The sequence below is a fragment of the Perna viridis genome, chromosome 3 (genome assembly GCF_037379345.1).
Source record: "Perna viridis isolate PV_CMFRI_1.1 ecotype Kerala chromosome 3, ASM3737934v1, whole genome shotgun sequence".
In the NCBI taxonomy this organism is placed as follows: domain Eukaryota; kingdom Metazoa; phylum Mollusca; class Bivalvia; order Mytilida; family Mytilidae; genus Perna; species Perna viridis.
Window position 1 is genome coordinate 59,493,117 of NC_142447.1, and position 234,994 is coordinate 59,728,110.

Sequence of the window (234,994 nt, forward strand, 5' to 3'; positions counted from 1 at the left end):
AGTGCGCTCTGCCCACAGAGCTAGTAGGTTGTGTGCCCCAGATGGTGGAATGGGGTACCCCTGGTATGTTACATGCTGGGGTCGCCAGGCCAGGCCATAATACGGAAAACCTGATCGCAAACCATAGTGGTGCAACGTGTTTGGAAAGATGCCACGACCTCGCACGCTAAAGAACCCTTCCGTGGTATTCTCTAGGAGTAGGAACCATTGGGCTCCGCCACAGGAGGCTAAATTGCTCAACCCTACCCACCTCTCCCTATTTCCAGAGGCAATCAAAATTCGTCAACCTCATTATCCTCGTGTCCCATCCCATTTCATCATCATTTTATATTCATTTTATCATCCATTTCATGTTCATCGCCTGGATATAGCTGAAATATTGCTGCGCGGGCGTTAAATCCCAACAATCAATAAATCAATCAATAATCAAAGTCCGCTATTTTTGTTATCTGTACTAATTTAATGCATATTTGACATTAGAACATCTTAATACTATCAAAATTTTCATTGACGATGAATTGAAATCGCATCAGATTCTGTTTATTATGAGACTTCGTATTTCATTCTGGATAAGATCATATCCATTCTTTACTGGTACGGGGATTGACGCTAGATACAGTGCGGAATTCAAACTCAATCACTTCTTTTTAAACCAATATAAAATATTCAAAAGTTTATCCAAAGTCTTCAAGGTGAAGTTTTAATTTCTTAATGATTTTAGAAAAAAGGTAAAATTCGGACAGGAAAGTGAGAAATAGTCAATAAGTAGTTATAAGCTAAAGAAGTAACATTTTTTACTTAAAAGTGGTTAGAATAGCACATATCACAAAAGGATACAAGAATATCTTCCGTGACGTCGCATTTGAAATGATGAAAATTCAGAAAATTTGGTTGCTAAGGACTTATTTGCACTAAACAATTAAATTTCTTAACACAAACTATATCTTCGTATTCAGTACACCTTAACCTACACAAGAAATTGTGGTTTCTATGGTGAAAATCCTATTTTTCAGATGTAGGGTTCCTGAAAATTTGCCATAAAAAGTACAATACAGTTAGGTCATTTCTGAAAATTTGGTCTCATTTTGTTGAAATAAAGCTGTTTGAGGCAGTCCGCACAGAAATTTCTAGGGTTTTGTAATAGAAAAAGTGCATATTTTTTAAATCCTTGGTGTCTGGAGGTTCAAGTCATTTATAAGTAATTTAGTGATTATTCTTATAAAATCCAGTAGCCATGGTAACATACTGAAAAAATATTACTGAGTTTTAGTACAAATCAGGGGTGCCTTTCCAAAACTAACAGCCAAATACTATGTTTTACAAAATATCAGGCACTTAGACACTACCACAGGATGACAGCATGTATGGAGTAGGTGGAAAAAAAGGTAAAAATAGTAAGACCCTTTTCGATTCATTCTCTCACAATTTTAGTCCCAAAAGTTCGTGCGAAATAATGTATTTTGAAAATCAGCCATCTGATGCCGAGGAGAGAACATAATACGACAGGGGACTGAAACGTTCCGGATATCATTCTTCATTTAAACTACACCCGTTTACCATAACATATATTACATCTGTCTATGTATAAATGCTTATCTACATTTAAACAAGATATCCACAAAATTTTACATTTAATTTTCTGCAAAATTTGACGGGGGTAACTTGGTGTGCGAAACAGTGCGCCTTAATGTAACTATAGTGCACCCTTATTGCATTTTTTTTCTTTTGCCGTACTTCACCAAAGTAACCTCCAGTTGAACTCGGGTTGCCAGTGAGTGAAGCAAACATGTAAAATCAACAAAGAACCAAAAATATCTTGATACATGATGGCAAGTTCATCCGATTTGTTCTGCGTAGGAAAACGTGTCCGAATATTTGAGAAGAAAAAATTCTTCAAGCCGGTGGCAGTGGTATTCTGGAATGGTAAATGTAGTGCCGGCATGGAAGCGACCAATGCTCCGGAGGTTGGTAAATAACCTGGTAATTTTCTGAAGTAGAAAATTAATTTCTGAAGTTCCTGCCTTCCAAAAAATTTTAGCAATGTATGTAAGTTTCGTTGCTACGATTCTAGCAGCATCATGTTAAATATTCCCAATTTTATCTTCAAGAAACTTATTATTGCAGTCCCGAATAACACCCGTAGTATTCTTATCAATTTAAATCGAAGATCAGAACTGATATAACAGTCGCCAGAGCCTTTAGATCCGTAAAGCCTGTTAGCATCTGAAATTATCTTACACTACCACAGGAAAATAGTCCTAGTGGAATACCCCATTAAGGTTCAAATTCAGATAGTTAGGTCCACTTTATAGGTATATTTAATTCTATGCTATTTACGCTAATAATCAAAGCCAATAAACAATTTAACTTTTACTGCGAACTTAATTTTGTTTGTATGAACAACGATCCAGTTAAAAAAAACCTCTAACTTTACCGATACTTGTTTATATATATGCATTTACCCGAATAAACCAATCGTTCATTACATTATATTAAATATGTCTTTATATTTAAGTTGTCTACAAATGCAATATTCTTAGACGCATAATAAACCATTTGATGTTTAGCTAGAAAACCCTTCGAGATTGTAAATCGTCATCGTTCGATCATAGAAATGAAAAAAAGAGAAATGCTGAGTGCCAAATGTAAGAGCTGTATCCAGATATTTCATGCCGGGCCTAGCTGATCCATATATTTACAAAAAGGGGCAGTGGTTCCCACCAAGAAACTTATATGAAGAAAGAGGTTCCAAGCTAATATTTTGCCGCTCATTTTTGCTAAACTTTTAACAGAAGGGTAACACAACCCCCGAAACCATCCTGATCTATCACCCACTGTATCGTATACCTTGATAACAGTGACCGCCTCGTGAAATCGGAAGCCCGGAAATTACAAAAAAAAAATGAAACTTTGCTTATAGACGATGGCACAGAAATTTCGATAATGGATTTCTCAGGAATGGTGTCAGCATATTGCTTTTTGCAAGGACTTATCTATAGCAAACTTACATATATTTATCTCCTGGCTTTTTGTAATAATAATTATATTTGGCCATATGTTATAATGATAGAACTGTAGGTGCTTCATGACCTTAAAAGTGCATGGCGAGTGTTTCCTGTACAAGACATAATTGTTGAAATTTCATTCTAAGACTTCGACGTTTAAGTTATTGTACGCGTCTCTGGAATTGGGTCCCAGAAACTAATCGCTTTTACACGACACACAGGTGTCTCTGCGATAACTTGTAGGATTTGAGTTATATAGCTTATCAACTGAGAAATGTAGCTAGTTAAGAGGGACGTGTATCTAAGGACATACTTTATTTCAATGATTGTGGCTTAAGTTCGAATAATTCGACGGTTTCGACCTGGAGATCTTTACATTGAATTTTGACTTGAAAATGTGGAAAGTGGGAAAGGCCAACTAGTAGTTTGTAGTTCAATTATACAGTATGTTGGATGAGTAATCAAGGGAACCAAGGTTATAGCGGTAATCAAAAGAATGTAGTCCAGGGACAAAGACCAGACATGGAAAACAGACATACACAACAAAGAACATAAAATAACTAAAATCATACATACAAAGTAACAAAAGTAAATGAGCAACTCGGACTCCACTAAAAACTGGGAGCATGGACCAGGTGCACCGGTAGGGTAAGCGTCCTCTGCTTTTCTAGAAACACCCGCCGAGTTGCTCATAAAAAGTCGTGTTTCGTGTCACTAGTAATTCAAATCCAGGTATTCCATGTAAACCAACATCGAACCTGAATATTTCGCAAACTGACGCACTGTATGCTACGATGTATCGCGAACTTTGTTGTGTGTTTATTAAGAATCCTTCGTAATCAGAATGGTGAATTCAAAAAAATATTCATAGAGTTCATTATCTAACGTTCGAATATTAGCCTAAATATGATAAAAACTGCCAATACAAGACAAAAAAAAAGTGCGCCAATACGGGCTATAGCCGTAAAATACGTCTTTTACCCACCCAAAACGGGATTTAGTCATCCAATACGGCTTTCACCAGTCCAATTGGCATGTTAAAGATCAATATTGGCCTAGGCCAATATGAGGTATTGGACTAGTTAGTCAATAAAGGTATAACTGAATTAGTCGTATAGGCCGTCGTCTACGCCTCAGTCCATTATGGCTAGCCTCGGACCAATAACTAAGCAAATATGAAAAACCTTACATGCACAATAATACTGTAATATCCACCATTTACAACAATAAGCTTATGTTTAGATAAATACATTTGAATTCGATCCCCGTACTTTCCTTTTATCGCTGCTTTTATCCCATATTTCTGCAATTTGACGATTAGTTGAGGCGTAAAAATTCAAAACATCGATATAAATTGATTCAGTACATGGGAACTTTGATATTAAAGCGACGATCACTCGGAGTATACAGAGACCTATAATTAAAGAGATAAGAAACTTGTTAATTAGCCAAATTATCGATAAAATGATCACATGCGACGTAGAACAAGATTCCCTGACCTTTCCAATTATTTATTTCCCCCACGGGGGTGGGGGGTAACTTGACAAGTAAAAGGGTACGGATGTGCGGCCCGAAAATTTCTACCCACCCCATTCATATATTCTGACAATAAAAAACAGACACCCATTCATATATATGTAATGCATTTATGTAACCCATTCATATATATATGCATTGCATTTATCAGTATGTACATATCACAGAAGGATGCTGATCAGAACAAATGACATTGTATATAAAGACACCATTATCATATCAGCGCTGATTGGATCCCTTCCTGCTTATCAGTCAAGTGTTAATCTTTATATACTGTGATAATTTAAAGGATGATTTAAATGATGTCAAATCAATAACCACGTGTAAATATATAGCCTATTTGTCACATATGCTGCAACTGAAATACCTACCCTTTTCATATCTTTTCATATATTACCAATCATAAAAAGTAGACCGATGTGGGCCGCACAACTGTACCTACCCATTGAACTTAAGTTACCGTCCCCCCTGTGATTTCCAACTTTGATGAAATTATCTTAGATAATTGTAGCAGACGCCCAGAAGACGTAAAAATGGGAAACCGATGATTAATTCAATTATCTTTAAAAACAAAAAAAGTTGTGACAGGTTAATGTGAAAATAATGAATTTAATTTTGAATTATTTTCATTTTCGTAAAAATCCGGTGGTAGGTAACTTGTTTTCAATACTTCTTTTTTGCTTATTTTGGAAGCATGAAAAATGGGATATGAACATGACGCTAAGATATCGTTAAATGGGAAAGTGAAGGCTTTATTTCAATACCCGCACTACTTTTTTAGTTATAATCATTTAAAGTCAAGATGTCATCGTCGATTAAGTAAGCACGAGATCTCGTTTCACGCCGCGTGTTAATGCGAGATTTCAGTTAGTTGCAAATCTCTTTAATTACAGGTCTATGGAATATACAAAGGAGAACAACTACTTTTTTTAGACTACATTCCCACCTGCTTTGAGGATTGTTCATGATAATAGTGTATACTTGCGCATTGCAAAATATTTTTTCTGATCTCATAATTATTCAACCAATTCCTGTGCAAAATATTACCGGTGCAATCAGAAATTCTGATTTTTTTTTGTAACGAAGACCAAGGGCCTGCGCATGTGATCATATATCATCAAGGTCAGGTCAAGGGGTATTTACTAACATATTCAAATCAGCTCAAATTACATTTATGGTATAATATTCCTTTTGTAAGGTCGCCATTGTGGGTTACTCTACACCCTTAAAATCCTTGTATAAATTAAAAACTAGATTCATATTTTAACATTGATCCTCAGCCAACAATAAAATAAACAGAACTGATTAATGATTTGTTGTGTAGGATGCACTGCTCCTCGAAGTCAGATGACAAAAATATACGCATGATCGAGGATTTCACCTTTGCCCCGGAAACAAAAAACAATAATGGCGACCGATGACCCTTGTCATTCATCCATTCCTTCAGTAGGTTAATATTTACAATCGTTATAATTTTTATCGAAACGTAATAGAATAATGTCCAGGCTACGTGTATAAAAAGAAAACATGTCCATCAGTTGTTTTGAATTTATTGGAGGTTTAATATTTTGACCACCGGATTGGAGTTATCCCAATACTCCAAAATTCTCTCTAATAATATGATTTTAGGCCATGTCTATGATTGACGAAACTCATTCTTTAATTACGATGCACCGCCATGTTGCTCAGGAGCGGATACAGACACTTTGAAAAGGAGGGGTGCCAGCTGGTTTCTCAGAACAGGAGGATCCTAGGAGCCTGGATCGCTCACAAGGTTAAAATTTTGCCTTTCAAGGACAGTAACTCTAACAAGGAGTTGTCCGACAATTTTGACTCAAGGAGACTTTGGTAGACTTATCATAAGGGTCATTTCATCAATTAAAGTTTCTTTCAATTAATTATAGTTTTCAAGCTATTGACTGAAAACTGATAAAAAGCATCATTTTTCACCATTCAAGGGCAATAACTATAACAAGAGGTCGTCTTACAACTTTGTTCCTGCTCAGTCTTTTGTAGGCCTTATAATAAGGATCATTTTGGTAAATTAATGGTTTAGGAGATATATGAAGAAAAATTCTGATTGATCCCTTTGTTCAATTTTTAGTAATAGCGGCTTTTTTCGATGGATTGATAATCACCGCATCAAATCTATGAAATACCCCAAGGAATATTCCTACCAAGTTTTGTTCTAATTAGTCAGATTGTTTCAGAGGAGAAGATTTTTTGAAAGAAATAACATTAAAAATAGGGATAAAATGACGAAAAAGGGCAATAACTCCAACATTGCTTAACAGATCACAACGAAAATTAGGCTTCAGATAGATCTCATCATGCTAAACATATTTACTCCATCAGAATTCGGCTAAACCGTAAGATTATGGAGATATATACGAAAAACTTCTGTCTGACCCCTATATTCTATTTTTTAGTAACAGCGGCCATGTTTTTCGACGGATAAAAAAATCCCTAAATTAGTTCTACTCAGAGGAACATTCATACCAAGTTTCATTCTAATTTGTGAAGTAGTATCAGAGGAGAAGAGTTTTGAAAAATGTTAACGACGACGGACGCCAAGTGATGGCAATAGCTCACATGGGCTTCGGCCAGGTGAGCTAAAAAAGGGGGGGTGCTAGAACATTATTTGCCATTTTTTTGTTTATTTTACACATGAAAAAGGGGTGCCAACCCCCCTGCACCACCCTCTGGATCCACCACTGGCTAACTTACTAACAGTGGTTAGAAATGATGAATTTTCGATTTTTTTTTTTTTTGAAACAAATTAAATTTTAAAAAAATGCTGGACCATATATGCATGTGGCTAGATCACCCTCAACTGCAGGCAGTATGTGTATATTTTTTAATGATATTTTCATTCAATGGACACAGAAACTGGCTAAAAAATCGGATTTTTAATCAAATTAGATAATGGTTCTTGAGGAAAAAAAAGGGGGTGGTTGAAACCATCCATGCCACAAGTGCTCGTGGTGAGGCGCGGAATCAGTCTTAAGATTTTTGCTAGGAACCCAAAAATATTTGATTTATTTTCAGGAGCTCTTCAAATATTTTTGGACCTCACCATACCTGCATGATTTCAGCATTTCGATCCATACTAATTTCTGTACAATAATAATAATATATGTATTTAAAGATAAAAGGCATAAAATTTGACAGACAATTATTGATTTAATACTGATTAAAATAAGCATTATACATACTAATGATTAAGACAGACACAGATAATAATGATATATCAAAGCACCAAAGGAGCTGAAACTCGGAAGTCGCTTGGCGTGCAACCTGCAAGATAGGTTCCCGATGTTTATTTTTTAAGCAATGTGCCAGAGTGACATGGACCAAGGTTTCAGAATGTTTTGGTGTTAAACTCATATTTCCCTGGCAACCTGCAGCAAAACAAAACAAAGATGTACACAAATATCGTGAAAATAAGATTATTGCATTTGTTTACGTTCTTGAGACCTTAAACTTGAAAAAAGGGAGCCGATGATGTTGAATGGGGCGCTTCTTGATAAAATGATTATGATTATAATACCGTCCACGGAGCATGGTTAAAATCCAACACAACCCAAAGAGAGATAACTCAAATTAAATTGTATTGTCTTTTAACTAGACTGGTTCCCGATCGTAATATTCAGTAGTCCCGGGAACCAGGATAGCTCTTAGGTGTAAAACCACTATTAAAAGTCCCATTACTTTTTATGTTGAATTTTAAGGTCCCATTTTTTTAAAGTTTGCTAAATTGAACTTTAACGGGTTTTATCGTAGAGGGGACCCTTTAAAGACGCTCTCATAAAATTTGTAGCATACCTTTAATGGCTTATAAGAAAGAACGGTGAAGTGAAAGTAGACAGGTATTAAAAATACTACTTTCCTTTTGGAAATATGACGAATCAATGGGCTTAAGATCTAGACTCTGACAAATTATTCTCTACATCAGGGTTCAAAACTGTTGTATTCAGTGTGAACCTGTCATGATAAGCTTTCAGATGATACCAAGTTTGCATACACTGACTAAATCACAAAAAAATATACAATGCATCTTAAGAACTACTTTTTTTTACGGACCACTTTCTGGTATGTGCAGGCGACTGGTTGACAGTGGTATTATACCTATTACTTACAAAACTCGAAGTCACTCACGTGACTTCCGAGTAAAAAGTGAATTTGACTAGGTAATGAGCACTATAAAATTGTAAAAATTAAAACAGCTAAAATTATCAAAATATGATGAATTATATATAGACAGTTTCGGACTAGATATTTACTGTAGCTTACTATCTTAGGATGGCCCACCAAGGCTATAAAACTTATTTCCATGGGGTCCTTAAAAATGAAAAGATTACCAGCTCACACCAAGTTCGGCACAATTAACACTCACCAAGCTGAATTGCTTGAAAAAATGTCTAGATGTCGATATTTTGCAAACTTATGCAAATTATATGCAAATTAGTTGCATCTTGGTGCTGATGCTGATTGCAGTTTTATACAAGTTAAAGGTAGGTAGTCACTGGATGGGGTGAGAAGATAGTGGGAGGGTCGGTGGACATGCGCGGAAAAATGGGTCTGTTGCCTGAAAATAGTCATTTTTGGTCATTTTGCACCGGGGGAGGGGTAAGACAGCGTCCAACGTACATTTTTTCCAAAGCTTGTTCCCTCTGATGGTAATTTAAGCCAAAAATTGTTCATTACAGTCCTAAGTGGAAGGTCAGGGGTCCCCAGATTGGCTTCAGCTGGTCCTAAAACCGGAAGTGGTTAACTAAAGTATATGGGATTGACATCGTGAGAGAGAAACCTGGTGAAATGAAGCACTACGGATCCATTCAGCTGTTGTTAGAGGCTGAGATTTGAGTCCTAAAAAATCACAATTTTTGTGGCCTTCTTAACTCATGACCTCTTGTGCAGCTGTGAAGTCCCTATTTTTGCTAAAACTCTGTATAATATAGCCTCATTTTAAAGCACATTCACTCTACATGCATGTGAAATCAAATTGTGGTCTCCAAAGCTAAAAATAAAATTGCCAGAAACCAAAAATCGTTAAATAGCCCATGACCGTATGTATACAGTTCTCGCATGGTAAGGGTTAAATTTCATAGAGTATTATAATTCATCACAACTGAATATGTAGACTAGAAGCCTTTATACTTTAATAAAAATGAAAATCACTATTAAATATAGACTGAATTTTTTCCATAGAAATTTTTTTGACTTGACTTTTAAAATTCTATTTTTTGAACAATTTATAAACTTTCTGGTAGTGAGTTCCAATTCTTAATACCATTGTAGAAAAAGTGAGTTGATTCACACCCTTTGATTATTGGTACTAAAAAAATCTTATTACTAGATCTCGTATTAATAGATGTTTCATTTCTAACAAAATTTGTGTGCAAATAATTTGGACATATATTATTATAAATGTTAAATACATGATTACCGGTAAGTTTTCGCTGTTTGACTCTGTTACAAATACTTAAAAAGCCTAATTTTTCAAATTCAACATATGTTACATAAATGTCACAATCTTATTTCAACTTGAAGTTTCTTTTCCATTTTGTTTTGATATACCTTCATACCAGTATGCACATCCATAGTCAAAATGACACTGGAGCAGAGAAGAGTATAATGTTTTCCTTGTTTGAAGGTTTTAACATTGTTTATTTCTATATAGAAATTTAAACCTTTGATTTACCTTTTTTTACTGTAGAATTAACAATAAAATCTCCAGTCAGAAATTGATCAATTATAATTCCCAAATATTTTACCAGATTTGTGGATTCAATGTTAATACCATTGCAAAAGATAGCCAAAACGCCTGATAATAGTGACCACAGTTTCTGACTTGGTCCAAACTATGCTCTCTGTCTTTCCCAAATGTAGAGAAATTTATTGTCTGTTAACTACTCATCGCAAGACTTATGCAATACCCCAATAACCTCCAGTTAATTTTCCATAATATGATATGATCGACGGTGTCAAAAGCGTTATGTAGGTCTACCAGTACCATGCCTGTAAAAAGACCTTTGGCTGTTTGACTTTTGATGTGATCAATTAAATGAATGAGACATGTATCTGTTGAATAAAAACTTCTGAAACCCGACTGAAATTCAAATGATAAATTATTCAAAATCAGGAATCTCCACAGATCGATAAATAAGAAGATTATTGATACGGAAATTTGAATAATTCCGCGCATCTAATCAGTAGGTTCGTAACGGGATGATTTAAATAAGTAACTTGTTTTAATTGGTTTTTTTTTTCATATCTGGTTTCATTCTTTTTTCAAATTTTATTAGTAAGAGAAAAAAACAGAAACCATGCTAAATATTGTGGTCTTCAAAAATAAACAGTTAAACTAATCTGACAGATCTAAAAATAGAAGATATATATATAACTCTTTATTTGATTGGATAGTAAAAATAAGATGTAACCAAGACTTGTTATATGTTTAAATGCTTACGCTCCGCAAGTATATTACAGTCCAACTAATAACAAACACACACAAATAATTTCCAAAATTTAAAATGGCTTCACCAGTGGTTGATGTATATGTAAAGTTACCGAGTGGCAGAACTTCGGTTTTAAATCTCATGCCAACAGATTTAGTACGGAAAATTAACGAAAAAATAGCGAAGGAAGAGGAAATTCCAGCATTGAGAGTACGAATGAAATATCAGGGGAAAATCTTGAAGAAATCAGACACTATAGGATATTTAGGAATTCGTCCTGAGACTATTCTTAAAGCAGATGTAAGTTCATTTTAAAATATTAAAAGTTCAATCGGTTCAGAAATAAGCGGGATAAAAGACGGGGGCATTCAATATTTTTATTTAGGGTCTTTACATAGAAATTAAAACACTATATTTTAAAGCAGTTTTTGGCATGACATGGGTTGTGTCCTTATCGTATGAATTATGATATAACGGGATTCTCAATCCTGCATGGGAAGAATTGGGATTGATTTTACATACGATGGGGAAATAACTATTCGTAGGTTTAAACTGTTCTGGAGCTGGCATGTCAGTTATCTGCTAGTAGTCCTTAGTTTGTACATTTGTTTAATGTATATTCAGTTTCTTTATTTCCGTTGTAACAATGGACTCTGACCTTTCAGAACTGATTTTTATGTGTGTTTATTTGTCTAGTATGTTTTCCACAGTGGTCAAATTTTAAGGGGGAGGGTTGTGATCACGTCAAAGTGCTTTAACCCTGCCGTATTTTTTATTGTGCCTGTCCCAAGCAGGGAGTGTATATATATATATATATATATTAGAAGTAATATTAAGTCCCAGTCCCGTCAGGAACTTCTGGTCTCTGCATGTCTGTCTTGTTTTGATTTCACCTTTAGTTTATTTTTCATTTGACTTGAGTATATAGGTGCAACTCTGTGTATACCTGTGTATAATGATGTTTTCGGGCCAGCTGCAGCGAGCCTGCCCAGACAGTGGTATGAGGATTTCCTCGTCGTTCATTGAAGACCTATGGGTGGCCATAGGCTGACATTTTCATCCCGGTGGGGTTGTTGTCTCTTTGACATATACACCATACTGGCCTATTCTCGTTATATTTATTAACCAAAGTTGAAACTCGTTAACCATTTGTCGCGCAAATACGTAGTCTTATCTTATATGATGTACTAGATATTACTGCTGAATACAAATGGCATGATGGAATATAAGCACTGAAATTTATATAACACTATAACAATCTATATTTGTCGACCCTATTGCCCTTTTTTCTTATCTCTTTTTCATTTCATTTCATCATCATCATCATTGCATGTTCATTTTATCATAAATTTCATGTTCATCGCCTGAATATAGCTGAAATATTGCTGTTCGGGCGATAAATCCCAACAGTCAATCAATCAATTAATCTATTTCACAGATTATCGTGTACTGTCTAATTCAAAGATCCTGGTTTGTTGTCTCTTTCACAGATTCTAGTGTACTGTCTTTTTATAGATCCCCACTGTACTGTATCATCTATACTTCTTTACATTGATTTGTGTTGTTGTTTACAGTTTGTTATTCCAAAAGACATAAAGGTGTATGCAAAGGTAACAGGCGGAGGTTCAATGCCGGTCAATATACAGACGACGGACACATTAAATCAGCTGAAAACCGCTGTCGAAGAACTAGAAATAGTTTTCCCCAAGAAAATTAATGTAAGTGGTTAGGACAGAAATGAGAATTTAAAAAAATTCAATTTATAATACACACAATATTTTTTAACTGTGGGGAACAATGATATTTATATATGGAAGTTGTACTGATAACAAATATATCGGACTTTGAATAAGGGTAGGGGAATTTGTGGTTACGCATTTGGTATGTTTTTAAAACAAAACAAAAATCGAATGAAAATGAAAATTTCGAGAAACATTTTTAAATCATTGATTCAAGACACCATATGTCATTGTGTAAATGTGTACACACTTATAGCTGGTAAAATTGCAAAATCGAAGAAATCGGCAAAATAGTATTTGGGTACGGACATAGTTGATACGGATACAGGTTGACCCAATTTCCGATTACCTTTGTGAATAACTTAAGGCAACCCACACGCATCTTAAACTAGTTGTAATAATTTGTGAATATCTAGTAATTTTAGTTTTTTTACGATTTGTTACGGTTATTTTACGCCCTCTGTTTACGAACAAATGATGTTTACGATTTCATCATGTCGTATTAGCAGCGGGCTGATAAGAGTTAAATTACGAACGCTTAGTATGAAATGAAGTTATGAATTCACACGCATACATCAAGAGTTAGGAAAGAAATCAATACATGATTAGATGTCATGTTCGATAAGAACTATATATTAATGTTTAACCATTGATTTACAGTGCTTTAAACACTCTGGGCGAAAACTTAACCCATGTGACGAACCATTATTTGAGCTGGGGATTGCAGAAGAGAGTATACTGGAAGTAATACTACGAGGACAAGCAACATCAGGTTATATCATTAAATCAGGAAATACCTTTTTATCGTAAAAAAAACACATATATACAGTAATGTAAATGACTTTGGTAAATTGTTTCTTTCTATTGATGTGATTTTTCCCCGCTTTTTTGTTTTTGAGTTGTGTGGGACTTTTTTGTACAAAAATGGGGGGATATTATGTTTCGAACTATTACTCAATAACCCTAGCAGCACTGTCAATGAAACTTTAGCGAATTTGTTTATTTATATTGATGCAAACCGTCTTTCTTTTTTTTCGTAAATTTCAGATTTAGGGTTATGTGACTTTCTTTCTTAAAAAAGGTTTAACTCCATAGTGGTTGCACCCATTTTGTGGAATTTGAAAAATAGTTTATTACTATTGATGGTAATTCCCACATCAATTGCTATGAATTTCCAGTTTTCCGTTTTCGAGTTTTTGGAGTCGATTGATAAAATAGGAGGATTTCTTATAATTGTACAATAATTTCAAAACGCTTTGAAACGATATATATATATTGTGCTAAATAGAGATGTATCAAGCTTAAGTTTTATGTCCGTATTTGCCCTATCTGTTCAACGTTCTACATCTGCGGGCATATCTAGCTGCGCTTAGCAAAAAATATTTAAATGAATACCAGACCTGTTTCTAAATATAGGTACCGACAATAAGATTTAAATGTTCAAATGCCCAACTTTTGCGTTTGTAGTATGAACTATCACCCTTTGTCCGTCCGTCTGCATGTCTTCCTTTTGTCTGTACAAACGAATTAACTCAAAAACACATTGATAGATTTTAATAATAGCTTCCATTCAGTTTTATTATATTACTATTTCGGATGACTGATATATGAAAAAGTGAATAGCAGTTTATTTTTAATGTTGGTATGTTAAATCTTTTTAAAATACCTTCCGATCCTAGAAATGTTTAAAAACCAACCCTTTACTTTAGATTATTTCTCTTTGGAGTTTTCTGACAAAAAATAAATTACATATGATGCCCAATATTCCTTTAAAATTTTGATAAATTTCTAATTAAATACCTTCATGCATTTGATGCCAAATCTTCCTACAAAGCAGGTTGCGCTAACGAAGTTTAACATCTATATGTTATATTATAGCCTTTATAGTCCTTCATGCACTTCCATATATCACACCAAACCGTCCCAAAATGTTCATCAAAATCTCTTGAGTTTTTACAAGAAATGTGGACAGACGAAAGGTCAAACAGACAGTGATTTCCATATAAGCCACACTTTGTTTCAAGGGATAATTCTCCTTATAGTATATATTATATGTTTTATGTGTACTTCTAACGATTGATGTTTTTTATTTGGTCAATATCGAGGTCGTTACTAGTATCATGGGCGGATCCAGGACTTTACAGCTAAACTTTCGCCGAGGGGAGCGAGGCGAAAAATCTTTTAAGTTAAATTTTTCAAATATTCTTCTAGAGTGGGTTCAATGTAGATATCTTTTGTGGTAAAATTATCGAGAAATTGAAGTTTCAACCAAAAGCGCCTAAATCTACCCCTGACAACCCATGCTTTGCAAATTTTAAGGGGGTGCACGCCCGCCACGCCCCCACCTGAATCCGCCCCTGAGTATTTGAATTGTAGATGTCCATTTTTTTTCAGAAGATAACTCCGTCATAGAAGAAGCAGATGGGGACCTTAAGGATGCGGTCATGTCCAGTTTTCAAACGAATGGCAAAACAGTGGAGGTCGTTTTCTCATTTGACACAACCGGAAGTATGTCACAGTACATTCAAGAAGTAAGATTAGGTGGCTTCTAATACATGTATAAAGTTAGTAGTAAAATATTATAATCGTTAAAAGTAACGATGACCAAATACTAGATGAAGTATTTTTATTTTAAACATGATATGGTTATTTCGACTGTTTTTTTTTTAAGATTCATTGAATGTCTTTGCATCTGACATAACTAATTTCATAAATTATTAATATTTTTATATTTTCAGGTAAGAAAGAAGTTACGAGAGACATGTCAGCGACTAATCAAAGATATCCCGAACATAAGGATTGGACTTATTGCACATGGCGACTATTGCGATTTTGATGGTAATTACGTCATCAAAGTACACGATCTGACGTCAGATGTCGACCAGTTGGTGGACTTTGCCAATGATACCCCATCTACATCAGGAGGAGATTGTCCAGAGGTAAAATACATTATGTATGCGAGCAGAACATTCCAGTCAATTGTTATACATGTACATTTACACATAAACACAAAATATTAGCAGGAGCGAATCCTGGACATTGAGCAATACATGATAAAGTACATCCCTGGACTTGCAAAGTATAGTAGAAAATATATGATAACTCCTTATCTTCCTTTATAATCAATTAGTAATGAAAAATAATTGAAATTACTTCTACAGTGTTATGAATGGGTGCTTCACAAAGCCCAACAATTAGATTGGTCAGAAGATTCGGCCAAAGCATTGATAGTAATCGGTGATAGTGAGCCACACTCACCTTCCTACACGGACCAGAATATCAGTTGGCATACTGAGTTAGACATTATGAAAGGAATGGCGGTGAAAGTGTATGGTGTATACTGTAATAGGCACGAATCAAACGCCAAACATTTTTATCAAGAGTTAGCCGATAGAACTGGGGGATGTCTTCTTAAACTGGTCAACTTCAACCTAATCACAGAAATGTTTATTGGAGGTATTTAGTTTGTATATAGTTAGGCATACATGATGCTATGAGTTCTTTACTACTCTTTCTTATATATCCGTGTATGTTATACATTCATATTTGGCTAATGGAGTTCAATGAAGTTTCATATTATTTTTGTTTTGTAGAAAAGACGTAACAAACATTTATGAGCCCAGTTATTAAAAAGGGCATTCGGAAAGATTTTAAAATTAAATCATTAAGATGACTAGCAGTGAATTAAAAATACAAAAAATGTAACTGGGATAAGGAACAATAACTTAATTCGTAAACTAATTTGAATTTTATCAATTATGAATCAAGTTTGCTGTTCAAGGATAAACTTATCTTCTTTACAGTGTGTTATAAGGAATCTAATCAGGACCAACTAGACAACTTTACAGAGGAGTTAAGGAGTGAAGGAAAGTTAACTGAAGAAACAGAAGTTCTTATGAAGCAGCTAGAGGAAGCCAAACCAAGAACCAAGGAGAATCTTTCTTCAGATGAACCAAACTACTTGGTAAGTATTACAAATGAGAAGGACATTATTTTTGTGCATTTTTTAACGTATAATCAGTCTCTTTATTTCTGTTTTAACAGGGGACTCAGACCTTCTTTGAAATGATGTTTCGGTGTTTAACTGTAATATTTGTTCTATAGTGGCCAGATTTAACAGGGGGGGGGGTTGTGATCACGCCCAAGTATTTAAACTCATTTCTGGCCTCTATGTATTGTTTGGTTTTCACTTTCAGTTTACTTCTATGTTGCTTGAGTATATAGGAACAACTATTTCGATGTACTTGTGTATAATGTTTTTTGGGACCAGCTATACAGCCTGCCTTGTTGTATGAGGGTTTGCTCGTCGTTCATTGAAGTCCCGTGGGTGGCTTGAGCAGACATTTTTCATCCCGGTGGGGTTTTTGTCTCTGATATTTCTCGTTATAAATCATCATATTGTGTTTACAATATAAATATGTTTAAATATATGTATTACATATCATAATGGAAGTATTTAGATTTCTATAGGGGTCAAATACATGTATTGTTCTATAAATAGACATATGCTTGAAAACAGTAGAACTAGTTCTGGTTCATATATTTGATTAACAGGTCATTGGTTGAACATTGATGATATGGACAAATACAGAGAACTGTAAATACTGTGTTATTGATGATGTTTCAAAGTTTGGCTAATTTCTATAGAGTTTATTAGTGTCTTAATAGTTTTCTTCCTAAAACTTCAAAGAAGAAATAGCAACTCAGCAGGCTTTTCTTCAGAAGGCTGTCCTGAAAATTTCTTCAAGTTTCAAATTTTTTAGAGTCCTTGCCTGCCTGCCATAATATATATATCAACCAATCTAAAAATTATCTATAACTGTAACCAATAAGATTATTATTAAGATCACAAATAGTTTGGAATACTTAGTTGTGTGTGCTTATAATATATGTTGTTTGCCAACTCAGACATATTTTTTTCAATATCCACTTATCATAGACATATTTTTTTCAATATCCACTTATCATCAATGAAAAATCCATTATTTTCATTTGCAGAAGAAACACAATTTTGCATGGTGGGACTTCGAACGAGATTTAAACAAAGAACCAGAATACAAGTATGATAGAGAAAATGATGCTTGGTCCAAATATGAGCAACAGAAAAAGTGTAGGTTTTAACTGCAAAAATATATATATATATATATATATATATATATATATTAATCGTCTAAATAAAAGTCAACAATCACTCTTACGGGGTGATGGATCGTTAAAAACGATGCGAAACATAAAAATAAATTAAATAAACGTCTAAATATGTTTAACTCCACCAGAAGATGGTAAAATTTACATTGAATATTTCAGGTAACTGATATCCTTCTTCAGCATAAAACTCATATATATATATGGCAGATTTTTATAATATTATTCCTTTTAATCATTCTTTTTTTCCAAAAGAATAATAAGGAAGTTAAAATGTTATCTACAAAATAAGAGGGTGTCTGTTAGCCTCTTGAACATGCATGTCAAATATAGAGGACTTACATGTATCAAACAGTATGTACTTAATCTGTATGACAAAAAACACGTTAAAGTTATACAGAATCCTAAATACTTCGGTACGCCTACGAGTTTTTTATACGACCGCAATTTTTTTAATGGTATCACCCTGTCTTCGTTGGCGTACGTTAACTTTAGTTTATTTACGATCATAACTTCAGTAAAACTTATCCTATCTTTTTTTTTAAATTTTAACACATTGTTGCTCTGGACATGGGGGACTATAGTTTTTAAAAGTTTTTGCCCCCATCACTTTTGGAAATAAGCGGCTAAAAGGGGAGAACGGGTGTGATCATTATAATTGATAGGAAAAGTTTATTGTTGAGTTTTATGGTCGTCATCTTGAACTCTTGGATCGTTACGATGTATCCATCTGCAGCATGAAAACTTATTTGTTCAACGTGTCCTAGTTTTCCTTTCCTCTTTCGTATACATTGGACTTGACTTTGTATGAGCAACTCGGCGGGTGTTTCTAGAAAAGCAAAGGACGCTTATTGTACTGGTGCACCTGGTCCATGATCCCAGTTTTTCAGTGGAGTCCGAGTTGCTCATTTACTTTTGTTACTTTGTATTGTTTTGGTTATTTTATGTTTTGTTGTGTGTGTCTGTTTTCCATGTCCGATCTTTGTCCCTCGATTATAAATCTATTCTTTTGATTTCCGCAAGAATCTAGGTTCCATTGATTACTCTTTTATTGGATTCCTTATGAAAATCCCTGCCTGCGTTTTTCAATCAGATTTCAGATAATTCGTACAGTTTACGAGTTATAACGGGTCAAAGTGACCATAACCCCAAAATCTACTTTTGTACTTTTGGTTCGATTTCGAAATATTTTATTGGATACCTTATGAAAACCCCTGCCTGCATTATTTGATCAAATGTCAGAAATCACGTAGGGTTTTTTAAGTTATAAGGGGGTATAAGGAGTTACACCCCAAATATTTTTTTTTTTTAATTTTGGTCTAATTTCGAAAAGTTTTAATTAAATTTCAAATTTCAAATTTTGTGCTGTATTGTGTTCAAACCATAATGAACTGCAAGTGCCTATGCTTAAGTTTGTCAAAAACTAGAATTTTGCCCACACTTTCCCCATGTGAACAGAGTTCGACAGCTGTGGTCGTATCATGCTACGCACCGAGCGAAGTTAAAAGGCTTCTTTCATTTGTTTACGAAGACCACCTATCAATTGTATACCATTCTATTTAATTTGTTATACATGTATTAACAGATAAGTCTACAGTTTTACCGAAAAGCAGAACATCGACTTCCGATGATACAGATTCACCCATAAGCTGCAGTTATATAAGTAAACATAAGAAACAACAAAAAAAGAAAGGTTGCAACATCATGTAGACAAATGTTACTACTAATAATGGAATCTTACTGAAAATATAGATGTCACGAGAGCAAACAGAATGTTGGTATTGTTCGAGACATGACTTAACAATCAACAGATCTAGGTGCTATACATGCAATGGAGACTGAAATCACGAACAATTTTTACCAGGAGCAGGGAGTCTTGCTTATTTAGAACAGTTAAATGAACATCCACTCTTGTAAGCCGGTAATAATACAATTACATTTACGAGTATATGGATTTCTCTTGGTAAAATCCGAATATCGCATTTACTACCATCTCTAGAAATCTATTAATTGTTGATAAAAATGTGTTTCTGTAAAACTTTACTTTTTAGATTTTGTTTTGTTGACGCTGTAAATTGACCCACAGTATCTACATTTATGACTGGTTGCTAAATACATCAGTTCTAAGGTGAAATGATACATAATTGTGTGTGTGTGTGTGTGTGTGTGGAGAAAGTACTCTGGAATAGAAATATTTGATGGTTGACGAATGTGTCAGCAATAACTTACGCATATTAATATATCTCTGTGGTTTTGTTGGCCAATAAATAAAATGCAGGGCAACTGGACATTATTTTGATCAAATTTATCATCAAATTTAACAATTGATCGTTTGGTTAATTTTCTGTCATGAAAAATTCTGCCAACAAGTCTTCTGTCAAAGAGCGACACCATTTTACCACCAATCACCTACATGTAAATAGTCTCAGGAGAGTACGTCTTCATCAAATACTGTTATAGAATGAAGTAATATTCTTGTAATCTGTTATAATCTTCCATACAACACAATGTTTTTTCATTAAAAATGAAACATGTAAACGAAAATTTGTTTTTCTGGTAAACTGTGCTACAAAATTAGTTCAGAGTAACAAATACTTGTATTTGAGGGTGTAGTTCTTTAATAATATATTTAAAAAAAAAGTCACTGGAATGTTTTAATTAATAAAAAAAGTACTACACAAAATGGTAAGTTTTCGTTGTAATCAGGAGAGACTGTGTATCTATTGTTCTGCTGTGTTTGCTGTACCTACTGAATAGCTTCAATCTATTCCGTACATTTTGTAATAATGTTCACAAACTCGAGAAACCTCCGGTAAGTTCTGTATCAAATTTTCAGAAAAAGTTTTAACTTCTTTATAAATGAATTCAAAATCCTCACAGGAATGAAACAAACCCGGTGGAAGGTAATCACCATCGTCACTTCCGGTCTCCTCCACTGCTATTTTCCATACACACAGAGAAAGTATCGATGGGCGTCTTTGGCATAGTTCATAATCTTGAAGCGATAGTTCCAGAATACATCTAGCAAGGGCACGAGATTGTCTAAAATGAAACTTATCTTTATTAGCCGATAAAAACACTCGTTTCAACACTTGGAGCAAAACTTAACGCATAAATGGTGTGAAGCAGTTTAAGTGTAAAAACGTAGTACTGGAAAGAGAAACGACTAATATACTATATATAAAAAGTGAATAAAGGTCAAACATGGTCAGATTTCGAGAATAGGATGGAGAGATCGGGGTCTTTTGATGAAAAATTAACGAAAAGTTGAAAATTGTTTTGTGCTTGTGTCATAATCATTTAGCATTTTCCATTCAATTGATAGTAGACATTAACATTTGCGTCAGTAAAAATGACGCTATTGTCTGTGTCGTCAGTAAAAATGACGCTATCGCCTGTGTCGCTAGTAAAAATGACGCTATCGTCTGTGTCGTCAGTAAAAATGACGCTATCGTCTGTGTCGTCAGTAAGCACTTGGTATTGAATATATATTTGGTAGATCCGGGGAGTGTATAGTAGTGTTATATAAAGTCCCTGGAATTAACAACAAGGTAACTACAAAACTAGTGTTGCTATTGATTTTGAGTGTTCTGGTCCCAATCGTTTTGGAATTAAGAGCCAAAAAGACCCGACACGCATTTTCACGATTTATGAAAAGTGTTCAAGTGGACTGATCTATTTGAATTTGTACTACAAGGAACCATTTTTGGGTTATGGCTTGAACAAATAAGGAATCATTAGGCTAGAAACAAGCATTTTCGTGATCTTGTGTAAATGGGAATGAATATGTTTGAAATTGTACCTAAGGAAGGTTTAGATTTATTTTGGGGGTTGTGATTCACTTTGGTACCATTCAGACTTTAAGGACCAAAACACATCCATTTGGATTCTTATCAAATCAGTAGTCTGTGTCTAATGTCAAAGTTGCTTCTAGCTTAAACAATATGTCCGTACTTGCCCTAATTGTTAAGGGCTTGACCTCTGTGTTCGTATCAAGTTGCACCCTGCCAAGCACCTTTTTTTTTTTTTTATAGATTTGACAAAATCTAAAACAATTCATAAAAGAAGCCTTGCAACCATAAAATTCAATACCAATTATTACTCTATCCATGTGATATCCTTATAACCAATAGCTCATAAACATTTCCACCAGTCGACAATTCTAATTATATGCGGGTTTTCAGATTCCTACATATGCACAATTATTTTTTTTAAATCATTTCCAGTCTGACTGAAATAAAACTTTTAAATGATTCAACTATTATTTAATACGACCGCAAAATATTGCTTATACATAATAGCATGAATCAGTCTTTGTCGTCGTGCGACGTGCGTAAAGTGCAGACACCTTGGTTTGGACAATAAACATGGGCTGATGCAGACACTTTGAAATAGAGGGGTGTCAGTCGTGGTTTCTCCAAAAAAAAGGGGGTGCTAGGAAATTTTTGTGTCAATTTTGCACATGAAAATGACAATTTGTCCAATACAAAAGGGGTGCTAACACCTTCACTTCCCCTGGATCCTCCACTGATAATATTAATATAAGTGTGTGAATCTCAATGAAATTGTGCCACAAGGCACCATACCACAAAAGGATTTTTGGGACTGACTTTGGGGAGTAAGCTTGAGCCAATTAGGAATGAGGGACAACATTTTCCTGATGTCCAAACAAAAACTTGAGTAAACGGGACGAATATCTGGTGTGAAACTCCTTTAAAGCCGTTTATCATGTACAGTTTAAGGACCTCGTTAATCGACTGCATATAAAAGTTTTGGTCATAACAGAGTAAGAGACATACAGACATTATCAGTACTAAGTATAAAACATACATAAAAAAAACTACTCCAAAACGGACCAAAAATTAGAAAAGTCCATTTTTTGGGATGTGGCCCCTTTTACCCCTTATAACTCAAAAGCCGTAAGAGACATCTTTTAAATTTGACTGAAAAACGCTGGCAGGGATTGAATAAAAAAAACCAAAACCGGACCAAAAATAAAGAAGTTGATTATTTGGGACGTGACCTAATTTTGTACCCGGTAACTCAAAAACGGTTTCAGATAAGCCTACCCTGTAAAAATCTTAAAACAGAATTTTAAAAGGAGCAGATTTACATCTGAATCATAAAAATCGGATTGCAACAATGAACTTTTCCTATCGATTCTGAAGATCATACCCATTTCCCTCCTTTTAGCCATTTTTATGGAAAGGGGGGTGTAAAACCTACCAAAAAACTATAGGACCCTTCGCCTTGTCCCTAGGAATAATGTGTTAAAATTTCAAAAAAGATTTACTTAAGTTATCGTAAATAAACTAAAACGACGCCAAACGACGACAACAGGGTGATCCCATTATACGACCGGGAAAAAAATGCGGTCGTATAAAAAAAAAACATACACATGTATAAGTATACCTTAGTTGGTCTCCTTGGAAACCGTTATAGGAATTTATACAGGAGACAGCATAATATTCTAGAAAGAATTGTGACGTCGGAACCAATAAATCAAATCTGATGGCGTCTAAGATGACCATTTCTAATTGTTTGACTTGATCCCTGGAGTAAACTCCATCACAACAGCCTAGGAGATCACTTATCTCTGGAGGAGTAATCTCTTCCTATGTACGGAAAGTATACAATGTACACATTAACACACATTACTGATGGACAATCAGCTGGTACAGCTAGTACACCAGTATGTTCAAAATCAATTAACAATTAAAAATAAACTTCATGAAAACCATGAACATTCAGAAAACACAATGATAACAAAGAATTCAAAATGGGCAACTAAGTTTTCAAGGAGCATACATGTATATATCATAATCTTGTACGTCAATGCTGCGAATATTCATCAATACAGCACTTACCAGCTTTGATGCTATGAGTATTGTGGTAATTCCTAGTAATTGGAGGTAATCACGTGATGCCTGCATGACGTCAAGCACGCGATCCACGATGTTAACAGCAATGTATAAAGTGTCTTGGCAAAGTTTCATCTGATGGTGGACTCCGGTCATCCAACTTACTAACAGACCCCGCATCCCCGCATTCACCTGTTATATAGTAAATACATTGAATTCTTGATTTGTATGTGTATGAATCCAATAATCCACGAGTTCTCACGTAATAATCTGTTTCTAAAAGATATGTAAGACGTATATGAATGAAATAAATGTCTGATATAAAAAGGTCCTGATAGGTTTGTTGCAAGGGTAAAACTAAATGCCCAAAGTAACTTTACACGTGTATTTCTTTCGTCTACCCCGGACTTGACTTTTCATGAGCAACTCGGCGGGTGTTTCTAGAAAAACCGAGGACGCTTACCCTACCGGTGCACCTGGTCCATGCTCCCAGTTTTTATTGGAGTCCGAGTTGCTCATTTGCTTTTGTTACTTTTTATGTATGATTTTAGTTACTCTATGTTCTTTGTTGTGTATGTCTGTTTTCCATGTCTGGTCTTTGTCCCTGGATTACATTCTTTTGATTACCGCTATAACCTTGGTTCCCTTGATTACTCTTTGATTACCGCTATAACCTTGGTACCCTGATTACACATTGATAACCGCTATAACGTTGGTTCCCTGATTATACTTTGATTACCGCTATAACCTTGGTTCCCTGATTACACTTTGATTACCGCTATAACCTTGGTTCCCTGATTACACTTTCTTCTTCCAAGATTTTATTTGAACGATGTTATCCATTAGATTTATTACTATTTAAGGTTTTCAGTGGAAAATAAAAAGCTTCGCGGAACGCAGCATGCTGAACCCTGTTCTGGGCTAGCGTGGATACAATATTAAGACTGACACACTTAAGCATTGGGTTCATTGTAGACACAACAACTGGTTTGGACGCAATATTGCACAAAATTTGAAACTAAATCAATGGTGAAAGAAGATCTGTTTTGAAGACTTTTGCCTTCGATCTTCGACCCCCATACCATAAAACCGTAATATGAAAAACGCAAATTAAAGTTTGTCTTTCAAGTGCAATAAATTTAACAAGAAGTTGTCCAAGAATTTGGACTCAAAAAGACTTTGGTAGGACTTACCATAAGGATCATTTATTCAGCAATTGAAAGTTTCTTTCTATCTATTATAGTTTTCAAGATATTGGGGAGAAAACTGTAAAAAAGACCACGTCATTTTTCGTCTTTCAAGAGCAATAACTCTTACAAGGAGTCGCCTGACAACTTTAATCCCTGAAGACTTTTGAAGGCCTTATAACAAGGATCAATTCAAAGAGTTGAAAGAGTTTGGCTAAACCTAACGGTTTTGGAGACATTTGGAGAACTACTGTCTGACCCCTATGTCCTATTTAAGTAACTGCGGCCATGTTTTTCGACGAATAGAAAATCCTCACCCCAGTTCTATGCAGGCTACCCAAAAAAACATTCATACCAAGTTTGGTTCCAATTGGTCAAGTAGTGTCAGAGGAGAATATTTTTGAAAGAAGTAACATTAAAAATAGCAAAAAACGTCGAAAAGGACAAAAACTCCAATAAGGCTTAACAGATTAAAATGAAAATTTGACCACAGATAGATCTCACCATGCTGAACACTTTTAGCCCCATGTCAGAATTTGGCTAAACCTAACAGTTTTTGAGATATATGCAATAAACTACTGTCTGACCCATATGTTCTATTTTAGTAACAGAGGCCATGTTTTTCGACGGATGAAAAATCACCACATCAGTTCCATGCAGGGATACCCCAAGAAATATTCATACCAAGTTTGGTTCCGATTGGTCAAGTAGTGTCAGAGGAGAAGAGTTTTGAAAAATTGTTAACGACGACGACGACGATGGACGTCAAGTGATGGCAATAGTTCACATGATATGGGACCCGTACCTGATGTCGGATACCAAATATCAAGAGGCTTCGATTAGTAGTTGCTGAGAAAAGTGTTACGAAAATAATTTCCCGTCGCCCGACCGACATTTATCATATTATAACCCTACTCCAGTAATGCTAGAGGTTGTCTGGCAAGCTATTTTCTGACTTGGTGCCATCCTAACCTCTAGCATCTGACATGTTGAAAGCCACCGCAAATGTTAATTAGCTAAACATGTGTTTTAAAATACTTTATGTCTTATATTTACATAAAAGAAGTTTAACCTACCGGACATCGAACGATAAAAAACTTAAATATTTGTTAAATACCCAGAAAACATTCGTAATGAAGACAGTTGTTAAAATGACCAGCAATTTTGATTCAGGTAACTAATTTTACGGAGTACAATACATTTTTGACAAAACGAACCTAAAGTTGGTAAAGGCAATTCGTTGGTCAATTTGATGACGTTGCGTACGTTGTCACATTCATCAAATGAGTTATCAAAGGCAATATAGATATTGAAATGTTCGAAAATGGTTGTTGTTTTAGTAGCCAACGGCCAACGTCGTTGGCCGTTGGCTTCTTTCTTGTTTACGGTTGTAAAATATAACAACGAATATCATTTTTACCAAAGTATATTCACGCTTAAAGAACTGTATAAATATTCAGAATATCATGTTTATTCTGAAAAATAATGAGTTTAATTGTCTAATGGTAGATAAATACGCACGTATGTTGTGATGTCACGTTGTCTTTTTCCCAACGTTTTCTACACGTTGCGTGCTACCCGGTCTTTATCAAGTCGTTAGCTTTGAGTGAACTAATAACTATGAATTTTTTAGTTTTGCATCTATATGCTGCAGATAGTATATTCTAAAAATAATGGTACTCGGTTGAACATGTATCTTAGCGCAGTATTTTGTCTGTGTCTAACCAAAATGTCACATCTTAAATTTGTATATTTTACTTATTCACGCGTACACCATGCGAAATTCGAACGAATTATTCAAAAAGGCAAATGGTGTTGAGTCGATTTCTTCATATAATTAAAAATGTATTCATCCTCCTCTATGGTTATATCATTTCATTTTTTTTCTGTGGCTTAACAAATGGGTTAATATATGTGTGTGTGTAAAACTGTGTCTAACAAAAATGTCACAAAGCGCATTTTTGACGTTTCCAAAGTAACGTTCTGTTTTGCGACGTAAACACTCTTTTAAAGTCAATTTTCAAAACAATAAAAAGTATTAAAATTTACGATACTCGAGTAAATCAATAGGACAGTGGATGTAATGAATAAAAAAATACGATTTTAGTGAATCTGATAAAATAATAAAGGAAATGTTGAAAAGAAAACAGGAAAAAGAATGAAAATTGTTTTTAGACTTTGACCCCTATAACTTGAAAACGGTCCGATTCACATAAAATCTGCTGTACATTTGTTTACCCGAATTAAATAAAGAAAACATTAAAAATAGAATAATAAAAATCGAAAAAAAAAACAATCTACATGGGTTTTAATAAAACACGCCACCGACCACGACGAATGCGCCGTAACATTATACGACCGCAAGTTTTTTTTCGTCGTATGATAAAAACGGGAGATTTTGTTCTAAAATTTTCTCAAAGAGGGAGCTTTGCCAAGGTTTTGTTTTCTCTAAATGTTTAGCAATGTTTTATGTTTAGTAACAGACCTTAGAATTCCTAAACGAGTACATGTAGTCGGAAATATAAACATACATCTACATTACAGATAGAAAACCAAATAGGAAAGAAATATTAAATTCACTTTATACGCTTCTACAATTTGATTTCCGGGGGGGGGTGTTACTGACTTTTTTGCTCGTAGGTTTGTTGGCTTTCTGTTTTAGTGAGAGTGCTTTATTTTTTAGCGCATCACGTTATGTTTTCATAATTCCTAACACTTTTCTCATAGGATAAAATTTCCTTAAAATCATTTTTAAATGGTTGATGCCTAACTATTTACCATATCAGGATGTAATCTGATCATTTCAATTGACCAAAACGTACGAAAAATTAATATCATATCGGATAAATAATAAAACATCATTCATGTCGTGTGTGTTATTTTATGTAACAATTATAGAACGATGTACGTGGCAAAAAACAAAACAACACAAAACAAAACGACGTCGAAATTTTGCCGATTTCGACGTTACCAAAAATGACACCAACATCGTCGAAAATAAATGAAAATTAACGGACACAATTAAAAATGACAATTTCACTAGCTAAATAATTCTTGAAAACATATATATGATTTTGAAGAAAATTTCATCACGCAACATGGATGTACATTTTGTTATACCTGTAACTGAACCCTTATAGGAAACACAAACATAATGTAAATACCTCTGGTTGATTCTCAAGACAGGCGGCGACAACGTATTTATATTCTATACTAAGTCGGTGATAATATATGTCATGCAAATAATCCGCGAAGCCTTGATGGTCCAGACAATGATGTATACATGTTGCTGTAGGGGATGCCGGACTATCTGCAAACTCGTCATCTTTCCGGTCTCCATTCCATTCAAATACACTTTCAAGGCATTGTAGACTAAGTGAATCATAAAACCCTGAGTCTGCTAGGGATGGGTCGAGTGTGTCGGTATCTGACGGGGTGTATGGGATGTTGTACTCCTGTAAAACAATAAAGCATTTATATAAATCTTATAACTAGAGATGATGCAAACTTTCCATGCACATCATTAGACTTTGACAACTCCAGCACCAAATCCAAAGAAACTGAACTAGAAAAGAATATGAGCAAAAGTTTAATTGGTAAATCCCCATCCCCCTCCCTATAAATCACATGGGAAACACCAAAAATTATTCCGATGGAAATAAACAAAATAAGGAGTGCCGCGATTTGCAGTATTACAAATTTCTAAATACCTAAAGCACTGAGGCTTCATTCATTTTTAAATCATTGTAATCATGGTATAATTACATTTTTCTACCCGAAAGATTCCATGATTGATGAATAAAATCTATCTCTAATTGCATATGGTAGAACCTCTCGGTGATTGATATTCGGCTTCCTAGTTCGATAGCTTTTGTTTTGAGTACTTCTAGTATACAATTAATTTTTTGGATTTAGATCTACCTATATATTTGATTATAATGTTGCTGATGATATGTTACTCCTTGAAACACGTGTATAGCATATCGAAATTTGCAATAAATATGATAGGTATTTTTGTATCTGTTAAAGAATATCAAAGAAACAAACAAACTTAGCGATGCACAATGACATCATGTGATAAAGAATATGTGAAAGTTCGAGTTGCGCCTTAACAAATGTGTCACATTGGTCAACCAATGATTAAGTACACGGTTTGCATTAGAAAAGTCATTCTGGTGGAAAACAAAATAGTAGGTGCACCATTGAATAATGTGATAAAAAATGTGTGAAAGTTTGGTTTAAGAGGAGTTGCACGTTAGAACTAAAGACGGACGAGCGGGCGGACAACATGATCATAACATAACTCCTGCGGGGGTACAAACAATTATACTTCATTTCCTTTTAGTCAATTTATAATAAAATTCGATCTACAGAACTGCGTTTTCAAAGAACTGTTCTCTTTAATGAAATATAAGATGCATACGAACGTGCCATGTCATATCATGCCGTAAATTTTGGTTCATTTTATCAATATAATTGACATCGCAAATTGCACAAGGAAAATGCTGTTATTGTGATTGACTAAGGGCGACTTAATTGTATCCCTAAGGCTGGTAGTCAGATCTTTTAGGGACGAAATGACACCATGTCCTCTCTAGTGTGATTCTTCGGTTGTTATACGACCGCAAACAAACAACGGTATCCTGATGCCGCAGTCGATTTCGTCCGTAGACATTTCATGTCCGGGCAAAACCTTGAGTAAAAGTAAATAGATCTTTAGGAAATTGTAACTCAATGTGCCATACCATCATGAAAAAGTATGGCTTGGGTTGTGACTTGAACCGTTCAGGCATGGCGGGCCAAAGGGAAAAGTATTTAATTTCGTGATATACGAACAACTTGACTATAAACTAATTAAACTCTTTGAAATTGTAATTCAAGCAGCAACATCAAATAAGAAACATGGAATTTCTTTTAGGGTTAAGACTTAAAACAGTTTATGAATCACTGGTCAAGACATCCGGACAATAACAAGAGTATAGGTGAATAGATCTCTTTGAAATTGCACCACGAGGTGTCATACCACAGGATGAAGCCTGTGATTGATAGTGGAGGTCGTGACTTATACCTTAAGGAATTCGGAGCTAAGCAGTGGCCGAAAACAAGCATTTTCATGTACAGACAATAATTTGACTATAAAGGGATATGTGTCTTTCAAATTGTACCACAAAAACCCATACCCCCCCCCCAAAAAAAAAAATAAAATAAAATATAAAAATATGGTATCGGGGGTTAAGATTGGAACCATTCATGAATATGGGGCTAAAATGGACTACATTTTGATTCTGGTCTCAGTCTAATCCTTTGTCACAGTGTTTAACCACAATTAAAATCCAGGGATGCATCAAGCTTGAATGGTGTGTCTGTAATTGTCCTAATTGTTCTGGGTTCGACCTCTATGGTCTTATACAGCTGCGCTCTGCAAATTATTTTATTTGGTTTAGACCAGACAATAACACAGGGTTGACCAAGGGCTGAAGGTCGTTAGATTGAGGATGCGCGTGCATGGCGAAGTTTGTCGAATCGTTATCTGTGGCTACACACTACCTGATATAACAAACGCCAGAATCGTTATCGGTGGTTACACACTACCTGATACAACAAACGCCAGAATCGTTATCTGTGGCTACACACTACCTGATATAACAAACGCCAGAATCGTTATCTATGGCTACACACTACCTGATATAACAAACATTCGCTTTTAAACCATACCTTGTCAGTGCCCTTTTAACGTCCCTTTCCCAAAAACGAATGATACATACTTTTTTTTATTTTCTTTAATCAATCCTTGGTTCGATGATTATTTTCATCACACCCATACCAGATGAATTATGGAATAAAGACACCACAGACTCTACTCTGACGAAAAAGCTCATGACGACTGTCATCTCTTCGATATAATGCGAATACTTTCAATTTCGCATCATTAATTTTTCATTCTTCCAATGTCACATTCTATCCACCACCATCAGGGGTTTTTTCATCCACAACTCATAACTTGTCGAAGTGAACTTCTTACATATAAGCTAGTACAGAACAAGTTAAGCAGCCTTATAATTAAAGCCATTTCTCCCGAAGTTCTACAGACGCCACCATGAATATATGTACCAATATGGTGTGACTGTTTCCATCGTTAAGGCAGAACTATATTCCATTGGTTGTCAGTTTCCTTTTTCGTATCATACCATATACATGTAGGACATATAATAAATCAGTGCAAAACTGATTCAGACAGATTAAAAAGGATGGGTGCCAGCCAGGGTTCCTCTGAAAAAAGGGATGCTAGGACATTATTTGCCATTTTTTGTCTATTTAACACATGAAAGTGACAAAATTTCCAATAAAAACGGGGGAACACCTCCCTGCACCCTTTCAGATCTGCCACTGCATCGGTGGATCCAAGGGGAGGTTCCAGGGGTTAAAATTCCTCATTCTTTAAAAAAAATTGTTAATTTTGTGCAATAAAAATAAGAATAATTGAAACTCATCTTATATTTAATTACTAGTAGATATATTTACATATAACGGTCCTCGTCGATTAAAATCATAGTTTTGCTCTTGAGTTCTTCTAAAAGAATTAAAATAAAGTAGATATGAAATTCATTAAACCAAAGCGTGGTCTTGTTTTCTAGGATTATGTCCACTGCTACATTTCATGGTCATAAGGCCACTTTAATTTGCTAGAAAAGTGTAAGTACTTTTTATCCATCGAACAAAAGAATGCATTGATAGTGAACTTTTCTGATAGACAAGAGTTCAGCGAATATCCGTGCTAAAAACTTGACACGTAATCACATGGTTGACTTCAAATTAGACCATGATATTGCTGTTAAACCTGGACTTTATATAAGAAAGTCCCCGTGTTAAATAACTGAACATTTACTACTATAGGTCAGTATCTAATTTTTAAATATACCTAAAAGCTAAATTTCTACCACAAAAAAGTCTGAGGGAGGTCGAATTAAAGTAGAAAACAGAGATATATAGAAACTTCTGTGTGGAAAAAGAAATGACGGTGGTCGAAAACATGTTATTTTTTGTTTACATATTTTGAATTATGTAAATAACTGAAACTTTAAAAAAAAAAAACAACCGGAGAATATATTTACACTCCCTACGACACCTTAGATAGTAATTTATAAATAACACAATTAATATTTTCATATTTAAAGGTTTTTAATTTGTTCACATGCAAATTGCATGTGTGTTTTTAACAAGAAAGGGGTTATATAACGAAAAGACGGTCTATAGGGGAATAACGAGCATAGTAAATAGGCCTAATGATATATTTATTAAAAAAAACATAGACATGTCCATTTAACTCATTGTTGTTTTGTTTTTCATTTTATTATTTCATTTCAATGATTAAAGAAAAGTTAAAGTATCTTACATACCTGGTCTACGAATATACCGACATCCTCGATATCAACGTCCGTCAATTCTGTTTTGAGACATGCGATGATAGTATCTCCAGCTTCCGTTGTCGGTCCGAGCATGGAAGTCACCGACGGAGACAAGGAGTCTGAATCTGCCATTAACAACCAATAGCCGTGTTCCTCCAGGTTGATAAATTACATTTTCTCAATTCCCTGTTTCTTCATTTTGGGTCCCAGTGTCATGTCAACATGTGCTAAGTGTTTACGTTTATGGGTGAATCCAAATAATTGGTCACCTTGATCACGTGGACGAGTTCATTAATTACCATCCCATTGCGATTGTTATTTCTCAGCATCTCGTTCTGGTTGGCTGAATTTATCAAAATGAAAAGAGATTAAGGGGACAACTTGTTTTTCCTTACTTTTTTTGGTAGTTAGTTTGATGAGTATACCAATGACTGATTCAGAGGTGACGTTCGCCCTCGAAAATTGAAACATCATGTAGGAATGTTCGCTGGGCAATTGCTTATGATATTTACGTCTCTTGGGTCCGCCCCTGATTACAAAACTTGTCTTATTCAATTCCTGTGTTTTGATATTTTATTTATTTATTATTATTATTATTATCATTATTTTTTTTTTTTTTTTTTGCATATGTTTTTCTTTTTTTGATAGCCACATATTTTTATCTTTCTAAAGACAATGATTTTGGACAACTTATGATCATTGAGACAACGTTTCAAGTGCTCAGCGAATATTTTTATAGTAGCTCATATACAGGCATTTACAGTGAACAACATTTCTGACAGGAGGGAATACAGTGATATCTTTTTTGCACAAAGGTCAAACTTTTCAGTACTGACACGGGGTCAGTTTTTCGCATGATTTATTGCTATGTTAAGATCAAATGTTCTGGCGTTTACACATATATAGTTGGTATTGTCCCATGTTTTAAGGTAATTTTTATCATTAACTTTGATTTGTTTATTTGGGATAATTTTTTTACCATTTTCGCATTATTTACTTTAATTACCATATGATACTTTGTTGGATCACAGGGGCTTGCTCCCACTATTAAATATGCAGTCTGATATATACTAGTCGGGCTGCATACTTGGTAGTTGGAGAAAGCCCCTGTGTATTGCGAGTTTTACTTCTTTTTATGGAAAACCTTTTCGACTCGTGTCGAGGAGCTGCATTATTGTTGCGAGACTTTTACCAGATACCCGGTACTCGCTTTTAATATGACGGGTGCCGCTGGTGCAGCAGGACGTGCTTACCCGTCTGGAGCACTTAATATCACTTCTGTTGCTTTTGTTGGTTTTATTTTTGTGGGGATTCATATCGTTAGTGCTTCATTTTTTTTCGTGTAACATCATGATTTCCTTATATTAAGTTTTAATATATCATTTATTTATTCAGTTCGCTACATTGTATCGTCTTTGTTTCCTGTTTTCACGCCGGTTCGGATCGTGTACTTTGATGTTGACCAAGCTCCGAACAGCGTCTGACGTTCGAAATTCACTCTAGACGCTGCAGGCAGCACTCTCTGAAAATAGAATCTTGCAAAGCCTGGAAAACGTTTTACGCGACGTCATCCAATTGTCAAACGACGTTTTATTTGAATAATGTCTGCAGCGGTTATTAACCTGGCAGCCCGGGTGATATTATAGACCACAGGTACTGTAATAAAAACGGGATATTGTCAATAATAATAAAGCATCCGTGAAAAGCACCAGGTATGGTCAATATTTTTTTTTCAAATAGTTATGTTCAGTAATAAGCACTAAATATGGTCAATAATAACAAAACATCTATGGCCAGTAATAACTTCTGCTTTTAATTAAAACAAAAACCTGCCAAGTCATTGCAATTATTACATGCCGATATCAAACGAAGCAAATTCCTCATAGTAGTACTGAAAATGATTGAATATTTGATTCGGTAATGAACTTGGATATCACGATAGGCCATACTTACACCTCTAAAATAGGGAACATGGGTGTTTATCGCTATTTTGTTTAAAATCCCTTTGATCTTGCTACACGATACTTTTCAATCCCACGCTTATAAAACTTACATATTCAAAAAACAAATACCTTATACTTCAGCAAAACATCTATAAACAGATTTAAAACTTATTTATTCAACGGCTCATGTTTTTTCTTTCCTCGTTTGTCTACCCCGGACTTGACTTTTTATGAGCAACTCGGCGGGTGTTTCTAGAAAAATCGAGGACGCTTACCCTACCGGTGCACCTGGTCCATGCTCCCAGTTTTAAGTGGAGTCCGAGTTGCCCATTTGCTTTTTGTTACTTTGTATGTATGATTTTAGTTACTTTGTTGTGTATGTCTGTTTTCCATGTCTGGTCGTTGTCCCTGGATTACATTCTTTTGATTACCGCTATAACCTTGGTTCCTTTGATTACTCTTTCAATATTTTTTTCAACTCGCGGGAGTTTCTCATGCTCATCTCGTCTTATGGCGTAACCGCTCGACGAGATAAGCACGAGAAACTCTCTCCTTGAAAAAAATATTAATCTAATAACATGCAATAAATCCCGTTTAAACTGCATTTGCCTGATCGTTTAGACTGACTCTGGATCACCGTTTAGACTGAATTTGGCTCACCGTTTAGATGCATTTGGCTTACCGTACTGCCTTTTCTTCATCATTTAGACTGCATTTGGCTCACCGTTTAGACTGGCTTTTTAACAGTCGGATTGGGATGCTGTCTTTTTGATATTATCCATATCCTCTTTCCTTATGAAGAAACTGATAATTTTAATCGGAAAGGAACAAGGAAGGTGGCTTTTGAAACAGCGTAGGAAATAAGAAAATAAAAAAAAAACAATACAGTTTCACCGAAGGGTATAACATACCCCCGAAGAGGGTGACGTAAATACAGCGACAGTTGGTTTTAAGTAGCACTCCAGATAAAAAAATCATGCAAAAAGTGATTCATAGTCGGAAAGTCTACATATTTTTATTTTTGGTATTTTATTTAAAGTGTTATAGTGAACAGAAATTAACATGTGGCCTTTCATATAACCCTTTTCCAATGAGATAAAATTATATACTGTAGAAATCAAAATCAAGGGAGATAACTCTGTAAACGACACTAAATACAATAGAAACGGTTGGATTTTCATTGTGGATTATCTCCTAAGAGCAGACAGATTGGAATGAATAATTACAAAAAAAACATGTATACATTTCATCATATAGACCTATAAAGCCACTTAATTACAAAAAACAAAAAATGTGTAGCCTTTTTTTGGGGTGTATCACATTTTACAGAATTTGCATGATTCTTACTTAGACTGTCACTTAATTACAAGGCTAAAATATTTTACAGTTAAGAACGTAAGAAATGGCAACAAACCACAATTTAACAATTTCCAACATTCGTATTTATCTATGTGCTATAAGTACTAATCTGACAATTCAAAATGTAATAACGATGTTGTATTTTGACTCATTATTGCTGTACTTACTTTGAAGCTCATAATTCTGTGTCAATAATTATATTGAAGGTGAAGGAAAGCCTCCTATGGTATGAGATTACCTGACAATGATGAATCAGAGAGCCTCAAATATTTTACAACCTCCTGTCAGACATAAGGATTTTCAGTAGAGTTGATGCCAGCAGTACTACAATAATATCGGTGGTTGATTATGTCCTGATTTTGTTGAACCCTTTGTTGTGGATAGTTAGTGAATACTAGTAGTTAAACCAGGTTTCAGAACTATGCTAACTGTTAAACAAAATTCTGGGACGACATAAGCAAAGTGGTTATTAATAAAACTATGGCATGTTTAGGATTGATATGTATTATACTCGGACTAATAGGAGTAGTACAGTCGTCGATACGACAAGGTATGTAATGGTGGGCTCCTGCAGAATCGTCGATATGACAAGGTATGTAATTGTGGGCTCCTGTAGAATCGTCGATACGACAAGGTATGTAATGGTGGGCTCCCGTCGAATCGTCGATACGGCAAGGTATGTAATGGTGGGCTCCCGTCGAATCGTCGATACGACAAGGTATGTAATGGTGGGCTCCTGTAGAATCGTCGATACGATATGGTATGTAATGGTGGGCTCCTGTAGAATCGTCGATACGATATGGTATGTAATGGTGGGCTCCTGTAGAATCGTCTATACGATATGGTATGTAATGTTGTGAACATCTTAAAGGTATATTTCATGATTTTCTTTTTTTTTAAATTCTTTTTTCGCACATTCAGTGTGTTAAAATTGTGATAATAATTAAAAAAAGTTTTAAACTAACACTTTGTTAAATGACCTCTTTTGCGTAATCGGTGTAAAATTATATAACAATTACCAAACAAATATAGATACCAAGTAGTTGCAAAGTTACAATAAATATGTGTTATCCCTTAAATAAGAAGTATTTATCAAAGGACTCAACTTAAATCAATATATATCATGTTATCAAGTTATTTTGACATATCTACCATCAAACAATTAAACGAAATTTGCGTTTTGTTACTACTCCATGGTAATTTACACACAAACTATTTTTTCTCGAAGGGTCGAAGCTCTGGGATTTTTTTTTTTTTTTATTGAGAATGTTTTTTTTTATAGCAGCCGGAGTAAGAAAAATTGTATTGGAAAGAAATTAAATATTGTTAAGTAATGGGGAGAATCATAGTCTTCCCATGCTTAAACAAGGAATAACCTCCTCCAATTTTGATGCTTAGTATACATGTTTGTTTACCATCATTATTTTTACAAAGACGCATAAGCACTGTAAACACATGGTGCTGCTTGGCATTTATGCTAAGTGCACCGCGGAAGTTTTACATTTCCTTCTCTATGATTTTCATGTGGAAACAATTATGCAACAGCAGAAACGTGCATGTCACATGCCCATCTCATTTTGAAAAAGAACAATATCAAAAAAATTGCACATGTCTGTCGAAAACAATTATCTCTATGACAGATGGAATGCCCGAACGCATGAACGCAAAGGAAACCACTAAGTAACATTCTAAAAGATGAAACATCATTAGGTTGTGGTTTTGAGTGTCTGTAGTCAACATGTTTGCTATGTGTGATATAATTTGATAATGGAATGTTTTCATTATTAGAAGCATTAGAAAAAGATACATTTCTGTCTAGTTTTATTTCATCCAAACGATAGAAATGTAATTTGCACTTATCTAGCTCTTCAATTTTAATTGCACTGGGTTTGGCTTAAATACTGAAATCCATTACGCCCGATGGATAATGCCATGTCCTTTCAATGATTTTCAGTTGGGGATAATGAGCTGTATGACGTATTTACTAGAGGAGAGGATGTATTTCTCAGCGGTGTGATACCAGAGACAACAAAACCTAGAGAGGGTGTCATGTTTCTGTTCAGTGGACAAGACTTCAAGGCAGGAACTCAGTTCGCTGTTTATATTCAGTTCGACTCACAAAAAGGTACCACCAGCATGGCGTTCTTGATACCACGACTTTTAGAACAATTAGTAACTTTATCGCTATTTTGTTCAAAATACCTTTGATCTTGCTATACGATAATTTTCGATCCCACATCAGTCGAGTGAGAATGAAAATTATCACTAGTTTCTATTTCCTCGCGTGACATACAAGCAACAGCGTAGGAATATTTGACGATCCAAATAAACGTCTCTTTGTTTACTGCGTAAGAAATAATAGATAATTTGTGGCAATATTGTCTAGTTCACAGTAAAAAATGATTAAATACATTAATTTACCCTATTAGAATGAACAAATCCCAAAATTATTCCACAAAATTAATTTTAAACGCGACCGTCATAGTTAACCGATTTTTTTTCAAATGATTGTATCACAGCTGCACAACATACGTGACGTCACGAAAAATAGTCCCGAAAGGAAATTTTGCAGCGCTTATGAAACTTACATATTTAGGTCAGGACTACTGAAAATAAAAGAAACTAATACCTTACAATTCAGCAAAACAGCGATGAACAGATTATTAAATATTTTCAACTCGCGGGAGTTTCTTATGCACATCTCGTCTCGCGGCAAAGCATGAGAAACTCCCTCTTGTTGAAATATAGTATACAAACTTTGTAACGTCTGTATACACTTTGAAACGTCTGTATAACCTATACTCGGTGTCATATAAATAACATACTGTTAAAATTTGAATAAAAATATTTTCTACGACTTAATTGACACCTACCGACGTTTAAATTGTCTTAAATGACTTGCTCATTCGTTTAGCCAAACGGCTTCTCCCTAAACATTGAATCGTTAAATTCCGGTCAGATTTTAATTCTCGGTGCCAATATTTACATTGTAAAAAGTCGGCCAAGTTTACAGTTGCTAGGAGATGTTGTTTACGTTTAAATGGTTTGTCCAAAAACCGAAGAACCCAGAATGCATTTCGGCGTTATTTCGGATATCTCGGATTTATTTGACGCGAACAACGTACAATACCGAGAAGTTGATCAAGCAGACGATCGTCATCGAAATTCGACGGGAACTTACGAACTTCGTTTGTAAACAAATCGTCCCGTAGAAACCAACATGGCGGATATTAGTATGGGATTTTCCCGTAAGGATTTGTTACGGATGATTTAAGCTAATAAGCGACTCGTTGGTACTAACACGTCATGCATATATGCGAACTATCTTCATATTAAATTAAAGAGAGACAACTCTAGCGGTAAGTCCCGACGGTTTAAACAGTAGAGCTTCAATTCGAAAATGTGTTGTATGTGACGTCGAGTATAGTAACGTCTGTTTACACTTTGTATACGCCCATCTGTTTTCGACGAAACTTATAGAAAGAACTTTTCGATCGAAGTTTTAATAGACATTTTTCTTTTGCATATAAAATACTAATTTTTGGCGATTATATAGTCCGTTTGTTTAATTCATGATATTATGTTTCGTCCCGTTTCGAAGTTCGCTAATTGAAAATTGTGGGTACTTTTTAATTGAAGACAGGTACTTGTAATCAGTTTAGATTTGTAAATTTACCCAATGCACCCATCCTCCCATCCTCCCAAGTCAGGGTTTTGAGTCAACCCTCGCTCCCTCAAACCCCTGACATCACCCATTCATATTTAGCGGGTATCGTCCGGTGCCATCTAGTGAGCTACTTAAATTTAACCCGGATCCAAAATCCAATCAAATTACTCGTAATAGAAACTCTTCGATATAATTTACGAAGCGGCTACACACAATGTCATTTGTTCTGTAAAGACTCTAAGCAGAATCTACAGTTATCATTTTTGCTCATATTGCATCATTTGTGACACCATACAACTTTCAGTTACTATATCGGATAGTCCATTACCTCGAATTATTGTTTACCTTGCCACAGACATTTTAAGTTAAATCGATTTTCATTGGTGCTTCTCGCCCGATGAAGCAACCAATCGGAATTGGCTGGACGAAACACGCTAAATATGAATTAGTGATGTCAGGGGTATGAGGGAGCGAGGGTGGACTCAAAACCCTGACTTGGGAGGATGCCATCCTCCCAAATGTGAGAAATATGAATTATGTTATTGATTTTTAGGCCCGCATTTAGAATATTAATGATATTCAATTTAGTGATAGTAATTACTTTGTAATTTGTAATTATTGATTATTATTATATTTAATTCACTTGTTTCTAATTTCTGGAAAATAATAAATATTTACATTTCATAAAATTATTTATGTGCCATATTTAATCGTCAGACTGCTTTTACGTCGTTTCAGTTATAGTCAGACTACTCATATGTCATATTAGTAATCGTCAGACTGATTGCATATCGTTAAAGTAATCGTCAGACTAACCATATGTCGTTTAAGTATTCGTCAGTTTATATCCCGTTTCAGTAATCGCCAGACTGCTTATATGTCGTATCAGTAATTGTCAGACTGCTTATATGTCGTTTCAGTAATCGTCAGACTGTCTTCGCGAACACAAGGTGAGGAGACATTAACATTCCACAGTAAAAGCATAGTGTCAACAGATGCCATCAAATTTGTTCTTCATTTCCACGAACTTTTAAGGCATCGTAATAGCGCTGATCTGTATATAGATTGTCTTTACCAAGGACGAAAACGTACCAAGTTTCCCTTCAAGTCCATGCTTTACGGAAAACAACAAATAGTAAGTTAAAATAGTTATAATGTGTTTAAAATGAACTTCTACTCACGACTTCGTTTGCAATCAACAATTATTTATATGTTTATATTACTTGTTGTAATCAAGTTTATAATTTCAATCTGCAGAAGACTTCCATTTTATATGTAGGATGGTTGCACGCTGCATCTTTAGAATTTGGCAATTATGAAACCTATGAAATTTTCTGTAGTGTGTTATTTCTTTTTTTTTTCTTCAGAGACGTCACAATGGTTTTAAATTCTACTGGAACGCTGAGATACTTATGATTCTTAAGATTCAGAAATGTAGCATTCCCGAATCGATGTTGACTCTACCAAAACAGAAACCGAATGTTCTGTTGCCTGGCACCATTTCAGAAAAACCGTTCTTGTCGCTTCCTAGGTCTGACAGACCGGTGCAGGCTCGTTCTCAGCAAGCGGAACCAGAATCCATCAACTCCAACAGAGCCAACTATAGAGGGGTTAGAATCAATATTGTCGATCGTAAACAGCCGGACACAATCCACAACGACAGGGAGCAGGAGTTTGTATCATATGAACAGTGTATATATCATTTTAGTTTCTTTACAGTAAATATTGTATTTAACCTAAGATAGCTGTACTTTGTCTTAATCAGAGAAAATTACACAGTGAGTGCAACTAAAAAATATCTTTTCAACAAATGTGATAGTAGTATATTTAGCCATTCGAATTTATGTTAACAATTCGCGAACTACATGACTGCGATGCTCTGCTTCATGACTATCGAATAATTCGAAACATTACCAGTAAAATAAATATATATATATATAGAAATACCATGAAGAAAGTAGCTGTAATAAAGATATTTTGTTATTCTGACAGTTCAGTCGATGAGTGTGATGTTAGTTGAGACGATACAAGACCTGACTACAGCTGTCAAGACGCTACAGGCTGAAATCAGCAAACAGGTATGTCTTCTCCATTGGTCGAGACATTGTATGAGGATACAGCCAATTTGTACCTGTCACCGAAGATCATAATCCTTATTTATATAATACAGCCTTAAAAAAGAGACAAAATCAGGTATGTCTCCTTTTGAAGACTCTAGATTTAAGTTTTAGCCAATAAACTACACTAGAACCTAATTGGAATTTTCATGACTGCTTAGAAATTTTGTAATATAGTCCTTCCACAATAAGTGAAGGGATAACAAGACTTACAACATTGTCAATGCACGTCCAAAGTCTGCTAGTACTTATTAGTAATCATTCTTTTTTTGTGTGCAATTCTCCCAATGGAATTATTGGTACACTCTATATCCGCTTATGTATATCCATGATATATGTCAGTTGTCGTTGCTGTGGTTTTAGGTACTAGTATTGATTATTTTCTGAAATAGTCTTCCAATAGTGCTGTAGAAAGTCTTGTCAAACTTTTTTTATTTCAGACCACAGAAACCCGGTTAATGAGAATGAGTATGAATGAATGTGACATGTGTTCTGCTGGAGCTAAGTTTGTCTTGTCTGAAATGGGTATGTGTCAAATTAATTTCACCAAATGTTAACGCCTTTATTTATACACAGTTGGCTTTTTTCAACTATTTAAACTATTAATTATCACGATTTTAAAGTGTAGAACACGATGTCCTGATATTGTTCCGATGTCTCTGTAGCCAGGTCTCGTGGTGATGGTGTGGTAGATTCAGTGCTTATTTTCACGATTGGAAGTGCACGAACCATAAATTGTGCTGTATTAAATTGTTTTATACATATCTAACAGTTATATATTACAGCCCCGAAGGATCAACTGGTTCTCAACAAACTGACATGTGCTGATAATCCATGCCATCCTGGAGTCAGCTGTAAGAGTACTAGAAAGGGGTTTAAATGTGGAAAGTGTCCACCAGGTTTTAAAGGCAATGGTAAAAAATGTTTCCTCAAACCATCTTGTAAGCTGGACCCATGCTTTAAAGGTCAGTATCAGTAAATCAGAACTAATTACATGTAGGATACTTTACGAATAGTTTCATATTTGTACATACATGGTTTAAAAAAATATCTGAATTACCTGCCATTTCTAAAGAAATTTCATTGAATTGTTTACCCGAAATAGTTGACAAATATATATATATATATATATATATATATATATATGCTGGACACTAGTTTTTTTACATACTTTAGGGGTGGTATGTACCAACACCAGGAAGGGGTATAAATGCGGGAAATGTCCATCTGGTATGGAGGGAGACGGTACAAAAGATGGCTGTACATTTCCTATCGTGAAATGTAGTGATAATCCTTGCTTTGAAAACGTGACTTGTATTGATACCAAAAAAGGACATGCATGTGGAAGTTGTCCCACTGGATTTATTGGTAACGGCTCTAAAAGTGGATGTACAAAGGTTATAGTTAAATGTAACAGTAGCCCTTGCTATTCAGGGGTAGAATGTACAAATACTGTTTCTGGTTACAAATGTGGATTATGTCCGTCTGGTATGAAAGGAAGTGGCGAAAGGAATGACTGTTTCCCGTCTTGCGTACCAGAATCTTGTTTTGATGGCGTAGTGTGCTCCGAGACAGAAACTGGGTATGAATGTGGACCATGTCCAGATGGTATGACGGGAGACGGAACTAAAACAGGCTGTAATCAGATGATTGTGACGTGTGCTACAAAACCGTGCTTTGATGGCGTAGAATGTATCGACACAAAGACTGGTTTCTTGTGTGGCTCATGCCCCTTTGGAATGACAGGCAATGGTAGTATCATCAGCGGTTGTGGTCTTTTGACTTGTACTGACAGTCCATGTTTTCATGGTGTGTCTTGTGAGGACACTGATGACGGATACATTTGTGGAAAGTGTCCGAGAGGTTATGAAGGAAATGGGACACACTGCATCGATATTGATGAGGTATTAACGCTTGATTATTTCCCATTTTTTAATTTCAATTTATTTTGTTATAAGAAAACAATTATTTATGTTTTAAATAACCCCTCCTTTAATATAGATTTACTTATATTTTAGTATATTGTAAGGCTTTCCCTAGCTCTTAGGTTTGACATTATCCATTTTCTTCTTTTACAGTGTTCTCTAGCCAATCCCTGCAGCAATTTGACTTCCTGTATTAATACAAACCCTGGGTTTGAATGTTCTGAATGTCCCTTTGGTTACACAGGTAATAAAGTGGAAGGACTGGGAGTAGAGGATTTCTTCGAACAACAGGTACTTGTATACATATTAAGTCTAGGATATGGTGATAATATTGAAATCAACTTTCCTGGGGTACGTATTTGTGGCAGCCTTTCTCTTTCTGCTAAACTGATTGATTAGTTTGCCTTTTCATTTTGTTTCGTGTGAAATTGTGAAATATAGAACTTTTGACCAGCCTTTGTTTGTTTCCCATATGATTTGTTCTAGGTATATCATATTGTAGGTTTGCCATGATATAGATGAGTGCAGAGAAGGTAATGGTGGTTGTACCAACTTTTCTTCCTGTGAGAACACTGTTGTAAGTATTTTTTTCATCTCGCATGTAATTATCAGCGAAATCCACTATTCACCCGAGCAATATTTCACTTCACAATCCTATCGGTCACTTAAAGTGAAACATCATTATCAACTAAATATCATTTATTCTCTAAAATATTTTTCCAGGGTTCATTCATTTGTGGCTCGTGTTTTGATGGTTACTACGGAAACCAGACTGTTGGCTGCAGAAAACTTGGAACTTTATGTCCAGATCACGATACGGAATGTGATATTAACGCAAGATGTATCAAACATCGGCGCCAGGCCGGATTCTTTTGTCAGGTAAACCAGCGACCGAGAGCTCTGTCAGAGGGGTTAAAGGCCGTGAGGTCTTTAATTTTGAAACGAATAAAAGTTTTAAGTAGGTCAATGAGTGCCAAGGCTACATCAGTTTTCAAAGACCCCGATGTAGCAAAAACATTGTCTATTATACATGACAAATATGTTGTCGTACAAGCAGACAAAGCCCAAAACAACATTGTTTTTGTCTGCAAAACGTTTTATATCCAATGTTTATTATCAGAGGTAGACGTAGAAAATAATAGCAGTGATAAGACCTACACTGCTACCACTCTCTCCAAAAAGAGATTGTGGAAAACCATAAATCTGTGCTATTCTCTTTTGGTCTCTCTACCAAGGACGATGATTGTGATTTACCGTCTATGTACTGGATTCCTAAACTTCACAAGAATCCATACAAACAACGTTTCATAGCTGGATCTGCAAAATGTACCACCAAACCTCTTTCAAAACTTTTAACGTCTATACTCACAACTGTCAAAGAGGGTCTACAGTCCTACCACAATACTTCTTACTCCCGTAGTGGTATCAATTCAATGTGGATCCTGAAAAATTCGAAAGATCTTTTGGAGACAATCAGTTCAAGACTATTATCTGAATATAATAGCATTAAAACCTATGATTTTTCAACACTGTATACTTCTATTCCCCATACTCAGTTAAAATCCCGACTTAAAAAACATTATGCATCGTTGTTTTTCCAAAAAAGATGGTACACCTAGATACAAATATATAGTTCATGGTACAGATTCCTCATACTTTGTAAGAAATAATTCCCAATCATCTTCCAAATATACAGAGGAAGATGTTTACAAAATGCTGGAATTTTTAATCGACAACATATTTGTCCAGTGTGGTGGACGTGTTTTACAACAAACGATCGGCATTCCAATGGGAACAAATTGTGCTCCTTTACTTGCTGACCTATTCCTTAATTCACTCTTATGAGGCTGACTTTATAGCTGATCTGATCAGAAAGAAAGAATATCGTTTGGCTAGATCCTTCAATCTCAGTTTCCGCTATATAGATGACGTACTATCTTTAAACAATCCTGATTTCGGGGATTTGATACATCGCATCTACCCAAAAGAACTTGAGATAAAGGATACTACAGACACTGTGAAGTCAGCCTCATATCTTGACCTACACTTAGAAATCGATGGTAAAGGAAAACTATTGACCAAACTTTACGACAAACGTGATGACTTCATTCAGAATTGTCAACTTTCCTTTCATCTGTGGCAACATCCCTTCGGCTACTGCGTATGGAGTGTTCATATCACAACTCATACGTTATGCCAGAGCTTGCCGAAACTATGCAGACTTTTTGTATCGCGCTAGAACTCTAACAAATAGGCTTCTGGAACAAGGTTATGTTGTTACAAGATTGAAGTCATCACTACAGAAGTTTTATGGTCGTTATCATGAACTCGTGGATCGTTATGGTGTATCCATCAGCACCATGAGAACTGATTTATTCAACGGGTCATAGGTTTCCTTCCCTCGTTTGTCTACCCCGGACTTGACTTTTTATGAGCAATTCGGCGGGTGTTTCTAGAAAAGCAGAGGACGCTTACCCTACCGGTGCACCTGGTCCATGCTCCCAGTTTTTAGTGGAGTCCGAGTTGCTCATTTACTTTTGTTACTTTGTATGTATGATTTTAGTTACTTTATGTTCTTTGTTATGTATGTCTGTTTTCCATATCTGGTCTTTGTCCCTGGATTACATTCTTTTGATTACCGCTATAACCTTGGTTCCCTTGATTACTCTGTTACAAAGGTAAACCTTTCATTTAAAATATGCCACAAACAATGTTGAAGAATTGAATGGTAAGGGGGGGAATCCTATTTCACGCTTTTGTTCTATCATCCGTTGAATCCATGGCATCTGTGTGTGTTTTTTTACAAATGAAAAAGTGGCACTGTAGATGCTGTAGAAGGTAAAAAGAAAATCAGAATGCACGAAAAAGACACACCCTAAGGTAACAACCATTTGATTATCCGGAAGAGACTATGGATTTTCTTTCAGTTTTGAGAAAAAAATGATAATTTCATCAGTGTGAAAATGATATTGTTTGTTGCACTCTCAACTTTTACTGGTTTTAACCATATATTTGGTTCTCGACCAAAAAATATGTTCTCGACTTGTCGCGAAAAACAAGAAACTATTTTTGGCAAAAGGCGAAAAAAATTTGTCTCAGAAAAATATCCATAGCCCCTCCCCAACAGACAATCACATGTATCCCGCCAGATTATGATTACATGTATGTAAGTATTTTTTTAAGAATTATTAAAATATCGTCTAGTGCTTGTTTTAAAAAAAAAACAGCTTCAGAAAAGGGTTCTTTTGTCGAGTTAACACTTACTTAAGCTATCACGTTCATTTCGTCTGACTCTGCAAAGAGTATGTTGGTTAGGTATTAAGATGGATACAAAAAATGAGGTATCCCTATTAATATGATTGCAGCCCTTAGCGACAAGCATAACTCTTTTGGTCTGATCTGCTGTTAATTAAAGTTAAGTTAAAAGCGGGAGACATTTTGCGAATGTTTTAATTAGTGTAAACAGTATTTTATTAAAGAAAGAATATGTTAACACAGTAATAAACATAGTGGGGATTGAAAACAAATGACGCAGCACTTTAGATTCCTTTCCTGTTTTATTTACAATACAGTGATTTCCCTTTATAGAATGATTTCTTTATTTGAACGCAGTGTAAAATTGGATATGCTGGCGATGGGTTTACGTGCGGTAAAGACTCAGATATAGATGGCGTCCCTGACGATTCCTTGGAGTGCATTGGTCAAAGTTGTCTGAAGGTGTGTGTATTATGTAAATGTCTTATGTTGTAACTTAAGATTTGAAAAAAGAGAAATTTCATGAGAAATTTGACTGTTAACTTAACAAAATTATAAATCACAGTTGACCATCCATTCGTTACCAAATTCGATTTGTTAATTTCTTTCATAAAGCATTACGTGGCATCTCCACCACATTGGAAAATACATTTTATTACTAACAAAAATTTTGGAATCTAGGTTCCCTTGATTACTCCTTTGCCCTATTTTCCCAAAATGTTTTGCAGTTTAAACGTTAAAAACTGTGTTTTATTAATATAAATTTGTACTATTAAACTTTTCCTAACTTCTGGATAATTTATATAAAATTATAGGACAACTGTCGGTTGATACCGAACAGTGGACAGGAAGACACTGACAGTGATGGTGTCGGCGATGCCTGTGATAGCGATATCGACGACGACGGAATACCAAACAACCCGGTAAGCCTATAGTAATGTTACTTGCAAAGGGCTCCAATTATTTTGAATCAATACATAATAAATACAAACAAACGAAAAGCAAAAAGAAAACACACAGTACCATCCCATCTATTCTGCTCTAGCGGAGAACACCTGAACATCTCAACTTTTATTTTTAGGATAATTGTGTGTTTGTATCGAACCCGGACCAAGAAAATATACGGAATGACGACGATCAATACGGGGATGCTTGTGACAACTGTCCAACAGCGTCAAACCCAGACCAGATAGACACAGACGGTGACGGGATTGGGGACGTGTGCGACCATGATATTGATAATGACGGTATGTATTAGGATTAGTTTAAACCAAGATCAGATCATCACAGAAAGAGATGGACCATGCAGGTACAGTTAATATGTCTGTACTAGAACGTACGGGTTTATCTAGATCAAATGGTTACAGACGCAGACATTCCATGCAAGTATAAATATATACAGTATGTACTAGAACTGGTTTTTACCAAGATCAGATGGTTACATAGTACGAATTTCCTCTGACCCTGTAACCCTCCTCTTTTTTTTTGGGGGGGGGGGTATTGATATATCTGGTTGGGGTCAGTACAATGTTGCAGGATCAGAAGAAATTCGTACTAATGGTTACAGACGCAGACTTTCCATGCAGATACAGGTATACGGTATCTACTAGAACGAGTTTTTTCAAAGATCATGCAGATGGTTACAGACAGAGACATCCCATGCAGGTACAGATTATGACGGTATGCTCAAACAATGCTATATTTAGTTGGGAGCAAGACAAATGAAATATACGGTATCGATAATATATATAACACTTAAGCATCAAAAAGATGGAACAAATAATGTGTCGTTGTCCTCGTTATACTGCGCTCGCTCGGTAAATATGTGGAAGACTCAAGTACCTTAAATTAACCATGAAGTAATTATTCATTGCAGGTCGACTTTGTCTCGTTTACTGGCGCATTTGTAAATATTTTAATTTTAATCATTTGTTAAAATGAATTAAATTACTTGGTGAAAAGAACTACAGTATGGATAGACGTTGTCAGCGAAGGAATACATGCTGTACCTCAATTCCTGAAATATTTGGTGTCAGTTCTTACAATGTAAATCAGTCTGTATGACGCTGTAGCAATGTAAATCAGTCTGTATGACACTGTAGCAATGTAAATCAGTCTGTATGACACTGTAGCAATGTAAACCAGTCTGTATGACACTGTAGCAATATTTACAGTTGTTACCGTACATAAACAATTGTACTGGAGGTGGTTTCGCGTGCATACAATTCAATACGTTCCAGTGTTAGACAAAAGATGTTAAAACCATTAATTAACGGTATTATTTTCCAAGTTGATAACCATTCCTTCTAAATCAACATGTTATGTAACTGTTCACTAATGTCATTCTTGGCTTCAAGCTTTGGGTATTTGTTACACCTGTTCTTAAAGTTTGAGGTGTTATATCAGTTATTTTAAAATGTATGAGATTAAAGTAAATTTGGTTTTTATTGCCCAAATCACCACAAGGTGTACTTGAATTCACAATAATTTCCATGTTTGTCCCTTGTATCTAACAAGTTGATTTGTGTGCGCCCAAAGACGCATGCAGCCCACCATTGCCATTCGTCAGCCCATCTTTTAAAATACGTATACGAAGCCAAATAACTCAAAATATTTCCTGCAATTAAAATAAACTTTGGTGAATCGATTCTACCATTTTATGTTAGCTCCTGTTCGATTTTCATGATTTTTTTCATTTATTCATCCGAAATGGATGCTCCCCTATTTTCGGGCAATAACTCAAAAACACTTACACCAGTTTTAATGAAATTTTGAGGTTATTTTTATTTCTTTTAATGTAATTAAACTTTCTTTTAATTTTTGTGAACACATTTTAATTTTTGCGTTATGAGACTTTTCCTATTGGTCTATCAGGTCAGAGCCATACCTTCTATATAATGATCATGTATTTTAACCGTGCATTTGTAAGGCATGCTTTTTTGGTGACGAGCAATATTTTTGTGACAATTTTTCGAGCGTCTACGTTTTCTTGGAACAGCATGTGCAAACAAACCAAACATATACAGGTATCATCAAGTAGCCCAATGTCTCCGCTTTACAATTGGGATAAAACTTAGGGTTTTGGGGTAAAATGGAAGAAAAATGTACCCCTACCCCACGGAAAAATCGCTTAAATTGACATAGTTATCCATGTCAAAACCCCTAGAGTATTTAATCCTTCAGTAAAAAATGGCTTATTTGATAATTTCTGTTTAGTATTATCACAATTAATACTTCTGGGTGTCTTTTGATGAATTTTGTCGATTTCCGTAGTCAGAATTTATCGAGAAAAAAAAGTGAAAAATGGGATTTTCGATTTTTCCGTAAAAAGTCACATAAATTCGACTCTTCAGGTTATTGCTCAACTAAAAAGTCTCAAATCTGGTGTCATTCAATAGATGATTTAAAGTTCTATATTATAATAAACCACAAAAAGTTAATTTTTAGATATTTTTTTTAAAAAAATGTTAAAAATATTACCCTTACCCCTAGAAATTAAAACTGGTCTCAGCAACAAACAGAATTATCATTCACAGCATACTGACACTGTAGAACTCATATTTTAGGCATTCATAATTAAGATAATGATGTACCTAACATATCTGGCCAATTCATGCGCTTAGAGTTCCTTTTTTAGGTTACAATTACTGTAAAATCGTAGAAAATGAAATTTCAGAATTTCAGAATTTCTTCTATATCACCCGTTTTTGTATTTTTGTTTAGAGTACCGTAGTTTAAACAAGCTTTGTGTGATTTAGTACATTAATACAGTGTCTTAGCTTCCAAATGATCCCAAGTAATGAATATTTGAACTTTTTCAAGTCTAGTTAGGTGAAAAATTGCCATCCCTATCCCTAAAAAAATACCTTAACATGAACTAAAATGTTAATTTTTGGCATATAAACGGTGTAAAATAGACATGTTGAGTACAATTGCTTTAATTATCGATGTATCCAACATATCTTCTCATTTCAGACGCGTACTTTTTAGTTCCAATGTGACAATAATGAGTTTTTCATAAAAAAGGGAATTTTCGGAATTTCATATTTAAGATTTGTATCAGAATACAGTACATTAAAAACTATGATATCTGTGATGAGAATATGATAATTTGATGAGATATCCCGCAAGAATGGTAACTATGATGAAATATTTTACAAGTACGATTACTGTAGTTTGAATTAAAATTTGAAATGATAACTGTGAACACATATCTCACAAGTATGTGAACTGTGGTGAGATATCTCACAAATATGTGAACTGTGGTGAGATATCTTATAAGTATGATAAATGTGGTGAGATATCTTATAAGTATGATAACTGTGGTGAGATATCTTATAAGTATGTGAACTGTGGTGAGATATCTCACAAGTATGTGAACTGTGGTGAGATATCTTATAAGTACGATAATTGATGAGATTTCTTACCAGTATGATAACTGTGACGAGTTATCTCACGTGTATGTTAACTGTGATGAGATATCTCACAGAATGTTTACTCGATGATATATCTTACAAGTATGATAACTCAATTCAAGATTATTATCAGAATACAATAGCATTAAAACCTATGTTTTTTTTCAACCCTTTATACTTCTATTCCCCATACTCAGTTAAAATCCGACTCGAAAACATTGTACACCGGTTTTTACTCAAGAAAAGACTTTACACTTAGATACAGATATGTAGTACATGGCGGCGATTCCTCATACTTTGTTAAAAAAAATATTCCAAATCATCTTAAAAATAACCGAAGAACATGTTTTCAAAATGCTTGATTTTTTTTATCGAAAACATTTGTTCAGTATGGTGGATGCGTTTTTCAGCAAACGGTCGGCATTTCAATGGGAGCAAATTGTGCTCCTTTACTCACTGACCTATTTCTTCACTCTTATTAGGCTGACTATATAGCCGATCTGACCAAAAGGAAGGAACATCATTTGGCCAGATATCTTAATAACATTTGTCACTCTATAAATGACGTATTATCGTTAAACAACCATAGTTTCGGGGATTTTATACATCGCATCTACCACAAAGAAATTGAGATAAAGATTATTAGAGGCACTGTCAAGTCAGCCTCATATTTTGACCTACACTTTGAGATCGATGGAAAAGAAAACTATTGACCAAACTATACGACAAACGCGATGACTTTTCATTCCGTATTGTCAACGTTCCTTTCAACTGTAGCAACACCCCTCCCTTCAGCACCTGCGTATGGTGTTTTCATATCAAAACTCATACGTATATACCTTATGCCAGAGCTTGCCGTAACTACGCAGACTTTTTGTACCGCGCTAGTCTTCTTACAAGTCATCACTTCAGTTTTATGGTCGTCACCATGAACTTGTGGGTTGTTAGGTTTATCCATCTGCACCATGATTTGTTCAACGTGTCATAGTTTTCTCTTCCTCTTTCGTCTACCCCGGACTTGACTTTTTATGGACAACTCGGCGGGTGTTTCTTGAAAAGCAGAGGACAATAATTCTATCGGTGCACCTGGTTCATGCTCCCAGTTTTTAGCGGAGTCCGTTATTGTTACTTCGTACGTATCATTTTGGTTATTTTATATTCTTTGTTGTGAGTTTGTTTTCCCTGCCTGGTCATTGTCCTTGGATAACATTCTTTTGATTTACTCTGGAATCTTGGTTCCCGTGATTACTCACAAGAAATGGTAATTCGATGAGATCTCTCCCAACTATGATAATCGTGGTGAGATATCTCACAAAAATGATAACTGATCTTTTACAAGTATATTAACTGTGATGAGATCTCTTCCAAGTATGATAACTCTGATGAGTTATCTCACAAGTATGATGACTGTGATGATATTTCTTCCAAGTGTGATAACTGTGATGAGTTATCTCACATGTATGATAACTGCGATGAGAATATGATAATTATGGTGAGATATCTCACAAGAATGGACATCGATGAGATCTCTTACAACTATGATAACTGTGATGAGATATTTTATAACTATGAAACTGTGGTGAGATCTCTCACAAGTATGATAACTGAAATGGGATCTTTGTTCAATTGTCAAAATATCTTACGAGTTTGTTTACAGACCTTCGTTGTACTTACAGTGATACCTTATAAGTCTTTACTGTAATGAAATCCTTGAATCATTATAGAAATACCTAACGAGTATGAAATATGGATCCCCGTGGTTATGACTACTGATTTTATGTTTGTTTGTTTCATTTCAAAGAATTTACAGCGGGTATCATGACTGTGCGGTTGTTGTTTTTAGTTTTTAAGAAAGTAATCAAGGGAACCAAGGCTATAGCGGTAATCAAAATAATATAATCCAGGGACAAAGACCAGACATGGAAATCAGACATACACAACAAAGAACATAAAGTAACTTAAGTCGTACAAACAAAGTAACAAAAGCAAATGAGCAACTCGGACTCTACTAAAACCTGGGAGCATGGACCAGGTGCACCGGTAGGGTAAGCGTCCTCTGCTTTTCTGCTTTTAGAAACACCCGCCGAGTTGCGCATAAAAAGTCAAGTCCGGGGTAGACGACAGAGGAAAGGAAAACTATGACATGTTGAACAAATCAGTTTTCATGGCGCAGACGGATACACCATAGCGATCCACGAGTTCATGATGACGACCATAAAACTTATGTAGTGATGACTTCAATCTTGTAGCAACATAACCCTGTTCCAGAAGCCTATGTTAGAATTCTAGCGCGATACAAAAAGTCTTTTCGGCAAGCTCTGGCATAACGTATGAGCTATGATATGAACAATCAATACGCAGGTGCTGAAGGGATGTTGCCACAGATGAAAGGAAAGTTGACAATTCTGAATGAAGTCATCACGTTTGTCGTAAAGTTTGGTCAATAGTTTTCCTGTACCATCGATTTCTAAGTGTAGGTCAAGATATGAGGCTGACCTCACAGTGTCTGTAGTATCCTTTATCTCAAGTTCTTTGGGGGTAGATGTGATGTATCAAATCCCCGAAATTAGGATTGTTTAAAGATAACACGTCATCTATATAGCGGATGCTATAAGAATTCGACAACAAATATCAATACAGTGAGGAATTCTTTGATTCATTTGTAAGGAGACCTAATGAGACTGATGATATGGAGGATATATTTGGTTTCTTTTGTTTTTTTTTTTAGGGATCCCTAACGAGTATGATAACTGCGAGAAGACGTTTAACCCTGACCAAAACGATGAAGACAGTGACGGTGTAGGTGATGTGTGTGACAATTGTCTTGGTGTACCTAATTTCCAACAGGTGAGAATTGTCTTGGTGTACCTAATTTCCAACAGGTGAGAATTGTCTTGGTGTATCTAAATTCAACAGGTGAGAATTGTCTTGGTGTACCTAAGTTCCAACAGGTGAGAATTGTCTCGTTGTATCTAAATCCAACAGATGAGAATCGGCATTTATTAAACAATGCTTGTTATTTTTTGTTTATTGTTTTTTTTTTTTTGTTTTGTTTTGTTTTGTTTTTGTTTTGTTTTTTTTTTTTGTTTTTTTAGTGGTGTAACCTTTTTCCCTTCGTTGGAACTCTGTTCTGATTTTTATATACCTTGTCTTCTGTTGTATTCAGTTTCGAATCTTATCTTTTATGCGCCACTCGAAATTATTGGTGTACCATTGTTTATAGTAACATTATTTTCAAATAAATATCATGATTAATACACGAATAGCAGAAATATACCAATAAATACATGTGACAATATAAGAAATTTTTGTTAATGTCACTTTAAACAATGAAGTTTTTTTCTGGTTTTCAGTTTGACGATGATAGTGATGATATTGGAGACGAATGTGACACAAACGTCGATGAGTATGTTGTTATTTCTTGCTATGTTTGGTGTGTGATCGATATCAAATAGTAAAAAAACAAAGTGGTTTGACATGACTTTAATAAAACACTGTTCTACTCACTTAATGAAACCAGTATTTATTAACCAGTTACTAGCTTGTTTTAAACTATCTCTGGTATACTCTGGTATTATTTTTTTATTCAACCTGCGTTGCTTACCCTTTTTTAGCTCCTGTCTTTATTTCAGTTAACAACCATTTGAGGTGCCTCCGTGGCTAGTCTTTTTCATGGTTTTCAGTATCGAAATAAAATTGATCTTTTTATTTAACAAATGGTTACCCACGATTCATACTTTGATTAATGCCTGTTTTATAATTGTGAAATGTCTGTGTTGTATTATCGCTCGTTTGATGCTGTTACCTAATTTAGATTAATCTATTTCATTTAGACATGATTTTTATTTTTATTGTAGCATATATCGTTGCCTGTTGTGTCTACATCTAGTCCTTGGTATCACCTTTTTACATTGCGTATCTTTGTTGCCAAAAAGTTATTCTTTTTGAACTTTGAAGTTACTAGTATCATTAACCCTGTTGCGATTTTTTCAGAGACAGAGATGGGGTTCAGGATGATATTGACAATTGCCTGGATCAATCCAATGCTGACCAGCTGGACACTGACCATGATGGAATAGGTCTGTTATCATATTATAAAGTTTCATAGGTATCTTTCCTGTCTGTTTTGTATTTAATTTTACTCGTTTTTCAAGCGATAATCGTTGATCGTTCTAATTTCCGAACATATATCCAGCCTAAATTCTGTACATTATCAAACATTTGATTTTTAATTATTTTACCAGGTGATGATTGTGACCATGATGACGACAACGATGCTATTCCAGATCTGCTTGATAACTGTCCTCTTGTGTTCAATCCGAACCAGACAGACACAGACGGTATGTAATTATAGAACCAAACAGACACTGATGGTATGTAATTATGATAAGTAATCGTCTATAATTATCTTTTATTGTATGAGACTATTTTATACATGTACCTATATTGAATCATAAATGCTGTTTTGTCATTGTCCCAGTGGGCCCATGATTGGTTCAATAAAATACTTTGTACTTTTTATCAGCAGAAGGTCATTAATTGATTTGGAATTATAAAATTACAGGGGATGGTTTTGGAGATGACTGTCAATTTGACAGTGACGGAGACGGTTATCCCGATGATCGAGATGTATGTCCATACAATGCAGAAGTATACGCAACTGACTTCCGGTCGTATAAAACCGTGATCTTGGATCCTGTCGGAGATTCACAGATTGATCCCAAATGGATCATTTTACACGGCGTAAGTGTTTTAACGTTCATAAAGCTTATGGTGTTCTCATCACTACCACAAAGATTTGTGCATATTTTATCGACACTAATACCTTTCGCTAATACAGTATTTTTGAAAGCTCTTTGAGCTCATTATTTGTTGGCAAAAAAGAAATTTCTCTTAATTACGCAAAACTTTCACGTAATAACGAAAATGAGCTCAATGGGCTTTCGTATTAGTAAGTACATGTATTTCAACAGAAATAGTAATTATATTTATCTTGAAATTTGATTACTTTTATATATTTATATTTGGCTTTAACTACATGCTTAACAAAAAGGGGTCTTCGATATTTTTTCTTATGTCTTAAGAGATTTTTCGGTTGAAAAAATGTTTACTATAAATTATGGTCTCCAATGATTGTTTAATTGATCGATAATTTAGAAGTACCATTCAATATAAAATTCAGACTGCCTGTGGTAGAGGTAATTCATGCTTTAGAAAACCCGCCGAAAAAAGCCATTTTTTTCGGTCTATATGTACTGTATTTTTACTTAAATATCATAGTCCTTTCTGTTCAAATCTGCGTTTTATGAAGCAACCAAATTAAGAAGTGTCAATTTCCTACATATTCTAATTTTTTTGTCTCAAAAGTGCAACAACTGAATGCTCAGCGTGGTTGTGTGGTCAGTATCTGATCTTGATTCTTAATAAGGAATTTAGTGGGTTTTTAATCTGTGCATGAATCACCTCATGTCTGACTTTTATAAAGTCTGCTGTTCAAAAATGTTTTATTTTTATACAAGTTTGTTAGATGACTATACTGCAATAGTATTTCAAATTTTCTGATGTATTTCAGGGTGCAGAAATTTACCAGGTGATGAACAGCGATCCAGGGGTGGCTATCGGTAAGTTTGTGCATGTAAAAGAGTTGTCAAGGGAACCCAGATTTCAGCAGGAATCAAAATAATATAATCATAGGACAAAGACCAGACATGGAAAACAGACACACACAACAAAGAACATAAAATAAGCAAAGTAAAACATACAAAGTAGCAAAAGTAGAATTGTTGTAATGTTTTTTTTTTTTGTTTTTTTTTGTTTGTTTGTTTGGTTTTTTTTGGGGGGATGATCGGTGAGTATTTGTATGTTATGTCCAAGCACATATATTTGATTTGGTTATCTGTATATCATGATGTTGTGATGATCCAGTTTGATTAATTTATACATGGCGCTATGAACGGATACGTTCATGATGGTGTGGTGTTCCAGTTTGATTGATGTATACATGGCACTATCAACGGATACGTTCATGATGTTGTGGTAATCCAGTTTGATTGATGTATACATGGCGCTATCAACGGATACTTCCATGATGTTGTGGTGATCCAGTTTGATTGATGCATACATGGCGCTATCAACGGATACGTTCATGATGATGGTGTGGTGATCCAGTTTGATTGATGTATACATGGCGCTATCAACGATTACGTTCATGATGTTGTGGTGAACCGGTTTGATTAATTTATACATGGCGCTATGAACGGATACGTTCATGATGGTGTGGTGATCCAGTTTGATTGATGTATACATGGCGTTACCATGGCGCTAACTCAACGGTTACGTTTATGAGAATAATAAAAGAAGCTAATATGAGGTCTGTTGAGCTATATTAAGGTGGCGATGTATTTTTTTGATAAGCTACTGTCGGTGCAGAACGGGCTTTTGAAAAGTAGTTTATATTTCTTTAAATTATGTGTTTATTCAGTCAAACCCTTTTTTCGTTACGAATTAATTGTAAACTAGATTCTTGAACATATTTTTCTAGGTTACTAAATGAAGGGTGCAGATTTATGAAAAAAAAATTGAGACCGTCTGCTTTTCGTTGTAACTGAATTTAATATGAAGAAAGTTTTTATTCTGTCGAGCCGTCCACACAGCCATGGGCTGTTTTGGGAGAGGATATATCCAACATTATGACAAAATATTAGATTATTTAGTCTTAAAATATAGCATTTCAATCTAGGTCACTGTGTTAAATTGCATATCAAGCGTTAGCTATAGACCCACCCAAAACAACAATGGAAAGTTAACGACACCAGTGATTCCTATTGACTTTTGTGTTATAGGTATTTTACTTTTAAAGAGGGTTATCCAACCAGAAAACTGTTAAAACAAGTGGTTGTTCAACATATTGAAGGCCTCAATAACTATACCAGAAGGAATAGGATCTAGAACGACGTAAGATTTTATTGCTACTACAGTCAGAGATAAAATAAATTTCTCGTTTAAAAAAAAATTTCGTTGAGAGATACTTTAAAAACACGCAATGCATAGGAAATCTTAAATGGGTACTGGAATATGATTAATTATTTTGATTTACTTACTTTAAGTACATGTCTTATTATTTTGGAATCATTACGATCCATTCATTCATTATTAGGTGAAGGATGGCGGATGGAGGAGAACAGGTCATTAGTTTTCCGTCACCCGACCTGAAACCAGTGGAGGAAAAACAACAAAGAGTTTTGTCGTTTGAATCACTACCAAGAGAAGGCGAAGATGTAGAGAAAACTCCAGATGTCGTCCATGAAATAATCAAACTAAAGAAACAAGCAGAGGAACGGACACTTCAAGAACAGTCACAAGAGCCGGAAAGGAAGGGAAAGTCATCACCTTACCTTATTCAAGGGACTGAAAGAAGTTCAACCACTCCTATACAGAGAAAAACATCCCCAATTCCTCGAAGTCATTCCAAAGTGTCCACGGGTTCTAAAAAGGCGAAACAAACACCAAAGACCCCAGTGACTCCTAAAACCCCACCAACGAATACCATAAGGAAATCACCGGACAAAAAATTTTCAGCAAAACCTTTGCAAACTAAGACTACATTTACACCAAGAAGTCAAAACATGTCTACAGGTAAAATACAGTTGTCTCCTATTCAGAGCTATACAAGTTCCCGTGCGAGTACTAGGAGCCGGTCTTCAGTTACTACTCCTGCGGCGAGCCCCAGTGTTTCCATTGATTTATCAGTCCGGGAACCAACAAAAGACTTTGAAGGATTGACTTGTACACCTTGTGAAAACCAGGATACTTACCACGAGGCTTTCTATTGGTGCCGTGACTGCAATGAAGCCCTGTGTGAGTCGTGTACTGAACACCATAAATCACTGCGCATGTCAAAAACTCACAAACTGATAAGAATTTCTGAAAATGATGAAATGCCCTTTACTATGCAAGTCAAGGAACAGTGTGGGTTCCATAAGCACAAAAGGTATGAGTTTGTTTGCTCTGAACACGATGCTGCTATATGTGCACAATGCGTAACTTCAACACACAAGTTTTGTCAAGACGTTTTGACCATTGACGAAGCAGCTCAGAAGTCATTGAGCTTCACTGACCTGAAACTAATAAGTGAGAAGTTCAAAACGTGGTCTCAAATGGTTGAAAAACTTCAAACACAAAGGACTCGCAACCTACGTGAGTTGGAACTCCAACGTTCCACGATCGAAAAGGAAATAAGAAAGTTTAGGGATGATTTAGTGAAGCACTTTGATGCAATGCAGCAGAGGTCTCTGGACGAACTAGCAGAGGTATACGCTAAAAACCTTAAAGAAATAAAGCGACAAAATGACGCCCTTGCCGAACGACAGCTGTCCCTCGGTAGTATGCAGAGAGATATCAAAATGATGCAGAACTACGCCTCACAGTATCAAGTTTTCCTTGGAACTCGAGAGTTAAAGGATAAACAAGAACAGGAAATGAAACAACTCAAAATGTTTGAAGGCCAGTTTAATCTCGTTAGTTTGGAGTTCGTGGTTACAAACTTCATGGATCTGCCACTGAAAGTTGACAAGTTTGGCATTGTTAGAAGTAATGTCAAGGCGATGCCTCTTTCTTCAGATATTAAGTTTGAACAAAATGAAAAGAATAAAATAAAGCAGCCAGATCCGGCAGTTGTAACAACAATGCCAAGCAAAATCGTTCTTAAATCAAAGCAGTGTTTCTCAGTCGAAAAAGGAGGGAATTTTAACTTTATCCGTGGCGGTACAATTCTTCCCGACAATCGCGTTGTACTGCTGGACCATAACAATAAGTGTTTGATCGTATTGAGTCAAAAAGGATCGATGCTAGATAAGATCACATTCTACTCGTGCCCCTGGGATATCTGCACCCTAGATCCAGATAAAGTCGCTCTAACCATACCTGACAAAAAAGAGATCGTAATTATGGAAACTAAGAAGTTTACACTCGTGCATCAAATAAAGGTAAGCAACTCTTGTAGTGGTATATCAGCAATGGATGGAAGAATTGTCGTCGTTTCTGATAAAATCGGCTTCCTTATACTCGACAGGATGGGAACCATTGCGGCGACTATCAAAGCTGACGTCAGCGGCGTTCGGTATGTGGTCGCAGCATTCGGTAACATCTACTATACCGACTTTATCCGCAAGACTGTGAACTGTATTGACATGAGTGGGAATAAAGTCTTCCGTTTCCAAAATGATAACCTTAAATATCCTTGTGACATCACAGCAATCAGAGACGAATTTGTCCTTGTGACTGGATACAATTCTAAGAACTTGATTGCGGTGGCAGCTGACGGTAAATACCACGAGATAATCCTGACTCACCGTGACGGACTGATGTATCCCACAGCGGTTGACTATTGCCATGAGACGGGTTCATTTATGTTGTGTTCAAATAGAAGAGGAACGGTAGAAGTCTTTGAAATGACTTGATATCCACTTATAACTGATTAATGGTAGTTTTCTTTTATTGTAACTGCCCAAGTACACATATCAATGTATAATGGTAGATTAGTATCGTCGATTTGTAATAATTGTAACCTTGAATAAAGTCTTTTGCTTTCTTATAGGTGCATTTAGGATTTTGTATGCCGCTTTTGTCTGTATATCCATTTATTCTATAATAATTACGAATTTGATTAAACTTTCTAGTTGTATGAAAGATTGGCATTTGTAATTTGAAAAAAGATATATTTTTTATTTGTTAAATGCTTGTTAATGTAGAAATCCAACTTGAATGTGTTTTTTAACAATTTAGTAGCTTTGGATGAAATGTTCATTGATGTTGCTAATTCTAGGTTTACTCATAAGGAGTATCCAACTTATTAAACTCGTCAAAATTGTTCGATGCTAATCTATGCAATTTACACAATGGTTCATATAATTTGCAAATACAGATGAACCAGTGGTTATACTAAGATTTGTCGTTACAGACGTATTCTAGGGCAAACGGTAGTATGAGTGGCCGTTCATGTCAAAATAGCGTTATTTTCATCTAGATGGTATTTTCTGTCTAGATACTTCTAACAACTATCTAGATACTATTGACAAGTTCGTATAACTATCTAGATGCTTCATACAAGTATCTATATACTACTTACAAGTATCTAGATACATAAAAACTCCTCACGAGTATCTAGGTAGTTCGCAAAAGCATCTAGATGCTTCTCCCAACTATCTAGATGTTTCTCAAAAGTATCTGAATACTTCGCAAAAGCATCTAGATGTTTCTCACAATTTTCTAGATACTTCGCAAAAGCATCTAAATGCTTCTCACAACTATTTAGATAATTCTCACAAGCATCTGGAAGCTCCTCAAAAGCATCTAGATTCTTCGCAAAAGCATCTAGATCCTTCTCATAAGTATCTTGATGCTTCTTAAAAGCATGTAGATACATCGCACAACTATTTAGATACTTCTCACAAGCATCTAGATACTGGTGAGAAGTATCTAGATAGTTGTGAGAAGCATCTAGATGCTTTGCGAAGTATCTAGATACTCGTGAGGAGTTTTTATGTATCTAGATACTTGTATGAAGCATCTAGATAGTTATGCAAAGTATCTAGATACTTGTTAGTAGTATCTAACTAGTTGTGAGAATCATGTTAGAAGTGTCTAGAAAGAAATCTAGATGAAAATAACGCTATTTTGACATGACGGCCACACAAACTGTAGGACAGTCTTAGCACGGTCTCATGACATCTTATACATTATATTTGTACAGTGAATGTGTTATAACCTATACTGTTGAATGGGGATGGCTTATTTATTAATTATTAAATAGACATATATTTATTTACGCCACCATTGTAGAGTTGTAACTGAAGTTTAGCAGGACATTGTACATTATCATGGTCTAAGGTGGATTTTTGGCCGAAAGACGGAATAGTCCAATCGGATCGCTTGCTACCATTCCCGATATCAGTTCGAAATTTACTATTTATTAATCAGTTTTGAAGTGGCTACCATTAACTATACATGTATTTGGAATCATATTTTTTTTTATTCCAATGCATTAATTATATAACAAGGCCTTTCGGTTGCTCGACTCCAGCGTAAAATTTTCAATATACCTGTCGGAGCCGATTCACAAATTATGCGGTTATGAATAATACGGTCATTGACAAGATACTTTGCAGACAATTATTTTGACTGATCTACTAATTAACTGACAACTATTATGACGATTGCGAAGTTTATCGTTGTTAAATGAAATGTTCACTTCCAAACTGGTTTATTTTAATTCCCTGTGAACCAAGATGACTAAACTCTGAGTTAGTATTTCAAAACTCGTTGTCTTTGAACGAACTGCGGTAGGGTTTTGTAGGGCGGTCAATTTGGGTCAACAAGGACCCTTATTGAACATCTAAAGCTTCAAATATCAGAATAGTTTCACCAGGATAAAGGTAACTGTTTTGTATTTGAAGCTTTACGGACATCCATCTGTAGTTTTACTGTCGAAAATTGAGTTGCCTCGCCAGGTAAACGGTTATCTCTTAATTCATCCACCACCAGCTTGCTTAAACTGAATTCATTAAGCCGCTCGACTTGAGTTCTATCATACATACACGAAGTGGCACCTGCTCAACTCAATTTGTTCTTATTAATTTATTAAAATCTTTTGTTTTAAAATATCTTCTGCGCCGCATACCAAAACAGAATTAGGTTATCCACATGCATTACACGAATTAAATAAGAAAAAAAACAAAACGAAAAGCACAGAATCACTAATAATGAGCGACTAAACATTTTCTCCCACAATATGACCTAGTGCAATGTATAACTATCCGAAATCAGAATGATCGAAAATAAACATGGTTACCCATTTATTCCATCACAGAAGTAGAAGTTGGATTCTTTCGTTCTATATATCTGTTCATAGTTATCTGGCAGTATTTTGTTTAACTGATATGGACAGCATTATCATGAAAATTATTCTCTTCCGTGATTTTGTCTGTATTTCATTATCTTGATATACATGAAATCCCCTTTTGGATATGTTTAAGAAAAAAAGTTTTGAGAATGTTGGGCAGCAGTTTTTAGTTTTTTCTTCTCCTTTTTCTTGTGATTTTAATCACATTTGAGATATTGTTAATTCTTCATGACCACGCCAAGTATTCAGAAACAAAAATAATACTTTTTTAGTGTTATGTACAAATTAAACACTAGAATATCAAGTGTGCTCCCGTTTTTGTTTGTTTGGTTGTTTTTTTTGTTTTTTTTTTTGTTTTTTTTTGTTTTTGTTTTTGTTTTTGTTTTTGTTTGTTTGTTGTTTTTTTGGTTTTTTTTTTTGGGGGGGGGGCTGAATAATTGACATGATGACTGTTTGAGAATTGCAAGATATCAAGGGTCCAATGTTTCAGGTTTATCTGTGACTGTTATATCTCAGCAACTTTAGTCAGTTAATATTGTATTCAGGATTTATTAATACTACACATAGGGAAATAGAAAGGCATGCATGCATGTTTAATTGGTATAAACTAAGGTTGTGGATTGGTAAACCAATTCTGTAGACACCATTTTTTGGACAATTACTCCGTTTCGGGAAGTTTCCAAGGCTATTGATGCTGGGTTCAGTTTGTGTACTGAGAAATGATCGAGTGGGTGAACTTTAACCTTCTTGCATACAATTACAACACCATCAAGTTATGGAAGGCTAAGGCACCACCTTTTTTTGCCGAAAAAGGGTGGGACTGGGATTATTTTGAAAAGATAAAATTATTCCAAATTTGAGCAAAAACATTTTTTTTACTTCCCCATGGATAGAAAAAGAACTATTACTCAATATTTTAGTCATGTAGATTTTCAAATATTTTTTCTCTATGGTGCTTATGAACAAAAATATTTTTGCACTTGAGAAAAACTCGAGAAATGACCTGTGCCTACATGTAATGGGTGTTTTTTTTCTAGTGTTTCTTATTACCATGTGTAAACGGTTGAACGATTCATTATAATGAAAGATTTAACTGAACAATAATATTCCCCACCCCCGCCCCCCCCCCCAAAAAAAAACCAAAACAAAACAAAACAAAACAGTGCGATGAAGTTTCGATCAAGTGAATAAAACATATAAAAATGTACACGCATGTTTATATAATGTTCTCAAATACACGTCATTAAATGAGACGACCACAAAAGTGCCACACTGTCCAAACCATGATCCCGTGTAATTTTGTGCAAATTTGAGCATAGTGAAGTGCCGGATGAGCTATATCACAGAAGCAAAATCCCGAAGGTGAACAAGTCATTTCATTCGGACGCTTTATCAGAGCCATATCTCCGATATACGTGCTTGGCATTGAGGTAGTAACTACCAGTTATACCACTAAAGAACTTTCGGTTGTTATCTACCGTCTACCCCGTCACGTAGCAATAATTTTAAAACACAAATATTTTTGGAAGAGTGTCTGGATTTTCTTGACTACATACTAGGGATACCTAATGACAATATGCTAACGGGAGATCTAAACTTCCATTCAGATGATGAATTTTACTGCGAAGCGCCTAGATTCAATTAAACGTTAGCCGATCGTGGTCTTACTCCACATGTCACCGGGGCTACGCATTTTCGTGGACATACGCTTGATGTGATTATTGCGGCGCGTTCGGTAACGTCGGAATTCGACGGTTGTTGACATTTTTCGTTTTTTGCTTGCTTGCTTATTGAAACACATGTACAGTATAGCGAAATATTCAATAATTTTTTATTGAAACATCTTAAACATTTCTTAGAAAACCGAAGATAGTAATTAAATTGATGATCAGTACTATTGGTAAATTTAAATGTGCGCATGAATGTGCGCCTTTGCATGGAAATGCAATCGCAACATATATGCGCACTCTGTCTGTCTAGAGAGAGAACATTGCAACTTTCTTTTTTGATAAGTTAAAATGTGCATTTTGATATACACGTATGATTTTATATTACATGTACCAATAGCAGAATTTGGACCTTTCACAACTTAGTATTTCGATTGAAAGAGCTTTCTATTGATCAGATAATCGGGCTTTCACAAACACCCATTAGACAGCCGCTCATTGATGAAGATTTTCATTTCATTTGCTCATTTGCGCTTTCCGAAATAAAAAAAAATGTTGGACTCCCTTTTCTACTTTCATTTTTTTTATTAGTATTTTCATACCCTTTTAAAGTTCTGTCAACTCTGTGTTGCGTTTCAGTCATTCCACTCCGATCGAATTCCTCTTAACTAAGAATTAATTCAATTCTTCTTTGGTTTATTAATATTCTTTCGTTGTTTAAAAACACGAAATAAAGATAATTTTTGTCTTTTTGTATCCCATCGATTTCGATTTTTTGTCTCTTTCAGTTGCATGTTGTATACTTGTAATTGCAGAGACGAGTTTAAGGGTCTGGTTCTTGTTATCTAAAACGGAAATTATTTCCGTTTTGTTTCCCCATTTCATTCCCGAACGGAAAACGTTCCAAACGTTCAAAAAGTGAAAGTTGGACAAATCACTAGACATTTGTTTTGTTCGAATTTTATCGGTTTTAAACAGTTTAAATCATGAAAAAATGAAATATGTATATTCCTAAGTATATGTACAATTACAAAGTATCATTATTTCATAGTAGAAATTGTCAATTGATTGTATAATTGCGTTGGAGCAAGAAATTTTCTCAACGAACCCGGAAAATATTGACATCTGACATTTCGTTAGACATTTTCAAAAAGGCACTGAAAATTTTATCAAATGCGGACGTTGAATTGCTTAAAGTATGTACATTTATAGGAAATATTAATCGAAAAAGAATATTGCGTAAATAAGTTCTTACTTTAATAATATAATTTCATAATTGAACACTTTTAGAAATCTGACCAGTTACCAACACTTTCATTTTTATATTGGATATTTTTTTGCCTAGAATTAACGCAATTTCGATGATTATCACATGGAGAACATAGGAAATTATTCTTCCATGCAAAATTTAGCGAAGTTCGTACCCTCTGCAATAGCTCAATTCACTATTTTAGCTTTTTTGGACCTACAGTTTGTTACACCTGACAGGCGAAATTTTGACGTTTTTACGGGTTTTTGGAAAGTTTAATGGATTATAAAGAATTAGAAAGACCATTTTTGACAAGTATTCAGAACTAATAATTTGTCCTGATTTCAACAGTATACAGCTTTCACATATTCACAGTTTTGGTTGTTTACAATAGTCATTAATAGTTTTTTCACCACATCCGCAATTTAGCGTGCGTAACGTCCATATTCTAATCGGCGAACTATCTATTGAAGAACTTACTCTTTGCAACAATAAATATGTACCATCGCTTGACCATTTCTCAATTGTACGCTGAACGTCCACAAACCACCGAAACGACAAGAGCCAATAAAGTTTCGTAAAGTTAAGGATATCATCATCGAAAATTTTGAAACTGACATTGTTAATTCGAATATCATTCCGGATCAGTCATCATCGCTTGATGATGATGTCTCAAAATATGACACTGTTTTCAAATCTATTCTAGAACATCATGTGCCTATGGAAACAAGAACTATAACCGACCAAATACAGAATGGCATAAAACACAGAATGGCACCAAACACAGAATGGCACAGAATGTCATCAAGCACAGAATGGCACCAAACACAGAATGGCATCAAACACAGAATGGCATACACAAGAATTGCACACCGCCAAGACGAAATGTCGTAAAGCTGAGCGTAAAATGCGGAGTACGAATCTTGAAATCCATAAACAGCTGTACAAGGAACAATGCGACCTACAAATTGTTAAGGAATTGTAAGACGGAGTTCTATTCTGATAAAATCATTTAAATTGGAAGTGATCCAAAAAAACTTTTTAATTTAACAAACAATTTACTTGGCAAAAAGAAGATCGTAGTTTTACTGACACACGACTGCGAAAAAGATCTTGCAAACAAATTTGGTGAGTTTTTTTCTCAACAAAAATCGAAACTATCGGGAGAAAACTTTCTGAAGCAAACCATTCCTCATCAAATGTTGAAGACCCGTTTTGTGCGGACGTGATCTTCGATGGTCAACCTCTTAATGCCCTCCAGCCTGCAACCGTAGAAGTCATTTGAAAAATTATTTCAAAGGCTTCTTCAAAATCATATTAACTGGACCCGATACGAACGTCGATAGCAAAATCGTGCTTGGCACCAATTATTACGAATATCATGAACATGTCACTACAGGAGTCATTTGTTCCAAAAACCTTCAAGGAAGCGATTGTGCGACCATTACTCAAGAAACCCGGGCTAGACAATGACATCTTTAAAGACTATCCTCCGGTTTCCAACCTTCCGTTTCTGTTGAAAGTGCTTGAAAAGATTGTTGAAAGCCGGTTAGAAAACCATCTCCAGGCAAATGGTCTATATGATAATGTGCAGTCCATCTACCGTGCTCACCACTCTACCGAGACGGCATTGCTATTGGTCCATCACGATATCACCGTCGCACTGGATAAGGTTCCACTAAATAGATAGATCACTGCAGATAACTGTATGACGGTTTGTGGAAATAAAGCTATGTTGAGGCACTTAAACAAGCAAAACATGTTTTTCCTGTAAAAAAGTATATATTTTTCAAAACGTTACATTATGGAGACCCATGAAAAAAGATAGATATTCTTTCCTATTTGTTGTGAAAATCTGTAGCCACGGTAATATAATAAAAATATACATCAGTTAACATAACAAATTTTGGGTGCCTTCCCAGAATTAATTGTCAAAAAACAGGTTTTCTAAAATATCAGCCACTTAAAAATTGCCAGAAAAAGTAAGTTGGCATGGTATTATTGTAAAAGAAACAAATAAAAAGTGTACCTTTTTCTGATCATTTTGTTCATGGTTTTAATTCTTAAAGTTCGTGCGAAATTTTGCATTTTTGAAAAACAGCCAGTTGGTGCAGGGAAGAGAATCCAATCCGGTGAGGACCTGAATCTTTCCGGATAGCTTTAAGCATGCATTTTACACCTCTTTACCTTCACAAGTATTGCATCTACTTATGTACGATTGCTCGACTACCCACAATCAATATTTCCACCAAGTTTCACTTTTTATTTTTAAGTTTTGCAAAATTAGACCGGGTCAGTTTTGTGTACGAAACAGTGCACCTAAATCCCATTTGTATAGTGCAACCGAACAACTCATGTGTAGTATTGCTAATGTTAGACCTGTCGACTGCGTTCGATGTCATCGATCATGGAATCGTACGTCAACGTCTTGAGAACTCTTTCCGAATTTCTGGTTCCGCTCTCAACTGGCTGTCATCTTATCTTACAAACAGGACCCAACATATCACTATCGGATCCATTCATTCTGATGAAATACTGTTAAAATATGGTGTTCCACAAGGATCCGTACTCGGACCTAAACTTTATTGCATCTTCGCTAAACCTATCGGAGAAATATGTAAATGTCATAATATAAGTTACCAATGCTATGCCGACGATACTCATATATATCTCGTTTTCAAACTTCTCGATGAGTGGAAGAATATATCTGCTCGTCTTGAAGCCTGTTTTGTCGATATAAGCTCCTGGATTTGCTCGAATATGCTCAAATTGAACAAGGATAAAACCTAGCTGATAATATTTGCCCCAAAAACCAAAGTCAAGGAACTTTCTGGGCGTTATCTGAGTTTTGGACACAACATCGTCAGTGATTCGTCCTGCATAAAGAACCTCGGTGTGTTTTTTGACAAAACTTTGGCTATGAATCATCAAATAAGTGCGATCTCGAAATCATGTTTCTCCCAGATCAGAGACATTGGTCGAATCTGTCCATATTTAACAGAAAAAGACAAAGACTCTGGTTTGCTCACTAGTAACATCTCGATTGGACTAAGGGAATGCATTACTTCACGGTCTTCCCGCTAATGCAACAGACCGATTACAGCGTGTTCAAAACAAGGCTGCAAAACTTACCGCAAAGAAAAAGAAATACGACCATGTTACACCGATTTTAAAATCATTACATTGGTTACCCATCTCTTTCCGATGTAAATACAAGATTTTACTATATGCTTTCAAATCACTAAAACATGAAGCGCCAGTCTGTATACAAGAACTTGTCAGTGTTTACAAGCCAACAAGAACCCCATGTTCAGAAGGAAGTATGTATCTTGTAAAGCCAGTAGTTAAGTCGAAAACACATGGAGAAAGACGATTTGATCGAGCGGCCTCCGTTTTATGGAATGACTTGCCATTAGACGTTCGAAGTGTTGAATTACTGTCGGGGTTTAAGAAAAGCCTTAAAAACACATTTATTCAGACAAGCATTCCAGAATTGCTAATTTAACTGTGATACTTGCCCTTTTCAGACTTTTATTTGTTTATATGCTTTTAGACTTTTATTTGTTTATATGCTTTTAGACTTTTATTGCGTTGTCGTTGACTTTTAATTTATCATTTCTTGCTTATTTCTTTTTTTATTCACTTAATAGATTTTAACTAGAATCTTGTAAGTTTTATTATTTTTATGACAAGGTCTGGATTTATTCTTCAAATTTTCAGTTTTAAAACATTTGAGAGTATTTTATTCCTATGACATATTGTTTTCATTTTTGTTTAAATACATTCATTTCAGAATATATAGTTAAACTCATTTTACCTTGCAATTTAAATGGTATAATTTTACTTTATATATGTTTGCGATGCATGAGCTCTTTTTACAAAACTTTGTTTTGTGAGTTTTATGCTCATATAGTTTTATGCTGAGGAAGGATATCAGTTATCCGAAATATTCAATTTAAAATTTTATATGCACTCTTAAGCTCTTAGAGTAATTGTATGTAAAGTTAGATAAGCGCTATATAAGAATTGTAAATAATAAAGTTTTTTGGTAGGACTTAACTGGGTATCACATCCATGACGGGCTTTCCGCGTCCGTGGCGGACACACTATCACAGTTAACCACGTTCGGAAATTATAAATTTATCCTTACAGTCTTCAGACTATCCTAAGTCAGTTTTTAAGTTGGGACCAAATTTAGGACACGTTTAAGTTAAGACATTTTCGATTCCGGTCTAAAAATGCGTATGATCTATGTATGGGTATTAGCAAACCATCTTAATATATCTGATATAAACTGAACTAAATATTAGTGAATTGATACAAACCCTTCAAGCGGTTATTGAGAACCGATCCCCGGAACCAAGGTCCTGCGTCAATCTGTAGTTATAATAAAACCATTCATTCACTTTCAGATAGTAAGATGTTGGATTAATACTGTTTACACTTCTTGTTTTTTTTTTATCGAAGTAGAAAAAAAACATCTTAACATGCTATGTTGTCTGTTTCATATGCAAGTCGAGTATATATATTTTTTCTCGGAAGCTCATCACAGGAAGTGGCTGTTCTGTCTGCAATTAGTTGAATGTTTGTGGAGGTAGAGCATCACATTCACGAGTGCAAGAAATTAATAAGAGACTTAAAATCATAAGACAAAGATCATTAACACATTTGAAGAGGGAGCTAAAAATTGCATAATTCAACTTTTAACTTATTATCGAATTGTATTTTCCAATTAAGAACCTTTCACAATTTACAATTAATTTAGGAAGAATTTCTTATTTCTAAACACATTCTGTGATGCTGGTTGTTTCACACGGATTATAAATTTGAACCGTTTCGGAATTAAAAGCTGAAAAGGGGCAAGAAACAAACATTATGTCTACACAATGAGTTTTAGTGTATGATGAAACTTAAACTGTTTTTTAACACGCAGCTCACAATGGGAAAGTTATCCGATGTTAGTTCATTAAAATCACAAGAAATAGTGCGTAGATTTGAATCTTAGTCGAAACACCAGGTTTTGTTGTTGACCAGAAAATAGTTTAAAATTAGTAGAAATTAGTAATTCGCGATCCTTTTCTTTTCATGATGTTCCCATACGACCAAACTGAAAAAAAAAAGCTAAGCAAAAATGCATATTTTTTTTTCCTGCAGGCGATGCCACATTTGGAGGAGTCGATTTTAGTGCCACATTTTTTATAAACTCCAAAGTAGACGACGACTACGCCGGTTTTATATTCAGCTATCAGGACAGTTCCAGTTTCTACGTGGTAATGTGGAAAAAGTCACGACAGAAATACTGGCATTCCACGCCTTTTCACGCTGTGGCGGAGCCAGGGATACAACTGAAGGTAGTAAAGTCAGTCACGGGACCAGGAGAACATCTACGGAACGCTCTATGGCACACTGGGGATACTAAAGACCAGGTAATTAGCTATTGGAATTCTTGCTACGCCTTAAATTCATTGCCTTTTCAGAAAGTTATCTTGTTCCTACCAAATATAGCAGGTTAGAGTATGATAGATGTTCGTGGCTGATTTCTTTTCCAGTTTGTTTTTTTCTTTCCTTTTTCGTTTTGTCATATTATAAGGTACCTTTTATCTCAACGACGTTCATAAAGAAGAGACCCCGGTTATAAATAGGGAAAAGAGACAGAAGAAAGGAGAAATGGGGAGGGAAGAGTGAGAAAGGAGAAAATGGGGAAAAAATGAACAATGCTATATTTCTGTTCTTGACTGAAAAAATTTCCGTGTTGCTTGAACACGAAGAAATCATTCTCATTAAGTTGAAAAGGGCCATTTATATCACCTCTGGAGAATCGCTGAAAAAAACAGAAAATCTAACGGCTTGGAATCTCTGGCTTAAATCAGCTCATCGTGAAGGTCCGAGTGAGCTAATGCCAACACTTTGCGTCCGTCATCGTCTGTCATTATCATTAACATCCTCTAAAGCATCCGGTGGATTGTAAGTTTAATTGGTTATGGTGAACAATGTTAAATGTATACGATCAGAGGGTCAAAGTAGCCGATCTTACTGAAACTCAAACTCACTTTGCCATATCAACTCACAAATAAAGAAAATAAAAAGATATGTAACGATAGTCGTCTATTGCAGCCAACGTTTTGTTTTTAGTTCGCGACATTGGGTATCCTTGCTTCTTTTTGTGATGCACCTCTATGAACTATTCGATCTTCGCAAAAGCATTTTAAATCAAAATATTTTCGAGATGATGTATAATTATGAATGTTTTTATTCGTAATGAACATGATTTTTGTTCCCCGCGACGTTTCGCGAGGGGACATGGAAATTCCGGGCATCCGTCCGTCTGTCCATCCGCGTTTTCCGCAATTTTTTGGTTATGATTTTACCAAATAATTTTGTTTTTGGCATGTGGCCTTATTATGAAGAGTAACAGATTAAATTCGACTTTGGTTACGGTTGAATGATTTTTACGGAAGTATGACCTTTTGACCGCACTTTTTTGGTAATGCTTTCACCAATTGATTTTAAATTTTGTATATGATCTTACTATTAGAAATTACAAATTAAGTTCGACTTTGGTTACGGTTGAATGATTTTTATGGAAGTTATGGCCCTTGGACTTAGAAAATTTCAGTGAATTTAAAAATGTCCTCACTTTTTTTCGCTTGGGACAATGGAACGCTGTTCTTTTGTTATAATACAAGCTCTCAAACTGTCTGTGATATAAAAACATGATTTGCATAGTCTTTTAAGGTAACATATATACACGTACTTGTAAATAATAATGTAGTAGACGCACTGTCACACCTACCCAGGTGACCAGTGCACCGTCGCACCTACCCAGGTGACCAGTGTACCGTCACACCTACCCTGGTGACAACTGCACCGTCACACCTACCCTGGTGACCAGTGCTCCGTCACACCTACCCTGATGGGAGGTGCCTCAAATGTTAAGGAGGTGGGTTCTAAATAATATAATGTAAACATGTAATGTGAAGGTTAATAACAACATTTAACAAACTGATCAAATCAAAGCAATAGTCAAATGGAAAATCAATATAACAAGTGGCAATATCAAGGTAAAACTGGAAACCACCCTAACAAACCGAAAATGAGACAACTATCGATCACCAAGATACCCTGCTAGAAACGGAGCATGTATCGATCACCAAGGTACCCTGCTAGAAACAAAGGATGTATCGCTCACCAAGATATCCTGCTGGAAGGTTATGTATCGCTCACCAATGTACCCTGCTGGAAACAGAGGATGCATCACTCACCAAGGTACCCTGCTAGAAAAAGAGAATGCATTACTCACCAATATACCTCGTCTCCCAGAAAAAGCATGCATCGCTCACCAAGATATCCTGTCTTCCAGAAACAGAACATACATCGATCACCAAGATACCCTGCTAGAAACAGAGCATACATCGATCACCAAGATACCCTGCTAGAAACAAAGCATGCATCGCTCACCAAAATACACTGTCTTCCAGAAACAGAGCATACATCGATCACCAAGATACCCTGCTAGAAGCAGAGGATGCATCGATCACCAAGATACCCTGCTAGAAACGGAGCATGCATCGATCACCAAGATACCCTGCTAGAAACAGAGGATGCATCGATCACCAAGGTACCCTGCTAGTAACAGAGGATGCATCGATCATCAAGATACCCTGCTAAAAACGGATTGTGCATCGGTCACCAAGGTACCCTGCTAAAAAACGGATCGTGCATCGATCACCAAGGTACCCTGCTAGAAACACAGGATGTATCGCTCATCAAGATATCCTGCTAGAAGGTTATGTATCGCACACCAATGTACCCTGCTTGAAACAGAGGATGCATCGATCATCAAGGTACCTTGCTAGAAACAGAGGATGCATCGCTCACCAAGGTACCCTGCTAGAAACAGAGGATGCATCGCTCACCAAGGTACCCTGCTAGAAAAAGAGGTACTCCAGCAATGCTAGAGGTTGTCTGGCAAGCTATTTTCTTACTTTCTAACCTCTAGCATCTGACATGTTGAAAGCCACCGCAAATGTTAATTAGCTAAAGATGTGTTTGAAAATACTTCATGTCTTTCATTTACATAAAAGAAGTTTAACCTACCGGAAATCGAACGATAAAAATCCTAAATATTTGTACATACCTAGAAAACATTTGTAATGAAGACAGTTGTCCAAATTACCAGCAATTTTGAATTAGGTCACTAACTTTACGGAATACAATATATTTCTGACAAAAAGAACTCAAAAGTTGGTAAAGGCAATTAGTTGGTTAATTTGATATGTTCGTTCCGTAAATTTTAAAATCCGTAATTTTAACAACCGGAATTACACACTCAAAAAGCTAAAAACCAAATATGAAATTTATTTTAACTGCTTTTACAAAAGATTTCCGGGATTGCGAGATTTTCTCATCAGGTAGGTCATTGTTTTTCTGTAGTTTAGTCACCTTCTCCCGTGTAATGGTAAAGAAACTGTATAAACCGTTTTAAATGGAAAACAGTTTACTATAATTCTGCCGATTCCAAGGAAGGCGGATCGAGCGTTATGCAATATGACGCTCGGAAGTAAGAGATTGGGGTATGGAGGAACGGAATTTCAACCTCTTACGCTGTAGGAGTAGAAAAAGAGGATGCATTGCTCACCAATATACACCGTCTTCCAGGAACACTGCATCCATCGCTCACCAAGATACCCTGTCGACTTCCAGAAACAGAGCATACATCGCTCATCAAGATACCCTGCTTGAAACAGAGCGTGCGTCGCTCACCAAAATACCCTGTCTTCCAGAATCAGAGCTTATATCGCTTACCAAGATACCCTGCTAGAAACAGAGCATGTATCGCGCACCAAGACACCTCGTCTTCCAGAAACAGAGCATGCGTCGCTTACCATGATACCGTCTTCCAGAAACAGAATTTTTCAAGGATCAAAGTGCAAGATTGGTCACTTTACTTATTTGCTATTCATTCAATTTTGTTCATATGAGCACACATTGTTCACCAAGATACCCTTTGTTCATGAAACATACGATTCGCGTAACTGACACGTTGTGCTATAACAACCGAACTATGTATGTGTCCTAAGGTGATCACATTTCATCTTTTTAGAAAATTTAAGATGGTTTTGATAAGTATTATTCAAAGAAGTTCATCAACTTTTTCAGAAGTCATGCACTTCACGAACCAACTACAAAATCAATCGATGCAAGACCAGTAATGTTTATAAAAAAATTGTCATTCACTCATCTAGTACCAACTTAGTCAACATGATTAAACCACTTTAGTGTCCACAATTGTCGGACACAAACAGAATAACAGACGTTCAGGGACTTGAACATTAAATGCAGTCTCTTTCGATTCAGCTGGTAGAGGCTTAGATTTAGTCCAAATAGTAGTTCATAATTTTACTTGAAATATCCAATTATAGGGAAAATATTGAATCATATATATGGCTAAAATTTATAATTAATTTATTTTTCAAAAGTACCCCGGACCCTCTCGCTAATAAAATGGTTGGTATCTAAGCAAACACTGGAAGTCCCCCTTATGGTTAACGTGCGAATCAAATGGAGTCGTGAGACTCTGTCTGACGAGTGATATACTTGGAGTCACGCATTACATTTACATTTGAATTATCTCCGATAGGAATGATACAAAGTGCGTATTTTTAATTTCTTTCTGAATCCTACTACAAAGACAACCACAGAGGCGTGCCAAAAGTTTCGGTCATTTGTAAATTTTCCCTTTGATTCATTCAAAATCACATTATTTTCAAGCAAAAAATATTTGGAAGTTATTTCTGGACTAATTTCCGTGATTTTTCACAAATAATAAGACATATCTGAATTTTTACCATTTATTTTGAATACGGTTTTCTGACAAAAACTGAAGGAATGTTGGCACTTTAATTACCAAGACAATTGGTGACGCAACAACTTTACACTATTTTTTTAACTGACTTTATGACGCTAAATACGAAACTCTTGGAAACTTCTGCAAACGATACTGTAGAACCTGAACAGACTGCAAAAGTTTAATTTTGACATTATTACTTTATTGTTTGTTTTGTTTGTTGGGGTTTAACGTCCGAGCAGCAATATTTCAGCTATATTCTGACGATGAACATGAAATGATGATGAAATGGAAAAGGGATGGGACACAAGGACAATGGGGTCGACAAATTTATATTGCCACTGGAAATAGGGAGAGGTGGATAGGGTCGGGCAATTTAGCTTCCTGTGGCGAAGCCCCATGGTTCCTACTCCGGGAGAATACCACAGTAGGGTTCTTTTACGTGCGAGGAGCGTGGCATCTTTTCCAACACGGTGCACCACTATGGTTTGCGGTCAGGTTTTCCGTATTATAGCCTGACAACCCCAGCATGTAACACGCCAGGGGTACCCCATTCCACCACCTGGGGCACACATCCCAGTTGCTCTGTGGGCAGAGCGCCCAAGCCCCCGGCTAAGGTTCTGAGCACTATTTAGTCGCCTTTTACGACAAGCTTAGCGCTGCTGCAGGCCTATTCTTTTAACACCCAGACCTGCACGGGGCATTATTACTTTAAATTAGTGCCAGTATATGATTTCTTAATCGAAGTAGGATACCGTGAATGTTCATAAAACTGCATCCTATACTACATCAAAGTAATCACAACACTCATTCCACATAAAACTGCATCCTGTACTACATCAAAGTTGTCACAACACTCATTCCATGCACCTGGTCCATGCTCCCAGTTTTTAGAGGAGTCCGAGTTGCTCATTTACTTTTGTTACTTCGTATGTATGATTTTAGTTACTTTATGTTCTTTGTTGAGTATGTCTGTTTTCCATGTCTGGTCTTGGTCCCTGGAATACATTCTTTTGATTACTGCTATAACCTTGGTTCCCTTGATTACCCTTTCTCTTTAATAGTAATATTTCTTCAAAATCAGACGAGAAGAATTTCATTGACAATTATTTTAAAGTAGAAAGTAATGGGAAATTCAGGAGAGACCGAACAATTCTGGCACGTTAGGAGAGACTGAAGAATTTTGCCTCGGATGAATTTTGAACATTAAATGTGCTTATTGTAATTGGTTTAATATGACTGCAACTAAAATGAACACAAGGTTCGCATATCTATCATATGAAACCACCAAGGAGGCTTTCCTCTCATATTATAATATATACATGCATGCTGCACTATAGCATATAGTTTTCGATCACGGATTATTTATGAGAAAAAAACAAATAGATGCTCTGTAACAGGTCGAATGTCAAATGAATGAGCATGGCCACAGTTCATAGTGAAAAATCTAAGAGTTTTCAATATCTTACTTTAAAACTACATAATTGTTTTTTTTATTATTACTACAGAACTACAAAAATGAAATACTAAACTTTAAATTAGTCCCAGTATTTGATTTCTTAATCAAAGTAGGATACCGTGAATGTTCATAAAACTGCATCCTATACTACATCAAAGTAGTCACAACACTCATTCCACGTAAAACTGCATCCTATACTACATCGAAGTAGTCACAACACTCATTCCACATAAAACTGCATCCTATACTACATCAAAATAGTCACAACGTTCCACGTCAACTGTAAAGAATGAATACGCAACAGCTAAGTTCCTTCAGTTCCTTTTATGTAAAGTTACTCACAATGGCAATGGCTGTCTGACCACCTGCACCCACAGCTTTTCCTTTTTGACTTAATAGACGTGATCGGTGCCATGTCTGTGCCCATAGGACAATAAGCTACGGTATGGGCACGATCTCCAGTAGCACGGCATCGTGGACAAACGTAATTTCTAAGGATAGGGCACTCAACATTGCCGTACGCGTCTTTCAACGAATGTCCAAGGTAAAATGCTGAGCGTTCTCCGTTTGTGCGACAGAATCCACATCCTACTGATCTTCTGAAGAATTTACGGACGAGTTTAGGGCAGGCTGTGTTGATCGTATTATTCGCGATCGATGAGGACAGTGAGATTTCTTTCTGCTCACTCACTGGCTGGTTTGGTTGTTCCGATGGTTTAGCACTGTTGAACGGACAAACTGCCAAACGGTCATCTACTGGAAACACGGGTACTGGGACAAATTGAACTAATCTGATTTCCTTAACTGGAGTACTATCACTTTCATTTCCCAGACTTTCTTTAATCGGTTGATTGTCAGAAGATACAGGATTGAATGGTTTAAATCCAGGGTAAACAGCTTCATTCCTGCTATTTTCCAATACTTCACACAATTTAAGGTAGTCGTGATTGATGCTGTACATCCTCACAGTTCAAGAGAATTTCATCTGATGCAAGCAATTTCTCATTTTTATCACATGTTATTTGATTGACAGCTCAGTCGACCCCGTACCAATTAAACGCCGAGTTATTTTTGGAATCATCAGTAGTGACCGTCATCAAAGGAACCGCACGTGTGAAAATCTAACGTCAGTTATTCTCATACCATTTTAAGTGACTTATGAACTTGAACTATTGTTCTTCTTGGTTCAAAGTAAACATTGGCATAGATATACTTGATTAGTCATAAAAACAATGCTAATATATCTGAATGTACGCTTCTAGCAGGCGATCGGCGGGTATGCTGCCAGTTATGAAGCAGGTTTAACCTGTTCAAGGATGAAGTCGAAAATATTGTACATACCTATTATTTTTTACATTTTTACGTCATCTTGAATTAAAACTTTAGGGCTTGAGCCAGAATAATTTATTGTTGTTAAAGATACAAAACTAAAAATATCTTTGCTTTGTATTACCCTTTATATTACAAGTTAACTTCCTGTCAGACTGAAATCGGGCTCTCAGGCCAAAGATGAATTTCGCATCAATTACCATTAGGAGGACTTATATAAATATGCCTTCAACATTGCATTGCGTAGTTATAAAAAAAAACCAAATCATTCAATTTTATTAAGACCTAGTGAATATTTTTTATCGTAAGTACGAGTTACAAACCAATACAGAATATAAGCGAAAACAATGAAGTTCAATTAAAAAATAAAGGTCCCAAAGCATGGCAGAAAAAAATTCTAAAACATCCAAAACAAGGCGTAAACGTGAAGTCATGAAATAAAAGACATTAGAGAACCGAATAAAATACATTTCTCATAAAAACTGAAGACAAGGGAAACAAGACGTCACACAAAAAAACTAAAGCATTAGCAGTATGTTCCCACAAAAAAACGGGGGTGACATCAGGTGCTCCGGTAGAGTATGTATGTCGTGCTTCGCCAGCGGCACCTGCCATATTGCAATTGGGTATAATCCGGTGTTTTTCTAGCAACAATAATGCAGCTCTGCGACACGTGTAAAACTGTTCACACTATGACGAAATCATTCATTTCAACTCAATATAATAAATATCTTTGAAATATCCGGATTTGACAAAATTAGATTAACGCAAAAAGCATATGCTATTATCATTTTTTTTTCACCGCCGGAATTAGATAATGAACTTATATCCGGAAGCAATAGATCATGCGACTAAACTTAACACCGTGCCAAAAATTTTCTCGATTATTTCAAAGGAAATGAAATGTATTTCTCTTTCAACGCACTAACACGATAGCGTGACGATTCCAAATAAGAGATAAAATAAGTTAACTCGAAAATGATAATAAATCAATAATGGAAATGCAAATTTACATACTTCCACCGTTCTGAATTTTAATCAAAACGATTTTTTTAGCTTAAACTTTATTTAGGGTCCTGATTTTTTTTTCACTGATTTCGAGATGGCCGGACCTTACGCCTCAAAATAAATCAAAATGGTGACTTCATTCAGTACTCATTTGGAGAAACAGTTTCCCAAAAACTGCATGTCATCTAACCTGCTTCAAAGGTCCACTCAGTACACAGCAAATATCGCCATCTCAGCTACAAACGTATTAAATATTACACACTTAGTACAGTAGATTGTATGGTACTTTAATGTACTTGTACATGTATAAGCGCATTTTTAATTTGGGCACTTGGAGAGATCAACTAATCGCTGATTTTATTTAATGGATCTGTTAACCTTTTTCCTTTGAAGGTGAAGTTATTGTGGCAGGACCCTAGAAATGTTGGATGGAATGATATGACGGCTTACAGAATGGAACTGATTCACAGACCTGCTATTGGACTCATTAGGTTTATATACAGACTCCATACAGATAACATGGTGCCCATTTAGAATAAGGGCAATGCAAATTAGAACATACATTATTCATGAAACACGAATATTACACCAAGACAAATAAGGTTGATTTAAATGTTAACATTTCTATGGACATCCTGCCAGACAAACCTAATCAATAGTTAAAAGTGTTATTTAACGTTTCTGTTGCTCAGTCTAGCTAAGGGAATTACCACTAATTTTTATAGGGAGACATTCATAAAATACATTTTTTTTTAATTTTTGACAAGAATTTTAAGTACGATATGCCGTGCCAACGAAAATTATTGGTACGACGCTACGCCCCTGAGTAAATATCAAGTTCTTACATATGCTACACGATGCTCTCTTGGATTTCTTTAAAGTCCAACTTTCTGAGCCAAAAACCTGTAAGTTTTGTTTTCAAATGACATGCTTATTGTCCCGCCGCAAAGCGACGTTGGTATAGTAACGGTAGGTGTCTGTCAAATCAACTCATTTCAAACGGCTTGACAGATTTATGAAGAGTAGAAGTTCTACACCGCAATTTTGACATGCGAATTTTGTTAGAATTGTGGGATTTTCAGTATTTTCATCAGTAGAAAACCTTGTGGTCGAAACTCCTCAGAAACCGCTAAATAAAATATTTTGATATTGGTATAATATATTGTTATGAAGTGTGCATACTACATCGCTACTTTTGATTCTGCGAATTTTGTCGAGTTACGGGGCTTACAATAATGATTCTTAAATTGTGAACGCAACTCCTCAGAAACCACTTGACGGATTCTATTGATATTTGGTTTGATGTATTGTTATAAGTGTAGATGTGCACACCACACTTCCATTTTATTTTGTAGTAGGTTTTTGTAGTATTTAGACTAGAATAATGCACTTATACAACAGACTTACTGACAGGAAGTTATCATCTTCAAAATCTCTCCATGAAGAAGGCATTTATTTTTGGTTCACGTACTTAAGTTGTGTAAGATATGAAAAAAAAACCAACTAAACCAACAAAAATTAAAAAAAAACAAGAGCTTGAAAATATAAATAAGAGTTAAAGGAAAAAGAAACGAAAAGAAATTTTTAAAAAATTCGCACCAGTAAAGTTCCCTTTATTTAAACTACAGCGAAACTTAGACAATTGGTAAAGCATCAGCTATCTCGAAACCCAAAGATGTAACTCATGTGTAATATATAAAGATTAAAATGTTGTTTTTTAACTGAAAAACTGATAATGAACTGGGAAAAACTTTTCTTGGTAACTTACCAAATCAAGATACCAATTTTTCAGATAGTTAGATAGATATTAAATCCAACTTTTATCCACGAGGTGAAATCTTTCTATCGTCACGATGCATTCGATTTCTTCTATTTTATATTGACACTTGACTTGTGATTTGTTTGTAGCGGTCTTATTTCATTTAGCTTTTGGTCCTTTTTGGTGAACTCTGTGTTAAAATGATGAAATAGGGAATACGGTTATATCGATAAATTGGAAATTTCAAATGGTTTAAAATGGGAGTACATGTGAATTCTGGTTGATTCTACAATTATGTTTATTGATTTGTTCTAGAGTACAATTCTTTGAAGGGCATGAGCTGATTGCTGATTCAGGAAATGTGATAGACCGAACTTTGGGCGGCGGTAAACTAGGAGTGTTCTGTTTCTCTCAAGAGAAAGTTATCTTCTCAAATCTGTTATACAGATGCAACGGTAGGTTTAACTCAGCTTTCCGCCTTATCCATTACATTTTTCTTTGTTCTTTCCTATCGTTGACCAAAAATTCTAAAAAGAGATCAAGCGTTATGTCAGATAGTTCTGTGTTATAATTCCAGAGTATGTACCAAATGGTATGTGGGATGATGAAACTCGTTGGAATGGAACTGAACTTCTTCAGAGGACGGAAGGAATTCCACTTGAGGGAATTAGTCGAGCAATAGAACCATGATAATTTTGAAAATGGTCATTTCAACGAAATGAAATGGAAATTTCTCACCAGTTAAATCAATGGAAAGTTGTAAAACCCTTCTCTGAAATTACTTTCAAATTAAATATTCGTATCACCTCCTGTTCAAAGGAGAATGTTTTTAAAAAAAAAACAAGCATAATTGTTAGCCTATTATTAATTCAAACAGGAACTTTTTATTACATATTTGTCTTTTTGTGGTATAAAATTTCAATAAAGCACTTTTTGAAAGATTATTCCATTTTAATATGGTTTTCCTTGGCAGAAAACAAGAAAATTGAAACAAGCGTTCTCAGCGTATTGAATGATAATACAAACTACCCTACCAATAGTAGAATGGAATACAAACATTATTTGTGTAAAATATAAATAAAATAAACTAAGCCCGAATATATCACGGTGAAAATATCTTGCGCTTCAGTGCAAACCAAAGCATATGAAAAGTGTACTAGTCATAATAGAATGAAGCTCATACTTTAAGACAATGACTAAAATACTCAGCTTTTATATATATACAGTATCAAGTCAATATGTTAGTTATACATATACATACACTCATAACAATCGTATTGATATGTCTTATCAAGTAAACTTGTCCCAAGGACCAAACATCAGTGGATCAGCGTACTCATAAAGGTATAGTATAAACTAATATCAGAATGACTGAAAAAAAGAGCAAAATTAAAACATCCAGTTGTTAATGCACGAAAATCAAATTAATCTGCAAGTACGACGAAAGGAAAGTGAGCACAACTGAATATTTGCGTTAGCAAAAAGTTCATTACAACGAACCGGAAAAATTCCAACTTGTTGGTTCTTCGTTGTACCAAATATCAAATAAGTATTAGCAAGCGGACCATATCGTGGACTGGCAAACCTTACATACCCGAATTAAGAAACTAAATATTGAAGCCAAGCTAATTGAAAAAGTTACAAGTTAAGCATGTTAGGCAGATCAATCACATATCTTCTTTATCATTTTTTTCATTATATATATCAACACTCCAGTAGGAATTTTGGTACTTCCATCTTCAAACTCATTCCAATCCATCACGTTTTGCCACGCCATATATGATAACTTCCGCCACCTTGCCATCGCTCTGAAGTGTCTGTTAGAAGTATCAGTATGTTTTGGATAAAGCTCGATCACTGCTGAACCATGCGGCAAAAATAATACGTGTGACAACCCAGCACCATGCATTCCTATCAGGACATTAGTCCGCGATATAAGAGATAACTGTTCGTACATAGAAAGTTTGTCAAGCTGAACACCTTGGACATGGTGGTCTTTAAATGTTGTTGAAATAGTATGAAGAAGTTGTTTTTCATTGCGAATTTTTCTCGTTATTTTACCGGTTGGGTTACGGGGATGTGCGACGTAATCATGCCTTAAGATGACAAGGATGTAAAGGTTTTTGCAATCTTTTATAGTTCGTTTGTTTAATCCATATCGATGTAAAACAAAACGTGTAAAATATTCCGCTACTGGTAAATCCTTAAGACTATGTTCATTCATTAAACTTTGGAATCCTTGTAGCGATAATACCAGATTCCGGAACATGGTCTTTTTATGAATGAAACCTGCCCGAGTTACTGTACCGAACAACATCGACCAAGTGTCGTCTAGGTATGAGTATGGATGGCAGTCAAGGAACAAAATGTGCACTTTGCATTTCGTAGCCTTTTTCAAAATGTAGGATATGACGAAAACATTGTACAATTCTGTCAGTGTATGGTAGAGATTAGCATAATCAGTACGGTGTAGAGCGATGGTAAATCTTTCTTCAGTCCTTTCATATTGCAGACGACTATCACGAAATCTAATTGCACGAAAAATTTGCCCAAATTCTTTCGAAAAACTATTTTGAAATGATTCACTTGAAGGCCGACTGTTATTACATTTAATACTAAAGTAACCGGGTTCAGGGTCAAGGTTCTCATCTCCGGCAGTCTGACCTTTCACATCAACTATGTTCTCTCCGCCTTTTGATTGCTTTGCTTTTAATGGATCAATGACAATGTCTTTGAAATGAACAAATGTATATGGATATACTTCGATCTTTGGACAATTTTCAATGTTTCTCAACTTGTTTTCGAATTTGTAATCTGAGTCATTGTTAGGCACAACACAGCCGAAATAAGTGCCCTCGTTTTCTTGGTGTTTAAGAAAGCTTGCCGAGTCGACAATGAGTCGGATTATTTCTACTGCTGTTGCCAATAAAATTGCTCGCTTCATTTTTTTGTAATGTCGTCTGAGCCACCGTTTCATTTTTCTGCCTGCAAATAAAATATCGGATATTTTGTTTCAGGGTCATACCAAACGAGATAGTTAAGTAAGAAGTTTTGATCCGCTGAATTTTGTGAGAATGAAAACCCCCCAAAACACATCTTGTCATTGACACTCCTCTTAAATTACTCAAACGAATTTCATGTACTTTGATAAGTAGTACAATATAGAATAGCACATTCGGCCTTGCTATAGCGTTTTGAGTTTCACAACTTAACAGCTAGATTTTTTATTATACCTCAACAGATTTTTTATTTCACAAAACAAATTTGCATTTTAAAGGCAAAGTCGTGACAGTAAGAGCGCAAAAGGTTATATGTGGTCTCCTTGTTCAGGACACATCTGTAATGATTAGATATGATATACCCATGATCAGTATTAGTGCAGGAGGTAATCTTGTAGAGTTTAGAAGTGATTTTATATATATGCTTAGCGAACTATATACACACAATACTTATAGTTTTTTTCTGTTTTGTTTGGGTTAAAACTGTAACCAATGTTTACATTTGATAAGATTTGATGGTGCAGTTTAATTTGGCGATAATTAGATAAAGATATCATATATGATTAAATGTAGTGTGGACTTTGTATCAAAAAGTTGGTCGCCAAAGAAGACGCCTAATAATATTTATACTAACTTACCTTGTGAGAAACCAATCAGGAAGTCTACTGTAACTTAATTGTAATGGAACTCAATATTTAATGTTGATTCTTGACGACAGATTCTCCCGGGGTAATTTTGTAAATTATTAATATAATTCGACCGAACAGCTAATATATCGATAAGTCTCTTCAAATTTCACCATGTTTTAATTGTGACAATGGTTTACAGAATATCACAAAGCAATGTTCTACTGGGTATCATTACATTCAAATTCCATTTTACATGTTAGTGATGTGATAGAAGAAGATCGAATAAAATGTGAGCAGACACTTGATTCATAAAATAAAAAAGATGTTTTAAAAACGATGAGATTGAGGATTCAGTAAAAAAAAAAGCAGAAATCAGAAAGATGCACATGGAATTGAAAATTAGGTAAAAATGCCGTACCCTTACCGAAGATTTTGGAAAATTCACCATCTGGAGAGTTGAGAAAACAGATTCATGTTCAGATCTTTCAATTAAAAAAAACTGCACTAAAAGTAATAGTGTTTTTTTCAAGAATGCGGGTATAGTACAGTGAGTGACAACTTAGTAGAAAGTATAATGACGGACGAAAGATTGAACATGGAATAAGTTACATAGGGGTTAAACAGAAATCAAAATATTATCTATGTTTTCATATGTGTTAGTTGGGTGTGTCAACTACTGGGTAGGTTAATGTCAACTGCTGGGTAGGTTAGTGTCAACTACTGGGTAGGTTAATGTCAGCTACTGGGTAGGTTAGTTTAATAACACCAGAGAAATATCAACTACTGGGTAGGTTAGCTTAATAACACCAAAGAAATGTCAACTACCGGGTAGGTTAGTTTAATAACACCAGGGAAATGTCAACTACCGGGTAGGTTAGTTTAATAACACCAGGAAATGTCAACTACTGGTTAGGTTAGTTTAATAGGGAAATATAACACAAAGCAGGGACTAAATCATTTTACTATTTCATAGTATTTCATACTAAATCTTTTTAAAAACAATATAAACAGTTTTCATTGAGTTTCAACATACATGATGTCTGTATAAATACTATATTCTAATAAAAATGAAAACATTCCTATAAACTGTAATACTGTTACAATAGCACTCATGATTATCAACTTTACACATACAAATATGGCATACAAAAACAAGCAACTTATAAAAGGATAAAATTTAAAAATCTAAAAATAACATAATTGGGCTACCAGCACCTACTGTCCAATGGCATAAAATTAGTACATGGAACCAGATAATTCTCAAAAAACTGTTGTTGACAGCCAAAGATGGTTCATGAACAGATATTTTTTTAAAGAGTATTTGAGATTCCATGAGTAACCAGAAACTTCTACAAGCTACAAATGAGAGTCAGTGAGGAACAAAACATTTATACAAGCTTTATTAAGTTATATGGTACATTACCTTTCTGTAAGCTGAGGTTCAAAGTCATTGTGATACATTAAATTACTACAAGCTGTAACTAAGAGCAAGTGCAGTACATCATATTTCTAAAGGCTGCAGTTAAGAGTCAGAGTGCTGCATCTTATTTCTACAGGCTGTAGTTGAGAGTCAGCGTGGTAAAATTTATCTTTACAGGCTGTAATTGAGAGTCAGTGTGGTACATTTTATTTCTTCATGTTGTAGTTGAGAGTCACTGTGGTGCTTTATATTTCTACAGGCTGTAGTTGAGTGTGTGGTACAATTTATTTCTACAGGCTGCAGTTGAGAGTCAGTAAAGTGCATTATATTTCTACAGGTTGCGGTTGAGAGTCAGTAAGGTGCATTTTATTTCTACAGGTTTTAGTTAAGAATCAGTGAGGTGTACTATATTACTACAGGCTGCAGTTGAGAATCAATGTGGTGCATTTTATTTCTACAGGCTGAAGTAAAGAGTCAATGTGGTGCATTACTTGTGTACAAACTGTAGTTAAGTGTCAGTGTCTTCAAGTCACTAACGCTATAATACTAAGGCAGCTGCATGCCAAACCTTGTATCACCATATCTAAATGCTTCATGCAATCATGGATAAGTTAGTAGGTAAAGGAATGAACTCAGAGACAGTTTACAACCTGGAATGCCTGGAAAAGAAAGCATCCTCTCCTATTAGATCTATCTAGAAAAGGCACTTTCTCAGGAAAAGTTATAAAAGAGGTAAACACCACCATATAATGTAATAAACTTTATAATTAAAAACATTATAAAAGGGGCTCTTGTAAGTCTCTCTCCATCACTTGGTATCCTTATGTTTTAAAATTACTCATAAGAAACATTTCTTATGAAGAACAAGGCAACAATTTTGATCAATTTGAGCCAATTTTAGCCCATATAATTCTGTACAATTCATTTGATTACAACATGTATAACATGCAAATCATCATCGTTTTTTTTGTTTTACTTTTGTTTTTAGAAGTGTAAAAATGGTAAGGTGCAATAACTACTACAAGGAAAGCTACAATTGTAGTCCTGCACAATTTACATGTCCAAAATTACTTCCTACTTTTATTATTTTATCTCTTCTTTTTATTTTGTTGCATTAAATCAAGGGTTATATCAATGCACTGACAAAAAGGTGATATACAGATGATGTTTAGAGTTGTAAATAAATAAGAGACAATGCACAGCATTGCCACTGGTATGAGCTGAAATTGTACATCAAAGTTTTGGTACATCAGTGCACTGTTCTGGTCTATATTATGGACCATTTTTTTAAAAGAATGTTTTGAGCCAAAAATGACTTAGATTCAAAGCCTGCATTATGACTGTTCATACAGAATAGTCACAGGAAATAAAACATACGTTCATAAGGATTGTAAAAGACATCTTGACTGGCTGGGTAAAAAATTTAACTTGATTCATTTGACATTTATGTTAACAAATACTTTAACACATAATTTCACACATCCTATTCATGTATGATACCCATACAGAGTACTTAATCTATGTATCATATCTTTACAGAGCACAATCTATGTATCATACCCATACAGAGCACAATCTATGTATCATACCCATACAGAGCACAATCTATGTATCATACCCATACAGAGCATTTAATCTATGTATCATACCCTTACAGAGCATTTAATCTATGTATCATACCCATACAGAGCATTTAATCTATGTATCATACTCTTACAGAGCACAATCTATGTATCATACCCATACAGAGCACAATCTATGTATCATACCCTTACAGAGCATTTAATCTATGTATCATACCCATACAGAGCACTTAATCTATGTATCATACCCATACAAAGCACAATCTATGTATCATACCCATACAGAGCACAATCTATGTATCATACCCATACAGAGCATTTAATATATGTATCATACCCATACAGAGCATTTAATCTATGTATCATACCCTTACAGAGCACAATCTATGTATCATACCCATACAGAGCATTTAATCTATGTATCATACCCATACAGAGCATTTAATATATGTATCATACCCATACAGAGCATTTAATCTATGTATCATACCCTTACAGAGCATTTAATCTATGTATCATACCCATACAGAGCATTTAATCTATGTATCATACCCTTACAGAGCACAATCTATGTATCATACCCATACAGAGCATTTAATCTATTTATCATATCCATACAGAGCACAATCTATGTATCATACCCATACAGAGCATTTAATATATGTATCATACCCATACAGAGCATTTAATCTATGTATCATACCCTTACAGAGCACAATCTATGTATCATACCCATACAGAGCATTTAATCTATGTATCATACCCATACAGAGCACAATCTATGTATCATACCCATACAGAGCACAATCTATGTATCATACCCATACAGAGCACTTAATCTATGTATCATACCCATACAGAGCATTTAATCTATGTATCATACCCTTACAGAGCACAATCTACGTATCATACCCATACAGAGCATTTAATCTATGTATCATACCCATACAGAGCACTTAATCTATGTATCATACCCTTACAGAGCACAATCTATGTATCATACCCATACAGAGCATTTAATCTATGTATCATACCCATACAGAGCACTTAATCTATGTATCATACCCATACAGAGCACAATCTATGTATCACACCCATACAGAGCACAATCTATGTATCATACCCATACAGAGCACTTAATCCATATCTACAGGATGTTTTCGAACTCTAACAGGCAAACACCATAGGAAAAAAAGAATTATGAATAATACATTATAAGTTAAGTAGTCTTTTTAATATTTCATAAAGAATAAAATCTTATCACAGTTAAAGTTAAGAAAGAATATTGCAAACTTTACATAACTGTTATATCTCCACTTTGTTCCACAATCAACAGTTTATTATTATTCAGTAAAAACTGACTAGAAATAGGACAGACTGACACCAACACAATGTTTCCAAATGTTGGTGTATAATTTTTCAAAATGGTAGCATACTAATCTCCTAGCCTGTTGAATAATACTCTATCCACTGTGGGGATTGTCTCCTAGCCTGTTGAATCATACTCTATCCACTGTGGGGATTGTCTCCTAGATAGTTTATCTTTAATCCACTCGGCTATTACTAACAAGTTTCTATCATTGTGTCTCTGTATAAAACTGTGTAGCTGTAACAGGAAATAAACATCCATGAGCATATAGTGTATAACAATAAAAAGCTTTGCTGAGTACAGCATGAAACAACCAGTAGAACTCTATTCACTTTTGGTCAGTGCGGACACAATATTAGTTATTTTAGAATTTAGAATTTAGAATGTGATATGCTCTAAAACTGGGTGACTTCTGCTAGAATCTTGGTTCCCTTGATATGATCACTCTTCCAAAATCCTAATGATCTGAATGTTTCTCAATCAAAACAACTGGTTACCAGGAAGTGCAGGTAATTTTTTTGTTCAACAAATATCTCTCAAATTTTTAGCAACCTTTGGGTCGCTTATGATATTGACCAGGGAACCAGATTATGAACCAGATTAAACAACTGACAATGACTATACAGGTCATAAACATGATCTGGGTCCTGATAATGTTTATGACCTTTATAGTCAATTGTAACGAGTGTGTCTGAATCAGAGACTGAGTAATATTACATTAAGTTCAATGCTGATCATTTCATCTTCACGTTCTCATACAAGCAAAAAACACATATAGAACACATGTGTATGATACTTAACAAGTACTATTGATCTCGTATGAAGCTAGAATTGATGGTATTACAGCACTGATCAGCAGCACAATGGGGTATAGTAATATACAATGAAGCATATTATATGCGAATGTAAAGTACTGAATTAAGAGTGCAAGAAGTCGCTAACAATATTAGCAATTCAAAATTGAATAAGAAACAAGCCGTCTACACCAATTTTGAATATACACCTATTTCACCCCTTTTGGCCCCTTTTCTTTCAGAACAATAGTGATCCCAATAGCAAGCTTCCTCTAGCAGCAAGTAACAATATATCAAAATTTCATATTTTGTTAACTAAAACTAAAGTTATTGCATGGAAACAAAAGAAACCTAAGAATGAGGCAACATTTCCTCACAGTAACTACTTACAGATAATTGTTCCATCTTTAGTCTGTTACCAGGCTCTGGCTGCATGCTGAAAGTTTATCAAACTATTAACATATTTATCATCCTAAATAACAAATAAAATGATTTGAAAAGCATAGCTGAATATGCCCACAGTGATAAAACCCTGAACATATTGGGCAAATATGGACACAAAATTCAAGCTTGATACAGCTCTGAATTTTGACAGTAATTAAATATTTGACACATGATAAGTAATCAGAATGAAAATGGTCTAATAACTCAAATACCTGCAATAAGACTAATAAAAGATTGCATAGACAGACACACAGATGAAAGGACAATGTGATTTCTATAGAACCACAAATTTTGTTATATTATAAAAGGGTATGTAACAATATCCCGAAGTTCCATTTGAATCAGATGCACACATTTTGAGTTATTGTCCAGAAACTTAATTTTTACAGAAAAAATGAAGCTTTTTGACCTTTGACCTTGACTGCAAATAAAATTCCCCCAAATCACTAACACAGGTATTTTCATTTATCTGGTATGTTACTATATCCCAGAGTTCCCTTTCAAAAAATGTAGACTTTTTAAGTTATCATCTGGAATCCTTATTTTTAAGCAAAAATGTAAATTTTTTGGGCATACTCAACCTTGACCAAAACTTTTTGTCTGCAAATCAATATGTATCCCACTTATCAACGTTTGGTTTGAATCAGAGGTAAACTTCTATAGTTACTGTTTGGAATTTTTTCAGAAAAAAAAGTTTTTTTAATGACTGTGACCTTGACCTTAAATGAAATTTCCTCAAAATCAATAGAGATCTCACATACCTAGCATGTAACAATATCCAAAAGTTTGGTTCGAATCAGATGAAAACTTTGCGAGGTATCATCTTGAAACCAAAATTTTATGGAAAATGTTGAAATTTTTTTGAAGCTGCCTCCTTGACCTAGAATGAAATTTCCCCCAAATCAGTAGGGATCTCACAAAACTGGTATATACCAATATCCCAAATTTTCTTTTGAATCAAATTTAAACTTTTCCAGGTATGTCCTGAACCAATATTGACGCACGCCTGTCTGCCAACCCACCCACCATCACCAAACCAATAGCTGAGTTAAACTTCATTGCAACTTGGCTAAAAGAATTAAACATTCACAATTTATGGCAAATAAAGTTCCATAACTTATTAAATTTTACGCAGCTAGATACACCGCAGAGGCGGAACCCTAAATAGATGGGGCACACATGAACACAAATTCAAGCTTGACACAGCTCTGAATCACAAAATATATAAAAATCAAAATTGAGCTAATAACAAGGAAAAAACCAGTTTGTTTATAACTGAAGCATTTTCAAGTTATTATGCAATTGAGGGAAATCTGCCCTTTTTAGCGCACGTGGCTGAAGGACCACTACTAAAAATAGACCATAGGGGTCAAATTGCAGAAATTTGTAAATAACTCACAGTAGGGTTTAGCTAAAATCTGACAGGATGTAAAATTGTTCAGCAAGATTGGTTGGACCTATGCTAAAATTTTCATCAAGACCCATTTAAGAATGATTGAGTTATGGGTCCTGAAAATTTTTATGAATTTTACATTTCCAACTTTGAAATTATTCTCCTCTCAAACTACTGAATGGATTGAAACAAAAGATAAATGTTATAAACATCTTTTATAATTCTAGTGTGGATATTGTTGATCTAGCATAAAACATGGCCACTGTTGCTAAAAATAGACCATAATGGTCAAATTGCAGAATAATGCAAACGCAAAAACAGTAGGATTTAGCAAAAATCTGACGGAGTAAAATTATTCAGTATGATGAGTTGGACCTACGCTGAAATTCTCAGAATGAATAGTGGACAGATTAATAAGTTACGGGCCCTGAAATGGATTTTTTTCCAATTTTTTTCATTTCCAACTTTGAAAATCATATCCTCTGAGACTACTAGTAGTATGGTTTGTAACCAAACATATCATGAATGTTTGTTATATCCTTAACAGTCTGTGTGTGTAAATTTTTCATCTGTCTAAAAACATGGCCACCATTACTAAACATTGTGGATTTGTGGAAACAACTCGAAAACCAATGCATTTAACCATATTTAACGAACTACCATTGTTCAGCACGGTGAGACAGACCTTTGCTGAAATTTTCATAAAGATCTGTTGATCGATGTTGGAGTTATTGCCCTTGAAGAGTAAAAAAATGACTATAGGAGAGATTTATTTTATAATATAAAAACTGGGTGGATACTTAAGATGCTCTCAACTGATTAATAATTCTTGTGACAATATTACAGTAAGGTCATTAGTCCAGCTTTAGAAAGCCAAAAAGACTATTTTGAGTAGGTCAGTGATTTAGGCTCTCTAGAGTCTCTTGTTGATGAACAAAGTCCAAAAACAGGAATTAAGTCATAAAACAGTGTTTACATCAATATAAATTAACAATTCACCAAATTTTTATTGACATTTCTGTAAACCAGAAATTTATAAGAATAAAAAAGGAGCACAAATCAAGTTTCATTAAAATTGCTCGCAGCACAATGAGTTGTGCCAAGTAAGAAGAACGAATAAATTGATGGACATCAGTCTACTGTATCAAAAATCAAAATCCTTGAGCCCTGTACACTTTAATCACATGTATAATCATCCTAAAAAATTTCATTCAAAACTGTAGATCAGAAACTCTAGAAGATAAGCTAGTAATTGATTGACATTTATTTACATTTATATGTAAAGATACCTCAAGTTATCACCCATTGTCAAGTTTCTTGAGTTACATTTTTTTAAATTAACATTTTCATCTTTTCATCTCTGAATATTTTTATTCATGAAAAGGGATAAGTAAATAATGCTATAATCTTAACTTACCATCTTGCAATAAATTCTATAAAATCTGGAGAAAACTCTGTGTCTGGTAATTTAGGAACTGGCTGAAAAGAAAGAGATGCAAACATGATTTGATTTTGAACTTAATATTAACACAAAGGCAGCTTTTAAAGAAGTATAATGCAGCTACATCCAATGTAATGAAACAATAAATAAAAAAAGTCTTATATATAAACATTATAGAAAAGTATTTCAATTAATACACTTATTGATGTGGCAATGAAAAACTGAATATTCTTCATGGTTCAAAGTGAATGGCATATAATTTTATAACGGGTTGAAGTAATAATAATACTGTATGTCAGTAAGTATAAAGAGCTGCAGCATCAATGCATTATATACCCATCTTTAAGCTCTGTACAATTAAGACACCCTAACAATATGTATGATAAGGATATAATGAATCTTACATGATAGACCAAAACCATCCCATTTTTATACTTCAAATTGTGGCCTTATTATGTTATAATGTTGTCTTTGTTTGCATTCCTTATGTTCCTTTCTTTGGTAACTTTAGTTGAATTTTGTGATATTGTTGCTTGCTGCTTTAGCAGCTTACTATTTAAAATGAGGTCACTGGCCCCTACTGTTCTGCAAATATGGAGCAAAAAAGGGTAAAATAAGTGTTTATTCAACACTGATGTTAAAGATATACTTCTCATTCAATTTTGATGATTCTTTTTGTCTAATTTGTGTCTTATAAAATTATTTTTTAAGAATATTTTAATAGATTTTAATTATCATTTAGCATTGTCAGTCTATTAGTGGGGGCCAAGATTGGGCCACAGCCTAAAAAAATACTTTTTATATTTTTTGTCTGATTTTGAAATCCTCATGAAAATCCCTGCTACAAGTTTCAGTCAGATTACAGGTATCTCTTATGGTTTTGGGGTTATAAGGGGCTGAAGAGGAACACACCCTAAAAATTTAACTTTTGCATTTTTGGTGTGAATTTTGATTTTTTTTAATTGGATTCCCTAAGAACATCCCTGCTTTTTCAAGAGCTTTAAGAAGTATGCTTAGCATATTCACTCTTTCGTAACCATTTTTTGGAGATAATGGGGTGCAAAGTGATCCATGAAAGCATCCTGAAGAAGAACTTGGTACTTAAGGGAATTTCAAAATAGAGAGCATGAGTTGATGTGTCCATAATGAACTGTAAGAGCCTATGTTTAAGTGTGTCAAAACCTAATTTTGAGTCCACACTTGCCCTAAGTGAACAGAGTTCAACTGGCTGTGGTTGTATCATGTGGCATCTTTAATTTTGATTGATAAAGTCTGATCACTCAGAAATGTAAAATTTGAGAAACATAAAAAAAACAAGAGACTCCCAGGAGCCTGAATTGCTCACCTGGTTAAATGTTTGCCTTTCAAGGGCAAAAAATCTAACAAAGAGTTGTCTGACAATTCTGACTCCATGAAGACTTTGGTAGAACTTATCATAAGGATCATTTCATCACCTGAAAGTTTCATTCTATCTATTTTATTTTTCAAGATATTGGCTGAAAACTGCTAAAACATTATCTTTTGCCTCTCTTACACGGAGTTGTCTGACAACTTTGATGCTTGGGACACTTTTGTAGGCCTTATAATAAGAATCGTTTCAGCAATTGAAAGTCTCGTTCTATCTATCATAATTTTCAAGATATTAGCTGAAACCTGTAAAAAAAAAAAATAAAATAAAATAAATAAAAACCTGTCATTTTTCTCCTCTTAAGGGAAATAACTCTTACATGGCATTGTCTGACAACATTGATCCCGTACAGACTTTTGTAGGCCTTATCATAAGGATCATTTCTGCAATTGAAAGATATTAGCTAAACCTAAAGGTTTTGGAGATACTACAGTCTGACCCCTATTTTTAGTAACGATGGCCATGTTTTTCAACCAATCAAAAATCCAAACCATCATTTTGTGCAAGATACTCTAAAAAACAAGAATACCAACTTTCATTGAATTCTGTAAAGTAGTTTCTGAGGAGAAGATTTTTTTAAAGTAATAACATCAAAAAACAGCCAAGAAACTTTCAAAAAGGGCAATAAATCCAACATGGGTCAACAGATTTTCACCAAAATTTGACCACAGATAGATCTCATCATGCTGAATACTTAAACCAAGTCAAAATTTGGCTAAACCTAACAGTTGAGATATATGCAAAAAACTATGTCTGACTCTTATGTTTTATTTTTAGTAACCACAGCCATGTTTTTTAACCAATAAAAAATCCAAAGGGTTATTTTGTTAGGGATACCAACTTCCTTTGAATTCTGAAAAGTAGTTTCTGAGGAGAAGATTTGTAATGTAATAACATCAAAAACAGCAAAAAAACGTCCAAAAAGGGCAATAACTCCAACATAGGTCAACAGATTTTCACCAAAATTTGACCACAGATAGATCTCATCATGCTGAATACTTTAATCCCACGTCAGAATTTAGCTAGACCTAATGCTTTTGGAGATATATGCAAAAATCTGATGTCTGACCACTATGTTCTATTTTTAGGTATGTGTTTCAACCGATCCCAACAGTCATTTTGTTAAGGATACCCTAAAAACAAAGTACCAACTTTCATTGAATTCTGTACAGTAGTTTCTGAGAAGAAGATTTTTGAAAGTAATAACATCAAAAACAGCAAAAAAAAACTTCTGAAGAGGGCAATAACTCCAACATGGGTCAACAGATTTTCACCAAAATTTGACCACAGATAGATCTCATCATGCTGAATACTTTTCCTCTGTCAAAAGGTGGCTAAACCTAAAAGTTTTTAAGATATATGCAAAAATCTGCTGTCTGACCCCTATGTTCTATTTTTAGTAATGGCGGCCATGTTTTTCAACCAATCAAAACCCCAAATGGTCATTTTGTGAAGGATACTTTAAGGAACAATCATTATAAATTTTATGCAAATCTATTCAGTAGTTTTAGAGGAAAAGTTGTTTGAGGAAATTGTTAACGACAACAATGACAGATGCCAAGTGATGGCAATAGCTCACATGGCTTATGGCCAGGTGAGCTAAAAAAAAAAAAAGGAACAAAGTTTACAAATAAACATTCATCTAGGTATCATGGATATTGCTGGAAAAGTTTTTTTTCTTAAGTTTTTTTTTCATAAAATCATATTAGTAACTTACTACAAAAGTGTATGAATATTGTTTACATGCTATCAGTAAGCAGAATTTATTCAAGTAAATTTTGTGAAGAATTTCAATGATCATCGTAGCATTAGCATAATGATTTTGGAAGCCTTATTTTCCAAGCTTCACAATGGTATGCAACTTTAAGATGTTATTTGTTCAGGGAATTCACAATTCCTTTTTAATTATGTAAAGTAACAGAAACGTTAGAAGTGGTTAGTGAGACCGTAGAAGCAGTACTTGGGTTGGATTGAAATTATCTCCATTTAAGGAATACTCACCTCAGAAGTTACTCTGTTTAACAAAGCCATTGGCTGCAATAATAGGAACAAAAAAACGAATCTCAATAGAGCAGACTGAATCAATAATAATATGGCTTTTCAAATTTGTTTAGTGTCATATCAGTCTGTCTTATTAAAGAATTATACAAAAATATTTTTTTTTTTTTTTTACACGGTTTAGAAACATGTGATATTGTAAATTCAACTTCATGATGTTAAAAAAGAAACATTTCAATTGAGAGTTAAAATGTAATCTAATAACACAGAATTTACTCACCAAGTTAAGAGCTGATGCCTGAGAAAATATAAAAAAAAACATACACTTAATCTTTTTAATACATACATGTACAATTGTTCATAACTTAAGTTTATATCATCTTAGCCTACCTCAGTAGTATGGTACTGTTAATTTAAGTCCTATGGGTATTTGTACTTAAACATGCAGCATTATTATTGCTTAAGGTACACAGGCAAAAATGAGTCACTAACTATAAGTTAACTGTAACTTAACATTTGAACAATTTAACGTTAAGAATTAACACTATCAAACATTAAGCTGTTAAGTTAACTAAACGTTAATTCCTCATGCTAATTTAGCATGAAGAAAATGGAAACCCCTTCCAGGGTAAAAAATATATAGTGTAATATCCTGTATGCTGAGATTCTGAAAGTAAAATGAAAATAAAAAATATTTTTTGCCATTTTGATCCAAATTGGATCAGTTTAGCTGAATTTAACATTAATTTAACAGAAAATTTTAACACTAAATTAACGTTTACTTAAACATTATTTTAACATAGAGTTATTAACGTTAACTCAGCATTCACAAATAAATGTCACATTATCAGGATATAATTCAACACTGCATTATAATCAAGTGTCAGTTCATCACCTTAATCAATATGGTCAAGTCATTTTTCATATTGAACAATGCAGTTATGCAGTTAATTGATATACATGTATTAATCTGTCAAATTTCTGTGATAAGGGGGCCATAATTCAGTTAACACATGTACAAAATATGTATAAACAGATGAGAAGAATAGTTTTATAATGACAAAATTATCAACAGACATTAAACATAACTTAATTCCAGGAAATTTGTTATTCTGAGTTCAACTTACATATGTACATGAATATCATATAGTATGGAAGCAAGTTAGTATTGCGAAAAATATACTACCCCCATGTGACAATTAAAGAAAACATTAATGATGAGAAGCTTGTTTGAACTTTCTGAGTTCAATTAAATTTGAGCTTTATTCTAGAATAAGGCAGCTTGGATCAATTGTGTTCTTGTTAATATGCTATGTTTTTAACAATGAATCGATCAGAGTATCGAATTGTCTTGTTCAATTTTAATCCATTTTGAATTCAGTGTTAGGGAAATTCTTGGTCCACCACTTCAGCCTAACAAATAATATCTTCAGCTCTGAATCCCCAAAGTGGACTTGATTTGCCCCCCCTTTTTTTGTTGGAAAATTTGGTTAATTTCATGCAAACTATGGACCAAAATGAACAAATCATAGCCTGGTTTCCCTTCATTACCTGGATCCTCCCTGGATATAGCTGTGAACATGTAACCATTGAGGTCATTTGTTTTGTTATTTTTTTATATTTACTAATTGCAAGGATTTTTATATTAAGACTATACCAGTATTCAGTATTTAACTCCTTGCAACACCATATCACAAGCTATTAAATAAAACATTAGTAGCTACATTTTAAATTTTAACATTAACAATCAGAGCTTGATAACATTAACCTAACGTGAATTTTTAAGATTAATCTAATACTAATTTAACATTAACATGACTTATTTTTGCCTGTGTAGAGGCTATCAAACTAATGTGATAGAGATTTACTTACATTGTCATATGGGAATCTTCCTGTGGCAAGCTAAAAATAGTACAATATTCAATTAGTAATATGGACAGAAAAAACTATTTTAAGTGTAATGATTAACCACATTCATATCTGCTAAAAAATGTTTATCTTACATTTAACTAGATGTTTTAACTGTTTGTAATGCCTAATGTAAATGCCTTCAACTAGATGCTTTATTCATCACCAGAACTATTTTAACACTTAAGGTATATAAGGCATTTAACTAGATGATTAATGCCCAGAAATATTGTTTGTAATGCTTAAGGTAAAGATTTGGGTCACATAATATTATTAGTAACCTATAAGAAATGTGACTATATGACACAGTGCCCCTTCCAACCCAAACACTAAATAAGAAATATTTCAAATATCAAATTTCAGATTGTTCTCATGATCATTGTCTAAGTTCAGTTAACAAAAAAATTACAGGACATAAGTACATTGTAATTCAGAAAAAAAACACCCTGTAAACAGGAAAAAAGTGGACCATCAAAAGTCTGGGATATGATAGAGCAGAATACTAAATCAATCATTCCCATGATTACAATTGAATTGATAGATGTCAGCATGTTAAATTTGTGCCAAGTTAAGGCATAAGCTATAAATTCACTGAAATTTTATAAGTCCAAGGGTCATCACTTCCATAAAAATTATTCAAGCATAATCAAAGTCAAACTTAATCTGTAACTCTTCATAATAAGGCTACATACCAAAAACAAATGAATTTGGTAGGAGCAATACAAAAAAAAGTGTGGAAAACCAGGACGGATGGACAGACGCCCCGGCATTTCCGTGTCCTCTCCCGGTGCATAGCGGGTGACAATAATCTCCTGTAACTAAATAGGCATCAAAGGCAAAATCCTAAATAATAGAGCTTGATGCATACAACTCTGAAGTCAAAGTGTATTAAATATGTTTAGAAGTAATTTCTCAACACACAAGCAACTCATTACCATATGTCCCTCGCCACCGCAAAAGAAATTGAGGTGCAAAAGTCCCATAACTCCTGTTAAGTTTGTTAAATCAAAATGTGGGCACAACTTGATCAACTACAAATGGTAAATAACGATCCTACAAAATTTGAACAAAATCCATTCAGCAGTTTCCAAGGACTTACGTCCACAATTATGACTAGATGGAATGGAAGGAAACCAGTATTGCTATGTCCACTTTGGTGTAGCGGTGGGGGACAATAAAGATTAGGAGATCACAGATACCCATTCTTACAATAAAACCCTGACATTTAATACTATACCCATTATATAACTTGGTCTGTATCTTATTGTGCACAACATTGTGTTTAAATTTGAGAAAATTTTGTTTCTATTTTTAAATATATTGATGCTATACTTCTAAATTTAGATCCATACATAAACCATTCCTTTCCATAATTACTCTCACCCAATCATGGCAGAAGCACTGCAGATGAAGCAGACAAAAAGAAAATGCATTATCTACATAAGTAATATATAAATTAAGGACTTTCACTCAGTCAATATGTAATACATGGACTTTGTCCTCAGTCAATAAAACAGATCAGGTTCATAAAAAAACATATTGATTTTAAAAGTAAAAGTCCATAATTGATAAGTATGTACCCCTGACCTATCTAATGATAACATAAGGATCACTATACGAACTTGACCTGTCTAGTGATAAATAAAAATCACTATATGACCTTGACCAGTCTAGTGATAACAAAAGAATCACTATTAACCCATGACCTGTATAGTGATAACAAAAGAATCACTATATGCCTCCGACCTATCTAAAGATAACATAAGGATCACTATATGACACCACTGATCTATGGATCACTATATGACCCTGACCTGTCTAGTGATAACATACTGATCACTATACGACCCTGATCTATTTTGTGATAACATAAGGATCACTACATGGCCCTGATCTATCTAGAGATAAAATAAGGATTACTATATGACCCTGACCTATCTAGTGATAACATTAGGATCACTATATGACCCTAACCTATCTAGAGATAACAAAAGAATCATTAAATGACCCTAATCTTTATAGTGATAACAAAAGAATCACTATATACCCCTGACCTATCTAGTAATAACATAAGGATCACTATACGACCCTGACCTATTTTGTGATACCATAACGATCACTATATGGCCCTGACCTATCTAGTGATAAAACAAGAATCACTTTATAACCCTGACCTATCTACTGATAAAACAAGAATCACTTTATAACCCTGACCTATCTAGTGATAACATAAGAAACACTTTATTGCCTTGACCTAACTAGTGATAACATAAGGATCACTATATGACCCTGACCTATCTAGTACAAATTCTTAGTCCATCTTACCTCAAACAGTGTAATACCAAAGCTCCAGATTTCAGCAGGGCTACTGTACACCTCACCTCTCATCCTTTCTGGCTATAGAAATAACATATTAATGTTACAGGACATTCTTTGTTTTATACCCACATTATAATATCCACTATGAGGGTGTTTTACTGTGTATGTGTATGTATACTGTGTATGACAAATGCTTATATAGTTGGTATAATACTATGTTTGTTCCAAGTCCATTCAAACAGTTTAGCACAATTGCCTACGCCTTTCTTCAATATCTCTGAATTTGTATAAAATATATCTGATTTTCACTTAATATGAGGTAGCTTGAAACCAAAGGTATAATGTTTTCAATTAGAAAATTCAGTATTCCATGAAAAAATGCTCTGCAAATACTTTTCAAGACAGGATAATTCTAATATCTAACATTTATATACAAGGCAACTTTACGAATCCAAGATTCACACTAAAAACAAAGCTTTTTACAATGTGGGTACTGAACTCTACAAGTATTTAAGACTTTACTTACAGCCATATAAGCATTGGTTCCAATGTATGTCTTTGCTATAGACTTTACCAACTGGAAAGTTAATATTTTTGTTGATAATACAAAATGTTATAAAAAGAAAAAAAGGTTATGAAATGTATATAGATATCAAAAATTGATGACAGAATATTGAAATGGTGTTGGATATTATATGAACATTATACATGTATGCAAAAATCCCATGTCAAAGACGGGGAAAAATATTGCCAAGTTCTCATAGTAAATGGATTATTTGACAGAAATTCTCTGGAGTTATTTGGGTTTCTCCTGGGTTTTATTGAGTTAGCTCCCTTACCTGTGTACTGACACCAAAATCACAGAGTTTAACATGGCCTTGAGTATTGACAAGAACATTTGATGGCTTGATGTCTGAAGAAAACAAAGGGTAATGTATCAACTGAATCTTCTGAAGGAGAAGGGGTGATAAAGATTCTCATTTGCCTAAAATACAACTGAAAATTAATAAAAAAATGTTGAAATTTTGAGACTTGAATCCATCACAAATGAGAAAACATAATGACTTCTGGTAATTCCTGCATCAAAAGGACAGAAAAATTGCTTAAAGTTTAAAATTATAATATTCTATCAAATTTTCTACTTCCACTTTCTGGGTATACTTTGGGCAATGAAACAGTGTCCACACCCAAGAAACAACTTCATATTTAGTGAATACATTCATTATTATATAGTTTATCATATGTGAAATATAAAGTTGTCCTTTGGAGTGGACATAGTTTTCAGGATGTAAATATGTCAAAAAACAACAAAGTTTACAATTCTCAGCAGTTGATGTCCTTACAATGAACTAATGCCACAAAATACAATTTTCCACTCTTTATATTTTACTATGTTATGAACAACTATCATAACAAAGCTAATATATTTAGGCAATATTCATAGCCTAATGCCCCATCACCTTTAATTGCAAAAGTAACATGCTTTCTGATTGGTTAAAAAAATTATTCATCATCTCATTGACCACATTTTGTAATGTGAAAGTGACTTCATAACCCTTTTTTAATGATTTATTCATTAAATTTTGACACTAAAATTAAATTATAAGGAATGTCTGTTATATTTTTTCTGTCTATTATAGCCCTGTGTGGGTCCAGGTGTCAAAAGAAAAGGCCTGCAGCAGCTTTAAGCTTGTCATATAAGGCGACTAAATAGTGCTCAGAACCCTGGCCTGGGGCTAGGGCGCTCTGTCCACAGAGCAACTGGGTTGTGTGCTCCTGATGGTGTAATGGGGTACCCCTAGCATGCTACACGCTAGGGTAGTCTGACCATAAAATGGAAAACCTGACTGCAAACCATAGTGGTGCAACGTGTTGGGAAAGATGCCACGTTCCTTGCACGCTAAAGAACCCTTCTGTAGTATTTGATAGGAGTAGGAACTATAGGGCTCTGCCACAGGAGGCTAAATTGCCCAACCGTACCCACCTCTCCCTATTTCCAGTGACAACAAAATTTGTCAATCCTATAATCCTTGTGTCCCATCCCATTTTCCATTTCATCATCATTTCATGTCCATTTTATCATCCATTTCATATTCATCACCTGGATATAACTGAAATATTGCTGCTTGGGAATAAAACACCAACAATCAATCAATCAATCTGTCTATCATAACCTCAATGCCTGTTATGCACACTTAAAAATAACCTGCAAAGCACCACACATTTGAGATTATTTTTTCATAGACAGAAAAATGTTATTCCTTAATTATCATTCTGGTCACAAACTGAGGTCTTTGATCACTAAAACACTACATTATTAATATAATACAAAGTAACTTTTCAACAAATGTGTAGTATTCAAACATTTTAAACATATCAAAAGTATGGAATGTTACCTCTATGTAAGATTTTTAAAGCCGACATATAACAAAGTCCTTCTGCCATAGCTACAGCCATCCTCCCTAATATATGTTCTGGAATCTGGCCATATTTATCTAAAGATCCCCCTAAATCAAAAATGGTAATAATTATGTGATACTTGAAGACACTGTAATTCAGCTATCTCATGTACATATATTGAGTAAATGAAATCTGTAAGTTATCATAATATTATTATTGGTATATAGATAGTGGTGTTTTAAAAAATTTTCCTGTAATAAATTTTGATAATTCACACTATGCAATAAATTGGGAAATTTCACTCTCAGCCTTCCTCTCACCAAAATTTCACAGCAGAAATATCAATATGCTGATTTATGAATTTAAAATTCATGTCGAAAACAATCATAAATTATGAAGAAAATCTATATAATAAATGTAATAATCAATTGGTTCTTGTGAATAACTGAAATAAAATCATTTGTTCCAAGAATGCTTGAAGATTGAACTTGCGAATAGAACAAGTTCTGACCACTTGTAAAATCAGGGCATCATATAATTTTGATTATTCACTCTTTCAAATTAATTTCCTATTACATTGTGTTCTTATAATTCCATATATAAATATTTCTTTGAGTTATTGATATTAGTTATTTGAAACATGTTGTATTTACATTGTACTGATAAATATAACACTGCAATAATTACTTCATCAAACATTGAGTGGTTTAAAATTTTCAGGTAATACGTCAAATATGGTGAGCATAGATAGAAAGGTTTTACAAAAAAATGGTGAAATCAGAAGTAATTATTCAATAATAAAAAAGGAAATTTCAGGAAAAAAAAAGGAATTCCCATTCATAAAATTATATCTTTTTTGTAAATTATTTAACACATACCATCCATATATTCTGTTAATATTGATATTCGATTTTCTACAAAGAAAGCTTTATAAAAGCCAATTATCACAGGAGAATTACACTGAAATAGATAAAAGTTAAATTAAAGGGAGACATTGCACTAACCATTGACTTTGCATGTTAAACAAGAGGTTCTGGAAGAGACTAAATCGCTCACCTTGCAAACTGTGCCCTATTAACTAAATAAGTACAGGTATCATGCATTGTTACCATGTTTGACAAAAAATTACTGAAAAAGAGCACATATTGATGAATGCTGTAAAAAAATAAATGTGGGCAGGGGTTCCCCTATGTCCTGTTATTCCACCTGGTTCAAGGGTCATTAGCCCAGAATACATAAGCTGAAAAAGAACATAAAATGAAGTTGAATCATGGCTATACAATATTTTCATCATCACCATTCAACTCGAAAACCATGTTTACTATATAAACCAAATATTGTTGAAATCAAAGCAAGTATAAAAATTAGCAGGAAATTAGAAGTCAAGAACAAACTTTTGTCATCACCATTCAAACACAATATTTCCTGAAAAAACTCAAAAGTAATTGGAATCCAAACAAATGGTGAAAATGGTCACAAAATGTGAAAAAAAAAAGATTTAACTCCTGCCAGTCAATTAAGAATATTATGTTTATCTTAAAAGTAGCTTTCACTTTCATTATTCTGCTATAGAGGAGGAAAAAATAGCAAATAAAAAAACATTTTGAGCCTGTTCTATTTTTAGCAATGACGGCCATGTTTTTTGACAGATGAAAAATTTCAAAAAATGAGTTTGTGCATGATACGATAAAAACTAATAAGCCAACTTTCAATAAATTTTGTCTCATTGTTTCAGTCAAGACGATTTTAAAAGATGTACATAAGAAAAACGGCCAAAAAATATATTTTAGGGGCCACAACTCCTACATTGGGCGGCAAATCATTTTGATAATTTCTGCAACAGTCTATCTTTTGATGGTCAACATTGTTAGCCTCCATTAAAATTTTGCTAAATTCAACGGTTTTTTGAGTCATTTGCACAAAACTGTATTTGAACTACTAGTTCCATTTTTAGTAACAGCGGCCATATTTTTCACAGATCGAAAATCCAAACACTCATTTTGAGCATGATACTCTAAGAAAGAATCATACTTACTTTTATTGAATTCTGCACAGCAGTTATTGAGAAGAAGATTTTATAATTAAAAAACAGCAAAAAATGTCCTAAAAAGGCAATAACTCCAACATAGGTCAACAAATTTTAACCAAAAATTGCCCTCAGATAGAACTCATCATGCTGAAAACTTAAAGCCATGTCAGAATTTAGTTAATTCAGAGGGTTTTGGAGACATATGAGAAAAACTTCTGTCTGATGGTACTCTGACCCCTATGTTCTATTTTTAGTATTGACAGCCACATTTTCTCATAGATCAAAAATTTAAATGGTCATTTTGTGCAGGATACCTTAAGAAACAACCATGCTAAGTTTCATCCAAATCCATGCAGTAGTTTCAGAGGAGAAGATGTTTGAAAAGTTGTTAACAATGACAACAGAAGCCAAATGATGGCAATATCCAACATGGCCTACTGCCAGGTGAGCTGAAAATAATTTTCAAAGTTACAGTTACTTTCCAGAAGAAATGGTATCTTAAGATGCATACCGTTGCGAAACTTGGAAAATACGATTTTTACAATCATTATGCTAATGGTACGATGATCAGAGAAATTTTTCACAAAATTTTCTTGAATAAATAATACCTAAAATTCATATTTTAACTTTTCTGGAGGCAAATTACCTACACATGTAAACAATATTCATACACTTTTGTATTAAATTACAAATATGGTTTTTAAGTACACATTCCCAGTTTTATTTTGACTACTTTTGATCAGCATACACACAAATTTTGCACTTGCAATGCATAGCATACACTAGGTTCAGTATGTTTCTGGTACGACATAGGGGGGTGGCCATTTGACCTGGAAGTGGTAAGTGATACCTTAACTACTTTTAGTTAATATAAAGCTACTGTGAGGGTACTATTGTTTGTGGGGTACCAATTTTCATGGTTTTTGGGGTTAGAACAAACCACGAAATTTAGTTTCCAATGAAATGGAGATTTCCTTCGATGTGTATACTGAAAACCTCAAAACTTCAAATTCAAAAATCCACAAACTTGTGTTTCTTTGCTGATCCAAGAATTACAGTACATTATATAACATTCTGTATTGGTTTAAAAGGAGAGAAAAAAACTTAAAATAAAGAGAAAAAGAATGAATTGTAACATTGAATTAAAAGTACATCACAATTTGCCTTTGTTATCAAATTTTGGAAGTCAACATGTAGAGAATTCAATAACTGAACCTGTTATGACTGACTTTGAAGACTTGTTCATCTATACAAAATACCTTCTGTTCAGGATCAGGACAACCCCCACCCCCCCACCCCGGACAAGAGTCCCTTGGGGGCTTAAGTCCTAGACCCCTATAAATAGTTTTGGTACCTACTTTATTCAGAATGTCTAATTCAGAAAGGATACTGCCCTGTTCTTCTACAGAAACATCTAACTGCATCCTCTATTGATAAAGAAAATATTACAATATCTTCTCATTGTCAATAACAGATAAGGTGATTAGAAAGTAGTGCTACACAGCAATGTGAGAATCTCCACATTTAAACATTATCTTAAATCAAGGTAAGATACCAAATAAATTAATCCTGATTTTAAAAAAATATTTATCTAACAGTTCAAAAAGTTTTCATAAAATGACAAAGGTTTTTGCTAAGATGTAATAGCTGATTGATGACCTTCGGTTCCCTCATATTTGTTAATATTTCATCATTTCATGCAATTTAGTAAGTTTATTACAGAGGCAAATTAAATCTTTCCATTAAGTATCAGTTCTATCCTGTGTTGTATTGTAGTGAGTGCGGTGTAGACCCCTAATCATTAAGTGTTAGTTCTATCATGTTTTGTATTGTAGTGAGTGCTGTGTAAAGGCCCCAACCCATCAAGTTTTAGTTCTATCCTGTATTGTAGTGAGTGCTAAGTAAAGGCCCCAACCCATCAAGTTTTAGTTCTATCCTGTGTTGTAGTGAGTGCTGTGCCCCTACCTTAACAGCCATTATAGTCTGTGTAGGTTTATGTAGAGCTCTGAAATGAAAACAGAGTTTATTACTACAAAGCTTTACAAGGCAAAGAAAATCTATAGCTTTAGTTTATATTAAATTTCTTTATATTCATAATTTGTATTTCTAACCATACACATGTACATGTCAAATAAACCTCTAAAAACATACATTTTGTACACAGGTAGATAAAAGTTTAGGCTGATTATATAGTAAAAACTGAAATCATTGGGAGCCCCCATCACCCCTTTACAACATCTATAGACACATACAACATTGCGTTTCTCTATCATATAGACTACTTACCTATAGACACACCCAACATTCCCTTTCCCTATCATATTGAGAACTTGTAGATGATCCTCAGCAATATCTTGTGTTGCTAGTAACTGTCTCAGATCACTGGATGTCCTGATAGGTTTGTGTCCCACTTGACTGACGATATCTGGTTGATGTCCTGCAGGGTTGAATGTATGCCTGCCTGGCTGATAGCCCATTTCTGTTGGGTGCATTGTCTGACCATGAGGATAGCCCATGTCTCCTGTGTAGGTGGTACAGCTTATGTCTTGTGATATAGAAGTCATTCCCGGTGGTTGTCCAGTGTCTGTGTATTCCATGGATTCTGCGCTATTTTGACTCTTGTTTTTTCTATAATTAAATTTATCCTTAATATAATATTTTATTAGAACTTAGTAAACAATAATATTCTTTCACAGACTTTTATTGTTAAAATAAATAGTTCCATATGAGTTCATTTTTATGAAAGAAAATAGAAATAAATTTGAAGGAAAATGGCAATGTGAAAATTTAAGAAGTAATTTATGCACATAAGAAACAGAAAATGTGGTTCATAGACAAAAGACTCCAGAAGCCTGAATTGCTCACCTGGTTAAATTTTTGCATTTCAAGGGCAATAACTAAAACAAGAAGTTGTCTGACAATTTTGACTCCATAAAGACTTTGGTAGGACTTATCATGAGGATCATTTCATCAATTGAAAGTTTCATTCTATCTATTATAGTTTTCAAGATATATGACTGAAAACTGCAAAAAGTGCCTTTCAAGGGCAATAACTCTTATATGGAGTCATCTGACAACTTTGATCCCTGGAGACTTTTGTAGGCCTTAATATAAGAATCATTCACCAATTGAAAGTTTCATTCTATCTATCATACTTTTCAAGATAAAGGCTGAAAACTGTAAACAAGAGGCTCACAGGAGTCTGAATTGCTCACCTGGTTGAATTTATTTTCATGGGCAGTAAATTTAAAAAAAGTTTCTATCATAGTTTTCAAGTTTTCAAAAAACCTGTCATTTTTCCTTTTTCAAGGGCAATAACACTAACAAAGAATCATCTGACAACTTTTATCTCTGAAGACTTTTGTAGTCCTAATAATATGGATCATTTCAGCTATCAAAAGAATTCGGCTAAATCTAACTGTTCTGGAGACCTTACAGGATACCGTAAGGAACATTCATACCATGTTTGGTTTCAATTGGTCGAGTAGTGTCAGAGAAGAAGATTTTTGAAAGAAATAACAAAAAATAGCAAATAATGTTGAAAAAGGGCAATAACTCCAACATGGTTCAACAGATTAAAATGAAAATTTGACCACAGATAGATCTCATCATGCTGAAGACTTTAACCCCCGTGTCAGAATTTAGCTAAACCTAACAGTTTTGGAGATATATGTGAAAAACTACTGTCTGATCCTCTGTTCTATTTTAAGTAACAGTGGCCATGTTTTAAACAGATAAAAAATCCCCACATCAGTTCCATGCAGGATACTCCAAGGAACATTCATATCAAGTTTGGTTCAAATTGGTCAAGTAGTTTCAGAGAAGAAGATTTTTGAAAGAAATAACAAACAAGAGGCTCCCAGGAGCCTGAATCACTCACCTAGTTGAATTTTGCCTTTCAAGGGCAATAAATTAAACAAGAAGTTGTCCAACAATTTTGACTCAAGAAAACTTTGATAGAACTTATCATAAGGATCAATTTAGTAAATGAAAGTCTAAAACTATCATAGTTTTCAAGACATTGGCTGAAAACAGTAAAAAAAAAAAAAAAATTGTCATTTTCCCCTGTCAAGGGCAATAACTCTTATCAAGGCATCTAACAAATTTTATGCCTGAAGACTTTTGTAGTTCTAAAAATAAGGATCATTTCAGCTATTGAAAGAATTTGGCTAAACCTAACAGTTGCAAAAAACTACTGTCTGACCCCTATGAACTATTTTTAGTAACAGTGGCCATGTTTTTCGACGGATCAAAAAACCCCACTTCAGTTCTATGCAGGATACCCCAAGAAACAATTATACCGAGTTTTGTTTCAATTGGTAAAATAGTGTCAGAGGAGAAGATTTTTGAAAGAAATAACATTAAAAATAGCAAAAATATGTCAAAAAAGGGCAATAACTCCAACATGGCTGAACAGATTAAAATGAAAATTTGACCACAGATACATCTTGTCATGCTGAACACTTGAACCCCACCAGAATTTGGCTAAACCTAACCATTATGGAGATATATGCGAAAAACAACTGTCTGACCCCTATGTTCTATTTTTAGTAATGGCAGCCATGTTTTTAGACGGATCATAAATCCCATCAGCAGTTCTATGCAGGATATCCCAAGGAACATTCATACCGAGTCTGGTTCCAACTGGTCAAGTAGTTTCAGAGGGGAAGAGTTATGAAAAATTATTAACAACAGACGACAATGGACGCCAAGTGATGGCAATAGCTCGCATGGCCTTCTGCCAGGTGAGCTAAATAATAGCAAAAAATGTTGAAAAAGGGCAATAACTCCAACAAGGCTCAACAGATTAAAATGAAAATTTGACCACAGATAGATCGCATCATGCTGAACACTTTTACCCAAGTCAGATTTTAGCTTAACCTAACGGTTTTGGAGATATATGTGAAAAACTACTGTCTGACCCTTATGTTCTATTTTTAGTAATGGTGGCCATGTTTTTCAACAGATCAAAAATCCCCACATCAGTTCTATGCACGATACCCCAAGGAACATTCATATCAAGTTTGGTTCAGATTAGTCATGTAGTGTCAGAGGAGATTTTTGAAAGAAATAACAAACAAGAGGCTCCAAGGAACCTGAATTGCTCACCAGTTAAAATTTGTCTTTCAAGGGTAATAAATTTAACAAGGAGATGTCCAACAATTTTGACTCAAGAAGACTTTGGTAGCACTTATCATAGGGATCATTTCAGCAACTGAAAGTTTCTATCTATTATAAGTTTCAAGATATTGGCTGTAAACTGTAAAAAAAAAAAAAAAAAAAAAATATCTTTCAAGGGCAATAACTCTTACAAGGAGTCACCTGACAACTTTGATCCCTGAAGACCTTTGAAGGCCTTATAATAAGGATCATTTCAGCAACTGAAAAAGTTTGGCTAAACTTTATGGGTTTGAGATATATGCAAAAAACTACTGTCTGACCTCTGTGTTCTATATTTAATAACAGTGGCCATGTTTTTCGACGAATCAAAAATCCCCATATCAGTTCTATGCAGGATATCACAAGGAACATTCATAACAAGTTTGGTTTCAATTGGTCAAGTAGTGTCAGAGGAGCAGATTTTGGAAAGAAATAACATTAAAAATAGCAAAAATCGTTGAAATAGGGCAATAACTCCAACATGGCTTAATGGATTAAAACCAATACTTGATCAGAGATAGACCTCATCATGCTGAACACTTTTACATTATGTCAGAATTAGCTAAACCTAAAGGTTTTGGAGATATATGTGAAAAACTACTGGACGCCAAGTGATAGCAAAAGCTCACATGGCCTTTGGCCAGGTGGCTAAAAATAGCAAAAAATGTTGAAAAAGGGCAATAACGCCATCATGGCTTAACGGATTAAAATGAAAATTAAACCACTGATAGATCTCATCATGCTGAACACCTTTAACCCGTCAGAATTTAGCTAAGCCTAACAATTTTGGAGATATATGTGAAAAACTACTGTCTGACCTCTATGTTCTATTTTTAGTAATGGCGGCCATGTTTTTTGATGAATCAAAAATCCCCACCTCAGTTCTATGCAGGATACCCCAAGGAACATTCATACCAAGTTTGGTTCTAATTAGTCAAGTAGTTTCAGAGGAGAAGAGTTTTGTATATTTGTTAACGACGACGGATGATGACTACAGACAACGATGGACACCAAGTGATGGCAATGGCTCACATGGCCTTCGACCAGGTGAGCTAAAAAAAAAAAATCATTTTTCACCTCTCAAGGGCAATAACCCTTACATGGAATCGTCTGACAATCCTGATTCCTAGAGACTTTTGTAGGCCTTATAATAAGGATATTTCAGCAATTGAAAGATATTGGCCAAACCTAACAGTTTTGGAGATATATGCAAAAAACTACTGTACGACCCCTATGTTCTATTTTTAGTAACGATGGCCATCTTTTTTAATCGATCAAAAATCCAAACATTCATTTTCATAAGGATACCCTAAAAAACTTTCATTGAATTCTGTAAAGTAGTTTTTGAGAAGAAGATTTTTGAAAGTAATAATATCAAAAACAGCAAAAAACATCCAAAATGGGCAATAACTCCAACATGGGTCAAAGACTTTCACAAAATTTGACCACAGATAGATCTCTTCATGCTGAATACTTTTACCCAGAATTTGGCTAAACCTAACAGTTTTGGTGATGTATGCAAAAATCTGCTGTCTGACCCCTATGCTCCATTTTTAGTAATGGTGGTCATGTTTTTTAACTGATCAAAAATCCAAACAGTCATTTTGTACTCTAAGGAACAGTCATTATAAGTTTCATGAAAATCTATTCAGTAGTTTCAGAGGAGAAGATGTTTAAAGAAATTGTTGAGAACGACGACGACAAACGCCTACGGCCAGGTGAGCTTATAAAAACTTACTACAATGTACATCTACATAATAGTAATTTCAAAAATGCATTTTTGCCAAATTTCTACACCACATACTTGTAAACATCAGAAACATTTAACACTGGTTTGGATGGCCTTGATATTGACTGTTTGTCTGTTTTGATCTGAAAGAAAAAACATTCAGTTAAGTTGCATTTTTTGTCTTAAAAAGTAATATTATGCAAAAATTTCTGACTTGAAAGTAAAACATTCATTTCATATATGTATCTCATGAGATAATTAATCATTGTGGCAAAAACTTGATCAATCTTTAGATATTCAAGGGTAGTACAGAGTGTAACTAAAGTGAATGAGTCATGTTTAATCATGAATAGGTATGGTATTTTGTTTACCTTTAATCCAAATTTATTTCTGTTTTGTGGGGTTTTGCCAACTGAAATGGTAAAAGTATACAATTAATATTGGTACTAATATAACAATAATGACACCATATCATCATAGAACAATGTAACAATATGAAACAGTAAAATGTTTCATCAATAAAACATAGAAACAATGATGACATAGTATCCTTAATAGAACATTATCATAATGATGACACAATATCAGTTATAAATATTATAGCAATAATGACACAGTATCATTAATAAACAATGAACCAGTAACAACACAGTATCATTAATTAACATTGTGACAATAATGATACAGTATCATTAATAAACAATAAACCAATAATGACACAGTATCATTAATAAACAATAAACCAATAATGACACAGTACCATTAATAAACAATAAACCAATAATGACACAGTACCATTAATAAACAATAAACCAATAATGACACAGTATCATTAATAAACAATAAACCAATAATGACACAGTACCATTAATAAACAATAAACCAATAATGATACAGTACCATTAATAAACAATAAACCAATAATGACACAGTACCATTAATAAACAATAAACCAATAATGATACAGTACCATTAATAAACAATAAACCAATAATGACACAGTACCATTAATAAACAATAAACCAATAATGATACAGTACCATTAATAGAACATTATTACAATGACACATTATCATTTATAATTATTCTGATGTGTGTCAAGAGTCTATTGGAATATTTGTAAATTGTTTCTTATTCTTTATGCTGATTATACAGCATTATTATAAGAGAGCGCAAATGATATGCAAGAGTTTGACATGGTTTGAAAGATACTATGAACGTTGGAAATTAAGCATGAACACGAGTAAAACAAAACTTGTGGTTTTCAGTAAAAAGAAAACAATATTAAATCATAAATTCAAACTTAATGGAAAAGATATTGATATTGTAGGCACTTATTCATACTTGTTATTTAGTTACAATGGAAGTTTTCACAAAAAAAAGAAAAGGTTGTGTGATCAAAGCTAAAAGGCCCTTTATGCTTTGTATGCAAGAATTTAAAATTTAAGCATACCAATTGATTTATAGCTTAAACTTTTTGAATCATTAATACCATGCCTAAGTATATGATCTATGGACAATTAATTAGGTCAATTTCCATTAAATATTAGTGTCAAATGTAGAATGGTAATGTTTTGGAACAACCTTCTGCTCAACAATACAAAACTATCATGTACCAAGTAATGTTAAAATTACATTCTTTAGAAGCAGACAAATTCAAGTGGATTTCCCATGTTAAATCGATTTTTTATGATACTGGATTAACGTTCATCTGGGATGACCAAATACCATTAGAAAAGAAAGTATTAAAGTCAATGCTTTGGGTACAATTGAAAGATAAATTTATATAACATTGGCAGTCTAGCATGTCTAACTCAAGTTGTGGCGACTTCAATTCAAAATCTAGGACTGCCTTTGGCCTAGAAAATTACCTGCCACATTTATAACAAGCAGATAGACTGTTTATTTCTAACTTCAGATGCTCAAATTTGAAGATCCCTATTGAAACCGGGAGATGGTCAGGAATCCCATGAGATGAACGACCATGCCAATAATGTAGAAATGGAACAGGCAATGAATTTCATTACCTGTCCATTTGTCAGAAAAGAGAAATTCTACAACTTGGACAAAAATAGAATAGTTGTTTGTTGTGTTTATCAAATAATGTGTTGTCTTGTCTTGTCTTATAAACAATGTAAAAATAATAACAGAGTATCATTATTACGACAATGTAACAATAATGACACAGTATCATTCTTGTAAGAAAGATTAATAAGTAACTTTTAACATGTTTCAAATTAAAGGGGTAGAAACATTTTTCTATCAATTATTCAAAGTTGAAAGATAACAACTTAAAACTTAAAAGTAACAATCCAATTAAAGACTTTTGCAGAATTCTTAAGCTTAAATTTATTTTCAAGTTTCTCTCATAGTTTTTGTTGAGATATATATTGAAATTTGCAACTTTGACTGAGGTCTAATAAAGCATTGGCGACTATGTGCTAGGATTTGATTAGCATAATCAATACAAATCTTGAAGTTGACACACACAGAATGTTTGTGACCTAATTCGGTAACAACCAGAGGTTTAAGAGGAAATTATTTAAAAAAAAAAAAAAAGTTAACATGTTTCACAGATAACAGTCAGTGACAGATGCAAAGTAATGACAACTGATGACATGGATTTTCTATCCAGGAGAGCTAGTAGATGGCCAAGGTCAGGGATACAATAAACTTTAAACTTTCTTCTTTAAAAGTTATATAATATAGTATACCTCTTGGAAAGATAATTAATGGAGGCAATAACCCTCTAGCAAAATCTTCTTCACTTAGAAGGTTAAAATACTGAAATAGATAAAAATCATTAGAATGTTAGGGTGAATTTAGGTTTTACCACTACTGAAGCATAAAAAATGAGGACTGTTAGAATTTTAGGATGAAGTGAGGTTTTACGACTAACGTTAAAAATAAGAACTGTCTTACAGGAGGCTTTGCAGAATAAGTTATGTCAGACAAGAAGCTGAAAATGGCTAAGTCCATAGCCATATCTTTGAATTACAAAACTTGTCAAAACCAACAATGCTAATAATATGGATGCCTCCATGGAGTGATGTGACACTCAATAAGGTTTCACATGTCAAAATGTTAGACATAACTTAGTTTGAAGGGTGGGGGTAAAAAGAAATTGTGAACTTTCTACTGTTTTTAGAATTATTCAGTGGCAATACTGAAACTGTTTTTAGTATACTCACTTCCAAATTGATAAATACCTTTAAAAGGAGGTTTGCCTCATTGAGGTTTTCCTTACACCTCAGTATAATTTATAAAGGAGGTTTGCCTCACTGAGGTTGTCCTTATATCACAGTATAAAATATAAAGGAGGTTTGCCTCATTGAGGTTTTCCTTACACCTCAGTATAATATATAAAGGAGGTTTGCCTCACTGAGGTTGTCTTTACACTGCAGTATAATATATAAAGGAGGTTTGCCTCATTGAGGTTGTCCTTACCTCACAGTATAAAATATAAAGGAGGTTTGCCTCATTGACATTGTCCTTACACCTCAGTATAAAATATCAAGGTTTGCCTCATTGAGTTGTCCTTATGTCACAGTATAAAATATAAAGGAGGTTTGCCTCATTGAGATTGTCTTTACATCACACTATAAAATATAAAGGAGGTTTGCCTCATTGAGGTTGTCCTTACATCACAGTATAAAATATAAAGGAAGTTTGCCTCATTGAGGTTGTCCTTACACCTTAGAATAAAATATAAAGGTTTGCCTCAAAGGTTGTCCTTACACTTCAGTATAAATTGAAAAGGAGGTTTGTCTCATTGAGGTTGTCCTTACACCTCAGTTTAAAATATTCTCATTGAGGTTGTCCTAACACCTCAGTATAGAATATGATGATGGTAGATTGTCCAATATTAACATTAACTTTCTTTCCAACTCACAGATTCAAACATTGATTTCATTTCTTCATCACTTCTAACAGTAATTCTGTCTCCATCTTCATCTTCATCTAAAAAGTATCAATATGGTCACTAGTCCTTGTTTTTAAAGAGTAGTCACTTAAATTGAAAACCAGAAGATTATTCTGCATTTTAATCTTTATTTTTCTTCAAATGAAAAAAAATTGTGATAACACTTGCCACTATTCAACTCAAAACTAAAACTGAGTTACTGTGGGCTACTACTAGCACTTGTGTATCTCATGATGTACATGTATCAGTCTTATTTCATTTTTCTTTCACATTCCCTGAATAATTATTTGTAGGGTTCTGGGCAATGAAAAATTGCTAGACAATAACAAGATGCAAAAACAAAGAATTTTCAGTATAAATGTATATTCAAGGATCTGTTGTTTCTTGTAGTTAAAAGAGCATGTAGAAAACCAATCTATAAATTATTTGAGCATGAGCAATGGTGGAAGGCTGGTCCAAGCACTTTAGTCACTGTGTAAATTACTATTTTACCTAAATTTCAAATTCCATGTCAGAACAAATACAGTATTAAGTAGTCAAATTTTGCTCAGAGGTTCAAAATAATTATATTAAAACTGCATTAAGCTTCCTAAAATCTGCAAAACATATTGAAACATGTTTTTATAATTTTGTACAAAACATTCTGTATTATATTGTGTAGATAATTTGTCCAGAAGCCACATCTTGAAAGTTCCCAGTTTGACAGATCAGTACAAAATGTAATTGGTAACAGATTATAATAAAGAGCTTCAAGGAGTACAGCATGATAGGACTGGATTCCGTCCCTGTAACTTTAAAATGTAAGAGATGTAAATCTGATGGAAAACACAGGTAGGGATTTCATTAGGAATCCAATATTTTTCTTTCAAAATTGGATCAAAAATAAAAAAAATTGTTTTTTGGAGGGTGTGGCTCCTTTGGCGCCTTATACATTTAACTTGAAAACCATAAGAGATATCTGAAATCTGATTGATGAAGGCAGGGAAGGACTTTCAACAGGAATCTATTTACATATTTTTTTTTTCAAAATCGGACAATTAAAAAGTTGATTTTTTTTGGGCACTGCCAAATTTCGTACTGGTAACCCATTTCACTCCAAAACAATTACACTGTACAAACAAGTCTACCTAGTGAAAAACATTTAAACCATTTTTTCAAGAATAATACATTGAGATCTGAATCATCAAAATTGGATTACAAGTTCACAATTTCTATCAACTCTAATGAAAATACCAATTTTCCCATTTTCGGCCTCTAATTTTAAAAAAGAGTGGGACAAAAATCTCCAAAATGCCATATCCCTAGGAACAAATGTGCTAAGATTTCAAAAAGATTTGATAAGTTTTACAAGTTATCATAAATAAAGGAAAGTTAATGGACACAGACAACAAAAACAATGACTATGACAACGCCAGGATGGTACCATTGAATGACAGAAAAAAATTAAGTACTGTAAATTTAGTATAGAATTGCCTCCGACTCATATGTGACTTCGTGTCAATACACTCAAATTACAAATTACCTACATTCAAATGCTGTGACAGTAACTTGTGGAAGAACTCTTGAAATGACCTCCTAAAAATAGATATTATCAAGTGCAAGCCTGTTAAGAAAACAAATTAAAGAGAAATACCACATAAAATGTGTCTTTATTTCATCAATGAAAATACATAATGAAATTGTATTGTACAACCTTTTTTTTGTTTTAGCACAGTATAATCCAAGTTATTGTATAGCAGAGAAGTACAGTACAGCTCACAGCATAGTCTGAAAAATATCGGGTATACCTCCAATACCTTACATTCTCTTAAAAGTTTACCTCTGTTATTTCTAAGATACAACTAATTAATTAATTAATTGAAAGGAAGTTGTGGTATATCAGGTAAACATCAACAAAATTGAAATTTTTAGTTTTAATAAGTAGATATATATATATTTTCATTCAAGGAACTGGTCAGTCCTTTAATAATAAAAGAGTGCATAAAGTGCCAAAAGTTGTTCTTTTCTTCCAAAGCAGGAAAATGATTTTATTTATTATTCAACTACAAAGGGGAAAAGTGAAAAGTGAGTTAAAAACTTACAAATGTCACAGTTTTGGCTTTCAAATTGTACTCACAATGAAATTGGAAAGGTAGATTAGTATATATTTTTTTTTAATTGAACATAGAACAAAAATAAAAATACAAGTAAATGAAGGCAAATGCATCAGTGTTAGATTTTCAAATTCAAAGAGTTTTAACTGATATTATTTCTTGCCTTTTTTCGAGGGAAAATGGTAAACTGATTGAAGGATGGGCCATAGAGTTTAAATAATTTCTTCACATAAAGTGGTTGAGTATGCAGTGCACTTATATATATCTGAAAATTGAAGATAATTACTTTATTATTTTAAACACTTAAGCTGAAGTGCAGCAAATCTTTTTTTCTTCTCAAGAGTAGACTTTTTTTCAAATGTAATATTAGTTGTTTTTTTATGTATATAAAAATGCATTATTATTATAAAATAATTTAATAGTGGATATACAACAAAGTAAAATAAATTTATAAAGCACCTGATGTTTAAAATTTTCAATTTGCCCTCAGGTTTAATCTGAGTAATCAGTGCCAGGCTTTGTGTCCTTTTCCTGTGATCCTGGTCGCAAATACAAAATGTATTAATTACAAAAACACTTGTTTTATGTGTTACAATTAAAAGGGGTGTTTTCTTTTTGTACCACAAGTCTTTTGCGCCAGTACTCCTTTTACCATTTTACTTTTCGATTTTTGTACATGTAGTTAAATTGCATCAATAAAGTAATGATCCTTTCACACCAGAATGCAGGTAAATTTATACTCAATATTGTTTTAGTGCTACACGAGATGTATGGTGTGGTTATTATATTCATTTAAAAGGTAATTTGAAATCTTATTTACAAGTACTATTCATATTTTTTTAATTTATTGTACTAACCTTTGATGAACACTTTTCAATCATACATGTGCATTTATCAATGCTATGAAATTGAAATAATAATAACCAGACTAATCCAGATCTGTCGGGTCAGGTTTGGATAACAAATTTTAGATCTTTTCAAGATTAATAAAATAAAATTAAAATAGAAAAAAATAAATATTTATAATTGGTTTTTATTCCTGATATATTTTTAAGTATACATGTATTTTTCTATATTTTTTAACTTTAAAATATTCATTTCTAACTCATTTTTCTTTATTTTATAATCGTTTTACTTTAGAAAATTTTTTTGGGCACAATTTAACTACGATTTTTAATCCAACGGGGCAAAAGGACCATGCCCATTAAAAGACAGAATCTGAATTTTGCATAAATTTCAACTAGTTAATTTATTATATATTTAAAATCTATACAGTTTCTTTTATAGCAATAAAACTGGTAAGAAAAAAATCTAAAACATGTTATATAAAAAATAATTAACTGTACTTAAGATTTCCTCTCTTGAGTTTTGTTAAATTTTATAATCAAATAAGATAAATGTCTGTATTAGTAAATAAAACTGATGTCAGCACAGAACTGCAATTGAAACATGAACTTCAAATTACCTTCTATTGCCCCAGATCTAGAGCTAACTGTACCGTAATCCTTTTTGGGATTCGGTGCTGGAGATATTCTTTGTTTTGATCACCACAAAAAATATCTCCAGCGCCGAATCCCAACAGGGATTAACTGTACCTAATAATTTAGTGTTTGAAGATCACCGGAAACTCCAACTTTCAAATGGCTTTCTGTGGCCCTAACTGTACCTAACACAAATTGAAAAAGGGAGATTCAACAGCAGGGTCAAAACATTCGGACTCAGACTAGAAAAACTGCCCACTACTGGACAGAGAAAATACATAACTCATAAATACACCGAAAAAAACATTTGAAAACATACTAATGCTTGATGGAATGTGATTTGATCTGGTTGTACCATCCAATCCATGTCTTGTGCTTGCTCTGTGCGAATTCTGACAGTGAAAGTCGGTTGTAAAGACATATTATTAAGTATTATTTCGATGGTGAAATAAAAATGCAGAGACCATTCTTTTTCAGGGGAGGTAATTCAAAATGACACTACGCCTAAATTATGTAGGTAAAATTTTGAAACCGTGCCGTAAAAACTACAGCTCTATCATGCTCTTCTTATTGAAACTGAAGTATAATTTCGTATCCAAAAAGTCAATATCGATAAGTTTCGAATATATTTATTTAATTTAAAGGAGACACAATTGACCAACGTTATGGAGCATTTTACCAATTATCGCATAGTTTAGGCGGATCAAATGTGGGGGAGCTTTATGAAAATAACGTATTTTTATGTGTTAATGCACGCACAAAAAGTGTTAATAAAGATTTTTTGTGACTTTCTTATCCGCCCACCTTAGGTAAATGATTCTCTAGATCCGCCTGACTTTATCGCCAGGGCCTCTTCATTGAATATAAAGTTACAGAGAAAATTTGATACAATTACGCATACAATAAAGAAACAAGAAATTTGAGACACATCTGTATTTTAATAAATAGTTAATCGATCCGTACTTTTGTTTTGGAAATATAATCGTGTGTGTATGTGGGGTGGGGTGGGGGCTGATCCTTTGATGTACAAATAGGTATACAAGAAAGAAACTGACATTCGGAGAAATAAAATGTCTTGTCACAACATTCCAATTCCATCTTCCAAAAGATTACCGTCCAACTTTTAATCATCTTCAGACGTTGTCTAACCCACTACTACCATATGCACTTGTTTCGATATTTTTTATATGAATAGTACTAAATAAAAAAATCTTAGTACAGGTGCCTGCATATGCCTCGGCAGCCCTGTTTTTGAATAAGAATTTGTTAACCATTTAAGGGCCTACATATGAAAAGTCTCCTTAGATTGTCCCGAGATTGCCTTTTCGTATAAAGGGGAAATTGATTTACTCCCGATAAAATGGAATAAAAACACCAGGAACGCACAGTTACAACGTCATGTCCAAATTACGAAATTTAAGTACACAATTTAGCTATTTAAATAACGGCGACTTCATTTGGCGCCAAACAACTAGCACGCAACTACTTAACAATAAGGAGTCGAACAGTCCTTTTACAATACCAGGAGCGTCATCGCCGAATTCTGAACAACAACTAAGAGGTAATTAGAAACGTATTTGAAACCCGAGGCCGGTTCTTAAAATGCTTATTTTTGCCCTTTCAAAATGGAGTTTACAGTCACCACGATTAAGTGATCTGTGTGTTATCACTAAAGAAATTAGTGGACGTTTTGATTCATTCAGCAGAACTTTGTCAACCAAAAGCTAAAACTTCTATTACCTGACAATTAGACATTTGACGTAAGTAAAATGGTCAAATCAGGCGCGTAGCTGAGGCCAAATTGAATTGTAGGCAAAATTACGGCAGGGGGTTTGGGGGCCGCTTAAGCCCCCAGCAGGTCCAGGGGGCGAAGCCCCACCTCAAAGCGAGATAGCGTTTTAGAGCATCATTTATGCCTCTCCTGGATGTATTTTATCTAAAAAAAATGGCAAAATTAAGTGCAGGCAAAAGCTTTTTTGCCAAACGGTAGCTACGCGCCTGCAAATTATACACGAACAAGTAGGACTGGTTGAAAGGGAGACCTTTTATATACTGCTGTCGAGTTCAAAATACCCCGCGACATAAACAACACATATTTGGTGAAATATATTCTTATGGAACTATTGCTTATTCTTGAAAGTGCCGCATTGACCCACATCGTGGATTGTTATAATGAGGTAGAGTGTAAGGGATGAATACACATGCATATCAAGCTCTTACTGTACTACATGATTACCAAGTCAAGCGCCTGAACACTCATCCTATGTAGTACTGTAGTACTGTACAGCTGTTTATGTTCTCAGTAATGATAACCAGTTTCACTTCCTAATTAGTATGTTTAGTCACCAAATATAGTTTCCTGATTATTACCGAGTTTTGTCACCAATGTTTATTGTCCCTTTGTCATGTAACTACTAGTGCTATTCCTTATATATAGAAATGATATCTGGCACAAATTATCTTCTCTAACTAGATAGTTAGCGGATGAAACGTCTTTGGGTTACTCTAATTCCAGTCTTGAAGAAATAGAAAATGCATAACCCATCATAATTTAAGGGAATTGAATGATTGGTCCTCCATTTATCCCAGAGAAAACGGAGATCATGCTCTTTCTAATAATGAATTACTGGAGCCTTCTACGGTTTCGTTTAATGGGGTGCAAATACAAAATTCAGCTACTCGTAAGCAACTTGGAGTAATATTCTGTGATTAGGGTAAAAGGAATGCCCGCATTGATAACCTTATTCTAAGTGTGTGTACTACGGAAATTAAAATTTAGGTTAAGTAAAAAAAAATCTCGGACAGTTGTATCTTGTCTTTATACGCCTTATCTTAGAATATGCCTGTGAGGTCTAGGATAAATGCGGTATCACTCTCAAATTGGAAAAAAAATGCTATTAGAATCCGCGAGGATAGTAACAGGTCTTCCAATACTTACGAAATGTAGCTATTTACACGCAAAAACAGACTGGAAAAATTGTCTGACATGCGACGTGAGAGAAAATTACAAATGTTTTACAATATGCTGCACGCTATCTGTCCATGAACTTATCCCCTACTCGTTCAAAGTACAGCAGTCAATCTGCTACGTATTGGATCTAATATTATATTTTACTAGTGAATCTTTCATACCATCTACTGTAAGATAATGGAACAACTAAAGTGAAGACTAAAATGTTAATTCAGTATCAAAATTTAAATGTGCACTCCTTGCATCCTCGATATTTTAATTATGGTCGTAGTAAATTGAACGTTTATTTGAACCAGCTACGATGTTTAAATTGTAGCTTATCCTGCGTTAGGGGTGCCCCTTTTGAACATGTCTACCATTGTTTTCCTTGAAGACTTCATAAGTAGGTAAAACTTGTGTGACGTTAACAAATGAAATAGTTGTAAAGTACTAAAAATCATCACTCTATCCATTGTGACTGTTTTCTTCGTGCTACCCAGAGTCGTACGTATACAATTAATTCGATTCTATAGTGCATGGTAGTGTAAAACATCCACAAATTGTAGTTATAAAAAAATACTATATCTTCGATTATATATACTCTTAAAATCTATTTTTCTTCTGTTAAATGAATACAACAGGAAACATGTTGCGCTAAACCATAAAAATTCTCCATTTTGTAAATTAGGCCATTTTGTGTGTAGTAATGTGTATAATGTGCGAGTCTGTCCTTTACAGTGTACCTTTCTCTTTCAGAAAATGAGTGGCAGGGGGAAAGGAGGAAAAATAAAGGCAAAGGGGAAAAGTCGATCGTCAAAAGCAGGACTCCAGTTTCCAGTTGGTCGTATCCATCGGCTTTTGAGAAAAGGAAACTATGCCGAGCGAGTAGGAGCTGGAGCACCAGTGTATATGGCGGCAGTTCTAGAATACCTTGCTGCCGAAGTTTTAGAATTGGCTGGGAATGCTGCTAGAGACAATAAGAAAAGTAGGATTATTCCGAGGCATATTCAATTAGCCATAAGGAATGATGAAGAATTGAACAAACTTTTAGGTAGTGTGACAATTGCTCAAGGTGGCGTATTACCCAACATCCAAGCCATGCTGTTACCCAAGAAAACCTCGAAGAAGTCGGCTGGTGGATCATCACAGTCTCAGGAATTTTAACAAAGTCCTTTAACATTACCCGTTTGATGCTCAATTCGGTGCTCTGTATACTTCTAAAATTCCAGAATAAATTTATCAAGCTGTGATTCTTGCTAGTTTACTTACTATATTGTATAGACTATAGTTTTCTTATTAACAATGTACAAGTGTGTGTGTATTAATGTTAGCAGCAATATTTCAGCTATATTCAGACGATGAACATGAAAAAGATGATAAAATGAACATGAAATGAAAAAGGGATGGGAAACAAGGACAATGGGGTCCACAAATTTTGATTTCCACTGGAAATGGGGAGAGTTGGGTAGGGTCGGGCAATTTAGCCTCCTGTGGCGGAGCCCTATGGTTCCTACTCCGGGAGAATACCACAGTAGGGTTCTTTAACGTGCGAGGAACGTGGCATCTTTCCCAACACGGTGCACCACTATGGTTTGCGGTCAGGTTTTCCGTATTATAGCCTGACAACCCCACTATTTAACACGCCAGGGGTACCCATTCCACCACCTGGGGCACACATCCCATTTGCTCTGTGGGCAGAGCGCCCTAGCTCCCGGCTAGGGTTCTGAGCACTATTTAGTCGCCTTTTACGACAAGCTTAGCGCTGCTGCAGGCCTATTCTTTTAACACCCGGACCTGCACGGGGCAACATGTATTTTGTGTTTTAGTTTAAACGTATTTATTCAATGTATAAGCACAAGCTAATACAATAAGCACATTCACATACAAAACTAATAGCTTATACAAAGTTCTGTGTCCTTAAACGAGGAAAAGCTTATAAATCAAATGCTGTGTGAACTGGAATAAAGTAGAATAACAAAACTAGTGAAGAGATATAGTACATCAGGCATAATTATATATTTTACTGTTGATGATAACCTACTGAACTTTAAGAAAAACTTCTACATGTTGTTCAGCATTTGATTCATATAACGTTTACAGTAATATTGGTAGGTACATCAAGTGCTAAAGAAAATATGGTTTCATTTCGTTATACCAGTACCAAGTGGTCAGGACTAGATGTCGTATTAGACATTTTAGATCTACGCATGGCCATTTGCTTGTTGGTGATCCTCGACCTGAGTGTATCCCATGCGATTGCCCTTTCTCTATCAAACATGTTCTTCTAGATTGTGTGGAATTTGCCAACACCAGGCAAAATTATTATGACTGCGACATTGTTTGATTTGTTGACCGTTTCATCTAAAAACATAATCGATTTCTTACGAAACATCGGTTTATTTAATAAAATCTAAATTTTTATGCCTTTCTTGATTTTTCAGTTTTTTAATGTTTTTTTCGAAGTAATGTTTCTATGTGTATTTTATGTCTTAGATTTACCTTTTACGTACCTTTTTATATGTTTTTTCGTTTGTTTGTTGGGGTTTAACGTCCGAGCAGCAATATTTCAGCTATATTCGGACGATGAACATGAAGTGGATGATAAAATGAACATGAAATGATGAAATGAACAAGGGATGGGACACAAGGGCAACAGGGTCGACAAATTTAGATTACAACCAGAAAAAGGGAGGGATGGGTAGGGTCGGGCAATTTAGCCTCCTGTGGCGGAGCGCAAAGGTTCCTTCTCCTATCGAATACCACAGCAGGGTTCTTTAACGTGCGAGGAACATGGCATCTTTCCCAACACGGTGCACCACTATGGTTTGCGGTCAGGTTTTCCGTATTATAGCCTGACAACCCCAGCATGTAACACGCCAGGGGTACCCCATTCCACCACCTGGGGCACACATCCCAGTTGCTCTGTGGGCAGAGCGCCTAGCCCCCGGCTAGGTTTCTGAGCACTATTTAGTCGCCTTTTACGACAAGCTTAGCGCTGCTGCAGGCCTATTCTTTTAACACCCGGACCTGCACGGGGCCCTGTTTATATGTAAATAACTTTTTGTTTAATTTCATTATTTTATTAAGAGACTTTGATCTTGCTTTTAATATTTTCATTTTGTTAAATATTTTTGCCGTGATATGGCCCTGGTCGCCGAAACGGCATTAAAAAATAACAACGTTATACTAATAGAGTATATTTGAGAAATGGGAAGTTGGTTTGACGTGACCACATGTGCAACTAGGGGACTTCACAGGGTTACGATTAAACATATATTCGTAGAGTAAATCACTGTTCCTTCACAATCTAATGTAATATTTGTCCTAATATAGTAAAGATTCGGGCGTTTTATTAAATGTCCTCGAATACCAATTTCTAAAAATGTCAGAAGAATTATAATTCCTGGTAATATGCGGAAGTTTATGACACAGTTTAACTGGTGCTGGTAAAAAGTATTCTGAGTAGTAGAAGTTAGTTCTAGTGCGAATTTCTGAAATATTTTGCACCCATGCAAGGAAGCTACTGAGTTTGGAACTAGCGATTGCAAATTCTCTTGGTTTCCTAGTTGATGAGCTTATATAAATAATATACAAGTCTATATGTCTTTCCTTTCTGTTTTTCCTATCCCATTCCTCATAAATTTTATTGGTTCCTCCCGTCACAATTCGCATAGCCTCTAAACATTTTTATTGCTTGTTAACTAATTGTCAATCTGTCCCAAATGACGTCACCACATTCGAAAATTGGTCGTATAAAAGAAAAATACATTATAGTGAATCTTTCAAGACTGAAACACACCTTTCTTACATTAAGCCATTTCAGTATGTAATCTGTGTGGGACGTGCCAAGACACTTAATTGAAAAAAAAATATTCCCTGGAGATCTGGACTCCTGAGCCATTATTTAAAAAAATGATGATACCAAGATGATTCCTGGAGATCCTGGATTTACTATCTTTGTGGGTTGAATTTTACTCGCAACTGACATGACCAACGATGTATTTTTACTAGGTCACGGTTCAAGATCCCCGCAGCATTTTCAGGAGTATCTACAATTACGTATATACTAGTATCATCCGCAAAGAGCTTGATCTTCAGTAATTTTAGTAAGATTTGGTAGGCCTCAACAACAAATGTAATCAAATCCACGGTGATAGAACGATGACAGTTCTTTATAATTAGAATCAAACTTAAATAGTAATATAGCGACACAATGCATGACACATTAATGTCCAACATCTCCTGACATCACGTAGTTGGACATAGGACAAACTCGTCTTTGTACTCTTCATTTATAGCTCGGCGAACTTCTTTTAAAAGAAGACATATCGTATTTTGTAATACATGGTATTGAAGTGTGGAATACTTGTCTCCTGAAATGAGGGATCTAGCAGTGCTCTGAAGTTGGTAATTTCCCTTAACTGGTCCTTGTCCCAACACGCTGAAGATCGAACAAATTTACAGAATAAGTCGTGGTGAGCAAAGTAAAAGCGTGATAAAAACTCAATGCGCGCAGGACAACGGTATCTCACTGAGAACGTATTGATCGTAAAGATCGTAGCCATATCACAAGAAAGTCGTGAAAGGTTGTGGTAGAACCATACAATAATCGTTAAAGAAACGCAGAAGGAGCATATTTGATACGTGATCGTACTAGAAATGGCACTTAAACCAGGGAAAAAAATTCAGAAATATTGAAACAGAGCGTACTGTTGACGTAGCGTGGTCATGATATCTTTCACACTGGGTCGGACGGTACATATTTGTATAGTTCCCTCTACGATTTTGTAGATCGACACGGTTGTCCATATCAAGAGAGCGTATGGGATCGTGATTGAGTGTGCAGGTTTCGGCACAATGTTTAATCAATGTTAAGCAAGGACCTATGACAGTTTTTTTTTTCTAAATGCATTAGACTATTATGAAGGGGAAAAGATCAGGACCATTTTCCCCAGGATTCTGACCACAAGTAGGGCCGATTAAAAAAAATGTTTGAATGTCCGAAAATTTCATTAGAACATGTACAAATAGTAAAAAAATCTACTGTCCCCAAAAATATAAATTTGTGAAATATCGGATTCAGGAAAAGTACTAAAAATAGCAAAAAAGTCGTTAAAATGCATTTTCGACATTTTCGCTCTAAATTGAACACTTTGAGTCGGGAATTTCGAAAGAAGCATCGTTACAACACATTACAATGTATTGTTCTTTAATTTGACGTTCTGTGATTTATGAAACTACATAAAAACTTTCAAAAGATGGCTGGTAATCATGTGCTTTTTGGTGAAAAACAAACATGTCCTTTCATTCCTTTCGTTCAAGCGTTCCTGGCGATACATGTCATATTAGCGCTGAGCAGGTTACAGTTTGCATCCTGGTTCTATATCACTCGCCCTACACTGTAAATCAAGAGTAAAGGACATATAAGGTTGAACATGCACGGATGATGTTAATAACCGTGAATCATTGTTTATACGGAAGATCAGTGGCATTTTACTACTACACGGTTATTAGTAAGGACGAATACTTGTCAAAGAATATTGTTGTTTTGAAATACCGATCCTCCCATCTGTTGCAAATGTATCAAAATTCATAAAAAGCACGATTAAAACTCAATTCTGGAAAGGCCCGAGTCCAATATAAAAATAGGGAAATAGGGAACTAATAAACCAAGCATAAAACAACTATTAATAAAGACAGAACTTCTAGCTTTACCTGCCAATCCCAAACCTCGAGCTGATCGAAAGAACAGCACATCAATCAGACCGAGGCCCAACCCCAAACCTCGAGCTGATCGAAAGAACAGCACATGAATCAGACCGAGGCCCAACCCCAAACCTCGAGCTGATCGAAAGAACAGCACATGAATCAGACCGAGGCCCAACCCCAAACCTCGAGCTGATCGAAAGAACAGCACATGAATCAGACCGAGGCCCAACCCCAAACCTCGAGCTGATCGAAAGAACAGCACATGAATCAGACCGAGGCCACTGACGTATCCAAGAATGTCACGTCTCTTAGACCAAATAAGGAGCAAAACAATAGACTCCGTAGACTCCGTTAACACGTTAACAAATGACCGATCGGTCCACTACTACAGTCTCGTTTGAGGGAGCGAGGGTGGACTCAAAACCCTCACTTGGGAGGATGCTTAGTACTACATCTGTATTGACAGTTGCTCACGTGTAAATTATTATGAAACTCTTTTAAGTTTTCCGGTTATGTTTTAGTTCCAATTCCATTTTATTTCGAATTATGATATTCTATCGATTCTATGCTCAAATAAGAAAAAATATTGAAATTTGATCTCGCCATAAGTATTTACTTTCTAGTATTTACCTGATAAAGCATTTTCAAGGGAGGCGCACGCTTACTTTAACTTATTAATGTACTCGCGGTCAATCGGTCCATGGGAATACTATTTTATACAGTACTTTCAATTATGTGTAAAAAATAAGACAATAATGAAGTTGTTAGGCGGAGATATCGGTTGAAAATGTACTTAAAAATTATATCAAAACACGTCAAAAACAACTTACAGTAAACATGCTATAATGACGTATTCAGGTATCTCATTGACTTGATTGGTAGGTCATTCCAGGTCATCAGTTAAAGACCTACATCAGTTTTCAAAGACCCCGATGTAGCAAAAACATTGTCTACTATACATGACAAATAGGTTGTCGTACCAGCAGACATAGCCCAAAACAACATTGTTTTTGTATGCAAAACGTTTTACATCCAATGTTTATTATCAAAGGCAGACGTAGAAAATAATAGCAGTGATAAGACCTATACTGCATACTGCTACCACATTCTCCAAAGAAGAGATTGTGGAAAACCATAAATCTGTGTTATCCTCCTTTGGTCTCTCTAACAAGGACGATGATTGTGATTTACCGTCAATGTAATGGGTTCCTAAACTCCACAAGAATCCATACAAACAAAGTTACATAGCTGGATCTGCAAAATGTACCACCAAACCTCTTTCAAAACTTTTAACTTCTATACTCACAACTGTCAAAGAGGGTCTGCAGTTCTACCGCAAAACTTGTTTCTCCCGTAGTGGTATTAATTCAATGTGGATCCTAAAAAATCGAAAGATCTTTTGGAGACAATCAGTTCAAGACTATTATCAGAATATAATAGCATTAAAACATATTATTTTTCAACACTGTATACTTCTATTCTCCATAATCAGTTAAAATCCCAACTTAAAAACATTATACATCGTTGTTTTTTTTTAAAAAAAAAAGATGGTACACCTAGATACAAATATATAGTTCTTGGCAGAGATTCCTCACACTTTGTAAGAAATAATTCCAAATCATCTTCCAAATATACAGAAGAAGATGTTTGCAAAATGCTGGAATTTTTAATCGACAACATATTTGTCCCGTGTGGTGGAAGCGTTTTTCAATAAATGGTCGGCATTCCAATGGAAAAAAACTGTGCTCCTCTACTTGCTGACCTATTCCTTTACTCTTAAGAGGCTGACTTTATAGCTGATCTGATATCGTTTAGCTAGATCCTTTGATCTCAGTTTCCGATATATAGATGACGTATTATCTTTAAACAATCCTAATTTTGAGGATTTGATACATCGCATCTACCCAAAAGAACTTGAGATAAAGGATACTACAGATACTGTGAAGTCAGCCTCATATCTTGACCTACACTTAGAAATCGATGGTAAAGGAAAACTATTGACCAAACTTTACGACAGACGTGATGACTTTTCATTCAGAATTGTCAACTTTCCTTTCATCTGTGGCAACATCCCTTCAGCACCTGCGTATGGAGTGTTCATATCACAATTCATACGGCTTGTCGAAACTACGCAGACTTTTTGTATCGCGCTAGAATTCTAACAAATGGGCTTCTGGAACAGGGTTATGTTGCTACAAGATTGAAGTCATCACTACAGAAGTTTTATGGTCGTCATGAACTCGTGGATTGTTACGTTGTATCCATCTGCGCCGTGAAAACTGATTTGTTCAATGAGTCATAGTTTTCCTTTCCTCTTTCGTCTACCCCGGACTTGACTTTTTTATGAGCAACTCGGCGGATGTTTCTAGAAAAGCAGAGGATGCTTACCCTACCGATGCACCTGGTCCATGCTCCCAGTTTTTAGTGGAGTCCAGGTCGCTCATTTGTTTTTGTTGCTTTGTATGTATCATTTTTGTTACTTTATGTTCTTTGGTGAGTATGTTTGTTTTCCCCGATGGGGCCTTAAATTTCACGGTTGCTATCACAATTGTCCAATGAAATTTGAGGTTGTAAGCTGCATCGGTTAGGTTGCCATGGTTAAGCATCATAGATGTCACGTGATGTCAAAGCGAGCCATGCAATACCGACTGCGTCGGAACAATCATCAATGAATGAAATATTGTACCTGTCCATGTGTGAACACTGTGACCTTATAATGCAAACGACTATTGCCACATAGATCTAACATCGTTCAACTTAATTCGCTCTTTCCTTCATTATAAAGATACAAAGCTAAGTTTAACTAGCGACTATTTCAACTGACTAAGATAGCTTAAAGTGTACAGCCAAATATAGACAAATGTGGCGGGTCTAAGGTTACCGTAATAGATCACGATAATGTAAAAAAAAGTACCGTTATTGTCCTACTAGAATCGAAATAAATCGCGGAAACTACATTTTATCATTGTGAAGGGTATAGATATAAAGAATGACAGGGGTTCGCCAAGTCTCTTGGCGAATCTAGTATAGTGTTGGGTAAGGAACGTGAAAAAAAAGGCTATCGCTCGGAGTAAAATAATGCGACATAAATGGTCAACCCGTGGTAAAACAATAATAAAATGGAGTTTCCGCGATTTCTTTCTCAAGCATAACCCGTGGATTTCCAATAATTTGGTTTCAAAAGAATGTTTAGTTTTGATATACACACAGTTTTTTTTCTAATATAGTTAAATTGATATGCATTAACATGCAAATAGTCATTACCGTAAGCTCATTTCGACCGAGGAGGACATATCTGTCGCACATTTATGTAGCACAAATGTAAGTACTATTTTTATAAAGCTTATACGATGATGCATTTATTGCGTTTGACCGTATTATTATGTGTTACTTTTTCTGTTGAAAGCCAGTAAACCAAAATTCATCCCTTTGAGAATTTTTGTTTGGTTTATTGTCAAACAAGAGGCAGTCGGTGTATTCTCCATTTATCCATGGGTACAACGTACCATACCTGCATATAAAACTCCATCACCCTTATAAGTCTGAGAAAACTAGTAAGTTAGTTGACACCAGAGCGAAACAACTCCGTGCGAACGAACATCAACGCGATACGATTCTGGGCGAACGAGAAACCAAGTGATTGCATTATTAAGCAAATCATCATGTAGACCCCTGTGGTGATAATCATTGTTAACAGATACCCATATTTTGAACTAGTAAAATGTCAATAACAATATTTACTTTTTGATAGAGTACAAATGTGTGGTGCGATGTTTTGCATGTAATTGTTCTGGCATGTGACAATTATGGGACAGGCGTCATCACATGTCAGGGCTCCTGTGCCCACTAGTGTCCCATTGACAACTAGCTCAGGGGCCATGACTTTGTGAGGGGAAGACAGGGCGAAACCACCGTTACCCTTCATGGACTCTTGTGAAGTGTAAAATATAAAGAATGACAGAGATACGCCACGTCTCTGAACGAATCTAGTACAGTGTTAGGTAAGGGAAATGAAAAAAAGGCAGAAATCGGAGGTAAACATTTTATTACATTAAGACATAAATTTCTCCTCACAATGACATTTAGAACAACAGGAAATACATGCAAGAACCTTGTCGAGTGTTTCATAGAAATCTCTTTCGTAAATGTACAAATTATATAGATATAACTATATAACATCTGTATGAGATATTTCTGAACTCCATATGACACCAATTGGTCATAATCCTTTATTCTAGAAACATAGAAATTTCTTATACTGCTCTTGTTAAAGAAAATCTTCAAAGGCTTCTCCACGCCGGACTAAAATGATTTACACATTCTGTAGAAATAAAGCAGTCGCTTCATAGAAATTTCTTATACTGTTCTTGTTAAAGAAAATCGTCAGAAACTTCTCCACGCCAGACGGAATTACGTATTTTAGGTTACCTGTCAAGATCATAGAAATTTTATATTGGTCAGACCTGAATGTGTTTATGGTGTATAATTTCGGTACCCAAGTATCAATGATGGTGTACCCGAATTACTACAAAATAAGAATAAAATGTGGCATACTTTGTATGAATTCTCAACCTTTTGATTTATCTCTAATAATGAAAACAAAAATGAATATCAAGAGTTGCAAATTAATAATCAAACAAAGACAAAACATAACACAATAACAAATTAAAAAACAGCGGTACAAAAGTCCTCAAGCAGGCATTTCTATCGCCATTCATAAGATTACGCTAACCAATAACCTAATATTCTACATGAATTTCTATCCTTCTAGGAGAATACCTTGTAAATCATGAAATCAGTGCAGAATTATTGATTAGTAAATAAATTAAGCATTTCACACTGACTATACCACGACCAAAATAACACCTTCAAAGAAAAGGATTCTAGAGAATAAAATACACGATTTCAACAATTATGTTTCCTTAAAGTATACATTCTCTCCCAAATACACGGATTTAACATCAATCACTTATACATGCCACCGTTTTGTCCAATTCAGCGCAGCTTTTTAATTTCTTTTGCTCGTCGTTCATACTCCACGAGGTCTTTAGGTCGAACACCACCAGCCTTCATGGGCGGACAAAATGTGCCCCAAATCTTGTCCCAATGGTTGAAGAACGGTGCGAAGTTGGTTGGTGGCTTCAGATGATGCATGTCATGTTTAGGCGCACCACCAATCAATCCAAATGGCAGGATATTGTTAAAACAAAACGGTAAGTCAAATCCAATGTGTGCTTCAACACTGACGATTATACTGACTAACAAGTAAGACCAATTAGTTATTGGATGGCACTTAAAGAACCAGGAGTTAGTTGTTATGAGAAAACCTACAGTAACAAGCTCCCATGGATGAAGATATTGAGTTACCCATACAAACGGACTGTAGTAACGATGATGCACTCCGTGAATATGTTTGTACAGAAACCGTATTTTGTGGTGAGTCATGTGCCAAACAAAGTATTGGAAATCAAACACAATTAAAATTGCCAACTGTTGCCAGATGAATTCGAACCATGATGGTGCCAGTTCCGGTAGAGGAGTCGGAGGTGTGAAGACTAATTGCCCGACAGCCGCTGGAATAACGAACAGGATATGATTCCAGAATGTCAGGGAAAGTGTATCCACTACTTGGGCGACAGTGACATCCTTGTCAGTTTGTATCTTGTATTTCTGTATCCATTTCCAGTCTTTGCAATATAAATCCAAAACCATAAACGGAGTACAGAAAGCAAAGTAGAATGTTACAGACAATACTACAGGAAACAGAGGAGAGCTAAAGTAGTCCTCTCTACCAATTCTCAAGTCCCAAATAACTTGTAGCAGGGAACGACCGGAGAAGAAAGGAACATAATCTCCAATGCTATCTAAATAGGCATCCGTCTTATTACCTGTCAAAAAATTACCAAACTCGAAAAATCTGACCGACATTTTATTACTACAATCCCAAAACAAAACTGTTCCCAGTTCTTTGTTACCCTTCTATTTAATATTGAAATAAATGTATCTATAAATGGACGGATTAAGGTTGAACTTCGTGAAATCAGGTGATAAAAACTCCGCCTTTATTAAATCGAAAGCTCAAATAAACCATATATATAGTTCATACATATACTCTACGCTTTGGTTGAACAAAATCATATGTATTGTACAATGGTGCAGTGCAAATGGCACACACAAGGAGTATGATCAGACGAAATGTAATCCAGTTATTGAAACAGGACACGTTTATACTTTGTTGTCTTTTCATAAAACAAATTAAGAGACCAGCATTTTGATCAGAATCGATATTTAAAATGCATTACTGGCCGATTTTATGTATTTGTTGATACATGTGCATGCATATAGGTATAACGTCAATATATGTGGACAAATATTTTAAACAATTACGATATCTTAAACTTTAAGGTCAGTATATACGAACACATAGTGACCAAATGAACATTGAAGGTACCCGATTACACTAAATCCACTTGCTATAGTCATTCCCACAGAGACTTGAATTAAATCCATTGGACCTAATTACCTCAAGTCCTTGTGTTCATTTATTTGTATAATCCTTCTGCAGGATGTGCATAACTATGATTTTGTAACGCGGACTTGAGGCTATCAAAGACGCACGCATTCAATATTATTTACGGACTGAAACCTACTTCTCATTATATTTCTTCGCCCATCAAACTATGGGTTTGTCGTACAGTCTTACATCAAACTATGGGTTTGTCGTACAGTCTTACATCAAACTATGGGTTTGTCGTACAGTCTTACATCAAACTATGGGTTTGTCGTACAGTCTTACATCAAACTATGGGTTTGTCGTACAGTCTTACATCAAACTATGGGTTTGTCGTACAGTCTTACATCAAACTATGGGTTTGTCGTACAGTCTTACATCAAACTATGGGTTTGTCGTACAGTCTTTTAGGTGATTTGATATATTATTTAATGCACAGGCAAAGAAAAATGCATATATTTTTGTGGCAAAATTTATGTAGGGTTCTCCCTTGACATCGTGTTGAAGAACCTCCCAATGTAGGATTGATAAAAATATTGCAAATATATAAATTAATATTTTTTCTGTCTATTTCAGGGATGAGGACATGCACACTCTGCACAAAATATCATTTAATGATTTATTTCACTATAAAATTAATCCCCCATAAGACCAAGTATGGAGAAACCTCTGCTAGATGTCAAAGGAACAGTTAACAAATATAATGCAGTGGAAATATTTATTTCTCTTGCCGGTGTTTTTAATCTAAAATTCAAAAAAAATGTACGAGCATGAAAAATCACATTTAATACTACTAAATCTGAAGACTTGTTCGTCTAATAAACGTAAAGCCGTATATATATAAAAATAACCGGGACAATCACTGACCAGGGGAATCAGTGACTGCGTCCAACATAACAAATACATCACAGTTAAGCATACAATATATATAAGACAAACTTGTATATTACACACATAAAACAGTTTATGACATAAAAGGTAATGTTATAAAAGCAATAAGACATCTAAGATTTTAAAAATCATCATTTAAAAGCTCTCGCCTCACGCTATAAAATTAAAATAACTTTTTTTACCCACTTCATCAAGATAATGACCTATCTCACTACAAAGAAAATAGCCATGGCCGCCAATTAACAAGTTTTTTTTGGCTTTCTCGCAGTAGCTGGGTGATCTCGCGGTAGCGGGGTGAAGGCAGGGACATGCAAATACTTTACGGAAAAATCATTAAGCCCTAGCATTATTTTACATCTCTGTCGATCATACGCAGAGCACTCACGTAAAAAAGTGTGCAATGCTTTCGTTAGCATCCATGGTATATAGGGTACATTTCGTGGTTTTCTTCAGATGGATTTTATTTAGAATTTCATTTAAAGGTGGAAAATTTGTTCTAGCAAGTAACTTCAGCCTTGCTTCGTAGAAGTTCCTAACACCTTTCAAGTAAATTTATTTACCTGGTCTGATGTTGAAGCCCTGATACGCTCCAAGGCTGGGTTTTTCATTTATTTTTGCTATTTAATTTAAGCGTACGTGATGCTACATATCAAACTTATATAAGGGTATTCATTCACTTTACCGAATGCAAGACATGCATGTACTGAAACAAAGTACTTCTTCAACACATATGCATGTTGTCTTATGAAGAAATAGGAAAAAAATGATTAAAATGAAACAGAGTGGTTCCAGATCAACGGAGGTTGCAGGGAATTTGAACACCTTTTTATAGAAAAAAAATGTTATTGCAAATATGATGTCCCCAGTATACACTGTACTCCATCACAATGTAATATATTAACACTTCCGACCCCCGTTGTGACCGCCCTTTTATTATATTTATTGCATAGTTTAAATAAACTTCCCATTTCGAGCACCACAAATATCTGGTGGCCTGCTCCATTGCAGTAATTAAAAGGAATCGTAACCCTAACAGGACACAGTGTTACGTTATCGCAACAACGACCTTTCTTCAAGGTGCAAATTACGCATTACATTTCGTCCCGTGAACAATGAAGTTCTAATGTTATTCGCTTTTTAGAAAAAGTAAGAAAACCATATATTTTCCAGTTTCAACTTTTATAAACAAAAAAAAAAAAAAAAAAGTATAGCTATTGTCCACTATGAGTCTGTTTTAGGTCTCAGTATCGTATTAATTTTCCCATAGACTTCTATAGTGAAGTGCATATTTTTAGGATTTTTAAAAAAATATGTAAATTGATTCAATAAAACTTTCACTTATGTAGCATTTCTAAGGACATGTGAAAAAAATAATTTCCTGCAAAGAAAATAGGGTGAGTCCACGAAGATCAGACAGAAAAGTAGTCTTGAACTATCAATAGCCATTTTCCCTACTTTCACTTTCGTTTTGCACTCACCAAACCAACCTTTTCAGTGGAAGATTTTTATGATATTATGTCAGATTTTCTTTTCAAAAAGTTCTTCATCTTACAGTGTGATGTTTGCTCTATTTTATAAGTCATTGTTCATATCTTTTGACAAAACATTACTTTGTCGAGAGGCAAAAAGAAAATGCACTATATTTTTATAGCATCCATGTTTTGACGTACACCTGCTCAGGGATATGCAATACGATACTGGTACCTTTAATATCGGTTTTAAGTTAATCTGATATGCACCTATTTTTCTCGAAAATCATCCCAATCTGCTGTAGCATAGAGGGGTTATTTGCAGTTTGGAATGTGCTTCACCATTATGAGATTTAAAGATATTTCTTATTTTAACTTACATAAGACATACATTTAGCATGTTTCAACAATATGTTGCTAGAAGAACAATTTGAAACTTATTGGTATGTAGTGTTAAAGTTAACTATATATGCGACAGGTTTTTCCACGGATCTATTCCTAGTAATGAATATGATTACATTCTTGCATGCCAGATTTTGACTTGGGCATGTTGGGAAGGATAGATCATCAAGACGAAATATTATCTCTTCATCAGTAGAATAAGGAGGAAGGCAGACCTAGTAATATATTCAATTGTTTATTGGCAGTACATAATTTACATTTGTGGTATATATTCACTTTTCCACCGACAATTTATATCATAGCTCAATAACATAGTAAAACGGGTTTTCTGCATGATTATATCTTATAGACTGAACGCACAACCATAACAGACCGACATTGTTAAGTGATAGGCGAAATATTAAATCATATTTTTTTCGATTTATGGCTGAATAAATTTGGAATATTTTTTTTCAAGATAATCCCACCCCCATCCCTCAGTATAAAAATAGTCGGTGCCTTACAACCTTTCGACCAAAGGTTAATATGGGTTGTTATGGCATGGATGAAAACAAACTGTTCGCAGTTTAAAAGCACGATGCATTGAAATGTGGGGCCATGGAATTACTTTTTTTTTTGTTTCCTGCTGCATTCACCAAACGTAAGGTAATTTCTAATGTAAAACTAAAAATAGAAAACTTGGTTTATTTGTTTAATCATCTTATCTATCATCAAAATTAATTACTTTTTTTTTCTAAGAGAACTGATCTTCTACAGTAAAACATTTTGTTCCAGTATGGTAATCAGAATTTTTCAAAATGACACTTTATACTCCTTCTTGACCAGACACACCATTACTGTATAATACATGTACATGTTGGCTTGTTTTGACCAGGATTTGGGATTAGGGTGGCACATATACATATATATACTTGAAGGTCGAGCGAGAACTTTTGTGAAAAAATCCAGATTTCGTGCAGACACAAAACTCATGTGTCCTATTTTAGGGCGGAGTGTATGGCAGACACGCGTTTCTTTGGATCGGCATCCGAGTCTGCTTCACACCAACCAAGAGTTTAAGATATGTTGTCATATTTTAATACTTTAGCACATCATTTATAAGACTTCATTTGATACTGGTATCTGTCTCCTGCCATATGTTGTTTATGTAATGTATGCATTTACATTCCCCTCGCTGGGACCTTTATGGAACAACCTAGAGTATTATTAGCGTAATCATTTAACTGGTCGCGTCTAGCATAAGAAAGCAAGAAATTATATGTTTGACAAACATTATTGAAATTGAATACTCATTTCTTGACTTTTGACTTTTTCCATACTTATACAAAATCTTACACCATGGGCAAATTAAAATTCATTCGTGCCGAATTCTGATTCTTGCTGGAATGCACTTAAATAATTATAGTCGAAGATAGTGACGGTTTTACATTAGGGATACAATTACCGTTATAGTGAGTAAGAAATTGTGTGATATATTTTTATACCCGTCGTGTTAAGTGTTTTCCTATAAAATAGCGTAAATGAAATGTTGACAAGTGGTGCAAATGCTATGCGACTTTAATTCTCAATAAATCAATGACTGCTGGCTGGATCAAGCAGTACAATGAGGACATCTAGATATATAGGCCATGTTTTCTTTTTATCGTTTATGATAAACATTGTTCATATATGTGTATAACCTCACAGTCTGATCTGGAACAAGGACAACGCCGATTTGTAAATATGTCATTTTACATGTACCTTGATCTTTTGTTTCAATTGCACATGTACCATACACGTAACACATATTCTATACTGAAAGGTATTCACTAGTCTTCTTCTTTTTCTCTAGTTAATTGAAGGGTCCCCAATCTTCCGCCTTTTTACCAAGATAGTGTACGATTCAACTTGATGAGCGCTGTTGCAATGGAATAACTTAAAAATGAAAAAGACATGTTCACCAAAACACATATCGATTGAATGGAATGAAATTGAAAAAAAATCTGTGGCTTTCATAAACTATAGACATTGCCCCTAACACTATATATCCCGGCAGTCCGTTGAATCCTGTACATTTGGTGACCAGTGGGGATTACGATTCATATTGTACACATTTTTATGGTGTATAGAAAAAGCAACATTTCTGAAACTCCAAACAACAATCAGTACTATTGTTTTGTTGACAACACAGCAATAGAATATGACTAATTCCTGACAATACAAACTACGTAACAATCCCGCATGCCGTTAAGGAGGAGTTGTGGACAACCCATCAGACCATGCAAGTTTTGCTGAAAAATATCTTAGTTCCAACGGTCATTATTTCTAAAATTTTTGTTAAAACATAAATTCCTGACAATATTCACATCCCAATATGGTAATTTAACGCGCCATTAGGATTCATAACAATCCTGCATGTCGTTAAGGAGTTGTGGACAACCCATCAGACCAAGTTTTGCTGAAAAACGCTTAAATCCAACAGCCGTAATTTCTACATTTTTTGTCCAAACATAAATTCATGACAGTATGCACATCTAAATGTGGTTAAATTACATCCCACAAAGTTTTATAACAATGCTGCAAGCTGATAAGAAAATAGTTTGGATAGACGGACGGACAGAGCGGGTGAAACATGCGTACCCAAAAACTTTGTTTGCCGTGGTATAATAAGTAAATTACCAACCGATGTGAAGTGTACAATGTATATTACAGCTTCATCAAGTGTTTTCAAACGTACCTGTACTGTATGGAGTTCTACTGAATATTACAGTTTTGTCGATGGCGCTTATCAATGAAAAGCAACACAGGATTATAACAAAGAAACGCATTTATTGTAAACTTTTCTTTTGTTTGTATTTTAAATTTCTCATCACAATTTCTAGCACAAATCTGCTCAACAAATACATCCATTCTCAGTCATTGTAAATGTTATCACATATTTACTAAACAGACCTTTATAAAACATCAAATATGTACTTACAGTGATTCATTGAAATTTTACATGCATACAGCAAAGATAAAACATTCCGTCATAAGCTCACATTTACTCGTGTGTGTACGACGCAATATACAAATTGTTCCGTTTTGTGACCATGCCCTTCATTACGGTGGCAGAATGCGGCCATGAAAGAAAAAAAATATTATGTTGTTCCCTGAAGAAAGCATGTAGTTCACACAAGATAAGTTCCTCGTTCCCTTAAGAAAATATATCGTTCCCTCAAGATACTATTTCGTTCCCACAAGATAACACGACATAATATCTTGAGGGAACGATATACCTTGTGAGAACGAGATATTTATCTTGGGGGAACGGCATATTTTCTTGTGGGAACGACATATAATCTTGTGGGAACGACATATTATCTTGAGGGGACGAGATATGTATTCTGTGGGAATGAGAAACTCATCTTGTGGAAACTACATACTTCTTGATGGAACAACATAATATTTATTTTTCTTTCATGGCCGCATTCTGCCACTGTAGAATATACAAATTGATTCGTTTTGGGACTATGCCCTTCATGGGCCCTTTGATCAGAAAATAAACATTCTTCTCTTCTTGTTATTATTATTATCCTGTATAATTAAAGCGATGTTACGGCAACATGTCTGATCTTTAGAATGCATGTTTCTATACAAACAGTTAAAGTATTATTTTACAAAAAAGTAATTCTAGACTCGAAATGTCTGATTCCCAGAAAGAGTCATGTTGCTATGATTTAAGTGAATATTCGCTGTGTCATGAGAATAGCAAGAAGTGGCCACTCTTCAACAGGAGGTTCTCATAGTTAAAATACATTTACGCCAGTCAGATTAGGCACCGTCGGTTTCCTATAGAAAACGTCATGATAAGCACCATTACTTGTACAAATAATATTGGATTAATAACTCAGTTTTACAGAAAAACGTCATGAAAATCCATTCCAGTAACAACTGGTTGGCTGCAGTCATTGCACAACAATTAAAAAGAGTAAACCATTGGAATATAACAACAAAAACTAAATTACAAATAACATGTATAAATTGTGCGCGATTAAAAGTAAATAAAGCAAAAGCTAAAACAAATCAAAGATCTTCATCAGAGTCAAATACAAATCAGAACTACTCAGTTATTTCTGATAGACTAAGTATACTAAATCAAGAGTAGTTCCGATTGAGCAAATACTTGCATCGACTTCCGGTAGGAAGCTTCATTAACAGGTACAATAATAATGTTATAAGACTTAATTACTCGGTTTTTAACGTCAATGTAATTAATCTATAAACGACAAATACAAGAAAATCATAATTATAAAAAAATAACAATAAAATAAAACAATATTGTAGTATTAAGTAAATGGCATCAGTTCTTTCTTGTAACAAGAACACACACATACACTAAACATCGACATTGTAAATGTAATTAAAGAATTATTATATATTTTGCCATGCCTTTAGAACTATGGAGGCAATTTTATAGGAACAAAGATTCAAACAAATAGATATGACCTACTACTTTCCATGATAAAACACATTTCACCTTGCTTACAGTTTTTTACTTCCACATTTAAATTTAAGACTTTTTGTGGAAATGTACACTCACAAAAAAATCTAAAATAAAATTACCATTTGAATATACTAATTGGTTGAAAATGTTATATATCAAAAACTAAATTGTGTGTTCCGATCTCTCTCTTTCCTAAATTTTAAACTGAATATTGAAACATAGTAATCAATTAATTCCAATAAGTAGACACGGATATATGTGTAGTTCATAAAATACCTGTCCGACATTATGTTGGGTTTTAATTCCTACATTGAATATTTACAAAAGTACATACTTTATAAATAGACTTAAAAATATGAAATATACAACATAACAACTATAGTAGCATACATATGGTTACCACTTTTACATTTACTGATTGCACTTGTACAGAGAAACCATAGAAATTTGTCACTACACGTTGCTGTAGTATGTCATACTGATCTAAAGTCGTGGTATATAATATATATATTCCTTTATTCTCTGAAAACCACGAAAGGTATTAAAAATATTGAAAAAATAAGTAAGCATGAAAATGAATGTACACGTACAAAGGTTCCCATAAAGTTTCAAGATGAAATGAAAACATTAGAAAATAGAACACCATGTTGACTACCCAGGGGATTCTAATTTTGTGTAAATGCAACGTATAAATTTGCGTTAGTTGTTACGACTTACAATGTTTATCAATGTAAACCGTTGTTAAACACGTAGAGGGTAATTACTGAAATTATTTTTTTTATTACTAACACGATCACTCTGGTACTTTAGAATTTAATACAGTTAGAGAATAATGAATGTGAATTGTTCATTTTTCTGAATGGTATGGCTCATGTGCCAATACTTTCTTATCGTTTCCCTTCAAACGTGTGAATACATTGATACATTATTGAACAATACAAATATCTAATAAAATCCATAGCAAGACCCGGGCATTCAGGACCTTACACATATCTCACTTGATTATTATAATAATTTAAATAGCTGGCCCAGTTTCTATTAAATACAACCGTAAATAATTCCTGGATCAACAAAACCTTATGTTTAAAAAATATCAGAAATGTAAACAATGATCAATACAAATTACCTTAGTTTCATTATATGTATAAATTAACTTAGTTTCTATATAATACTAAGTACATTGAACCACTAAAATTAATACAGTTTCTTAACTTCTTTTACTCTTCGGTCGTATTCCAAAAGGTCTTTTGGTCTTGTTCCCCCTGCTTGCATTGGTGGACAAAACGTTCCACACATTTTGTCAAAGATGTTGAAGAAAGGAGCAAAGTTTGTCATAGGTTTGAGGTGATGCATGTCGTGTTTCGGAGCACCACCTACAATTCCCAAAGGTATAACATTGTTGAAACAGAACGGGAAATCGTAACCAAGATGAGCTTCCACACTGACAACAATACTTAGGATCATATAAGACCAAGTGGTCATTGGATGACACTGGAAGAACCAGGAGTTGGTTGTTATAAGGAATCCGACGGTCAGAAGTTCCCAAGGGTGAAGGTACTGAGTGACCCATACAAACGGACTGTGGTATCGGTGGTGTATCGCATGTATATGTTTGTATAGAAATCTCACCTTGTGGTGGCTCCAGTGCCAAATAAAATATTGAAAGTCAAACACGATCAATATAGCGAGCTGTTGCCAGATGAACTCAAACCAACTTGGAGCTTTGAGTGGTAGTATGGTAGGCGGAGTCCAGATCAGCTGTCCTATAGTGGCAGGGAGGATTAAGAGAACGTGATTCCAAAAAGTATTCGAAAGTGTATCAGCGATGTGTGCATATGTCACTTCTTTATCAGGTTGTATCTTATATTTGTGTATCCATCTCCATTTTTCTCCATACAAATCTGCTATCATAAATGGTGTACAAAGTGTGAAATAAAATGTTACGGATATAACGACCGGGAAGAGAGGGGAGCTCACAAAATCCTCCCTGCCAATCCGTAGATCCCAAATTACTTGTAATAAAGTCCGACCACTAATAGATGAATCATTTTTACTGGAGACACCGGTAAGTAAATTGGATGAGTTGATGTTTGCTAATATTCGCCCAAAATCAACAAAAAAATTGGACATTTCTAAGAGCACTAAACGAAAGAATGTATACTACGAAAAGAATAATGATCCCTCCTTCCCGGTCCAGTTAAATTTCCATATCTAATCCATGGGATTTAATGAATGTGTAGTTTTATCATTTGTGTGTTTGTAAATACATGCTATACACACGTACTAGTCGTCTGAGGCTCCAGTTGGTAAAAAAAAAATCAATGATCAAGATGTTCAGATGATAATTTATTACACACGGTTACAATAGCTGCAGAGTCAATAATCAATGATTTACTTGATGTTATGAATGGATGCATTTAGCCATCTTGGTTCATTGCTGGTTCGTTGACTAGCCCAAAAGCGGGACATATGTCAGATGTGATGAAAATGTGTATTTCCAATTAAGGGGCACCGATCGAGGGGCATATGAATTAAACAATGATTCCTTAATATAAATGAAGCGAGAGCTTTGTGTCATGGTTACATATTAGTGTTTTACTATGTCTGTGTGTGTGTGTGTACAATCGCTCGGGGCAAAAAAAAATGCGACATAAATGGTAATTAAGCCTTTGGTGAAACAATGATAGAATGGAGTTTCCGTGATTTATTTCTTTTATCCTTTATAATCTTAGTGGCAGTATAATGTAATACGCTGAATAATCGATCCTCGGGTGAATCCACCATGCAATCGAACCGTTCTACGCAGACCTCCATAACCGCTTGCTGCTAAAAGTCCTTGCTCGTAAAAGTTTACTATGGATATATACTCCGGTAGCTAATGAGCTTTTTCATCATCATTTCATGTTCATTTTATCGCCCCTTTCATGTTCATTGTCTGAATATAGCTGAAATATTGCTGTTCGGGCGTTAAACCCCTACAATCAATCAATCAATGAGCTAAAATCGGACTAATATAGCATTAGTCCGAATTTCATTTGACCCTGCATATCGAAATGATGTGCCCCACAGAAAGTTGACTTCCATTGTGCAATTCAGGTAGTACTATACGGTTTGGTCTCATTTTGTTGAAATAAAGCTGTTATGAGGCAATCCACTCAGAAATTTCAATTTAATTTTTACGAAATTCCGGGTCAACGGGAAAAAGTGCACATCGTGACGTCGTACGTAGCAATGAGTCAGTTTGTGTAATATTCAGGCTCAATGTTTGGTTACATGGAACACCTTGATGAATGAACACAAAACTCGTCGACATATTTCATAAATCAACTACAATCTACTAAGGGTTCTTCCCAGTTTCTCAATTTTCATTCAATATATCGACCTCCACGCCAAACTGTCTGGCAAATTATTCAAGCTTATGCCGCAATTGTTGAAATAAATCATGTCCTTACATACATGTACCTCTCAACTAGCTACAACTATTTCTAAGTTGATAAGCTATACAGCTCGTGTGCTACAAATTGTCGCATAGACACCTAATGGCTATGTGTCAATAAAAGCGCTTAGTTTTGGCACCTAGTTCAAGAGTCTCAGAACCATGCATTAACATCAACGCCAAAGTCTTAGAATATAATTTCAACAATTAGGTCTGGTGCGGGAAACACTAGCCATGCATTTTGTAGGCCCTGAATCGCCTACAGCTCTATCATTACAACATGTGGCCAAATAGCCAAATAGAATAATTACCAGGGGCGGATTGAGACGGGTAAATTTAGGCGGTTTTAGGTAGAAACTTTAATTTCTCGCTAATTTTACCACAAAAGATATCTACATTGCACCTACGAATTTTTTTACTGTGCCCCCCCCCCTCTTAATCTAAAATCCTGGATCCGCCCCTGATTACTACAAAAAGCAATATCACCAGACCACAGATTGACACCATTCCTTAGAAAAACTGCATCATCAAAATTCCTACTGATTAAGATCAATTCACAATGCTGCCAGTTTTTAGTATGTTTAATATGGCGATTGTTTTATGTTCGAGGAATATAAGATAAAAATGTATTCTATGACCGTAAATGAGAGAACGTTCCCTTCCGGTATGTCGGTCTAATGCAAGGAAAGGCTCCATTTTTATAATGCACGATACAGTTGGTGATAAATCTGGATTGTTTCGGGGTTGGGCTACCCTTTTGTTTTAAATTTGGCAGAAATTGAGCAGCAAATAAGTCTGGAACCCCCTTTCTTTACGCAAGTTTCTTGATCGGAAACAATTCCCTTTTTTGCAAGTATTTGGATACGCCCGGGCCTGAATGAAAATATCTGTAGAAAGCTCTTCCAATTGGTACTCATCATTCCTTTCTCGTATTTCCATTCTAGGATTGGTGACCATTTATAATGTCGTTGGGTTTTCATTTCTAGCTGAACATCAAATGGTTTATTATGCATCTTGGACTATAGTATTTGTCCGTCTGTACGCAACCATTTTCTAAGCAGCTTGCAGCGTTATTATGATACTTTGTGGGATGTAATTTAACCACATGGTAATGTGCATAATGTTAGGAATTAAGGTTTGGGCAAATATTGTGGAAATGACGGTTGTTTTACTTAAAGGCGTTGTTCAGCAAATCTCGGTCTGATGCGTAGTCTGCAGCTCTTCCTTGACGACATGTAAATTATCATAGAGATTTGTGAATATTGTCAGGAATTTATGTTTAAATTAATTTGCACGTGTTGTCAACCACAAAAATAGGACTGATTTCTTTTTTGAGTTGTGTGTTTTAGAATGGCACCAAATTGTGTGTCAAAAATGCTTAAAATGTGTCCAATGAATCGTGTGTCCACATTGGTCCACAAATGTACAGGGTTCAACAGGTTGCGGGGGTATTCAGTGGCGTAGCCAGGGATTAATATATGTGGAAGCTTATCACAGCGGATACAGACACAAATCAACTAGATCAGACATGGGAGAATCTCTGTTAGGTGTTCATGGCATTCTTTTTTAAATACAGATCAAAAAGCCACTGCTGAAACCGTAACGAAGAAAATTCTACTCTAAATTTGTCCTATCCAGAATGCACTCTAAGATTCATTCCTGACATTGCTACATTTTTTTTTATAAACACAGGCTTAAATATTATCTTATTTATCGTCATCAAGAATTGTGTTGTGTTGCTACAGGATTAACGTGTCATCACTACAATAAAATCATGGTCGTCATTATGAACTCGTAGATAGTTAAGTTGTAAATGCACCATTAGAACCGATTTGTTCACAGCTAGTGTTGAAGTTTTTTTTTCCTTCCTCTTTCGTCTACCCCGGGCGTGACACTTTATGAGCGGGTGTTTCTAGAACACTTACTTTACCGACTCACGGTTGCTTATTTACCGACTCACGGTTGCTTATTTACTTTGTTTCTATGTGCATGTTATGTTGGATATTTCCTTGTTTTGTGTTTAGTTTTCTTTCTTGTCTTATCGTGATCATTGGATAATGTTCTATTTTATTATTGTTCGAACCCCGGTTCCCTTTATTTCTCTGTCCGAAAAGATAAATTAGAAACATATTGTGAGAAAAGTTACTGTTTCATACATTGTAAGATAGGCTGCAACGATGAAACCGAATAGACAGTGGTGCCGACTTAAGCTTTAAACAGGTACAACAAAAATAATCACAAGATGGACTTTTCTGTGTCAATAATTTTAAGTTGGGATCAAGTAAATTCTATAAGCGAATGGATGTGTAGCAAATGAGTAAGTGAGTCTCTTGAGTTGATTTAAGTCTGCAGAAAGATAATATGATGTCATAGCATTTTTCAAGAATTGGTTCGGTACACCACAACGAAAATACAACCTTGCTCTGCTCGACCGTCAGCATCGTCGAAAACACCACTGACTGCGCGATGTACGAAGCGTAGTCATCCAGGAGGAGTGAGGTACGAAACGTAGTCAGCTGTGGGTTATCGACAAGGGACAGTCAGTTGCAAACACATGTATACCCCTGAAGCAAAATAATTGAATTTTCAGGATAAATTATTTATTACTTGTTTTTTACAGGTATACGCAGACTAAGTAGTTATTACTTGTGCGAATAATGAGTTCAGCAATGGCAGATACAAATACAACAAAGGAGAGGCCAAAGGTTGGAGTCGGTGTGTTCGTAACCAGTAAAGACCACCCAAACTGTGTATTGGTTGGAATCAGGAAAAATTCTAGTGGACGTGGCAAGTACGCCCTCCCTGGAGGACATCTTGAGTTTGGGTAAGACTCTTAATTTAATCACTCAACGTTTCAGGCATCGATACCCTCTTCTGGTCGTTTAATTAAAAAAAAAACAATAAAACACCCACGCAAAACGCATAACCCCTTTCTCGTTGACACTAAAATAACGAAATATTCTTAAACGGTATTTTTCATAAACCAAGATTAGAATATTCACATGTGACCTGAATCCGTTTTACAGAGAAGAATGGGTTGAGTGTGGTAGCAGGGAAACACTAGAGGAGACTGGTTTACGGTTAAAGAATATGAGATATGCCACGGTTGTGAACTGTATCGTAAAATCAGAAAATTATCATTATGTTACTCTGTTTGTACAAGGAGAGGTCGACGGAAGTTTTCTAAAAGAACCTGTTAATCAAGAACCAGATAAGTGTGAAGGTAGATATAAGACAATTAACTCAAAAGTTCAAACCTAATTTAAAACAACTAGTGTCTTTTAAAAAAGATAGCCGACGCAGTAAAATTTTGTCCTTTTAACTTCTAAGTTTCTACATTTCTTTCAAGAAAATAACCCAAGGCACGCAATTTCAAATTTTCAATGCAGATTTTTCGAACGCCACTAAGTAATCAGTACTTGGCCAATCGGGAAACAGAATTATGATCAGGTGACTTGCGTTTCCATAGAAGGTCCTTAAGGTCAAAGGATAAAAAGCGAAACTATACCGACTGCGTCGGGAAAAATATCTTATTAGAAATCAGCAATACTGATGTTTTATGTGAATACTTCATGCCTTTTAATTTAGATCTGCGATTTCGAAGAATCCATTTGAAAGTTCAGTTTATATATGCCTAAAAAATAAGTGTTTTTGTTTTAGGATGGGTATGGATGGACTGGGACAAGTTCGTACCTGCAGGCCAATGTTTCCGACCACTAGAGGTTGTCATTCGCCAGGGTTATCATCCATTTAGACCGTCAATACCAAATCAGCACGGACTGTAATAACCACATTGTCATGTTATATACCATATGTGTTCATAGACAATAAATTGTTCGCCAAAAACACCAAAAGCTTTAAAATAGAAGTACAATTCAGAGACATTAAAAACCCAAGTACAAGACCAAAATGTGAAAACAAGAAACAGAGACGATCGGCATACACAATTTAGTCAACAAAATAAAATACAATTATAAAAGATGAGAAAAACAAGACAACATAGACAAAAATAAAGCAGTTGAAATATAATCTTTCACTAAAAAGGGAATGACATTAGGTGAGTTTTTTTTTCTGCTCTAATAGGGTACATGTCCCATTCCAAACTCGTAAAAGACCCCCACTGGGCTCCGGCTATGATAATATAGTAGATCAACTTAAAAAAATAAGGTTGCCTGTTTTAATTTTATTGTCTCAACGAGAGCATTTATGTTTGTAAATGCACTCACTCGTGGGCTTAAAAATTATTTTCACACGCAGCAATCATACAAAAGCTTATGAATAATGAATCGATAATTATTTAAAAAATCCCACATGTCCAGTTTGATACTAATGCCAATGTGGGTAAGTATATATTTCAGCTTTACATATCTTTCATGATACCAAACTTGTAGAGATGATATATAGCGATTGTTGTATCCATCCTTTCGTTCATACCTCCATCCACACTTCCGTCCGTACATGCGATACAGAGAGGAACCTATCGGTCTCTCTTGCTACTCCTCCTACACCACTGCGTGGAATAAATGAAACCAGCATGATACGAGTATGTTCACTCAGGGCAAGTGTGGTTTGACACTTAAACAGAAGAACGTTCAGTTCATTATGGACACAAATGGTTTGCACACAATATTGCGCAAATTTTGATATTCAATTCAAGTTGATAGAAATTCTGCTTTAATGGTTCTCATCAAAGACATCATTATTATCAGTAAGAGATATCTGGAATCTGGTTGAATAAACGAAATCTGGGATTTTTATAAGAAATATATTTTAAAAAAATCAAAATCGGACCAAAATTTTAAAAGTTAATTTTGGGGGATGTGTCGCAGTTCTGTTCCCCCATCACTCCGACCTATTGAAAATGTGCTTCTCCTATTTTAGATTTCGGTTGCGTGTCGATATTCTTGAATCATTATTTTATCAAGTTCAAGATCAAACGATGTTCCGGCGTTTTTACATTGACAATACCCCATGTTTTTTGGTGATCTTATATTATTTTAATTTAATTTGTCTACATTGGGTGATTTTCCACTATTTCCACATTATTTTTTTATCTACATCATGATACTTTGTTGAATTGAATGATATCGCCCAAATGTGAATTGTTTTATGGGGCCCCTCTGTGATTCGTGTCGGGGAGCTGCATTTTGTTGATAGACTGTTACTGGATTACACTCACTTGCAATACTATGGGTGCCGCTGGCGAAGCAGAACATGATTACTCTTCCGAAGGACCTGATGTCACTCCCGTTTTTTTTTGTTTTTTGTTTTTTTTTGCGGGAGTTTATATTGCGAGTGCTTTATGTTTTTGTGTTACGTCTCGTTTTCCTTATCTTCAGTTTTTTATGTAATGTTTTATTCGGTTCGCTACAATGTGTATGTACGAAGTAACTGGTACTATGAATGATGTTAACGAAATGTGGATATTCTTTAAGTACAGTCTTATGGAAATAATTGACGATCATTTGCCCTTTAATGAAAGGAGGATTAACAAAAGACCAGAACAATGAATTATTAATGTTGTAGTGCTAACTGAAATGCACCAACGAGATTATTTACATTCACAAGCCTTAAAGACAAATTCTGAATATAACTGGGCGTTATACAAATATATTTTGGCGTTACACAAATATGACTGGGCGTTATACAAATATGACTGGACGTTACACAAATATGACTGGGCGTTATACAAATATGACTAGGCGTTACACAAATATGACTGGGCGTTACACAAATATGACTGGGCGTTATACAAATATGACTAGGCGTTACACAAATATGACTGGGCGTTACACAAATATGACTGGGCGTTATACAAATATGACTAGGCGTTACACAAATATGACTGGGCGTTATACAAATATGACTAGGCGTTACACAAATATGACTGGGCGTTATACAAATATGACTGGGCGTTATACAAATATGCCAGAAATAAAATTAAAAAAATCAGAGGCAAAACAATCTTATATAAACGAAAAGATGTGGAATTCATTCCATCAAAATCTAAAAACTCATGTACTTCGTATTTAGAAAAAGATGATCAAACTGCGTCCGAAAATGATGAGGTTGCTGACATATTTAACTACATTTTCTGCAGTATCGGTCATAATTTGGGTAAAAATTTTGATAACTCTCTACCGGATATTGAACAACTTATGCCACCTTACTCATTTAGTATACCAAAAAATGACTAAAAGTTTTGTTCAGAAGGAAATCTCTGGAATGTGTACTGGAAAGGCTACATGATTAGACAATATATCTGTTAAATTGCTTAAATTAACATCAAGTGCTGTTTTGCTGTTTTTTAAATTTATTTTGAACTTTTCAGTTGATACAAACTTTGTGGAAAATAACTGGAAAAATGACAGGGGTACTCCTATATTCAAATCAGGCGATGAACATATTGTAAACAACTGCAGACCAGTTTCGGTATTGCTAATTGTAAGCAAAATTCTTGAAAGACATGTCTTTAGTACATTTTATGAATATTTGTCAAGTAATAAATTAATAACTACAAGTCAATCCGGTTTCCGACCAAAACACTCTTGTGAGACCGCATTAAATGGTTTAGTTGATCGTTGGCTCAAGCATATTGACGATGGTAAATTAACAGGTGTATTATTTATTGACTTGAGTAAAGCATTTTACACTGTTAACCATGGTGTTTTATTGTATAAATTGAAATCTTTTGGTGTTTGTGAAAATTCTATTTTGTGGTAAAAGTCATACCTCTCAAATAGAGAACAATATGTTGGCTGGAAAGGTAGTTTTGTTTTTCAAAGCCTAAGAGTATATCTATAGGTGTTTCTCAAGATTCAATACTTGGGCCTCTATTTTTCATATTGTATGTAAATTATTATCCAAAATATTTAAAATTTGCATATGCTACCATTTATGCGGATGACACTTCACAGGATGTTTCAGATTGAATACGAATGAGAATAAAGCAGATCTTTATAATTCAATGCAGTGGATGAAAGACAATAAATTAACAATCATGAATCTTTAGAAAACACAGTGTATGTTAATAGGTACAAAACAATGACTGTCAAAATGTAGAAAATGAATATTGAAATTGTTGATGTAGCTAAACTGTTAAGAGTAAACATTGATTGTTCATTGTCATATCATATTGATTGTTTCTAAATATATATCCAAGAAAATAGGAGTTTTTGAAATATTTTATGTCTAATTCTGCATTACTTAAGGTTTATAACACTGTAATTTTCCCACATTTCAATTATTTCTGTACAATCTGGTCAGGTGCAAAAAATGCTTGCAATATTTTTATTAAACTACAAAAAAAACGCTGCTCGGATTATTTTGAACGAGCAAAATTTTATGACACCATCTGCTGTACTTTTGAACAGGTTAAAATGGATACCACTGCCAGATTATTTTGTTTATAGAAAGGCAATTCTTGTTTTTAAATCAATAAATCAAATGGTTCCAGATTATTTAAACGTATTTAAATATGTTGACCAAGTTAGTTAAAGATCAACAAGACAAAGTACCCAAAATTTATTATATGTTCCAAAATCAAAAACAGGGTATTATAAACGATCTTTTATTATTTCTGGTAGTTATCTATGGAATAATCTCAATGAAACTTTAAAAAAATGTACAACCATAGAATCTTTTTTAAAAAAAATGCATTTACAACAATATTATGGTAATTAGTTTATTTGTATTGCAAGTCAAACATTGTTTGTATTTTACTGCTATATTGTAACTTTTATAATTTATGCCGTATATATGTATATAATGCAGGACCATATTGTAAACTAGATACGTAACTAAATATGTTATCCTGTTTAAATAAAGAATATTATTATTATTACTACATACTTGTCACTTTGTGTGCTTCTGGGGCTCCAGTATCTGTATTTATTTCAGGGACTTGTAAATGTCATGTCTGGTCAGTGTCTGGAGCCAGAAGACTGGTATCTAATGAGAAGGAACCAGTGTCATCATTTGGGGGATTCCCAAGACTGATGAGGATTTGGGTCAATCTAAACCTAAGATCACTACACTCCCCTCTGTTTTATTTAAAGGCCACCCCTTTACTAAGAAAAGTATCAAATCATGACACGACACTCTTTAAATGACGATTATTGCAGACAAAAATAGTACAATGAAGGAAAAGTGCAGTGAGTTAGGACCAATTCTGAAGCAACCATGCAGGTATCACTGGTCATCAATATGCATGGCTAATCTGTACTGCCTTTTTTTTTTCTAAAATTCCACCCAAATCAATATCTCTTAAAAATCCTAATAACCTGATACAACATGAACTAAAAATTAACACTCACTGGACATAACTTCCCCCTGTGGGATAACATACATGTATTTTACACTACATTTGTACACTTTTATGATCCAATTCCTTCACTGGGATATACAGTCCCTCTGCACATACGTGAGAATGCTTAACAACAGTTTGCTAGCCTTCCAGGTAACCTATGCACAACATAAAGATCGTCTTTGCTGTTTTTACATTCTTATCATGTATTAGGATTTTGACGTATTTAAATTGTCCCATTGTTCACGCTTCAGTGTTAATTACGATATCAATGGCTTATAATAAGTCCGTTGATCACATACACCCTATAGGTCATCATTTTCCAAGATTGCACAATTACCTGACACTTTCTAAATTAAAGGGCTGCAGTAATTTATAAACAGAAGGTTTTTTTTCAAAAATAAGGTTTAATAAGGTTTAAATCTTGATAAAAAGGACATAGAATACCTAAAAATGCGACTTTGTCGGGCCAAAAAGGAAACGTTGGACATGACGTTTATCAATGCATGTATGGATATTGTAATATTTTGAACATTAAACTATTTTTTTACACCATGTACACACTTAAAAGGCTTTTTCTTGCACATTTTAAACGTTTATAATGTATGAAGCTGCGTTGGCGAGATAACTTTAAAGAAATAGAAAACATACATGAACCGAGATCGGAACGGTACTAATAACATGCTCTACATCTTTTTATATTATTTACTGAAATTTTCCGTAGCACATAATTCGATCCCATTTAACACTGTGGCTTTTTTCTATGTATTAAATTTTGGGCTACAGATATGAGTTATCGGTGCTGGATTTGGCTTCGGTCTCACTAACCACTTCTAAAGTTTCCATTACTTTACATGTTAAAAAAGTAATTTTCAAAGTCTCACTGTGAATTCCCAGGACAAATGACATCTTAAAGTTGCATACCGTTGCGAAGCTTGGAAAATAAGGCTTCCAAAATCATTATGCTAATGGTACGATGATAGTAGAAATTCTTCACAAAATTTACTTGAATAAATAATACTGAAAATCCACATTTTTACCTGTTCGGCTAACTGACAGCATGGAGGCAAATTACTCACACATGTAAACAATATTCATACACTTTTGTATTTATTACATATATGATTTTAAAGTACACATTCTTAGCTTCATTTTGACTACTTTTAATCATAATACACATAAATAATGCACTTACAATGCATATGTCTAGATTCAGTGTGTTTTTGGTACTACATAGGGGGTGGCCATTTGACCCGGAAGTGGTTAGTGAGACCTTCCTATTTCAATAACTTGGATTCTGAACACTTCTAGTATAGAATTCGATTTTGAACAGTAAAATTCCTTGGTATTCGATTGTTATGCTGAGACGTCACTCCTTAAAACATATGTATATGATTGTTTTCCTATTTGAGGCAAAATATAAACCGTAACTTAATACATAAAAATAAATTAAAACAATAAAAACCCTAAAACTCTAAAACTCTAAAAAAATTTTGATGGACTCAAAAGTACCAAGTATAAGAGAAATACAATCAGAAAACAAAACCAAAAACTAAGTAGGCCATGACTTCTGGAGGATTTAATATTAACTGTAGTAACTGGTTAGGGTATACTGTTAGTAAATAACTCCAAATCAAATAGTCTTATAGCAACTATCGTGTTGTCAAAGCCAAGATACCTATTCCTGATTACCAAATTGTCTTGATTATTGTATTAGTCCAATAAAAGGAGGACTTACGAATTTTAAATAGTTCAGTTACAGAAAAAAAATTCGTAAACAAGAGGTACCTTAAAACCATCTGAAAATATATTCAAGGAGAGTCTAACCTGTAATATTGGACTACTATGGACAACGCTCGAAGCATGGGGGTTGGTCATCAAAATTTGATCTTCTAAATAGCAAACCAATATAAAATTGGTAAAAACTATTCATAATGACTTGTAAGGAATGATTACACACAATGACACCACATTGCTTGTTTACAATCAAGAAAAAAATCAAAAATTGTCCACTTTAACTTCTCTGTAAGAAATCAACTTTTTTTAAAAACATACTTGTGCCATGAAATGACCCCCCCCCCCGAAAAAAAAAAAACAAAACAAAACAAAAAAAAACAAAAACAAAAACAAAAACAAATTGAAATTTTTTTTTCACGCTGATAAACATTACATTTAGCATTCATTTAAATCATAGATGCAATTGAAAATGTTATTGTTTCAAAATTTTGCTGCCTCTGCCTGATGTTGGTATAGTTTTTAGTACGTACATACATGGACTTGTATTGTGTTTACATATGCTTATTAGTTTTGAAAGAGTAATCAAGGGAACCAAGGCTATAGCGGTAATCAAAATAATGTAATCCAGGGACAAAGACCAGACATGGAAAACAGACATTCACAACAAAGAACATAAAGTAACTAAAATCATACATACAAAGTAACAAAAGTAAATGAGCAACTCGGACTCTACTAAAACTGGGAGCATGGACCAGGTGCACCGGTAGGGTAAGTGTCCTCTGCTTTTCTAGAAACACCTGCTGAGTTGCTCATAAAAAGTCAAGTCCGGGGTAGACAAACGAGGAAAGGAAAACTATGACCCGTTGAATACATCAGAAATAGAAGCAGACAATTTACTTTATGAGTGTACTTGAATGCAGTCAATGAAACGAACGAAGTAGAGATATACAGTCACAAATGCAGGCGCATTCAGAATAAAGCACATCAGAATTAGTAGGAAACTCCTTCTCCACATGAAGTATGCAACATAAAAAGTATATACATCAGCCTTACAAATGAGGAAAAAAACTTATCATGGAAGGCGCTGAATATACAGAAAATATTTGAATCAAATAGTATTGTAACACTGCAAGTTATATTGACTATTGTAGGGAAGAATGGAGTGAGTGTGCGGAGAGGGAGACCAGAGAAGAAACTGGACTGGTACTAAACAGTATACAACTAGTTACAGTGATGAACTGTATTATTCCAGAGGAAAACTATCACTATATTGAAATATTTATGAGGGGGGAAATTGACACGTCAGTCTTGAAAGAACCCAAAAATTTAGAAGCCAACAAATGTGAAGGTGAGTCTGAAATAAGATGTTTAACTAGATACATACATATGATAGTGAAGTCGTAAATATAGAGAACATGTCACCGACATACGATTTTCCGACATTTCTTGTGACCTATACTACATGTATTTGTAAGGTTGGAAAATTGTCTGGTTTTAGGCCACAAGTACATATTCGATATTTCATCTATTTAAAAATTGGCCTTAATCCAGTTCCAAAGGCTCAAAATTACTCATCCAACCTGCTTTTTGTGATATGGAACATTGTAGTACAATTTTATACATCCATTGTGCGAAAACAAAAGAAAAATACTTGTTTTTTGTCCTTAATTACCAAATGGTTAGGGTCACCTCCCTCAAATATATTTTTTTATAATTATTTCTACTACATACTACTGATCTTTTGCTTATTATTTGCCATTTTTTCCTCCAAAACCAAATTTCTTATATGTAATGTATTAAAAAATCTGATATTGAAGAGCTTCCTTAATAGTGCTGTGGCAGGTATCAAAAAGTTCTTTAGTTTTCGAGTTTAGTGGGCCTAGAGGGTATACGGCTGTATCATATGACATTGGAAAGATAAATCAATGTAGTTTTTGAATATCATACTTATCAAAGTGAAAAAAGGTGAAGTTTTCTGCTATTGTTCATTGTAGGTATTGGGAAACAAATAACATGTAAAGATCATATGTATAGAATTTCAAAAATGGAAAAAAGAACTTTTTCCGACAAAAGTTGACAATTAAATCACAGAACAAAGTTGCCCCTAAAAATGGTTGCATTTTAGTGCATTTTCAATGATTAAGAGATAATAAGACATTACAATGAATATCTTAGTATTTTTTACTGAATAACAAATAAAATAAACACAATGTTCTCGATTCGATCTGAAACATGGGCTTTGCAAAATGAGTTTGAAATTGCAAATTTTCACATTTTTTAACTACTAATTGTACTAAAATACGAAATCAATTGCCGGACAACCTGTTCTGTTTACGAACTGTTGGTACAACAGAAAAGCATGAATATCATTCAAAGTAATTTATTTTTTGACATGATCAAGATTTTAAGTGCTTTTTAAGCAGATAGATAAAAGTTTGATAAAAGATAAAAGTTTGACATATTTTTTTCTGTTCAGGAAATTGGAATGAAGAATGGGATATCCATATAGTCAAGACAAAGCACCAAAAATACCAAAATAGTCATGAGAATAACGTGTATATAAATTTAAAGAATTAACTAGCAAGCCGGGCTTAATAAAAAAAAAAAACAAAAAAAACTGGGGGTTTGGACCAGGTTCATTGCTAGGTTATGAATTTTAACGCCTTTTCTGTTTTTCCTAAAGCGCCCGTCGATCTGTTCTTATATAAATGATGTCATTCCGGTTTAAACGATGGAGGAAAACTGGCATTGCTTAAAAGTCATCTAGTATGTGACGGTGAAAAAGAGAACATTACAAAGATTTTTTGTGAATGGATTATTTCAAATAAAATTGGCATTTACTATCATATCATGCAGACCGATGAAAAGTTTCCAAATTGAGTGGCTTATTTCCGATTCCTATATTTTACGGCATCTTCGTTAGGCAAGGGTTACGGTCCTGCCCCTCCCATTGCGTGAAGGGAGGGGGCAAGACCGTAACCCAAAGGTAACGAAGATGCTTTTACAGTTGTGATCCCATATTCAGTTTAATTCTTATTGGTATTTAGAATATAACAAATCTGCATTTGAGTGTACCATAAAGTGACTCACTTGTTCATTCTTTGTTGTCCAACAGTTTTGACTCAAGAAGTCTTTGGTAGGACTTATCATAAGATCTTTTCTCATTTGTTTTTGTTATTTTGTATGTATGATTTTAGTTTATGTTCTTTGTTGTGTGTGTCTGTTTTCCATGTCTGGTCTTTGTCCCTGGATTGCATTCGTTTACCGCTATAACCTTGGTTCCCTTGATTACTCTTTCAACAATTGAAAAAAATTTTTTTAATGTATCATAGTTTTCAAGATATTGACTAAAAACTGTTAAAAAAAGTCATTTTCCCCTTTCAAGGGCAATAACTCTTACAAGGAGTCATCTGACAACTTTTATTCCTGAAGACTTTTGTAGTCCTAATAATATGGATCATTTCAGCTATTGAAAGAATTTGGCTAAACCTAACGGTTTTTAAGATATATGAGAAAACTAATGTCTGACCCCTATGTTCTATTTTTAGTAACCGCTGCCATGTTTTTTCAACAGGTCAAAAATCCCCACATCAACTCTATGCAGAATACCCCAAGGAACATTCATACCAAGTTTGGTTTCAATTGGTTAAGTAGTATCAGAGGAGAAGATTTTTGAAAGAAGTAACATTAAAAATGGCAAAAATCGTTGAAAAAGGGCAATAACTCCAACATGGCTTAACGGATTAAAACCAAAATTTGACCAGAGATAGATCTCATCATGCTGAACACTTTAATCCAGTCAAAATTAAGCTAAACCGAACGACTTTGGAGATATATGCAAAAATCTGCTGTCTGACCCCTATGTTCAATTTTTTAGTAACGGCTGCCATGTTCTTCGACGGATAAAAAATTACCACATCAGTTCTATGCAGGATACCCCAAGGAATATTCATACCAAGTTTGGTTCCAATTGGTCAAGTAGTTTCAGAGGAGAACAGTTTTGAAAAATTGTTAACGACGAAGACGGACGACAAGTGATGGCAATAGCTCACATGGCCTTCGGCCAGGTGTGCTAAAAAGAAAAGTTTATAACAACTTATAGACAGTAAATATAGCAAACGATAGATTGTATCCCGTTTTAAAACGTCTTGATCAGAGCCCCTCTCTTTTTTTAATATTATTGATCCGCCCCTGGCCTGGACAATGATGTTTTCTTTGAACTAATATTCTACAAGAACTATGATACCATTGTGTCCTATTCATACTACTAAAACTGGAGTCTTTTTGAGAGGTAAAAAAATCTTAGTTTTTATTGCGTCTGAACTTCTTACTTATTTTTACGTTAGAATTAATATGTTTACAAGGAATCTGGTTTGTTTTTATCATCTAGTTTAGTATAAAACGTTCAGAGCAGCGGCAGATCCAGAGGGGGTGCATGGAATTGGCTTCCCCCTTTTTATTGGAAAATTTGTCATTTTCATGTGAAAAATTGACAAAAATAGTAAATAATATCCTAGCACACACACCCTTTTCTGAGGAACCCCCTCTGGCACCCTCCTTTTTACAGTGTGGATCCGCCATTGTAGAGGATACTGCATTACAAGCAACAGCCTGGCGCACAGTTAAACATAATGTACATGTTTGCATATGCGTCCATGCAAAGTTCAAAGTTCACAGTTTATGTATTGTCAAATTTATTACGAAATCCAGCCTTATCAAGAACCCCCGAGTCGTATTTTTTGTTTGAGAATCCCGGATTCATGGTTAAATCTTGAAGGTTTTATTTGAAGTCCAAGCATATAAAGACAAATGCAACAAAAAATATGTATCATATTTGTATGTACAAAAATAAATCTCAAAACCCTAAGTCTTTTCATCAAAACGTAAGGTAGACTCGATACTTTACATGTGTCTGTTTATCCTAAAGGCTAGAAACCACTAATTCCACTTCCCATAGGCTTCTATGCTAATTTCACAATATTCAACGGCTTCTCAGAATGGCATATGGGGTTAGCAGGTACCAGTATCGTATTGCATATCCCTCAGCAGGTGTACGTCAAAACATGGATGCTATAAAAATATAGTGCATTTTCTTTTTGCCTCTCTACAAACTAATATTTTGTCAAAAGATATGAACAATGACTTATAAATAGAGCAAACATCACACTGTAAGATGAAGAACTTTTTTTAAAAGAAATCTAACATGATATCATAAAAATGTTCCACTGAAAAGATTGGTTTGGTGAGTGCAAAACGAAAGTGAAAGTAGGGAAATTGGCTATTTATAGTTCGAGACTACTTTTCTGTCCGATCTTCGACTCACCCTATTTTCTTTGCGGGAAATTATTTTTTCACATGTCTTTAGAAATGCTACATAAGTGAAAGTTTTATTGAATCAATTTACATATTTTTTAAAAGTTCCTAAAAATATGCACTTCACTATAGAAGTCTATGGGAAAATTAATACGATACTGAGACCAGCAGACTTGCAGTGCAGTACTGGTCACCGGAAGTGAAGGGTCTATAAATAACATGGGAAATCCCAGTGTTTTCACAAGATAGCCGTATATTTAGAAATCATTATGGAGATTAGGCTTCACATCACAAGAAGCAAAATGCACCTGTAAAATGTACAGAGATGTTTTTCCTTTCAGAAACTGTTTAAATTTTTAAAATAAAATGAGAACTTTTTCCACAGCACTATGACGAACAGGGGGTAATTTCCGCGTAAGACTATTTGTGCGTACGTTCCAAATGCTCATTGGTTGAATTGGTGGTCTGTAACCTAAAAACAGTCCGGAAACTAGACAAATTGCACGGAAACAATTCCATGTTATACAATTTTAGTACAATTTGCAACTTCAAACTCATTCAACACGTTGACGTACTCCAAGGGTAAGAGTGGGGAAACGCACTCGGACCCACGTGGGGTCCGGGAGTAGGCCAGAGCGTCAACACAGCAGCCCAGCCGCTATTAGGACATACTCTGACGGAGTTCTTCGGTCAGGTATCCCGAAGGCTGGGCTCCACTACCTTCTACTACTAACCGGCATTACTAACAGAAGTCCCGTAAGGGGCGGTCGTGCGAGATCCGTAAGGATAGTCAAGACCCTAAAAACCGCCAATCATCATCAACTTCAAACTCATTTTGCAAAGCCTACGTTGCAGATCGAATCGAGAACTTTGTGTTTATTTTATTTGTTATTCAGTAAAGAATACTTAGATATACATTGTAATACTCTACGGTGTCTTATTATCTCTTAATCAATGAAAATGCACTAAAATGCAACCAATTTTAGAGGCATTTTTGTTCTTTGATTAAATAGTCAAATTTTGTCAGAAAAAGTTATTTTATACATTTTTTGAAATTCTATACATATGATCTTTACATGTTACTTATTTTCCGTTACCTATAATGAACGATTTCACTTAAATCACTTATCAAAGTGTATTGGGGTCGATTGATCTTTGACCCTCCTATAATTAATGCAAAATAGCAGAAAACTTTACCACTTTTCAGTTAAAAAAGAATAATTTTCAAAAACTACATTGATTTATCATTCCGTTGACATATGATATAGCCGTATACCCTCTAGGCCCATAAAGTTCGAAAAATCCTTAGCCGTCCGCAGCACCATAAAAAGTTGATTAAAGAGTTGCATTTATTATCAAGTTAAGATCCAGGATTAAAAGATGTTTGTCTGGTGGCGAGTTATTTTCTTCCCATGTTGATTAGATTGTTGACATTATATCAATTAGTCTTCACAAGGAGAGACTCTAAAGAGCCTGAATCACTCATTGGCTTCATGAGCAACATTCTATTTTTGTAAAAGTAGCCATGATTTTTCTTGGATAAAAATTTCTAATGCTCATACCTAAGGAAGAAGCATATCAACTTTCATTGAAACCAGTCCAGTAGTTTTTTTTTATTAAAGTAATATTAAAAATAGTATAAAAATTTCCAAATAGGGCAATAACTACAAGATTGCTTGTCAGATTTACACAAAAATTTTATCACATATAGATCTCATTATGATTAACACTTCTACCCCTGTCTTACCCCTATGTTCTATTTTTAATAACGACAGCCATGTTTTTCAACAGATCAAAATCCCCACATCAGTTCTAGGCAGAATACCTAAGGAACCTTCATACCAATTTTGGTTCTAATTGGTCCAGTAGTGTCAGAACAAAAAAGTTTTGAAAAACTGTTAAGGACCACAGACAATGACAACAGACATAAAGTAATGTCAATAGCACACATGACCTAAAATGTAACCACAAATACCTGAATGTCCCTCTATGGCTTCTGCAAGCATAATGACTCAATTATATAACATATTTTGGTATGGATATTTATACATGTAATGTCAAAACTTGATGAAACTTCTGCACAACATAACTTTGATAATGAGATACTGTTCTAGAAAATGATAATGTCTCAGTTGTTACACCATGTATTGACTTTGGTGTTTATTTAGGACAAAGATAAAACAGGAGGTAATGTTTTACTCTTCACCCCAATAAATAAGGTTTACTTTCATTATTAATATGATCTTAACATTTTTGAATTGGGGAAATTTTTCGTAATTTAAAATTGGCAATCGTATTTGTGTATTGATATTTTAAGGATGGATGTGGATGAAATGGAAAGATGGAATACCATATGAAGAATGCTTCAGGCCACTACAGATGTTCATGGATAAAGGCTACAAACTTTGACCTTAAAATCAGGACAGTTTTACTTAACTGAGAACTACTAAAACATGTAATACCAAATTAAACAAACATGAACATTTTTTAAATATTTAATAATTAATTAAGAAATTTACATGCACCTGTATATAATGCTCATTGTCAGCTTTTTGAGTATTCACATTCTGAAAAATCTATGTCAATAGATGTAGCTTTAGTTATTTCCTTAGCCAATAGTTCATGTAGTGATACACCATCGTGTGAATATATCCACATTCCATTGATAAAGTCATATCTTTTTGGACCACTAAAAAAGTCAGAAAAGTCAACTATAATTATATAAAATAAACACTAGGCTTGACAATTTGTGAAACTTGTCTTACATAACCAAACTCTGTATGGTACACATGCTTTGTTCTTAAAAACTTTCATGTCTCATGTTTTAAACTTTATTTAACATTCATTAAAAACTTAACAATGCTCATAATTTTATTCAGTAAGAAATTAATTTGACCGCTAATTAAGGAGGAAATTGACAGCCTATAAACATTAAATGATATATTACCTCAGTCCTGACTACCTCATGCTGATTGGGATGCAGAAATAGTCTTTTTTGTCATATTAGAATAGAAGTAATTCATGTTAGGTATGGTGTTACACATGGGCTGAGTCTCTATATTAAATTACTTTAAACTAAGCATTAGTGAGGTATAAAATATGTAAATTAAAGTTTGTTTTTGTCTGCAAAAACATATGTCTCCCCCGACCCACAAACTGTTCTGAGCAGAAATGAAAGCTATGCAGGTAAAGAAATGGTTTCCCAATTTTAGATTATTTTCAGTATGAATTTCTATCGGAAAGTTATATCATAAAATAGTTCTTGGATATTGCAAAGGCATCTTTACAATTATTACATAATACCTAAATAATTGTTTTAATGGAGTTGCACTGATAAGGTAATTTGTTAGTATTTTTGCCAAATTTCTAAGTTCAAAGAGGCATAACTCCAATAAAAATTAGGGGATCAAAATTTCCTTGTAATATGCACAACTACTTATGAAGTTCTTGCAACATACCAAGTTTTGTAAAATTTAGTTCCATGGTTTCAAAGGAGTTGCGCTAACAAGTAAATTTATGAGGAATTTTGGCAAATTCTAAGTTCAAAGTGGCATAAATCCTACAAAAAATTAGGGTATAAAAATTTTCTGGTAAAATGCACAACTACATACCAAGTTTTGTTAAATTCAGTTCAGTAGTTTGAGAGGAGTTTGGGTGACAAACTTTGTGATGGACACACACACACACACAGAGACTGACGGACACGGACAGACGGACAAGCCAAAACCAATATGCCTCCCAACCAAAGTGGCTCTCAGGAGCCTGAATCGCTCAAGGGCAATAAATTTAACAAGGAGTTGTCCAACCATATTGACTAAGAAGACTTTGGTAGGAATTATCATAAGAATCAATTGAAAGTTTCTTTTCAAGATATAGGCCGAAAAAGGCAAAAAAAAAGTCATTTTTTTACCTTTCAAAGGCAATAACACTTACAAGGAGTCATCTGACAACTGTGGTCGCTGTAGACTTGTGTAGGCCTTATTAAAGGATCATTTCAAAATGTGAAAGAATTTGGCTTAACCTTACAGTTTTGGAGATATATTCGAAAAACCACTTTCTGACCCCTATGTTCTATTTTTAGTAACAGCTGCCATGTTTTTTGACAGATAAAAAATCCCCACATCTGTTCTATGCAAGATACCCCAAGGAACATTCATATCAAGTTTGGTTCCAATTGGTCAAGTAGTGTCAGAGGAGAAGAGTTTTGAAAAATTATTAACGATGACGACAGATGCCAAGTGATGGGAATAGCTCACTTGGCCGAATCACCTGTGTTAATTAGTACAAGATACTCCCCTCCAACATAAATTAATACTCATTCAGACCTACTAATTGTTCCATTCAGTAAGTGCATGGATGATCTAACGACACTCCATTCTACTTTCTATTATTAATGACAGCACAAGAAAAAATAATACAAACATAATGAAGTGACAAGGGGAGGTAATCATTTTGTATTATACATCATAGAGCAAGTTTTTACAGGAGACATTAAAAGATCAACAATTATCACTACAACAATCATATTCATAATATAAAATACAATACTTCAAGACCAAGACTAACTTGAAACTTCCAATAACCTTGAATGCTCAAATAGAAAGGAAGTAGAAATGCTACTCAGAAACAATTGCAACACATGTTTTTCATATGTTTAGGACCACCATGAAAAACACATGTTTCTGACTAACAAATCAATTCATGGAAAGCAAATAAATAAAAATCATAGGGTGTTTGTATGTTTTCAAAAGAATTTCACATATAAATAGAGTATGGCTTTCAGATCATTTTCGAAAACATGAGTCCATGAATTATTAAAAGCACAAAAACATATTATTACAACAATGGTCCTAAACATATGTTTTTAAAACAAATGAAATCATATGTTGCCATTTTTCCTGTGTATACAACTCATCATGTTGAAGCTGAATACTTTATTTTAAAATCATTCCAACAGTTTAAAGTTTTAAGCTTTTGAAAATTACACAACTAATGTCAACTCAGCTCATCATGTTGTAGCTGCATACCAAATTTGAAATCATTCACATCAATTGTTCCAACATATTGATTATGATAATAAAAAAAATTATGGTACAGGGACATGTAGGAACAACAGTGAATGCCCCTACCACATAAGTAAGGGTGGCATAAAAAATACAACCTTCCGCTTGTGCCATCATGACCTCAAATTGAAGTCATTAAAAAATACATTGTGTACTACCTGATACTGATAGGTAAGGACAGACAATACTACCTGATAGGTGAGGACAGCCAATACTACCTGATAGGTGAGGATAGCCAAATCTGTTTATTAGGTGTTTGTTTGTTGATAACATAGGTTCCCCATGAGTCACTAATTTTTACTGTAAGGACACCACTCTGAAAGACATAATAACAAAACTCAAGTAAAGCTTGCATAAATAATGACATGGAAAAGTCATGATCCTGATAGTCTTTTAAAATGATTGATTCAGTTAAAAAAATAAACAACATGTCTTACAAGTAGCAAAAAAAAGATCAGGAAAAAGGACATATCATACTCAGGATCACATTCTGTTGCTTCACATATAGTGTACTCACCCAAAAGGACACATTTTACTCAGCATCACATTCCATTGCTTCACAAATAGTGTACTTACCACATAGAACACATTATAGTCAGGTTCACAGTCTGTTTTGTCACAAATAGTGTACTTACCACATAGAACACATTATAGTCAGGTTCACAGTCTGTTTTGTCACAAATAGTGTACTTACCCCATAGGACACATCATACTCAGAACCACAGTCTGTAATTTCACCAATAGTTTCAAATTTATCTGTCAGAGATTGTAATGTCTCTTCTGCTATTATCTCATACTGATTATCAGAAAGTTTGGACTCACTTGATCTGGAAAGCAAAACATTCATAACAGGTTCATTCTCTTTGGTATTACAAAAAGCATTACTTATGTATTTCTTCATGATTTGCAGTCATTCTATGCAGTTGATGTATAATTTATAATTTATACTTTGTGCATTTGAACTTTTTGAAATTGAAATTCAATTGTTTTTAGGTCATTTCTCATTTTTTGCAGCAAATGGTCTCTGGCACCACAACTCATTATATTCAACTTCCGAAATGTAAAATTACATCAAAATTTGAAAATTCTTGTGTAGCAATCTTTCTATTTGTCAGGTAAAAACAATATGACATCTTACTGACATTTACTGCCACATTGTGTTGTATTTAATATCCATGGACACATAGTAAATTACAAATCATCAGATAGGAACAACAGATCAAACTCAGACTTCATAATCTCAAAAGGATTAACTTATGCCTTTCATTAGAATTCCAAGATAATCAAAAATATTTCTTAAACTATTCATATTCCAAGAAAGATAACTCCAATTCATAATACCCTTAAGGTACCAGTATCGCATTGCATATTACTGAGCAAGTGTATGTCAAAACATGGATGCTATACAAATATTGTACATTTTCCCTTTGCCTCTCTACAAACTAATGTTTTGTCAAAAAATATGAACAATGACTTATAAAGAAAGACAATGCCAATTCATAGAAAAATTGGTCCAGAGCTTTCCTGTAAATGATCTGACCAAACTGAAATTTGAACTTGGTCTGTATTTTATGATACTCAATAACTATATAAAGTGGAGAAAAAAAGAGATCCTGGGACATCTACTAAAATCATCATCTAGAAACCGATTAACAGATGGACAGGCATTTTTGGAGGGTATCATAAAATACCTCACCACTTTGTTTGGCAGGGTATAAAAACCAAGAGCTGAAGATGTAAAACTAATCACTTAAAAATGCATGTACATTAAAATTTTAGTAGTTTATAATTCTTGAAGCATTACCCTGGTGGCCAGGGAGCCACAAAACCTAAGAAAGTTGATCTGGTGACACCTCTTTATTTTAAATCTCATATTTTCTATTAGTACTAACAAATGTTCATTTGTAACTGGTGTGTTGGTGGATTTGTCCAACATTTGTGTTGATACACCTACTAATATTTCTTACTTGTAGTATTCTACATTACTGTGGATTTATGGGGTTTTTTTTTAAACACAAATGAATAACAAAAATGTTTATCTAATTATTTCACAAATGACATTACTTGATTCCATTTATACTTGAAAAGTATTGTCTTTCTTTGAAATCCGCTATCTGTCTTGATTTTAAATTTCTGTTGGAATTAAGCTGAGATAATTGAGCCAAACTGTCTGTGTTAAATGCAGAAAAGAGTCTAACCTGGAAAGTAGAATGGCAATGTAATAAAAATGTGAAAATTCATTGAAAACCAACATAAATACTAGTATTGGGATTACCATACAGCATATCTATCCTCAACCTCAAGAAAAGCAAACAAGATTTCAGTCAAAATTGAAGGGTTTTTACATTTATCAGCTAAAAATAAAGAGTTTTGAGGCACAATGACATAATTACAGTTCTACTTCAGTGTATATTCAGTTATAAGGTATAAATAATGGCTATGTAGAAAGCAGCTAAAGTATAACAGATAAAGGCTTCCAGAAAGTCTCAATACATTATGGTACATGAATTCACCACTAACCTTCTTATCACAGATTAACCGCCTGATTTCAGTCTAACAGAAAGCTGCATCCAGCTCAACTATTCAGTTATTCTGTTGGTATTAAAGAAACCAAAATGTTTCAGGTTGAGTACTATAAGTCCAAGTGAGTAGAGAGTTTGAGATTGGTAACCTATATGGCTATTGCAAGGATGCATAGTAAAGTCCTGACGACCAGTTTAATACCAAATAAGATTTTTAACTAGTCCTGTATCTTATTGATAAATAAAATGCTTCAAAAGGTACAGCTCTTTACTGGTCTTATTTGGCCCCCAATTCTGTCATAGATTGGTACAAATCTCCAAACTCATACATAGCCTTTTGTTTTGTGGTATGGAACCTAGTGATACAATTACAATGCAAACAATACACATATACTTAAGCTACATAGTTACATTAAAATGCTTGTTTCTGGCACATATTTTACTGTTTCCCCAAATAGTATGACTGGGTTATACCCCTGAATTAAAACCTTCCATTTGTGGTATGGAATCTCATTTTTCCATCTAATAGGCTACATCACTTTACATTTAAAAAAAAAAAATTCTGTTTAATTATTACCTTTTAAAACTAAATGTCAAATAAAAAGCAAGTAAATTTAGACAATTAAATATACTCTAATCAAATCCATCTCGAAAAAATTTTCTGTACCAAACTATGGTTGAGCTGTTTCTAAATTCAATTTTTCTTACTATTTTGTAATTCCAATATTGTCACATATCAGCCTCATCAAAAGTTTAACTATAATGTACCAACAGACCAAAATATATCACCCAATTATTAACTTACTTACTACTTGAATTGTAAAGACAAAGTCAATTCCAATCAAAGATGCTAATAAGTAAAATAATATTGGCCTAGTGAGACCTGTCATGGCTCTGCATTTAATCAGTTAAAAACTATCAAAAACTTGTCAACAAATTTCCAGAAAATGCTGAATATAGGAAAAAATTGTATTCACTTTGTTCTAAGTTAAGAAGATTGTGTTAATATGAGGAAAATATTCACAATTTTATCAAAAAAAGTAACTTTCTAAGTAAAAACCAAATTGGATTTAAAGAAAAAAGTCACACTTCTGACCACTTATTTACATTAAAGTCAATTGTCAATGCACAAAAATCAAAACATAAATAAGTTTTTGCAGCTTTTATAGATCTTAGAAAGGCTTTTGATACCATGTGGAGAAAACGGCTTTTCTATAAAATTCTAAAAAATAAATTCCCACCGTTAATATCAAATATTCTCATATCAATGTATACAAATACATCATTCAGAATTAAATTTGATAATGGTCTGAATCCAATCTTTTCCTCCGAGCGTGGAGTGAAACAAGGAGATGTTGGAACTTTCATTTTATTTAATTTTTTTATTGATGATTTAACAAAACATCTCGACCATCCAGAGACTGATCCAGTGGTCATAGAAGAATCTTCATTCAACATTCTCTTATATGCTGATGACATTGTTTTATTGCAAAAAGTCAGTCTGGTTTACAACATTGTCTAGATAAATTGCACTCTGTAAATCATGGAGACTTAAGGTCAATACAGACAAATCTTAAGTTATTATCTTCAATTCTAATGGTAAAACATATGGAAATTCATTTATTTATAACAATTTACCTCTTGAAACTGTAACGCATACATATTTTGGTTTAACCATTAAATATAATGGAAATTTCAATGTAGATATATTGATTGATAAAGCTATTTCAAAGTTATGGGATTAAACAACCCATGTAGACTTCTAAAGAAACTTTTTGACTCTTTGGTTTTCCCAATTATACTTTACTGCAGTGAAATTTGGGGAAATGAATCACTTCTAAAGAATACATTAAATAACCTTGAAAAATTCCATACTAAATTTATTAAAGAACTACTTGGAGTCAACTGAAAAGCTTGCAATTATGCTTGTCGTGCAGAGCTATGTAGATTGCCCCTGCAATATATTAATTTTTCAATCATTAATAAGATTTCTAAATAATATTTTTTCCAATAATACTACTCTATTATACCAATCTTTTATTATATTACAAAGGATTAAAACACTTGGACAACTAATACCAAAAGGTTACTAGATACCTTGGGATTTGGCTATTTAATGAATAACCCAAGTGCACTAAAAATAAAGTTACCAGTGATTAAACAAAGAATATCAGGTCAATATTTACAAGAACAAAATTCATATATCAGTAATTCTTCAAAATTATCTTTTTATAGAAAACTTTATAGGTCTGGAACTAGACCAAATTATATACGGTAGATTTGTCTAAACTGGCTGAGAGATCCATGATATCCAAAATAAGAATTAGCTCTCATCAGCTTATGATTGAGAGGGGAAGACATCTCAATATTCCAAAAGACAATAGAATATGGCCTGTATGCCATATTAACATTGAAGACGAAGAACATTTTTAATTTGAGTGTGATTTATACAACACACTAAGAGATGAACTAAAACTGAAAATTTCTTCTTCAAATAAAAACTTTGATATGTTTAATATTATAAAAAAAACTAAGTATAATGTTTAACAGTAAAAATCATAAATTACCGAGGTTGTCTTCCAGTTTCATATCAGATTGCATGGAAAAAAGAAAGTCTTATCAATTGATATATAAATTGTATTTTCATAATCCTTTATAACTTCAATTCAGTAAGCTACATTTGTAAATACTACACATTATATATAACACATGTTCAATATGTTCAATTCATGTAATTTTAAGATTGGCCAAAACCACTTATTGTAACTGTGTTAGAGATAAATAAAATATTTGTATTTGTATTTAATTCAAGATATCGCAATTCATTATTCCACTTCAGCAATTCTAAATGAAAAGCTTAATCATTTTCTGGAATTTTTTACAACAACTTGCCTAGCCCATAGGTAAAAGGTGGCTGTATTTCTGGCAAAAATAAAACTGACAGCAGTTGCATCTATTCAACACTAAAACAAGCTCCTTTACCCAAATATTGATTAAATTTTGAAAATTGAGTGTACAATGTCCGTCAGAAATTATGTGAGTGTTCAGATAGGGAGTTTGGTCTACTGAAGACGTAACTGCCTGCAACAATGGATCAGGATAGGTTGAACAGTCTGGCACTTTCATTGCATGTGCATTACAATATGCATTTAGTTATGGACAGAATAGTGGAACTTCAGCCACCAGAGGAAGATGTGCAATGTCTTGTATTATATTAAGACATTCTGACTGTACAGGGAGTGAATACAATAGACAATATTCCAAATTGGGAAATCCAGAATAGTTCTGGAATTATACTGCCCTACTGGACAAAACTGATACCAAAATAAGCATGCTCATATAACAAAACCTTTGTCTGAAATGTTGTTGGCCTTCCAAAATGATCATTATTGACCCTAATTTTCTTTTTGTAGAAAGTAAGGACATTGTTTGGCTTTAGAAGTCAATTTTCTATTTAAAATCAATCAATATCAATTTCTTCTTGCTCTTCATTGAGTGACCTGCCATTTTACCTCAAATAATCTTTACCAGAAGTTGGGGAAAGTATAAATAATTTTTTCCCAAATTTGGTATATCGTCTATAGGAATGGAGCATCAGGGACATCTTACATAGGTAGATCATTTGTCAAGACATGAATGGCTCAAAATCTTTGTCGGAAGTGATGTATGCAGTTAGGATGTGATTGTTTTAACACAGACACACATCATCATCATGTGTTATACAAGTAGAAAGTCATGCATATTCCTATTGGTCACAGGAGACATCAGCGGTACAACAAAATAAAGCTGCATTATCAAAAAAGTAATTCAAGTTATAAAGGTAATTTGAGTACAAATAGCTCCATCCAATGGTAGCTGGTTGATCGATCCCCAAGTTTATCCATCACCAGTCGATCCATCCCCAAGATGATCTGTCCCCTCTAACATATTTATTCAGAGACAAAGACATGGTTCACAGGCTTTTTCATTTACACATGCATATGTTCACAGACAAACATTCAGACTTAAAAGATCCCACAAACATTTAAACTATACAGACCACATAAACTAACATGCATTAACACATGCAATTACATTGTACATTCAGATAGTTTTTTGAAAGTTATTCACCGTCACTGCCATCACCTTCCACCCTGGCTGCAAACCACACATGGATAGGGCATTGTAATATATTTGAAATGGGAATAAATTTTCCATTCTCTTTTTTTGTAAAAAATAGTGGAACATCAAACAATGTTTTTCTTAGTGAGTAACTGTTTGGTGTTCATTATTCATTAAAACAAGCTTGGCATAGGCTTTGATGCTGCTTTGAACTTGTAAAAACCTTGATTAAAAACAGGTAAATGGAAAACAATAACCCTTTAATGATAAAAAATAACTTGACTACTTACTTTTCATTTTGTAATGTAAGAATCATATGTAATTACTCAATTAGGTCTCATACTAATAATATTTTTTGAACTGTAATCTATTCATTTATATTTTAAATTTAAGAAAAACATAAAGAGTAATCAAGGAAACCAAGGTTATAGCGGTAATCAAAAGAATGTAATCCAGGGACAAAGACTAGACATGGAAAACAGACATACACAACAAAGAACATAAAGTAACTAAAATCATACATACAAAGTAACAAAAGTAAATGAGCAACTCGGACTCCACTAAAAACTGGGAGCATGGACCAGGTGCACCGGTAGGGTAAGCGTCCTCTGTTTTTCTAGAAACACCCGCTGAGTTGCTCGTAAAAAGTCGTCCGGGGTAGACAAACAAGGGAAGAAAAGAAAAGGATAAGATAATTTATTTTCAATATTTATTATTAATATTTTAATTGTATGAATTTATAATGCATAAAGTTAATGATTTGGGATGGATCAAGTTTTCAATAGGGGACAAGTCAAGGCGAGTAAACTTTATTTAAAGTTGATATATATCAAACAATAAACATAAGCTCTGCAGAACTTTTAAAATCAACATAAATAAAACACAAGACATACATATTAACTGAAATCAACATGACATACAAATTATAAATAACATGCAAGTAATCAATCAAAGACAGATCCACATTAAATCCAGTCCTTCATATCTGCTGTAAGCCCAGGCCAGGCATAATTATTTCTTCTATATTACTCTTTCAGTGTTGGAGACCATATGCCGAGCATCTTAATATGAATTTACAAAATGATGACGATAATTTAAACATGTTGATGATGGAAACCAAACGTATACTTTTTTAAAACTATTTACATTCGATAACTATTTGGTGTAGCCTGTAGGTTATGGGTTATGCATAGACAGACACTTTAGTGAAATCATAACTCTCTATGATTAACATATTTGCTTTTGAAAATTTATCTTACTAAAGATTCTCTACGGCAACATATTCTTCTAGTTTGATGCAATACTAGGCTATGTAGTTTTGACATATCTAATCCGGAAGCAGGTGTCTGCTTATTCAATTGATTAAAAGAAAGATGTCAAAATCTTGAGTCTATTAAAAGTTGGGGTTTTTTTTCATGGTGTTTCAAATTTTGTTTGAGACTGAATGGAAGGTAGCATTAAAATATGTCAGGAGTAAATAAAAATCCTGATGAAATCGTTTAACCTGTTATACTAAGCATGAACAAGAACAATAAGATTTATGAAAAAATAAATGATCCCTGAAATTTCCAACTTCCTGTTTCAATATGGACAATAATCTCCTGTACCCTGCTTACACTTTATTCATTGCCTACAAAATTTCCGTGTCTGTAATCTGAAAAACCTATATAATATTGAACGAAGTACTATTTTGTGTGACATTTCCTGTTAGTAGTATCTGGTGTCCTGATTTTAAATAGTGACATACTCTCTTTTAATAGTAAGACAATCGTAGTTGGGGAGCTATTGTTTGATACTTTATTATTACCTACATAAAATGTATATCAAATTTCGGAATAAATTGTGTTTAATAGTCTATTTCAGTTCTTTCTATAATGGTATTTAATATATATGTAATTAATACAGGTTTCTAACACTGTTATTTATAAATACATTTTGTTTAAGTACAAATCCAAACATACAAAAAATTACAGTTCTAAAAATAACCATATGGAAAATCTGGAGCGGAGGTGCCTTAAACTAATACTTTATTTAAATGTAATTGACAAGGCTAAACATTTATTAATATATTCAGTTAAGGCTTTTAGAATAATTAAACAGTTACTGTTTAATGTTAAGGATATATTATTTTCTGTTATTGAAAAGAAACCGTTTTTGCTTTTTATCTTGTTGATGAAAACTTGTCTTGTTACTGTATAGGCTGGACAGTGTATGAAAAAATGCACTTCATCTTCAGTTTGTGAAGTATTGCATGAAGTGCAAATACGGTTACTTTTGGGGATATTTTGGTTGTGTCCCCTCTCAATTGCAAGAGAGTGAGCTCTATTCATAAATTTACAAATTGTGGATCTGTCAAATTTAAATTTGCATACATTGATGTAAGCAGGTCTGCAATTTTATTTGTATAAACTTTTATAAATGCAGAATTTATTATTTTCTCTTAAGCAGCTATATTTATTTTGAATGGCTTGATCGAGTATTCTTTGTTTTATATTTGATATATTCGTTGAATATCATGGGTATTTAATATGAGGAAGCTAAATTCCAATTCTTTTATCCTTTTCCAGATTGTTGAGTCCCATTTGTTATTTTGGGGGATATTATTAATATCTTATAAAAAAGTGTGTATTTTGAATTACATATGTTCCCAAAATCTGATTACTTGTATCATTACTTTTGTTTTTAAAAGGCGTCTGTTAAGTTCTGGAAAGCATGCAACTTTTGTTACTTAAAATTCCAATCACAGGCCCTTGGGACCAGGATTTTTTTTTTTTTTTTTTGATCCAAAAAATATCATTAAATCATTTTGTTTCCAGATTTGAGTTATGTGTTTTCTCTGACATGTCCACCTGCCATTTAATGCTGTTTATACTATGCCCTGTTTTTATCTGTATACTTCTTTAACAAAATCCTTTGGTATATGGCACCTTGTGGTACAATTTCAAAGTTATCCATTGCCTTTTACTCAAGTTATCATGCAGAAATAAAAAAAACTTTATTTCTAGCCCTTTTGTTGCCCTTTTTTCTTACTTGGCCCACGTCATAACCCCAAAATAATCTCAGTCTTTCTTTTGTGGTATGGTACCTTGTAGTATAATTTACATGAGATCCATTCCTTTTTATTCAAGTTATTGTCAGGACATAGGGGAAAAGGTTCAAGTCTTAACCCCCATATCAATCCAAGCATTTCTTTTGTTGTATGGTATCTTGTAATACAATAACAAAGAGATCCTTCCACTAATAGTAAAGTTATTGTCTGGACATCATGAAAATCCATGTTTCTGGTTCCCAATTTCTGAAATTTTCAAGTCTTAACCCCCCAAATTAATACCAATCTGATCATTATGGTATAGAATATTGTGGAGCAACATCATAGACAATTGTTTGCTCTTCCTAATGTCATATGTTATTTTGAACCCTGCAAAATATTTACCCTGGAGTTAAAATATCATATGATATCTTAATCCCAGGGTCAATATTTCATACGAATATACTTATTTTAACATGACCCCTCTTATGATAGTTTAATCCTCCTACGGGAGGTAAATTTATCACAGAAGGGGGTTAGAATATCATAACGGGCAAAATTATCGCATGGGGGGGGGGGGTTAAAAAATTGCAGCAGGGGGTTAAATTGCCATAACGGGTTAATTTATCATATCAGGGTCTTAAAATATCACATCAGAGGCTTAAAATATCATAGCATGGGGTTAAAATATCTTAATAGGGGGTTAATTTATCGCAGCAGAGGGGTTAAAAATATGGCAGCAGGAGAGTTTAAATATCACAGAAGGGGTTAATTTATCATAACAGGGATAATTATCGCAACAGGGGGCTGAAAACATTGCTGTAGGGGGTTAAAATATCGTAACGGGGGTAAAAATATGGCAGCAGGGGGTTAAAAATAAATGGGGTGGGGGGTAATTTATCGCAGCAGTAGGGTTAATTTTTTGCACCCAGGAGTTATTATTTTGCAGCAGAGAGTTACAATATTATAACGGGGGTTAATTTATTGCAGCTGGGGGTTATATTATCAAAATAGGGGTTAATTTATTGCATCAGGGGAGTTAAAATATCACAGCATTTAGGTTAATTTATCGCACCAGTGGAGTTAAAATATCGAAACAGGGGTGTGTGAAATATCACAGCAGGGGGATTAAAATATCACAACAGGGGGGTTGAAATATCATAACGGGGGTTAATTTATTGTAGCAGGGGGATTAAAATATCACAGCAGGAGGGTTGAAATATCACAGCAGGGGGTTAAAATATTGCAACAGGGAGTTAATTTATCGCACTAAGAGTGTTGAAATGTCTAAGTATGGATATCTCCATTGGGCAACTCTCATTTGCACTTTTATTTTTTAATACAGTGTCTATAAGACTTACTGAAGGATTTCCATTAAAAAATATTTGGGAACTGCTATATATCTTGAAATATTTTTTTAACTGGTTATACTTATAGTGTAAAAATTCTGGCAGGAAATTTTCCCTTTTGTTTTCTGTAGTGGAACATTACCAAATCTAAAGTTTTAATATCTCCAGTGAACTATGTTTATTTGCACTAACTAGGTATATTTTCCTAAAAGAGATTCTATGGGCTGAAGGATTTCCAATAAAAAAATATTTGGGATCAAGAAAGGCACAAACCACTAATTATAAGTCTTTGCCTAGTTTTTAGGCAGACCTGTACTTAAAAATCACTATCTTTATGTTTTTAACTACTTTTTACCCTTTTGAACCCTATTGTCAAGGATAAGAGAAATAACCCTACAAAATTAACATAAATGTAGTTATCTGGAAACTTGTAGTTTAATATAGAAATCTATTAATATTTGTGGACGACATTGGGAACACCAGGAAAATGCCCATTATTGTTTTCTATTTCAAATGATTTAAGTCATGACTCTAGCAACCATAGCTGTCCTTTTGTAGTATGAAACCTTTTGTACAATTTCACTGGCATGCACACATTTTTACAGAACTTTTAACTTAGTCTGAGGTCATTGTGAGGATTCCAGAAAAAAACTTGTAGACCCTTTTTGGCCCCAAACTCCCAAATTGTTCAAATCACAACCCTCAAAATCAATCCCAGCTATACTGTAGTGGTATGACATCTTTTAGGTATAAATTCATTGTGAACTATTCACTTGTACCCAAATTAACTGTCTCAACTCAAAATGCAAATGGATGTTCGAAATAAAACATTTATAGAAAGTTGAAAAAAAATCTTTGACCCCTTACTGAGAAGTTGACATTTTAGCTTCTCTTGCATAAAAGGCTGTGATAGCTATTGCCATCACAATTTTTCAAAGTTTGTATTTTTCAACTTTATACACTACACTTCCACATAATCTCATAAAACAAAAATTCACATATCTTATGAAATGGTAAATGATGGTAAATGGTGATTCATAAATGAGAGGTATAAAGGTACCTGAAAATCATATTTTGGTTGATGAGTTGAGGGGTGCTCAGGGGGTTATCTCAGCCCACGTGCTATTATATTTTAACCCCCTGCTGCGATATTTCAACCACCTGCTGTGATATTTTAACCCCCTTCCTGCCATAAATTAACCCCCCTGTTATGATACTTTTACCCCTGCTGTAATATTTTAACCCCCCTATTATGATATTTCAACCCCCTCCTGTGATAAATTAACCTCCTGTTGTGATATTTTAATTCCCCTGCTATGATAAGTTAACCCATGTTATATTTTAACCACCCTGTTGCAATATTTTAACCCCCTCCTGCGAAATATTAACCCTGTTGTGATATTTTCACCCCTTTGTTTTATTCAATTTGCAATTGGGGGCGGGGGGGGAATTTTCACTATGATATTTTAACCCCAGGGTCAAAATATTGTATAACACTGACAGTTAAATTCTATGAAATGATTGTTTTTGGTCCTAATTCTATAGTAGTTGAGGCCATAACCCTTAAAATCAATACCAAGCTTCATTTGGAACCTTGTTATGAAATTTTAAATTTATCACATGAAAAAAAGTGTCTACATACAATGAAGACAATAATGACAGCACCATTCCATTATACAAACACATTTTTTGGCTGTCATATAAAAAATAATAAAATGCATCAATTTTTCGGTATGCGATGTTGGCATTAATATAAGTAATTCTGTTTTAAGTGGGCATGTCTTTAGTGAAAATGAGTTTTTGAGTTTATCCAAATTTCTTAGTATTGAAAAAAAAAAATCAATTTAATATTTCAGACCCAGTTCAGAAAATGGGTGATGTACATCAAATTACTGAATTAGAGACTGTTGATCATAAAAGAGCACAAATTATTGGCAACTCAAGTAGCTTAATACAAGAAATTTAAATGAAAAACTGGAAATGATTTGTACGTCAAGTTTTAAGGCAATGAAAAATGAACAGATGGTATTACACATGACCGATCAACAAAGATATTCACCAAACATCAACATGTAAACAACATTGTCTTTACCCGATAGCTAGGATGAAGAGAGTAACTTGCAGCCAACCTGTAGCATATATATCAACCTGTAGCATATATATATATATATGGGTGGACTATAAAAATAACTTTCAACCAAACTGGTAGAGTATTAAATGATATAGCTAAGCATGACTATTTCGAAGTAACCTTGTAAAATTTCACAATATTCTACTTCATAATTAAACCTTGATAAACCCCAGCAAACAATAGTGTGGTGAACTTCCTTGTCCATTCATTTCCACCTTCATCCATGTACTTGGAAGCACAACTGCTTCTCAACCATTCAATGGATTTTGGTGAAACTTGATAGGATGGCATCTTGTGTAAATGTTCATGATGAATTCTATCACCAGATGCTTGCAAAGGGGTTTCAGATAACTGAAGGATAACACATGCTTGCAAAACCCTTTTAAAGTTAAGTTTTCCACAGTTATAGTATCTTCCATCTCCTACAATTAACAATCCAGTGAGGGCTTTTAACTGTAATAGTAAAGTTTCAATTTTAAAGTAAATTTTACTATGTTTTTCTTTTATTTAATCAATGACAGCAAGTAAAACATAAAAAAAAAACAACTGACAAATCATTAAAATCAACAGCACTAAAGATACAAAATAAAATTGTAAATTAGGAATGTGACAAGATGTATCACATGATAGTTGGAATAGTTATAAATACAACATCAATCACAATGTTAATCCTGTAGAAATATTAGAAATTGAAAAATTTATAAAATCAATACAGATAATTTTAAATTACAAATACACTGAGTTTAAATACATTGATGAAAAACAGTACATAGCTGTCCTATTTTAGAAATAACTTCTCTGAATTGTCTCCCCTTGCATACTACTGTTCCTATCATTTTTGATGGAATTGTAGTCAATATCTGGGCTGTCAAAATCAAAAAAAACTAGGGACATATGTTTTATTACATAAAAAAAAAACATTTGTGAAGTTTCATTGCAAATGTTCCCATAAAGGCTGACAGCTCTAAATTATCAGTATGGTATGAAACTCTATGCATAAACAAATACTTTTATAATAGCTTTAAAGATCCAATTTATATTTCAGTACAGGAATAATATCAAAGATTACTTTACAGTTATGAATAATAAGGTTTATAAATCACACATTGCTAAACTCTTACTGAAAGAAAAGGAGGTGAATGAAAATTAATCTTTACCTTTAAATATCAAAAGTTGTCTGACCATTTCAAAACTGTGTACAAAATTCAGAAATACAGATGTAATATTTCTCAAAATTTAAGACAGTTAAATTGCACATAGAAAGCTCAGTATTCATACCAACAAATAGAATTAATGAAAACAAAAAAATGAGATCTCTATGGTGATGTCATGGTAACAACAAGCAATAAATAACAATAATATGTATCTATACAAATATCATATATATGGCAGTCAATAATTATTACAACACATTGCTATGTCTTGGTTTTATCAAAATAGGATTTTTAGTCTGAAAAAATGTTTAACCACCAAAAGTGAAATTAATGTCTTTTTTTATATTAGGGTTAAGTATGTATTCATGATTAAATTTTATTTCTATAATAGGAATAAATTAAACATACAAATAAATGCATTTAACTGAAATTTTGATACAAAAATGGCACATAATTTTATCAAACAGAACACAAAATTCAATAGGAATGCAATGCATTGAGGGATGCAGCTTGATACATGTACGACCACAGAGGTCAAACCCTGAACAGTTGGGGCAAGTATGGACACACTATTTGACCCCCATTTTCTAAATGGTTCCCCTCACAACCTTCAAAATCAATCAAAACCTTACTTTGGGGAATGGTACTTTGTGGTAGAATATCAAAGTGATTGATTCCCTTTTAGTGAAGTTATCATTTAGAAATTAAAAAAAATTCTTGTTTCTGGCCTCTTTGTGGCATCTTGTTCTTAACTTAAGTCACTACCCCAACAATTAATTCCTGTCTTGTTTAAGGTATAATTTAAAAGAGATCCATTCACTTTTACTGTTATATATTTGGACATCAAGAAAGCACTTGTTTCTAGCCCCTTCATTCCAATAAAAGATTTGCAGAGAACAGTATGATATGACCGCAGTGGTCAAACCCTGAACAGTTGGGGCAAGTGTAGATACAATATTAGCTTTTGACACATTTAAGCATAAGGGTTTAAAATTTATGATGGACACATCAAATGGTTTGGACATTATTGAACAAAATGTTAAATTATATTAAAAATTAATGGGAACTATTTGGCCATTTCCACTACACTAAATTTCAAATTCAACTTCAAAAGTTTTATTTAAAGTCGGTACATGTAAAACTTTTGAACTTGAATTTGAACTTTAGTGTAGAGAAAATAACTAAAAATAACCTTGGATGCAGAAAGAGAATTTCTTGAAAAATTTGCCGAAACTGCAGTCATACACGAATCAAAGTAGTTCTATCCACCCTAAAAGTGGCCCTAAAAATTTAGAAAGATATCACTAAAAATTAAGAACAGCAAGTCTTCCAAGAATTTTGGCCCAAAGTGATGAGCTGAGAAAAAAAGTAATGGTAAAAAATTCAACCAGTATAACTATAATTTTTGAATCGGAAAGGTAAAATTCTGGACAGATCCTTCCACTTAGTGCCTCCAATGTTTTTCTTTTGTGTAACGAGAAAGGCTGAGAAGTTCCTATTGCTTTGACCCCTCATAACAAGAAAACCACAAGAAATATCTGAAATCTGAAAAATGGAGGCAGGGAATTTAATGAGAAATCCAATAAGAAAAAAAAGAATTTTTGAAATCTGAATGAAAATAGAAAAGTTGATTTTTTTGGGCATTGCCCAACTTTGACCCCCTATAACTTGAAAACAGTTCAAAACATGTAAAATCTGCTACTACAATTGTACACCAGAATTAAATAAGGAACACAATAAAAAAGAATAATTAAAATTGGAAAAATAAAAATATATTCTTCATTGGTTTTTATAAAACACCTATTTTTACACCTTTTGGTTCCTTTTTATAAAACAGTATCAAATAGGAACCTTATAAAATCGTATGAAAATTTCAGAACAATTGGTCAACCACGACTTGAGTTATTACACGGAAACGAAGTGTCCCCAAATGATGAGGATGGCTGTGCCATAACATATGATTGCATTTTTTTGTGGGCGTATAAAAAGGTTCCAGTCAAATTAATCCAAGCCAACCTTTAATGCTATGGCACTTGTGATAAAATTATTAAAATATGCAATTTTATATAGTCAAGTTATTAACATGACATCACAAAAATGCCTGTTTCTTGGTTGTTTCGGGGCCTTACATTGTGTAATTCCTGTAAGTTTCAAGATCAATCTCAGCCTGACCTTGGTGGAACAATATTGACATATGGTGCCATAACCCCCAAAATCTCTACCAAACCTTTTGTGGTTTGGCATTTAGTAATAAATTTTATAAAGATCAACCAACTAATATTCATGCTATTGCAGGAAAACCAAGTGTCTACTGACAACAACTACAGCACCATACCATTATATGCCTGCAAATTTCTTAAGGCTGTATAAAAATAGTGCATAAAACACTTGAACAAATAATAAAATGTTTGAATACACATTTAGATTCATCATATCAAAGAACCTACAGAACATATTTTGCTGAAATAAGACAAAGTTTTGGACCCTGAAGTGCACAAAATTGCAAATTGGGCCTAATACACCTTAAAAGTCACTATTGCAAAGAACCCTATTCAATTCTTTATTCGAAGTTTATGCTTGGACCAAGATTTACCACAAAAATACTTAAAAGAGGTCCTAAAATGGAAATGAATTACAGTTTCATACAGCAAATTGAAGAACCACAAGAAATCTTTTTTCCTTAATCAAACTAAGCCTAATTTAGAAACCTTATCCTTGGGAGCAAATTTGGAAATGGGGACCTTAAGCCAAAATCTAATGACACATCCAGATCAAAAACATCAAGAAACCATCAGAATTTAATTATTATTGAAATCAAACTAAGTTTAATTTGCACCCTTTCAAACTACGTGCGATACGAACCTTTAGGAATTGGGGTCGGAAATAATCAATTTCAAAACACAGTAATATTCAACATTTCAAAAAACTACAAAGATTCATGATTTCAAATTGAACTCTAATAAAATAGATCAAAAATTTATAAAAAGACTAAAGAATGTGCTTTTTTGGCTCACCATTTATTATGAGCTTTTAGGGCTGTGATAAATCAATCCAAACATGCATTCCTTTTGTGTTATGAAACCTTGTGGTACAATTTTGTAGAGATCTATTTGATTATATGTGAGTAATTTTTTTACATAAATGCTTCAACTTGATGCAGCTTGATATGACTGCACAGGACAAATCCTGACAACCATTGCTAAAACATTATACCAACACATTTGAGTTCTTTACAAATGAATTTGAATATAAACTCACAATATAAATATAAATAAGATACTCTCTGTGGATCATGTAAACATAAGAAAAAAAAAACACAATGACTCATTTCTTACTGGCAATATTTGTGAGTGTGACCCAACAAACAATAACGCAATAAAATTAAAATACAAATGTACATGTACAACTATGTCAGAAATTACAGAGCAAATATGTGTAAAAGCTGCTTATATACTGTATTGAAAACCAGAAAAAAACTGTGAGCAGTGCTCACTAAAATGATACCCCCCTCCCCATTGGATAAAATGCATCTTTTGACCACCAAATTGATTTATATCAAAATCTAACATAGGAGGTCCACAATAGGAATATTAAATACAGATAATGTGGTATAATTAAATTCAATGCAGGGGTGTAGGAGATGTAAAGAATAAGACACAGGTACCCCTGTTTCCTCATATTCATAAATGACCATGTTCTGCAATTGTGAAACCCTAAAAAGGTGCAAAATGGGAATATGTAATTGAGATTTTGTGAAAGTTTAATTCAAATCAATGGTGTAGAAGGAGTAAAGCATAAGAGATGGGTACACGTGTCCACATATTCCTAAATACTTTGCTAACCCACAAATTGATTTGGATAAAAATCTAAAATAAAAGGTGCACGATAGAATATGTAATTAAGATTCTGTTAAAGTTTCAATAAATTTGATTATATGGTATAGGAGGAGAAAGGTACTGAACTACCCCTCTGTGTAACAGAAAGAAGGAAGAAAGAATGGGCACCCCTATCACTTTGGAAAATACCACCCCCAGTTTGCCTGTGGGGACATAATAAAAAACTTTATAAAATGGGGCAGCTTGGGAAATACGTGTATCATAAATATCTGGCATCTGTTGTAGTTGGTTTTAGAGACAAATTGTTAAGGTAATATTAATTCAGGCAAATTAAAATACAGAAAACTTTTGCCACCTCAAATATTCATTGTAGACATATCAAAATTATCAATTTAAATAACTTTTTTAAGAGGGAGTTAGATAAAAAAAAAAATGCAGCCCAGAATGTCTCAAACAAAGTAAAATATTGATAACTCTCTTAAACAGTTGTGTTTAAATTAGTATGTTTACTGTGTGTATTCTTTACATGTCTGGTTAAGTTGTCCTTACGGGTGAATTTTGATTTACAAAATTGACATGAAAATGTTTTACCAAAATGTAATTGACAATGTCTATATAGAGCATCATAGCCACTAAGTTTAGTGAAACATACCACACAGGTAGCGGTTTCCAGCTGATCTGGATGACTTTGTTGACCATGTTGTACTATTTCTGCACCAGTGACAAGATAAACACCACATAATCTACAGACAGTCATCTCATTATGTGCAGCAATACGTCGTTTTTTGGGCTTCATATCTGCAGTATCAACCACTTTAAAGTTTTTCTTGTCTTTCTTTATTGTAATCTTAGTTGGATTGGAATGCTGAGTTGTGGGTACTTCTGATAGGTAGAAATTATTGGGACTACTAGTTGTGGGAAACTGCTGACTACCTGAAGTCGGATATTGAATAGGAGTAGTTGGAAACAGTGGCTGACTAGGGAAACACGGCTGATTATCACATGTTTCACTTCCCTTACTAGTGTCATCATAGCTATATTGACTTTTGACCCAACTTTCAATATCAATTTCATCACTGTCATGTTTATTCAGTGATGGTATTTGTAGTATGTTAGTATGAGGGAGTGATTCATCACTGGTTATTGCAGCAGCTTCGACAAGAGACTTGTCCACATCATTAGACAAAGAGACATTATCTACCACTTTATCAATGTCAGTACTTTCATTAGAAGAACACTCCAATCCATTTGTTGGTTTATCATCTGAGAAAACAGAAGACTCACAAAGGTTTTCTACTTTAATTTCTAAATCCTTATCTGCAGACATACTCTCACCATGTATCCGAACAATATGACTTTTCAGATCCCTTATTGTATGGAATGCAGCTTTACACAGACTACATACATAACTCATTACTGCTTTCTTTTTGGATTTATCTGGCTGACTAGGATCAAGTTTTTCTTGTTTGTTTGATGCTTTTGGTGTTGTTAGTATAGATCTCAACAGAGGAAGTTTACCTTTTCTGGAATGAAGATTATCAACTATAGAGTTTAATTTAGAGGATTTAACAATGGTTTGTACTGGTGATGTGGACTTAGGAAATACTGGACTAATGTTGCCTGATGGTGTCATAATGTCTGTAGAATCAAGTTTGTCTTCCTCTGTCTCACTGACACATTTTGAATCATCTGGCTTCCAGTCTAAGTTTTTATGGTTGACCTTAAAATGCCTTTTCAAATTGTCCTTCCTTGAAAAATAAGCAAAGCATACTGAACATTTAAAGCTTCTCCTTTGCATATGAGCAACACCATGTCGTATAAAACTGCCTCTAGACATAAAGAACTTGTTACATATTGGACATGTATTTAATTTGCCATGTGCTGAATAGTTGTGAGCTATCAGTTCTTTGTAAGTAAGTAATCGGACCTGACATTGGGAACAGCGAGGGCTGTTCTTTAGATTGTTATTATTTGTAGATGATGCAATGGATTTCCTTCTTTCAATCTTTGGTAAAATGTTTCTATAAACAGTTCTTTGAGAACTATAATGTAGTTTTGGAACTATATAGTTCCTCTGGTTGTTTTTTTCTGACAAAGCTAAGTTTGGTTGAGTTGATTGTTTCCACTCGGACTGTGATGGTTGTGGATTGACAGTGATATACATTTCTCCTTGGTCACCAATTGGATTACTACTCTGGTCTGTTGATGAAGGTGTTGATATCCCTGGAGAAGAATAGGAGAATGTTTTTATACCTGATTTCAAACATGATTCTGTGTTGAGATCGGATTCTCCATCTAATCTTGGCTCAACAGTTATGTACATATCCCCATTACTTCCCCCACTGTTGGGTTGACTGGAATCAATATACAAATTCGATTTTTCCTGTTCCAAGTGATTGCTCCATTTCCCAGTAAACTCTTCTATATTGCAGCTATACATTCCTTGATGTTCATCAGGTCCATCCTGTGAAACTTTTTTAGGTACTGTAGCTGACTCTGAATCATGACCTTTCTTATGTAAGTCATTACAAATACCTTGGGTTAAACCTGTAACAAAAACAAAATTTTAGCTTAAAAAGAACTTCTTCACAAATATAAAGTCAAAATTCTTCACATTTTTACTGAATTTAAAAGCATGTCAATTTTTAGAATCTTTTAAGTTAAGTTATCTTTACAAAGCACAAAATTATCAGGCGCATAGCTGAGGCCAAATTGAAGTGTAGGCAAAATTACAGCAGGGGGTCTGGGAGTCCTGGTAGGGGGTCCAGGGGGCGAAGCTCCGCAAAGATAGCGTTTTAGAGCATCATTTATTATGATTAGTATTTTATCTCAAAAAAAAAAAAAAATGGCAAAATTAAGTGCTGGCACAAGCTTTCTTGCCTAACGGCAGCTACGCGCCTGATTATGTTTAATGCAACATGCATTTAATACTATTTATTATAATACTGTTTTGGTAAGACAATATTGATAGTGTATACCTGGTAAGAAATCTGCTCTAACATTGTCACTAAATACAGATGGAATCGGAATGAATGATAGTGAGGCTGGAATGGTTTGTGTCAAAGATTGAGCAGTGTCTGTGTCATGGTCAATCACAGATACTTCTTCATTATTGTGGTGGGTGGCTCCAACTAAAATTAAACAAGACAGTAAGCAATAATGTGAACTTAATGTTTGAAGAAGTGCACACAATGGAATATGGGCTCAAAAAAGAATATTTTTCAACTAGTAACGGAAATATGGATTCGTAAAGGGAGATTATCCAACGTAGGGTTCTCAAAAGTGCAACTCCTCCTAAATTACATGTAACATCAGGGGTTTCATTGAAATTTTATAGGAAGTTTGGTCATCATTAGAGAATGTGCTTGAAAGAATATAATTACAGTCAAATGACTCCAAAGGGAGATAATCCAACATCAGCTTTTACATATTGAAATCTCTTAAGTGCACCTCTTCCTAAATTTTTGTGAAATTTTATAGGAAAGTTTGGCATTATATGTAGAGATGTGTATGAAGAAATATAATTACTGTCAAAGGACTCTAAAGGGAGATAATCAAACTTAAGTTTTTATATGTTTAAATCACATAAGTACAACTCATCCTTAACCACTCAGGGATTTCGATGGGAGATAAATGAACTTAAGGGTTTAACATGTCTTAATTCCATATGAAGCAAGGGAGATTCTGTGAGCATCCAAACCTGTTCTTCGTGTTCTATGCACTTAAAAGATTTCTGACATCCATATGCTTGCATTTTGCAAACTTTATTCCAAATACTGAACTTGTAGTAGCCATAGCCATATTTTTTATGAATTTTGAACCTCCACATTGGAGAGCACGGCAATTCTAGTAAAAAATTGATGACGAAAATGTTGAAAATCCCTATTTTTTTTTTTACACCATAAAAAAATTAGGGTCGGTTGGGTAACCAGAAACATAGAATTTTTTTTTTAGGCCTTATAGAATGTATACCAAAAAAGTGTGAAGACTGGAAAGATGGAGTTGAGCCGCTACTAGACCTGCCTTCACCATTAGTAATGCAGGTAAAAAGTGGCAAAATTTTGTTAGTGTAAATGATTGAAGTTGGAAATGACCATGAGGGTGGAGATATTTTCACTATTTTGGAATTATTGATTGATATACCTGATGAATCAAAGTTATGGATGTCATGATCTTGTACCAGCAACACTGATACCACACCCACTATTCTAGGAGTTTTCCTTTTATTGTGTAGTTTAAGTGGATGTTTGCTATGTAATACCACTTCCCCTTCTTTGATATCAAAGACTGCTTCAGTAAAATTTACAGCCACCATCCTTCTCAAATAGAAAATAAATCATCAAATTCATTATAACAGTAAACATACATCAAAGTGTAACAAAATACATCCCAGGGACCTCAATACAGCTTATAGTATTGTAATTATTATATATAATAGGTATGGTGTATATGTTAAAGAGACAACAACCTTACCTAGATAAAAATGTCAGCCCAAGGCCATCCATTGATCTTCAATGAAGGACAAGGAAAGCCCCATACCACAGGGCCGGTTACAACTGGCCCCAAAACATCATGATGCACAGGTACAGGGGAAGACTTGCCCCATATTGTCTATATTAAATGTGAACTGTCAGCTTCATAAAATGTGAAGTAAAATACAGCCATATTACAGTTATTGCCTACATGTAGTTCTATGACCATGCCTTCAAAGTTCTGAATAATAAAAGCCATATTTGATAACAAATGCATGGATATTAAAGGCCAGGGGCAAAGGGTTGAGACAGAAAGTAGAAGTTGTCTATTCTGTCTCACGATTTTCAAATAACATTACATGTAAGATTCCAAACTTTCATCATTATTAAAAGCAGCTCAGTTCATTGACAAATACATGTACTATTAATCATAAATAAAATACTATGTGAAGTTTGAAGCATGGTCTTTTATTTACACACTGGTGGCACAGTATTTTTAGTTTCAGCATTTTTTTTTACCACATAACCACTTTTCTGTAATTGCTAGGGTAACCAACATGAAATTAAATGAGAACACTAAAAATTCAAAATGTCAGAATCAGACTTGCGTCATGATTCAATGCAACACTGACATTTTTATGCATATTACCTGTGCATCTGCAAAAAGTCTCTAATAAATTAAATTCCTAACTTGCATTGAATGGGCTCCTGAAGCAAGCTTAATGGTAGAGAAGTAAAAAAATGATACAATGAAAATTTAATTGATATACTATATGGGTAAAAAGAAATTCAGCAAGACTTGGAAAAAGGGACTCCAACTCCCATGATATCATGACCATACCTGCTAACTTCTGAAAATCGCCATGGTTTTTTTAGGCTGGACGGCATGTGAAGGGACAATTGTGCAACATATAAATGTATATTGCAAAATGTACGGATTAACTGTATCAATGTATGGATGACAACCCTCTTGTATATTAATACTCTAATATTCAAGGGCCTTTTCCAGTTGACCATGTGTTTACAGTTTCATGACTATACATGAATGTGCATGTAATATAATAAATACTATTTAAACAAGCCCCTTTTTGTGATGGTTCCCTTAAAACCAAACTGAAATTCAAAAGCTTAATTTTATTTAAGAAAACATTAACTTATTCACTTGTTACTACTGATTTAAGATATATTGTACATAGAGCACATCTTCCCAACCTTTCATACTAGTCATCTTAATGATTTTGTTCTTTTAATCTTTAAAATAAGAAACCTTTTATTCATGGAACTTTTGACTTCTACTTCTACGCAGGTGTTTATTGTCCTTGATTACCTTATCAGGACTGGCACAGAAAGTACAACCCTACCTTGCATGAAATTGAAAAAATGCTTCTTTACATGCATTGTATACCATGAGGTACATTGTAAAATGTTTCAGAAAATGTACATGTAACTAATATTTAAGATTGTTCCTAACAAAATTTCAAAAATCTTACATGTAACTTACTTTAATAATGGAATAGCATTTCCTAACTCTTGAAAACGAAACTTCGGGCAGATATACTGTTCTGTTGAAAATACTGAAAATGTCCCCCAAAAAATTGAAAGTTAACTGCCATTTTCGAATATAATATAAACATGCAATTTTGTTACTTGTTAACACTCAACGTCCTCCAAAATTTAGACCTGATACATTGTAAATTGACAGTATTTGTCAAATTAGTCATCATTAATTGTGCAGTAGAAATTAATCATTAAGAAATGACTGACTGTCCATATAAAGATGATACATCCAATCAGGACCAATTTTTTCTACTTATTAACCATCATCTGAAAAACTCTGATTGCTCTTCTAATTAAAGAAATAATATTGAAAGATGAATTTTTCAAAATCAAGTTTGGGTCAAATTTTACCCTAAAACTTGTGTTTGCAGGACAAGAGGTCAAAATTGATAAAACATGCTTAAATCATTGAAGTTGGCAGGTATGCATTCCGTCACAATGAAATTTATGAAATGTGAGACTGCTGTTTGATTGAACTAAGCAGCCCAGAGACTAATTGGAGACATGTGTGAATTTATGTTTCTTCAGGAGAGATGTAATTTGTCTCCTACATTTGTATTTTATAATACATATAGTATTTGCCTAGGGGAACTTGGTCGAAGTTCGACCAGCAGGGTAATTTCGACTGGGAAACAGTACTCATACTTATCTTGAATAAAATGTTCTAATAATTTTATCAATAAACACGAATTCAAATTGAAGGTTAAAGTCACTGAGGTAAGTTTTTGTCTATACTTAATACCTACATGTATGTAAGATAATATTGACAAATACATGTATATGTTGAATGGGGTCTCATATATATTCAAGATACTTTTTGGGGATGTTTTGAATGTAAATCAGTTCAAAAATTTACAATTTTATTAAAAAAAAAAGGACTGGTCGAACTTTCCCTATGGTAGATTTTGGTATATGGAGAAATTCAACCATGCTTTGGTTATTTCTAGGAAATCGAATTAGGGTTTTGAATAAATTTAAAATATCCATGTGCATTGTTCTGGATGTAATACCTACAAAAATAAACATCCTTAGTACCATAGATGTATTGTTTGAGGTCAATAGGTCAAGGTCACAACAACTTTGTGAATTCTATGCGGAGGGGACTTGGAGCTTTCTCTTGTTTAAAATAAAAAAGAAATCCAAGATATTAAAATTACCACGATGTTATATATATGACTGACTGTAAATTTGTTATGCAATATATGGCTATTTCGAGGAGTAAGATTTCTCTCATCAGCTGTATTCAACTTTAGATAATTTGAAGGTAGGTAAACAAATTTATAATAAGAGAAGCACTCAAACCAAAACTTATTCGAAAAATGATGCCAAATCTATATAATCAATGGACATTGACCCCTGCAATGCCAAGTTGTTGAATTGCAACTAATTCTAACTAAATAAAAAGACCACACAAACTTCATATTAAACTTGGTTTTACATGCAAGGAATGTATATACTCTCTAGACTATGATTCTATCTTTAGTGAAAATTAAACACCCTACAATTAATGGGGTAGCTTGAGAACTCAGGGAGAAACAAGAAATGAACTCTATGTGGCTTTATTTTGGACAAATATGCTCCTGGGTAGAGTTCAACTCCTTAAACCATAGAGTATATTATATCAGTACTGGTTTAATTTACCCTATACCAGGTTGAACTTCCCCATATATGATAAATGCTGGTTTCTGCATATCACGCAGAACATCTTTGACCTCAGTGGCAAAAGATGGGTAAAATGAAGAGAAGAAATGAACTGATTACCATGCCATTGCAACTTTTAATGGTAATGTGGTAACCAGTAACAGCAAGGTCAAGGACCAGTCGAACAATCTCAACTATCGGTTGAACTTTGGCCAAATTCCCCTATATGCTCATATCCTACTCATTATGATTACAATTAGTAGGGCTAGTTTAAGCGAGACAAATAAAGCACTATCCCATCTTATACAGCATAGACTGGTCTTAAAATGAACAAGTACTCCTGCAATGCTAGAAGTTGTCTGACAAGTTATTTTCTGACTTGACGGAATTCCAACCTCTTACGTTGTACAAACTGTAGGAGTAAAATTAACTAAATATCATGTCGACATAAAACAAGAAGTGTCGAAACAATTGAACTGTGGTAAGTATTCTACTGAAGTCATGGAGTAAATTAGAAAATATCATTCGACCTTTTCATATGTTAGTATGCTTCTATGATCAAACTGTCTTACATTCACTAGACCCATGAGTGGGAATTGTGTTTGTTTCACTTTACTTCATTGTTTCCGGAAGTAATGATTAAGGGATCCTTTATTTTAATAGAAAAAGTATTATAGCTCTGAATAATTCTTTGAATCAAAACAGTATTTAACAGGTTTATAAAGCTGCAGCTATAATGAATTTGGTATTTTTGTATGAAGCTGTCTTCCGAAATCATTATAAGAAAATTAATAGCCCATGTGTATTCTCTCCTTTATACAAAGGAACGTTTTCTTGTTTAACAAAACCCTGAAGATAAGATTCGTGATCGAACCATAAATGGGAACAATGGTTTTAATATGTCACGGATGATTATTGAGAGGTTAATAATGGAAGGAGGGATCATATGAAATACAGACAATGAATACAATGACTACATTAAAACATTGAAAAAGAGAACAATAGGTACATACCGAAATGCGCTGTAAAACTGAAGTACTCGCAAAGACAAACTTTATAATATCCCTATATCAGTAGTCCATGGGCTGAGAGGGTCAACCGTGCACCCCCACTCATCAACTTCATGGTGATTTTTAGGTACCTATATACTTCCCATTACCGAATCAATTTGTCGCCAAAGCAAAGAATATTCTCGGATTCTTTTTCAGTATAAGCCTATATTTGTACCCCACTGGGCAAAAATGCTGAGACTTTTGTGACTCAATTATTTAAGTGTCTAAGCTTTCTTGGGATGCCATGTGTGAACAAACTAAACAAATTTAGACATTACCGTGTAGCCCAAATGTCTAAGCTTTACAATGGTACCAAGAAAGTTGCGGTAACACTTAGGGTTTTGCGGTAAAATGGAAAAAATGTACCCCTACCCCGCCGAAAAATCGCTTAAATTGACATAATTTCAATGTCAAACCCCTAAAGCATTTATGCTTCAGTAAAAATGGCTTATTTGGTATTTTCTGTTTAGTATTATCACATTTTATACTCCTGAGGTTCTTTTTATGATTTTTGACGATTTTCGTAGTCAGAATTCATTAAAAAATGCGAAAAGTGGGATTTTCGATTTTTCGGTCAAAAGTCACATAAATTCGACTCTACACGTTGTTACGCGACTAAAACGTCTCAAATTTGGTATCACTCGATAGATAATTTAATTTTCGACAGAAATAAACTACGAAAAACTACTTTTCAAGAAAGGATTTTTTTAAATGTTGAAAATATTACCCTTAGCCCTAGAAAATTGGTCTCAGTATCAAACAGAATTCTTATTCACAGCATACTGACATCGTAGAATCCATATTTTAGGCATTCATAATTAGGTTAATGATGTTCCCAACATATCTGATCAATTCAGGCGCTTAGATTTTCCGTTTAGGTGACAATTATTATAAAATTGTAAAAAGTGGAATTTTCAGAATTTCATAATTTACTTCTACATCACCCGATATTTTTTTCAGATTACCGTACTTCAAAGAAGCTTTTGTGTGATGCGATTCACTAATATAGTGTCTTAGCTTTGAAATGAGTTCAAGTAATAAATATTTGAACCTTTCAAAGTCAAGTTAGGTGAAAAATTGCCACCTCTACCCATGAAAAAAAAAGCCTAAACATGAACCAAAATGTTAATTTTGGCATATAAACGGTGTACAATAGACATGTTGGGTACTATTGTTTTAATTATCGATGTATCCAACATACCTGCTCATTTCAGGTGCGTATTTTTCAGTTTCAATACGACAATAATGAGTTTTTCATAAAAAGGGGAATTTTCGGAATTTCATATTTTCTTCAATTTCACCTATAATTGGCAATTTTTTTTTTCAAACAAGCTTTTGTATATTCAAATACAATTATATAGTGTCTTAGCTTTCTAACGAGCCCAAGTAATAAATGTTTGCACTTTTCCAAGTCCAAATAGGTGAAAAATTCCCCCTACTCATGAAAAAAACTACCTTAACATGAACCCAAATGTTAATTTTTACCACATAATCGATGTAAAAAACAAGTTGGGTTCTATTGTCTTAATTATCGATGTATTCAACATACCTGCTCATTTCAGGCGCAATTCTTTCAGTTTCAATGTGACAATAATGATTTTTTTATTGATAATTAACATTTGGATTCATGTTAAGGTATTTTTTTCATGGGTAGGGATGGCAATTTTTCACCTCACTTGACTTAGAAAAGTTCAAATATTTATTACATGGGCTCATTTCGAAGCTAAGACACTATATTAATGTACTGTATCAAACTAAAGCTTTATTTAACTGCGGAATTCTGAAAAAAGGGAAATAACGGGTGATACAGAAGAAATTCTGAAATTCTGAAAATTCCCCTTTTTACGATTTTATAAATATTGTACCCCCAAAAAGAAAATCCAAACGCCTTAATTGATCAGATATGTTGGAAATATCATTATCCTAATTATGAATGTCTAAAAATGAGTTTTATGGTGTCAGTATGCTGTGAATAAGAATTCTGTTTGATACTGAGACCAATTTTCTAGGGGTAGGGGTAATATTTTCAACATTTAAAAAAATCCTTTCTTGAAAAGTAGTTTATTACTGTCGGAAATTAAATTATCTATCGAGTGATACCAAATTTGAGACGTTTTAGTTGCGTAATAACTTGTAGAGTCGAATTTATGTGACATTTGACCGAAAAATTTAAAATCCCATTTTTCGCATTTTTTGATGAATTCTGACTACGAAAATCGCTAAAAATCATAAAAAGAACCCCAGGAGTATAAATTGTGATAACACTTAACAGAAAATATAAAATAAGTTATTTTTTGCTGAAGCATTAACACTCTAGGGTTTGGACAGTGAAAAATATGTCAATTTAAGCGATTTTTCGGCGGGATAGGGGTACATTTTCATTTTACCGCAAAACCCGTATGTGTTACCGCAACTTTTTTGGTACCATTGTAAAGCTGAGACATTGGTCTACATGCTGATTTATGCATACATATGTCTGTTTTTCTCTTTCTGTAGAAATAAGAAGTTCGAAGACTAAAAAAAATAATTTATTGCCTCGACGAGGTATACCTAAGTAGCAAAAAAATACAAAAATGCTTCAGTTATGAATCTGAGTATGTATATACATACATATATATTACAAATATTCTAATAACTTGACAAAATTGTTTATTAATGCATCAATGGTCATTTCAAGGCTAGTTGCATTGGGAATGAGTCAAACAATCGCATATTTAGATAAAATAATTGTCAAATTATATAGATCATCTACTTACAGCAGGCGCGGATCCAGGGACTGGCGTACCGGGCGTACGCCCCCCTAAATCGGTAAGAAAAAATATTTTCACCCCAAGTTTCACCCCATACTATTTTTTGCCTTGCTTCCCACGGCATTTAATTTAATTGTGTAGTAAACAGTGACGATCGCACGAAATATACAAAGGAGAACAACCAGCTTATGAAAACAGAAGTTCGGAATTCTCGGACTTTTACATGACTTTTTAACTAAAATCAGACTTCCGAATGGTATATGCATTCATTATTGTTTACAGTGCCGCCATGAGGAAAATACAAATATTTTATTTAGCTCGAACACAGTTACAATAATGAGGAATTATGATAAATAACTTTAGTGTTTATCATATACCATGTATTTTTTTAATTATGATTTGTCTAAATCATGTGCTATAGTCTAAGTAAATGAATGCAGTTCAAATTACAGGAGATATGGTACACAAAAAACTTTCTTAAGCCTTATACGTGTACTGTAATATCTGTATACATGTTCCATAGTCCATACAAACATTTTTAAAGACATGATGAGTTGTCGTTGAGTCAATGACTGTTGATTTTCATTTAAATGAAACAGTCTGATACAAACTTGTTGAACATGATGAGTTGTACAGTTACTTGATTAAAGGGTAACACAAACAAAACCTTACTAGAATCTGTTATTTGTGTATATAGTACCCCATATTTCATTTTTGAGAACAAAAATAAATTCATGTACAAGGTCAAGGAAACTCCAGTGAAACAAGTATTGCTGAAGAATACTGAAGTATTACCAAGAGCAATCAAAAACAATATTTAATGTTCCTTGGTATTGTACATGTAAACCATATGAGAACATTTCATACATAACTTGAGGTAAACTACATGAATTATATGATTTGGAAATTAATCTAAACATTAACATATACATTTGTATGACCTTATATAAGACACAATTTCCAATTTTTTAAGAAGTTTATCGTGCTATATTTTTTTACTTTTTTTAATAGATCCATAAATACAAGCTGTTGACTTACATTGTATATCTGTAACTAAGGATAAGGAACTAGTTTTATCAGTCATCAGATTTCTTTTGCACAGTATGTTGTCATGAACATGTACAATTATACCATAGTCATGACAGTATGATAAAAGTCTATCCATGTTGATTTTCAGTATCTCTTTCCCTATTAAAAGGAAATATGTTTTGATATTTTCCAGAAAATTTTGGATGCAGCCATCATGTTCACCTACCAATGATACAAGTTACCAGACAACTCATACATAACAGGAAACTCTGTTCAAATGAAGTATGATAATAGATTGTGTAGGTATTTGAGGTTCTGTATACAATATTTTTATGCCTTGGTTTTTTTTTAAATTAATATTGATTTGGGGTGTTCCAAAGGTAGGAACCACCTCTTTTGTTGGGAAATGTTGGAAGTAATGTGGAAAATTTTTTGCAAAAATGAGGAAATTAATAGCTTGAACCCTCACTTTCACAGTTCCCATGACACTTAAATGAAGGTTGTAACATAGACGTAATATTTTAACATGATGGGATGTTTTGTTTGAAGAAAAAAAAACATCCAATGAGCCATATAATGTAGGGTTTACTTAAATAGAGGTCTACTTCAATACAGGAATCATGAATCACAATAACTTTGAATATGAGTATTATGTATATTTATTACTGATTTTTATACTTCCAGGTCATCCATGGCATATATATGACTGAAAAGAATTCATACATGTATAATTTAGATGATCTTCAATGCTGTTCAAATCTCTGCTTGCACTGTAATGAAAGCTGATATGAAGCTGAAGTTTGGAAATAAAGATTTTCAAAATCATATTTCTTATGCAAATGTACAAGGTTTAAATGTGTTGTGCTTGAAAAGTAAAAGTCACTTTCATACATGTATACAATAACAGCCATGTACACTTCTTGACAGTACCATCCTGGAATACAACCTAGAATCCCTTGCACTGCAAGCTGTCACTCTATCAACTGAGCTAAAAAAATACTTCATTGTTTTCTGTAGATTAGGTTGATTATGGTCTTTTGTAAATAGTTTTACTTTATCTGTTTTGGGGCCTTTTTATAGATTGCTTAATGGTATGTGGTTTTCCCATTATTGATAACCATGTGGTGATTTCACTTGTAGAAGCTTAATCGTTACTTGCTTGGTTTTTTGAATGACTATCTCATTGGCAAACATAAATGGTACATGTATTTAAGTTTTCTACGTATGACTAGTGCGTGCTAAATCTTTCACTGCTTCTCAAACAAGTAATTTTGTGTAACAACTATTTGGCTAAGCAACTGTTGATTCTGTGAGGTAGCACTATGAAACCGCCTCAAAATGTCATAATAGTAGAGTAGTATAAAGCAGGATCATTTCATACAGTAAAACATTCTTGTCTGAAATGCAAGAAATAATTGCAATATGCATTGAAACCACAACCAATCAATGAAAAAAAAACAAGTTCCATGGGTAAATATAATAAAATATAAACATTCACAGACAATAAAAAATTTGAAAAAGGATTTATTGTTGAATTTTGAGTTAATCATAATCATGCCATGTACCTATAATTTACATTGAATTGGTCTGAATTCATGGTTTCCTTGTATGAACTCTACAAGACAGGTAAATTGTGATTTTTTTTTTGTTCACAAGTTAAGAGAGATGTTGAGGTGAGGATAATCATACCATAAGCTCATGATGTACCTGTTTAATAGGACATTTTATCAAATGATGATTATTAGTCAACTGTGCTGGTAATACCTGTTCATTGATCAGAGGGGGTTGGCACCCCTCCTTTTTACCAGAAAATTAGTCATTTTCATGTGTAAAATTGACAAAACATGGAAAATAATGTCTTGGCATCACCATCACATTGGCTTGCACCCCTCCTTTCCAAAGTGTCTGGAGCCGTCCCTGTTCACTAACCTGTAAATAGCCTTCATCATATTTTGCTTTAACCGTTTAGTATGAAACAAGTTGCCAGTTTTGAAACTATTTTAATATTCTCCATAAAAGCAATAGAGAAATATATAAAAAAAAAGCAATACAATGCTTAGGTAGCAAACTATGCTGTACTCCAGCAATGCTAGAGGTTGTCTGGCAAGCTATTTTCTGACGATGTCATCCTGGTGTATAGTGGAACGGAATTCCAACCTCTTGCGTTGTAGGAGTAACAGGGACGGATCCAGGATTTTAGATAGGGGCGCACAGTAAAAATTCTGCCGAGCGGAGCGAGGTGACACAAATTTTGAGGTTAAATTTTTGAAATATTATAGAGTGGGTGCAATGTAGATATCTTTTGTGGTAAAATTAGCGAGAAATTTAAAGTTTCAACTTGAAACCGCCTAAATCTACCCCTGACAACCCATGCTTTGCATTTGATTTTTATAAGTGGGGGTCACATTTGAAATAGAAAGGCAGGACAAGATATATGATTTTATATAAATACAAAGATTCAATAGGCGAAAAAAAGGTTCTGGTTTGAATATTACATAAAAAGATCCTGGACACAAATTTTGACTATATAGCCCCCCTTTTCCCCCTTACGATTCAAATGGATATAGAAATTTATCATTATTTACCTGGGAGGGGGGACTGGTCATTTTGAAATCATATAAAATTTTCTTTACCCCCCCCCCCATGATATTTTCTTATCCCCCTTAAAAACGTCAATTTTTAAAATTTGACGCCCCCTCTATTAAACATGCGTATGGAGTTTTCATATAACAACTCCTACATTATGCCAGAGCTTGCCGAAACTACGCAGAGTTTTTGTATCGCGCTAGAATTTTAACAAATAGACTTCTGGAACAGGGTTGTGCTGCTACAGGATTGAAGTCATCCCTATAGAAGTTTTATGTTATGGTCGTCATCATGAAATCGTGGATCGCTACGGTGCATCCATCTGCGCCATGAAAACTGATTTGTTCAACGTGTCATGGTTTTCCTTTCCTCTTTCGTCTACCCCGGACTTGACTTTTTATGAGCAACTCGGCGGATGTTTCTAGAAAAGCAGAGGACGCTTACCCTACTGGCGCACCTGGTCCATGCTCCAAGTTTTTAGTGGAGTCATAGTTGCTCGTTTGCTTTTGTTAATATGTATATTTGATTTTAACAAAATTTCATGTTCTTTGTATGTCTGTTTTCCATGTCTAGTCTTTGCCCGTGGATAACATTCTTCTCATTACCGTTATAACCGTAGTTCCCTTGATTACTCTTTGAAGCAAAAGCAGTTGAGATGTTAAAGAATTTTTACAATAAAAAATTCAAGTCTTCAATTCCAAAACTTGATACTTCGGAAAAAGTCTGATCAAAATCAAGCAGAATCAGACACAGCTCTTGAGATTCAAGATATTGGTTAGGAAATTGAATCGTCAGCAGATAAGTCGGACCAATTTGATTTAATAACTGTAAATGTTTTAGGTTCTGATGGTGATGTTGGTGTGTGAACTTGATTTTACCGGAGATCGTGCATGTGACAATGAAATAAAATGTTTAAAGGTGGTAAAATATGTTTTAATTTGACTGGTGTAATGCTCTGCGTAACTAAAAATTTGGATCCCCCTTGAAATCCATGTGCAAAAAAATGACCCCCCCTCTCTTTGGAGTTATAAAAAAAAACTGAACCCCCCTTTTCCACTTACAGAAAAAATGACCCCCTGGATATATGTACTTGCTTTGTTTAATTTTTAAATAAATGTCTACGGTTTGAATATTATTTGTATATTATTATATAAAGGATGCCAAATCTAGAGCTTTAACCTAAAAAAAAACAAAGCTGTTATGCACGTGGCTAATTACAATATTCGTTATGTTTCGGTTAAGTTTACAGCCAATGAAATGAACATCTCGTTAGCGAGAACACAGCGTTACTTTATATATTTATCGGGAATTTTTAAAGAACCCAAAGCTTTTCCGAGAGGAAATAATCGCCGTTTTCTTGCGGCATATTTCTCTGTTTCCTTCCCCTTTCCCTATGATATCCCCTGAGAACAACCCATGAACAGAAATACTTTTTTAAACTACATTACCACCTGCATTGAGGAGTATTCATGATTACATTGTATATTTTCACATTTTGCTAAAATCATTGTAATCATTGCATTAAATTTTTGTACCCGAGAGGGTCCGATAATCTTGTCTTATCTGTAACCCACACCCGTACTCGTACCAACTTTTCCACGTACCAAAATGCTCTTTTACCGATTTCTTCATAGTTACGTGATACACATGTATTACCAGTTGCAAATTTGTACATTTTTACAAAATGATATGAATGTTCCTTGAGTATTGTGTTAGGTTAGAATCAAAGATATTTTTTATATGTATTAGAAAATTTTAATTTTATTCGATTTTCCGATTTCAAAAGTTTTTGTTATCTGTACAATAATAATGAACAAATTGGTGATATATTAACTTGGGTACGGGTTACACATTTCGAGTGTACCAATACAATGTTAAGTCAGGGATATTATTAAAAATGTGCCAGGTCAGAGCCAAAAGAAGTACATTTGCATGAAAAAAGTACATTCTTGCTGAAACATATCATTAAATTGGATGATAGAGGTGGCAACCAACATCGTTGGGAAGTTTTCAGACCCTAATATTTTTAGATCATATATTCCCGACGTGCGGACCAACATTTTGTCAACATTTATCTCCCTTTGGAGCAATTGTCTATTCGGAACACGTAAGGTTTTCCATCGGATATCGACGATACTTTAGAAAATCTCGAAAGTCAAAAGGGAATTTCTCGTTTTACTGACCCTGCCATAAATTTTCTTTACCCGGAATACAAATGAAAATCATCCTTATGTAACCTACCAACAAAATGAAACACCCTGTAAATTTTAGAAACGCCGTTGTGTTTGTCTGCTGGGGATTCCATTTTCATTCGAGTTACCTCTTTTTTCTGCAGCCGAATCCGAACATCGATTAGAGAGACTTCGAAATTACATGTGCTCTTACGGGAGGTAACTCTGCAAAAACAGGATAAAATATGGCTGCATCCCGAGCTCCGCAAGTAGGGAATACATGTACGTTCGTTTCTTTCTTCATTTAGATAGATTGTCTAGCTAGCCTGAAAGGCGGTTCCAAATATTTTCTTCTAGATTTTCTTGAAAGATTTCTCATTATTTGTACCTTCGGTACTGCTTAAGATTGGCTACAACTAAAATGACATTTTACATGGACCTCCCGTTTTTGGCTATTTGTTTTGACTAATAATCCGCTAGAGTTTGCTTTTCAGTTTGGTTAGTTTTTATCGTTTATTTGTATCTGGTGGTGTTAATTTAACACTGTATGTATATGTCACTTTATAATTTTTAAATGTTTCAATCAGAAAAAAATCGATAGTAGGATAAAAAATCAAAAAGGTTTAACGATGCAGTTTCATAAAATATCCAGCGAAAGTATACAACCCTGCCACATAAACGTACAAAAGAAATGCCTTATTTGATTAAATGGAAAGAACATCGTTTAGCTAGATCTTTTAATCTCAGTTTTCGCTATATATATGACGTATTATCGTTAAACAGTCTTAGGTTCGGGGATTTGATACATCGCATCTACCCAAAAGAATACCACAGACATTGTGAAGTCAGCCTCATATCTTGATCTATACTTAGAGATCGATGGTAAAGGAAAACTTTTGACCAAACTTTACGACAAACGTGATGACTTTTCATTCAGAATTGTCAACTTTCCTTTCACATGTAGTAACATCCCTTCAGTACCTGCATATGGATTTTTCATATCACAACTCATACGTTATGCCAGAGCTTGCCGTAACTACGCAGACTTTTTGTAGAGCGCTAAACTTCTTACAATTAGGCTCCTGGAACAGGGTTATGTTGCTATAAGATTGAAGGCATCACTACAGAAGTTTTATGGCCGTCATCATGAACTCGTGGATCATTACGGTGTGTCCATCTGCATCATGAAAGCGGATTCGTTCAACGTGTCATAGTTTTCCTTTCCTCTTTTGTTAACCCCGGATTTAACTTTTTATGAGCAACTCTGTGGGTTTTTCTTGAAAAGCAGAGTACGCTTACCCTACCGGTGCACCTGTTTCATGTTCCCAGTTTTTAGTGGAGTCCGAGTTGCTCATTTACGTTTGTTACTTTGTATGCATTATTTAGTTACTTTATGTTCTTTGTCGTGTTTGTCTATTTTCCATGTCTGGTTTTTGTACCTGGATTACATTCTTTTTATTTCCGCTAGAATTTTGTATCTGACCTGGTGGAACTGTACTGTATGGATTGGGGAAAAAATCGACAGTAGGATCAAAATTAAAAAGGTGAAACGATGCGGTTTTATATAATGTCCAACGTAAGTATACAACCCTGCCACATAAATGTACGAAAGAAATGTCTTATTTGATTTAATAGTCCTTTGAAGGTTTTGATAAATCTGCTTCTCAATTCATTTCTTACATAATGTCTTCAATGCATTTTTCAGTGATTTAAGACGGGATTAATACATACATTTGGCACATAAAGATATGATCAATGCTTTGAATTTTTTAATTGACAATACATTCAGGTTGTGGGTATTCCAATGGGGACTAATTGTGCCTCTATCATAGTCGATTTACTGTTACGATCCACAGTTCAAGGCTACAGTCTTTCAAGGTTTTCAAAACATGACCGGTTACGCGAATTTGATTATACATTTGATGATCTTTTGGCCGAAAATAATCATAATTTATAGAACTATATGAAGAAGATATCTACCCAAAAGAACTTACGTTGACTAAGTCTAACCACAGGGGCTTGCTCTCACTATTACATATGCAACCTAAACACGAAAAAAAGATGATCCCAGATTTAGGGGTTTCTCGCTTCAACTTATTTGTTTTCAAATAAAGTCAAACATATTACATTTCACTGCTCTGTAATCACTTCACAAAAATTGAACACATCACCATCAAATACTTCTTATAAATCAAAACAATGACTCCAAGTTTCTACAAAATGTGACCTTGACATTAAACCGACAATTATCGTGTGAAAGAGTAATCAGGGATCAAAGGAACCAAGGTTCTAGCGGAAATCAAAAGAATGTAATCCAGTGACAAAGACCAGACAGGAAAAACAGACAAACACAAATAAATATATAAAATAACCAAAATGATACGTACAAAGCAATAAAAGTAAATGCGCGACTACGATGATACTAGAAAACGCAGGAAAATTTGTGTTCCTAGCTAGTATTATCGCACACGACGTGATAAGTCAAGAGGATACCCGAATTGTCAAGCAATATCAATGTCGCATTAGTTTCACTTTCATTTCAAGGAATTGTAGAAATATGGAAATTGAATGTTAAAAAATTCTTGTTTTGATTTAATTTTGCAGATAAGTAAATAGTGAAATGATTTTATTGGGAAAAAATGAGTTAAAGCCTGGACTCCCTAAATCTGGAATATCACCCTTTTTCGTGTTTATATACTAGTGCTGCATATTTGATAGTGGGAGCAAGTGCCTGTGGTCTAATACTAATAGAACTCGTACACCTTTTCTTGATTTAGATATAAGACTAGAAAATAGCAACCTTCATACAAAAATTGATGACAAAATAGATGATTTTCCTATCGTTAATTTTCCATTCTTAGTTGGTGATATTCCTGAAGCACACTCCCACGATATATACATTTTACAACTAGTCCGTTTAGCTTTTCATTGTTATAAAACTTATATAAAAATATATGATTCAGTGTAGCACTTGCAGGTTCTTGATGAAAATGGTGTTTCTCATCCAGTTTTTTTACGGCAATGTAGTCAAAGCGCTTTCTTTCAAACAAAATCCGATATATCTAATATCAACTGCCCTTAAAAGAGTACTTTCTATTCTTTCAAACTTTGGATATTCAACCGCTAATTGCATATATACGTAAAAAAAAATATATCACCTTTTTAGTTTTTGCACTTCATTAAATCTTGCCTATTTAGTACTTGACGTTCTTACTCCAAATCCAGTGCACTTGAATTGTAGTGACCGATTACTTCTAATGCTGGTAGTTTTGATGGCAATTTCATTCCTAGATACGCTCCGAGCATGCTTTCAGTAACTGCGAGTGCTATTTTAATGGATATCTAATTTTGTCTATATGGTGTATGTTTATGTATTCCATGGAGAGAATTGAATGTATCATTGAGTGAATTTTATGGTATGTTTGCTTGTTGTTTCAATTCATTTTTTAATATTTAAAGTTACATTAAAGGGGTGGTTAAGGCCTTATAAAATTATTTTAACCCCACCGCAGATATGCGCCTATTCACAATCAAGAAATGTTGGTCATTAATGTGTCTCTTTGTTGTTGATGACATCGTTCTTTTACTGTGGACTTCATTACTTTTGTTGTCGGGGACTTTCAGAGCTGACTTAGTGTGTTTACACTTGTTAAAGACCTTATGGTGATCACTGAAAGTATTTGATATTTTGTATTTAGGTTATTTGGTGCATTTGTTGCGTTTTTTTTATTGTTATAAAGGAACTGTTTCACGAATTCTGGTTACATTGATTTGGTTGAAGACTTAGGCATTATAAGGGACTGCAAAAACATTTACATTTATGTTTGTTAATCTGATTTCCATGATTAAAATAAACAGCTGCGCTTTAAGCGCTTGATACACCCGTTGCCCTTTTGACTTGTCATTACGCCTTTAATGAATTTATATGATCGACTAGAAATACTATGAATACTCCCTCCCCCCTCCCCCCCAAAAAAAAATAAGGTTAATAAAAAATGCACAAACAATGTGGCACTATCAAAGCTACCTCATTTTTAACTAAGTTTGTTGTCTTGATTTTTCACCCATACATTTCTATCTTGTTTAAAACACACTTTTCTGACAAGGTTACCAAGTACCTTTAACATTTATTAGTCGATCATCATAACAAATGGTCTGTTTTAAACGATTTTTCCATTAATAAAATTTTCTTTTTTTTAAAGAGTAAAACTTCATAACACGGAAAGGTAAAAATTATACAAATCGGAACGGAGCTTCAATAGATATAAACAATTTACCAAAGTTTCATTTAAGTTGGTCAAAGCGTTTTTGAGTTATTGTCCGAAAGCTATTGCCCCCTTTTTTAAGTAAAAAAATTATAACACGGAAACGAAATACCTGAAATTTATAAAAATCGAAAGGGAACTTACGTCAATAAATATGAACAATTCACCAAAGTTTCATTAAAGCGTTTTTGAGTTATTGTCCGAAGTATGGACGACGGACGGACGGACGGACAACGGTATACCATAATACGCCCCGTCCTCGACGGGCGTATAAAAATGTTCGTGCTCAAAATAGAACAAATCTACATTAGTGTAGCCCCACATGCGCACCAGACAGTTTGAAAAGGAGGAGGTGTAGGGCATTATTTGCCATTTCTTGTCAATTTCACATATGAAAATAACAAATTTTTCAATAAAAAGAAGGGGTGCTAACCCCCTGGATCCGCCACTGGCCCCACGTTTAATACAAGGAATGGATAGAATATTTTTGAAAATAATATTATTGACTGGAGGCTCTACAGAGCCTGAATCGCTCACCTGGAAAGTTTGAAATCACGTGGTCATATAATTTGATCATTTAAACAATCGGTTTAGAGTGTTATCTATACTTACATCATTATTGCCATCCTCCTGAAGTGTTCATCTACACGACTACAGACTTCTTCAATATTTCCATCATCCAATTAGGAAACATATTGGATTCATACCGGACGTAATAAATATTTTACACAAATATGATCTCCAGCAATACCCTTTGAACTATATATACTTTGATGAATTTCCGTCTAAGTTTTCGTGAAAAAAACACTGTTAATACTGCCGTCAATACCTCTGAACTAACAACAAAATGTTTAAAATACAGTGTGATGTTGACTCCGCAAGATTTAAGGAACTAATAGACTTAGGCAAACCATCAAACTTATGGAAATACGGTCTCATTTCATCTTTGTGCCTGCAAACAGCCAAGAAAATATCAAAACTATGGACTTTACCAATCACATCCGGGGATTGTCAGTTATGTGCTTCATATTCAAATGAAATATTACTGCATCAAATTTCAAACTCTCCATTCTTAAATGACAATCGACAATTAATGAACGAAAACTGTATTGTCTTCTGGGACACGACATCTACAGTGAACTTTTAAAATTGGACATTATAACACAATGCAACATTCTTTTAGGAGCAAGTTGGACTCGCGCTGACCCAGACATTACCCTACCGGTGCACTTGGTCCATGCTCCCAGTTTTTAGTGGAGTCCGAGTCATGTTCTTTGTTGTGTATGTCTGTTTTCCATGTCTGGTTTTTGTCCCTGGATTACATTCTTTTGATTACCGCTATAACCTTGGTTCCCTTGATTACTCTTATTCGCAACTGGTCCATTTCTTGTGAACAGTATTCTCTAAAGATGTGCTTGTATATACATTTCTATTTTGATTAACATTAAATTTTCCATTTGCATTATGTAATTGTATTTATGTCATATCTCCTTTTGGAGGAATTAAAGTTATGTATGTATGTATGTAACTGTAAGTAGAAACTTATATGGCCTCTATTGTGGCCATCTTGTTTAATCAAGCACAACCAAAACTTTATTACACGATCAATGTGTCCCTTCAATGACTTCGACCAAGTTTGGTCACCATTGCCTAAGTAAAAGCAAAGATATCGACAAAAATGTGTTTCCCAATAGGTTTTCAAAGGCAACTATGAGTGACCGCAGACATCCGCTGAACCACATTAAACATACTTTTAGATGGATCAAAAATCAGTCCTATATACCAGTCGACCCCATGTATCAGAAGACTTACACATGGACAGTATAAGTGTAATATTTGCTGTTATAACAACTATTTCGTATTTTTTCTTCCAAACAGAAAAAAAAATTCCGACCCCAAATACCCGTGTTATTGACAAATAAAAATATTTGCGGTCGTACAAAAACCCTGTCTTCTCCGATATAAAACTAATTTAAGATTGTACTGTAATACTTAGGAAGTTAAAAATATCGTAGTTTATGTAGCGCATTTGCTCAATGAAAGATACAGACCGTTCAGTCTACCAATTGCTTACCCACATGGTCACTGGAGTAACAAATAGAATAAAAAAACTTCGCTGAGCACAGCAGGCAAGTACCACAGCCAGTTCAACTCTGTTTACATGGGGCAAGTTTAGACACAATATCAGTTTTTGACACATTGAGACATATTACATGTATATGTACAGTATTATGGAACTGGTTTGGACTCAATACTGCACAATATTTGAAAGAAGTTCTGCTTTCAGGGTGTTCGTCAAAGATCTAAGCCTTCACTTCCTGTAACTCAAAAACCATAAGAGATATCTAAAATTTAATTGAAAACACTTTACGAATCAAATTTTAAAAAATTCACGATCAGACCAAATATTAAAAGTTGTTTTTAGGGTGTGGCCCAGTTTCGTTATCCGTTTAATGCAAAATGGTTGAAGATAAGTTTATTCTGTAAAAGAAACTCTTATTTCAAATGGAACACATTGACAACAGAATCATCAAAATCTGATTAACAACATATCTATCAATTCTAATTACAACACCTATTTTCCTCCTTTTAGCCCCTTATTTTCAAAGGGTGTGGGACAAAAATCTCTAAAATTAAGGACAATTCAATGTGTTCCTATTAACAATGTGGTATAATTTCAAAAAGATGTTATCTTGTTTGTTTGTTTGTTTGTTGAGGTTTAACGCCCAAGCAGCAATATTTCAGCTATATTCAGGCGATGAACATGAAGTGGATGATAAAATGAACTTGAAATGATGATGAAATGAAAAATGGGATGGGACACAAGGATAATGGGGTCGACAAATTTTGATTGCCACAGGAAAAAGGGGAGAGGTGGGTAGGGTCGGGCAATTTAGCCTCCTGTGGCGGAGCCCTACGGTTCCTACTCCGAGAGAATGCCACAGTAGGGTTCTTTAACGTGCAAGAAACGTGGCATCTTTCCCAACACGGTGCACCACTATGGTTTGCGATCAGGTTTTCCGAATTATAGCCTGACAACCCCAGCATGTAACACGTCAGGGGTACCCTATTCCACCACCTGGGACACACAACCCAGTTGCTCTGTGGGCAGAGCGCCCTAGCCCCGGCTAGGGTTATGAGCACTACTTAATCGTTTTTTACGACAAGCTTAGCGCTGCTGCAGGCCTATTCTTTTGACACCCGGACCTGCACGGGGTAAAAGATGTGTTATCAAAAATAAATTAAATTAATGGCGACCAACAACGACAGCATGATACCAGAATACATCCATAAACTAAAATACGTGAAAACTAAAGGGATCTCACATTACTAGAAATAATCAACCCAAATAAGTTTCAAGAAAATTATTGGGCACATTCTCAAGCAAAGAAAACACCCAATCAATTAGGAAAACAAATTGTTTTTCATGAAATCTAAATCTGAAATTAACTATGAATAAATTTTGTGACTCAAAATTATATAATCAGAAACTAATGAAAATTAAAGGGAGCTTTAATCAATGTAAAGAAACTTGCAAAAGTTTCAGGAACATTGATTAAGTGTTTTTGAATTATGGTTAAAAGGTAATCAAAGGAACCAAGGTTATAGCGTAATCAAAAGAATGCAATCCAGGGGAAAAGATCAGACATGGAAAACAGACATACACAACGAAGAACATAAAGTAACTAAAATCATACATACAAAGTAATAAAAGCAAATGAGCAACTCGGACTCCACTAAAAACTGGGAGCATGGACCAGGTGCACCGGTAGGGTAAGCGTCCTCTGCTTTTCTAGAAACACCCACAAAAAATAAAAAGATAGCAGAAAGCCATCCCCCATTTTGGTATGAATAAAGTCTTATTACTCAAAACAAAAACCAGAAATTTGTATCATTAGAAAGAAATGATTGAGCATTTTTTTTGTAAAAACTATTTGCAGCATTTCAGAAATTGTGTGCTGTTTATATACTTTATTTCTGGTAAACCTATGTAGGAACATTGGTATACAGATAAACATGCATATTTTACAATATTAATGTTCAGTTGTTGAGGAACATAGATTGAAGTACAAATAGCCAACAGATAAAAAAGTAAGAAAGATAAATACAAAGAGGAACAAAGTTTGAAGTATAAATGACAAAATAACAAAAAAATAAGAGAGATAAATACGAAGTAGCATATAAAAATATGTGGGTTTATGTGTGATGGATGAATATAATGGCTAAATGAGAATCCATTTTCTTATTGATAGTTCTGGTAAATTGACACAACTTGCGGAGTGCAGACATTTTAGTGGTATTCATTAGTTTATTGAACTTTAATACATTGCAACGCAACTACACGTTTTTACACATACCCCTTTCCCACGCGGCTACACCTTTTTATACATGCCCCTCTGCCACGCAGTTACACATTTCTACATATTGCATTGAAAAGCTTTTAACTCTGCGATAAATCCGTTTTGAGAACAAAAAGTAAAATCGGGTATTTTCGCAATATTTTCTAGCAATGAAATCACGCTAAAAAGGCATTCGAACGGTACTTTTTAACAGCAGACGACTACGGTGCAGTAATTTTGGATAAAAATGGCTGCCGTCGTAAACACTGAGACGTACGTTACGCACGCTATTGCGGCTGTGTTGAAAAAACACACCTATCTAAACTAAAACTGACTATTGAAAACAATCAAAACTGTGATTATGTGAAAGCTGTATACTGTTGGAATCAGAACAAATCATAAGTTTTGAATATTTGTGGCACATGGTACTTCCAATTCTTTAAAATCAATTAAACTTTCCAAAAACCCGTAAAAACGTCAAATTCCGCCTGTCAGGTGTAACAAACTGTAGGTCCAAAAAAGCTAAAATAGTGAATTGAGCTATTGCAGATGGTACGAAATTCGCCAAATTTTGCGTGAAAGAATAATTTCATATGTTCTTGGTGAGATAATTATCGAAATTGGGGCAAAAAAATATTCAATGCAAAAATGAAAGTGTTGGTAAATGGTCAGATTTCTAAAAGTGTTCAGTAATCAAATTTTATTACTAATGTAAGAACTTATTTACACAGTATTCTTTTCCGATTAATATTTCCTAAATATGTACATACTTTCAGCAATTCTACCTCGGAATTTGATAAAATTTTCAGTACAAACGAAAAGGTTGTGTCTTTTTTGAAAATGTCTAGCGAAATGTCAGATGTCAATATTTACTGGGTTCGTTGAGAAAAGTTCATGCTCCAAAGCAATTTTACAATCAATTGACATTTTCTTCTATGAAATAATGACTTTGTAATTGTACATACACTTAGGAATACACAAGTTTCATTTTTTATGATTCAAACCGTTTAAAACGGGGAAAATTCGAACAAAACAAATGTCTAGCAATTTGTCGAACTATCACTTTTAGACCGTTTGGAACGTTTTCCGTCGATCGGTAAATGGGGAAATAAAACAAATAATTTTTGCTTTAGATTACAAGAACCAGACACTTATACTCGTCTCGGCAATTGGAAGTATAGAACATGCAACTGAAAGAGAAAAAAATCGAAATCAAAGGGATATAAAAAGACTAAGAGTATCTGTATTTTGTGTTATTAAAAAATGAAAGAATAAACTAAAAAAGAATAGAATAAATTCTTATAGTTTATAGGAATTCGATCGGAGTGGAATGACTGAAACGCAAAATAGACTTGACAGAGCTTTAAAAAAGGTATAGAAAAGCAGTATGCTAATAGATAAAATGAATGCAGAAAAGGGAGTCCTAAACATTTATTTTGGAAAACGCAAATGAGCAAATGAAATTAAAATCAATGAGCGGTTATCTAATGGGTGTTGATGAAAACCCGATTTTCTTATGAATAGAAAACTCTTTCAAGCGAAATACTAAGCTGTGAAAGGTCCAAATTCTGCTATTGGTACATGTAACATAAAATCATACAAGTATATCAAAATGCACATTTCAACTTATCGCACGAGAAAGTTGCTATGTTCCCTCTCTAGACAGAATGTGCATATATATGTGGCGGTTGCATTTCACGCTGCGGTGCAAATGCATGCATGTGCAAATTTAATTTACCGGTAGTATTGATAATCAAATTAATCAGTTCAAGATGTTTTAATTGCTACCTATATTTTGCTTTACTGTACACGTGTTTCATGTCTTGTCGGATTTCTCAGAAAAAAGATCTTGAGCTTGATAGTGGCGAAGAATGGCAGAAAAGTAGCGACGATGAATCCCCAGACACATCAACAAATCCAAGCCCAATTCCATCCAATAAAGAAAATGAAAATGTCGATGAAATCCCAAACATTCCACACAATGAGCCAAACTGGCGTGAAACGTATGATCCCATTGATATAGACCCTTACATCCAAAATACAGGTACAACTCACAATCTGGGACCAAATGCAAATGAGTTGAACTTCTTTAAATTATTGTTCAATGATGAAATGATCCAAAACCTGGTACCTGAAACCAACAGATATATTACACAACATGAACCTGATCAAAACTGGAGCAATACAAACAACGATGAAATCTCAGCTTTTCTTGGTGCGTCAAAACAAAGTATGCAATTGGTCGGCCTTCGAAGAAATGGTGGAAGTATCTTATGAACTTCATCATCGATGTTTGCCTAATAAATGCATTTCTAAGTCATGACAGAGGAAAGAGTAAGATTGACTTTAAGATATATCTAGCAACACAACTGATCGGACATTTCTCAGTATGCACAGTACCAATACCTGCTCTTAAAAGACCGCGAGTCACTCACGCCCATGTGAAGCTTGCACAGAAACGTTCTACGTGCAAGCTTTGTATCAAAACGGGGGAAAAAGAAAAAGACGACACAATTCGGTTGCGAGAAATGTGACAAACATCTGTGTTCTCGGGACTGTCACAATGCATTCCATATTAACGTTGGAATCGAGGTACCCGCCATGAAAGAGTAATCAAGGGAACCAAGGTTATAGCGGTAATCAAAAGAATGTAATCCAGGGACAAAGACCAGACATGGAAAACAGACATACACAACAAAGAACATGAAGTAACTAAAATCATACAAACATACATGAAGAATAGAATTAAATGTAATTTTGTATCGCGGTATGGTAAATTGAAGTCTTGGTGAAACTTATTTAATGATAACTGTCTGTATGATTTGTAATATTTGATAAAAGATCGTGAAATCAATAAAATATTGCATTGAACTGTGTAAGTTTTTTTCTTAGTGGTATTTACAGATTATAAACATTGTTTTCGGGAAGATACTTGTCCATGTCACGGGGAAAGAATCGAGACAAAGTACTGTTTTTTAGCTATTCCTGTATGACATAATTTATATAAATCGAAAAGCTTCGAAAAGTAAGTAACGTAAAAATTATGGCCAAAAGCGCATCTGGTCCGTGACTATGCAAAAATCATCAAAAACGTCACTAAAAATACGATCTGCGGGAATGCAGTATAACCGTGACTTCGCCGTTGCAGAGCAGAAGAAAACGTAAAAAAAAATACAATGCGTGGCAATATTCACTAAAAACTTCTTATCTATATATATATTTCTATCCATCATGAAGGACCTGAATTTTAGTATATAATGATATTCATCACATATATCGCCAACCCCGCAAACAGGGCACTTTCTGTTTTATCAATATGTTTTTCCATCTCCCACTTTTAACCCGAAAGTTTTTGATTTATGAGCCGAAATTTACAAAGAGTTGCAATGTCTTTATCATTAAGTATATCAAATTATTTTCGATATCATGATCTTTTTTGAATAGTCGGTAATTTAATGTTTTAGCACCATTTTCAATATTTGAATACCATCTTTGGATGAAGTGGTGGCTAAAAACCACTAATTCCACTTCCCATAGGCTTCTATGCTAATTTCACAATATTCAATGGCTTCTCTGGACTTTACCTTAACTTTAACCTGCAGATGACTATATATCAGCATGATTCTACATATGTCAGCTCACAATCCTCAGAATGGCATGTGGGGTTAGCAGACTTGCAGTGCAGTACTGGTCACCGGAAGTGAAGGGTCTATAAATAGCATGGGAAATCCCAGTGTTTTCACAAGATAGGGGTATATTTAAAAATCATTATGGAGATTAGGCTTCACATCACAAGAAGCAAAATGCACCTATAAAATGTACAGAAATGTTTTTCCTTTCAGAAACTCTTTAAATTTTTAAAATAAGATGAGAACTTTTTTCACAGCACTAAGAGGAACAGGGGTAATTTCTGCGTAGGACTATTTTTGCGTACGTTCCAAATGCTCATTGGTTGAATTGGTGGTCTGTAACCTAAACAGTCACTTTTTGTCTTAGAAAAAATAAATAACTATACAGGTATCTTCCTACACACATACTGAATGCATTTGCAAAGTTTCAGTGAAATGTGACAAGCACTTTTTTAAATATTTGATTTTTAAATATAGGGTAACCAAGTTGTGCGAGCAAAAAAGTGAAAATATTCTACCATACTGAAATGCATTAAATATTTGCAAAGAACTTTTTCTGACTTTTCAAATAAAAAATATCAATCACAACTTGTTTTTTAACAATATTAATGAAGAAATAGTTTTAAAAGTAATCATTTTCTGAGAAATTGGTCTATTTTTAAAAATTTATTTCTGACATGCCTCCCCCTTTTTCTTGATCACATGTCAAAAATCCTAAATCTTTAAATTTTCACAAAAGGTGATATATTTGGCATTAAATTTGTAAATACAGTGTTTTCACATTAAAACATGACCAGTAAAGGGCACCTAAAGCAAAAAAAGTGCTCAATAATGGATTTTCCATGTTGCCATAGGGGAATGCTTATATGGCCTTAACCGCAGTAATGAAAGTGAGTTTTTCCTCATTTCTAACCTAATTTTTGCTCAAATCTACACAAAACTTGATTTCAAGTGCTTATTACTACCATATTTAGGTAAATATAGCCCTCAAAGTTTAATATTTGATATTTTTACTAAATTTTCTACACTTTTTACAAGATAGGACATAAAAATCAGCCAAAAAGACCAATTTTCCATAATTTGGACCTATAACTTAAAAAAATGCATATTTTGAAGGATTTTTGTAGTGTATTCCTCTCATGGCAAAGTTAACAAGATCTTCAAGTAGTTTAAAGCTATTTCAAGAAACTTTTCATTTTGCCATGGCTTCAACTTAAGGCTAAAAACCACTAATTCCACTTCCCATAGGCTTCTATGCTAATTTCACAATATTCAATGGCTTCTCTGGACTTTACCTTAACTTTAACCTGCAGATGACTATATATCAGCATGATTCTACATATGTCAGCTCACAATCCTCAGAATGGCATGTGGGGTTAGCAGACTTGCAGTGCAGTACTGGTCACCGGAAGTGAAGGGTCTATAAATAGCATGGGAAATCCCAGTGTTTTCACAAGATAGGGGTATATTTAAAAATCATTATGGAGATTAGGCTTCACATCACAAGAAGCAAAATGCACCTATAAAATGTACAGAAATGTTTTTCCTTTCAGAAACTCTTTAAATTTTTAAAATAAGATGAGAACTTTTTTCACAGCACTAAGAGGAACAGGGGTAATTTCTGCGTAGGACTATTTTTGCGTACGTTCCAAATGCTCATTGGTTGAATTGGTGGTCTGTAACCTGGTCACGAAGAGTTTTTTTTTCAACAGTGCTTTTTAGCCATTTACCATTGTAGACAAATTGATAGAGCCATATGTATTGCAGGCCACATTCATTCAAAATGTTTTCATACCTTGAAGCCAAAATGAGGAAGAAGATGTCGTGTTTGTTGATTATCAGCTTATAACGGTACTTAATTGTTGCTCCGGACCGTTTAAGAGTTTCATCCAAAAAGAAAACATTTTTACTTTAATATCTAAGACTAAAGGACATCTTCCTGATTCTCCATAAACCATGGAGCTAGGGGTTATTGATTTAACTCGGAGTAGAAGTTTACAAAACTTCAAAATGGATTTTTTTCTATAATATCGTTATTATCAAAGCCCCATACTTCACCACCATACAGTAAGATTTGTTTGAACAATGGACATCCCATAGAAAGAAGAAATTAACAATACATGTACTGCATGTATTAGATGTAGTTTTACAACAGGCACAGTGACCTAATATGTAATGTTGATATCTAAACAAGAACAATTCACAAACAAAACAGAGCTTTCTAAGATACCACTTCCCAACCATCTGGGGCAAGTGTAATTTTGATGTGGGGAAGTTGTTTATTATGCTCAACATTTATTTTCGCAAGTAGAAAAGTTGAATTTTTTCAAGGATTTGTAAAATTTGGAAAGCAAATTCAAGTGAGGGAAAGTTAATTTTCATTTTTAATTTTGCTATGGAAACCTAACATTTTGAAAAATTCTAGATCCATGCATTGTTTGTTGAAAAGATTTCCTTCAGGTAATTATAGGTAAAAGTTGTACATACATGTAATAAGATAATTCCTTGGTGTTTCCTTCAGGTAATTACATGTTAAAGTCATACATACATGTAATAAGATAATTCCTTGGTTTTAGAAAGTAGTGTTTCTGCTATATTTGTTAGGTTTTACCCATCCATGCTGATTTTTCATGTGAGTGTACAAATTATCTAATCGAGTGTATGTGGAGTTACAAAATTGACACTGATGTTCTTCTCCAAAGTGTGTTCTAATGTGTCTTCGTAAGGTTTCTCGTGATGATAGCTCTAATTTACATATTGTACAGCCATTGCATTGTGGGATCTCATTTGGGTGACATATCTTGTGTTCTAATGCAGTCAAAGTGCTCTCAAATGTAACACCACAAACCCAACATTTAGGTGCACCATGTACTAAGTTGACACCCCTGCGGACTTTCTTATTGCTGTGGGGTGTGTTTCTTGTAAGATGGTCTGCATTATTTGCTTTATGACGTGTATTTGCAACATTAAGCTCTGCATTTTCGACAGAATGGTAGATAAAAGAAAATTTGTTGAGGTGTTCTATGTCTATAACATCAGCCTCCTCTGACCCAATAACTGGAACTTCTGGTAAGGATTTATAATCAGAACTTTGTTCTATTTCCTCCGAATGAAGTGAAACAATGTGTCTCTTTAGATTATTAATACTTCCAAAAGATAAACTACAGGCACTACATGTATAGTTTAGTATCTGTCTTGTTCTATCTGGATTTGATTGCAGATCAATGTCTTGGCCATCTTCATCATTTATTACTATTGGTAAGATGTTCATATTTGTAACATTTGTTTCCCCTGAAGTTTTCTCCATGATGATCTTAGGCATACCAGCACATTTTGCATCAGTTAAACTTATGGTATTCTGTTTTTCTGTAGATTGTTGTTCACATGAAAAGTCTACAGTCAAGTCAATAGAAGGATTAGTAGGTAATGTTTTACTAGACATTGTATCCTGAGACTGTTTTGTGATTTCTGAAGATTTGTCTCCTTGTTGCATATCTGATTGTATTTCTACTGGAACAATACTGTCTGCTTGATGATTTGTTTGGGTGTCTAACCTATCTGGTGAAGTAATGTCAAACCCTACTGGTGAATTGATGTCTACTTGTTGATCTACTGCAATATTTAATTGCTTCCCAATGTTAGCAGATACTGAGGCATGACTTGACAACTTGACAGGGTATACAGCTGTAGTCAGTGGTCTTGCTGTTCTGTTTGTCGAGTCACTTTGAACATATTTTTGAGAACTGGTATGAAAATGCACCATATTCACTGATTTTGGTTGATATTGTTGTAATCTATTGGGTGCAGACCCCTGCAAGTTTGCATGTTTCTTCATGTGTGTCTGTAAATTGTCTTTACGTTTATATGCACAGCTACAGTACAAACACTTATAGAGCAGTGTCTGTACATGGCCAACACAGTGTCGTCTTAGGTTACAGTAGGATGCAAATTTAGCATTACAAACACAACATTGTAACTGTAACTTATGGTTTTCTGAATGTTCAACTATCTGTTGGCAATTATCTAGTCTTTGTCCACAAAGTTTACACTGCACAAAAATTTTGGGTTTTTTATCCCTCATAAGACGAGACTTCAGTCTCATATGTCTAGCTTTCATTAACATAGCTTGTTTCCGTACATTATTGATATTATTTACTAGATGATGTGAAGTTTGGTATTCATGTCTACCGGCTATTGTAAGTTGATTATTTGCTGGATTATATACACTATTGGCTGAAGTCTCTGGTATCTGTATACTTGTATTTAACTGTGAAGACTTCACACTTGAGTTAGCTCCTCTTGAAGATAGGGTAGGTTGAATTTCTGTAAGAGACTTTAGATTACTGAATTGATTTTCATGACAAGTAGATGTAGTATCAAGATTTTGGTCTGAGAAATCAATGACACTAACATTTTGAGATGTGTGATAATGATCATCTTCTGTGCTGTTTATTTTATTTTCAGTTAAGTCAATCAAGTCTTTAGATGAGCATTGGGAAAGATTGTTTGAAAGTTTTTCTGTCTCCTCATTTGAGGTCCATGGTAGATTTATAACTGACAGTGATGAGGATACCTGACTGTTCTTTTCAGTTCTATGTAATTTTCCCTCATCTGAAGTATAAAACAAAATCAGCATTAAACATTACACCAATGATGTCATGTACATGTAGATGTTAAAATGAGTTATCTTTGATGTCTCATTATTACAAAATAAAATGCTTCGCAGGATGCATACTGATATGACCACCATCCACTGGTGTAGAAACAGTTGTGGAAAATCAAGACTGACACAGCTCTAAATTAGCATTGTGATTAAATGTTTGAAACAGCACAAATATCATACCATATCATGTTAAAAAACTTTGAAACTTACAATTGGACATCTGTCAAATAAAACCCAATATCCAAAATTCAAATACAGGGATTAATTCAATATATAGATTGATTGTAGTTTCTATGGCTGGTATTTCGTGCATTTTAGGTGAGAAAATTTTAAAATACTTTGTACATGTACTAGTCTGATATGCTGAGCCAGATTTTGGATGTGCCATAGAAGTAACAGCCCACAGGTAGCTATTGGATGTTTTTGCCACTCCAATCTATAATCACTTGAGCAAGCAAGCTCCCATGAAACATCTGACAAATGACACAAATAAAAGATGATTAAAATGAGAATAAAATTAATTACTAGTAAGTTAAATCAATTATAAATGTAGATGCTTCTGAACAGAGCTAAATGATAGAGAAGTCCAAAACTGGTAAAATGAAAATTAAGGATGTGATATACATTTGGACTACAGGGCCCCCAAAAAAAGGATGGTGGAGAAGAGGTTTCCAGCACATGAACTTCAGAAGCTGAAGACTTCTATGACAGTCAAATTGTGACATCAACAAAACCCCGCATCATCCTGCTGTCCTTCCAGAGCGTCCTGGTAATGGCTTTCTCATGTCATCTTTAAGAAGACAAGATAAATGGTAAAGAAGTTTATATGTATACTATGGGCCAAAAAAAAAGTCTGCAATATTATGGAAAATGGTCATGTAACAAAAAAAAAAAAGAAGAAAAGTTGGACAGAGCAGCTCCAAGACTAATAATTTTGGGTTTCATGTTTCTTAGAGAGTGTTTTAGGTTTGAAGGGGAAGGGAGCTTAACAGTTGATAAGCCAAAAATTAATATTTAAAAACTTAAGATCTGATATACTTTAGGTACAAAAAAGTTCTACAAGATGGCAAAAATGGGGTTTTCATTGTGTGAATTTATGCAACTCCCACAATTTGATGACATCTCTAGGAAATGTGACTTGGTGGACTAAGATTTGATTAGAAATAGCAGCTCCAACACTAGATGTTATAAGGGTATGAACAGAATTTATATTTCTAAAATTAATACACAATTGATTAATATCTATACTACATAGATCTACTATCACATTTTGAAACATACACTTGAAGATTGGCAGGTGCATACAAATTAAATGATAGAAAAACTCCTGTCTATTGAAGAACCTTAACAAGACCATATCCTTGAACAAATTAATTAGCTGGTTGTGTATTGCAGCAATATATGTAAATGATCATACAAAATACAACAAATACAATTCTTAAATGATTATGTGAGTTTTATTAACCGGCATTTTGTTGGTCAGAAGGCAGTCCAGTCCATATCAAGTATCGTACTACCTTGCTGACCGTCAAAATACTTGATTTTATTGACTATGACTTTTGAAACATTGTTGATGTCATACCCAGAAAGATGTATAATAAAATAAATATTGATTCATTCAAGATGAATAATTACATTTTTTTTAGTGTTAAAATATGCTTTATAGACTATAACTTTGCAAAGTAGGAATTATTGATTGCCAAATTATCTTCTTTTTTACTTAAAAGGTGCTCTACAAGTACATTGTACATGTAGATTAGCTTCTTCAAAATACAAAATGTGCTTTGCTCTGTTGAAATAAGCTACTAGGAATTCTTCAGTGTGAAACAGACTTTGGGTCAAATTTCTGAAAACATTTCATTAATACTGGGCCTGAAATAGGCCTTAATGACCCTACATTTTTCTATATCAAGTAGCAATAAGAATCAAAATGCTGAAAGCACCGGTGGTTTTTGATTCTTGTGAAAATTGTGGCATTAACATATTTCAAAGATCATATGATGTTAAATAAAATTTTGATCATACATTGCATTTAAAATACTATTAAGAACTGTCCTTTTTAATATGTATAAACTGAAAGTCTATACTACAGATCCAACTTCACACACATTTACAAATTTTTGTTCCATTTATCTTTTTCCCCAATTTTAAATCTATCCAAAAGTTAATGTGCATATACATTCAAAAGCTATATTAACAGAGTATTTATCCTACATAACAATCACACTTACATAAAACCTATATCAGCTTAAGAAAATAATTTCCTTAAGACAAGAATTTCAAAATCAAGACACTTTTATCAATTCAAATTTTCCCACAAATCTTACTTAGTTAAAACCATTGCTCTTCACTTCCTGTTTATAAATGGTAAAATATTAATGACAGGATAGATAATTTGACATAAGTGTGTTAGAATGAAAATATTAAAACACATTTAATCCTTCCAGACACATTACATTTTTTTTTATTTTCCATAGAGTAACTGTCACTCATGCCAATAACTAGCATATTAGTTATGTTCATCTATGTGTGCTTGATGATCAATTTTACCAGCACAAACATATTAAAACAGCTTCCAAACATAATACGTTTAAAACATAAAACTAGATGATTTAATTCTGATATTGAATTATATGTAGGCCAGAAAAACATCAAATAGGAAAAGGTCAAACAACTGTGGGCCCCTATTGATATAATCTTCTCCGTTATAAGTTTTTATTTTTTTTTTTCTTTAATCTTTTCCAATTTTAATTATATATGAACAGGTAAAAAGAACATGTTCTAATAGTTTATTCATTTAGTTGAAATTAAATTTGTACAGTTAAGTGGATTATTTGTAAAGTTCTTGAATTGGATTAGGGATGAATGAAAGATGAAAGTGAGGATGTGTGAAAGTGATAGTGAATACATATAATATTTTTATAGTCTTTTTTTGTATTAAATTTGATCTCTTGTGAAAACTCTGTTACACCTGAGTCAGGTGGTGATGTAAGAGTCTTTGTAAAAACCTGATTATACTCAAAAAGAAATAAATAAAAATAAAAACAAAAAAATATTGAAACAGCTCTATGTCAAAGTACATGTGCAGGGTTCGACGTTAACTTTTATATTCACTTGTCCAGTCGGGCAAGTGACATATGTGATTCACTTGCCCGAAATATTGAAATACTTGCCCGGAACTTTGTGTCACTATATAGTGTTTAAACCAGAAACCCTTGTTTAATAAGACGTGGATGGCAAGAAACTGTTCAACTATAATGCAGATGACAGTGGTTTAACATAAATTGACCATTCTAAGATTCGATTACAGTGATACATAGAGTTAGACACCATGATCAATCAACATTGTTGAGTATACTATTTTCAGAGAATTCTGTAAGGCAAATAGAAAATGTACCAGTCAGACAAAGGATACACAAAGTGATGGCAAAGGTCAGCTCATGTTGTCCTGTCAGAATTGTACCAAATACATGACATATTCATGAACCTATGTAATACTGATTACCAAAGAAATTAAATAAATTTGAATAAAAATAACTGTAAACACATTTTACTAAATTAAAATGAACCTGGATATAACATTTTTCAAGACAACTCCGTTTGTGAAAGTCCTTTAAAAGACCTTTAAAAGACACAAAATACCTTGTCCAAAGTAAGAAATTCCATAAATAAATCGCGATGTTCAATTGGATAACGAAAATAGATGTACAATTGGACGCATCCGATTGGTCCACATTAATATCATACGATCTATTTTATGGCAAAGGGAAAATCAGAAAACTATCCAATGATAATCTAGGTCAGCAAGGTCGGGAAGAACGGTGAACTATACGGAAGTAATTTTCGATGTTTTAGAGCTGCGATGATCAGAAATAATGTAATTTGGGCACATATTTTTTTCACTTGCCCAGTCGGGCAACTTTGATGTCGTTTTTACTTGCCCAGACCGGCGATTTACTTGCCCCGGGCAATCGGGCAACCGTTAATGTCGAACCCTGATGTGTCTTTACTGTTACACAGTAACACCCGTACCAGTTTTCATAAATTTTAAACAATTTTTCAAAGAAATAGCAGCCAAAACATTTGACTGACAAACCAACGTTATTACCTGTAAATAAGTTAATGATTATTGGAAATCTCATCCAGACAAGACACAAAATATTTCTGGAAATTTGAGCTATGACTATTTTTCAAAACAGTTTTTTTCAAGTTTATTTTTGATCTGAGCATGCAAAAGGTGGACACAAACATCTGCTGAAGTTTGATAAAATGTCTGGCATTGGTTGTCGAAATGTACAGACCCTTGGTCTGGAGCTGTTTTCTGATTTGGCCACCCACTGATTGGGCAGCCTAATCAGAAAACAGCTCTGGACACTGAATGATGTGAATCCCAATTTAAAGGGATTACTGTTATTATCTAGCCAATCAAACTTCTCGGTTGAAATTGAGGTAACTCTGCTATGAGCGTTTTTAAAAACAATTGGATGAATTTTGTTGAATGCTGTACCAAATTAAAAATAAAAGATATACATATTTACCACATGGTTGCACGAAGATCACCGATACAGCACCAACAACCTTCAAGCCTTTACTATCAAAATAATGTCGACAGAAAACTTTGAGCTCATTATTGGCCCGATCATACTCTGTTTGTGCCACATTTTGAATCACCATTCTTTTTCGTGTACGACCTTATTATACCCGGCAATGAAGTCAACCAAATTTTCTATTTACTTCCCCATCAGCTGAAGGGAGATAACATCCGGCGTTAAAAACCAAGGTTCTGGGTCGTTTCGCCCTTTTTCCCCTTCGCCCTGAGTTGTTTCGCCCTTTCCTTATTAATAAGGAATTTCTCCTTATAAATATTATTTACTACTATTTTAGCCTTCGTTCTCGATGTGAGTCGTTTCGCCCTCTCTAATTCGTTTATGTATCATTACAACAAATAAATAGTTGATGATACATTAAAAAGAGTTCGTTTATGTGATGAGTCATTTTATCCCTCCATTTTTATGTATTTATTTCTTCTGTTAAAAAAGGTCGGAGATTTTCGCCCCTAGGCAATTATTGAATTCTCTCGATCCTCCGTAGACATTTATTTATTTATTTATTTAGAGAAAAAAAAAGATCGAAGATTTTGCCCCTACAAATGTTGAATAGTTTGTATATTTATTTAGATCTCTCTCTCTCTCTCTTTCTCTTGGAATATTGCGTAACTGCATAGACAGCTTGTCTAAAAACAATATAGAATGCATTATCTTTTCTTTTCAATTAAATTTTTGCTAATTTCATTCACAGCTTCAGCAATTAAATCAATTAATGTTTAATAGCAGGTAATTTATTGACCCATATTTAATTGTATTCACAGCATTTAACATAATTAGTTCTAAATTGATTTACACTATACCTTTGTATAATTGAATCCACAGCTTCAGTATTAAACTTAATTAATTTGTAATAGTATATAATGTTTTAACCCGTATGTAATTGCATTCACGGCTTCAGTGCTTGATTGCGGTAATCGTTTGATCTTAAGATCGAATAGCTTGGGCATCGTTCACCGAGGTGCTTAAATACAAGTTCCATGGGATCATCCGGCATTCCCAAACAACTCCAGTATGCCTACTGAACTCTGCATAGAGTGTTCCCGACCAGTAACCGGCCGACAGCACGCCATTACATGCGATGTTTGTCAGAAATGGCAACATCGTATATGTAACACGGGTATTACACAACTGCAATACCGCAATGCCGTTAAGTCAGGTGCAAACATCCATTTTGTATGTAGACCATGTGAGACGTCCAACTGGCCAGATGACTCCCAACCACCAACTCAATCCTCTGATGTGCCACCACAAACTCAATCCTTTGATGTACCACCACAAACTTAGTTATTCCAGTGGAATCGTGGAGCGTCTTTCAGCTGTCCGTACGTACGAATAACGACGTGGAAGGTATCTATATTTTTATTGAGTTTATATTTAATATCAAACACCTATATAATTAAACTAAAATGAAAAGAAATATCAATTTAATAAAAGAAATTAATTTTGAATCCACGATAGGATACATAACTAAATATACTAGAAATGTATAACAACCTCTTTCATTTCAGGTTTTGAAATACATTTTCCTTGCAATTTTAACATGTTTTTTTTTATCATTTTAGGATGGCACACCAGACTCAACCAGAAATCCAGTTCCGGCCGTGGAATATACAGACTGATCCCGCTGTTGAGAAGGGAGGCTGAACTCATCGCCATCAGTGTTGCTTCCGATGACCTTGCGAGGGAGACCAATCGCCGCTACAACCGACTGGACGACAAACTCAAGGAACTGTGGACCATGTACCAGGACCCTTCCACTCAGATGACAACAACAACGTTCCTCAAGAAGATTGGACATATATACCGATTTTGCGACTGATGATATTGTGATCCAGTGTTTTTGAACGATGTAGTGACTATTATAATTAGTGCTTTTATAATTCCCATGATCATGTTGTATTTTTAACCCTGTCATTTACTATGTGTTATTATATGTAACTTATATAAATAGTGCTTTTATTCTCAATCAAATTTTAATCATGCTTCATTTTCTATGTATTCTTTAAACAGTTTGTTGTAACAATGTGCTAGTAATTGTGCTCTTATACTCATGAATTATTTAAATAAATGTTCAGAACTTATATTAATCTCTTCTGTCATCACCATATATCACATTTATTCTCGAGGCCGAAAAAGATATATAATGACATAATTGGTTATCTTCCAATTTTCTCATTTCTCAATAAATATCTCTTGTGACATTGCCTCAGCAACTGATGGGCTTTATCTGAAAGAAAAAGGAATACCAGTACAAGTATCTATCAATTTAACAATTAGATCAACCCCTACTATACAAACATTCAAGTTTTTATTCACAGAATAAACATGTATTCTTACCTGTCACAACACAAGCCAATTAACAGGAAAATAAATCTAAGGAGGGCGAAATGACCCATCAATTACTCGGTATATATAAACACATGTATATCCAATGAGGGCGAAATGACCCTGCAGTAAGGGCGAAACAACGAGAGGGCGAATGGGAAAAAGGGCGAAACTACCCGACGCCAAAAACCAAATACTTAATCGTAACGCAAAAGGTAATAACGCACTAATAGATGACGTCATGCCAGACGTTTGTTTGATATGATTATGTCTCATTTACTTGGTAAGTTCAGGGTGTGTGCCATGTAGGGACATCAAATGGTTAGTTTTATAAATGTTGTTGATAAATGAAGTGAGTTCGCTTTTATTCAGGGATATATTATTTTATTTTGGCATGCCAACAATATTCCTTTGACCCTACACACCTCTCTTTAGTTTCGATGTTTATCATACATACCGGTAAACGCAGCTTCTACCAATACCACATGCAAATATTGTACATGACTTTTGCACCAGAACCGGCGGTCAAAATAATACGTACATGTTCTTCACCCTGGCCTTGATTGCGCCGATAAAATGATGAATTTAATAGTAAAGATTCACGCAAACTTTCTCAAGTACGGATCAATCAGATTTTGGTGACCACCTGTAGAACTTTATTCAACAGGTAACTAAACCAACTAACGCGTCTTTAAATAGGCAAAGTTGAAATACCAGAGAAGTCCGAAACAATGAAATAAACAGCTGCGCCATGAGTGCATAATACACCTGTTGTCTTGTGAAAACATAATAAATGCTTTTGGAATACAGGATGTCATGCCAAGTATATCATGACTCATTCTTTATTCTTGCTAAATAGGAAGTTTATATGAGAGAACGACAAAAGTTGCTGACATGTTTTATATTATACAAAATTGAAGCATTAATTCTGTTTAAGGGAGCAAAGATTTTTGCATAGAAAATTTTGCATGTCAATACATAAATTGAAAATTTCAAAGTTCCATAAAACAGAAAGTTGATAAAAGAGAGAAACAAAAATTGTTACAACATGTTTCAGTGTTTATGGTATAATGTTTCTCTAAAACAAGATTCACCACATTGTTCTTTCTAAGGGTTATTGCATCAATAAATGTATAAGAAGGTTGGAAGGCAGTTTTTTTTCTGTGATCCAACCACTGATACATATTTTTTAAGGATTAATGCACCTCTTGAATTCTCCTTATACAGCGCAAAATGTGAAAAAAAACCTTTTTGACAAAAAAATTAAATAAAAAATTCAATAACTCAAAACTAAAATATTGAATTACCATGAAAAAGTATACTGATCTTCAGATTAATATAACTAACAAGTGTGTAAAGTTTTATGCTATAAGCATAAATAGTTTTTGAGATACGGCACGACATGTGAAAAAAATATCACCCCTCATTTTAGATACAAAGTCCCGTAACTCATAACGTTTTTATCTAATTTTCACTAAAAAGTGTACAGACCATTTGAATATCATAAGAAACAATTATGTAAAGTTTCAAGAAATATGGATAAGTTGTTCTCAAGTTACGGTGCTTCATGTGAAAAATAATCATAAATTGTTCCCTATTTTAGTTTAAAAGTCCTGTAACTCAAAAAGTTTTTATCTGATTTTCATCAAAAAGTATACAGACCGTTTGGCCATCATAAGAAACAACTATTTTAAGTTACAAGAACTTTAGATAAGTTGTTCTAAAATTACGGTGCGACATGTTTACAACTGGCGGACGGGCAGAGGGACGCCGGACATGTGTATACTATAATGCGTCCCGTCAAAATTTTTACGGGCGTATATAAAGTTGCAGAACATGTTCTCGTCAATGTTCAGCAACTTTTCTTTATTGGAAGTTTCGGACTCTCTGGTATTTTTCATAGTATAAATATTTTTATCCAGTGACCCTTACTTTTCTTTTCATATATCATTAAAAATGTTATTTGAGAAATTTTCATGAAACCCATGTTACTTCTTCAGGATTACTTTTGAATAAAAATAAATAATATAACGAGAAAAGGTATGGTGTATATGTCAAAAAGACAACAATCCCACCGGGATGAAAATGTCAGCCCAAGGCCACCCACGGGTCTTCAATGAACGACTAGAAAACCCTTATACTACAAGGCAGGATGCAGCTGGCCCAAAACATAATTACACACAGGTACAGTGGAGACTTTTGTAGGCCTTATAATAATCATTTCAGCAATTGAAAGTTTCATTCTATCTATCATAGTTTTCAAGATGAAAACTGTAAAAAAGTCATTTTTCACCTCTCAAGGGCAATAACCCTTACATGGGGTCGTCTGACAACTTTGATCCCTGGGGACTTTTGTAGGCCTTGTAATAAAGATATTTCAGCAATTGAAAGATATTGGCCAAACCAAACGGTTTTGCAGATATATGCAAAAAAACTACTGTACGACCCCTAAGTTATATTTTTAGTAAAGGCGGCAACGTTTAAACCCGATCAAAAATCCGAACGGTAATTTTGTTAAGGATACCTTAAGAAACAAAAATACCAACTTTCACAGACTTCTGTACAGTAGTTTCTGAGGAGAAGATTTTTGAAAATAATGACATCAAAATCGGCAAGAAATGTCCAAAAAGGGCAATAATTCTAACATGGGTCAACAGATTTTCACCGCAATATGACCACAGATGGATCTTATCATGTTGAATACTTTTATTCAGTCAGAATTTGGCTAAACCTAACGGTTATGGAGTTATATGCCAAAATCTGCAGTCCGACTCATGTGTTTTATTTTTAGTAATGGCGGCCATGTTTTTTATCCGATCAAAAATCCAAAAGGTCGTTTTGTGCAGGATACTCTAAGGAACAATCATGATAAGTTTCATGCAAATCTATTCGGTAGTTGCAGAGGAGATGTTTGAAGAAATTGTTAACGACGACGACGACAACGACTACGGACGCCAAGTGATGGAAATTGCTCATATGGCCTACGGCCAGGTGAGCTAAAAAGTAAAATAAAGGTGAAGACATACAAATGCCAGAAATTCCTGACTTGGAACTGGTGCAGAAATGCGGCGGGCTTGAAGTACTGTAGCGTGATCACAAGCCCCCTTTGAAATCTGCCACTGTGGAAAAAAATGTTACACAATTTAACACTCCAAAAAATCAGTTGAAAAAAGATCCGAGTTTCTTGTTACAACAGAATAAAGAAACTGAATATAAATTACACAAATGTACAAACTAAGGACTAACAGGCCAGCAGTTTGCTGACATACCAGCTCCAGACCAATTAAAGCCTACAAAAAGTTATGTCCCCATCGTATGTAAAATCAATCCCAATTTTCCCCATGCGGGGTTGAAAACCTACTATGGCAGTCAAGAGAAATCCTTTTCCCGCTAAAACTTCAAGTGAGCACACTGAATTTTTTTCTTCTTAAATTGATCTAACATGAGAGGTCTTCAAAGCTTTCACAACCCTTTGAAATATACTTAATTATTATTCTTATACAGAGCAGCCAAGATCGGATCGTCCTTAAGTCTGTTAAATAGCTTGTTACATTAACTAGTCCGTTATCCCATGACCATAACTATCGGGGTTTTAACACTATTTCCGGGACGGAAGGTCGAAATATTTTGGGCTTTAAATTGATATTAAAATCATATTTATATAATTATATAATTGAAGAAATTACTATAAAAATGAATAAGGGGTAAAAATAATATCTTTAGAATATTAGGTACACGTAATAACAAACGAAATTTCCTTCCAAATACTTACGATATGACGTATGCATGTTTGAATGAACATAACATTGTTTTATGCAAAATATTCATTTCTCAAAATTTCCCGCTCTCCAAAATAATACCAGGTTTTATTCCTAAAATATATTCGTTCTTGGTACTATCACCCATGAAAGAAAAGTAAAAGTTACTATTAAAGTTATACTTTTTGGCTTAGATCATTGATTAATCATTGATATCCTGTTGTCATTTAAAAGTGGCATCCTTTCTTTTTTCTCCTCCAGTTCCGACTGATGAAAGCAGTAATTACTTTGTCGAAGAAGGCGCTGCATCGAAAGTCAGTTACAATAACGACAGAGTAAGTCATGGAATACATATGTTTTATGTGAAGCCATAATTTTTAGCATTTGAATAATGACCAGAAATTTGTTTTTTTTATCCTAGACGTGAATATTTGTTTGAAGAAGTAATGTTAAAATATGTTTTAGAGTTACATTGTAAATAATTGCATTCTTATCTTATTGTAAAAGAATAACAATAATTTATTAACTTGTTAAACCCACCATGCAGCATTTGAGCAGAGGGTCATTATATATATATATATAAATACCATGCCATTCACCATGGCTGCTAATAAAGTGTGTGTCATCAAAAGAAAATTGTGTAATGCAAGTCTGGGATGAAATATGAACTATCGGAACCTTTTTTTCTTTCTCTACCAGTTCGTTGTTAAGTCAGAACATTTGAACAGAAAGTATATTTGGTCTTCCAATAACCCAGATTTACGTTTTGCTGGGGAGGGAACTATATCTTCAACTTGCGCAAGTTATCTTGTTGAAATCATGGCATCCCCTTTCTATGTGTTAGCTACTTCACCTTAATTTTTAAATGAGGGGCGATACTTCAATAAGTTATTGGATTGAATAGATGCATCCATGGACTTTACATACACTCCTTGACACACCTAACACTACTGGGAAATAACATTATGTTGAAAGAGTAATCAAGGGAGCCAAGGTTATAGCGGCAACCAAAAGAATGCAATCCAGGGACAAAGACCAGACATGGAAAACAGACATACACAACAAAGAACATAAAGTAACTAAAATCATACATACAAAGTAACAAAAGTAAATGAGCAACTCGGACTCCACTATAAACTGGGAGCATGGACCAGGTGCACCGGTAGGGTAAGCGTCTTCTGCTTTTCTAGAAACTATTCATTGTAGGTTAATATACAAAGTTGGAGAAACAATACTAAATTAAAAAAACTGTTTTTGACTCTTTAGATATTGGTACAGACGAGACCAATAACTTGTCAGATTTACCCTGGATTGTCTCCCAGAGTTTTGTTTAACTTTTTATCATCGAAATCGGCATCTAAAGAGACAAAATTGTATTACACCAGAAGGCTACAGACAGTAACTTCAACATACACAAACGATTATCTTCAAAGAAATGGCTTCCCAGAGCCGTATGACAAAGACGTCCAGACTATAGATAGTCTGAATAATTCAAACAACGCTATAAGTCAAGTGTCATCCAGTTGGATGTCTATTATATCCCATAATAAAACTCCAACATCCATGGAGTGCATCTTAACATGTCATAACGGTTGTCCGGACTATTACAAACTTTATTATGGAAGCCAGGAATTGAGGAAGTAGCTATAGTCAGTATGTTTTTCTTTGATAATTCACTCGTTTAATTTCTTTATGTTTATTAAATATCAAATTAACATGAACGCATCTGAAAACTTATATGAAGACACCTGTGACTAAGTAGCATTCTTTACCTTAGGCAGTGTGGTACCTAAGAATCACCATGGAATTCAGGCATTTCTTTTTTCAATAACTGAAACACCATCGGAGAAACTAAGGTATTGCTTTCCTGGTGTCAGCTTCTGAATTTACGTCAGTTTTCATATTTGATATGCAGTTGCATGTATACACAGTTCCATATTAGATTAAAGTTTATGCCCTGCAATCACAGTCCACTGACATTGAAATTTTCTTGAAAGACGTCTGATTAGGTCAGTTGAATATGCACAACTAGTGCAAGGTCAACCATATTTTGTATGCTTTGCTTTGCTTTGCATCAATACATCAGTTCCATATATATTACATGCATATGCCCTCACAGTCACGGTCTTCTAATTTAAAAAAAAATGCTCAGTGATTGGGTCAGTCTGACATGAACAACTGTCGAACTAGGTCAATAGCATTTAGCGTATTGTTGCACAAGCATCACTACATTACACTTCTATATCTGTTTATGCATATGCTCCCACAATCACTATCATGCAAATTTTGAATACCGAGTAACAAAGACCATGTGCGTCAGACCGAGATATGTGTTGGTGATAACAGTGTATTAAGAAAGAAGCCAATAAACACTTCACGACTTGATATGCCTCAAACCGTTTACAGTTGTGGGACACAATACTCAAGGTGGATATAGCTCTTAATTTGGATTGCAATAAAATGTTTTGCACAGGATGAAAGTTCGGCTAGAACATGAAAAGTCACGTAACTTAAATACTTGCAATAGGACTAATAAAATAAACTGATATGACAGTGATATGTTTTGCCCGTTTTGGTTGTCGCTAATACAAATATGATAGTAACTGTGTGAGCGTAAGTAATGAAACAGATAAGGATGATGTAGTGATGCTAATGCAATTACATACCAAATAGGGTTGATCTAGCACAAATTATTCAAAACTTAACGTTAAAATCTTCGAAGTCAACAATTGTGATGTAGTAATGTTATTGAAACTACATTACGTGATATCAAACATGATTGACGTATCAGGAAAGTGGCCTAATCAAATTCTTAAACATATAAAAAAACTTACATAGAAATTCATTTTTGTCATGACAAAATTCACTTTGTTGAACAAAACTAACTTTTGTCTGTATAAAATTGAATTTTGAGTACAAAACCACAAGAGTCCCATTCGGCGCCCGGTAGTCTGAGGGTGCATACACTTGAAATTGGTGTGATGTACTGATGCTAATTCAACTGAAGCTTACTATGATAGATCTACCGGTAGCACAAGTGGTTTATATATGAGACTGGCCTAGTCAGAAAGCTTTGCAATAAATCTTACTGTAGGCGTCAACACCAACACCAGAAAAGCAATACCTTCGTTTTACCTATCACTATTTTCGTCACAGGCAAAACAAAAGTTCATGGATAGACGAAGAGAAAGACAAATGATCTCTATTATATCCTCCAAATTTTGTTTTTAGACGTCTGATGCATAAAAGCAGGTTAAATCAATGCAAAAAAACCCCAAAAAACAAACAAACAAAAAAACCAAAACCAAAACAAAACAAAACGATCCACCAAAGTTTCATGGCAATTTTTGGAAGCAGAGCTTAATAAAAAGCTTCACAGTGTACTGCAGAATGCAACGAGATTTGTCAAAACCTAAAGACAAGTGTGGACACAATATTCAAAAGTTACCTGTATACAGCTCAGAATGTGGATTCCTGTAAAACGCTTGCCATAGTACAAGATTCCTTAAGAATTTCAAATTTTCAGTGATACAAAAGATATATGAAATTTATGGTAATTTCCATACTTTTGGCCCCTTATTCTTAAACCTTTTTGGGCCATAACCCTAAAAGTCAGGTGAATCTGAAAACTAAGAAATGGGGAACTTTCTAACAACCTAAGAGGGATCCCCTAAAGTGATTTCCAGTTAAATGTTTGTTTTTGGTTCTTAAACATTCATTGCTATGGTAACCAAATTTCATTCTATCAGTAATATGGAACTTTGTGATACAATCAGTACACATTCTTACTATTATAGAGTTCAGTTTTATGAAATGAATGCTTCTGGACCCTATTTGAGCCCTTTCCCTAAACAGTATGGGTTATACCCCACAAAATCAATAGATATGTTCTTTTAGTGGGATGAAACCTTATACAATTTCATAGAGATCCATACACTTTTCACACAAGTTACTTCTGGTCATCAGGAAAATGCTGGTTTCTGTTCCCTAATCCCTAGATGGTTTTAGTCACAACCCCAAAAATCAATACTAGCTTTCTTTTTGTGGTTTGGCACCGTGTGACACAACTTCGAAGATATCCATATGCATATACCAGAGTTGTTTATTTAAATTTTATGAAATTAATGTTTCTGGTACCTTCTATGCCCTTAATTCAAAAAACAGTTTGGCCTTGACCCGAAAAATCAGTACCAACTTTCTTTAAGGTAGAATTCTATTAGGGTCCAGTTACTTATATTCAAGTTATCAAAGGAAAAACAAGTGTCTATTATTACACTACAATGCCATATCAATATTAGGCCACAATTTTTCCCTACCATATAAAAATGTAAAATTGAAAGGGAGCTTACAATAAAAGAAATAAACAATTAACTTGAGTTAAACAAAAATCGACGAAAGGGTTTTTCGAGTCATTTTGTCAAGTGCAACCAAAGTGTGGATGAAACATTTTTATACAGTTATGAAGATAATGTTTATTTCTATTTGATAACTGAATGCTTGTTTCAGTATCGTTTGGCTAGATCTTTTAATCTCAAGTTTCCGTTATATAGATGACGTATTATCTTTAAACAATCCTAATTTCAGGGATTTGATACATCGCATCTACCCAAAAGAACTTGAGATACAGGATACTACAGACACTGTGAAGTCAGCCTCATATCTTGACCTACACTTAGAAATCGATGGTAAAGGAAAACTACTGACCAAACTTTACGACAAACGTGATGACTTTTCATTCAGAATCGCGCTAGAACTCTAACAAGTAGGCTTCTGCAACAGGGTTACATTGCTACAAGATTGAAGTCATCACTACAGAAGTTTTATGGTCGTCATCATGAACTCGTGGATCGTTATGGTGTATCCATCTGCACCATAAAAACTGATTTATTCAACGGGTCATAGTTTTCTTTCCTCGTTTGTCTACCCAGGACTTGATTTTTATGAGCAACTCGGTGGGTGTTTCTAGAAAAGCAGAGAACGCTTACCCTACCGGTGCACCTGGTCCATGCTCCAAGTTTTAAGTGGAGTCCGAGCTGCTCATTTGCTTTTGTTACTTTGTATGTATGATTATAGTTACTTTATGTTCTTTGTTGTGTATGTCTGTTTTCCATGTCTGGTCTTTGTCCCTGGACTACATTCTTTTGATTACCGCTATAACCTTGGTTCCCTTGATTACTCTTTCACAAAATGTAGATTGATGGATTATTGTTTGTATTGGGGTATGAATGTTGTTACACCAAATACGTGTAAACAATCAAAGTGCTGTAAGCACTGGAGGTTTTTGATTCTTGTGAAATTGAAGCATGAAGAAAATTTCAAAGAAAACATGATGTAAATTAAAACTGTTTGTTTGCATTTACATTCAATAACTATATTAATACTGCATTTATCCTACTCTGTAATTGAACTTAAAATCAAATTCAGCTGAAGAGAATAATTTCCTTGATGAACATAAGATTTTTAAAAAATTAGACACTTTTTATCAATATGAATTTTAAAATTTCCAATTTACTGGTTCAAATCACTGCTATTCACTTCCTGTTTATTAATTGGTAAAATATTAATGATAGCATGGAGATTTTTACTGATTAATGTGTTAAATGGAACATGCTCAATACATTTCATACTTCTTGACTTATTACTGTAAGAACTAAATTCCCTAAATGAAAATATTTCATAGCCAAAAGTTAGACCCATAAATCTTGATTTGAAGACTAGATCTTAATACTATTTGCAGAAAAATAGAATATTATTGAGCTGAATAATTGCTAGAAACATATTTACAGGATACAAAAGAGGTGTTGAATGATGTAAATGAAATTACATTTAAATAGGACTATATTGTTGTGTAGTGTTCAGAAATAGTAGGGAAGTTCCAGTAATGAACCAGTGAAGGATCAAAAACCAAATCAAATCATTAACATAAAGCATCTGATTGTTTTAGATAATCTCTGTACCACTAAATATACAATGTACTACATTATAACAACAAAGCTAAACTAATCTTAAACACATCTAAT

The 234,994-nt window shown here is 34.2% G+C and overlaps 13 protein-coding genes and 2 long non-coding RNA genes across 25 annotated transcripts; 7 read left to right on the forward strand and 8 right to left on the reverse strand.

Annotated features, from left to right (window-relative positions):
- Positions 1-11,019: 11,019 nt before the first annotated feature.
- LOC148623151 (uncharacterized) lies at positions 11,020-20,430 on the forward strand. Its single transcript, XM_088573716.1, has 9 exons — positions 11,020-11,302; positions 12,577-12,720; positions 13,402-13,513; positions 15,136-15,272; positions 15,480-15,680; positions 15,903-16,197; positions 16,545-16,705; positions 17,740-17,851; positions 19,472-20,430. The coding sequence occupies exons 1-9, from the start codon at positions 11,078-11,080 to the stop codon at positions 19,594-19,596; spliced, it is 1,512 nt and encodes a 503-aa protein (XP_088429842.1). The 5' UTR covers positions 11,020-11,077; the 3' UTR covers positions 19,597-20,430.
- Positions 20,431-20,526: 96 nt separating this feature from the next.
- Positions 20,527-32,652, reverse strand: LOC148623152 (cyclin-O-like). Its single transcript, XM_088573717.1, has 5 exons — positions 32,332-32,652; positions 28,099-28,389; positions 23,754-23,939; positions 23,299-23,501; positions 20,527-20,928 (listed from the first exon to the last, which is right to left on the reverse strand). The coding sequence occupies exons 1-5, from the start codon at positions 32,470-32,472 to the stop codon at positions 20,646-20,648; spliced, it is 1,104 nt and encodes a 367-aa protein (XP_088429843.1). The 5' UTR covers positions 32,473-32,652; the 3' UTR covers positions 20,527-20,645.
- Positions 32,653-35,928: 3,276 nt separating this feature from the next.
- Positions 35,929-82,182, forward strand: LOC148623153 (uncharacterized). 5 transcript variants are annotated; one of them, XM_088573730.1, is made up of 24 exons: positions 35,929-36,192; positions 37,597-37,767; positions 40,230-40,444; positions 40,677-41,001; positions 41,302-41,387; positions 41,867-41,951; positions 42,212-42,391; positions 42,603-43,330; positions 43,505-43,642; positions 43,854-43,928; positions 44,075-44,230; positions 46,964-47,068; positions 47,422-47,529; positions 47,688-47,853; positions 53,750-53,868; positions 54,375-54,427; positions 55,015-55,100; positions 55,266-55,361; positions 55,586-55,764; positions 56,594-56,642; positions 70,991-71,262; positions 79,873-79,970; positions 81,554-81,693; positions 81,816-82,182. In XM_088573730.1, exons 1-24 carry the CDS (start codon positions 36,123-36,125, stop codon positions 81,926-81,928), a joined length of 3,813 nt encoding a protein of 1,270 aa, XP_088429856.1. In that variant the 5' UTR covers positions 35,929-36,122; the 3' UTR covers positions 81,929-82,182. The 5 variants fall into 5 exon arrangements, 4 of the variants coding, with proteins under 4 accessions (XP_088429856.1, XP_088429859.1, XP_088429858.1 ...); XM_088573732.1 differs by lacking the exon at positions 35,929-36,192 and adding an exon at positions 36,214-36,234; XM_088573731.1 differs by lacking the exon at positions 35,929-36,192 and adding an exon at positions 36,324-36,360.
- LOC148623154 (nanos homolog 1-like) lies at positions 77,149-78,209 on the reverse strand. The gene has a single exon (XM_088574176.1). It carries the CDS (start codon positions 78,101-78,103, stop codon positions 77,477-77,479), a length of 627 nt encoding a protein of 208 aa, XP_088430302.1. The 5' UTR covers positions 78,104-78,209; the 3' UTR covers positions 77,149-77,476.
- Positions 82,183-82,766: 584 nt separating the features above from the next.
- LOC148623155 (uncharacterized) lies at positions 82,767-84,959 on the reverse strand. Its single transcript, XM_088573738.1, has 2 exons — positions 84,876-84,959; positions 82,767-84,223 (listed from the first exon to the last, which is right to left on the reverse strand). Exon 2 carries the CDS (start codon positions 84,213-84,215, stop codon positions 82,902-82,904), a length of 1,314 nt encoding a protein of 437 aa, XP_088429864.1. The 5' UTR covers positions 84,216-84,223; positions 84,876-84,959; the 3' UTR covers positions 82,767-82,901.
- Positions 84,960-89,081: 4,122 nt separating this feature from the next.
- LOC148623156 (dual specificity mitogen-activated protein kinase kinase 5-like) lies at positions 89,082-120,240 on the reverse strand. The gene is made up of 20 exons (XM_088573736.1): positions 120,077-120,240; positions 117,710-117,758; positions 116,154-116,221; positions 114,976-115,045; positions 112,633-112,673; positions 112,337-112,404; positions 107,659-108,000; positions 107,338-107,377; positions 106,731-106,799; positions 104,222-104,303; positions 103,340-103,450; positions 101,783-101,856; positions 101,470-101,520; positions 100,950-101,021; positions 98,589-98,618; positions 96,997-97,014; positions 96,720-96,752; positions 93,287-93,348; positions 90,423-90,468; positions 89,082-89,475 (listed from the first exon to the last, which is right to left on the reverse strand). Exons 1-20 carry the CDS (start codon positions 120,176-120,178, stop codon positions 89,356-89,358), a joined length of 1,548 nt encoding a protein of 515 aa, XP_088429862.1. The 5' UTR covers positions 120,179-120,240; the 3' UTR covers positions 89,082-89,355.
- Positions 120,241-121,183: 943 nt separating this feature from the next.
- On the forward strand, positions 121,184-123,957 carry LOC148623157 (histone H2A-like). Of its 2 annotated transcripts, none has more exons than XM_088573719.1 (2): positions 121,184-121,318; positions 123,464-123,957. In XM_088573719.1, the coding sequence occupies exon 2, from the start codon at positions 123,467-123,469 to the stop codon at positions 123,869-123,871; it is 405 nt and encodes a 134-aa protein (XP_088429845.1). In that variant the 5' UTR covers positions 121,184-121,318; positions 123,464-123,466; the 3' UTR covers positions 123,872-123,957. The 2 variants fall into 2 exon arrangements, with proteins under 2 accessions (XP_088429845.1, XP_088429844.1); XM_088573718.1 differs by lacking the exon at positions 121,184-121,318 and adding an exon at positions 121,363-121,517.
- Positions 123,958-132,451: 8,494 nt separating this feature from the next.
- LOC148623158 (cholesterol 25-hydroxylase-like protein 1, member 2) lies at positions 132,452-134,393 on the reverse strand. Its single transcript, XM_088573720.1, has one exon. The coding sequence runs from the start codon at positions 134,342-134,344 to the stop codon at positions 133,412-133,414; it is 933 nt and encodes a 310-aa protein (XP_088429846.1). The 5' UTR covers positions 134,345-134,393; the 3' UTR covers positions 132,452-133,411.
- Positions 134,394-140,477: 6,084 nt separating this feature from the next.
- Positions 140,478-144,577, reverse strand: LOC148623159 (cholesterol 25-hydroxylase-like protein 1, member 2). Its single transcript, XM_088573727.1, has one exon. The coding sequence runs from the start codon at positions 144,282-144,284 to the stop codon at positions 143,349-143,351; it is 936 nt and encodes a 311-aa protein (XP_088429853.1). The 5' UTR covers positions 144,285-144,577; the 3' UTR covers positions 140,478-143,348.
- LOC148623160 (nucleotide triphosphate diphosphatase NUDT15-like) lies at positions 141,819-163,431 on the forward strand. 2 transcript variants are annotated; one of them, XM_088573729.1, is made up of 4 exons: positions 141,819-141,868; positions 148,211-148,414; positions 156,784-156,980; positions 163,263-163,431. In XM_088573729.1, the coding sequence occupies exons 2-4, from the start codon at positions 148,248-148,250 to the stop codon at positions 163,352-163,354; spliced, it is 456 nt and encodes a 151-aa protein (XP_088429855.1). In that variant the 5' UTR covers positions 141,819-141,868; positions 148,211-148,247; the 3' UTR covers positions 163,355-163,431. The 2 variants fall into 2 exon arrangements, with proteins under 2 accessions (XP_088429855.1, XP_088429854.1); XM_088573728.1 differs by lacking the exons at positions 156,784-156,980; positions 163,263-163,431 and adding exons at positions 148,617-148,813; positions 149,251-153,649.
- On the reverse strand, positions 160,527-192,488 carry LOC148623161 (uncharacterized). Of its 5 annotated transcripts, none has more exons than XM_088573724.1 (8): positions 192,330-192,429; positions 188,273-188,445; positions 187,108-187,260; positions 184,782-186,676; positions 168,073-168,206; positions 166,703-166,835; positions 166,227-166,324; positions 160,527-160,702 (listed from the first exon to the last, which is right to left on the reverse strand). In XM_088573724.1, the coding sequence occupies exons 1-8, from the start codon at positions 192,335-192,337 to the stop codon at positions 160,675-160,677; spliced, it is 2,622 nt and encodes an 873-aa protein (XP_088429850.1). In that variant the 5' UTR covers positions 192,338-192,429; the 3' UTR covers positions 160,527-160,674. The 5 variants fall into 5 exon arrangements, with proteins under 5 accessions (XP_088429850.1, XP_088429848.1, XP_088429849.1 ...); XM_088573722.1 differs by lacking the exon at positions 160,527-160,702 and adding an exon at positions 163,425-163,634 and having other exon boundaries at positions 192,372-192,488; XM_088573723.1 differs by lacking the exon at positions 160,527-160,702 and adding an exon at positions 163,425-163,634 and having other exon boundaries at positions 188,273-188,448; positions 192,372-192,436.
- Positions 174,084-182,083, forward strand: LOC148623162 (uncharacterized). Its single transcript, XR_015920791.1, has 2 exons — positions 174,084-174,390; positions 178,865-182,083. It is a non-coding gene; the product is annotated as an uncharacterized LOC148623162 (long non-coding RNA).
- Positions 192,489-195,863: 3,375 nt separating the features above from the next.
- On the forward strand, positions 195,864-197,831 carry LOC148623163 (uncharacterized). Its single transcript, XR_015920792.1, has 3 exons — positions 195,864-196,061; positions 196,824-196,929; positions 197,315-197,831. It is a non-coding gene; the product is annotated as an uncharacterized LOC148623163 (long non-coding RNA).
- Positions 197,832-215,992: 18,161 nt separating this feature from the next.
- Positions 215,993-223,043, reverse strand: LOC148623164 (uncharacterized). Its single transcript, XM_088573734.1, has 2 exons — positions 222,823-223,043; positions 215,993-218,232 (listed from the first exon to the last, which is right to left on the reverse strand). The coding sequence occupies exons 1-2, from the start codon at positions 222,956-222,958 to the stop codon at positions 216,194-216,196; spliced, it is 2,175 nt and encodes a 724-aa protein (XP_088429860.1). The 5' UTR covers positions 222,959-223,043; the 3' UTR covers positions 215,993-216,193.
- A 2,346-nt stretch (positions 223,044-225,389) lies between these two features.
- On the forward strand, positions 225,390-230,689 carry LOC148623165 (uncharacterized). The gene is made up of 3 exons (XM_088573739.1): positions 225,390-225,499; positions 229,236-229,309; positions 230,241-230,689. Exons 1-3 carry the CDS (start codon positions 225,478-225,480, stop codon positions 230,616-230,618), a joined length of 474 nt encoding a protein of 157 aa, XP_088429865.1. The 5' UTR covers positions 225,390-225,477; the 3' UTR covers positions 230,619-230,689.
- Positions 230,690-234,994: the final 4,305 nt, after the last annotated feature.

Excerpts from the sequence above, each read along its gene's own strand:
- LOC148623156 (XM_088573736.1), bottom strand. The coding sequence starts at position 120,178 with ATGTCTTTACAACCGACTTTCACTGTCAGAATTCGCACAGAGCAAGCA. Across the intron at positions 108,001-112,336 it reads AATGTTTCTGATGTTTACAA|AAAAAACAAGAGTCAAAATA; the intron begins GTATGTGGTGTA and ends ATTTAATTATAG. Across the intron at positions 101,521-101,782 it reads ATTTTGGTGTCAGTACACAG|TTGGTAAAGTCTATAGCAAA; the intron begins GTAAGGGAGCTA and ends TTAACTTTCCAG.
- LOC148623161 (XM_088573721.1), bottom strand. Across the intron at positions 168,207-184,781 it reads TGGAAACCGCTACCTGTGTG|GTTAGACTCTTTTCTGCATT; the intron begins GTATGTTTCACT and ends TCTACTTTCCAG. Across the intron at positions 166,325-166,702 it reads AGTATGATGTGTCCTATGGG|AGTGGTGTCCTTACAGTAAA; the intron begins GTAAGTACACTA and ends TATGTCTTTCAG.
- LOC148623160 (XM_088573728.1), top strand. The coding sequence starts at position 148,248 with ATGAGTTCAGCAATGGCAGATACAAATACAACAAAGGAGAGGCCAAAG. Across the intron at positions 148,415-148,616 it reads GGAGGACATCTTGAGTTTGG|AGAAGAATGGGTTGAGTGTG; the intron begins GTAAGACTCTTA and ends TCCGTTTTACAG. Across the intron at positions 148,814-149,250 it reads AGAACCAGATAAGTGTGAAG|GATGGGTATGGATGGACTGG; the intron begins GTAGATATAAGA and ends TTTTTGTTTTAG.
- LOC148623164 (XM_088573734.1), bottom strand. The coding sequence starts at position 222,958 with ATGGTGATTCAAAATGTGGCACAAACAGAGTATGATCGGGCCAATAAT. Across the intron at positions 218,233-222,822 it reads GATCTTCGTGCAACCATGTG|ATGAGGGAAAATTACATAGA; the intron begins GTAAATATGTAT and ends TTTATACTTCAG.
- LOC148623155 (XM_088573738.1), bottom strand. The coding sequence starts at position 84,215 with ATGAAACGGTGGCTCAGACGACATTACAAAAAAATGAAGCGAGCAATT.
- LOC148623158 (XM_088573720.1), bottom strand. The coding sequence starts at position 134,344 with ATGTCGGTCAGATTTTTCGAGTTTGGTAATTTTTTGACAGGTAATAAG.
- LOC148623152 (XM_088573717.1), bottom strand. The coding sequence starts at position 32,472 with ATGGCAGATTCAGACTCCTTGTCTCCGTCGGTGACTTCCATGCTCGGA. Across the intron at positions 23,502-23,753 it reads TACTCATAGCATCAAAGCTG|GAAGAGATTACTCCTCCAGA; the intron begins GTAAGTGCTGTA and ends TTCCGTACATAG. Across the intron at positions 20,929-23,298 it reads TTCCAAGGAGACCAACTAAG|ACAATCTCGTGCCCTTGCTA; the intron begins GTATACTTATAC and ends GTTTCATTTTAG.
- LOC148623159 (XM_088573727.1), bottom strand. The coding sequence starts at position 144,284 with ATGTCCAATTTTTTTGTTGATTTTGGGCGAATATTAGCAAACATCAAC.
- LOC148623157 (XM_088573719.1), top strand. The coding sequence starts at position 123,467 with ATGAGTGGCAGGGGGAAAGGAGGAAAAATAAAGGCAAAGGGGAAAAGT.
- LOC148623153 (XM_088573730.1), top strand. The coding sequence starts at position 36,123 with ATGGCATGTTTAGGATTGATATGTATTATACTCGGACTAATAGGAGTA. Across the intron at positions 42,392-42,602 it reads GCTGGACCCATGCTTTAAAG|GGGTGGTATGTACCAACACC; the intron begins GTCAGTATCAGT and ends TACATACTTTAG. Across the intron at positions 55,101-55,265 it reads CACTGACCATGATGGAATAG|GTGATGATTGTGACCATGAT; the intron begins GTCTGTTATCAT and ends TTATTTTACCAG.
- LOC148623165 (XM_088573739.1), top strand. The coding sequence starts at position 225,478 with ATGATTATGTCTCATTTACTTG. Across the intron at positions 225,500-229,235 it reads GATTATGTCTCATTTACTTG|TTCCGACTGATGAAAGCAGT; the intron begins GTAAGTTCAGGG and ends TTTCTCCTCCAG. Across the intron at positions 229,310-230,240 it reads TCAGTTACAATAACGACAGA|ATATTGGTACAGACGAGACC; the intron begins GTAAGTCATGGA and ends TTGACTCTTTAG.
- LOC148623154 (XM_088574176.1), bottom strand. The coding sequence starts at position 78,103 with ATGTACAGCATCAATCACGACTACCTTAAATTGTGTGAAGTATTGGAA.
- LOC148623151 (XM_088573716.1), top strand. The coding sequence starts at position 11,078 with ATGGCTTCACCAGTGGTTGATGTATATGTAAAGTTACCGAGTGGCAGA. Across the intron at positions 11,303-12,576 it reads AGACTATTCTTAAAGCAGAT|TTTGTTATTCCAAAAGACAT; the intron begins GTAAGTTCATTT and ends TGTTGTTTACAG. Across the intron at positions 16,706-17,739 it reads CAGATGAACCAAACTACTTG|AAGAAACACAATTTTGCATG; the intron begins GTAAGTATTACA and ends TTTCATTTGCAG.